The 288358-nt window shown below is 35.7% G+C and overlaps 3 protein-coding genes across 5 annotated transcripts; all 3 read right to left on the reverse strand.

Annotated features, from left to right (window-relative positions):
* Positions 1 to 20242: 20242 nt before the first annotated feature.
* loxl2b (lysyl oxidase-like 2b) lies at positions 20243 to 159149 on the reverse strand. The gene is made up of 14 exons (XM_030144137.1): positions 158940 to 159149; positions 134019 to 134378; positions 133641 to 133816; positions 100905 to 101116; positions 78073 to 78289; positions 66695 to 66878; positions 59301 to 59452; positions 57193 to 57360; positions 40096 to 40261; positions 35240 to 35480; positions 27874 to 27989; positions 22459 to 22595; positions 22251 to 22362; positions 20243 to 20520 (listed from the first exon to the last, which is right to left on the reverse strand). The coding sequence occupies exons 2-14, from the start codon at positions 134368 to 134370 to the stop codon at positions 20450 to 20452; spliced, it is 2304 nt and encodes a 767-aa protein (XP_029999997.1). The 5' UTR covers positions 134371 to 134378; positions 158940 to 159149; the 3' UTR covers positions 20243 to 20449.
* A 17345-nt stretch (positions 159150 to 176494) lies between these two features.
* LOC115426153 (cytochrome b ascorbate-dependent protein 3-like) lies at positions 176495 to 192626 on the reverse strand. Of its 3 annotated transcripts, none has more exons than XM_030144143.1 (7): positions 192583 to 192626; positions 191206 to 191332; positions 188861 to 189065; positions 180650 to 180858; positions 177027 to 177181; positions 176774 to 176936; positions 176495 to 176690 (listed from the first exon to the last, which is right to left on the reverse strand). In XM_030144143.1, the coding sequence occupies exons 3-7, from the start codon at positions 189045 to 189047 to the stop codon at positions 176664 to 176666; spliced, it is 741 nt and encodes a 246-aa protein (XP_030000003.1). In that variant the 5' UTR covers positions 189048 to 189065; positions 191206 to 191332; positions 192583 to 192626; the 3' UTR covers positions 176495 to 176663. The 3 variants fall into 3 exon arrangements, with proteins under 3 accessions (XP_030000003.1, XP_030000001.1, XP_030000002.1); XM_030144141.1 differs by lacking the exon at positions 192583 to 192626 and adding an exon at positions 192152 to 192576; XM_030144142.1 differs by lacking the exon at positions 192583 to 192626 and having other exon boundaries at positions 191061 to 191332.
* A 41504-nt stretch (positions 192627 to 234130) lies between these two features.
* LOC115426149 (tumor necrosis factor receptor superfamily member 10B-like) lies at positions 234131 to 249507 on the reverse strand. Its single transcript, XM_030144138.1, has 10 exons — positions 249101 to 249507; positions 245660 to 245810; positions 245326 to 245454; positions 245087 to 245198; positions 241793 to 241884; positions 240755 to 240847; positions 238819 to 238859; positions 236351 to 236599; positions 235017 to 235053; positions 234131 to 234781 (listed from the first exon to the last, which is right to left on the reverse strand). Exons 1-10 carry the CDS (start codon positions 249176 to 249178, stop codon positions 234495 to 234497), a joined length of 1269 nt encoding a protein of 422 aa, XP_029999998.1. The 5' UTR covers positions 249179 to 249507; the 3' UTR covers positions 234131 to 234494.
* Between the last annotated feature and the right edge of the window lie 38851 nt (positions 249508 to 288358).

Below are 288358 nucleotides of genomic sequence, written 5' to 3' on the forward strand. Positions count from 1 at the left end.
GTTAAGCATTAACAAATACTGAATTCATCATTTATAAAGCATATTTCTGACATGAATACTCATTAATATATGGTTTATAAGCACAGTTATACATGTTTTATTCATCATTAATAAGTACATTAGTTAAGCATTAACAAATACTGAATTCATTATTATTAAAGCATATTTCTGACATGAATACTCATTAATATATGGTTTATCAGCACAGTTATAATAGTTTTACTCATCATTCATAAGCTCATCTACAATGTGCTTAATGATTGTATTTTCATACTTTATAAATTATGGATTCAGCATTTAAAAATTTAATATTGCATCACTTACAAACCAGTTATGATGTGCATTTACAGGGTGGGGAAGCAAAATTTACAATATTTTGAGGCAGGGATTGAAAGACAGTGTATGACCAATTAGTTTATTGAAAGTCAAGATAATTTATTTGCCACAAGAAAATGTACATAATAGAAAATGTTTTTATTCTATGTGTCCTCCTTCTTTCTCAATAACTGCCTTCACACGCTTCCTGAAACTTGCGCAAGTGTTCCTCAAATATTCGGGTGACAACTTCTCCCATTCTTCTTTAATAGTATCTTCCAGACTTTCTCCTAATAGTTTTGCTCATAGTCATTCTCTTCTTTCCATTATAAACAGTCTTTATGGACACTCCAACTATTTTTGAAATCTCCTTTGGTGTGACGAGTGCATTCAGCAAATCACACACTCTTTGACGTTTGCTTTCCTGATTACTCATATGGGCAAAAGTTTGTGAAAAGGTATGGATAATAGTGTTAGGTATGATTATGACATCAATATATGTTTGGTTTCAAAACAATTGACGTAGTGCCTGCTGAGAAAAAACAACTAAATGTTCATTGTAAATTTTGCTTCCCCACCCTGTATGTTCGCACATACACTATTCAGACATGTACTACTCGTTAGTGAATATTTTAGTGGGTATTTTATACTAACTCACACATTTATTTTCCAGTAGATGTCCTATAAACAGTTATTAATACAGGAATTCATTATTTCAGGTCGTTATGAAGCACTTACTACTCATGAATTAAGTCGATGGTGTGAGCTCATCTAAAGTGTGCACTATCTATGACATATAAAACATTTACAAATGAGATTTAAAGGTTGGCAAAGCCTAAAAACTCACAAAAGTTTCAGTTATTCTAACAAAGGAAAGACACAGCACATGGGATTATCAAACAAACTGCATGATTGAATGATGAATGATTATGATTATTAATGATGAGTAAAACATTTATAACTGTGCTTATAAACCATATACTAATGAGTATTCATGTCAGAAATATGCTTTAGAAATAATAAATTTAGTATTTATTAATGCTTAACTAATGCTTCATAGTGTGTACTTATTATAAAGTGTTTCCGAGATTCTTACTTTATGTCAGCAGTGTTCTGTTTTATATATCTGATGACAAAATCAAATCTGGACCAGATACAATAATTACACTGGGTTACAAAAAAATGTTTTTTGCAAGTTGTCTAGGTTTTTTCAACTGAATTAGGACCATTTTGCTCCGCTAAATCCAAAAATGACATCTGTTTTTTTCAATCAGGTCAGGTTTATTTTGCTAATTTGATTTTGAAAAATTTGATCTTCTCACAAAATTGATGACATTTTTGTAAACTTTATCTTGGTCACCAAGTTTAATACCAAAATAAGATTGGTAAGCACACTTAATGAAACTTGTGACTTGATTCCTGTTAGGTACAATGGTGTATTCACTGCAGATGTAGCAGAATACGTCTGGCTTATTTTTGCAAGATCTTCTAGTCGAAGCCATTTCATTCACCTGTAATATTAAAAAAAACCATTAATCATAAATTGGCAAAAGTCAAATCTTCAGAACTCGTTTCTTGCAAGAAATATGAAAGAATTTTGTATCATATGATGTGAAAATGCCCATAAATGTAAGCAAAAATGTTAAAAAGCCAATATGTAGCATAGTTCAGAAAGTTGACCTGATTGAGCAAAATGAATGTGATTTTTGGATTCAGCACACCAAAATTATCCTAAATCAGCTCAAAAAACTTAAACAACTAGAAGCACTCGGAGAGCGCAGACCTCCGCCAAGGCTGATAAGTGCCCCCCCCCCCCCCGTGGGCCCCCCCACACCAAGGAGGTTATGTTTTTGCCAGAGTTTGTCTGTCTGTTTGTCTGTCCGTTAGTGTGCAACATAACTCAAAAAGTTATGGACAGATTTTGATGAAATTTTGTGGTCTGCGCCCCCCCCGTGGGCCCCCCCACCCCACCCCCGATCACCACCAAAATTTAATCATTTCTTCCTTATCTCATTTCCAACAAACCCTGAAAATTTCATCCAAATCTGTCCATAACTTTTTGAGTTATGTTGCACACTAACGGACAGACAAACAAACAGACAAACAAACCCTGGCAAAAACATAACCTCCTTGGCGGAGGTAATAAATTTGTTGTTGACCAGTGTTATCATCCAAGAAAGATTTCACATCACACATGCCCATTTTTATAGTGGACTTCACTGCTTCATTTATTACCTCCGCCAAGGAGGTTATGTTTTTGCCAGGGTTTGTTTGTTTGTTTGTTTGTTTGTCTGTCCGTTAGTGTGCAACATAACTCAAAAAGTTATGGACAGATTTGGATGAAATTTTCAGGGTTTGTTGGAAATGGGATAAGGAAGAAATGATTAAATTTTGGTGGTGATCGGGGGTGGGGGGGCCCACGGGGGGTGGGGGGGCACTGATCAGCCTTGGCGGAGGTCTGCGCTCTCCGAGTGCCTCTAGTTTTATATGAATTTATTTATTTATTTATTGTCTGTCTGTTTGTATGCGCTCTAGTGGTCATATTTTTAAGCATTATTGATAATACCAAGACCAAATGATTTGCCATGGTCTCTAGTCGACATGTTTAGTTTTTGGTAATAGTAGGCCAAAGTACAGCTGAGATATAGGCCAAAGTTGGGGTCAAGCACCTAATTTGCATATTTACGAAACAGCTTCTATCTTGAAAACTAAGGTGGATATCGACTAAGTTAGTATTATCAACTTATTGGAAGTCGGATATGACCTTTCATTTGGCTCCAATTTTGTTGACCTTGGATGACCTAGAAAGGTCAAACGCAAGATCATGATTTTCAAGATACTCAATTTTCGCCCGTAACTCTCTCAGTTTTGCAGATAGAGAAAAATGAACAGTACCATGTTATAAAGTGTTAAAAAGCAGGAGATGACATGTGTTTTTGGTTTGCTGAATCATTTACTGTTTCAGAGTTATGGCAGAAAATATCACTATTTTCGGCACTTTTTTGAAATTTCTATTCACTTACAACTTCGAAACTGTTTAAGATCAGTGTTTTTTTAAAACACCTCTGTAGAAACAGTGACATATAAGACTACTCTGGTTTTCCCCTGTAAGTCGCTTTGGAAAAAAGCGTCTGCCAAATGCATTAACATAAATATAAACATAAACATACTCTATTTAGTTTACCCAAAAATCCATCAGTAGTTTTTACTCACTATTATAAAATTATCATGACTTGATCAGGAGCAGTTTATTGGTATTACTGGTCACATGAATGTAAATGTATTCAACATGAGGCAAACATAGGATAACATTAGCCTTTCATAGCGTTAGCCTTTCATGACGTTAGCCTACTCACACAGTTTAACTATTGGTGACAAAATCTCTTCTCTAAATGTGCAGTCATACGACCAGTAGTTTAAAACAGTGACTCATTCTGAAACCACCTTCAAACTCACCTCAGAATTATGTATTCCATGAAAGTAGGTTCTCTCGATATGTGTCACTCATTTGAAAGATGTTTATTCTGCATTTCTCGTTCGCATTTCCGATAATCGCACATCTTTCAAAGAGACGTGCAGTGACCTGTCAATCAACTGGGGTGGCACTGGCACCTGAAGTGTCCAATCAGGTTCCAGAGGTGGACAGTGGTAAGCAGAGCCCTGGCTCTGGTGCTAAATTAGCAATATTTTCCTCGGCATGACCCACCCTCCTCTGCCTCTGATTGGCTCATCAGTCCTCATGTCTAAAGTTAACCAATCTAATCAGTGAAGGCAGTGAGTACTAATCAATCAGAGGCAGAGTAGGGCGGGTCATGACTTCACCATCTGAGGGGGAAAAACGCGTAATTTGGCTCAGATAATACTTATACTACACTGAATGGTGCACATCAGGGGGATTTAGAAGTGGGTATACGCAATACTGGCTGAAAAATAGCAGAGGCGATTTCTCATAGACTGCAACGGAAGCTCGATTTCCCCTAAAATTACAAAAATTAAATAGTTAAATATGTACGGCTGTGTTGACATTTCATTGACTACAAATGTGTTAGAACATGTTCATCTCACAGACGACTTCGTTCAGAATCAGCTTTATCACAAATCATCAGACTCGATGTTGTTCACTTCTCATACATTCCCGTTGCGCTGTTTTCTCATACGATCTCTGCTCAGTGCATTTGTCCGTAGACACTCAGCATCCATGCACTTCAATGGGACTGAGTGGAACAGTTTTTTTCATTGCCTCAAAACTGGACGGTAATTGGATAAATGCCACGATGTTGTCCCGCCCCCGGACGCTCGGTGTCTCTGGGGGTGAATGGAGCTGTGGGTGGAGCTCGGCTGGGCTGGACGCCAGGCTTCCACGTGCTGATTGGAGGATCAGTCGAAAGGCTGAATCCCATATGATTGACAGCTATTTTCAGATCTACTCCTTCACAGACACAGTTCAGTTTAATACCATTGTGCATTCTGCTGTGAAATCAAGAGAGAAACCACTACGAAATTACTCGTTCATTTCTTGCACTGTAAATAAAACACACTCATTGTACTTCCTTGTTTCAGTTTAACATAATTTCAACGTTTTCTTGTTTCAGTTACATAATTTAATCATTTCTTGTTCGAGTTTAATATCATTTTGTAGATAGTTAAACTAATCATACTGTTGGTTAGATCGGAGTGAACTAGCTATCGAGTCCCTGGAAAAAATGCCTACTTGGTATGATAAGGTCACTGAGTATTTTCTTAAAAAGGAACGGAGGGCCGAATTTATGTTTAAATAACTTGACAGTTTTTTTTATGTAAGCCGACAATGAGCTTCCCCTGTCTGAAAGACGAGCAGCCACCAGTGAAAAATAACTAGGCATACACTGTATACCACTGTATACCCTGGACTACACCGCTGTTTAAGACAGAAGAATATGACTTCTACCACAAGACTGAGTTTGGAAAAGTAGGAAATAGTGTTTCTTCAGTTTTCCTCGATCACTTCCAGTTTCTGAGTTAAAACGGTTGAAAGTTTGCATGTCACTTGTGTGTAAATTGACAAAAGGGCTTCTGTCTGTGAAATGATGGAAAATCATCGAGATATCGACTAACAGTGTATTATCCGCTAATCAGAAGTCACATATGGCCTTTCATTTGGTACCAATTTTGTTGACCTTCGATGACCTTGAAAGGTTAAACTCAAGGTCAGGATTTACAAAATAAGCAATTTTTTTACCGTTATTCCCTCAGTTTTGCAGATAGAGAAAAACAACTAGTATCAGATTATAAAGTATGAAAAAGGCTTGTTTGTTTGTTTGTTTATTTATTTATGGTAACACTTTTTATGAAGACACACATATTCACCATTAATTAGCTGCTTACTAATATATATATTAGTAGCATACTAGCCATTTGATAATCATTAGAAATCATTAAGTAATACCTCATACTGAGTAAAGCATATTGAGATCATAATTAATATACAACAACGTACTTACTAACTATGAATAAGTGGTAATTAGGAGCTTATATAAGGGAAATTTATAGTTAAGGGTCTAGTAAGAGTAGAATAAGGTTTTGCAGAATACGGTATTAATTAATGATTTATAATGACTAACAAATAGCTAGTATAGTGAGTGCTTTTCTAGTTTTCATACTGTGAACACACCATGTTTTTATTAAATAAATTGGAGAAGTTAAACTTTTATCAGCTTGTCTCGTCATTGAGGGGTGATAGTGGGTCCTGACCTCAGACCAGTTGACAACCACTGATTTAAGGGATTTTCGAGCACATACTTAAACAGATTCATTGAAGCTGCCTTCTGCGAACATGGTGCTGCCTGTGTGGTTGGGTCTAAACACGTCTGTACGTCTTTTCCACACATAACCATGAGGTAAAACAGACACGGAACGCTCTGATCGTAGTTCAACTCTAATCCCACCGTAGATCATCGCCGTACGTCTTTATATTTGTCTCAACCTGACTGTTTCTGGGAAGCTGCCCTTCACAGATCCTCCTTCTCCTTGTGTGATTCTACATAGTTTACAACAGACTGGTCAAAACAGAGAATGTCTGGCTTGGCTCCAACATCCACAGCTTGTTCTCCTACAGAGAAAGCAGCTGTAATTTAAAGACCACATGAAGTATCAGGGCAGCTCACCGCCTCAGTTGTAAATGACTTTAGCTTTGACGACTATAATTCAACAGATTTATGGTTTATTGGATGCGCTCCGGCATAAGAAGTATAATTGGACTTTACTGTAAACATCCCTCCCCTCTGCCTGCCAGTTCTGAAATAACATCAGTCTGTGGCTGATGGGAGATGGAGTGTTGTTTGGTATGTAGACGTCTCGCTCCTATTGTTTTGGTCAAACAGTGTATCTTTGTGGGTTTCCCTTGGTTTTTTTTATTTTATACATAGAATAAATGTACGGGTCACAAATAGCAGTAGTCTGTGACATGGAAATCCTTCCTACTGCCAGCAAATATGTAATGTGTGCTTTAGGCCACAAGAGGTCAGTGTTGCACCAGTTACAGGATCTTGGATTTTTGTGTTTTTATTTAGGTATTTGTTATCAATCGGACAGTTTCTTTTTTTATTTATATGCATGGGTATTAGTGTTATGGAATGGACAGAGTATGTTTTTGTTTTTTATATAGGTATTTGTTATGAATTGGACAGTTTATTTTTGATAAGTATATTACTGGTAAGAAATGGACAGTTTATTTTTTGCATTATTGTTATGGAACAGATAGTTTATTCTTGTTTTTAATATGTGTATTATTATTATGAGAAGGACAGACTTTATTTTGTTTTTTTCATATGGATATTTGTTATAAATTGGATATTGCTTTTTTTTTTTTATAAGTATATTACTGTATAAGTATATTACAGTTTATTTTTGCTAAGTATATTACAGCTAAGAAATGGACTGTTTATTTTTGTGCATCATTGTTATGGAACAGATAGTTTACTTTTGTTTTTGATATGTGTATTATTGTCATGAGACGGACAGAGTTTATTTTAGCTTTTTAATGTGTATTATTGTCATGAAATGGACAGAGTTTATTTTAGCTTTTTAATGTGTATTATTGTCATGAAATGGACAGAGCTTATACTTGTTTTTAATATGTGTATTATTGTCATGAAATGGACAGTTTATTTTTGTTTTTAATATGTGTATTATTGTCATGAAATGGACAGAGTTTATTTTTGTTTTTAATATGTGTATTATTGTCATGAAATGGACAAAGTTTATTTTATTTCATTTAATTTTTTTAATATGTGTATTATTGTCATGAAATGGACAGAGTTTATTTTAGCTTTTAATATGTGTATTATTGTCATGAAATGGACAAAGTTTATTTATTTATTTATTTTTTAAATACGTGTATTATTGTTATGAAATGGACATAGTTTAGTTTGGTTTTTAATATGTGCTTTTCTAGAAAAGACAGCGCAGACCTCCGCCAAGGCCGATCAGTGGGGCCCCCCTGCGGGCCCCCCCACCCTCGATCACCACCAAAATTTGTCTTGGCGGAGGTCTGTGCTTCCGAGTGCTTTTCTTTTTTACTGTTGTAATTGCACTGTTTACTCCACTTACACTGGTGCATGTCTGCTTACATACTACATTGTCTATATTATATTTGCACTGTTTACACTGTAACACTGTTAAGAATGTTTACATTGTTTACACTACTACTACTACTACTACTACTACTACTACTACTACTACTACTACTACTACATTTGCATATTTTATATTACTTTAAATTTGTAAAATCTTAGCCTTTCATACAGTTTATCACCATTTTGTACATATTTTTGATTGCACACTTTTATATTTTTATACTTTTTAAAAGAGTTTTAAAGACTACTGTATCTTATTGTGTTACTGTGTACTGCTTAGATGTAAGTGCACTGTCGCTGGCAGAGACCGCCTGCAAATTCATTGTACAACTGGTTTAATGACAATAAAGCCTATTCTATTCTATTCTATTCTATTCTATTCTATTCTATTCTATTCTATTCTATTCCATATTTCTTCTCTAAAGAGAAATCATTATACTTTGAACCCCCACCCCCTTCTCTTTTTATATTTATGTATGTATGTATGTATGTATGTATGTATTATTATTATTATTATTATTATTATTATTATTATTATTATTATTCCCTTCTTCGTTTAACATATTTAATTTTACTTATTTATTTTCTGTGTATGTTTTTATGGGTTTTTTTTATGTAGGTTTGCTTACCTCTTGTATAGTTTTATTCAAACAAATCTTTGTGTGATGCACAAAGAATAACTATGACATGTATCTGTTTGTCCAATTTTTATTTCCTGAAATGTTAATTTTCTGTCTTTGTTGTGCCATATTTTTCATTCATTCATTCATTCATTTTCTGAGCCCACTTTATCCTCACTAGGGTCACGGGGGTCACTGGAGCCTATCCCAGCTACTTATGGGTGAAGGCGGGGTACACCCTGGACATGTCACCAGTTCATTGCAGGGCTGACATATTTTTCAATAAAAATATTTATTTAAAGAAAAAAAAAAAAAGAAAGAAACTGTACTTTGAAAGAACTGAAAAAGACTGCACTTTTAGAAACAAAACAAAAAAAACCAAAAAAAATCAGAAAAATATGTGGGTGTGTATTATCTACTAACACTTTGACTCCTGTTTAGTGTATTTCAGTAACTGCATGTATTAATTTAATTAGTGCATTGAAAAAGGACTGTTAGTGGACTTTTCTGTTTGTAGAAAACACATTCCTGTCAACATTTGTTTGCCTCCACACTGTTTTTGCTTTTGCAATTTCGTTGTATACAAATGTATGACAGAATTGCACTCCTCTGAGAAAACCACCTCATTCTTTTTTTTATGATATTTATTCAGCTGTCATGTCAATTATACTCTCCTTAAATGTCAAAATACTGTTTCATATCCCTCACCACACTGGCAGACATATTACTGTCTTGGCTGTGGCCTCAGTTTCATTTTCATTACTTTGAGACGGAGCTTAAAATGTCATTCTGGTGGGGGAGAACAGTTATTTGGAGCCGTCCCAGTGTTTCATGGGAAATATGCACCACAGAGGAGTCCAACAGCACCAGCTTTTGACTGTGTATGAAGTCTGACATATTATGTTGACATATGATGTTTTATGTGTCTTTTATACTTTTAGTGGCCTTTTTTTATGCTGCCTTTTTTTTTTTTTTTTTTTTTTTTTTTTAGATATTTATGCCGTCAGGGTTTTCTTTTATACTTTAGTTTTTATCCTCTTTTATATGCATTATGTACACTTTTTTTTAATGGCACCTAGGACGATTATACTTTTTAAATTTCTTTGTACCTGTACAATGACAATAAAGACATTCTATTCTATTCTATTCTATTCTATTCTATTCTATTCTATTCTATTCTATATTTTCTCATTTTCATGTATTTATTATTATTATTATTATTATTATTATTATTATTATTATTATTACTACACTGGGTTACAAAAAATGTTTTTTGCAAGTTGTCTAGGTTTTTTCAACTGAATTAAGACCATTTTGCCCCGCTAAATCCAAAAATGACATCTGTTTTTCTCAATCAGGTCAGGTTTTTTTGCTAATTTGATTCTGAAAAAATTGATCTTCTCACAAAATACAATAATTAATACCAAAATAAGATTGGTAAGCACACTTTATGAAACTTGTGACTTGATTCCTGTTAGGTACAATGGTGTGTTCACCGCAGATGTAGCAGAATACATCAGGCTTATTTTTCTTATTTATCTTCTAGTCGAAGCCATTTCATTCACCTGTAATATTAAAAAAAGTAAAGTAAAGTAAGTAAGTAAAGTAAATTTTATTTATAGAGCACTTTTCACAGACAGAGTCACAAAGTGCTTTATCAATTCAAATCAGAATCGAATTAAGTTTACAGAGACCCAACAGAATCCTTCAGGAGCAAACACTTGTGATTGGTGACAGTGGCGAGGAAAAACTTCCCTTTAACGGGCAGAAACCTCGAGCAGACCCAGACTCCTGAAGGATGGCTGTCTGCCTTGACCAGTTGGGGTTAAAGAGAGAGAGAGAGAGTAAAGGAGGAGAAAAGAGAGAGCGATAGAGATATAGAGAGACTGGGGGGCGGGGGGGAGATGACACATGGAGTACGTTATGATGAATACATAGAGTGTAATCAGTCTGTGGTGGTCCTGGGTCAGGTGGGAGACTAAAAAGCCTTTTTGAACAGGAGGGTTTTGAGGTGTTTCTTAAAGTTCTCTACAGAGTCCATGGACCGTAGGTGTAGAGGCAGGTCATTCCATAGACGTGGTGCCACAGCTTTAAAAGACCTGTCACCGCGTGTGCTAAAACAGGTGCGTGGAACCATCAGCAGGTGCTGTCCTGAAGACCTCAAGCTACGAGTCGAGCTGTAGGGCTGGATCAGGGAAGCAATGTATGCAGGGGCCTGGCCATGTAGGGCCCGGAAAGTTAGCACAAGAATTTTGAAATGAAGACGATATAGAACAGGGAGCCAGTGGAGAGATTTAAGGATGGGAGTGATGTGGGTTCTCCTGTTTGTGCGGGTCAGGAGCCTGGCAGCAGAGTTCTGGACAAACTGTAGACGGGCCAGCTCCTTCTTGTTTAAGCATGTAAACAGGCTGTTGCAGTAGTCTAAGCGAGAAGATACGAAAGCGTGAACGATCATCTCGAGCTCATTTGTGGACGCCATAGATCTGAGTTTGGAGATGTTGCGTAGGTGGAAGAAACAGTTTTTGACTAGGTGTTTGGAGTAGAATTCTAAAGACATGTCCTGGTCAAAGATGACACCCAGATTCCTCAGTTTGGTCTTTACCGAGGAACTCAGGTCTCCAAGGTGATGTTTGATCCCTGGGATTGCACTATCCGGGGCAATGATGAGGGTCTCAGTTTTGCTGGAGTTCAGCTGGAGGCTGTTATCATTTAAAAAAAAACACATTAATCATAAATTGGCAAAAGTCAAATCTTCAGAACTCGTTTATTGCAAGAAATATGAAAGAATTTTGTATCATATGATGTGAAAATGCCCATAAATGTAAGCAAAAATGTTAAAAAGCCAATATGTAGCATAGTTCAGAAAGTTGACCTGATTGAGCAAAATTAATGCGATTTTTGGATTCAGCACACCAAAATTATCCTAAATCAGCTCAAAAAACTTAAACAATAAATTTGTTGTTGACCAGTGTTATTATTATTATTATTATTATTATTATTATTATTATTATTATTGTTATAGTTCTCTTCTTCTTTTTATATATTTGATTTTACTTAATTATTTATATTCTATGTATGTTTCTATGTTTTTTTTATGTAGGTTTGGTTGCCTCTTGCACACTATGTTAAAAAAAAAATCTTTTTGTTTATCAAAAATCAATAACAAGTTGAATTTGTGAGGTTGTCCTGTGGTCTGGATGCAGGAGATCAAACTCCCAATAAAAGTGGGTGGTACTTTCACTGGAGGAGAACTCAACAAATTAAAACAAAGTATATATAAGACTTCTATCAGTGATCAATAGTAACTATTCTGATATATGTAACCATTTTTGTTTTATAGATGACAAAAAACCCCATCATGAAAATGTCTATAGTGTGAGAAAAAACTGAATAAAAACCACGATATAGTTGCTCCGTAACTCAGTCCTTTATTATATTTCATCACACAAAGCATGTACACTTCCTTACACACACTTCAAGTATACTGTTAGTATACATAATGTAGCTGTTGAACATGAACTGCTCCCTCAGAAAACAGAGGGTCAGTTTGATAGCACCATTATTAAAAAAAAAGGACAATAAAATAGGATTCACAAACATTATTGTACAAATGTTAATAAGCTAAACTGTAAACCCCCCCTTGATGTTATTGATAATAACTTAGTAATGTGTTGTTTTTTTCCCTAAATGTCTAGAAAAATAACACATCTGGATCTGTGGTTGTATCGAACAGGGACAAATCCTACTGTGTTTCCTGGATTTGTGAAAAGATACGATGAAACAGAAAGACAGGTTTTCTAGTGAAGGCACCGATTTATGAAGCGAGAGAAAAATATTCTAAGTAAACGCCGATCGCTGCACGTGGCTATAGAGCAGTTCGACATCCTCGGTTTAGGTACAAGTTAAAATAAGCAACAGCTCGGGGCCTCACCATCTGCAGGGGCCTTAAAAATTATTAAATATTAAAATTTGGAAAATTATTTATAATTGCGTTGAGTAGATATATGTATATAGGTGATATGGAATATTTAGTATCAGTAGTCGCTTTTCCATTGGACATCTGCACAAAACTTTACCGATATTTACTAAATATCGAAAAAACAGAAGAGCATAATGTCGGTTTAGCCATTAAATTGCAAATGCAATGATTTGTTTGTTTATTAACGTGAGAAGACACAAGAAGTCACTCCATAAACAAGGCAACTAACGTAAATATTGTGTTGATTTACAGATATATTCATTATTATTACATATTACCCCTCTACCTCGTACTAAATTAAAAAATAGTGCTGGGCAGCGATTAAAATTTTTTAATCACAATTAATCGTGTGGATTTTTGCAATTAATCACAATTAATCGCATAGTTATGGGGGGGTTGCCGGCATCAACAGCGTGTATTGCCTTTAAGTGATATTTCAGACTTGAAGTACTCCGGTGATAAAAATAATTCCACATTGCAGTGCTTCCGAACAACTTTGTCTTTCTCAACCCCACCATCTGAAGACATTTGAAAATGAAAATGTCCATGGAAAAGACCGGTACTTTTCTCCATGTTTATGTTCCCACCAGTTTATTTCCGGTTGTGAGTGATTGACAGGAGTCTTAAGCAGTCTTAATAAGTACTAATACTAATAAGCCCAATAATATGAGATGTTCAGTTGTTAAAACCAAGCAAAGGGGGCCCTCTAGTGGTTGGAATAAGTTGCACTAACGTATGTTTTGTCCTTTCGGTGTTCCCGTAGCCAATTCGGACATAAGAAGGAACTAACAGACACATTTCTTTCACTGTTTGTATGGCCCCAAAAACGTTTGCCTGTGAGTATTTTATGTTCAGTTGTAAGTATGAATAGTATAAAATATCTCTGATGTGAACCTTTGTTGCTGGATAAAAAGACGTAAATCTTAAATTAATCTTTAAATGCTAATCGTTAGCATGTCTATGGGTTTTCCCATTCAAGTTAGCATCGAGCTAGCGATCTTTTCCCCATTCATTTAGATGTACAATGCCATGTAAATGTACTAAGGCAATGAACAGAACTGAGACACATTTTGTATGTATGTTGCAGTTTTACAGTGAGTCTCAAGTAAAAGATCTGAAGAGAAGTTTTCAGCGTCCGGCTTTTCTTGGGAAACCTGTTGTCTATCTGCTGAGCTAATCGCTACACGCACACAAGCAGGAGCAGAATAATATGAGTTAGAATAAAATGGCATTAACGTGAGATAAAAACAAATTGTCGGCGTTATTTAATGAATGCGTTAACGCGGTAATAACGCGTTAACGCGGTAATAACGCATGAACTTGCCCAGCCCTATTAAAAAATAAGTGGGTTTCCTGGTGTGTCCACACAAACATGTTTCTTCTTCACTTGTTGTAACATATGTCAACATCCGTTTTTTTTTAATTCACCTGACTCTAGTAAAAAAAATCTTGAATTAAGCCAAAAAAAAAAAACTTCAATTAAGTAAAAAAATTTTGAATTAAGCAAAAAAAAAAAATCTAGAATTAACAACTTAATTTTTTTTTTCTTTGTTTTAGTGAAAAAAAATAACATTAAATTATGAAAATATTTACATTTTCAAACTATCCTGTAACACTAAAATGTGAATAACCTGAACAATTATGAACAACCTGAAATGTCTACAGAAAATTCAGCACAATTTTAATAATTTTTCTGCCTGTTCTTCAGTGTTTAGTGTCTTTGTAGATCTGATCCATAATGCACATGGAGAAATGAGAAGTTGAGGAATAATATTGTTAAAATTGCACTAAATTTTCTTATGTTTTTTAATTTAAATTTCAGTTTTTTCAGGGTTTTTTTTTTTTTTGGACAGTTTATAAAAGTAAGTATTTTCATAATTTAATGGGTTTTTTTTTACACTAAAACAAAGACAAAAATTTGGATTTGCCATTATTTATAAGTTATTATGCTAATATTTTTCTGGTCCAGCCCACTTTGGAACAAATTTAGCTGAATATGGCCCCTGAACTAAAATGAGTTTGACACCCCTGGTTTAGGCCCTGTTCAGGTCTAAATCCGGCCTTGCCTCGAGTAGAACCTAAAAAGACGCGCAAATCCTGCAGGAAGTCTATATATAAGGAGGGTATTTGTAATAGATAAAAAAAAAAAAAAAAGCAAATTTAACAGATAATTTACAAGTTTAACCCACATTTCACATGGTACGTGTCTTTTTGGTAACTGCGCGCTAAAATAGAAGGAAGAACCAACAAAAAAACACCTTGTAAAACAGTGCAGAACCCTGGGAAAAATAAAAAAGATAGTTCTGTGCAATGTTACAAAGTGTTGAAAGAGAAAAACAAAACCTTTGCAAAGGAACACAAGCATCTTGGGAAATAAGAGCTCAAAAAACAAATAAAACAAAACAAAAAAAACCCAACGTTGTGTGAATGTGTTTCCTCTACGCCCTTTGCTTTGTTCTGTGTCTTTCCTTTTTTTCCTTTGAATGATTGACATCTCAATTGTGGAAACAGCACATGAAAGTACATACCATTCTCAGCGTATATAAAAAACACACCACTATAATAAAAGTCCATTTACTGCACTTTCTGTAAACCTCAGCTTTTCTTTCTCCTTTAAATAGAGTGTGATCCATCGTTTTGCTCTTTCTCTCAAAACCAAGGCCAAGTAATAACAAAAAAATTGTATAAAACAGAAAAACTAGTCCTGAAGAGCTCCTAAAAAAAAAAAAAAAAAACACAAAAAGCTAATAAGACCAGAAACGTAGAATTCATTCCAGACGTCTAATGGTCAGAAATAGAAAAGAGCAGTATTTTGTGAGCTTAAATAGAAAAATATTGCTACGTGTGATAATTAGGAGGAAAAAAAAGCTTAGTTATGAACAAGACATGATCTGGGAGCTTGAATAAGGCGCTGAGTGGAGGATTTTCTGTGTATCTTCTGCCAAAGATTTAAGAAAACAGCTGCGAGTAACGTTTTAACATCAACCTGCAACTCGGCATTTTTGATCATAATAGCAACTGTTAGCATGTGCATGTGTCGGAACTATTCTTTTGGTGATGAATAAATTAATTTTTCTTTTTTTTATTTAAGCTTTCGTAAGTGATTTATCAGCATTTATTTTTGAATTTAGTAACGTTTTAACATCAACCTAGAACTCGGCATTTTTGATCATAATAGTAACTGTTAGCATGTGCATGTGTCGGAACTATTCTTTTGGTGATTAATAAATGAATTTTTCTTTTCATTTATGCTCTCATAAGTGATTTATCAACATTTATTACAATATTATCCTTTGAATTTAGTAACGGTTTAACATCAACCCGGAAATTTTTGCATTTTTGATCATAATAGCAATATGTTAGCATGTGCATGTGTGGGAACTATTCTTTTGCTAACTAATAAATTTCTTTTTCTTTTTTTTATTTAAGCTTTCATAAGTGATTGATCAGCATTTATTTTTGAATTTAGTAACATTTTAACATCAACCTGGAACTCGGCTTTTTTGATCATAATAGTAACTGTTAGCATGTGCATGTGTCGGAACTATTATTTTGGTGATGAATAAAAATGAATTTTTCTTTTTATTTAAGCTTTCATAAGTGATTTATCAGCATTTATTACAATATTATCCTCTGAATTTTGCATTGTTCAGTGAAAACCAGGTATTTTTCTATATATTCACTGAACGTACAGAGCAGTGTTTCTTGACTTTTTTTTTTTTGAATAAACGCCCCTTTTTGACATCATGGGTCTGGGTGAAGAGGCTTCGGCCCCGGCTCTCAGTGGTTCTTACCGGGTGGTCAGATTAGCCGGCTTTGTCACAACGTATTTGGGAATAATAAGAGTCCTTTTAGGTTTATTAACGTAAGACATTTATGATCAGAAATGTTCCAGCTGCAGCTCCGTGGGAACCGCCAACCTGGATGCTGAAAGGCTACAGACTCTGTGATTGGCAGACAGGTGATGGGCGGAGCCTCAGACCAAAACACACAATGACGACATAAACATCATTTCGGGGCTGACACTGAGCTTTTCAAATGTAAATATTCCGTCTGGACTACTACCAGTATTTGAAATGAACATGATTCCTTAATGTCTGGTGACAGTCAAAGCCATTTTATATTTACTTAGAATATAATTCTACATACTGCACCTTTAATTGTACATATTCATAACATCTCTGAGTAAATTAAAAGGTTATTATATCCAAACAGTGAAACCTACAGAAAATGTGACTTTTTCTTCATAAAATCATGCATCTGGGTCAAAATACAGTGTTCGAACTGTCTCTCACGGGACATTTTAGAGACAATTAGACAGATTAGTGTTGCTAAATGACCCAGATTTTTACTTATAAATTCATTTTTGCTTTAGTTTGACCATAAGGGATTATCCAAAACAAGGAGCTACTTTATACTGAAATTAGGGATGTAACGATTACCGGTATAACGATAAACTGCGGTAAAATTGCAGACGGTTAGTATTACCGTTTAAATTCTAATTATCATGATAACTGTGTTTGATTACCACACTTTTAGGGGAAAAAGAGTGTGTAAAGATCTGCTTTTATGTCAAATATTTGAGTATAATTTTAATTTATTACAATTTTAATTGTATATATCGGATATTTAGAACCAATATTCACTTTTAAAGTCTTTGAAAAGGTTCGTTCAGCATCTGTGTGTTATTTATGCAATAACGTATATACATTTTTCAAATCGGATTTTATATATTTTTTTGTGTTTTTATAGTAGGTTAAAGTGAAAAAAATAATAGACAGATGATATAGATGAAGTTGTGCTGAAAAAACAGATCCCCAACATGGGTATAGTAAACATTTTTTTATATAGTATATAAAGGCAAAATCAAAAAGATTGAAAAACGGACAAAAATAGGCTCAGACCACTAAGGGTTAATATTTGAATGTTTCGGCCATGAGTAAGAACATTGTGTCAGTTATTTTATTTGTTTTTGTTTTTGTTTTTTTCCTAAAATACAACTTGGTTAAATTATTTCAGTGTGTGTATTAGTACTTTTTGACTATTTTGTGCACAATTTCAACAATACGATAATAATGATAACCATGATAATTTTGGTCACAATAACCATAATATGAAATTTTCATGTCGTTACATCCCTAATTGATATAAATGTTGGAATGGCAATCAATTAAAGTTCACTCTCTGACGGGACAGTACTGTGTTTTGACCCATATACAACCATGGGATTTATCGGTGGATCAGTGTTTCCATGTTCACTATTGAGCCTCTGAACGTCCAAATGGGTCATTTCTGATGCTGCTAAAAAGCAAAAAAAAAAAAAAAGCATTTTATATAAATTATTTCAACGTATTGACAGGATTAGGGATTGAAAACGTATTAAACAATAAAAACTGGTGTATGGTTTTAGTTGCCGGTTGCTGTTTAGGTGTTTGAGGGTTAACATTTCCACACAAGGGACCCTAACTTAAAACGACACAAAAGCTGTACTTGTAAATCCATTAATTTAATTACATTCTAGACAGGAACTGATATTTTTTGCTTTGAGGAAAACTCACGTATGCACTTTGATCGACTCCTGTGACTGTCATAACCTAGAATGTTCCCATAGAGGCGTCTTTACTGTAAAGACTACGGCTTTTAGTGCCGATCACAGCACGTTCCCTGTATTTATTTACTTTTAAAGGCCACTTTAAGGCACTTTAGTTTCAGCTTTGGCAGATCATTCTTAGAGCTGAATGGGTGAATTGGCACTTGGAGCCAAAACGATGATAAAATGCATGTTTGCCTGTAATCCCTCAGCGTATCTGAACTTCAGCTCATTCTAGGACACTTTATGAAATTACTAGCGTGGAGGAATAACTGCGTTTCGTTCCATACACGGGCATGTGCTTTTCGATATCCTCGGTCGAACCCGGTGCGGACGTCCAAACTCTCCAGGTTGAGCTTTGAACAAAAAAAAGTCTTGGGGCGGCGTTCTATTAAAGGACTGAACTTCAAACATTCCTCCTGACATGCCCCGCTGCTGCACCTTATAAGACATATCTGCTACTTCCCAGCGTGTTCATTTCATCACTGCTTGTAAAAGGTGTCGGAGTCAGAGGGTTGGTGGAGTTGGTAAGGCTGTAGCTGCCTTGGTTTTATTTGGGGGGGGGGGGGGGGGGGGGGTGGCGTAGAAGAAAGCTGGTGCCTCATGGATGAAGAGGAGCATAAAAAGATGGTTTGACCAGGGCAAATGTTGAGCCGCATTATGTAATAAATTCCCATTATGTAATAAAAGTTCAAAATGTAATAAGAATGTCACATCATCTTGTAATAAAGCCGCATTTTGTATTAAACTACCTCAATGCATTATGTAGTAAATTTTTTCCCATTATGTAGTAAGTTATTACAATTTGAGAAATTTATTACAAAATGCACTCGACACATTTTTATTTTCATCTTTAAACTGTGTGGTTAAAGTTCTGATTCCATTACCTGTAGCTCCTGTGACTAATTTCTTCTAAATTGCTCTGAAATTATATTAATTTGGATTGTTATTACATAATGAACCATGTTATTACTTTTTTTTTTTTTTTTTTTAATAAAAATGTGTCAAGTGCATTTTGTCATTAATTTCTCAAATTGTAATAACTTACTACATAATGTGAAAAAATTCACTATATAATGCGTTGACATAGTTTATTACAAAATGCGCCAGTTTATTACATAATGCGGCTTTATTACAAGATGACGTGACATTCTTGTTACATTTTGAACTTTTATTACATAATGGGAATTTATTACATAATGCGGCTCAACAATAATAGAGCTGCATTATGTAATAAACTGGCGCATTTTGTAATAAACTACCTCAGTGCATTATGTAGTAAATTTTTTCGCATTATGTAGTAAGTTATTACAATTTGAAAAATTTATTACAAAATGCACTCGACACATTTTTATTTTCATCTTTAAACTGTGTGGTTAAAGTTCTGATTCCATTACCTGTAGCTCCTGTGACTAATTTCTTCTAATTTGCTCTGAAATTATATTAATTTGGATTGTTATTACATAATGAACCATGTTATTACATTTTTTTTTTTTTTTTAATAAAAATGTGTCAAGTGCATTTTGTCATTAATTTCTCAAATTGTAATAACTTACTACATAATGTGAAAAAATTCACTATATAATGCGTTGACATAGTTTATTACAAAATGCGTCAGTTTATTACATAATGCGGCTTTATTACAAGATGATGTGACATTCTTGTTACATTTTGAACTTTTATTACATAATGGGAATTTATTACATAATGCGGCTCAACAGGAGTCCACCACAGATGAGGATGGGCTTGTTGAGCAGCATTATGTAATAAATTCCCATTATGTAATAAAAGTTCAAAATGTAATAAGAATGTCACGTCATCGTATAATAGAGCCGCATTATGTAATAAACTGACGCATTTTATAATAAACTACCTCAGTGCATTATGTAGTAAATTTTTTCGCATTATGTAGTAAGTTATTACAATTTGAGAAATTTCTTACAAAATGCACTCGACACATTTTTATTTTCATCTTTAAACTGTGGTTAAAGTTCTGATTCCATTACCTGTAGCCCCTGTGACTAATTTCTTCTAAATTGCTCTGAAATTATATTAATTTGAATTGTTATTACATAATGAACCATGTTATTACTTTTTTTTTTTTTTTTTTAATAAAAATGTGTCAAACTGCGTTGACTTAGTTTTTTACAAAATGCGTCAGTTTATTACATAATGCGGCTTTATTGCAAGATGACGTGACATTCTTATTACATTTTGAACTTTTATTACATAATGCAGCTCAACAGGGCTTCAGATGGTCTCTCTGCAGGAGGTGGTGGTTGGGGTGGTGGTGGTGGGGGCAGCCGGTCGACTTCTCTCCTCTGCTTCGTCTTTACCTGTGGGTCACCTGGTTGTTGATGAGACCTGGGAACGTCTGCTCGGTTTCGATGCTTAATGAGCCACCTAGAAAAGCAGCAGCAGAGTCACACAGGGTACGGTTACATGATGTTTTTTAAAATCCGATTTATTTTTCCCGAAGAAATGAATCCGGAAATAAAGTACTTTCTCTTCTGTTTACATGGAAATGTTAAACCCGAATAAAGGTTTACATGAGAAACGTTTATTCGGTTCTCGCAGCCCTTCTGCTAGCTTAGCTTAGCATAGTCACTACATTTCAATGGTCAGACGTAGCCAGTTTTTTAAAGGTGATTTATCGTCTTTTGGAAGTGATTTTGTGAAATCCGATTCTCCCTAATTATTTCTTTAGATCCGCGACTTATTGCACTCATACAATCTTGGGACTGTTGTGTTGACGGAAGTTACTACTACTACTACTACTACTTCTAAATCTTTTTGTTGGAAGGGATGCATGCGCTAAATTAACTTTGCTTTACCGTTTTAGATTTGCATTAGTTTTTATTTCCCAAGATTTTATTAGTGCAGTAAGTCACATCGTCATGATTAGGGATGTCCGATATTGGCTTTTTTGCCAAAAACCGATATGCTGATATTGTCCAACGCTTAATTTCAGATTTCAATATCAACCGATACCGCTGCCGATATATGTGGGATATTAAACTAATTTTAGGTAACATCACATATCTCCTGCCATAGAATTAACACATCACGCCTAATTTTATTGTGATGCCCCATTAGATGCATTCTCAAATGCAACGAGGCTTTCGAAATGTAAACACTGTCTGTGCAAAGAATACATACTTCAACTTAAGTTGTGGAAAAAATGCCATATTTATTTATTTTCTCTCCCTCCCTCCATGAGTCTATTACAGTGTGGCAACTCTACTGAACAATTTTGAAAACTGCACATTTCTTTCAGCTACAAACAATGCTTCATTTACACGTCGGTAAATGCCGGCGAAATCAAGGCATTATTTTATCGGTTTTAATGATAGGCAAAAAAACCGATAACGATATTAACCGATATTACATTTTTATGCTAATATTGGGCATTGGACATCCCTAGTCTGTGGATACATAGTGTTGATTTGTTGGTGGTTTTGGTCCTGAGTGTGTTCTGTGTTCCAAATATCAATACTACATGGAACCCCCCTTTAACCCTTTCATGCACTAATCATGAGAACAGTTTAGATTTTTCTCTTGAGTGTTTTTATTCCTCCATATGCATGAAAAAAACAGTGTGATCAAGTTGTTGTTTTTTTTCATGGAGTTACAAAAATGTCCATGCATTTAATTTTTGAAGTAAAGAAACGTGTTTAAAAACCCAATATCAGAAATTGATATTAAAACAATGAAATAAAATCTGACATCTCACATTTTAATCTCACATTTTAACATATTCTAATACTAATTATTACTCTTTTCATGGAGATAATATGCAAAAAAAAAAAAAATAAATGAAAAAAAAAAAAAAAAACTGCTTTTTTTCCCCTAACAAATAACAGATTTGTTTACACTGAAACATGTTACTGCAGATCAGGTTTATCAAGAACAGCAAAGTTACAGTAATGGTATGAATTACAGTGTATGGGATGATGCATAAGTGTCCACTGTGTTGGCTGATATGGAACTAAAATAACAAAACCCACGAATATACAAGAGAACAGAGCTGTAGAATAGCTGTCCACTGTAGTGACCACTATGCATGAAAGGGTTAAGTCACTTTCTTGAATCACTAACATTCTAAGAACAAAAGTGATTCCAAACAGTCTTACCATTATGGCAGCTGTACATCCACACTCGATGGCCGTCGTATCGGCATCTGCATTTCACAATGTTATTGGAGTAGTCTGATTCTGGTACTTCATAGTTTGGATTAATTACAATCTATAGAGGGAGAAGACACGAACAATTCAGGATGTAAATACGACGTATGCGTGACAAAAGATGCAAAGAAGAAGAAAAGCAGAACATGGGACACACCTGGAAAATATAATCTCCAGGTTTGACATCAGTGATGTCCACCCACTGGCAGTCGATGTCGTGCCTGTAGGTATCCCAGCAGCCCACAGTGATACCCTGATCCCCAAAGTTGGCACATTCATACCTCTTTTCAATACCTGCAACAACAAGAAAAAAAAATAGTATGACACAAACACCTTCTGAGAACCATTGGTCTGAAGTTTCTTTTTCACATTATAGCCATCCTTAAGCATCTCCACTAATTATTGTTTCATTCCACAACCAGAAAAACAAAACAATCAGCCTTCATTAGGCAAATGTGTCCAGTGTAAAACATCTGGTCTACTCCTCCTGAGGGGAAGATCTGTCTCTACTAAATTCTCCAGGAACTAACTTTTTTTGTGTTGTTCTGCACAGGCTATTTGCAGAAAGTTGAGCAATTTGTGGTTAAAAACAAACAAACAAACAACAAACAAAAAAAAAGCCTTTAACCCTGTAAAGCCTGAGCCATTAAATCAGTGTTTTTCAACCTTGGGGTCGGGACCCTACGTGGGGTCGCCTGGAATTCAAATGGGGTTGCCTGAAATTTCTAGTAATGGATAAAAATAAATAAACTTACAAATAAAAATATATGGTGAGTTGACAGAGACAATCCCAGTCCATAAAAGACATGACAAACTGTGAAGCTGAAACTGAAGCACTGTGGTTCTGTTTATCTGTCAAATGTTCATTGTGGTCAGTTTCAGATGCTGCAGCTCTTTCATAATTCATAGTTTGAGTTCATGTTTGTTCAGTATTAATTGTCAGCCTTGTAAATCCAAGCTGGACTGACTGTACATATCCTGACCAAGGAAAATCAAATTCTCACTTTGTGCAGTAATCTACACCTGGATTTTCTGCCTCCGTCCACAATAATATACATTATATAGACTAAATGTCGTCTAAAATTAACGTCTACTTGCAACATAGTATAGAAAACTATTACATGATCAAAAACAAATTAATTTTAGCAAAAAAATGTCTCCGTTTTGAATGTCTGGGGTCGCCAGAAATTTGTGATGTTAAAATGGGGTCAGGAGCCAAAAAAGGTTGGGAACCACCGGTCTAGAGTGTCTATGTCCATTTCTATTTTCCTGTGTTGTAATTTTTATCATGGATGTTTATTTGTCTCGTATATGCACATTGTGGTTCAGTTTTACTTCCATGTTTTAGACAGCAGTAGAATTTATGACAGAAAATGAAATAATGTGAAGAAAATGTAGGAGATATTGATAGAATAGGCAGCACAGTGCACATTTAGAGTCTATAAACCTCTGTTAAAATGGTAAAAGTGTACCGTGCCCAAAGAGCGTTTATCACTTTTATGTGTCACGGGACATATGAACAGTTCTATTGAAAAGCTTCAGAGCACTATGCATGTTTTGGCCAAGTTGACTTTAATCCAGTGGACTGTTGTGGAAAATAAGGAAAATAAAATTCTCATTGACAGAAAATTCCAGTTCTTTGAAACTGGAGCCTTTATTGGTCCTTCTAAACAACCCAAAAAATATTTTTTTCAAATATCAATTTCCATGTATGAGTTTCAATTTTGTATCATATTTGATACATCAGGTCTCAATGCACAAATATTATTTTTGAATGAACAAAAACATAATTTAACACAAACATGTCTAACACATTGGTAATTCCTTTTCAAAATTGTCAAAGTTCTGCCTCCTTTCTTATTACTGACAGTCTTGTAGTGTCACTGGAAAGGCCTCTGGTGAATGACTTCCTCCCCCCTGGTGGATTATCTGTGTATTGCATGTATCTAATTGTATACATCAGGTTTCTCAAAAAAAAAACATCACACTGATCATGTAGAGGGCTTCAAAACTCATGTATCAAATATATGTTTGGCGTTATAGGGTTAAAGAAGGTTATTTATTTAGTTTATTTTGTGACTTAATTATAGTTTGTACAAAACACATAAATCACAATTATATATATATATATATAATGTAGCATCAGTGAAGGGTCCACTGAGCTTATTTAAAGGTTCAGTGTGTGATATTTAGTGACATCCAGCTGTGAAGTTGCACACTACAACTAACTGAATAATTATAGTGGCTGCAAAAACATGGAAGTCCTTTGTTTTGTGCTTATTTTGACCATTCATAGCTTTTTAGTTAAGGGAATATTAACTCTGGTGCACACTCAAACAGAGTAGGTGACATAATGCAAATTAAGCTGGATGCAACCTGCTGTAAAATGAAAAAAATAAAGACGATAAATGAAAAAAAATTAAGTCCATTTGCAGAAACATGGCTCTGCGGCATGACAGACTGCATGAATGCTCCCTCTGTAGGTATAAACAGGTCATTTTACAGTAAAAAAAAACAAACACATTTTCATGTAATTACATATTAATGAAGACCTTTTATGATAAATATTCAAACTTTTTTTTTTTTTATTGTCAATTCACTAGATCAGGGGTGTCAAACTCATGTTAGTTCAGGGGCCACATAAAGCCCAATAGGACCTGCAGTGGGCCGGATCATTAAAATAATAACATAATAATACATAAATCATATCAATTCCAAAATTTGTATGTCTTATTTCTATGTTTTAGAGTGAAAAGAGTAAGATTATGTTATCAAAATTTCTACATCTACAAACTATCCATTAAAAAAATATTGAAAAACATGAATCATGACCATAATGAAATTTATTAAACCCTTTTGTGCATAGTGGTCACTACAGTGGAGAGTTATTCTACAGCTTTACTCTTGTATATTCATGGGTTTTGTTGTTTTAGTTCCATATCAACCAACACAGTGGACACTCATACATCATCTCATAAGCTGCAATTCATACCATTATTGTAACTTCGCTGTTCTTGATTGGTTCTTGAGTGGAAATCAATTGTTAATATTTATTTTTTGCATATTATCTCCATGAAGTGAGTAATAACCAGTATTAGAATATGTTAAAATGTGAGAAAACATCAGATTAGCAGCATTAAACATGGTTTCATTTCACTGTTTTTATATCACTTGATGATATTGGGTTTTAAATACATGTTTCTTTGCTTCAAGAATAAAATTCATGGCGTAGCTGAGTGGACATTTTTGTAACTCCATGAAAAACAGGTTGATTTAAAAAAAAAAATTCAATCACATTGTTTTATTTTCATGCCTAAAGAGGAATAAAAACACTCAGGAAAAAAAAAAAAATCTTGATTAAGGTTCTCATAATTCATGGATGAAAGGGTTAAAAAAAAAGTGCAATTTTAACAGTTTATGCCATTATTTGGCCTCAGCTTCTCATTTTCACATGTTCACTACAACGTACAGATCACAGTGGATCTACAAATGCACAAAACATTTATTAACAGTCAGAATATTGGTACAGTTACTCTTAAATCTCTTGAGACATTTCAGGTTGTTCATATTTGTTCAGTTTTTTCACATTTTTTGTAAAAGGCCAGTCTGTAAATGTTAACATTTTTGTGTAATTTTACTTTTTTTTTTTACACTAAAACAGAGAAAAATATGTGGTTTTCGTTATTTATACTTTATTATGATAGTATTTTGCTAGTCTGACCGACTTCAGATGAAAATGAACTAAATTTATTTTGACATTCTTGATTGTTAATATCTTCAGTGTAATTTTTGTATTTCACTAATTCATCCCACGGGCCGGATTGGACCCTTTGACGGGCCGGTTTTAGCCCCCGGGCCGCATGTTTGACACCCCTGCACTAGATGCACAAGACGTACAGAGAATTGAGATAGTTTCTCTCTCACAATGTTAAATGACATGTATTTAAGAAAAAAAAAAGAGGTAGAATGAGAATATGAATAAATATTTGGTATAAAGAGTAAACTATAATAGAATATAAAGTGTACAGCAGCAGCGGTAGTGCAGTACAGTAACAGTTGAGGTGAACAGCTGAATATAATCACATAAGATAAAACTTTATGACTTAAGATAATACATAAACATATTCCATTTATGTGATTAGATCCTCTTAAATTCTCCTACATTTTATATACTGTGTCTTTTAATGCATCTGCAAATTAATGGTACAATTTCACCACAATGAGAAATGTTTATAATAGGGCTGGGCAAGTTAACGCGTTATTACCGCGTTAACGCATTCATTAAATAACGCCGACAATTTTCTTTATCTCCCGTTAATGCCGTTCTGCCTTCCAAACAAGTCTTAGTTCATTTATACATACAGACTCTTATTTTGAAACTCATGCTTTTATTTTGGTGCTCCACATGCACTGTAGAACCAAGCGCCGGTGTCTGAGAGGAGAAAAGTGAGCGAACTTTCCAAGTAATGCTGAATCAAACTTTGTGTAACTCCTGCAAAAGCAACACCTGTATGTATCAATCATTCTGTTGTTTGCTAAATAATTTCACATGCAAACATGCCATTAGAAACATGTTTATGACGTTATTTTGGATGTGTTTATTACAATGTGTTATTAACATGTTTAAGCTAATTCGTTTATGCTAGCAGTCGCAGATGTGTTGCTAATTCTTTATGCAGGCTCATGCTAAGTTTATGTAAATTCATTGGTTGTGTTTAGGTGTAATATGCCAGCCTTTGAACTAACCTTTACTTATTTATGATGTGATTAGCTTGATGCTAACTTGAATGGGAAAATCCATAGACACGCTAATGATTAGCATTTACAGATTAATTTAAAATTTACAACGTCTTTTTATCCAGCAACAAAGGTTCACATCAGAGATATTTTATACTATTCATTCTTACAACAACCGAACATAAAATACTCACAGGCAAACGTTTTTGGGGCCATACAAACAGAGTGAAAGAAACGTGTCTGTTAGTTCCTTCTTATGTCCGAACTGACTACGGTAACACCGAAAGGAAAAAAACATACGTTAGTGGAACTTATTCCCACCACTAGAGGGCCCCCTTTGCTTGCTTTGAACAACTGAACATCTGATATTCTTGGTTTTATTAGTATTAGTACTTATTAGTGGGCTTAAGACTCCTGTAAATCACTCACAACCGGAAATAAACTGGTGGGGACATAAACATGGAGAAAAGTAGCGGTCTTTTCCATGGACATTTTCATTTTAAATGTCTTCAGATGGTGGGGTTGAGAAGGACACAGTTGTTTGGAAGCACTGCAATGTGGAATTATTTTTATCACCAGAGTACTTCAAGTCTGAAATATCACTTAAAGGCAATACACGCTGTTGATGCCAGCAACCCCCCCCCCCCCCATATAACTATGCGATTAATCACAGAACTCCACGCGATTAATTGTGATTAAAAATTTTAATTGCTGCCCAACACTAGTTTATAACTAATGTTAAAAGCGTATGATGTGAACTTAAAATCACTTTAATAAAAAAAAAAAGAGATGACAATATCACAATACTTTTCTTTCTCTTTTCTGTGGCTCTTACCTTCATCACACTCTGAATCTTCCAGGCAAAAACTTGCTTTGTGTCCTTCTGCCACTTTGGTGCCATTGAGACTAAACAAGTCATAGAGTGTGAACACTTCCATGCTGTGATAATGCCTACACAAACACAAACACAAACACACACAAACAAACACAAACACACACACACACACACACACACACACACACACACAGAGAAATACAGTTTTATATAATGTAGAACAGGGGTGTCAAACTCATTTTAGTTCAGGGGCCATATTCAGCTAAATTTGATCTGCAGTGGGCCGGACCAGTAAAATAATAACAGAATAACCTATAAATAATGACAACTCCAAATTTTTGTCTTTGTTTTAGTGTTAAAAAAACATTAAATTATGAAAATACTTACTTTTATAAACTATCTAACAAAAAAAAAAACCTGAAAAAACCTGAAATTTCAATTAAAAAATGTAAGAAAATTTAGTGCAATTTTAACAATATTATTCCTCAACTTATCATTTCTACATGTGCATTATGGATCAGATCTACAAAGACACTAAACACTGAGGAACAGGCAGAAAAATTGTTAAGATTGTGCTTAATTTTCTTTAGACATTTCAGGTTGTTTATATTTGTTCAGGTTATTCACATTTTAGTGTTACAGGATAGTTTGTAAATGTAAATATTTTCATAATTTAATGTTATTGTTTGCATTAAAACAAAGAAAAAAAAATAAGTTGTTAATTCTAGATTTTTTTTTTTTTTTGCTTAATTCCTGATTTTTTTTTACTTAATTGAAGATTTTTCTTAACTTAATTGAAGATTTTTTTGAGCTTAATTCAAGATTTTTTTTTACTTAATTGAAGATTTTTTTTTTTTTTTTTGGCTTTATTGAAGATATTTTTTTACGTAACTGAAGATTTTTTTTGGCTTAATTCAAGATTTTTTTTTTTACTTAATTGAAGATTTTTTTGGCTTAATTCAAGATTTTTTTTTTTACTTAATTGAGGTTTTTTTTTTTTTTGCTTGATTCAAGATTTTTTGCTAAATTTGACTTTTTTTTTTTGGCTTATTTGAAGATTTTTTTTACTTAAGTGAAGATTTTTTTTTGGCTTAATTGAAGTTTATTTTTTTACTTAACTGAAGATTTTTTTTTTTTTTTGGCTTAATTCAAGATTTTTTCCTTAATTCAAGCTAAATTTTTTTTTGCTTAATTCATTTCAAGACTGTGGAATTTTTGCACTTGGCAAAAACATCCCAGGGGCTGAATTGGAACCTTTGGCGGGCCGCATTTGGACCCCGGGCCGCATGTTTGACACCCCTGATGTAGAACAAAAAATAGGACCAATAGTTCAAGAATCAATGACAAGTTGAATTTGTGAGGTTGTCAGGTTCTGTTCTATGTTAGAGTCCTGTGGTCTGGATGCGAGAGATCAACCTCCCAATAGAAGTGGGTGGTACTTTCACTGGAGGAGAACTCAACTAATTAAATCAAAGTCCATATATGACCTCTATCAGTACTCAATAGTAACTATATTGATACCTGTAATGTCGCGTTTCCACTACTTGGAACCAGCTCGACTCGACTCGACTCGGTATTCCTGGAGACCGTTTCCATTACAGGATACCACTGACTTTACAGTACCTGGACGTCATAGCGATGCAGTGCGTTATTTCCATGTCGTCTGCTCGGAGAGTTGCTGAAAACTCGCTCATTGCGTGTTGTCTTGTCTGAATTTTTATGTCAGCCATTAAAGACTGAATCTCCTCGACCGACCATGGTGTAGTTTTGGGCTGTTATCATGTGGATTAATGTACCACTATATTTACTGTCCACTTCCGAATCTGTTTTTTTGTAAAACGGCGGGCCACAGAGTAAAACTGTCGGACCAATCAGTGGTCTGCGGTGTTTATACGTCGCAATTTAGTATCGCTTGGAACCTAGGTGGAGGTGACACCAAAAAAGTAGTACCGGGTACCAGATTCCAGGTCCTTTTTCATAATGGAAACGCAAAAAGGCTGAGCAGAGTGGAGTCGAGTCAAGCCGATACCACGCGGTGGAAATGCGGCATAACTATTTCTTTTTTATAAACCATTAAAGTAGGAACCATTTATAAGTAATGGCTAATTTTGTAAAATTCAAAAAATGGTCAAAAATGTAAAAATAAAAATTTCTCAAAACTGTGAACAAACTTTGTAGACGTCCCAAGGAAGATAAATATAAAATTTGAAAAATTTTATATATATCTTCTGAAATTTGACCAGTAGTTTTGGAGAAGAAGACATTGGTATTCTTAAGTTTGACCCTTCAAAGTCAGTCAAGGTCAAAGGTCATGGACCCAAATGAAAGTCCATATATGACTTCCTGTCAGTGCTCAATAGTAACTATACTTAGCACAAAAAATAAGGAAATTTGTGTTTGGTAGATTATTCCTTTGTTGTAACAATGCTCCTTGGCAATAAATCTTCTACTGTTGGAAAGCCTGTTTATTTCCTTTTGAAATGGTGCCACATGTGGGTTGCATGAAAAATTTGCCAAATGTTCTCTGCCAGTGCCAAACAGCTTATTCTGCCATTGACTCTTGTTTAGTGGATTGGATGAAGTTTGAAGAAACAAGACATATTGGCAATTTAATTTAACAATTTATCCATTTAACAAACAGGAGCCTCAGTAGTGTGTGGAAGAACCATACACAGCCACAACAGCCTCATGCTGGTCACCAGCCTGGTCACCAGCCTGGTCACCAGCCTGGTCACCCGCCTGGTCACACTCTGCTGTGGGATGGCATCCCATTCTTCAACCAGCATTTGTCGCAAGTAAGCCAACGAGGTTGTGTTGGTCACTCTGGCATGGACAGCATGCCCCAGCTGATGACACAAGTGTTCAATGGGGTTGAGGTCAGGACTGCTGGCAGGCCATTCCATCCCCTCTACTCCCAAACTCTGGAGGTAGGCTCTGATAAACCCTGCTCTGTAGGGGTGAGCCTTGTCATCTTGGAGGATAAAGTTCGGTCCCAGACTGTGGAGATATAGGACTGCCACTGGTTGCAGACTCTCATCTCGGATCTCTCCACATTGAGATTGTCTCTAATTATGACAAGCCTCATTTTCCCAGTGAGGGAGATGCCCCCCCCACACCATCACACTGCCTCCATCAAAAGATGTTACTCTATCGGTGCAGCAATCAACGTAGCTTTCTCCGCGTCTTCTCCACACTTTAACCCTACAATCCAACTGCTATGGGCAGAATTTGAACTCATCGATGAACATAACGTTCCTCCACATGTTCAGGTTCCATTGTACGTGTTGCCGACACTGGCACAAACAGGCCTGATAGTGAAGGACAGTCATGGCAGACCTCCTGTCAGCCCTATGACACCGGCTGCATACAGTCTGTTGTGGATTGTCTGGGCAGAGAGCCGTCGGCCATATCGTCCTGCAAACCTTGACTACAAGTCTGTAGAAGACAGCCTACGGTACCAAAGTGCTGACACTCCAAACAATGCTGCAACTAGGGATGGGAATTGATAAGAATTTAACGATTCTGATTCCATTATTGATTCTGCTTATCGAACCGATTCCTTGTCGATTCTCTTATCGATTCTCTTATCGATTCTTATTAGGTGAGGGAATAAAAGAGTACAAATGGGTGTGTTTGCAATAACTGTCTTTTATATTTCCATCTCTGCACAGAAAATATACAGTGAAAGTGAAACTAAAAACCCTTTACTAATTCCTCTATTGCCACATTTCCACTATGAGGAACCAGTTCAACTTGGCCCGTCTCCCATTGTTTCCTTTCCCCTACCTTCGGAAACTTGTATTTGAGGGGGTACGACATTTATTGCCCGCACCAGAACCAGAACTGGGCCTGGATAACGGCCTGGTGTTCACTCCGCTGCTAGATTCACAAGCGTCGCTAAGTAGCGTATCAAATATGTGACATTTCTGTAAATGAACCACATGCTGTGGACAAATGTTTGAGCATATTGGAGGGATTCCAACCTTTTGAAGACATGGAAGCTTTGACAGTGTTACAAGTGGACCTGGTGTCATCTTTTTAGACCGTTTCTGCCTCAACGCCATGTTGGCTACATTCTGACCACGCAGCGTACGTGTGACGTCATCGCGCATGCGCAACAAAGGTGGAATCGATAAGCAGAATCGTTAAGCAGGCAGGCAAACGATTCCAAGGAATCCAGCTACTGGGATCTGGTTCTCAAAAAGAACCGGTTCTCAATTCCCATCCCTAGCTGCAACGTGGTTGTGCAGAACACCAGCTTGAAGTTGCCGTATCACACAGGTCCTATCCAGATCAGTCAAACTTGGCATGTCGATTCTTGGAGCAGACACCCACTGACCACTGTAGCAGGACCCACACTCACAGGTGCTGACAATTAGGTGCCAACCTGACAGCACCAGGGGGTACCAGAAGCTCCAAACAAGAGTCAATAACAACAGCAAAATTAGCTGTTTGGCAGAGATGATTTGGCAAAGATTTCATTGGTACAACCCACATACTCCACTCTGCTGCTCATCCCACAAATGCATGTTCCTTAAAGATGTGGCACTATTTCACAGGGAAATAAACAGGCTTTCCAATGGTATAAGATTTATCGCCATGAATCACTGTTACAACAAAGAAATAATCTACCAATCACAAGTTTCCTTACTTTTTGTGTAAGTTTATGTTGATTTCTGTGACTATTTTTTTGTTATAAACCATCAAAATATGGCCAATTATAAGTAAAGGCAAACTTTTAATATTTCAAAAATTCATCAACAATTAACAACTCTCAAAATCTCTCAAAACTGTGACCAAACTTTGTAGACACTGTCCCAAGGAAGATACATATAACATTTGAAATGAATCCGACCAGTATTTGTCAGAGATATTTGAAAAAACTGCTAACGAAGATGACAACGACACTGAAGACACAGCGCCTTCACAGTATCTCATCATGTATCAACCGGCGAGTTAAAAACTACCAGACGCCGGTCCTCAACAGTAGCATTTATCTGTTCAGTGTCGTTTAGGCTGTGGTGAAGAAGGCCCTTCAGGTTCTGCCACTCAACAGAGCTTTGACATCCTTAAAGCCAGTCACCGAGTCCAGCTGCCAACAGTGAAATGATCCTCTAACCACTTCAGGAACCACAAAAATGTGGGATTTTTTTTTTGCAGTTATACCCAGTTGGCTTCCCTCAGAGCATTCTTTCAATTACAGGGCAGCAGAATGTATGAAAAGGAAAACGTGCTCCTGAAACAGGTCATCACGACGGGGCTGAATCATCTCTTTGCCTTAATTCTATCTTATTTGAGGTGTAGTTTTTCTAAATCATTCAAATGTCGTCTTCAATTATGTCGAAGTATCACATCACAGGAGATTCTAGATGAAGATCTAACGTTTCTTATGTTAAAACTTGGTCTGAAAAAATTATTTAGCTCTTAACCTTTATTATACATAATTACATTATATTTTCACTGTCAGGACTGTAACTAGAGTCAACAGCTCTGTTAAAATTGTATTTACTTCTCTTAAAACATTTCAGGTTGTTCGTATTTGTTCAGGTTATTCACATTTTTTGTGAAATTATACTTTGTTTTAGTGTAAATACATGAAAATATTTACATTTACAAAGAGAAAAATTTGGAGTTGTGAATATTTATAGATTATTATGATAGTATTTTACTGGTCTGACCCACTTGAGATTGAATTGGTCTGAATGTGGAACCTGAACGAAAAGGATTATTAATATCTTAGTTAGGGCTGGGTAAAAAAAATCGATTTAATCAATCGTAGATCGATCTCATTTTAATTTTGCGTAATCGATTAATAGTGGATGAGATCGATTTTTCTGAGCACGACTGGGAGCACGTGGAACTGCGGGCGGCTCCGTCTTGCGATTCCCAGGGGAAGACTTTGTTTTGCTTGCGAGAAAGATGCGGAAAAGACACGGTGAGGAAACCCCCTTCCGCTGGAGGTCCTCCGGCCTCAAACTCGAACCCGCAGTGTGAAGGAACTGGCCGCCCGGCGAGTCACGGAAGCCGGTTGCTCTTGGAATAAAATAAAAACTTGGATCCATACTATCACCTATGGCTGAGTATGGGCTTAGAGGAATAGTGAAGCGACAATGTCCAACCGCTACGCTGCCACCCCCGACCAACATTCATGGAGCACCCCCCACCCCCAACCCCACTGAGTAGTAGCCTCCAGCCATAAAACAGAATAAAGTTAACGAAGTCCGTTCTGAGCCACTGTAAAAACATGGCAATGTTTCTGTCCCATTCATTATTTCAGAGCACATTCAGCAATTTACTGCTGAAATGTCATATTTATTTCAATGTCATACTGTGTGGAAATATGGGGCAATGTGTATAAAACTAATTTAGACCCAATAATTAAACTCCAAAAAAAAAGTTATTAGTCATAAACAAAGCTGGTTATCTCCAACCAAGTAATCCACTTTTTGTAGAATCTGGTTTACTAAAATTTTTTGACATTGTATATTTAAAAACAATGGAATTTATGTTTCGCGTTAAAAGTAAAAACCTTCCTTTTTGTATTCAGAAAATTTTTAAGTTAAGAGAAGGACATTATAATTTAAGAGGGATGTTTGTGTTTGAAAAATGTAAAGTAAGAACAAACGTTAAATATCACAGTGTTTCAGTTATTGGTGTCAAGCTATGGAACGAACTGAAGGATGAAGTGAAATTGTGTAGCTCGCTGTTGAGTTTCAAAAAGAATTTAATTGGTCAAATTATGAAGGGCTATGAAAGTAATATGATTACAATATAACTTATTACACTGAATGTAGTATAATTTAAGTTTAAGTATTTATCTGCTGCAACTTCAGGTGTGGACTTGGACTAAGGATGTAAATAGGAGAAGCAGAAATAAGCCTCCGACTTCAGCTTCTTCCTTTTTCAGTTACAAAATGTGTTAATTTTATGTTTGTTTTTTTAATATGTAGGTGTTTTGTTTTGTTGTTTTTTTTAATATGTATGTGTTTTGTATTTTGTATTTAACTGAAATAAACATTCATTCATTCATTCATATTTCCTTTCTAATATCAATATTGATACCAGTATTGATGTGTTGCATGACTGCGGTACTGAAATAATCAGGTTACAACTCAAAATTGTACTTTGGTATCACTAAATTACTCTGAATCAATCAATTAATGCTGAATCGAATTGTGATTAATCGATTCAGAACCTTATGAATCGAAATCGAATCGATTATGGAAATTGGCCATGATACCCAGCCCTAATCATTGTGTAATTTTTGCATTTCACATCTTCATCCCAAGGGCCGGATTGGACTCTTTGGCGGGCCGGATTTGGCCCCCGGGTCGCATGTTTGACACCTGTGGTCTAAAGCTCTGACCTGTGACAGTCGTGCCACACCCAGGACTCCCGGCTGGCTTTGGGTCTGAAGTCCGACTGTCCGTTGTTGTGGATCTGGGAGGAGAAGCGCAGCAGGCGGCGGTAGGAGTTGGCAGGCACCTGGCCGGAGGTGGAGGACAGGCAGTTCTCCTCGTAAGCACACTGCAGCATAAACATAGGCCTGTCCTCCATGTAGGTGGTCTGCTCCACCACCTGAGGGTTCAACACCAGGTCAGGAGCAGCTGGTGGACACCACAAAACCACAGGGAAGCAGACAGAGACAAAAGCACATTTAGAGAGGCAGAGAACGGCTCAAAAAAAGAACCTAAATGAGTAGTTTCACTTTCAGACTGCAGAGGACTCTTCTGATTCAGGAGGGCTATTACAGTCTTAGTTATGCAAACATTTTATTTTATTTTTTTCTGAGGAAGGGCTTCTCCAGGGGCTGAAATCATTTCATTTGTTGAATTAAATCTCAATATGCAGAGCCAAGGACTCAAAAGTGTTTCACTGTGAATTTTAACTCTGTGCCAATTTAAATGGCAAAGGATTAATTAAAAGTAGAGACGCCAAATGCTTCTTTTCATCAGTCACTCAGTCATGACCACGCTGCATTCAGGAACATAAAGAAGCAGAAGAGTAACTTCATTTATTTATTTATTGTTTATAGCAGTGGTTCCCAACCTTTTTTGGCTCATGATCCCATTTTTTTTTTTTTTTTTTTTTTTAATCAAGGTCTTTTTTTATTTTCAGTTTTCAAATCCACAAAAACATACAACTTAAACATGAAACCGCTGCATCCAATTCTCATCCACCTACCCTCCCACCCACCCCAAGCACTGGACCCCGGACCAATCCATCTACATCCAGACATAATACACTTACATATCGAAATATACAAACCCCCTTCAAACACATACATGTAGAGACATATATACATATGCATACACATGTATACACATATATATACAGATGTACACACATGCACATACGTAAGTTCACATATACTTAAATAAATAAATAAATAAGGGGAAAGACAATAAAAAAAATGAATAAAGTAAACATAAATAAACAAATCAAATATATATATATTATAACAAATCAAAAAGGTACACAGATAATTGAGTTACACAGATATGTTGGTAACTTCCATACTTTCTACAAAGCTGATAAATGGCTTCCAAATGGCATAGCATTTTCTGGTGGAACCCCTAATGGTATATCTAATTTTTTTCTAGATGAATATGGTGCATAACCTCTATGATCCAATGTCCATATATGGGAGGGAGAGCATCCTTGCATTTAAATAAAACTAGGCACCTAACGAACAAACATGATCCCATTTTAACATCACAAATTTCTGGTAACCCCAGAAATTCAAAACAGAGACTTTTTTTTGGTTTTTTTTTGCTGAAATTCATGTGTTTTTGATCATGTAATAGTTTGCTATACTATGTTGCAAATAAATGTTAATTTCAGATGACATTTAGTCTATATAATGTATATTATTACGGACGGAGGCAGAAAATCCAGGTGTAGATTACTGCACAAAGTGAGAATTTGATTTTTCTTGGTCAGGATATGTACAGTCAGTCCAGCTTGGATTTACAAGGCTGACAATTAATACTGAACAAACAAGAACTCAAACTATGAATTATTGATTGATTGATTGATTGATTGATGTATTTATTTTGAATATGAATGTCAAACAGAAGAAAATAAATAAACAAAACACTTAAACATAAGACAAATAATACATATTTGAAAAGGAGTGAGAAGAAGTACAACTTATAAACTCCCACCCCTTCTCCTTATATAATTAATAACAATAATAACCTTCCTGGTCTTATCATATCTATACTGTATGCCATAATATGATTGATACTTACTATTAAATTATTATGATTTTTAATAATAATTATTTAATAGTAATAATAATATTATTTCATAATTATTTTTAATAATTATGAAAGAGCTGCAGCATCTGAAACTGACCACAATGAACATTTGACAGATAAACAGAACCACAGTGCTTCAGTTTCAGCTTCACAGTTTGTCATGTCTTTTATGTATTAGGATTGTCTCTCTGAACTCACCATATATTTTTTATTAGTAAGTTTTTTATTTTTATTATTTTCATTTTTATCACTTACTAGAAATTCCAGGTGACCCCACATGGGGTCCCGACCCCAAGGTTGAAAAACACTGGTTTACAGTCAGTTATAGAAAATGTATATTTGAGGTACTGATACTTTCCTTTAAACATCTCAGGGCTTAGATACTTCTCATATTTTCAGTTTTTCTTCCCCTTTGTTTCTACTGAAAATGCTGTTCATCTCTTTATTTGTTGCTTTTGAATGGATTCAACTGAATTATGAAGTGTTCAGTTAACCTGACATTTTTTTAAAGTGCAATTTTAACAATATTCTGCATCAACTTATTATTTACACACAGGGTGCGATTTATTGGGAGGGATGGGGGAGTCAACCCCACCTCTGGTTTTTATATCCCTACTTCTGCTCAATGAATTTCATCCTTGGGGGGGGGGGCAACCAACCAAACAATGTAAGTAAAAGCAGGTTGTGACAGTTTTCTTCTACCTATATCCTACATTACTGGCACTAACGTTCACCTGAACCGAACTGTCGGCAGTCTCAGAATTCACGAACATCCCCATGCACTGGGGTAAAGGGGGGGTAAACATGACAAATTCATGGGGCCCAGCATTTGTGGGGGGTCCATAGAGCAGTGGAGGGGGTCCAGTGGATACAGTTTAGAACACAGGTGTCAAACATGTAGCCCGGGGCCAAAACCGGCCCACCAAAGCTTCCAATCCGGCCCGCAGGATGAATTTGCAAAGTGCAAGTTAGGGCATCAAACACAAAAAAAGTATCATAATGATTTAAAAACAATGACAACACCGATTTTTTCCCTTTGATTTAGTGCAAAAAAACATTAAATTATGAAAATGTTTACATTAACAAACTATCCTTTAACAATAAAATATGAATAACCTAAACAAATATGAACAAGCTGAAGTGTCTAAAGAAAATGACGTGCAATTTTAACAATATTCTGCCTGTTACTAAGTGTTTTGTGCCTTTGTAGATCTGATCTGTATTGCATATGTGTAAATGATAAGTCGAGGCATAATATTGATAAAATTTTACTTATATTTCTTAACAAATTTCTTCTTTTTTTTTCAGGTTATTCAGATTTACAAACTATCCAAACAAAAAGGATGTGAATAACTTGAAAAAATGAAATTTGTTAAAAAAATATAAGTACAATTTTATCAATATTATGCCTCGACCTTAACATTTAACAACAAGGCAGAATATTGTTAAAATTGCACTTAATTTTCTTTAGACATTTCAGATTGTTCATATTTGTTCAGGTCATTCACATGTTATTGTTAAAGGATAGTTTGTTAATGTAAACATTTTCATAATTTAATGTTTTTTGCACTAAATCAAAGAGGAAAAAATTGGTGTTGTGATTATTTAAAGGTTATTATGATATTATTTTTGAGTTTGATGCCATAACTTGCACTTTGCAAATTCATCCCACGGGCCGGATTGGAACTTTTGGCAGGCCGGTTTTGGCCCCCGGGTCGCATGTTTGACACCTGTGGTATAAACAGTAAAACTCTATACATATTAACCCTCCGGTATCCTGTCCAGCAAGGTCCTTACTAAGCACCAAGTGTGCCATTTTCGCACACTTGTGGAATAATGTCAAAAAAATTTTCATACAGTTTGTTTTTAATTCTTTTACACTTTTTTCTATTTCCTCAACTTGAGCCGTAAATAAAAATACCAAATACTCAATAATTGTCACATTTTTTAACCCTTTAAATGCTGTTTGTAATGTAAACAAACCATGTTTTTGGATGCAAAAAAATAAAAAAAAAATAAAAAATTTTTCAATATACTACAGAAAAAGTGGATCACATTATTTGATTTTTGCAGCCTGGCATATGTCAATGATTAACTCCGACATTGGCTAATTTGCATTATTTTTTTTTTGGCGCTAGGTCAAATGTTCAAAAATACTAGCATCTGTCACCAAGTGTGGCAAAAATACACACCTATAAATCAAACTATTAAATATTATATATTGGTTTATTTTTCTGCTCTAATTTGATTTTATTTTTGTAAATCAAGGTCAGCCCTAATCATCATACATATCAAATAATCATTCATTTTACATTTTTTTAACCCTTTAAATGATCTCTTTTTATCATGATGTCACTACATTTTTTGATGCAAAAAACACACAATATGTTTTGTTTTGTTTTTTTTTTTTTTAAATACTACATAAAAATTGCATTAAATATTATTTGATTTTTGCAGCCTGGCGTATGTCAATGATTAACAGCAACATTAACAACGTTAACAAATTAATTCAGACCCTCACCTCTCAAATGAAGCCCAGATATCAGTAAAAGCAGCATTTATGCCTTAATGGCTTTTGGATCAAAAACAGTGGTTATAATGGAAGAAATAGTGCGTTTTAGGCACACTTGGGAGACAGATGCTAGTCTGGTAATTGTATTTTATGTACAACGTGCAAATTTTAGTTGGTGGCCAGAATTTTAAAGATCATACGCAAATGAACAACTTTTGAATTTTAACCTTGTTTAAATTGTGAAAAATAATATGAAGTTTTTTAACACTAAGTGCAAAGTGTGCCTAAAAAGCGCACCCGGACACCGGAGGGTTAATAACTATAGATAGTATATTATTAAAGTATATTTGACCCCCTGTAGTAAATAAAGACTTAATACATCACACAACCTTTTCATGACACTTTGAAAACATACTTCAGGACCAACACATGGACTAGATGTCTTACTTTCTGAGCAGGACACTCCGGCGGCGTAGCGTCCGCCTCCTTTCGGACAGTTGAGGTGTCCTCCGTGATGCAGGCAGTGGGACAGAGACATTTCAGTACCAGAGCAACGAACGCCGCTCATCACCACGGCGTCGGCGCCCACCGCTCCAGGCCAATACCACGTTTCCTGTTGGACAGATGTGACCCACAGTTAACCCTGTAACCCCTGAGACATTATTCCAGGTAAAGGTGCTGCTGTGAATTATTTCAGGTTCATAAAAGCTGTTGTGAGTATGTGTTTGTGTTCCTGTTCTTCACATTGTAAGCCTGGAATTTGTATTTACTAAAATGCTTTAATTACAATGCACTTAAATGATTTAAGTTTTATGATGTTACTATAAAATGTTCAGTATATTCTACTAATTTGTAGACATAGTTGAAAGTACGAAAAAGTTGAAGTTGAATGGAATTAAATCACTAAGTTTTGGTCATGACCACACCTTTTTATCTTCGCATTGCATTGTGGGTATTGGGCATGTTGTTGAAAATGTGTTGTTTTTCTGTGCAGGGGTTCAGCGGGGTTGTGGTGTTAGTGTTAATTTGGATTTAATGTGTGTATGGCAGTGTTTATTGGCCTTTTTGTGTTTGTTTTTGTATTTTTGTAGAGCTGCACCATGAGTCAGAGCCAGAGGAAGAACTATGGCTTTACTGTTCATCTAAGGTTGTTATTGTACAATGGAAATGTTATTGTCTTGTCATATTAAAAGCACTTTTGGTGCAGGCAAATGATATGGGCTAACTTCCATTCATGCTACAGTAAATTAAGTTGAATAGTTTCATAACTATTTTGGTCAGGAATAGGATTTTGAGTTTGATTATCTTAAAAAAACTTGTTAAATCTTGATAAATTAATTTGGTTGCAATTGAGAAAATTAGTCAGTGTAACCTAAAATGCTGAGTTGGATAGTAGGGTTGATTTTACAAGAGATTTAAAGTACAAATAACTTGTCTTTTAGTGTTTTCTACTTAATAATAATAATAATAATAATAATAATAGCTTTATTTATATAGCACCTTTTAAAACAAAGTTTACAAAGTGCTTTGACAACAAGTAAAGGGCACAACAGCAGGATACAAGATGTAAGTAAAAACATTAAAACAGAAGCAACATAATAGGAGACATGTGTACAACAAATGCAGAAACATGACACTTCAAATAAATTAAATGAATCAGAATAAAGAGGGCAGGGGTAACGTAACAAGATGCTGTTAAATCAATGCAAAAATAGAGGCGTGAGATAAAACAACATCATGTATGAGAATATAAACCAACAATCAAACAGGATAAGATTCAAATTTTTTTTAAAAATTAAATTTAAAATTAAAATTAAAAGGGACAAACATCACATAAAAGCAGGTCTATAAAAGTGTGTTTTAAGAAGTGACTTAAAAGATGCCACTGATTCCACAAGCCTTATCTCTAATACAGGGTGGGGAAGCAAAATTTACAATATTTTGAGGCAGGGATTGAAAGACAGTGTATGACCAATTAGTTTATTGAAAGTCATGAGAATTTAAATCTTCAAATCATATTTTACTGCATTTCTAACTGTCTTGTTGTCTACCTCAAGTTCAATTGCCATTTTTCTCATGGATTTGGTTGGATCCTTTAGGATTTTGGATTTGAGAGCTTTAATAAAAGCTTTGGTACGTTTTTTGTTGCTTCCTCCACTTCCAGACTTTCTCGTAATAGTTTTGCTCATAGTCATTCTCTTCTTTCCATTATAAACAGTCTTTATGGACACTCCAACTATTTTTCAAATCTCCTTTGGTGTGACGAGTGCATTCAGCAAATCACACACTCTTTGACGTTTGCTTTCCTGATTACTCATATGGGTAAAAGTTTGTGAAAAGGTATGGATAATAGTGTTAGGTATGATTGATTATGACATCAATATATGTTTGGTTTCAAAACAATTGACGTAGTGCCTGCTGAGAAAAAACAACGAAATGTTCATTGGAAATTTTGCTTCCCCACCCTGTAGTTTAAGTTCAATACTTTTAGCATTAAAGTTGAACGTACTTAAACCAATTGATTAGTCGATCATTACTCAAATCATTTAAGTGCAATCACTCGCCTCAAATTTTTTGAGTAAACTCTACTTATCCGGGCTTACACTGCAATGGTTTTGTTTTACTGTGTGTTTTAGGGTCGAAACAGGTGGAATGACAGAAAAAGATAAAGAGAAGAATTGAAGTTTGACAGGTTTTGACTAAATAAGACACTCAGAATGTACATCAATAAGAGATTTAGGATGTTGAACATGAACTGTGAATTTTGGATTTTTTCTAAATCAGTCCAGCTGCTTTTTGGCACCTGGTTGAACTCCAAAAAACACTTACACAGTCAAAACTTGGTAAAAACTTACAGGCTAGGCGTACCATTGTCTTCGAATGGAAGGACTCATCACCTCCAACACACGATGAGTGGATCAGAGACATCATGCTTAATATAAAGTTAGAAAAAATTAGGTGCACCCTAAATAACTCTATCAATAAATTTTACAAAATATGGGAGCCTCTTTTACACTGCGTGAATATGTGGCCTGGAACTTTAAAAACATGTTAGGTGTTTATATTGTTATTGACCTTATTTATTTATTTATTTATTTATTTATTTATGACCTCTGCCAAGGAGGTTATGTTTTTGTCGGCATTGGTTTGTTTGTTTGTCTGTTTGTGTGCAGGATAACTCAAAAAATTATGGACAGATTTGGATGAAAATTTCAGGAAATGTTGATACTGGCACAAGGAAGAAATGATTAAATTTTGGTGATGATCAGGGGTGTGTGTGTGGGGGGGGCACGGGGGCCCACTGATCGGCCTTGGCGGAGGTCTGCACTATCTCTTCTAGAAAAGCATTCGTAGAACACAGACCTCCGCCACGGCCGATCAGTGGGCCCCCGTGGCCCCCCACAAACACACCCCTGATCACCACCAAAATTTAATCATTTGTTCCTTGTGCCAGTATCAACATTTCCTGAAATTTTCATCCAAATCCGGGGCACTGATCTGCCATGGCGAAGGTCTGCGCTCTCCGAGTGCTTCTAGTTTATTTATTTCTTTATTTTCTTTCCTCCTTTAATGGTACCAGAATGCAATGCACTGTCCTGACTGTCTTTATGTGTGTCTTGTTTGTATTGTCTTTTTTTTTTTTTCCTTGGGTTCTGTCTGTTTATCATGTCCAGTGTCAATCTTTGTATTATGAATACAGTCTACTCTCGTTAAACCGCCCGCCGTTATACCGCCATTTCCGCTTATCGCCATCCGCCAGCCCAGTTCCATGCACAAACAACACTTATACCATTGATTTCCCGACCGTTATACCGCCAGCGGCGCAGCGCGGCACCTCCGAGGTGCGCCGCCGTGGCACCTCCGAGGTGCGGCTCCCAGTGTTGTCTTTTCCGTGGAAACCGGGTCGAAATGGCTCTTTGAGTGTTAAAGGTTGCCGATCCCTGCCTTACAACATAACAGAATCAAGATTTATTTAGAAACGCAATTAGAACGGGTTAACGGAGGCAGCATAGACATCATATAGTAAAGACATGCACATTATGGACGCAACCCGTTGTAACGCCATTTTCACTATACCGCCAGTTTGGCCGTGAACGGAAGTTGGCGGTATAACGAGAGTAGACTGTACATTGCTTGAAATTATAAATGTTGAACTTGTGAAATGAAAAGTTCTATAAATGTTGAAAAGTTCTAGGAATAAAGTTTAAAAAATAAATTAATAAATTAATAAAAACTTGGTAAAAACACAGTAAAAATAAGGGAAAATCACCGTAACACTGCAAACAACAGTAAAAACAAACAAAAAAAAAAACCCAAGAAAAATGGTGCAAAAAAAACCAAAACAACTGTCTATTTTTACAGCAAGTCGGTCTCACTCACTGCTGCGTGTTTTGCCCCCCATTCCACAGGTGGCAGGGGGTGAACTGAGCATGCTCAGATGTCTATGGAAAGAACAAGGTCTATCCCAGCAGCACGTTTTGAAAATTTTCCTATTGAGCAAATGGTTGAATTTTTATGAATAGTTAAAATACATCATACATTCAGAACGCTCACCACAGACACATCAGGGGTTAAAGTGTTACGAGCTGATAATAGGACAAGATCTGGTACTATTAACCTCCGACATGATGCATTTGAATCAACGTCAAGTGTTTAGTTTAGAGTTTATACACACATAAGCCCTAAAGACCTTTTAATGGGTTTTATTTTTTCATATTTGCATAAGTATTAGTAGTTTCATGTTGTAATTTGAGACAGGGGTGTCAAACATTTGGCCTGCGGGCTAAAACCAGCCCACAAAAGGGTCCAATCCGGCCCACAGGATGAATCTGCAAAGTGAAAAAATTATACTGAAGATATTAACAGTCAATGATGTTGAACTGGTTTTAGTTCAGGTTCGACATACAGACCAATATGACCTCAAGTAAAATAATAACATAATAACCTATAAATGACTCCAAATTTTCTTCTTGGTTTAATGTGAAAAAAAATAATGTAAATATTCATTTTAATCTAACTTACTCTTAGCTACTTATACTCTGCATCTATCTATCTATCTATCTATCTATCTATCTATCTATCTATCTATCTATCTATCTATCTATCTATCTATCTATCTATCTATCTATCTATCTATCTATCTATCTATCTATCTATTACATTATGCCCATAAATAATGACAACCCCAAATTTTTCTCTTTTAGTGCAAAATAATAACACGAAAATATTTACATTTACAAACTATCATTTAACAATAAAATGTGAATAACCTGAAATGTTGCAAAAAATGAAGTGCAAGTTTAACCACATAATTCCTGTTACGAAATGTTTTGTGACTTTATAGATCTGATCCGTAATGCACATATACAAAGGAAAAGTTTAGGCATAATATTATTAAAATTGCATTTATTTTTCTTAAGAAATTTCATTTTTTTCAGGTTATTCACATCTTTTTTGGTTTGGCTAGTGTGTAAATGTAAATAGTTTCATAATTTCAAGTTTAATGGGTTTTTTTGCACCTAAACAAAGACAAAAAAATCGGAGTTGTCATTATTTATAGGTTATTATTCTATTATTTAACTGGAGATCAAATTGGGCTAAAAGTGGAACCTGACAGAAAATGAGTTTGACACTCCTGCTGTAACAGATGTGAACGATTTTATGAAATGATAACTGATGGTAACAGAACTGAGAATTACATGAAGGACAAACAGAAATAAATGCAGAAAAAAAAGAAAAAGAAAAAAAAATCTATTTGCCAACATTTTGGGATATAATCCTCTCATATCACTGTTTTATGACAAATACAAACCTACTTCCTTTCTGATATTGTATTTATAATTTTGTTAAAAGCAGAAATCAAGGGCCACAAACAATTATCTCCGGTGTCGGTTAATCTGTTAATTACAGATGAACTGCTTGGTCTATAATAACACATCAAAAAAGTGAGAAAAATGGACCAATATGTTGTCCTAAAATGTATGTAAAGATATTCAATGTACTGCCATAGTGGAAGGACAAAAAAGAAGAAAATAAATCAGTGATTTCATTTATTTTTCTTTATAAATTGCTCAAAATAAGTTTGAAATTTAAGACTAAACGATTAATTGTTAAAACTTGTCCTTTTCAGTGTAGTTTTTATTGTATATTTCACTGTATTTCAGTTCGAACACAGAATCCTGGTGAATGGAGGCAGTTCCTTCATCTGACCACTAGAGGACACACTTGTTCTTTCATCACCATCTGATGCAACACTAAAGTATTAATGATGTGTTTAAATTCCCAAGTTATTAACCAGCCTGTCAAACAAATGATTAGGATACGAGCCTTTATTCAGTTTTCCATATCTTGTAACTGCTTATATGTTTAATTTATTACAAAAAGTACAACTTGTAATAACTCTTCTCTTTGGTGCTTTCTTGTCCTCTTTACTCTCTCTGTTTCCTATCTTAATTGAGTTTCTCCTGCCACATTATATTTCTTCTCTGTACGCTGTTAATGTTGCTATTATTGCTGCGGTGTCAGTTCTGATTATGTGTCCACTACTACTTCCCTCTTTTCTTTTCTTTTCTTTTCTTTTCTTTTCTTTTCTTTTCTTTTCTTTTCTTTTCTTTTCTTTTCTTTTCTTTTTCTTTTCTTTTCTTTTCTTCCATCTGCCTTTCTGATTATTGCATTAACTACGACAGAGTTCCAGTAAAGCCAAGTCACCTGTTATTAATCTCATCTGTCAGCAACGTTGATTACACAAACAGGACACGGTGGAAAATATGTCTCTTAATGTTCAGTTTAAACCAATTTTTCCCACAATGTGAATGACCCGAGCAAAACAAAAAGGAATATTTGCATATATTTACCTCTCTGTTCTCTGAGCATCAGTAAAATGTTCCGTACAAAGCTGTCTTTAACAATTCATGTACGTTTTCGGATCAATACTGTCTGTAACATGAGTTCTGCTCAAGTTGACAGCCAAGGTGTACAGCAGGGGTGTCAAACATGTGGCCCGGGGGCCAAATGCAGCCCGCCAAAGGGTCCAGTTCAGCCCCTGGAATGTTTTTGCCAAGTGCAAAAATTCCACAGTTTTGAATTGAATTCAGCAAAAAAAAAAATTAGCTTGAATTAAGGAAAAAATCTTGAATTAAGTAAAAATAAATAAATAAATAAATCTTCAATTAAGTAAAAAAAAATCTTCAATTAAGCAAAAAAATCTCAAATTTAGCAAAAAATCTTGACTTAAGCCAAAAAAAACCTTAAATTAAGTAAAAAAAAAAAAAAAAAAAAAATCAAGAATTAAGCCAAAAAAAAAAGATTTTGGGCGACACGGTGGTGCAGTGGTTAGCACTCGTGCCTCACAGACAGAAGGTCCTGGGTTCGATTCCAACACCAGTCGACGGGGGGTGGGACCTTTCTGTGTGGAGTTTGCATGTTCTCCACGTGTCTGCGTGGGTTCTCTCCGGGTACTCTGGCTTCCTCCCACCATCCAAACACATGCACTGATAGGTTAATTGGTTAATCTAAATTGCCCATAGGTGTGAATGTGAGAGTGATTGTTTGTCTCTATATGTTCAGCCCTGCGATGAACTGGTGACTTGTCCAGGGTGTACCCCGCCTTCGCCCATAAGTAGCTGGGATAGGCTACCTAGTGAGAATAAAGTGGGTTCAGATAATGAATGAATGAATGAAAATCGGGATTTTACTTTTGGCCAAAATCATGCAGCCCTAGCCTCATGTCCTGTATGTATTTTGTTTTATTTTATTCTATTGCATTATTATATATTTAAAAAAACTCTTTATCATGAAAGATTTTTTTTTAACAGATACAAAAGCAAACAAGAAAAACACTTGGAGAGCAGATCTGCCCCCCCCCACCCCGATCACCACCAAAATTTAATCATTTCTTCCTTGCGCCAGTATCAACATTTCCTGAAAATTTCATGTAAATCCATCCATAAATTTTTGAGTTATCTTGCTAACAAACTAGAAGCACTTGGAGAGCGCAGACCTCTGCCAAGGCAGATCAGTGGGCCCCCGTGACCCCCCCACCACCACCACCACCCCCGATCACCACCAAAATTTAATCATTTGTTCCTTCTACCAGTATCAACATTTCCTAAAATTTTCATCCAAATCCGTCCATAACTTTTTGAGTTATCTTGCACACAAACAGACAAACCAACGCCAACAAAAACATAACCTCCTTGGTGGAGATAACAAACATGCAAACACACGAAGCAAAGTGATCACAATACCTCCTGGCGGAAGTCAAAACAGAACAAACAGGTCGTGAGGTCAAGGGGTTACAAAGATTGCATTGTTTTGACCAGGGGTGTCCAACTCCGGTCCTCGAGGGCCGGTATCCTGCATGTTTTAGATATTTCCCTCTTCCATCACACATTCCATCCTTATCAGGCTTCTGCAGAGCATGATGATGAGCTGATCATTAATTGAACCAGGTGTGTTGGAAGAGGGAAATATCTATAACATGCAAGATACCAGCCCTCGAGGACCAGGTTTGGACACCCCTGGTTTAGACAAACAACATAATTTTTACACATAATGGTTTACAACACAGGTGTCAAACATGCGGCCCGGGGGCCAAATCCGGCCCGCCAAAGGGTCCAGTCCGGCCCTTGGGATGATTTAGTGAAATGCAAAAATTACACTAAAATATTATCAATCCTTATAGTTCAGGTTCCACATTCAGACCAATTCAATCTCCAGTGAAAGGGACAAGTAAAATACGATCATAATAACATATAAATAATGACAACTGCGCATGCCACTCTTTGTAAATGTAAATATTTTCATGTATTTACACTAAAACAAAATATAATTTCGCAAAAAAATGTGAATAACCTGAACAAATATGAACAACCTGAAATTTCTTAAGAGAAATAATTATCATTTTAACAATATTCTTCCTGTTATTAAATGTTTTGTGTGTTTCTAAGTTATAATGTACATGTGTAAATGATAAACTGAGGCAGAATATTGTTAAAATTACACTTATTTTTTCAGTTTTCTCATGTTAGTCACATCTTTTGAAAGGATAGTTTGTAGATGTAAACCTTTTCATAATGTAAATGTACTCTTTCCACTCTAAAACATAGAGAAAAGTTTGGAGTTGACATTATTTACATATTATTATGTGATTATTTTACTGGTTTGGCCCATTTTAGATCAAATTTAGCTGAATGTGGCCCCTGAACTAAAATGAGTTTGACACCCCTGGTTTATAGTTTGTCTCCCAGGTTATGTAAACACACTTTTTTTCCCAACGTTCTTCACTCAATTCTTTCTGCAGTCATATTTTGTAGGTCATCGGTTCTAGTGAATGAAGCTGTTTTACAATATTGGTAAAGACCGTCATCGGTGGACATTCTCTTTTAAGCCAGTATTTTACAATGGTCTTTTTATTCACTGCCAGCAAGACCTTGAGGAGGTAAGCGTCATTTTTACTAAGACCATCAGGTTCATGGCCAAGAAAGAGGGAAGTGAATGATGTGCTGATTTTAAAACCACAACTTATTTTATTATTTTATTTTATTTTATTTTATGCACCTCTCCACCAGTGAAACTTAGAGTTTCCCTCAATGAGTTTTAAGAGGGTTTGAATGAATGAATCAGTCAATCAATGAAAAAAGAGAGACATTTAGGGCAACTAACACTTACTTTCAGAGTTGATCAATCTGCTGATCATTTTTCAATCAACTGATTAATTGCTCAGTCTGTATTAACATCAGAAAATGGAGAAAAAAGTGCACGAGATGCCTCACAATAAACCAGAAAATAATTACAATCAGACAATTCCATTTCTTTCTTTCTTTTCTCTCTTTTTTTTTTTTTTTAAGTTGCTCAAATGAACTTAATAGTTGAACAATAGTCAATGAATTGTGCCAGCTCTTTCCTGATTCTGTAAAAGACTTAGACATTCTTGTATTTGCACATACAACTTCTACTTTGGGTTCATCTTAATAAAGAAATAAAGTGTTTAAATTGTATAAAAAAAAAAAAAAAACAGATTTGGATGGTATTGAGTTGAACGGCTCAAGAGTGGGTCTAGAAAAAAAAAAAAAAAAAACACAGTGAATGCCACATGACTGGTAATGGAATATGGAATATGAGAACAGTACTATTCCAGATTTTCAGAATAAAAGCCTCAAAATTAAAATGGAGATATTTCATATTTATTGGCTAAACAAATGTACCGTTCTTGATGTTATGCATTGCTGATAAACACCGACCTACGCTTTTACCGCAGTAAAAGCGTGTCTGTTACAATAAACAACCTCCTCCGCCTAAAGACAAACCTGACATCCTATAATCACACACAAACCATTATTTGACCATTTCCACTCTCCCTGTGTTGTTAGAACCAAGCCCCAGTAGCTACTATGACTATCATCAGGCTGCACCGTAAACTGTGTTGGACGCGCCCAGTTCCTCCCTGTTGAAGGAGAACAGCTTTTTACCGCCTCACAAGTGAAAACACTTAACACAGGTTGCAGGTTTTAACACCACGGGGATGTCTGTTACTATTGGCAACGCCATCAACATGAAACCACACGACAGACGTTAGACAGAAGAAGTAGAAGTTTACGAAGTGTTGGGAACGTTACTGAAAAAATGTGAACAGTTATAGTCAGTGGTGTAGTGGTCCCTGGAGAAGTGGGTATACTCTCAATTTTTGCCTTTTTTTTTTTAACCCTTTCATGGATAGTGGTCACTACAGTGGACAGTTATTCAAAACTGTTTTATATTTATGGGTTTTGTTGTTTTAGTTCCATATCAGACAACACACTGGACGCTTATGCATCTTCTCATACATTGCAATGCATACTATTACTGTAACTTAGCTGTTCTTGATAAACCTGATTTGCAGTAACATGTTTAAGTGTAAATCAGTTGTTAATTGTTAGACTTTTTTTTCTAATAACCAGCATTAGAATATGTTAAAATGTGATTAGCAGCATTAACAATGTTTTTATTTCATTGTTTTCATGTCACTTTCTGATATTGGGATTTAAAAAAATGTCTTTACTTCAAACATATAATGCATGGACATTTTTGTAACTCAATGGAGAAAAAAAAACAAAACAAAAAACTAAATTGCACTGTTTTTTTCATGTCCAAGGAGGAATAAAAACACTCAAGAAAAAAATTTTGACCAAGGTTCTCGTAATTCATGCATGAAAGGGTTAAAGTAGTCCAGAAAAACGCCATTTTAGAAGCAGTGACATGCTAAAACTACTGTATTTAGTTTACCCAAAAATCCATCCGTAGTATTTGCTCACTATTATAAAATTATCATGACTTGATCAGGAGCAGTTTGTAGGTTTTACTGGACACACAAGCAGCTGCATGAATGGAAATGTGTTCAACATGAGGCAAACATAGGATAATGTTAGCCTTTTATAAGGTTAGCCTTTAACATTAGCCTTTCATAACGTTAGCCTACTCGCATAGTTGAACTACTGGTGACAAAATCTCTTCTCCTCTAAATGTACAGTCATAGTCTCCATAATTTTAACCCTTTCATGCATACTGGTCACTACAGTGGACAGTTATTCTACAGCTGTTCTCTTATATATGCATGAGTTTTGTTGTTTTAGTTCCATATCAGCCAACACAGTGGACACTTATGCATCATGTAACTTTGCTGTTCTGGATGAACCTGATCTGCAGTAACATGTTTGAGTGTAAATCAATTGTTATTAGACTGTAATTATCCTTTTTTCTTTAACAAAATAGTTTTTTTTTGTATATTATCGCCATGAAGTGAGTAATAACTACTATTAGAGTGTGTTTAAATATGAGAAAACATCAGATTAGCAGCATTAAAAGTGTTTTTATTTCATAGTTTTCATAGTATATCAGTAAATACATGTTTCTTGGCTTCAAAAATTAAACGCATCATATCTATTTGAGTGGACATTTTTGCAACTCCATGAAAAATAGGTTCATAAAAAGCTGTCAATTACATTGTTTTTTGTTTTTTCTTTCATGCCTAAAGAGGAATAAAAACAGGGGGGGAAATTATGATTAAGGTTCTCATAATTCATGCATGAAAGAGTTAAAAATCACTCAACAAGATACATAAAAGATAAATGGGAGAAAGCGGGAGGTCTAACAATAACGGACGAAGAATGGCAAAACATATGCCAACTTCAATGGAAAAGTACAAAGTCTCATTTATGGAAAGAATTCTGTTGGAAAAAACATAACTTGTTTTTTTATTACCCCTAGCCATAAGTCACACTACACAAGTGGGAATTCACAATGCTGGAGGAATTGTAGCTGCCACACTGCACATCGTTTCCACATATTCTGGGAATGCCCAAAAATTAACCATTACGGGAAAGAAATACATAAAGCCATAGAAATCATTCTTAATACCTACTTTCCTTTTGATTTCAAAACAATGTATTTGGGATACATTTCTCCAGAGGTTAAAAACATAAACAGATACCTTTTCGGCATATTACTAGCTGCAGGATAAAAAGCAATAACTAAACGATGGATGACACAAGAAGAACCGACAATAAATAATTGGATAGACATAACCACGGGAATTTATAGGATGGAAAGAATAACCTTCACTGTAAATTTGAAGATGGATGTTTTTGTGTGACACTGGGAGGGATGGGTGAGATATGTGAAGCCTTTGAAATCTGATTTTGCTGAGATGAATGCATTAATATGAACCCAAAATCATCTGAAGGAAATATGTTTTTGTGTTTTTGTTTATTACCTCCGCCAAGGAGGTTATGTTTTTGCCAGGGTTTGTTTGTTTGTCTGTTTGTCTGTCCGTTAGTGTGCAACATAACTCAAAAAGTTATGGACAGATTTTGATGAAATTTTCAGGGTTTGTTGGAAATGGGATAAGGAAGAAATGATTAACTTTTGGGGGTGATCCGGAAGAAATCCTGGATTCTGGATCACTTTGAAATTTTCGTTAACATTGTGGTAAATGGGGCCAAAATTTTTGTTTCCCAATATCTCGCTTAATTATTGACCAAAACTCATGAAATTTAACTCAGGAATTGACAATGGGGTCCTCTGTCACATTTCAAAGGCTGATCCAGATCTGATCCAGAAGGCGGATTTTATCTCAATTTATATAAAAAATGGGGGTGCCCTTACTTTTTGGCCTACTGTGCCTTTAATATTAAAGGTAGAAATGTCTGACAAGCGCCATCGTGTAGCTCAGGCAGTTCCGCATCGGGAGTATGCCACCGGATTTCAAGTAGCTTTAATACTTAAGGAGCTAGATCCAGGAGAAAACCGCCATTACGAGAAATGTGATTTTCGTGAATAACTACTGAACTAATAAGGATATAATTATGAATCCAGTTGCTAATGGTATGTTTTCATGGTCAAGGAATCTTAAAATATAGGTAAAATAAATATGGGACTAATATTTATGGTGGAAATCACAATATGGGGGAATTGTGCAAATCTCATGCAATTTGACTCAGGGATTTACAATGGGGTGTTCTATCAAATGGAAAAGACTGATCCGGATCTTTCAAAAAGTTATGGACAGATTTGGATGAAAATTTCAGGAAATATTGATACTGGCACAAGAAACAAATGATTAAATTTTGGTGGTGATCGGGGGGGGGGGGGGGGGGGGGGGGCACTGATCTGCCTTGGTGGAGGTCTGCGCTCTCAGAGTGCTTTTCTAGTCTTTATTTATGCATTGATTCTTTACTTTGAGATCTTGTATGACAGGACCATAATGAGCTGCTGTAAATGTTTGTTTTGTTTTTACAACCACTCTCTGGATGTGCATAGTTTGTGTTTTTGTTTGTTTTTTCAATGTATGAAAAGAAAATTTTTCTTTCAATAAAAAGATAATTTAAATAAATAAATAAATAAATAAATAAATGTACAGTCATATGACCACACTGATTATTGGACACACTGATTAATCCAGGTGTGTCTGCTACTACTTGTTGGGACTACTGTAGTCAGGTAAACCTGGATTAATCAGTGTGTCCAATAATGAAAGACAGGAACTAAAGGAACTGCCTTAAGTTCAGGAAGTAGCGGAGCTGTGCATAGAGCCCATTGCAAGTTCGCATAAATCAAGAACGTATGAAATACCCAGATGTTGTCCTTGTCAGCTAGCTTAAACCAAGGATGCACTGGTTGGTGACTCGTGTAGACTTGGCTGGTAAATCAGGGGCCGTTTACACGGCGTCGGATTCAGTCGACTCCGGGAAGATTTCATCGCGGATTAGCCTTCTGTTAACATGGAAACGGTGCCTAGAGTGCCTGAATCCGGAAACTTTTGATACCAGGGTCCAGGGTGGAACGTTATCGATTCGCTCCGCATTTCAGCTCCGTGTTAACGCGAGTCGGAGCGTTCCGGGGTAAAATATGACATCACCGCATGCGCGCGCAGCCAAGAACCGCCAGTTAACCCACTCCAGGCCAGTTGGTGGCGGTAATGCGCCTCCAAGCTGGTTTGCCAGCCTCTATGACACAATAAAGCTGCAGAAAAAGAAGGAACAACCACAACAACAATTGCCGGTTTCAGAACAACATATGTGCTGCTAACTGTGCTCAGCTCGTCTGTCCAGACAAAGAAGTCCTGCGTCTTTGTACGACCACTCGCCATTGTTGTTTGTAAATAGTGTTGTCCGCCTCTTTTTCTTCTTCTTCTTCTCTTCATTTAAAGGCTGTCTAAACTGGAAATTGTTTGTGCGCAGGCGTGTGTTTTACCGCCACTGTTTCACTACAGCTCTACATCGCCAGCTACTGGTCTGGCATGGCCACTACAGCGTATTCAGCCGTCCTCGCGGACTCATGTTAACGCAGATCGTTATCATAGCGGCTTCGTCTTAATGCGGAATGATTTTATAACGCAAAGGAGAAATCTTTGCGGAGTGTTGCCGTGTAAACGTACCCTCAGTCCCCAGATGCAGTTTGTGGCGGCTCGAGTGGGACCCAGGCGGCTGTACCCGGCTGAACCGACGATATGAATTACAGTTTTGAAAAATATACGAAGTGTATAAATGACATGTAAATACTAGTACAAATGTACTGAAATCAAATTGAGTAACATTGTGGTGATTTGAGGAAAATACGTTAGTAATACAGCAGAGACAAGGAGGAAAGTTCACAAGTACGCAGCCGCTCCAATTATAGATAGACTTGCGTTCTTGGGAAGTACGATCTCTGGGACTGTTCTTACCAATACCGTACTCTGCGTTCTTGGTATTGAGAAACGGCCCCTGTCTCCCTTTGTCTGTTGCCAGTTCATCTTGTTCAGTCTGTGTGATCTCGTCAAGCGTCCCATCCAGGTTTTTCATGTTTGGTTCAAGTATTCTGGAAGGGTTTTGGTTCTTGTAGTGATTCTTTTAAGTTGTACTTTGTATCCTCCTTGGGAGCGCCTTCTGTTCCATTCCATGTGGACTATTAAAATACTTTTGTTAAATCTTCATTTTTATGAGTCGTGCATTTGAGTCCACCAGTTTTGTGTCAAGGACATTACAGATTTTGATGTTTCTTTCAATAAAAATTATAATTGCACCACTGTTGCAATGTTATTGGGGTTGAGGGGCGGCCTGGAGATTTTTCATCCTCCAAAGGGGGCCCGACAGAAAACTACTGAGAACCACTAGCTTAGAACAACCAAAGCTATGAAAGTATCTTGCAAATGCTAATTACCTCTGCCAAGGAGGTTATGTTTTTGCCGGCACTGGTTTGTCTGTCTGTCCGTGTGCAAGATAACTCAAAAAGTTAAGGACGGATTTGGATGAAAATTTCAGGAAATGTTGATACTGGCAAAAGGAACAAATGATTACATTTTGGTGGTGATCGGGGTGGGGGGTGGGGGGGTCACTGATCTGCCTTGGCGGAGGTCTGCGCTCTCCAAGTGCTTTTGTAGTTATGTCTGTAATACTTATGGTCTAACGTGCAATGGAAACGGGTTCATTGACCCACTGATATTGTTCAAATGTTCATCTTTGTTACCAAAAGTAGTTTGTTGTTCTAAAAAAAAGTAACTTCATTGTTATAGTTGTAAGATAATTGCTCATTTCTTATTTTTACTTGGAAAAATATTGCCTCAGGGAGCAGTCTGGTTGAGTTTATTCGTATCGTTTGAGCAAAAATCTAAGTTATTTTTAACTTGTACAACAAATTATTCAAGGAAAAGAAAAATAGTATTGTTACGATATTGATGTTTCTTCCAATGAAAGTTATAATTGCACCACTGTTACAATGTTGTTGGGGTTGAGGGGGGCCTGGAGATTTTTGGTCCTCCAAAGGGGGGGGGGGGGCAACAGAAAAAGACTGAGAACCACTGCTGTAATGAAATGCAACTACATTTATTTTTTATTTTAGCAGTGTGACGACACTACATGTAACTTGTTATATATGGCTGTCGAATTATTTATTGTCGAATTATAATTGCCTTGATTGGAAACAGCAGGATGCAGCAGTTTTTTCCACATACATTTTTTATTAATTTATTTAATGGAATGTCCTTTGCAGTGGACAGTGTTTTTTTTTTTTTTTTTTTTTTTGTCCCCTACAGAGCAAGGTTATAATAGTTTTGGATTTTTCATTACAGTTCAGTTTTATTTAGTTTTGACTTTTTTTCTCTAATTCAGTTAGTTTTAGTTCGTTTTTAGAGCAGGTTTGCTAGTTTTTATTAGTTTTCATTTTTTTCTAAATGCTTAGTTTTAGTATTAATTTTAGTTTTGTCGTATCTTTTATCTTCTTTGTCGTCATATTCAAATAAATCCAATACAGGACTTTGCTTTCTTCCAACTTTAGTCTCCATGTTTCAAGGTAGAGTGGGGTCAAGAAGACGACTGGAAACCACAAGTGACGGATTTTGAAACTTTGTATGGTGCTAGCTAAAATTGCTGGAGCGAAATAAATCGATTTCGTATCAATCCGACATTGACAGACGAAAACGAAACGAATTTTATCCACAATTTTAGTATATTTTAGTTAGTTTTGTAAACACGCTATACAGTTTCAGTTAGTGATTGTTTTTTCTTTTAATTATAGTTTTTATTTATTTCAGTTAATAAAAACGTTTTTTCAATTCTAGTTTTCATCATTTCGTTAGTTTTCGTTAACGATAATAACCTTGCTACAGAGGAAAAAGATGCACTGCTGGGTATTAAAAAAGTAGTTTAACAAGTAACTCCATTATAAAATCAAGAAATCTAAATTTAATTCATGTTAGAAGACAAACTGCTTAAGCTTAAAGTTGAAAATTCAGTTGTAAACTAGCTTTTATTGTCAAAGTCTGTATTCCATCTTGAATAGGACTTATTTACTGTATGATAATGATGTTTATGAAAGCAGGAGGATCCAAAACCCTCTTTGGTTCAGAACTGAGATGCTTCTGCCAACTGGGACCTGTGCTCATATTTACATTGGCTGCTTAAAACAGACTGACATGACATTATGTTCACATCATGCACCACTTTGTGGGTTTTCAGGTTCTATCAGTTCAACTCCATTACGTTCAACCTAAAACAGGCTCGTTCTCGCCTCCTGGGCCGTTGCGACTTGTACCTGGAACGCGTTGCTGGCGAAGCCCAGACCCAGCTGTCGGCACACCACCATGGCCTCCATGGTCCCCCAGCCGTCACTGCACACCGTCCCCCACACCAGGGAGCCGTTCCTCTCCACCAGAACCTCCACGCGGCCCTCGTACGGGGTCCGACCTCCACTGAGACGGAGCTGAGATGAACGGAACACACACAACAGTAGCACGGGTCAACATCTGCAATCTGTTGCACTGTAAAAGGAACTAGTGACAATGTTCACAAGCACATTATGTTCACCTTTTTACTGTTATTCTGAAGAACATACAGTTTCTCATAAGATGTTTACATGACTGATGAAAATTAATATTCCATTTTTTTTTTTCTTTTTACATGCATCTGTTTTTTTTAAGTTTTCCACTGTCAGGAGGTATTTGCTAATATTTGCTTGTGTACGAAAACCTGTTTATATCAACTTTCAGGATGGATGGATGGATGGATGGATGGATGGATGGATGGATGGATGGATGGATGGATGGATGGATGGATAGATAGATAGATAGATAGATAGATAGATAGATAGATAGATAGATAGATAGATAGATAGATAGATAGATAGATAGATAGATAGATAGATAGATAGATAGATAGATAGATGATTAACAATAGAACACAAGAGTAAACACACTATACATAATGCTTGATTATTATTGATAATAATAATAATAATAATAATAATAATAATAATAATAATAATAATAATAATAATAATAATAATAATAATAATAATAGTAATAGTAATAATAATAATGGGGTGGCAGTGTTGGATGGATGGATGGATGGATGGATGGATGGATGGATAGATGATAGATAGATAGATAGATAGATAGATAGATAGATAGATAGATAGATAGATAGATAGATAGATAGATAGATAGATAGATAGATAGATAGATAGATAGATAGATGAAAATAAATGAAATTACTGATTTATTTTCTTCTTTTTTGTCCTTCCACTATGGCAGTACATTGAATATCTTTACATACATTTTAGGACAACATTTTGGTCAATTTTTCTCACTTTTTGATTAGTTATTATACACCAAGCAGTTCATCGATAATTAACAGATTAACCGACACCGGAGATAATTGTTTGTTGCCCTCGATTTCTGCTTTTAACAAAATTATAAATACAATATCATAAAGGAAGTAGGCTTGCATCTGTCAAAAGACAGTGGTATGAGAGGATTATATCCCAAAATGTTAGCAAAAAGATTTGTTGTTTTTGAGGATACTGTGCTTGTAATTTCTGCATTTATTTCTGTTTGTCCTTCATGTAATTCTCAGTTCTGTTACCATCAGTTATCATTTCATAAAATCGTGCACATTTGTTACAACAGGTATGACAAACTCATTTTCTGTCAGGTTCCACATTCAGTCCAATTTGATCTCCAGTGGACCGGACCAGTTAAATAATAGAATAATAACCTATAAATAATGACAACTCCGATTTTTTTGTCTTTGTTTAAGTGAAAAAAAAACAAAAAAAAACAATAAACATGAAATTATGAAAATATTTACATTTACAAACTATCCAAACAAAAAAAGATGTGAATAACATGAAAAACAGGAAATTTCTTAGGAAAAGTAAGTGTAATTTTAACAGTATTATGCCTCAACTTTTCCTTTATACATGTTCATTACGGATTGAATCTACAAAGACACAAAACATTTAGTAACAGGAATTATATAGTTAAAATTGGCATGTAATTTTCTTGAGATATTTCAGGTTATTCACATTTTATTATTCTATTCTATTCTATTCTATTCTAAGGCATTGTAAAGTATGAGAATGTGCATACAAAATTAATATAGCAATTACATATTATATATAGTAATTATATGCAACTATTTGCATTTTATAATTAGTGATCATATATAAGCATACATATCACATGTGTTGTACTGCACAGATTAACATTAGCTGGTCTACAGTATGATCTATACGAGTATTATGTTACTATAGTCAACATTTGGATGTGCATGTTTTTTTGTGGCTGTACAGACACACCAAAGAGACTGATGACAAGTCAACACTGCATTAGGATGATTTTTGCGTGCGTTTTGTTTACTCACCCTCTCCTGGAAGCCCATAGCAGGGACGTTACACCTGACAGCTGCATCCTCCTCATGGCTGCAACCTACATTCTCCTTATTAAAGAAACACTCAGTAATGGACTTCTCAAATCCAGAGCACTCCACCTCGTTCATGTGCACCGGGCCCATACCTGTGGAAATAATACAAATACATTTAACCCTCCGGTATCCCATCCAGCAAAGCCCTTACTAAGTACCAAGTGTGCCTTTCTGGCACACTTGTGGAATAATGTCAAAAAAATTTTCATACATTTTGATTCTAATTCTTTTACGCTTTTTTCTATTTCATCAACTTAAGCCGTAAATAAAAATACCAAATACTGAATAATTGTCACATTTTTCAACCCTTTAAATGCTGTGTTTGTAATGTAAACAAACCATTTTTTTGGATGCCAAAAACACAAAATAATTTTTTTTCAATATACTACATAACTAGAAGCACTCGGAGAGCGCAGACCTCCGCCAAGGCTGATCAGTGGCCCCCCCCCGTGGGCCCCCCCACACCAAGGAGGTTATGTTTTTGCCAGGGTTTGTTTGTTTGTCTGTCTGTCTGTCTGTTTGTCTGTCCGTTAGTGTGCAACATAACTCAAAAAGTTATGGACAGATTTTGATGAAATTTTCAGGGTTTGTTGGAAATGGGCCCCCCCGTGGCCCCTCCCACCCCCGATCACCACCAAAATTTAATAATTTCTTCTTTATCTCATTTCCAACAAACCCTGAAAATTTCATCAAAATCTGTCCATAACTTTTTGAGTTATGTTGCACACTAACGGACAGACAAACAGACAGACAAACAAACAAACCCTGGCAAAAACATAACCTCCTTGGCGGAGGTAAAAAGTGGATCACATATTACAGTGGTCAACAGCAAATTTATTGTTTAAGTTTTCTGAGCTGATTTAGGATAATTTTGGTGTGCTGAATCCAAAAATCACTTTAATTTTGCTCAACCAGGTCAACTTTCTGAACTATGCTACATATCGGCTTTTTAACATTTTTGCTTACATTTATGGGCATTTTCACATCATATGATACAAAATTCTTTCATATTTCTTGCAGTAAATGAGTTCTGAAGATTTTACTTTTGCCAATTTATGATTGTTTTTTTTTTTATATATTACAGGTGAATGAAATGGCTTCGACTAGAAGATCTTGCAAAAATAAGCCTGACGTATTCTGCTACATCTGCGGTGAATACATAATAAATAATAAATACATCCTGTTCGAAAATGATTTTTTTTCTCTTAAAACCTATTTTGGGTGAGAACTATATAAAAAATCAACTGATAAAGTCACAAAAATGTAATCCATTTTGTGAGAAGATCAAATTTTTCAAAATCGAATTAGCAAAAAAAACCCTAACCTGATTGAGAAAAACAGATGTCATTTTTGGATTTAGCGGTGCAAAATGGTCCTAATTCAGCTGAAAAAACCTAGACAACTTGCAAAAAACATTTTTTTGTAACCCAATGTTATTTGATTTTTGCATCCTTGCATATGTCAATGATTAACTCCAACATTGGTTAATTTGCATTATTATTTTTGGTGCTAGGTCAAATGTTCAAAAATACTAGCATTTGTCACCAAGTGTGCCAAAAAAGCACACCTATAAATCAAACTATTAAATATATATTGATTTATTTTTCTGCTCTAATTTGATTTTATTTTTGTAAATCAAAGTCAGCTCTAATCATACGAGGGCCGATCAATAAGTTCATGGCCTCACCCAGAACAGAACAACACAGACTGATAATTTATATTTTATTTTTCAACATAATCTCCATTTACAGCAATGCACTTGGTCCATCGATGTTCAAGCATCACTATCCCATCACGAAAGAATGTAACATCCTGTATTATAACAACCAGTATTTCTGGGTGAGGCCATGAACTTATTGAACGGCCCTCGTACATATCAAATGGAAGAAACAGTGCGTTTTAGGCACACTTGGGAGACAGATGCTAGTCTTGTAATTTTCTTTTGTTTACAATGTGCAAATTTTAGTTGGTGGCCACAATTTTAAAGATCATGCAAAAATGAACAACTTCTGAATTCTAACCTTATTTAAATTGTGAAAAATAATATGAAGTTTTTTAACAGGAAGTGCAAAGTGTGCCTAAAAGGCGCACCCAGATACCGGAGGGTTAGATGACCAAAAAAAGGAGCTATAACATACCTCAAATTAGGATTATGGCCTGTCTCCAACATGGAAACAGTTTAATGATGACCTCAGTGTTGTGAGTTTTTTCCTCATTTCATCAGGTTTCTTTTCCTGCATATCGCTACAGAAAACTAATGATGAGTAATCAAGATGGAAAGTGCCTTCCCAAAAGGAAAAAATGCCTGTTTCCATATTTTCCATGTCTAATTTAAGTGGAATGTGCAGCTATGTGCAGCATGTTCCTGTTTGTAAAATATGAAATTGAACCGGCTGCAGTTTAGGGTTACTGTCAGGACACGTGTAATTTCAGCAAAAATGCACATGTCTGTTGCAGGAATAACAGGTGAAACATGCCTTTAAAACGTTTTATAACACAGGGTTATGTTTCTGCTGAGTGTGTAATTTACAGGTGAGGGTACTTCATTTGGGTGGGGGGGTTCTAAACCTCCAAACCTGCCTGCTGTAAAACTCTCTGTGCAGTCACTGATCTACTGCTCCTCTATGAAGGCGTCTATTAGAGAATACCTGCTCGATTAACCTTCGTCTTGTGTTAGCTTTCTGTTACCATCTCTCATGTTACCAGGTTGGTTTTGACCCATGTCTTAAATCAGCGGTAAAATACACTAAAAACAATTATCTATCATCCAATTTGTTTCTCATCTCTTGGTTTCCTTGTTAGATTTCCTTATCCATAAAAATATTGGTTTTAATATTTTTGGTGTGAACCTCTGGGTCTTTTTTTTTGTCAGTATACCCCTTGATGTGCACTCCATCAGCCACCAGCTCTATACTGAACTGACCTCACATATGTGGACATGCCCATCTGTGCTTGTTTTGTTTTTGTGCAGGTATACTGGATAACAAGGCAAAATGAGAATCCCAAAAAGCTCACATGATTGGGAGAGGAGCTGGCTGTCAGTGCGTTGGCTGACAGTGCACTTAGGATTTCAGTTTTGGCTCTAATTTCTGCTTTATTATTTCATTTTTATAACTGGGTCGAAATCGACCCTAACAAAACAAAGGTTATAATTTCAACTAGAGCATTTTATAATTTAGTGAAAACATTTTTTTTTGTATTATTTTGTTGAAACAGAGGTTCCTGACAAAGTCAAAAAGCCTTGATGCAATAAACAAATTTTATGTGGTTCTTTTATGCATTTAAAATCTAAAATGGGTCGGTGCTGACCCTAACACAAGAGGAAGGTTAAAGGGAGGGGTCTTCTTCTTCCTCCAAAACTGACTTGTTCTGTACATTTCAAAGTAAAATACCTGCAGGTTTCCATGAGTTAAATGTAAAACTGTTATGACAGAAATTTAAGACTGATTTTTTTTTTTTTTTTTTTTTTTTTTCAGCTCCACAACAACAACAAAAAAAAAAACAGGATGTAAAGGAAAATTATTAAGAGAATTATGTCATAAATCTAAAACTAGCTAAGGAGTTAGTTAGCAGGAATTAACGTCATAATTATTTTGGGGTGTCAAATACTAACAAATACTTTCCAAAATCACATTCAGAAGCAGAGGTGTCGAGTAATGAAGTACAAATACTTTGTTACCTTACTTAAAAGAGTAATATTTAGCTTTTTTAAAATGGAATTATGCATTTTCAAACATTTCCCTGTGGTCTACAAAAACTGTAAATGCTATGCTTGAGTCTTAATTCTTCATTAATTCAACTCCACAGGTCCATCTTCAACCCTATTTCTGAGTAATGACACCAGAAAGGTGGTTTTGAGCGCTGGCCCTTTAAATGCACATGAGCCACTTCAGGCCCCGCCCCCTCCAGGTTGTTGGCTGTGCTGCTCTGTCCCATTCAACCAACAACTGAACATTTTAGGTAATCGGCTCCAAGTTTGGACATATTTTCAGTGTGGACTACAACCGCTATAATATTAAATCTGTCTAAATATTCAGGTATTAAGTCTGGCTGAGGTGTGACACCAAATGTTGCCTTGTGTGAAGGTTTCAGTTTGGTCGTCCAGACTCTTTCCATTATCCAGCTGCTGTAGTCCAGTGTATTTTCCTCTGATTACACAAATCCTTGTTTCCAAAGTGAATAGACAAGACTGTTCCCAAACCCGTACAGATAGATATCTGAGGTGCAGCCGCATTCCTGCTTTGAACATCCTGCGGTCTGGACAACCTAACCTTCTCCACTCAGCTCAGAGCTTAAGCGTCAAACCTACGGGTTCACCACACTGAGGTCAGCGGCAAAAAGATGTGAAGTGGAGGAGAACTTAATGCATAAAATATTTGGGTTATGTGGTTTTTCTTTTACTCCATAGTCATAATCTTCTGTCTCAGGCCACGCAGACAGGGATGGTCCAGTCTCTCATTTCCACGGGAATAACTGCCAACTTACTAACCTCATTCAGAGAGTTCGCATTCTATTCAGAGTGGTTCTGTAGTATTATATACACTATATGGACAAAAGTATTGGGACACGTTGAATTCAGATTTTCTTTTCTAACAGGGGTCTGAGATACAAAACAATAACAACAAATGATATGTTTTATTTTGTGATAAATATCATTGCATTGGTTAGTTTTGGTTAAATTATTGTCTTTGCTTCTAAAATGCCTCTTAATTTCTCTCAACATTGATTTTTTTGTTTTGTTTTTTAATCCATGACAATGATTTTAAATGTTTCTAAAAATATTTTTCCTGCTCTGACTGTAAATAATAATTTTCTACCACAATTAACCATCTACTTTCTTCAAATCTCACTTAGAGAGAAAAAATTCCCATTAAATTTTAAGGAAATATTGATGTTTATAAACTGTATGGATAAAAATATTGGGACACATCATGGCTACAGATGTCCTGTTCATGCTGATTTGAGATATAAACAATACATAAACAATATTAATATTCAGTATATATTTATCACAATATAAAACTACTCTAGCTATGATGTGTCGCAATATTTTTGTCCATATAATTTATAAACCTCAATATTTCCTTAAAGTTTAATGGAAATTTCTTCTTTCTAAGTGATTTTTGAAGAAAGTCGATGGTTAGTTGTGGTAGAAAACTATTATTTACAGTCAGAGCATGAAAAAAATTTTGAAATTTAGAGATAGAACATTTAAAATCATAGTCATGGATAAAAAAAACTAAACAAAATTAATGTTTAGGGAAATTAAAAAAAAAAAAAAAAACATCTCTGAGGCATTTTGGAAGCAAAGATAACAATCTAAACAAAACTAACTAATGCAACAATATTTATCACAATATAAAACTATATTACGATATTAGTCATTATTGGTTTGTATACCAGACCCCCGTTACAAAAGAAACACCTGAATTCAAAGTGTCCCAATACTTTTGTCTATATAGTAGGTAACAAAATGGAAGAAAACTCCAAGGCATTCTCTCTGAACATTAAAATGCCTTTATTACCATGGCATGGTCACATCTAGACCTAAAAAACACTTCTACGTGTTTCGGCTTTAAGCTTTCATCAGGAAGTCAAATGTCTAGATAAGGTCTAGATATGACCATGCCATGGTAATAAAGGCATTTAAATGTTTAAAGAAAGTGCCTTGGAGTTTTCTTCCAGTTTTTTATCTACTTTATGAATCCTGTTTTCCAAAGAGCACCTCAAACAAACTCTCTTTTGGTCCCAGAAGCATTCTTTCCCATGAATTTTTGAACTTTTGTCCATAAAGTCTATGTCTTGCCTGGCCTGTTATTACACTGAACAAAAATATAAACGCAACACTTTTGGTTTTGCTCCCATTTTTCATGAGCTGAACTCAAAGATCTAAAACTTTTTCTGTGTACACACAAGGTTTATTTCTCTCAAATATTGTTCACAAATCTGTCTAAATTTGTGTTAGCGAACACTTCTCCTTTGCTGAGATAATCCATCCACCTCACAGGTGTGGCATATCAAGATGCTGATTAGACAGCGTGATTATTGCACAGGTGTGCCTTAGGCTGGCCACAATAAAAAGCCACTCTAAAATGTGCAGTTTTATCACACAGCACAATGCCACAGATGTCACAAGTTTTGGAATGTCCACCAGAGCTTTTGTCTGTGAATTGAATGTTCATTTCTCTACCGTAAACCATCCCCAAAGGTGTTTCAGAGAATTCATGAAGAAGGCTGCGTGAGGAAAATGGTGGTCACATCAAATACTGACTGATACAGTAAAAGTGCACATTTTACAGTGGCCTTATATTGTGGCCAGCCTAAGGCACACCTGTGCAATAATCATGCTGTCTAATCAGCATCTTGATATGCCACACCTTTTTTTTTTTTTTTATTTAACCTTTATTTAACCAGGAAAAGGATCCCATTGAGATTAAGAACCTCTTTTTCAAGGGAGTCCTGGCCAAGAGACAGCATGAAACACAACACATAGTTACAACATACAGTTACAACAAACAACAATTTACAGGACAATTCAACCTATGAAAAACACGTGCAAGTCATTGAGTTCTTCTCCAGCACTTTGAGTTTGGATTTAAAGCATTCAGGGAGATCAATTCAGAGAGTTTCCAGTCTTTTAGCAACATATTCCATGTGGACGGAGCAGAGTACACAAATGCCCTTTTTCCCAGCTCTGTACGGGTCAAATGGCACAAAGAGGAACAACTGCTCGTTCGATCGCAGTAAGAATCAACACTTCTTCTCGTAATCAAACCACAGATATAGGAAGGCAGTAGCCCAAGTATGGCCTTATAAATGAAGGTGTACCAGTGTCCCAGCCTCCTAGTGGACAGGGCAGGCCAGCCCGCTCTGGAATACAAGTCAATGTATGTGTCATGGTTTTAGAATTAGTAATAAACCTCAGAGAAGCATGATAGACAATGTCAATCATTTGAAGATACTTAGACGATGCGTTCATATAAAGTACATCTCTATAATCTAACACTGATAAAAAAGTGGCAGTGAGGTGGATGGATTATCTCAGCAAAGGACAAAGGAGAAGTGCTCACTAACACAGATTTAGACAAATTTATGAACAATATTTGAGAGAAATAGGCCTTTTGTGTACATAGAAAAAGTTTTAGATTGTTGAGTTCAGCTCATGAAAAATGGGAGCAAAACGAAAGTGTTGCATTTATATTTTTGTTCAGTGTATGTTCTTGAATAGCAAAGGTCAGCACTTTGTATTAGTTTCCTTTCACTCACACCACCGTGTCCTACTGGAAAAAAAGACCCAGTTGACTTTTCCTGCCAAAATAAAGATGGAAATATACCTTGCCCCAGGCGGCCTCCAGACAGAGCCTCCTTGGCTGTTCCGAAGCCCAGCTCTCGACACACTACGGTGGCAGACTGTAGGTTCCAGTTGTCGTCACAGATGGTTCCCCACTCTCCGTTCTTCAGCACCTCCACTCGGCCCTCGCCTACGATGGCCCCGCCACGAAGACGAACCAACGGTTGCTGCAGAAGAAGGAAAAAAAGATCTGACTCTTAAAGCTGAAATTCTAAAAGAAGAAAGCCAAATATTTAGGTTATTTTGGCTCTTTCAATAATAATTACACTCAGCTAGAGCTGGGATTTTACTTGTGTGTGATGAGGCGGAGGCAGCAGACTGGGTGGCTTTGTGTTTATAGCGCACACTAGAGGTGTGTGTTCCCCATGAACTGTTTAGGCAAACTGGAAGTGTTTAATTTTACAAGTAAACACATTAGCAGTGCAGACTAATCGAGTTTAATACTATTTGTATCTACCAAGTGAAACCCGAACATCTTAATGTGTGGCCTTTGGAACATGGTGCATCTGTACTGGGTTAAAAATAAGTCACAGGAAAAGACTGCAATTCATGGTATTGCATGTTATAATTTGGTTGAACTGGCATCTGCGACCACATTTTCCATGTTTTTCATCATATGGCTTTGTTCTAATTTAGTCTGATGATTTCTTCCCTGATACTTTAGTTAAGAAATGTACTCTTCATCGAGGAGCCCAGACAGCCCTCTCCCCAGACACTTCCACCAGCTCTTCCGGGGGAATCTCGAGGCGTTCCCAGGCCAGCCAAGGGACATAATCCCTCCAGCATGTCCTGGGTCGACCCTGAGGTCTCTTTCCAGTTGGACACAGTGGAAACACCTCCCCAGGGTGGCATCCTCACTAGATGCCCGAACCACCTCAACTGGCTCCTCTCGACTTGAAGGAGTAGCAGGTCTACTCCGAGTCCCTCCCGGATGTCCGAGCCCCTCACCTTATGTCTAAGGCTGAGCCCAGCCACCCTGCAAAGGAAACTAATTTCGACTACTTTTACTCGACCTCATTCTTTTTGTCATTACCCAGAGCTCATGACTATAGGTGAGGGTCGGAACGTAGATGGACCGGTAAATTGAAAGCTTTACCTTTCGGCTTAGCTCCCTCTTCACCACAACAGACCAGTTTAGCATCTGCATCACTGCAGATGCCGCCCCGATCCTCCTGTCGACCTCCAACTTCAACTTTCAACTTTATTTATCTTTAGGAAAGGAAATTTGGTGTGCAGCAAGGGTCATAAACACATAAGCACATATCCAAAAACACATACACAGAAACAGCACCCCCAGATGCCACCCCAATAAAATGACACAATACAGGACAATGCACAATGGAGCCACTCCCTTCCAAACACAAGCAAAAAAGGTCCAATAGGGCAGTACACAAGTAAATTGCCATAATGGCCATGAGCCTTAAAAAATAAATAATCACATAAGAAATATTTTAAAAACTGACACATGAACAAAAAAACAAAAAATTCTACATATCAGCTACGTGAATTCAGATTCCTAATAGCCACAGGAATAAAGGAGTCCCTAGCCCGTCCGATTCTCAACTGAGGAAGCCTAAAACGGTGACCAGAGGGGAGCAAATTAAACTCCCCAAAAAGTGGGTGATCAGGGCAGTTTAAAATTTGTTTGGCCTTACCACTGACCCGTTTATTATACATGTCCTGCAGCTGGGTTAGCTGTACCCCAACCACCTTTGATGCTACATTTACCAGCCTAATTAGCTTCCTCTTACTGGTCATTGAAAGACCACCATACCACACCACAATGCAAAATGTTAAAACAGATTGAATAAAACACTGGTAAAACAAAGTCATCAGAGTCCTGCACACATTAAATGATTTCATCTTTCTTAAAAAAGAAAAGTCTCCCGCTCCATCCTACCCTCACTTGTGAACAAGATCCTGAGACACTTAAACTCCTCCACCTGAGGCAGGTCGTTGAGGAACCTGACCTGGGGTGGGCATTCCACTCTTATCTGGCTGAGGACCATGGCCTCAGACTTGGAGGTGCTGATCTTTATCCCAGCTGCATCACACTCAACTGTGAACCACCCCAGTGAGTGGGTAAGAAATGTTTCAGAGATAAAACATTTAATACACACATACAAAAGGTTGTCCATGTTATTAATGTGTATATATATTTATATATACTGAACAACAAAAGAAACGCAAGTTTTGGTCGTTAATTTAGGCAAGAGTTCAGCTGTCCTGTTGAGTTGTCAACTGAGATACACATTACAATAAGTGAGTTGTAACCATTGGAGCGTGTGTTCGCAGGCAAACACGACCACGAGTGGTGTTGAGCACGTGTACAAAGTATCGGAGGTGCGGTACGTTTTGAGTGATATGGTAGTGGGAGCAACAAATGGGAGAGGCAATTCCCTTTGTTTATCCGGGGGCTATAAAAGAAATGGTAAGATTCAAAAGTTACTGCATTACCACGATGCCTCGCCTTAACGATAATCTGAGAGAACGCGCCATTGGTATGCTTGATGCTGGTTTAACGGCTCGCAACGTTGCCAGACGTCTGCAAGTGCACGAGTCCACCATCAGTAGGCTGAGGACACGATTCCGTGACACAGGGACCACTCGGGACAGACCAAGACCCGGAAGACCACGTGTGACCACCCGTAATCAGGATCGCCATATTCGCTTGGCCCATCTCCGTGACCGTCAACTCAGTGCTACAAGGACAGCAAGAGAGACCCACTGTAAATTTCACAGCTGGATATAAATATCTCATTGAAACCAATATTCATAATAAAACTCCCATATAAACCAATACTGAAACATACTTGGGTTTCTTTTGCTGTTCAGTACATATATATATATATATATATATATATATATATATATATATATATATATATATATATATATATATATATATATTATATATGTACTTTTACGTACATATCAATCAGAATCAGAACAGTTTATTAATCCTGGGGAGGAATTTTTGTGTTACAGAGAAACAGAGAGCAGAGAAATTATGGGCTTAACAATATATTCTCAATAGGATAATTAAAGAAATATACAGAAATAAATGTGTAAAACTGTTGTATTATTAAAATATACATACTGGTTACACTCACTTTATTAGGTACATCTGCTGAATTGCACATTAATGCAAATCTATAATAAGTAGATCTACAATAATCTATAATGGGCCAATCTTGCAGCTCAATGCATTCAGGTCAAGAGAGAAACTGCTAATGGTGGGATTTTCACACACAACCACGTCTCGGGTTCACAGGGAGTCATCTGATGTAAGTGCAAGTATCTATCGAGTAGCAGTTCTCGGGGTGAAAAGGCCTTATCGATGCCAGAGGTCAGAGAGGAATGGCCAGGCAGTAACGAAACTCAAACAACTGCTGGTTACAACCGAGGTATGTGGAAGAACATTTCTGAAAGCACACGTCAAACCCAGAAGCAGCATGTAAACGCAGCAGCCACTTTATTAGATCCACCTTGTTAGTACCAGGTGTACTTATTAAAGTGGCCACTAAGTGCATATGGCTGTTTGTTATTTGACTGCCTCATTATATGAGCTTAATGCTAACATCTGCTAAACAGGCTGTCATTGTTTTTAGTTAACGTGTTAGCATGCTAGCTCAGGGGTGTTAAACATATGGCTTACGGGCCAAAACCAGCCCATCAAAGGGTCTGATCCGGGCTGTGGAATGAGTTTGCAAAGTGTAAAAATGACCCTGAAGGTGTTATCAGTCAAGGGTGTCAAGCTCGTTTTAGTTCAGGGGCCACATATAGCCCAATCTGATCTCCAGTGGGTCCTCCATAGTAACAACATAAAAATCTATAAATAATGACGACTCCAAAATGTTCTGTTTGTTTTAATTTGAAAATTTGCAAAAGTAAAATCACATTATGAAAATGTTTACATTTACACACTATCCTCGAATAACCTGAAATTTCTTGACAAAAATAAGTGCATTTTTAACAGTGTTATGCCTGTTACTAAATGCTTTGTGTCTTTGTGTGATTCTGTTTAAAAGATAAAATGAAGCATAATATTGTTTGTAAGAAATGTCATGTTTTTCGTGGTTGTTCAGGTTATTGAAATGTGAAGGGATAGTTTGTAAATATAAACATGTTCATAATGTAATTTTATATCTCTATACTAAAACAAAGAGAAAGTTGTCATTATTTCTAGGTTTTTATGCTGTTTATGCTCATTTGGGATGCCCCTGCTTTAGGTATTTCTTTCTGCTATCTGTTTGATTCATCAGATATAAGGTTTCCAGAGTCTCCCAGAAACGAAGATGGTGTGTGGATAAAACACCAGACTGTGGATGTGAGGCGTGACACTCCCAACCCGGCACTGAGCTGTGGAACGTGACAGAGCTCTGGCAGGCTTGTACTTCGCGTCAAGGCTTGGATGGAATCACCGCGCCATGAATCCCTTTCTTAGAGCTGAGCTGTCACTGAAAACTGAAACGCTAGCTTTTCTTTTTTTGCTTGACTTCAAAGTTGACCCGGTTGTATACAGACGGGGGGGGGGGCGTTTCACGACCCTTAAAATCTGAAAACGTGTGAATCTTCGTTTAAAGCCGCTGAGGGGATTCTTCTTCCTCCAGCTGAGGAGGTCAAAGGTCAGAATGCACCTGTGAAGCTGAGAGGGATGGATAAAAGCTACGACTTACTGAAAGATTTTACAGAGAAAAACAGAAATGACCGAATCAATATCCATGTTACGGACCTCTCTTATACGCTGAGTCGAGTATCTAATGGTGTCAAGCTTTACAGCAGCTTTTAACCTCCACTCAGCTACAAAACCATTACTGAGGGCAACTTGGACTGACTCTCCTCTGAGTCTGCTTTTCAGATCACTGGAAAGGGCTTGGACTCAGGACCCTGCACCGACAAGTCCACCCTTCCCAGAGAAAAGCCATGAAACTATCTCTGCAGTTTGAGAGATTGTGTTATCTTTCATATTGTGTTGTTAATATTTTCCTTCATTCACAAACTAAGAACTTCACTGACTTTCAAGGTGGATGGAGAGGGGGAAATAACCAAAACACAAGTAGAACTCTGATAAAGAAGAGCGAAATCTTCATGATACATAAAATAACTAGAAAAGCACCTCCGCCAAGGCAGATCAGTGCCCCCCCCCCCCCCAGATCATCACCAAAATTTAATCCTTATTTCCTTGTGCCAGTATCAACATTTCCTGAAATTTTCATCCAAATCTGTCCTTAACTTTTTGAGTTATCTTGCACATGGAAAGACAGACCGACAAACCAACGCCGGCAAAAACATAACCTCCTTGGGGGAGGTAAAAATAGGATAAATGTAAGGATAAAGGCAAATTTTTAACATTTCAAAATTCTAAAATTTAAAAATCTAAATTTCTCAAAACTGTGAAAAACTTTGTAGACATTGTCCCAAGAAAGATATATATAAAATTTGAAACTAGAAAAGCACTCGGAGAGCACAGATCTCCACCAAGGCAGATCAAAAATTTAAGAGAAAAAAATAACATTACACTGTGAAAATATTTACATTTACAAAACTATTGTTTCACAATAAAATGCAAATAAATACATAAATAAAAACAAAGATGAACAACCCGAAATGTGCAATTTTAACAATATTCTGCCTGTTACTAAATGTTTTGTGCATTTATGGATCCACTGTGATCTGTAGTTGTGTTAATAAGACATGTAATATTGTAGTAATTGTTCAAATTTTAGTTCCAAACTCCAAAATTTGAACAATATTCTGCCTGTTACCAAATGTTTATGTAACATTGTGTGTAAATGTACAGGGTGGGGAAGCAAAATTTACAATGAACATTTAGTTGTTTTTTCTCAGCAGGCACTACGTCAATTGTTTTGAAACCAAACATATATTGATGTCATAATCATACCTAACACTATTATCCATACCTTTTCAGAAACTTTTGCCCATATGAGTAATCAGGAAAGCAAACGTCAAAGAGTGTGTGATTTGCTGAATGCACTCGTCACACCAAAGGAGATTTAAAAAATAGTCGGAGTGTCCATAAAGACTGTTTATAATGGAAAGAAGAGAATGACTATGAGCAAAACTATTAGGAGAAAGTCTGGAAGATACTATTAAAGAAGAATGGGAGAAGTTGTCAACCGAATATTTGAGGAACACTTGCGTAAGTTTCAGGAAGCGTGTGAAGGCAGTTATTGAGAAAGAAGGAGGACACATAGAATAAAAACATTTTCTATTATGTCAATTTTCTTGTGGCAAATAAATTCTCATGACTTTCAATAAACTAATTGGTCATACACTGTCTTTCAATCCCTGCCTCAAAATATTGTAAATTTTGCTTCCCCACCCTGTACATGTATAAATAATAAGTTGAGGCATAATATTGTTAAAATTGCACTAATTTTTCAAATGAAATTTCTGTTTTTTCAGGTTATTCACATCTTTTTTTGTAAAATGTAAATATTTTCATAATGTAATTGTTTGTTTTTTTTTGTACTAAAACAAAAAGAAAAAGTTGGATTTGTCATTATTTATAGATTATTAAGTCATTATTTTACTGGTCTGTCCCGCTTGAGCTCAAATTGGGCTAAATATGGCCCCTGAACCAAGATGAGTTTGACACCCGGGCCATAAACCGTGGGGTTCGTCCGAGGGGTCGCTGATGCACCCCTCACAGCTTTCTTGTTCCAAACGCCCCGTGACAATGTCGCCTCTGCACTCCTGATGAGCCCCCCCCCCCCCCCCCCAAAAAAAAGAGACTCATAGCTGTTGAGGAAAATTCATGTGTCTGTCTTCAATTCCTGCAAGAATATCAGCTTTGTGTTCAACTAAACAGGCCCAGGTTTCACACTGAGTAAGTAACTTGACCGTAGATTTGCATTATATTTGAATAAATAAACTTTTTGTGACATTTTTGTTTGGTGGTGTGCCTTGTGATTTTTCTAATGCAAAATATGCGCCGTGGCTCAAAAACACTGCTCTAGACCAGGGGTGTCAAACTCATTTTCTTTCAGGGGCCACATTCACCCCAATATGATCTCCAGTGGGCCGGACTAGTAAAATAATAACATAATAACCTTGAAATAAGGACAACTCCAAATTTTGTCTTTGTTTTAGTGCAAAAAAAACCCCCAAAACATTAAATTATGAAAATACTTTCTTTTATAAACTATCCAAACAAGAAAGATATGAATAACCTGAAAAAATGAAATTTCTTAAGAAAATAAGTGTAATTTTAGCCAGTGAAAAAAGTAAAATTACATTAGGGTAATGTTTACATCTACAGCGTTTCCTTAAAAATCTGAATAACGTGAACAACTTGAAATGTCTCGAGAAAAACAAGGGTAATTTTAACAATATTCTGCCTCAGTTTATCAGTTTATCATTTACACGTGCATTACAACTGACATTACAATTACAAATACACAAAACATTTAGTAACAGGCAGAATATTGATAAAATTTCATTTACTTTTCTCAAGACATTTCACGTTGTTCATATTTCTTCAGGCTATTCACATTTTTTGTAAAAGGATTATTTATTCATGTAAACATTTTCATGTAATTTTACTTTTTTACACTAAAACAAAGATAAAATCTGCAGTTGTTATTATTTATAGGTTAATATGACAGTATTTTTCTGGTCTGACCCAACTGAGATCTAATTGATTTATATGTGTACGTATGGAACCTGAAATAAAATGATTTTTGCACGATTGATTAATATCTTCAGTGTCATTTTTGCATTTCACAAATTCATCCCACGGGCCAGATTGGACCCTTTGGCGGGTCGGATTTGCCGCATGTTTGACACCTCTGCTCTAGACAACTGGTTATGTTGTTTGTTTTGTTGTTGTTGTTGTTGAATGTTTAACACAAACCTACGTGAAAAAACACTGTATAAGCTGCAAAGAAACCTCACAATACAGGGATCTTGTTTTGCTCGACTAGTGAAAGCTGAAAATGCTATTTGAGGATACAGTGTTTTTCCTACTCCCATCCCAAGAACTGTACTACTTTTCATGAGTGCGATGCCATATCCCATGGTAATGATTATTCATTCTGATGAGAAATGTCCAAAGCAGATACAGCTGTTGTTCACAAAGTGACACTGAGCTCCCAACGTCAGTGTTGGACCGTGTCTAACCAAAACATTCAATCACACACCCTGCAGATCGACGCCAGTGACCGCATGTGAACCAGTGGAGTCATTTCCTATATCAGCTCTGTTTACCATTTCAGTTTGCTGACACCCATCTCACATGTTTTACTGGCTGCTGAAAGAAAGCATTGTGTAAAGTTTGTACCCACTTGCAAACCACGATCCTTGACTAAGATGATTTTTTTTTTTTATTAACATCCTCACTGCAAAAGATTAACCCCCTTACTGCCTAAATCAGGGGTGTCAAACTCATTTTCTTCCGGGGGCCACATTCAGCCCAAATTAATCGGAAGTGGGCCGGACCAGTAAAATAATAGCATGGTAGGCAATAAATAATGACAACTCTAAAATCATTTTAGTGCAAAAAATAACATTCAATTATGCCAATATTTACATTTACAAACTAGAAAAGCACTCGGAGAGCGCAGACCTCCGCCAAGGCTGATGAGTGCCCCCCCCCCGTGGGCCCCCCCCACGCCAAGGAGGTTATGTTTTTGCCAGGGTTTGTTTGTTTGTTTGTTTGTTTGTTTGTCTGTCTGTTTGTCTGTCCGTTAGTGTGCAACATAACTCAAAAAGTTATGTACAGATTTTGATGAAATTTTCAGGGTTTGTTGGAAATGGGCCCCCCCGTGGGCCCCCCCACCCCCGATCACCACCAAAATTTAATCATTTCTTCCTTATCCCATTTCCAACAAACCCTGAAAATTTCATCAAAATCTGTCCATAACTTTTTGAGTTATGTTGCACACGAACGGACAAACAAACAAACAAACCCTGGCAAAAACATAACCTCCTTGGCGGAGGTAACTATGCTAAAAAAAAAGCATGTGAGTAAGCTGAAAAATAAAATTTGTTAAGAAATGTAAGTTCAATTTTATCAATATTATGCCTCGACTTATCATTTATACATGCGCATTACAGATCAGATCTACAAAGGCACAAAACATTTAGTAACAGGCAGAAAATAGTTAAAAATTGCACTTAATTTTCTACAGACTTTTCAGGTTATTCACATTTTATTGTTAAAGGATAGTTCCTTAATGTAAATATTTTCATAATTTTGTGTTTTTTGCACTAAATCAAAAGAAAAAATTGGTGTTATCATTATTTATAGGTTATTATAATATTATTTTTGAGTTTGATGCCCTAACTGGCACTTGCAAATTCATCATTCAATTCGGATTAGAAACTTTGGCGGGCCGATTTTGGCCCCCGGGCCGCATGTTTGACACCTGTGGCCTAAATGTACAAAAATAAATGATTCGTGCTGTTGCTAAAAAGGAGATGCTAAATTAAGTGGAGATTGCTCATTTGAATATTGCACCAACAATAACTATGATAAATTTACAGTTTCACGCTGGGGTGCCGATGGGGGGGGGGGCATGACAAATTCATGGGGCCCAGCATTTGTAGGGGGGCCATAGAGCAGCGGAGGCAGTCCAGTGGATACAGGTTAGAAGTTGTGAAAATTTCGTGTAAGATCTGATGTTTAACAGAGGCATAGAAATCGGGAGTCGGACGTTGAAGTTTCTGGCTAGCGTAAGTGACGTTATCTTACCCCCACCCCCTGACCCCACCCCTTCATCTGACAGATTGCCAAGATACAGAATTTACGAAGGGTTGTTGAGCCGCATTATGTAATAAATTCCCATTATGTAATAAGAACGTCACATCATCTTGTAATAAAGCCGCATTATGTAATAAACTGACGCATTTTGTAATAAACTACCTCAGTGCATTATGTAGTAAATTGTTTCGCATTATGTAGTAAGTTATTACAATTTGAGAAATTTATTACAAAATGCACTTGACACATTTTTATTTTCATCTTTAAACTGTGTGGTTAAAGTTCTGATTCCATTACCTGTAGCTCCTGTGACTAATTTCTTCTAAATTGCTCTGAAATTAAATTAATTTGGATTGTTATTACATAATGAACCATGTTATTACATTTTTTTAAAATAAAAATGTGTCAAGTGCATTTTGTAATAACTTTCTCAAATTGTAATAACTTACTACATAATGTGAAAAAATTTACTATATAATGCGCTGACGTCATATTTTTGGCCAAATTGTGACATCTGCACAAAATGAAGTAGCAGTGTTGAGAGAGTAAAGTAACACAGATATGACAATTTAGCCAAAAATATGACTTGAGTAATTATGTTATGAGGCTAACGATATATGTGCGTTCAGAAACAGTGTTGAGCAGCATCTCATTACAAATACAGTGGAATATTGCGGCATTGTTGAGCCGCATTATGTAATAAATTCCCATTATGTAATAAAAGTTCAAAATGTAATAAGAATGTCACGTCATCTTGTAATAAAGCCGCATTATGTAATAAACTGACGCATTTTGTAATAAACGACGTCAACACATTATATAAAAAAAAAATGTCACATTATGTAGTAAGTTATTACAGTTTGAGAAATTTATTACAAAATGCACTTGACACATTTTTATTTAAAAAAAAAAAAAAAATGTAATAACATGGTTCATTATGTATGTACCAAAGGTGTGATGGTTTAGCTCTTTTTTTATATCCAGAAATGCTGTTTACATTGTTAAAGACACTTGAGTCTTTGTTTTTGTTTTTTTTTTTTCAACTGGCATAGACACCTTATATTGATCAAAATATTTGAATTTGCCTTAAAAAGGTTCTGTTTAGAAATGAAGCCATTTATTGTTCAACATCAGCATTTTCTACTTTGTGTGTGCATGTTGGAGTGTGTGTACTAATTGCGAATGTAATGCTAATAGGTAGGCTATCATTAGCACTACTACAACTACTAATCTGCAGGGCTAGTTCAATTAAAGAGGGCAAAAAAATCTACTTGTGTGTCATTATTACGTAATGAACCATGTTATAACAATTTCCTGAAAATAAAAATGTGTCAAGTGCATTTTGTGATAAATTTCTCAAATTTTAATAACTTACTACATAATGCGAAAAAATTTACTACATAATGCATTGAGGTAGTTTATTACAAAATGCGTCAGTTTATTACATAATGCGGCTTTATTACAAGATGACGTGACGTTCTTATTACATTTTGAACTTTTATTACATAATGGGAGTTTATTACATAATGCGGCTAAACAGGTATATTTGCAACAAGGGATTAACAGTAACTAAACAAATCAGTAAAACTACTAAAACTATAACTAAATAAGTGACTTTTGTGTTGAGATTTTACCTCTTGTCTGAAGGCCTTCCTGAATCCAGACATGGGTGTCGGGGCGAAGGCTCTGCCAGGAACGCAGCTCACCACCACAGGCAACCCTCCAGCACAGGTCCCGTTGGACTTCCCTAACGCAGCCTGGCCCAGTTTACAGCTGGACAAATGGGCTTCATTACCAGTGCAGTTGACAGAGTAGTCCCAGTATGTGGGCTTTCTCCTGCGAGCAAACATCCTGGACAGATGGAGGAGAGGGGAAGGAGATAAGTCTTTGGGGAACGGACAGTCATTCATCAGCCAGGTATGTCAAACACAGAGGCGAAGGTGTTTAACAAATGAGACAACTACAAGCTGAGGCGAAAAATATCTACACATGACTAATTGGTTGAATAACTGTGTAATGTTCTAAGAGTCACTCATCCTCCAGTGTTAACTACTGCCGCAGTTACTCTCAGCTCAGCAAAGATATTTAGTACCAGTGTCCTTGTTGTGAACTTTACGTCCTCTTTTTATTGTGTTTGTCAACCTTTTTTGAACAAAGACCCACAAACGGTAACGTGAGCCTCCTGCCACCCCCCCAAGTCCTGAAAAAAAAAAAAAAATGGAACCGGGGGAGGGAAGGGGTGCCTCTATTACACGGCGGACCTCAATCTGTAAACCTGGGGTCAGGACCCCACGTGGGGTTGCCTGGAATTCAAATGGGGTTGCCTGAAATATCTAGCAATTAGACATAAAAAAAAAAAAAAGTAGTAGTAGTAAAAGTAGTAAAAAAACAAAAAATAAATAAATAAAACACAAAAAAATGACGAATAAAAATCTATGGTGAGTTGACAGAGACAATCCCAATCCATAAAAGACAAACTGTGAAGCTGAAACTGAAGCACTGTGGTTCTGTTTATCTGTCAAATGTTCATTGTGGTCAGTTTCAGATGCTGCAGCTCTTTCATAATTCATAGTTTGAGTTCTTGTTTGTTCAGTATTAATTGTCAGTCTTGTAAATCCAAGCCGGACTGACTGTACATATCCTGACCAAGGAAAATCAAATTCTCACTTTGTGCAGTAATCTACACCTGGTTTTACTGCCTCTGTCCATAATAATATACATTATATAGACTAAATGCTGTCTAAAATTAACATTTATTTGCAACATTGTATAGCAAACTATAAATGATCAAAAACAAATTAATTTTAGCAAAAAAATGTCTCCGGTTTGAATGTCTGGGGGGGCCAGAATTTTGTGACGTTAAAATGGGGTCACAAGCCAAAAAACGTTGGAAACCACTGCATTAAATCATTGACAGAAAAATTCCAGTTCTTTGAAACTGGAGCCTGTATTGGTCCCTCTGAACAACCCAAAAAAATATTTTTTTCAAATATCAATTTCCATGTATGAGTTTCAATTTTGTATCATATTTGATACATAGGGTCTCAATGCACAAATATTATTTTTGAACAAACAAAAACATAATATAACACAAACATGTCTAACACATTGGTAATTCCTTTTCAAAATTGTCAAAAGTTTTGCCTCCTTCCTCATTAATGACAGTCTTGTAGTGCCACTGGAAAGGCCTCTACATATCCTGACCAAGGAAAATCAAATTCTCACTTTGTGCTGTAATCTACACCTGGCTTTTCTGCCTCCGTCCATAATAATATACATTATATAGACTAAATGCTGTCTAAAATTAATGTTTATTTGCAACATTGTATAGCAAACTATAAATGATCAAAAACAAGTTAATTTTAGCAAAAAAATATTTCCGTTTTGAATGTAGTAGTAGTAGTAGTAGTAGTTTATTCAGTCATGACAACACCAAATATTGTACACAGTACTGACATTTCACGCAAAAGAAAGAAAAGAATCACAGAATCACAAAATCAAGAATCATGTGTTGAATAATGACTGAAAAGGTATAGGCAGAAGCAGACTGCTTATCAAGGCCTATTGTATATTACAACTTTTTAGGCTACCAACCTCCAAAGAAACAACAACAACAGATAATTAATCACATTTATAAGCTTCAAAAATAGCTTTACAAATCATTTTCTTAAAAACCAAAAAAGAATTACATGTTTTTAAATTTATGTTGGCATCATTACAAAATTTAACTCCAATAATGGACACACATATCCTTTTCATACCTTTTTTAGCTTTTTGTACAGTAAATTTGCAAACACCTCTGAGATTATATGGAATGTCCTGAATTGAAAAGAACCTCTGTATTGGGTCAGGGAGCATTTTTGATTTTGCTCTGAACATAATTTGCATTATTTTATAATAAAAGAGATCATAAAATTTCATCACATAAGAATTTAGAAAAAGTGGCTCCGTGTGAGCATAATAATCAGCCTTATTGATAATACGTATAGCTCGTTTTTGCAGTTTTATTATTGAATTTATGGTGGTTTTAAAGGTGGATCCCCACAATGCCACACAGTAAGTTATATAGGGAACAATCAATGAGTAATAGATTAAATGCAAGGCCTTGGAATTCAAAACATTTCTAGATTTATACAGAATTGCAAGTGATTTTGAGATTTTCCCTTTAATGTATTCAATGTGTTGTTTCCATGTTAGCTTTTGATCAACGACAACTCCATGGAATTTAGTCTCAGAAACTCTTTCAATATCAACATTACAAATTTTTAATTTAACATTACAATGTCTGGGGTCGCCAGAGTTTTGTGATGTTAAAATGGGGTCACGAGCCAAAAAAGGTTGAGAACCACTGCTATAATGTGATTCTATGTGGTACAACAGCAGAGGGAGGTAACGTAACAGAACACACTAATGCAGTGTTTCCATTACGTGGTATCGGCTCGACTCAACTCAGCCTTTTTGCGTTTTCATTACGAAAAAGGACCTGGGATCTGGTACCCGGTACTAGTTATCTGGTATGCCTCTATTATACTATTATATGACGGACCTCAATCCGTAAGCTGGGGAATCTGACCGACAGGTTGCTGACGCACCCCTTTCAGCTTTCTTGCTCCAAATGCCCCATGACAATGTGCCCCCCCCCCCCCCCCCCCCCCCCAATATTTTGACAATCCATCAAAATAACACTGTCTTATAATCTTCAGGTGCTTCATCAACTGATAGTTTACATTATAGCTCTGTTAGCTTAGCTCTGTTTTTAGACAGAAAACAGACACAGTAAAACCATCAAAAAAAACTCCATTTCGTGTTGCGTTTGTGTCGTCAATAGCTGCACTAAAAGATTCAATCCGATTCATTTTTATTTGTAGAGCCCTCTATCACAACAAAGTCACCTCACAGGGCTTTACAGAATAAGTCGACTATGAAAATAAGCAACAGTCAAATAAACAGTCGATGAAGCAAATGGATTAATGTCCCGGGTATCCCCCTGTCCAGAGACCCTCCTTCTCAGCAACGAAAAAAAAAGGAAAAAGATGTGTTTGACGCCAAGAAAAACAGAATCTACTATAAATACAATCTACAGTAAAACACACACTAAAATAAAAAACACTGAAACAAACCAACCGGAAGTCCAACCTTCTAACATACTGTACATCTGAAACTGTCCAAACAAACACAGAAAAGCACTGCCGTTGGTCCACACAGACACAAAAAGACATGGACCCACAACAACACACAACCTAAAAATACACAACCCCAGTGAGGGAAATAGACTTGTTGAATAAACAGTGAAACACGCACAGTTGTGTTTTTGTCTGACTTCCAATGTTTGGAATCCAGCAAACAAGGTCCGAACCAAGGTTATAATAGTTTTGGATTTTTCATTATAGTTTAGTTTTATTTAGTTTGGACTTTTTTTTCTCTAGTTCAGTTAGTTTTAATTCGTTTTTAGAGCAGGTTTGCTAGTTTTTATTAGTTTTTGTTTTTTTCTAAATGCTTAGTTTTAATTTAGTTTTAGTTTTAATTTTAGTTTTGTCGTCTCTTTTCTCTTCTCTGTCGTATTCAAATAAATCCCAGAAAGGACTCTGCTGCTTTCTCCCAACTTTAGTCTCCATGTTTCCAGGTAGAGTTGGGATCAGAAACCGACTATAAACGACAGGTGACGAGAAGTGACGGACCGTGAAGTATCATATGGTGGCGCTAGCTAAAATTGCTAGAGCAAAATTAATCGATTTCGTATCAATCCGACAATGACAAAGATGAAAACGAAGGGAATTTTATCCATAATATTCATAAATTTTAGTTTTGTAAGCTCACAATACAGTTTTAGTTAGTTATCATTTTTTTTCCTTTTAATTATAGTTTTTATTTATTTCAGTTAACGAAAATGTTTTTTCAATTCTAGTTTTCGTCATTTCGTTAGTTTTCGTTAACGATAATAACCTTGGTCAGAACTGTCACAGTTCAATTTGAACCGTGGATCAACAAACAGCGACTTAGTAAAGATAATAACATCCCATAATAACTTTATACCGTCATAAGCCTCATAATAAAACTCACCGATGTAGAAGAAAAACTGCGACTTCAGCATCAAACTCCATTCATTTCTAGCTTTTCTCTTTGACTCTTAACAGTTGTTTCTTAATGGTTCTCATCTCATTTGGTCATTTCCTGATGCGTTGGATGTGAATATATTCAGTTCATAGCTCTACAATCCAAAACACTGTCATCTTTATTCTTCTTCTAAACACTCTATTGATACTTTTAGGTCACTTTTTAATACTTGAAAGTAGAAATACTACATATAGCTCCTTTAATGTTAAGTACTATTACCTACTAGATAAAGACAGTGCAGTATTTAGCAGGTAATTTGTAATTTGTCTCCTTAAAGCACAGGTGTCAAACATGCGGCCCAGGGGCCAAATCCGGCCCACCAAAGGGTCCAGTCCGGCCCTTGGGATGAATTTGTGAAATACAAAAATTACACTAAGATATTAACAATCCTTTTAGTTCAGGTTCCACATTTAGACCAATTCAATCTCAAGAGGGCAGGATTCAGTAAAATACTATCATAATAACATATAAATAATGACAACTCCAAATTTTTCTGTTTGTAAATGTAAATATTTTTTATGTATTTACACTAAAACAAGCATAATTTTGTAAAACATGTGAATAACCTGAACAAATATGAACAACCTGAAATGCCTTAAGAGTTTGTTGTTTTTTTTTTCAATTTTAACAATATTCTGCCTGTTATGTGTATATTTTGTGTATTTGTAGATCCACTGTGATCTGTAAGTTACAGCGTACAAATGAAATAGTAAACTGAGGCAGAATATTGTTAAAATTACACTTATTTTTTCAGTTTGTTCATGTTATTCACCTCTTTTGAAAAGATAGTTTGTAGATGTAAACCTTTTCATAATGTAAATTTACTTTTTTGGCTCTAAAACAGAAAAAAGTTCGGAGTTGACATTATTTATATATTATTATGCTATTATTTTACTGGTTCGGCCCACTGCAGATCAAATTTAGCTGAACGTGGCCCCTGAACTAAAATGAGTTTGACACCCCTGCCTTAAAGTGTTTGATCAAAACAGCGGAAAAACAATCGTGAATGTAAATATCTCCATATATTCCTCAGCTCTAATCTGAGTATAACAGCTTGTAAACAGGCTGTCCAACTGTAAGACACCAGAATCTGTTAAATGTTCCTTTAAGCAACGCTAATGCATAAGCAGTTTTATTTTTATTTCATTAATTATTTCATCTTGTGTTCATTTTTATTAAGTTTCAGAGTCAGCTAGCGTTTTTTCCGGTTTTATCAGGATTTACAGAAGCTGACAAAGGCAGGAACGAATACAACTAATGAAACACTGTTTATTAAGTCTTAACTAAAGCCATGTTATCCTCATTACATCTATAGTCACAACCAGAATGAAGAGTCAAATTAAAATTTACCTGTAGCTTTATTATTTAGTTAGATACTTTTATTTTTCTTCGTCAATAAAGTTTTCTTTTTACCTGTTAGCCTTAGTTTTCGTTTGCTAAATTAACCCTGAACGGAACATATGGTTAAATCACTTATTTAATATTTGAGAATTTAATTAATCATCCTTTAATTGATATATTAATAGGTATATTAACTCAGTTAGATCAGACAATTATAATACACCACAAACCTTAGACAAATTACATTAGCATCCTGTATAATTAATAGCCAAAGTAAGAGGTTAGCTGACAGCTGTGGAGTTTTCAGCTTCCCATAATAACTCGAACAAACTGGGGTTAATTATGCTCCTTCAGGCCTGTCGAGGTGCTAATCTCTGTTTATTAGTTAACCTATATTATATAAAATGAGCCTCGTTAGGAGAGGGGCGCGTCATTACGTCTAATGTCTGAGGTCTGTTTAAAAAAAAAAAAAAAAGCTCCAGATAACATTTGTTTTCCATTTGGTGGCAGACGCTGCAAACTGGAGGCCATTCAGAGCTGGCGTTCTCCACCGTGACAAAGAACCAGATCTGTTATCTTCTTAAACACAGTCTGAACAGAGTCACTACTATCAGCTGTATCAGCACCGTGAGCCACATATGAACCAGTCATTTAATGAACCGCTGCTCCGGAGGCTGTGAAAGGTGACGTCTCAGCCAAAAATGTGATTATAATATGTGTGTTATCATTATGTTGTTCTGCACTACTGATGGTATTGATGCGTAGTAGTCCACACTGATATACCTTTAAGATATTACTACAGCGTAATGCCTCGACAAAGGAAGGTTAAGTGTCAAAAAGCAGTTTATAAAGTCACTTGGAAAGCTGTGTTACTACCTTTTGAATCTGCTTCACATAATTAACACATGCACCTTTAAGCCATTATAAACATTTGATCATAAACCTCTTCCCCTCTATTTATAACTGATTTATATGACTGTATTTAATGTTTTATTTCATGTTTTTTTATTCTAATCTGTATTTTACCTTTATGATTTGTATTATTACCATTCTTTGTTTTAATTTTTTCAATGTGCTGTAAATGCGGGTAACTTTTCAATGAGGGTAACAAGGGTGATAAATTATATATATTTATATCGTTGGCTTCCTGATAAAACCTGTTAAGTGATATTTTTAGTTGGGAATAAAAACCTGCTATCTCCCTTATTATAGCCTCAAATTTCAGTCTCCTGTGAAAGTTGTTTACATTGCATCATAACTACCAACATTAAACATTATATATATATATATATGTGTGTGTGTGTGTGTGTGTGAAGAGAGAGAGAGAGAGTATATTCAGCAAAATCAAAAGTACTGAAAAACGGCCAAAATAGACCACTAAGGGTTAATATTTGAATGTTTCTGCCAAGAAAAAAGGTGAATGACACGCACATCCAAAATTAGAGGTGTGCTGGATCCCAAAAAAGTAGAACGTGAGAAAAAATAAAGGAAGGTCCGCACAACCAGTGAGCTCCCAAAAGTGAGCTCACTGGTTGTGCGGACCTTCCTTTATTTTTTCTAATGTTTCTGCCAAGAGAAAGTGAATTGTGCCAATTATTTTATTTTGTTTTGTTGTTGTTTTTTCCAAAATACAACTTGGTTAAATTATTTCACTGTGTGTATAAATACTTTTTGAACATTTTGAGCACAATTTCAACAATACCGCAATAATAATGATAACCGTGATAATTTTGGTCCCAATAACCGTGATATGAAATTTTCATATCATTACATCCCTACTTTGCACATAGGTGCCTTTTAATAAATCAGATTTTAGTGCCACTCATTCTGTCATCACACCTCTTGACACCTTCTATATTTAATGGTTTTCCCCCAAAATGCCAAAAAAAACTAAAAAGAAACAACAAATCGAGTCAATAATTTGAAATAAACATACAAATAAAACTGCATTCATAACATTACATAAAAAAACATTACTATACTAGTGATTACATGTACTTCTTCACTACTGTCATTGTCATATGTCTCACTTTTATTGCTAATATTTTAATCAGGATAAAATAAAAGTGACGGCTACAGTCGAAGTATCCGACCAGAGACAGAGTCAGGATTGTGACGGCCCATAAAAGCACAGTGCATGTTTCATGAGTCTGCAGTGGAAGCAGGCTGACACGTAGATGGAAAGTTAAAGAGCCGCTGTGGTTACCTAAAGCAGGGGAAATTTTCAGGGTGGAACACAGTAAATTCAAGGTTAAACTGAGTGCTGGATGTTTTACGGCACGTCGTGATTAACCTGTGACCATTTGTCTGCAAGTTTCCTCACGTAAGCAACATTTAGATCCGTGGGCAGTCGCAAACACATTATGACAGCTTTGTGGAATGTGCAGATGGATGCGCAGGAGCCAGGGCTGGATCTCCGTCTATAAGGGCTTGTGGTGTCAAGTGTGTAATCTACACATGGTGCAGTGGCGATTTCTCACAGACTGCAAGGGAAGCTCGGTTTCCCCTAAAATTATGAAAATTAAATGGTTAAATATGTACGGTTGTGTTGACATTTCATTGACTACAAATGTGTTAGAACACGTTCATCTCACAGACGAGTTCGTTCAGAATCAGCTTTATCACAAATCAACGGACTCGATGTTGTTCACTTCTCATACATTCCCGTTGCGCTGTTTTCTCATTCGATCTCTGCTCAGTGCATTTGCCCGTAGATGCTCGGCGTCCATGCACTTCAATGGGACTGAGTGGAACAGTTTTTTTCATTGCCTCAAAACTGGACAGTAATGGGCTCTATGCACAACCCCACTACTTCCTGAACTTCAGGTGGGTCCTTTATTTCCTGTCTTTCATTATTGGACACACTGATTAATCCATGTGTGCCTAATCAATCAGTTGTCCCAACAAGTAGTAGACACACCTGGAGTAATCCGTTGTGCATAGAGCCCATTGGATAAATGCCACAATGTTGTCCTGCCCCCGGACGCTCGGCGTTTCTGGGGGTGAATAGAGCTGTGGGTGGAGCTCGGCCGGGCTGGACGCTGGGCTTCCACGTGCTGATTGGAGGATCAGTCGAAAGGCTGAATCCCATTTGATTGACAAGTGACAGAGTATAGCTCAAAATAGCTGCCAGAGTTCAGTTTAATACCGTCGTGCATTCTGCTGTGAAATTGAGAAAGAAACCACTACGAAATTACTTGTTCATTTCTTGTACTGTAAATAAAACACACTCATTGTACTTCCTTGTTTCAATTTAACATAATTTCAATGTTTTCTTGTTTACTTGGTACAATAAGGTCACTGACCATTTTCTTAAAATGGAATGGAGGGCCAAATTTATGTTTAATGAACTTGACTTTTTTTTTTTTTTTGTAAGCGGACAAAGAGCTTCCCCTGTCTGAAAGACGAGCAGTCGCCACTGGTTTACAGTAAATATAGCTGAAATGTACACTCCAGTGGTTTGTTTTCCTGCCTACTTGTTTTCCTGGCTGTACATTCCGGAGTGCATATTTGACAGGGTCAGAAAGAGATCAAAATAACCAAAAATTTTCAGTATCCCTTCATTGTTCCTTTTGCTGCCAAATGTCAAAACCTAAATGATTCCACACATACCAAAATAATAAGAAATCACAGGTCAGAGCCCTGAGGAACTGTCTATGAAATGTCATCATTTCAGTATCAGTTTGAGGTCTGAAAAGTATTCCAGCATATTATCGCATAATTTCCACAATTAGGCGAAGTCAAGGGAAGGTTAACATCTGGTCAAAAAAAAATTAATTACAATAATCTACACCAAACTTATATTTTTGGGTAGGTAATTAGTTATATTTTCAGGAAAATGTATTTTGAAATGAGAAAAAAATTTATGAAAAAAAATTTGAGGTGTTTTATGAGTGTGAATGTTTGGAAAGTGACATCATTCTGGGTTCATTTTATAAACTCTCATAAATAAACTAAATTTATTCAAAATACATTAGTATTTGACTATTGAATTACTTGTCATATTCTAAACACACTGTTTAAAATTAATAAATGCATATATTTATGCAAAATACATTTGAATATAATGTCAATAATATTTATATATTATAAATATTGTATTAAAAAAAGTTCATGATATTGATGATTGAAATAAAAAGTTTAATTTGATTTTTACTTTTGTTGTCCATCCGTGACGCTGCCATTTGTCAAAACTCTTCCTATTTAGGTGTGATAATTTTTTTTTTTCCTCTAACCAATTATTAGGTTGTAAAATAGAGGGCTTAAGGCACAGGTGTCAAACATGCGGCCCGGGGGCCTAATCTGGCCCACCAAAGGTTCCATTCCGGCCCGCGGGATGAAAGTGCAAAAATTAACCTGAACAGTCCAGGTTGTCAAAATCATTTTGGTTCAGGTTCCACATACAGACCAATGTGATCTCCAGTAAAAATGACAACACAATAACCCATAAATAATGACAACGACAAAATTTCTTTGTGAAAAATTCTGTGGAAAAAATTTAAGTGAAAAAAATGACATTACGCTGAAAATATTTACATTTACAAAACTATTCTTTCACCATAAAATGCAAATAAATACATAAATAAAAACAGATGAAAAACCCGAAATGTGCAATTTGAACAATATTCTGCCTGTTACTAAATGTTTTGTGCATTTATGGATCCACTGTGATCTGTAGTTGCGTTAATAATAAGAAATGGAATATTGTAGAAATTGTTTAAATTTTAGTTCCAAACTCCAAAATGTGAACAATATTCTGCCTGTTACCAAATGTTTATGTAACATTGTGTGTAAATGTACATGTATAAATAACAAGTTGGGGCATAATATTGTTAAAATTGTACTAATTTTTCAAATAAAATTTCTGTTTTTTCAGGTTATTCAACTGTTTTTTGTAAAATGTAAATATTTTCATAATTTAGTCGGGGTTTTTGTACTGAAACAAAAAGAAAAACTGGGATTTGTCATTATCTATAGGTTATTTAGTCATTATTTTTCTGCTCTGGCCCGCTTGAGATCAAATTGGGCTAAATATCTAACGGGCCTCCCAGCTTGTGTTGTCAAACCACTACAGATGGTCCAGAATACAGCAGCGCGTCTGGTCTTCAATCAGCCTAAAAGGGCACATGTCACCCCCTTACTCATTGAGTTACACTGGCTACCCATAGCTGCCCGCATCAAATTCAAATCTTTAATCCTAGCCTACAAAATTCTCAGTGGGTCTGCTCCTGTCTACTTAGGTGCACTAATAAAAGCTTATGTCGCCCCACGACCACTCCGCTTGTCTGGGGAACGTAGTCTGGTGGTCCCCAGACCTTGTACAAGACAATCCAGGCTCTTTTCATGGGTCGTTCCACGTTGGTGGAACGCTCTACCAAGTGCTACAAGAACAGAGTCATCCCTGCCTATCTTCAAGAAGCTCCTGAAGACCCAGCTCTTCCGAGAGCACCTCCTGTCCTAGCACTTTCAAACATTCCATTTTAAATATTCTAATAAGGTTTTTCCCAGGACAACCACAGATTCTTTCACGATTATCTCTGGACCTGCTGCGGTGGTCCGGCCTCTTCCCTGCCCTCATCATCACCACTCACTTATCCTCAACCGCCTCCATGTGTCTCCCCCTACTCCCCCCTTCTCCCCCTCTCCCCCAGTCCCTATCTCTATCGCTCTCTCTTTTTCCCCTTCTCTACTCTCTCTCTTTAACCCCAACTGGTCAAGGCAGACGTCCATCCTCCAGGAGTCTGGGTCTGCTCCAGGTTTCTGCTGTTAAAGGGAAGTTTTTCCTCGCCACTGTCACCAGTCACAAGTGTTTGCTCCTGGAGGATTCTGTTGGGTTTCTGTAGAATTGACTTAGAGTCTGGTTTTGACCAACTCTATATATAAAATGTCAAGAGATAACTTTTTTGTGATCTGGCGCTATATAAATAAAATTTGATTGATTGAGTGATTTAATTGGTTTTCCCCTGTAAGTCGCTTTGGAAAAAAGCGTCTGCCAAATGCGTAAACATAAACATAAACATAAACAAATATGGCCCCTGAACCAAAATGAGTTTGACACCCCTGGTTTAAGGTATACACTGAATACATTTTAGGATGAAAATGTCAAAGGAACTTCACTTTTGAGAACTTTGTAATTCTTGCAAAAAATGGGTGTAAATTTTTTGTCCATCTGTGACACAGTGTAGTTTTTGATATTTAAATATCTGAAACAAAGTTTTGCCCTTTGAGTATGTTTAAGTTGGCATTTAGACCTTTACATTTGTGAGTAATATTTGTCTGGTTCAAAAGTTCTGAATCAAAAAGCAGTGGGCTGTCCATCTGTGACGCCCTTGACCTCACTCTATTATGGACGCAGACTTCCATCAGTATCAGGGTTTTAGCTTCACTGAACTGACATGAGGTCCCGAACGGGGCCAAACCTGGTTCCACGTCTCTGAATTACTATGAGTGTCATATACTTGCAGTAGCTGGACGACATGTTTTCAACTGTTCTGACAATGACACCAAAGCTGCGTGTGAAATGTTGCCTTTGGGAGGCGTCACAGGAAAATAAAAACATGGACAAATAATATCCAACAGCAGTAACATTCCAAAAATATGACTTCACATACGGAGCAATACTTCATACTGTGCAGTGCTGGGAATTGTGCAATAAGGAATATTTCATGTTGTTACTGACGGAATGTGATTTGACATCTATGTTCTTCTATGTGGTTTTCACTTCGTAGTTTTAAAAGAGTTATTAGACTTTTCACTTAATTTATATGACTACTTTTATTACAGTAATTATACAGCAAATATAATGATGATAATAATAATAATAATAATAATAATAATAATAATAATAATAATAATAATAATAACAGTTTTTATAGTTAAAGAGAACATTGATTTTCAGCTTCATTGTATACAATGATGGTAAGGATTCAATGTATTCTATTCTATTCTATTCTATTCTTAAAAAAAAAATATTCTGTTCTCTTCTATTATTCTATTCTATTCTATTCTATTCTATTCTATTCTATTCTATTCTAGTACATTCCAGTATATTTTATTCTAGTATATTCCAATACATTCTATTCTATTCTATTCTATTCTACTCTGTTCAATACAATTCAATTCAATTCTATTCTATTCTATTCTATTCTATTCTATTCTATTCTATTCTATTCTATTCTATTCTAGTCTAGTCTGTTCTATTCTATTCTATTCTACTCTGTTCTATTCTATTCTACTCAGTTCAATACAATTCAATTCAATTCTATTCTATTCTATTCTATTCTATTCTATTCTATTCTAGTCTAGTCTAGTCTGTTCTATTCTATTCTATTCTATTCTATTCTATTCTATTCTATAACTGTTCTGTTCCATTCTATTCTATTGTAGTTTGTTTCTTCAGTGAAAATAAAAACAAATTAATATAAACACAGTCAGGACGTGTATCTCCATCCCTGTAGCCTGATGCAGTACAGATGTTTACAGATGCAAATGGATTAACAAGTATACCAGTATAATCTGATTCTACATCATTTGACTAAACATAACACAACGGGAAAAAAAAAAAAAAAGTACATATGACACCTCGAAGTTTAACGTGGTACAGACAGTTGGATTTTATATCTTTGGTTCCATCCAAAATGGTTATTACGTCACATAATTGTTTCTCTAGCATTGCAACTCTTTTGTTTTTTTCCTTCTAAAAACAACCTTAAAAATACCAAATCCATGCAATCCGTGCAATGAAAAATGGTAAAATGAGTAATAGAAGCACCGGTTGTATCCGAAACAATTTTATTATAATTAGATGGACATGTTTTTGTCTTGTGGCCTTCATCAGTGTAATCATTAAACACATTACTACTATTTAAAAGAGGCATGTATGGGAGTGTTTTATATTTTGAAAGTATTAAAGGTAAAATTTAAGCTGATCTCACATTAAAAGCCGTCATTCTTTCTTGTTCTGTCTTCACTTCCACTTTTATTACACACCTCAGCGACAGCCTAACGCTTTATTTATACTCATGTGAGACTTGGCTGCGAGACTTGGCAAGAAAGTGACAGCAGAGGAGTGAGAGATGCTTCAAAGAGGAGAAATCAATCTACCAGGAACAAGACTGGATGGTGTTTACTAAAACAGTGAAGCGTCGCGTCGGATGATGACACATGTAGAGCGTTTGCTACTGCGTTCACTCGTCTCATATCATCTTTACGCCGTTACAAAGCTTACATCTGACTGTACTGACATGAAAAGTGTGCGATTCTATGACTAGTACCAAGAGTTACAGCCCACCCACTCCAGAATGGGATGCTAAGTCTGCTCTGTGTTGCAAACAGAGACCAAAGAGTGGATAAAAGAGCCCTTTCACTTCATATCTAAACAGTTTATCAGCTGAGGTACTGAAACAGGCTGGAAACATGAGTCGAATAGAGGATACAGGGTGGGGAAGCAAAATTTACAATGAACATTTAGTTGTTTTTTTCTCAGCAGGCACTACATCAATTGTTTTGAAACCAAACATATAATGATGTCATAATCATACCTAACACTATTATCCATACCTTTTCAGCAGGGACGTGCACAGGATTATAGAGGGGCAGGGGCTCAAAGTCACAAAAGTGCAGTATGTGTGCGCCAAATTTTTTTCAGGCCTTAATAACACAATATGTGGCTTAATGTAAAATTAATAAAGTAGCCATAGATAACAACAACAACATAGCTGTGTATATTGTGTAGCTGTGAGTGATGCAGTCGCTGTTTCTCTTGTGTCATCAAATTATTGTCAAAATGTGTCATAATACTGAGGTTTGGAGGACACGCGATTCAGCTGCAATTCTAAAAAGCAATAAAACATTGGCTTTTTATCAGGCTATATATTGTTGAAGATAAAGATTGTACCACATGAACATTCAACTGTGAAACGCTGACAAAAATATAGAAATAAATACTAGAAAAACAGTCCTGTTTAGTCTGTAGTTCAGCCTGCATGCCTACAGGACTGCAGTCAACATGTTGATCTACATGATTTGTTGTTGTTGTTGTTGTTGATAGCTAACATAGCCTGAGACCTGAGATTAGCTACACAATAAACTAGAACAATTTCCCGACTCCCCAAAACCGAGTCATAACTTCCAAACTGGTAAGCTAAGGCGAATATGATATTTTTCCCAAGGTGCACATTAACACAGCTTTCATTTTTAAAAAAGTAGTCCAGGCTACACATTAAACAGTCCTACTGTGACTGCTGTTGGAGTTTTCTGTTTCTACTGGAGAAACAGTCACAGCAGCAAAGGCACAATGAACTGAATATCTGGAAACAAATGTAAATTGTCAGTAAAATCAAGTGGAGTGAATGATTCCTCCTGTTTCCGATTCAATACATTCAAGTAATTTTAGAGAGGGGGGGCTTGATAAGTTACAAAGGTTGAAGTCAATCCACTGTCCTGTCTGATCTGTGCAGGGACTACACAGTGGACATGTGACCAAGGCTTCTCTCTCTCTCTCCTCTCTCTCTCTCTCTCTCTCTCTCTCTCTCTCTCTCTCTCTCTCTCTCTCTCTCTCTCTCTCTCTCTCTCTCTCTCTCTCTCTCTCTCTCTCTCTCTCTCTCTCTCTCTCTCTCTCTCTCTCCTCTCTCTCTCTCTCTCTCTCTCTCTCTCTCTCTCTCTCTCTCTGCATGTGCGCGTGCAGCATAGGGAAGCCCCGCCCTTCAGTCAGAGACAGTGGACAGAGAAGCGTCATCAGACTCAACACACGTACGCACTATAACAAGGAAATGCGTACGGTAGATAACCGTGGCGTTTTTATACAGCTGTTTTCTTTTAAAAGTAAAAAGGGCACTTTTTCTACGATGCAAAAAGGGCAGGGGCTCAAGCCCTCTTTGGGCCCTATGTATGCACGTGCCTGCTTTTCAGAAACTTTTGCCAATATGAGTAATCAGGAAAGCAAACGTCAAAGAGTGTGTGATTTGCTGAATGCACTCGTCACACCAAAGGAGATTTCAAAAATAGTTGGAGTGTCCATAAAGACTGTTTATAATGGAAAGAAGAGAATGACTATGAGCAAAACTATTACGAGAAAGTCTGGAAGTGGAGGAAGCAACAAAAAAACGTACCGAAGCTTTTATTAAAGCTCTCAAATCCAAAATCCTAAAGAATCCAACCAAATCCATGAGAAAAATGGCAATTGAACTTGAGGTAGACAACAAGAGCGTTAGAAATGCAGTAAAATATGATTTGAAGTTAAAATCTTACACAAGAACACCAAAACACTTGTTGACAACAGCAACAAATCCAACTTTAGCAATTTTTGGGAATCATGTTTATGGCCGCCTTCTAGCCCAGATCTAAACCCTCTGGATTCTGCTATTTGGGGCGTTTTAGAACATGCTACCAATAGAACATCACACAGGAATGTCGACTTTCTTAAAGATACTATTAAAGAAGAATGGGAGAAGTTGTCACCCGAATATTTGAGGAACGCTTGCGCAAGTTTCAGGAAGCGTGTGAAGGCAGTTATTGAGAAAGAAGGAGGACACATAGAATAAAAACATTTTCTATTATGTACATTTTCTTGTGGCAAATAAATGACTTTCAATAAACTAATTGGTCATACACTGTCTTTCAATCCCTGCCTCAAAATATTGTAAATTTTGCTTCCCCACCCTGTAGTGCATGTTTATCCAGAGTGGAAGACATCACATTGAGGTGTATTTACAAAAACAGAAGAAAGGGAGTACGTTTAGTAGTGTGATGATGTGCATATGACCAGATGTGGATGCCATGGAGAGTAAAAAAAGCTTCACCAAAAACTTTTTCCACACAAGGTCATAGTCAAGAGTGGGTCATAGTGATTGGTTTAATAATATGACAACTGTTGGAATGGAATGGAACTCAAACCTAACTAGTAAATCGGCTAAAATTTACTTAGGGGGTCAAATGAGTAGCTATTTTTGTCAAAAAAAAAAAAAAGGTGTAAGAAATGCATAGAACTATGTTGAAATAATGCTAATCCATTTGTGCACAGACTACTGATATTATTTGACAGTGGAAGCTATATTTTCAGAAATATTGGATTTTGAATAGCACGTGTATGTGAAAACTTTTGCTGGTAGACGGACGTGACATTACCCATGATGCTCTGGTCAGTACCAGTACTTTATTAGGAATAAACTTATATACTTACTATTGCTAATTCTCCTCTTATTCCTAAATATTAGTATTGTGGATCTAAAACAATAACAGCTGACACAAAAACACAAAATGTGGCAGTGGACGGATGTGACATGGTTGTTCCAGATCCCATCATACTGATGCTCGGCAGCCATGTCACCGTTTCCACAAATGATCCCTGTGCAAAAACTAGGATCAGAATTATTTATTGTGTAGTTTATCATCATACTAAAGAGTAAATAACAATATAGAATTGTTATTTCTTTATACAAATGCTTATTATTGGAAAACTGTTGATTTAAAAAGTGACATGTGACATTCTTAATGTATGTATTGGCGTAACATAAGCAGGATGGATCAGCACCATACTCCATATTACAACCTGTAAAAATAAAACATGTGATATGTAGGATAGAATCTGTAAGAAAAATTGGGGAATCTAAAAGAATAGAATATTTGTTTTTCAGGTAAATTCAGTTCAAATATAACTTGGCCATTTGTGACATGAAAATATAGCGTTAATTGTGATGAAATTGGACATTTTTGAGCTGAAAACATAGTTCATATGACCATCAACATGTTGCAACAGAACTGAAATCCTGTAAATTTGCAGAACTTGCATTTACCAACACAAAGTTCCTTTAGGGATTCACTTATATTGATTTCTTATGCACAAAGACAGAAATAAGACCTCTAAGCAAATTTTAGCCAAAATACAAAATTGCCAGATTACAGCGTTAACACTTTGGCCACCATGTCAATTTCATTTCTTTACCCATGGCAGCTGTTCCTGCCTTTCAAAGTTAATCCAACTTGCTTAGGCCTGAAAATGTCACTGAGGACAGGCCACGTTAGGGTTAGGGTTAGGTTTAAAGGGTTACCCTAACCTAGGGATAGGGTTTGAAAGGCAGGGACCGCTGCATGGGTAAAGAAATGAAACTGACATGGTGGCCAAAGTGTTAATGCTGTAACCTGGCAATTTTGTGGAAAACAAGATGGACGCCCATTGTCCCCTCCCATGACCTTTGATTGGATTTAAATCCCACCGCTACTTCGTGCAAACCAGTTTTAACTTGGATTGAACAATTTGCCCCTGCTCACTAACGCATGAAAACCTGGGTCTGTAAATTTGGACAAATATCCACCAATTCCCTATCTACTGATGTCCATAAAAGAAAATTGTATATGTATGTATATATATAATGTATAGTTTTGTTTGATACACCCTGTAGTATTTGGGATTATTGACTTTGCGGTTTATTATTTATTTCTTAATTTAATTTTTTATTTATTTATTTTTTCCCCCCTAAGCTTCTATTTGTCTTTGTTACCCCTGTCACAACATTTTGTCAAGCACTAAATAAAAAAATAAAATTCAATAAAATTAAAAAAAAAAAAAAACACAGGTCGGTCAGGAGTCAAACAGCTCATTTTTGTTCCAAAGCCTGATGGTGTGTAAATCTAATCACATAACTGAACTGCCTTATGAAATACAGATCAGAGCCGAAACACACGATTTATGAGTTGGTTGTGTTGTACCTGACCGAGCTGAAAAAGCAACCTAACTTGTAGGATTTTGACATGATGAAGTTTCCTGTGTGTTTCAAAGGTTTCCACGCACATAAATCCAATTTAACCTCTGCTCCAACCTTGTCTGACACACACCAATGACAGTTCAGGCTGTTAGCAACAAATATTTTACCTGCATAGCTGCTTTTTCTCATTTTTACTCATGTTGTTTTACAGCATTTGCATGTTCATGTCTGTGCATCCATTATGAGTGGCTACTTAACCCTTTAAGCACCAAAGTTACACTATTGCTACAAGCTACATAACTGAATGAAACAGACCATAGCTCCAGATAGAGCCGCCACCTTCCAAACAATAAATGACAGACATGTGCCCCTTCAATCCTAACACCATTTCTACTGTTCAAAGTGAAGAAGAAAATCCAGTTTGAAAGCTGTGGTCCTGAGCTGGTTTCGTAAGAAGGTAAAGTTTATATCGTTTTAGTTTGGGTAGCTAGGGACAGATTTGGCTATTCTGCTGTTTGGCTAAAAAGCTACAAAACTTACTGCATTTTACTTTCTACTAATGTTTAAGTTCATTTATTTTAACCCCTTTAGCCCTATCAGCCTACCTGCAGGCCGAAAAAATATATTAATATTCATCTACTATAAAAATATAATAAATCAGGACAATGGATGTTTTTTTCAATTTTTGCTCAAAGTTTAGACCCTAATATTAATAAAAGTACATCAAAAGTGTATTTTTGTGCAAACTTTAATGTTCAAACATGATTTTTAATCTTTGTGGGGAGAAATATACGCTATTAAAAATCTCCGACACAAACAATTAATTTATGCATATCATCGTCAATCCAGCCGGAAAAAAAACAGGCGAGGATAAAAAAATTCTAATTTCTCTTTTACACTGAACAAAAATATAAACGCACCACTTTTGTTTTTGCTCCCATTTTTCATGAGCTGAACTCAAAGATCTAAAACTTTTTCTATATACACAAAAGGCCTATTTCTCTCAAATATTGTTCATAAATTTGTCTAAATCTGTGTTAGTGAGCACTTCTCCTTTGTCCTTTGCTGAGATAATCCATCCACCTCACAGGTGTGGCATATGAAGATGCTGATTAGACAGCAGGATTATTGCACAGGTGTGACTTAGGCTGGCCACAATAAAAGGCCACTCTAAAATGTGCAGTTTTACTGTATTGTGGGTGGTCCAGGGGGGGTCAGAAAACCAGTCAGTATTTGGTGTGACCACCATTTTCCTCGCACAGTCTTCTTCATGAATTCTCTGAAACAGCTTTGGAGATGGCTTATGGTAGAGAAATGAACATTCAATTCACAGGCAAAAGCTCTGGTGGAGATTCCTGAAGTCAGCATGCCAATTGCATATTCCCTCAAAACTTGTGACATCTGTGGTATTGTGCTGTGTGATAAAACTGCACATTTTGGAGTGGCCTTTTATTGTGGCCAGCCTAAGTCACACCTGTGCAAAAATCATGCTGTCTAATCAGCATCTTGATATGCCACACCTGTGAGGTGGATGGATTATCTCAGCAAAGGAGAAGTGTTCACTAACACAAATTCAGACAGATTTGTGAACAATATCTGAGAGAAATAAACCTTGTGTGTACACAGAAAAAGTTTTAGATCTTTGAGTTCAGCTCATGACAAATGGGAGCAAAAACAAAAGTGGTGCGTTTATATTTTTGTTGAGTGTACTATAAAAATATAATAAATCAGGACAATGGATGTTTTTTTCAACTTTTGCTCAAAGTTTAGACCCTAATGTTAATAAAAGTACATCAAAAGTGTATTTTAGTGCAAACTTTAATGTTCAAACATGATTTTTAATCTTTGTGGGGAGAAATATACGCTATTAAAAATCTCCAACACGAACAATTAATTTATGCATATCATCGTCAATCCAGCCGAAAAAAAACAGGCGAGGATAAAAAATTCTAATTTCTCTTTTAATTTGTTACAGTTTACTCAGGCATAGTAATAGATGCAATATTTTAGACAATGGGAATAGATTCTGTGAGGTCTCTAAATGTCCACAGACACCAAGAACATCCATATGAACCTTATTATTGTGGAGTAATTCTTCATTTACTTTGGGTATGTCTTTTTAGGCGTTTTTCCCCTGAAAATATGGTCAGGGTTTAACAGATTAAAGCTGCGTATGACTTTCGTCACCAATTTTTCATCAAATCTGTCAAATCCGAGTCATAGCCTAAGTATCACGAATCTGTAAGTCTTTCCGTAATTATGCACCTGAATCTCTTCCCTCACGGTCAACAATTTCGCAGTTACTCCACCATAAACAATCCATGTGTTTACAAACAGAGTTGGTAGGTTACTCAGGCATTTTCAGAAATCCATTGCAAAGTGCATTGTGAGAAGAGGAGCTCCACGCAGCTGCAGTAGCAAGAGGCAATGAAGCCGTGAAGGAGGAGATTCAGGTGCGTAATCACAGAAAGGCTTACGGATTTGTGACACCTAGGTTTTACAAATTTGATGAAAAATTCGTAATGAAAGTCATAATGCAGCTTTCAGGATAAAATGACAAAAAATAAAAACACAAGAAAACATCCACGTAAATATGTTCAAAGTAGTGCTGGGCAGCGATTAAAAAGAAAAAAAATTAAAAATCGCAATTAATCGCGTGGATTTCTGTGATTAATCATGATTAATCGCATAGTGCCCTGCGATGAACTGGCGACTTGTCCAGGGTGTACCCCGCCTTCGCCCCTATGTAGCTGGGATAGGCTCCAAGCGACCCCCGTGACCCTAGTGAGGATAAAGCGGGTTCAGAAAACGAATGAATGAATGATAATCGCATAGTTATATGGGGGGGGGGGGGGGGGGGGGGTTGCTGGCATCAACAGCGTGTATGGCCTTTCAGTGATATTTCAGACTGGAAGTACTCCAGTGATAAAAAATAATTCCACATTGCAGTGCTTCCAGACAACTTTGTCCTTCTCAACCCCACCATCTGAAGACACTTAAAATGAAAATGTCCATGTAAAAGACCGCTACTTTTCTCCATGTTTATGTCCCCACCAGTTTATTTCCACTTGTGAGTGATTGACAGGAGTCTTAAGCCCACTAATAAGTACTAATACTAATAAGACCAATAATATGTGATGTTCAGTTGTTCAAAGCAAGTAAAGGGCAAGCAAGAATAAGTTGCACTAATGTATGTTTTGTCCTTGCGGTGTTACCGTAGCCAGTCCGGACATAAGAAGGAACTAACAGACACGTTTCTTTCACTGTTTGTATGGCCCCAAAAACGTTGGCCTGTGAGTATTTTATGTTCAGCTGTAGGAATGAATATTATAAAATATCTCTGATGTGAACCTTTGTTGCTGGATAAAAAGACGTTGTAAATCTTAAGTTAATCTGTAAATGCTAATCGTTAGCTTGTCTATGGATTTTCCCATTCAAGTTAGCATCGAGCTAGCAATCTTTTTCCCATTCATTTAAATGTATAATGCCATGTAAATATACTAAGGCAATGAGCATAACTGAGACATATTTTGTATGTATGTTGCAGTTTTACAGTGAGTCTCAAGTAAAAGATTTGGACAGAAGTTTTGGGCAGCCAGCTTTTCTTGGGAAACCTGTTGTCTATCTGCCGAGCTAATTGCTACAATAATTACAATTCTAACTCATATTATTATAATTATGCAAGCAGGGGCAGAATAATATGAGTTAGAATAAAACGGCATTAACGTGAGATAAAAAAAAAATTGTCAGCGTTATTTAATGAATGCGTTAATGTGGTAATAACACGTTAACTTGCTCAGCCCTAGTTCAAAGTTCAGTCTACTACTAGTTACACAATCCAATATGGCCACCGCCCTGTGATGTTACAACATGCAAATTAGATAAGTACATTTACTTTTATCATAACTTTGGGTCATATCCAATATTTTTCTCATTTACAGAATGACTATCTCTAACCATTTCCAAGCTACAGCTTTTTGAAATGCTTATATCAAAATGTAATGTTTTTGTTTTTTGTTTTTTTTTAAACCAGCACCTGAAGGGTTAACATGTTACAACCAGTATGTGTGTGCGGTAAAGAAATGAGGGAAAACAGATCATATTTGACCATCTGCCAGAGGCAAGTCAAGCTATTTCTAAGAAACAGCGAACTGACTCAGAGTACTCACCCAGTGGCCACATTGTTCCACCCACCCACCCCCCACTCCTATAATTCCATGACTATTAGTTAAAGTGGCCACTAGTGAATTAAGCTGTAAACCCCCCTCTCATCTCTGGTTTACCTGGGCCTCATATACCCGGATACTCACTTGTAGACTCTGGTGTTGTATCTCCTCTCTCCCGGGAAGCCAAACATGCCACAAATAACTCGGCTGTTAAACTGAGTCCACTCTGCGTTACAGATCTGCTTCCATTTACCGCCGTCCTTCACCTCCACGTAGCCCTCTGTTACCGGGATACGTTTACGGTACGATGACAGGATGGCTCGTATGCGGACGTCTTCAACTTGGATGTCAAGACTCTGTGAGGAAGAAATAGAGAATATTAGAGAAAGAGAGCAACCATAAAATCAATGACCTGATCATAAATTAAGGTGTACGAGTATATTTGCATCAGTTATTAATCAATATAGTAAAAAGATCCCCCCAAAACCATACCCAAAATGTTTCTTTGGCCATCTTATTACTAGATCTTGCAATCCTCCAAATTTGAAGAAAATCGGATAAAAACTGATAAAATAAGTGTGAAATCGTGCACAATTTTATTATTATAAGAGAGCAAAATTATTGTACATAATGTTTTGGAACACAATAAATAATTACTACTCAACTCCTGTGTCTTTTTTATTACAAAATACACACATCACATTGCTTTTCATTTATTGATCATTTTTGTTGGACAGCTGTTTGATTATCAATTCTTATTTTCAGTATTAAGACAATCAACCATTTTGTTCTGAAAACCCTTCTTTTACAGCCCTTTAATTGTAATAATAGAATGGGAACCTGTTATTTCAGTATTATGACTAAATATGCACAACTAGACAGATTTTGCACACCACTGTAAGTAAAGGCAAACTTTTAATATTTCAAAAATTCATCAAAAATTCGAATTTCTGAGAACTGTGAAGTTACATAAAAAATTTGAAATTAATCCATCCAGTGGTTTCACAGAGGAAATTGTTGAAATGTCAACATCAGTGACCTTGAGTCTGCCCCCTCAAGGTCACTCAAGGTCAAAGGTCATGGACCCAAATGAAAGTCCATATATGACTTCTATCAGCGCTCAATAGTAACTATACTGATATCTGTAACCATTTCCATTTTATAAGCCATTAAAATATGGTCCATTATATGTAAAGGTACATTTGTATCATTTCAACTAGGGATGTAACGGTATGAAAATTTCATATTACGGTTATTGTGACCAGAATTATCACGGTTATCATTATTATCGCGGTATTGTTGAAATGTGGTCAAAATGTTCAAAAAGTACAAATACACACACTGAAAAAATTTGAAAAAATAAATAAATAAATAAATAAAATAAATAAAAATAAAAAACAAAAAATAAATAAATAAATAAAATAATCGGCACAATGTACTATCTGTTGCAGAAACATTCAAATATTAACATGTAAACATCAAACATACAAATGTGCATTAAAGATGTGTACTTATGTGTATTTTTGCACATCTTTTGTCTACTTTAGTATGTTTTTAGTGTTTTTTTGCATTTTTATGTGTACTTTAGTGTATTTATAGTGTATTTTTGCATACGTTTTGTATACTTTAGTGTATTTTTGCATATTTTTAGTATACTTTAGTATGTTTTTAAATGTATTTTTGCATATTTTTGTATACTTTAGTGTATTTTGCATATTTCTGTATACTTCGGTGTATTTTTGCATATTTTTTAGTATACTTTAGTACATTTTTTGTGTATTTTTAAATTTTTTGTATACTTTAGTACATTTTTAGTGTATTTTTGCATATGTTTTATATACTTTAGTGTATTTTTGCATATTTTTAGTATACTTTAGTATGTTTTTAGTGTATTTTTGGATATTTTTGTAAACTTTAGTGTATTTTTGCATATATTTGTATACTTTAGTGTATTTTTGCATATTTTTTAATATACTTTAGTACATTTTTAGTGTATTTTTGCATATTTTTGTATACTTTAGTGTATTTTTGCATATTTTTTAGTATACTTTAGAACATTTTTAGTGTATTGTTGCATATTTTTGTATACTTTAATGTATTTTGGCATATTTTTTAGTGTGGTTTAGTATAGTTTTTACTTTATTTTTGCATATTTTTTGTATACTTTAGTGTATTTTCAGTGTAATGCTGTGAGAAACATTTGTATTTGTCATTATTTCTAGTTTATTCTGTTCTTATTTGACTGGTTCTGATCCACTTTAGCTCATACTGGTCTAAATGTGGAACCTGAACCAACATGAGTCTAAAACAGTGAGCGCCACACCAAACATACAAATGTGCATTAAAGATGGCACCTTATAGCCATTGTTGGACCATTTTCCAGATCAAGTTTGTGTTCAAAGTGCGGTAATCAAACACGGTTATCATGATAATTAGAATTTAAACGGTAATACTAACCTTCAGGAATTTTACCGCGGTTTATCGCTATACCGGTAATCGTTACATCCCTAATTTCAACAAAGGATAACAGAAGTATGGAAGTAGTCACCCAACACCCAAAATCCACCTTATGTTTACATGTTCTGAAATGCTAGATCTCTGCAACCTGACATGACGACTTGCTATACATCACATCTCATCAAACACCAGTTCCTGTGTTACACAACACATCATAAAAGACCCCCCACCTCTCCCATCAAGAGTACAACCACAGCCACTCCACTCCTGTGCTTGTAAATCTTGTCCAGATTGCTCAAACACTTTTACAGTGAATCACCTTATTAATGTTAAACACCATGACCAGCTGCCCTGCAACTGTTTTTGGCTTTAAAAGCTAAGATGCAGCAGTAACACATGTAAAACACATTTGAGTGCGTTGCTGATAAAGGAAAAATGCAGATACAATGTTAGTAAAAGTGCATTAGGGGGTTATTATGATGCTGTTATTTCCAGGCGCCTTGTGTCTACATGTTTGGCCACAGACCACAGCTGTGCAGGACTTGGACCGTCTTATAATGCTTACATAGAAGACCAGATACTGTCCCTAAACCAGTGGTTCCCAACCTTGTTTGGCTGGAGACTTTTATCTGCAAAAATTAATTTGTTTTTGATCATGTAATGGTTTGCTATACTATGTTGCAGATAAACATTAATTTTAGAGGACATTTAGTCTATATAATGTATATTATTATGGATGGAGGCAGAAAAGCCAGGGGTAGATTACTGCACAAAGTGAGAATTTTATTTTCCTTGGTCAGGATTAGGGATGTAACCATTACCGGTATAACGATAAACGGTAAAATTGCAGACGGTTAGTATTACCATTTAAATTCTAATTATCATGATAACCGTGTTCGATTACCACACTTTTAGGGGAAAAAACCCTATGTAAAGATATGCTTTTATGTCAAATATTAGAGTATAGTTTTTATTTATTACAATTTTAATTGTATATACCTAATATTTGGAACCAATATTCACTTTTAAAGTCTTTGAAAAGGTTCGTTAAGCATCTTTGTGTTATTTATGCAATAAATTATATAATTTTTTCAAATCGGATTTTATATTTTTTTGTGTGTTTTTTGTCCTTCTTTTGATATAGTAGGTTAAGGTGAAAAAAGTAATAGGCAGATGAAATAGATGAAGTTGTGCTGAAAAAAAAAGATACCAAACATGGGTATAGTAAACATTTGTTTATATAGTATATAAAGGCAAAATCAAAAGTACTCAAAAATGGCCAAAATAGGCTTTTTTTTTTTAAATACAACTTGGTTAAATTATTTCAGTGTGTGCATAAGTACATTTTGAACATTTTGAGCACAATTTCAATAATACCGCGATAGTAATGATAACTGTGATAATTTTGGTCACAATTACCGTGATATGAAATTTTCCTATTGTTACATCCCTAGTCAGGATATGTACAGTCAGTCCAACTTGGATTTACAAGGCTGACAATTAATACTGAACAAACAAGAACTCAAACTATGAATTATGAAAGAGCTGCAGCATCTGAAACTGACCACAATGAACATTTGAAAGATAAACAGTACCACAGTGCTTCAGTTTCAGCTTCATAGTTTGTCATCTCTTTTATATATTGGGATTGTCTCTGTCAACTCACCATATATTTTTTATTAGTATGTTTTTTGTTTTTTTAATTTTTTAATCAATTACTAGAAATTTCAGGTGACCCCATTTGAATTCCAGGCGACCCCACGTGGAGTCCAGAACCCAAGGTTGAAAAACCTAAAGGATTCACTTTCACTTGCAATGTCAGTCAGCTTCCCCTTCCCCACAGTGAAACCAGTTCCATAGAACACAAGCTTTAAATACTGACTTTATTAACCCATAAACAACCAGTGCTACTTTTGTGGCAGTTTCCAAATGAATATTTCCACTCCATCTAACCTTCATTAAAGGAGTGATATTTAGCTTTTTTTTTTTTTTTTTTTTTTTTTTTAAATGTAATTATGCATTTTCAAACATTTCCCTGTGGTCTACATAAACTGTAAATGCTCTGCTTGGGTCTGAATTCTTCATTAATTCAACTCGACAGGTCCATCTTCAACCCTATTTCTGAGTAATGACACCAGAAAGGCGGTTTTGAGCGCTGGCCCTTTAAATGCAAATGAGCCACTTCATGCCCCGCCCCTTCCAGGTTGTTGGCTGTGCTGCTCTGTCCCGTTCAACCAACAACTGAACATTTTAGGTAATCAGCTCGAAGTTTGGACATATTTTCAGTATGGACTACAACCACTGCTGCTGACAAACAATTATGTCGTACTCTGAGAAATGTTCGTCGGATGTCTTGACCTTATATGTGCAAATGTCGTGACTAGGGCTGGGCAAGTTAGCACGTTACTACCGTGTTAACGCATTCATTAAATAACTCTGACAATTTTTTTTTTTTATCTCACATTAATGCCGTTTTATTCTAACTCATATTCTTCCGCCCCTGCTTGTGTGTGTGTAGCGATTAGCTTGGCAGATAGACAACAGGTTTACCAAGAAAAGCCGGACGCCCAAAACTTCTCTACAAATCTCTTACTTGAGACTCACTGTAAAACTGCAACATACGTACAGAATATGTCTCAGTTATGCTCATTGTCTTAGTACATTTACATGGCATTATACATTTAAATGAATAGGAAAAAGATTGCTAGCTCGATGCTAACTTGAATGGGAAAATCCATAGACACGCTAATGATTAGCGTTTACAGATTAATTTAAGATTTACAACGCCTTTTTATCCAGCAACAAAGGTTCACATCAGAGATATTTTATACTATTTATTCTTACAACAACTGAACATAAAATACTCACAGGCAAACGTTTTTGGGGCCATACAAACAGAGTGAAAGAAAGGTGTCTGTTAGTTCCTTCTTATGTCTGAACTAGCTACGGTAACACTGGCAGGACAAAACATATGTTAGTGCAACTTATTCCGACCACTAGAGGGCCCCCTTTGCTTGCTTTGAACAACTGAACATCACATATTGTTGGGCTTATTAGTATTAGTACTTATTAGTGGGCTTAAGACTACTGTCAATCACTCACAACTGGAAATAAACTGGTGTGGCAATAAACATGGAGAAAAGTACCGGTCTTTTACATGAACATTTTCATTTTAAATGTCTTCAGATGGTGGGGTTGAGAAGGACAAAGTTGTTTGGAAGAACTGCAATATGAAATTATTTTTTATCACTGGAGTACTTCCAGTCTGAAATATCACTTAAAGGCAATACACGCTGTTGATGCCAGCACCCGCACCCCACCCCAAATATAACTATGCGATTAATCGTGATTAATCACAGAAATCCACGTGATTAATTGCGATTAAAAAATGTAATCGCTGCCCAGCACTAGTCGTGACATAACTAGTTATAGGCGTAACAAATTAAGCAGGAATTAAACATGTTGTAGAAATCGACTCGACTTTTGCCAAAATGAATATAAAGATAGCTTTGCAGCACCTGGAGGGTTCCAATTCAAACTTTATGAACTATTAGGGTCCAAATGCACAAATAAATGAACCAAAGACTAATAAAAGTGGGTTTAGCAAAATATGACCCCTTTAAGTGATTTATTACCATTTATTATAATATTATCCTCTGTATTTTGTATTTTTTCAGTGAAAATCTGGTATTTTCCAATATCTAATCCACTGATCATGCAGATGTTCATAAAAGTTCAGACTGAAGTTTAGGGTTATTATATCAAAAAAGAGAAAACTTAACAATAAGTGACATCAGTAACCGAACATAAAAGTACAGGGGTTGGACAAAATAATGGAAACACCTTCACCTCAAGATGATAATGCCCCAATCCATACAGCTAGAATTGTTAAAGAATGGCATGAGGAACATTCTAATGAAGCTGAGCATCTCGTATGGCCGGCACAGTCCCCAGACCTCAACATTATTGAGCATTTATGGTCAGTTTTAGAGATTCAAGTAAGACGTCGATTTCCACCGCCATCGTCTCTAAAAGAGTTGGAGGGTATTCTAACTGAAGAATGGCTTAAAATTCCTTTGGAAACAATTCACAAGTTGTATGAATCAATACCTCGGAGAATTGAGGCTGTAATTGCCGCAAAAGGCGGACCTACACCATATTAAATTATATTTTGTTGATTTTTTAAGGTGTTTCCATTATTTTGTCCAACCCCTGTAAGTGTCTACAACCAGTGTCAATTGTCAAACTACATGCATTTTACTGATGAATTAATAATCAAAGATAACATTATTTCTATGTTCACTACAGAGCCTCTGAACATCCAAACGGGTCATATCTGATGACTGTGAAAAGATGACAAATTGTGTTTTAGCCTGAATTATTTCAATGCATTGATTGGTTTAATGGATCAAAAGTTATTAAACATTTTAGATCAGTAGATGTTTTGGTTGTCAGTGGCTGTTTGGGTTTTTGAGGGTTTAAAGTACAGCATATCCTCAGTCTTTCTATCATTACAGCTGTTGGTATTATTCAAACTGATAAAAAAAAAAAAAAAAAAAAAAAAAAAACATCTGTGAGAAAGCTGCAGTCAGTGTTCCCATATGCATGTTCAGTCTGCCAGGTTTGTAAAGACAGAAAGAACACCGCAGGATGAGATCTGGCAGTCCGATCACGTCTGGAACGTACGGTACAACACAACACAACACAACAGCTTCTCTTTTTGCCTGTTACAGTTTCACAGTGTGAACATGGTGGACAGACGTTGGCCTTCACAGGTTCACACATGCATATGTACACATACGTTGACATCACAGACATAAGCAACGACATCTTTAACCTCTAACATTATGAAATGCACAGATGGATGTACATGTGCCAGGTCTGGAGCTCAGAATATAAGGTCAAAGCATGTATAATCTACACATGAAAATGTACAGTTCAGTTCATTTTCATGCCTTTTAATATTTTCTTTTTTTTGGCATACTCATTAAAGCAGCATATGACTTTCATTACAATTTTTTTCCAAATGTGTCAAACCCCAGTGATATCCTAATTATCACTAATCCATTAGGCAAGGCAAATTTATTTATATAGCATGTAGAAGCCAATAATGTAATAACAACCGATAACATAATAACAGCCGATAACATAATAAATTTGCCAGTTTTAAAATGTAATGAGCCAATAATGTAATATCTGGCTAATAACGTAATAAAAGTCCTGAACCGATAACGTAATAGCTTTTGGCCAGTAATGTTATAACTTGTTACGTTTTTTTTTTTTTTTCCCCAACTGTATTTAATGAACATTTTCAATGAACACAACAGACATTATATCAATTCGTAACAGTCAATGCGCAATCAAGAATGACATATCTGACTGTCAGCACTCATTCCTTCCCACCCACCCAACCCACAGGCCAAATAAATAAATAAAAAATAAGGAAAAACATAAAAGAAAATCAAAAACAGAAACCATAAATAATGTTATAACGTCTTATGTTATTGACTCAGTTATTACATTTGCAAAGAATTTTTTTTTACCAGGCCAATAACGTAATAACCAGCCAATAAGTTATAATGTTATTGGCTAAAAGTTATTACGTTATCGGTTCAGGACTTTTATTACGTTTTTGGCCAGATATTACGTTATTGGCTCATTACATTTTAAAACTGGCAAATTTATTATGTTATCGGTTGTTATTACATTATTGGCTTCTAAATGCTATTTAAATAAATTTGCCTTGCCCAATGGATTAGTGATAATTAGGATATCACTGGGGTTTTGACAAATTAAAAAAAAAAATTGTAATGAAAGTCATATGCTGCTTTAACAAGTATGCCACAAAAAAGAAAATACTAAAAGGCATGAAAATGAACTGAACTGTACTTATTCCATTTTAAAAATGGCAAATTTATTACATTAAACTGACACTGTGGTGAGCCAAACACATACATTTCGTTTAATAAGGTACTGATAGTGCATTTACTGAATGATAATAAAGCAAGTCTGAAGTCTCTTCATCCTTGGGGGGGGGGGGGCAACCAGTCAATGTAAATAACAGCAGGTTGTGACAGTTTTCGTCCACCTATATCCTACATTACTCGTACTAACGTTCACCTCAACCGAACTGTCGGCAAGCTCAGAATTCATAAACGTCCCCATGCACTGGGGTGCCATAAAGGGGAGGAGGGGGGTGTAAATGTGAAAAATAAATAAAAACACACCTCACAAAATATAAAAATAGCCTAAAATATTGTACACATTTTAAATGTATATGTATAAAAATTTAAAAGACTAAAAACTAAAGTGCAATAAAGTGCTTCAAATTATTGCATTATGAAATTCATTGAGCAGAAGTAGGGATGTAAAAACCAGAGGGGGGGGTTGATCACCCCCACCCCCCCCAACAACTTACACCCTGATCATGTCTATGCCTATGTTGATGTCAGTATAGACAAATTTCACCCATTATCAGTAAATGGGGAAAAAAAAACGATTTTAAAAAAATTCATCAAAAATTTGAACTTTGACCTACTTTTCCCAAACTGTAATCACATCTATTCTGGGTCACTGGTAATCTATAAACCCAATTTGGTATGAATTCAACCAATAGTTTTGCTGCTAAAGTGTTAACAAAGAGACAAACCAAACCAAAAACAATACCCCTTGCCTCCCTTTCGGGGTATGAGGTAACAAATCTAAAAACAAGCACAGATCACATCACTGAACCTCGATGTTGCCCTAGCTGACATTCGTCGTGACAAAAAAAAATGAGACACTAGTTTTTACCAAAACAGCCTCAAAATCTAGTAGCTTTCCACTTTTTCTTGTTGAGATGAGTTCCACCACTAGGCTGATCATTCAACTAAATGGTAGTGGCTTACACTAAATTACAAGCAGATGCTCAAGTGTGAGAATGGGGTTTTCTGTCACTCAAAACAGCTTATGTTAGAGTGGGCCCCTTCCACTTCTGAGCCTTTGACTTAGTCCCAAATCTAATGCATGTGGAGCGTTCACTTACAGCCCCTCAGGTTCAAGTGTCGATGAAGCGTAGCCCTATCGGGGTATGGAAATATTGGTTTCTATTTAACGACCAGGTTCAATGACTGATTCAATCTGCTTAGTTCACAATCACAAATGTTCACTGAAAGTATATTATTTCCTTTTAAAGTCTTTAAAACATCTCACCTAAACCTGAGTAAATTGAGAGCATCTTGAGAAGTTCAGTACTGTCAAAAATGAACTCATAGGCTGTTTCCTCTTTGGCTTTTCATTTTATTTAATTTACTGATCATGGAGATGTTCATAAAAGTTCAGACAAAAGTTGAGGGTTATATCAAAAAAGAGAAAACTGAAGAAAAAATGACTTTTTAACCCTCTGGTATCCCGTCCAGTAAGGCCCTTACTAAGCACCAAGTGTGCCTTTTTTGCACACTTGTGGAATAATGTAAAAAAAAAAAAAATTCATACAGTTTGTTTTTAATTCTTTTACACTTGTTTCTATTTCATCAACTTGAGCCGTAAATAAAAATACCAAATACTCAATAATTGTCACATTTTTTAACCCTTTAGATGCTGTGTTTGTAATGTAAACAAACCATTTTTTTGGATGCAAAAAACACAAAAAAGTATTTTTTTTTCAATATACTACATAAAAAGTGGATCACATATTATTTGATTTTTTCATCCTGGCATATGTCAATGATTAACTCCAACACTGGTTAATTTGCATTATTATTTTTGGCGCTAGGTCAAATGTTCAAAACTACTAGCATCTGTCACCAAGTGTGCGTAAAATGCACACCTATAAATCAAACCATTAAATATTATATATTGATTAATTTTTCTGCTGTAATTTGATTTTATTTTAGTAAATCCAGGTCAGCCCTAATCATACATATCAAATGGAAGAAATAGTGCGTTTTAGGCACACTTGGGAGACAGATGCTAGTCTTGTAATTTTCTTTTGTTTACAATGTGCACATTTTAGTTGGTGGCCAGAATTTTAAAGATCATGCAAAAATGAACAACTTTTGAATTCTAACCTTATTTAAATTGTGAAAAATAATATGAAGTTTTTTAACACGAAGTGCAAAGTGTGCCTAAAAGGCGCACCCGGATACCGGAGGGTTAAGTAAAAATATCAATAACTGAATGAAAAAAACAGTGTTGAGACCCCTGATATAGTGTATGACTTAGGTAATTATGTTATGAGGCTAACGACATGCATGTTCAGTTCTCACATTAATCTGCTTAGTTCACTATCAAAAATGTTCACTGAAAGTATATTATTTCCTTTTAAAGTCTTTAACCCTTTCATGCACAGTGGTCACTACAGTGGACAGCTGTCCAAAGTTGTTCTCTTGTATTTTCATGGATTTTGTTGTTTTAGTTCCATATCAGCCAACACAGTGGACACTTATGCACCATCCCATACACTGCAATTCACACCATTACTGTAACTTTGCTGTTCTAGATCATCAACCTGATCTGCAGTAACATGTTTGAGAGTGAAAAAACTGCTAATTGTTATTAGACTATGATTAACAGTTTTTTGTGCATATTATCTCCATGCAGGTATGTTAAAATGTGAGAATTAGCAGCATTAGAAATGTTTTTATTTCATAGTTTTCACACAGTAGATCAGTAAATACATGTTTCTTTGCTTCTAAAACTAAACGCATGGTGTCCAGCTGAGTGGACGTTTTTGTAACTCCATAAATAATAGGTTAAAAAAAGAATGAATCAAATTGTTATTTTCATGCCTAAAGAGGAATAAAAATAGGACCCATGGCCCTGTAGCTTACCGGCCAAATGAAAAGCTTTGGGAAATGTATCCAGATGCCATTTATTACACTGGGTTACAAAAAAATGTTTTTTGCAAGTTGTCTAGGTTTTTTCAACTGAATTAGGACCATTTTGCAGCGCTAAATCCAAAAATGACATCTGTTTTTCTGAATCAGGTCAGGTTTTTTTGCTAATTTGATTTTGAAAAATTTGATCTTCTCACAAAATATAATAATTAATACCAAAATAAGATTGGTAAGCACACTTTATGAAACTTGTGACTTGATTCCTGTTAGGTACAATGGTGTATTCACCGCAGATGTAGCAGAATACGTCAGGCTTATTTTTGCAACATCTTCTAGTCGAAGCCATTTCATTCACCTGTAATATTAAAAAAAAACCATTCATCATAAATTGGCAAAAGTAAAATCTTCAGAACTCATTTATTGCAAGAAATATGAAAGAATTTTGTATCATGTATGTATGATGTGAAAATGCCCATAAATGTAAGCAAAAATGTTAAAAAATCAATATTTAGCATAGTTCAGGAAGTTGACCTGATTGAGCAAAATGAATGTGATTTTTGGATTCAGCACACCAAAATGATCCTAAATCAGCTCAAAAAACTTAAACAATAAATTTGTTGTTGACCAGTGTTATGAAAGAGCTGCAGCATCTGAAACTGACCACAATGAACATTTGACAGATAAACAGTACCACAGTGCTTCAGTTTCAGCTTCAGTTTGTCATGTATTTTATGGATTGGGATTATCTCTGTCAACTCACCATATATTTTTTAATAGTAATTTTATATTTAGTTTTATCAATTACTAAAAATTTCAGGCGACCCCATTTGAATTCCAGGCGACCCCACTTGGGGTCCGGACTCCAGGTTGAAAAACACTGCAATAAAGGCTCCAGTTTCAAAGAACTGGAATTTTCTGTCAGTGATTTAATGTTATCACCCAGTTCTGTGTATTTATTCTATTACAGAAATAGCCCATGTTTTGGTCATATTCCAATCAGATCTGTAAAAAATTCAAATTCCAACTTGATATCATTGATACTTACTGATTTATTGGATCAGTTATAATGGGGAAATTTTTCAAAGTCGCACCAAATCCAGAATCAGATCCAGATCCAAATCATTTCACTAACTTTTGTTGACATCATCATAAAGAAGCTGTATACCAAGTTTGAAGTCAATCGGAATTGTAGTTTCGGAGAAGAAGACGATTGAAATTTTTGTAAAGGACGACAGACGCTGGACGCCGCATGACGACAATAGCTTGCGGCCCGTCAGCTGGTAAGATAAAAACACTCAGGAAAAAAAATCTTGATTAAGGTTCTTATAATTCATGCATCAAAGGGTTAAAACATCTCAACTAAACCTGAGTAAGTTGAGAGCAGCATGAGAAGTTCAGCGCTGTCAAAAAATTAACTCATAGCCTTTTTCCTCTTTGGCTTTTCACAGGCATTAAATAAACATTTTCCTCTCCCATCGACCAAACCCACATTCTTGTTCTACGTGACAGTGTAAGCCGAGGGGAGGGAACTCAGCCCGGCTGTGGGGGGAAATCCATCGCTTTGCTCGACAGATGGGACAGAGTCTTCTCATATACCGCCCGAAAAAAAAAGGCCGAGACATCAAATAATGAAAAAGCTGGGTTTTTCTAAATTGCCATTTGCCTCCAAGGAAGGGTTGATGCCACAGGAGTGAAAGCTACAAATCATCAGTCTCTGTCCTCTGCTATTTTCTCCTGAAGATAACCACATTAATCATTCTGGTCAGAGGCGACCGGGCCTGGGTATAAAACTGTATAACGGCTGAAATCATGGAACATGATAATGACTGGAAATGTGGTAATGTGACCTTGTGTGGATTTACTGCATATACTGTACGTGACTCTATGTCTGTACGCAAAAAAACATGAACACAGCACAACTTAGCATCCGACCTCCGACCAGAGCTATGATAGTAATTGCCTGTGTTACAGAGATTGGCTGACTGGTAAACACATAGACCATACTGTAAACAAACTGTCTGGATAAACGACCTTTTCTCCGTATATACTCTGAGGACTCTTATGTAAGAATGATGAAAAAAAAAAAAAAAAAAAATGCAGCTACTTTCTGTGTTTGTTCAGCACACGTGGGCTCAGTTTGTTCCTCTCAGCTTCCCTCTTTCCCTTCCCATCCGTTTAATTTCTCTTAATTAACTTCCTGTTTAGGGTTCAGATGGATCAGATGGTCCTCATGTGTCTGTTTGAGGACTAGAGAGGCCACTTTGTCTGGAGAACAGAAGAGATTTCTAACGTATGTAACTTGTTTTGTAACTTGTTTCAAGCACAGTGCAGAAAAGGCAGGAGGAGGAGGAGGAGGAGGAGGAGGAAGGGGGCTGTCTCGGAGAAAAGTGGCACAGATGGAAAAGACATTAGTGGGATAAGACGAGGTCAGGGGCCCTTGATTGTTGTGATTCAGCCCCTATTCACAGAGGCTACGCTGGCTGCCCGGTGTACAGTCTCTAATTCAAAAGGTCCTTTATTGCTTTATCTGGACATGGATCTATTACAACGAACACTGAACCTTTCAACGAAATAACTATTAGTTTTACAAGACAGAATGAGTTTAGAATGAGGAGTTATTAAAGGAGATTCGTATGTTAAAACTGGAGTGTTTGGGGCGGCCATGGCTCAGATGTTAGAGCAGGTCATCCAATAATCGAAGGGTTGGCGGTTCCAATCCTGCTCAGTCCATGTGCTGTTGTGTCCTTGGGCAAGACACTTCACCCTCCTTGCCTCCAGTGCTGCCACTCACACTGGTGTATAAATGTGTATGAATGTTCGGTGGTGGTCGGAGGGGCCATAGGCGCAAATTGGCAGCCACACTTCTGTCAGTCTGCCCCAGGGCAGCTGTGGCTACAAATGTAGTTTACCACCACCAGAGGGAGAATGTGAGAGCGTCAAACTCATTTTAGTTCATGGGCCACATTCAGCTAAATTTGATCTGCAGTGGGCCGAACTGGTAAAATAATAACATAATAATCTAGAAATAATGTCAACTTAAAAATGTTCTTTATGTTTTAGAGTGAAAAAAGTCAAATTAAACAATGAAAATGTTTACATCTACCAACTATCCTTTCAAACAATGTGAATAACATAAACAAACTGAAAAAAAATAAGTGTAATTTTAGCAATATTCTGCCTCACTTTATCATTTCCACATGTTTATTATAACTTACAGATCACAGTAGATCTACAGATACACAAAACATTTAATATCAAGCAGAATATTGTTAAATTTGTACTTACTTCTCTCAAAACATCTCAGGTTGTTCATATTTGTTCAGGTTATTCACATTTTTTGTGAAATTATACTTTGTTTTAGTGTAAATACATGAAAACATTTACATTTACTAAAAGAGAAATTTGAAGTTGTGAGTATTTACATGTTATTATGATAGTATTTGACAGGTCTGACCCACTTGAGATTGAATTGGTCTAAATGTGGAACCTCAACTAAAAGGATTGTTAATGTCTTAGTGTAATTTTTGCATTTCTCAAATTCATCCCAAGGGCCAGACTGGACCCTTTGGTGGGCCAGATTTGGCCCCTGGGCCGCATGTTTGACACCTGTGTAGTAAAAGATTCCCACCCCTAACCGCTGCTGTCAACCAATTATGGGAAATGTTCTTCGGAAGTCCTGACCTTATATGTGCAAATGTCATGACGAGTTACAGATGTAACAAATTAAGAAAGAATTCAAACAGGTTGTAGAAATCCACTCAATTTTTGCCAAAATGAATATAAAGATAGCTTTGCAGCACCTGGAGGGTTCCAACTATTGGGGTCCAAATACACAAATAAATGAACCAAAGACTAATAAAAGTGGGTTTAGTAAAATATGGCCCCTTTAAATTCAATAATAAGAACAGAAGTGCTCACATTACTGCAGTGGTGGTTATAAATTTACATTTTACTGTTTTTAAGTAGTGTTTTCATTTACAGATGTTTTACTTCTTACAGTTATGGTTCCCATTTAGAGTTTAGATACACTTACAGATGTTTTTTTTTTTTTTTTTCACATTTACATGCATGTATGATGTTTTTACACAGCTTAATAGAGAATTACTTCATGATTCCTAGCTGCTTTTCCAGCTCATTACGTTTGTGGTTCTTAGACAAGCTTGTGTTAAATCACCTCAGTACAGCCCATTTGCAGCCATTAGTCATGGCAGTCCAGCATTTGGTCAAATAAAGTGTGGAAGTTTGAACTTTTACAGTGTGTATGATTCAGCTGGATTACAGCGGATAACCTTATCTTGCCTTTATGAACTGTGTAAGCCATTTTATAAGCACTTATTTATAGTTTTTGGATACATATATGATGGTAGGTTCTTCTTTAAAACTGTGCATATAAATAATTCAGTTTTAACAGTGTGTATCTAAAGACATCGAACAAAAGGTTTGTTTTCGCTAAATTTGCTGCCTAAATGTTTTTATTTCCCACATCTTTCTGTGTTACATTAAAGAACATTTAGAAGCACCATATATGTTTCCAAGACTTTTATTGACAGACATGATAAACAAACAGAGCCCATAGAGAAAAAAAAGAAAAGAAAAAAAAAAAGGCAATAGAAACAAAACACACATAACAAGACAGTCAAGACAGTACATTCTGATACATTTAAGGAAAGAATATAAATGAATAAATAAACAAAAAATAGGACCAATGGCCCTGTAGCTTACCGGCCAAATTAAAAGCTTTGGGAAATGTATCCAGATGCCATTTATTATCACTGAGTTCTGTGTATTTATTATATTACAGAAATAGCCCATGGTTTGGTCATATTCCAATCAGATCTGTAAAAAATTCAAATTCCAACTTGATATCGTTGATACTTACAGATTTATTGGATCAATCCACTTCCTATCTCTTATAATGGGAAAATTTTTCAAAGTCACACCAAATCCAGAATCAGATCTGGATTGAAATAATTTCAATACCTTGTGTTGACATCATCATACAGAAGCTGTATACCAAGTTTGAAGTCAATCAGAACTGTAGTTTCGGAGAAGAAGACAATTGAATTTTTTTCCCAATAAGAGCCCATGTTAAATTTTCCGTAAGTTCCCGGATCCAGAAGAAGATCCTGATCAGCATGTGGACATTATGTTTTGGTCATCTCCCCATCAGGGCTGGACTGTAGAAATTTACACTGGATATCATTTATATTTACTGAGTTATTGCATCGATCCACTTCCTATCTCTTACAATGGGGAAATTTTTCAAAGTGGCACCAAATCCAGAATCAGATCCGGATCCAAATAATTTCACTAACTTTTGTTGACATCATCATAAAGAAGCTGTATACCAAGTTTGAAGTCAATCAGAACTGTAGTTTCAGAGAAGAAGACGATTGACATTTTTGTGACAGATGACAGACGATAACAGACGCCGCCGCCGGATGCCGCATGACGACAATAGCTTACAGCCTGTCAGCCGCTAAGCTAAAAAGCAAAATATCACTCCTTTCAAAAACAGCACGAAACAGTTTAATCACATACAGGAGTCTGTGCATATTTCTGTTTTATCACTCTGCAAGATGTTCCGAACACTGGAAGGCCAGTTAGTAAATGACTAATGTTTTTGGAAAACGGATAAAGGAATAAATAAAGTCATCGGACAACTGCGTCCAACCAAAAAGCAGCTCAGACTTTTTGAAGTTTTATCGCATTCACGATGACCAAAAGAGAAGAATATCTTAATGTTTCTAACTGTGGTGCAGAATTCCTCCACGGTCCACAGTACAGTTATGGCTACACTCGCCAACAAAAACAAAGCGAACGGAGCTCAGGAACATATGGTTACAATAGAGATGCTGAAATATGGGCTCTGCCAGCACAAATCACCTCACATCCACAGCAAGAATTAAACACTACACAGGGTTCGGATAAAGTCTCCGAAGCGTTTTCTAAGATGTTCCGTTTAGCTCTTGTAATTCTAGGTATTTCTTTACAATCGACGCTGTTAAAATACGTTTAATTAATAGGCAGTGTTTCCTCAGAGCTGATTATTCCACCAGCTGTGACACAAATTGAAGATTATGTGTTTTCACGGTTTGTGTTTACAGAACATAGAGGATGTGGCATGCAGTGTGCAGTTCCTCCTTTAAAATCCATTAAAAGAGCCTTTGTTAACAAACTGAAAACAGATGTTGCACAAAGCTTTATCCCTGAAATACGGCAGGAATTACAAAGACAGCGATCACATGGAAATTAAATGCCATTGAAGATCAAGCGACGGGGAAAACGAAATGATGTCAGTGTACGAGCTGTGCTGCCACATGTATTTTAGATTTCAGAGTAAACGTTCTTTACATCATTATGTTTCGCCGGCATCAAAAATGCTCAATTTTGTAAGAAACAGAAACTGACGTAAGAATATTACAAAATCGACGTACTGCTGATGCAGCATAACTGCAACGCAAAACATCTGTGCACACAAAAGAATCTACAAAGCAACACAAAGAACAGCTGTTTTCAATGTGTTCTTTCTGTTCTATTTGCCCTTTAACAAGTCCTTTGTAACAGTGCACACCACTTTAACACTGTATTTGCAAGTTGTATGGCAACACTTGAACATGTAGCCTTTATTATACAAAATATCACAAACAAATTCAGCACTTTGGGACCAGACGAAACCATTTTCCCAACTTGATGTTCATATTCTGTTTTTATCTTCTAAATTCGCTTTCTAAAATCATATATTTATCTAGTAATTGATGAAAACTACACGAAAGCTACAGGAAAACACTGCCAATTGTAATTTCTTCAGCCAAGAAAAAACTTTGCTACTTAATGATGTACAGTACATGTTTTGTTGATTGCATCCTTTAAAATATAATTTCTAAATTACATACATAAATATATTTTTCTATCAGTGGAACGTATTACACTTAGTTGCAAAAAAGAGCACAGAAGAAAAGAAAAAAGAAAAGAAAAGAAAGGTAAATGAAAATGTTTTACGCATCTTTGACAAATGAGTGTAAAAGACGTGACTAATCGGTGCCAAAACATACAAAACCCACAACATAGAAATACCTACAAGCTTCACTGACACTAATGCCTTTTTGTCAGAATTCAGTTCTTTAACCCTTACGGGTCCATGGTCATGGCTCCATGACTGAATCACATGACATCTTCAACATGTTGTTGCGTCAGAAGTCGGTCACATAGACCACTGGGGACAAGTGCCTTTGAAAGTGCAGACTTGACACACTGTCCCACTTTTTATTTCAGTGTGATAGAGCGAATACAACCAGAGATATGTCAATTTGAAAACATCAAACAAAATGAAAATGAGGTTGGGCGGGCGTTATATTTTTTTACCATATCTTCATCATTTTTTGTCCTATTTCCAAACAGAAAAACCTGGTTGATTCTAATCCACAGACAAGTTAAAACTGAACTTTTTTTCACTGTTTTACCTTCATGACAGATTAAAGCAATGGTTTCCAACCTTTTTTGGTTCATGACTCCATTTTAACATCACAAATTTCTGGCAACCCCAGACATTCAAAGCAGAGACTTTTTTATTTTTGCTAAAATTAATTCATTTTTGATCATGTAGCCTAATAGTTTGCTATAATATGCTGCAAATAAATGTTAATTCTAGATGACATTTAGTCTATATAATGTATATTATTATGGATGGAGGCAGAAAAGCCAGGTGTAGATTACTGCACAAAGTGAGAATTTGATTTTCCTTGGTCAGGATATGTACAGTCAGTCCAGCTTGGATTTACAAGGCTGACAATTAATACTGAACAAACAAGAACTCAAACTATGAATTATGAAAGAGCTGCAGCATCTGAAACTGACCACAATGAACATTTGAAAGATAAACAGTACCACAGTGCTTCAGTTTCAGCTTCACAGTTTGTCATGTCTGTTATTGATTGAGATTGTCTTTCTCAACTCATCATATATTTTTTATTAGTAAGTTTTTAATTTTTTTTATCAATTACTAGAAATTTCAGGCGACTCCAAGGTTGAAAAACACTACATTAAAGCCTCTGCACCTGATACGTCCAGTCTTGTCCACATGCCCAACACTAACGATGGTTTGTCCAAGTGTTTTTATAGTCGTGTTTTGTAAAATAAGACCAATGACCCTGTAGCTTACCAGCCAAATTAAAAGCTTTGTGAAATGTATCCAGATGCCATTTATTATCAACCAGTTCTGTGTATTTATTATATTCCAGAAATAGTCCATGCTTTGGTCATATTCCAATCAGATCTGTTAAAAAAATCAAATTCCAACTTGATATCATTGATACTTACTGATTTATTGGATCAATCCACTTCCTATCTGTTATAATGGGAACATTTTTCAAAGTGGCACCAAATCCAGAATCAGATCCGGATCCAAATAATTTCAATACCTTGTGCTTGACATCATCATACAGAAGCTGTATACCAAGTTTGAAGTCAATCAGAACTGTAGTTTCGGAGAAAGAGACAATAGTAATGTTCTCCCCATAAGAGCCCATGTTAAATTTTCCGTAAGTTCCCGGATCCAGAAGAAGATCCTGATCAGCATGTGGACATTATGTTTTGCTCATCTCCCCATCAGGGCTGGACTGTAGAAATTTACACTGGATATCATTTATATTTACTGAGTTATTGCGTCGATCCACTTCCTATCTCTTATAATGGGGAAATTTTTCAAAGTGGCACCAAATCCAGAATCAGATCCGGATCCAAATAATTTCACTAACTTTTGTTGACATCATCATAAAGAAGCTGTATACCAAGTTTGAAGTCAATTGGAATTGTAGTTTCAGAGAAGAAGACGATTGAAATTTTTGTAACAGACGACGACAGACGACTCCGCCGCATGACGACAATAGCTTACAGCCTATCGGCCGGTAAGCTAAATACAGGGAGAAATATCTGTTCTGAAAAATATCTGCTTTAGTGTAGACAGAACATTAAAAGGCATATTTGTCTAAGCTAGCATTTTACTCCACTGTCTGCACATTAGAAAACATTCATTTTCAGATTCATAACTTTATTATATTAATGGGCATAATACTACATATATATATATATACATATATATATATATATATATATATATATATATATATATATATGTCAGGGTAGAGACTGCGATCTGGTAGGATTGGCGATTCTACCAGTAGAGACTCCAATCGTTGTCTCTACCAGTAGAAACTCCGATCAGAGTCTCTACTGGTAGAAACTCCGATCCTACTGGTAGAAACTCCTATCGGAGTCTCTACTGATAGAAACTCCGATCTTACCAATAGAATTGCCAAATGCAAAGTTAATGTTGAAATTCCAAAGGTTTTGAGAAATTGTTGTCATTTTATATTTCACAAATGGTTTTAATATTTGGTGCTTTCCATAAATTATTTATATATTATGTGAGCGTGCTGAGACTAACTAAAAAGTCCAGATGTGGGTTAGGGGTTAGGGTTAGGGTTAGGTAGGATCAGAGTTTCTACCAGTAGAGACTCTGATTGGAGTTTCTACCGGTAGAATTGCCGATCCTACCAGATCGCAGTCTCTACCCTGACATATATATATATATATATATATATTTTATGTGTAACAACTCTTTATCATCACCTCAGAAACATTAGCCAGACAGCGCTTTTGTCATTTGTTTTCCAATTATCTATGATTTAGCACATTTTATCTCTGAAGCAGAAAATTTCCAAACCACAATGTATTCTGCATTCAATCTAATGTGAGCCTGAGGACTTAATTTAAGAAAGTAAACCTCCAGAGACTAAACATCCGCCTGCGCTGCACTGTGGGAATGTGATGGCCGACGGGGCGGGATATCTAACAGTCGGGTGAAAAAATAATTACGTGGTTCAATCTAATTTAAGATCCTGAGACAAACGGCAGCTGTGTATTAATCTAAGTTCACGGTTCGAACGTGCCGGGGGGGAGGGAGGGGGGGCTAACAAACCATTTATGGAGCCCCGACCACAACAACGTTTGACCTTTTAGCCTCAGAAGGGAAAAAATGACTAAAGAAAGGAAAGTATGAGTCCTAAACCCTGCTTGGGGTTTCTTCTTGGCTGCTTCTAATCTACTTACGAGAGCAAAGCTGGACAAGGACGAAGCAAAAGGAGAGGAAAAATCAGAGGGAATAAAATGATATAAGAGCTCTGGTTGTGTTAATCCCCACAGCCAGATGTTATCACTACCTGTTCTAGCATGACAACCAGAAAAGATCTGTCAGAACAAAAACACAGCTTAATAGACGTGACCTGAGCAAGAAAGGAGGAGATGTGGCCCGGAGGCATCTTTCATCACTACGATGCTCTTCTGCTACTGATGGTTACATATTTACACTTCAGAACATTGAGCTCCATTCCTCCAACAGAGTTCAGAGACTTGGAAAATCAATGTCCAGGTGCAGACGGGCTGTTGTACAAGTACACGGTGGACTGAAACCTGATAAAAATATACGATGTTGGACTTTCTTTTAACCTGTATTTTCCAAACTTATGGTCAAGAGCTAAAAGAGGATGTGAAGCTGTTTTTATTTAGACTACTGTCAGAGTATTAACAACAAACAAACCCCGCCCCTTGCACGTATTGTAGCTGATTTTGGCATCGATTCAGCTGATTTTTTTTTTTTTTTTTGTATTTTTTTTCCCGACTTTATTGAAAACATTACAAAAATTTCAATTCTCTTCTTCTCCGAAACTACAATTCCGATTTACTTCAAACTTGGTATACAGCTTCTTTATGATGATGTCAACAAAAGTTAGTGAAATTATTTGGATCCGGATCTGATCCTGGATTTGGTGCAACTTTGAAAAATTTCCCCATTATAAGAGATCGGAAGTGGATCGATGCAATAACTCAGTAAATATAAATGATATCAAGTGTAAATTTCTACAGTCCAGCCCTGATGGGGAGATGAGCAAAACATAATGTCCACATGCTGATCAGGATCTTCTTCTGGATCTGGGAACTGACAGAAAATTTAACATGGGCTCTTATGGGGAAAAAATTTAAATCGTCTTTTTCTCCCAAACTCCAGTTCTGATTGATTTCACACTTGGTATACAGCTTCTGTATGATGATGTCAGCACAAGGTATTGAAATTATTTCCATCCGGATCTGATTCTGGATTTGGTGTGACTTTGAAAAATGTTCTCATAATAACAGATAGGAAGTGGACTGATCCAATAAATCAGTATCAATGATATCAAGTTGGAATTAGAATTTTTTACAGATCTGATTGGAATATGACCAAAACATGGGCTATTTCTGTAATATAATAAATACACATAGCTGGGTGATAATAAATGGCATCTGGATACATTTCCCAAAGCTTTTAATTTGGCCGGTAAGCTACAGGGCCATTGGTCCTATTTTTTGTTTTTATATCAGTCATGCTTGAAAAGCTCAACTTGCATAGATACAGTAGGTTGTGGAGAAAGGGAACAGAACTGAAATAGTTTTGTTTTCTGAGGGGGGGAGGGGGGGGGGGGGTTGAGGTATAGTATGGGAGGTATATCCCCCCACCCCAACCCATACCAGGAGTTCACAGGTAACCCGCTAATCCATGCATCACCAGTGAGGGGAGCTTTATTAACAGAACGCACCGCATCGGGGCCAGTTTACTTTCACTTTCATTTTGCAAAGGGAACCAGGAGACTTGTTGTAGAGTGGAGCACTGGTGTGTGCAGTTGTATGTATCTATATCATGCTGCTGCTTACAGAACCAATCAGGTGAAATTGGATAATCTTTCACGGCACACCTGATGATTTCTCACGGCACACTTATGTGCCACAGCACACTGGTTGGGAAACACTGGTTTACTTCATTCGAAAATAATGACTGAATTACAGATTACATCCTGTATTCTTACATTTCTTCTGACAAAAGCGTCACGTTCGTCTTATCTGTGATTGACTTACTCGGCACCTGTTAGTCCCACCTTCAGATTTGGATTCAAGCCCCGCGATTCCAGACAGATTTCTCATTGACAAAGACAAATGGCTGGCCAGGGTACTAATAGGATACTATAATACAGAGCTTTTTATATAGAATTAGGAAGTGAACACTCATGTCAAATGTTGTGCCACCCAGAGGTCGCGTTAACCGAAAATATTCTGTCATTGACAGATTTTTTTGTAAAATGACAGAAAATTCTGAAGGCCGTCCGTCATTTTGACAGATTAAAATACTGAGAGTAATCATGGTTTAGCTGACTTTAGCCAAAATTAGACGCTACTTTGCTAGTGCAAAATGTGAAGACAGCCGAGTCTCCTTAGTTATTTTAAAAGCCCAGTAAATGGGACGGCATTGATAAACGCGGTGAAAAAAGAGGGACTCCTCATCTTTGTGTTGGAGGGGTTGTGGCTTAGTAGGAGGCCATACACATATATTATGGGATTGTCCAAAATTATCAGAATATTGGAAAATATTCAAAGAGAAATAAAAGGATGTTTGTCCATAGACCTACCAATGAAAGCATCACATTTTATACTGGGCATAATACCTGAGAACCTTCAGGAAAACAGTCAAACAAAACTGCTTAGAATACTTTTACTAATTGCAAACAAAGTAATAACAACCTCCTAGTTAAAGCCACAACCCCCCAAAATAGTCCAATGGAGGGATAGAATTCAGGATGTGTACAACATGGAATATACCACTGCAGTGTCACAAATGAAAAGAGAAATATTCATGAGCAATTGGACCCACATTAAGTCACATTTTAATTTGATGTAAGTGTTGTTGCTTTTTAATGTTGTTGCTGTTGTGGATTTCTGTTTTGTTCTATCTCAGATTCTGAAAGAATGTCAAGGTTCTACTATGTTGTATTTTATTGGCTGATGTTGATCTCTCCTGAATATTGTGGTCCCTGTGGCCTAGGACTTGAAACAACCATGGACTACTACCCCCATTAAGACTGAAAAAAAAAAAAAAAAATAACAATAATAATAATAATCATAATAACTAGAAGCACTCGGAGAGCGCAGACCTCCGCCAAGGCTGATCAGTGGCTCCCCCCGTGGGCCCCCCCACCCCCGATCACCACCAAAATTTAATCATTTCTTCCTTATCCCATTTCCAACAAACCCTGAAAATTTCATCAAAATCTGTCTGTAACTTTTTGAGTTATGTTGCACACTAATGGACAGACAAACAAACAGACAAACAAACAGACAAACAAACCCTGGCAAAAACATAACCTCCATGGCGGAGGTAATAATAATAATAATAATAATTATATATATATATATATATATATATATATATATATATATATATATATATATATATATATATATATATATATGTATATATATATACATATATATATATATATATATATATATATATATATATATATATATATATATATGTATATGTATGTATGTATATAGGGTGGGGAAGCAAAATGTACAATATTTTGAGGCAGGGATTGAAAGACAGTGTATGACCAATTAGTTTATTGAAAGTCATGAGAATTTATTTGCCACAAGAAAATGTACATAATAGAAAATGTTTTTATTCTATGTGTCCTCCTTCTTTCTCAATAACTGCCTTCACACGCTTCCTGAAACTTGCGCAAGTGTTCCTCAAATATTCGGGTGACAACTTCTCCCATTCTTCTTTAATAGTATCTTCCAGACTTTCTCGTAATAGTTTTGCTCATAGTCATTCTCTTCTTTCCATTATAAACAGTCTTTATGGACACTCCGACTATTTTTGAAATCTCCTTTGGTGTGACGAGTGCATTCAGCAAATCACACACTCTTTGACGTTTGCTTTCCTGATTACTCATATGGGCAAAAGTTTCTGAAAAGGTATGGATAATAGTGTTAGGTATGATTATGACATCAATATATGTTTGGTTTCAAAACAATTGACGTAGTGCCTGCTGAGAAAAAACAACTAAATGTTCATTGTAAATTTTGCTTCCCCACCCTGTATATATATATGTTTCTATTTCTGTTATATAATGATTTGTTACAATGCACTGTATGGCTACACGTGTGAAATCTAAATAAAAAGAAGTTCAAAAAAAAAAAAAAAGAGGTACTGATGCGGTGAAGGATGACGGACAAGCAAGGAATACACCAGTTCTTATGGCATTTGGTGTGTTATATGTACGCATTTTCTACCTTTCATGTGTTATTTGATGGCATGTTAATTTGTGCCCAGATCTGTGGTTCACATAACTCGAACCCTAACCCTCAGTGTATGGGATTGACAATGCATGAACAAACACAAGGAAAGCTTAAAATGGCTACAGATAACACACCAATTAAAAGTGGTGTATATAATTATGCCAGTCGTGATATTACGTTGGTTTATCAGCCAGCAGCAACTACAGCTGCTGCATCATTGAGATGTTTTTGAACATTAAATACTACTAAATATATCTCATTATCATTAAAAAATAAAAAATTTGAAATGATGGATTATAATATGCTACGACGGAATTTTTACGACCCTGTCCGTCAAAATGACAGACAATAAAAATGTCTAGCGTAACCTCTGGTGCCACCTACAGTTCTTGATAACACTCCTGATGGTTGTCTTTATGGAACACAGTTGTGGAACTACACTGATAGTGATGCTTTCAATGTATTATAATAATTAGTTACATACCAAATTTCTATTTTAACAAACAGAAAAATGTATTTACAGCTGTGGAAAGGGGACTACGAATATTGCTGCCTATCTAAAGTGTTGGCATATAGATAAAAAACACTGTTATATACTTCCTGATTTTGCTGATTGAGGAAAATAACAGTTATTTTTTAATCACCTAATTATTCTCCTAAACTCCTGAAATGTGTTATTTGCAAATGCACAGTAATCACACCTAATCAGAATGGAACCACCTCTTCTTCACTTTGAGCCACGAAAAACCCTGAAGTATTCATTTCACTTACTCTGAATAATAATAATAAAAAAAAAAACATACAGTAGATTTGTGTAACTTTTAAATTAAAGGCTTTTCCCCAAAATAGTCATTTCAATATGAAGGTGTCTTTATGCGCACACAGACCTGTTGAGAAAAAAATCTAACGTGACAAGTTACTTTTATTCCCCTATGAAAAGCTTTTGATGACATAATTGTAGACTTTATCCAGAAATGACCACAACAATTACAATCTTCAGCCCTAATTACATCTCTCCACGCTCAAAGACATTTCCATAATGCTCCATTGTGTAGCTGGTCTCCATAAACGGCTGATAATACCCCATAAAGTGAAGCGACAGGGAATATTCCTCCTTCAGAGGTTGTTTTTCAGTGCTGCTTTTGTCCCTTAGTAAAAAAAACCAGGTTGAGAAATCTAACGGCAGCAATGTTCATATAATTTGAATAAATGGAGTGGCCTGTTAGACCGGCATGGAAACGTCCACTGCCAAACATCACATTTCATAAACCCTGGAATTTCTTAAATGTTGAAACTGGTTTAAAATGGAATGGAATGTATGCGCATGCTCAAAGGTCAGACCTCAAAAAGCCTCTGTATCCACTTCTGTATAAACTGAAAAGTTGAGGGCCAGCCAGCAGACTTCCTCAAAGCATGACAGAAATATAAATAAACACTGGAAAGTCTCCACGGTAAATATTCCAGAGATGCAAAACTGAACACTGGGTGTCAATCTGTGCTGTTTACTGTCCACCAGACTGAGACACAATGCTAAATATACAGTAACTGGAAGCCTTACAAAACCCGTGAACAGTGCCGACCACAAAAGAACAAACTCTACAGCTCCCATGGAACAAGACGTTGGTTTTCTGCAGTTAACCTGTTAATCCCTGGGCCATTACTTCCCAGTCGGAATCATTTTAACGCAACATAAAACAACGGATTAGCCGTTAGCAGAAGCTTCATTCGTATAAAACCAAGTCAGAAAACACAATTCATCATCATCGCTTCCTTATGTGACCTTGATTTTGGCTCCTCTGTCTTGTTCAGTGACTTTTAGCGGTAGAGATAATAGTACCCTGAACATCAAAAGAAACTTATCACATATTCTATGTCACAGGTGTCAAACATGCGGCCCGGGGGCCAAATCCGGCCCCTGGAATGAATTTGTGAAATGCAAAAATCACACTGAAGATATTAACAATCAAGGATGTTAAAAGCATTTTAGGTCAATTCAATCTAAAAATGATCAGACCAGTAAAATACTACCATAATAACCTATAAATAATGAAAACTGTATATTTTTCTCTTTGCTTTAGTGTGAAAAACATAAAATTATACACGTTTACTTTTACAGACTAGCTTTATATAAAAAAAATGTGAATAACCTGAAATCTCTTAAGAGAAGTATGTGGAATTTTAATAATATTCTGTCTGTTATTTAATGTTTTGTGTATTTTTAGATCCACTGTGATCTCTAAGTTGTGATGCATATGGATAAATAATAAACTAAGGTGTAATATTGTTAACATTGCACTCATTTTCCTTAAGAATGTTCAGGTTGCTCAGGTTTTGTTTGAGTACAATTTGTAGATGTAAACATTTTCATCACGGAATTTTACTCTTTTTCTATCAAAAGTTATTATCCTATTATTTTTTTTTTTATTATTTTACAGTCCGGCCAACTTTGTATCATATTAGGCTGGATGTGGCCCCTGAACTAAAATGAGTTTGACACCCCTGTTCTATGTGATGCCATTTCACACCATTTTATTAAATATGAAAACAAATTCTTTCTTGTTCTTAAAAAAACATTTAATTAACAAACAAAATATAACAAACAACAAAACAGTGGATGAGTATCCAGAGGATAATGTAAAATATGACAAAAGGTAGTTCAACAAAGTTCACATTTAGCAACAAGCAACAGTATTAATCCACAGCAAGTCAAAGATTGACCAAATGGTCAAAAGGTGCACAGCCTGTGTTTGGGCTCAGGGAGGACAGACCCAGTACTGAGGACACTGATCTGGACCATTTGGTCAATCTTTGACTTACTGTGGATTAATAATGTTGCTAAATGTGAACTTTGTTTTAATGGAAAAACAAACATTACGCACTTCTGTTTTTTCGACATTTAATAAATATCGGTAAAGTTTTGTGCAGATATCCAATGGAAAAGCGACTATTGTCCCAAGGAAGCTACATATAATATTTGAAATAAAACCAACCAGTAGTTTTGTCTGATGTTTGAAGAAATTGCTAACAAACACGATGCCAGACATAATGCCTTCACGATAGCTCATGCCGTATCAGCCGGTAGGGATGGGAATCGAGAGCCGGTTCTTTTTGAGAACTGGTTCCCAGTAGCTGGATTCCTTGGAATCGTTTGCCTGCCTGCTTAACGATTCTGCTTATCGATTCCACCTTAGTTGCGCATGCATGATGACGTCACGCGTACGCTCCATTGTTTTGGTCAGAACGTAGCCAACATGGTGTTGAGGCAGAAACGGTCTAAAAAGACGACACCAGGTCCACTGGAACACTGTCAAAGCTTCCATGTCTTCAAAAGGGTGGAATCCCTTTAGTATGCTCAAACATTTGTCCACAGTATGTGAATCATTTACAGGAATGTCACGTATTTGATACTTAGCGGCGCTTGTGAATGTAGCGGCAGAGTGACGGCCGGGCCCAGTTCCGGTTCCGGTGTGGGCAACAAACGTCGTACCCAAATACAAGTTTCTGAAGGTAGGGGAAAGGAAATGAGGTGCACAACAATGGGAGACAAGCCGAGCTGAGTTGAACCGGTTCCACGTAGTAGAAATGTGACAATAGAGGAATTAGTAAAGTGTCTTAAGTTTTGCTTTCACTGCATGCCCCCCCCACCCCCCCAAACTGGGCCATACGTCATCTGTTATTATTATTTGTACATACTGTATATGTTATATTTTCTGTGCAGATGGAAATATAAGACAGTTAATGCAAACACACCCGTTTGTACTCTTTTATTCCCTCACCCAATGGGAATCGATAAGCAAAATCGATAATGGAATCGGAATCGTTAAATTCTTAACGATTCCCATCTCTATCGGCCGGTGAGCTAAAAAATGGTTCTGTTGAGGTTTTAGCTGATGTTCTGGTTGCATGGATGTATAGAATGTGTACATTGCTATAAGCGTCGCATAGCATTACCATGGCAACACAGACAGAACTGCGGCACCGGGGCCAGCTGGATTTAAGAGGCTACACCAGACACAGAGCAGAGAAGACTCCAAATGCAACAGCACTTCTTTTCTTCTGACACTGCTCACAGACTGGAATCTGGGCACAGATGTCAAAGGTCAGCGACACGTGCACGCAAGACTTATGTTTCACCTCGGTCTTAGCTCACTCTCTGGGTATTTCCTTTGCGGTTAACTGGTTGGCCGTGGTACTAAGGTTACCAGCACCTGAAAAGGCTGCGGTGCCTCGAAACACAGCAAGCCTACTAATCACGCCCCACCACAGAACCCCCAGCGGCATGTCGTCATGGCTGCCATTACACACCAGAGCGTGCCTGGGTGAGTCACCGGATTACCACTTCCAGATGATAAGCCCAGACCTGGCTGTGTGGCAGCGAAGCCCAGCTGTGTTTTACATTCAAGGTCGACCACGTGACCCGTTTAGTGAATGGAAAAGCTGACTTGGATTGTTTTTTTTTTTTTTTCAGTTACTACCCCAGCTTGACTCCAGACGTCTAGACCTCTCCAGCCGCGCTCTCTGAAGAATCTTAAGCTTTACCATTGTCTTTGTAAAGTGCTGCATGGGAAGCCAGCTAGATGCATCCATTCCCACAATGAAGTTTTTGCAGACTAAATCTCATAAAGGGTAGTTTTTTTGTTGTTGTTTTTTTAATTCAAGCCAATTAAAACAAGATTTGATCCTCGCCAGAGCTTTGGAGTAACGAAATAAAAGCCAGGCTAAGTTATTCCCAAATGTTTGAAGGGCATGTAGAGAAAAACGGTATTAGGTTTGAAACTCAGAAGCATAAGAGGTGGGTCCGAGAGGCTGAAGCAGAGTTAGCTCTGGTCTATAGTTTGCTCATAACATTGGAATGTGGATTCATGAGGCCTGCACAGTGAGCAGAAAGATAACATTCTGCTTTTGGTGGTAATTAGTTTCCAGCTTCTTGGCCGATTTGGAAAGCGATGCTCAGTCAGGCCTTTAAATGTTCAGCCAGACAACTTTGACAGTTACGAGTGTAACACCTAACAATTACCAGTTTACCTGACACTTTCCCTGACACTTTCACTGCAGGCTATTTAGACAGGAAGGTGAATTATTGAGTACAGAGCTGTTTTTACACTACAGGACAGACAAAATGATTAAATTGCTGCAATTTTACCCACCGAAAAATATCATTTTAACCCTTACTTCAGGCATATGTTGTGGATTTTGATGACTTAAATTATATTAAATGTTTCCAAAAACACTGAAATTCAGAAGAACACATAGTTTGAAAGTCAGACTTCATTTGTCATTAAAATGAAATAACATGAATTAGAGCTGAGTGATACGCTCAGAAAGCACAATCTTGATTTTTTTTCAGTGTTATGGACAGTTTACAATAATAATCGATTATTTTCTTGGCTAACATTGCATTTGTGCAGAAGATATTAGTGAGAATGTTTACATGAACATAAAAATCCGATAACTGGGAGTAATCCGATAATTGCCAAAATCGGATATGACACGTTTACATGCACTTGAGAAATGCAATAATCAAAAAATCCTGGTTTTCATGTTGTCAGTCCATTATTTGGTTTCTTTCAAAGTACATACATACATTATGATGTAAGACGTACATTTCCTGTCATTTTCAAAATATTCAGTCTTGTCTTGTTGACTATGGCAATGGCTACAGTGTCAGCGTTAGCTGTCCGAATGTGGGAGGAGCTAATAAGACTACAAAATAGGTTACATGTTGCTGCTATCCTTCATTTAATTTCATTATTTGTTTACCTTTTTCCTTAGACTCATGTTGTTGCTGCATAACTTCCGTTTATATAGATTTTTTTTATTTTTTTTTTACACATGCGCACATGGGAAAAAACGAAAGAAATCAGATAAACCTGTACACATACGTGCAGACATCAGAGTATTGGGGAGAAATCTAGGCGTGTTAATCCGATTTCTCATAATCAGATAACTGCTGTTATCAGATTATCCTGTTTACACTTAAATCAGGGGTGTCAAACTCATTTTAGTTCAGGGGCCACATTCAGCCCAATTTGATCTCCAATGGGCCAGACCAGTAAAATAATAACAGGGCAAAAAGTAAAATTAGATTATTATCAGGTTTACATCTACAAAGTTTCCTTAAAAATCTGAATAACATGAACGACTTGAATTGTCTTAAGAAAAACAAGTGGAATTTTAACAGTATTATGCCTCAGTTTATCAGTTTAACATTTACACATGTGCATTACAATCACAGAATATTGGTAAAACTGCATTTACTTTTCTTAAGACATTTCCATTGTTCATATTTGTTCAGGTTATTCACATGTTTTGTAAAAGTATAGTTTGGTAATGTAAATATTTTTCATGTAATTTTACTTTTTTACACCAAAAAAAAAAGAGAAAATGTGGGGTTGTCATTATTTATAGGTTATTACCTCCGCCAAGGAGGTTATATTTTTGCCAGGGTTTGTTGCTGGGTTTGTTTGTCTGTTTGTCTGTTTGTCTGTTTGTTTGTCTGTTTGTTTGTCTGTTTGTTTGTTTGTCTGTTTGTTTGTCTGTCCGTTAGTGTGCAACATTACTGAAAAAGTTATGGACAGATTTGGATGAAATTTTCAGGGTTTGTTGGAAATGGGATAAGGAAGAAATGATTAAATTTCGGTGGTGATCGGGGGTGGGGGGGGGGCACTGATCAGCCTTGGCGGAGGTCTGCACTCTCCGAGTGCTTCTAGTTATGATAATATTTTACTGCTCTAACCAACTTGAAATCGAATTAAACTGTATGTGTCTGTATGTGGAACCTGAATTAAAATGATTTTGACACCATTGATTGTTAATATCTTAGTGTAATTTTTGCATTTCACAAATTCGTCCCGCGGGCCGGATTGGACCCTTTGGTGGGCCGGATTTAGCCCCCGAGCCGCATGTTTGACACCTGTGACCTGAATAATATGGTAACTCCAGAAATTAGATAATGATGGAGTATTGGTGTAGATGCAGGGGCACCGCTATCAATTATGGGCCCCATGAAAGGTAAACATTGTGGACCCTTTCATAAAATACCGGGGGGTGGTCCATACATAACATCATTTACACTAGCGTGAAAACGAAACTGAAACTTTACATATTTTCAACGTCTAATTCCTGACTTCTGTGCCTCTCTTATACAATAGATCTTACATGAAATTTCCACAACTTCTAGTCTGTATCCACTGGACCCCCTCCACTGCTCTATGGGCCCCCCACAAATGCTGGGCCCCATGAATTTGTCATGTTTACCCCCCGTTATCGGTGCCCCAGTGTGCTTGTAAACATGCTCAATGATCAAATCCTGGTTTCTAATGTCAAAAAAAAAAAAAGAACCAATAAATACTCGACAGACTTTTTTGGCTTCCCGGACAATATTCCAAAAATATTCTACAGTTTGGAAGTTGCATCGTGCTCATGGAGCGTTTACCTCAATGTGGTTGGCCATGGTGTTGATAAACTTAAACCCTGGGATCCTCCTGTCGCTGCACACCACTCCCACATCTTCAGTGTGTTTGCAGTCTGAAACGCCGATCCCATTGGACGGACACAACGCCAGAGTCTTCTCTTTCCCAGTGCAGTGGAGATTGTCAAACCAGATGGGTCCTGCCGAAACAAAAGAGAGACTCATCAGTGCTTCCATGAGAACGACTTTTTCCTTCTCGTAGTGGAAACAACCGTAGCGGGCTCATGAAGGCTATACTGTTCTTCCAAAAAACTGTGAAGTGTTTACCATGAGCCAGTTTCCACTTACTCATGGTACAAACAAGTCATACTGCAGATTTAACGATTGCAGACGTATACGTACCTTGTCCTTTCCCGTATTTTGAGGACGGTGACCACGAGATGGCTTCTACGTACCCCAGCTCCCTGCAGACCACCTGAGCAGCGTGGAGAGTGAAGTCATCATCACAGACGGTTCCCCACTCGCCGTTGTAGAAGACCTCTACGCGGCCTTCGTTGTGTTTCCGTTTATCTCCTGCCAGTCGTAGCTGGATCCTCGGTGTGTCTGGAGACAGCTGCGGTGGCGTGTACTGCTCCTGCACCGGTTCAGGGTAACCTGGCGGATAGCCAAAGTGTTCATACTGGCCGACGACCAACTCTAATAGCACTAGAAGAATGAGGGAGCAGTGGGGCAGGTACTGGGTGGCCAGCATCATGATGAGAACTGATAAAAAACAGACAAGAAGAAAAACACTCATTAAAATTCTTTGGCCACTGATTCAGATTGTTTGTTGCTGAAATACATGCAGTTTATTCCAGAGACACTAGTGTGGAAACTGTGGTATACGAACAGAAAGGACATTTAACCCTTTATTGGGCATGTGACTATTTTTGGTAATTTCCCCAAACATTAACCCTTTATAGTTCACTCATAGAAATACTCTGAAATTCAAAATTTAAAACTTAGTGTGTTATCGGAGGACATAACAAGACTTTATAACTTTTGTTAAAATTTTGTCAGTTTTTTTATTGTCGTAGGAAATCAAGGTCAATGAAGTTACCCTATTTGGTTCCTTGCCCATATGTGGGCAAAAAAAAAAAAAAAAATCCAAGAAGTTTATATTAGAAATGCAAGAAAAAGGCATGTAAGATGAAAGGAATATGCATTTTAGAAGATTAGACCAACATAAGTGCTGATCCACATCCACATTACCCCTTTGAACATCATTCCTTACATTAGTACCATGACTTCATGGTACCGAACAAAGCAGGTACACTCCCTGTTCATGCAGAGGTGGACCTAACAGACCCTGTAGACCACATTGGACCTGAGATTGTTGACTCACTGTCCTCACTGTAATGCTGTGTTTCCACTAGGGATGTAGCAATTCCCGGTATAATGATAAACTGCGGTAAAATTGCCAATGGTTAGTATGACCGTTTAAATTCTAATTATCATGATAACCGTGTTTGATTACCGCACTTTTCCGGAGAAAACGCTTATGTAAAGATCTGCTTTTATGTCAAATATTTGAGTATAGTTTTAATCTATTACAATTTTCATTTTCTATACCTAATATTTGGGACCAATATTCACTTTTAAAGTCTTTGAAAAGGTTCGTTAAGCATCTTTGTGTTATTTATGCAATAAATTATATACATTTTTCAAATCAGATTTTATATATTTTGTGTGTTTTTTGTCCTTTTGTGTTGATATAGTAGGTTAAAGTGACAAAATAATAGACAGGTGAGATAGAAAAAACGATTCCAAACATGGGTATAGTAAACATTTGTTTATATAGTATATAAAGGCAAAATCTGAAAAATGGACAAAATAGGCTCAGACCACTAAGGGTTAATATTTGAATGTTTCTGCCAACGGAAAGTACATTGTGCCAATTATTTTGCTTGTTTTTTTTTTTTGTTTTGTTTTCAAAATAAAACTTGGTCAAATTATTTCAGTGTGTATTAGTACTTTTTGAACATTTTGAGCATAATTTCAACAATACCATGATAATAATGATAACGGGGATAATTTTGGTCACAATAACCGTGATATGAAATTTTCATATCGTTACATCCCTAGTTTCCACTACATGGTACTCGACTCAACTTGTCTTGCAGACCACTGATTGGCCAGAGAGTTGTCTCTGTATTATTGTGTCATCAACGTGCAACCCGCCATTTAAAAAAAAAAAAAACAGATTCGAAAGTTTACAGTAAATATACCAGTAGGCTAATCCATGTTAACAGCCCGCAAAACGACATCATGGTCGATCGAGGAGGTTCAGACATTTCTGACCTTGGTGGGCGGTATAACGTGGCATAACTGTTGCTGTCACTGTCTTGTAATGTGTGCAGAAATTACCAAAAATAGTCACTTAGGGGTTAAATATGGGCCCAAATCCATGCTTCAGTGAGGTCAAGAAGCATGTTGGTTTTATAACACGATACAGTGTTTCAGAGAGATTATATAGAAATTTTGAAGCTGTAAATAATGAATATGAGTGATTTTTGTCTGTTTATGACCTTATAACAGTTGTTTTATTGCATGTGTTTACTTTTTAGCAAGTGCTGCTCAGATGCTCTATGGTAAGAGGAGGGATATTTTTGTCACACCAACCGACAAGGAGGTAGATGACCATGTCCAATAACAGACCAAGGTTGAAATTTGGAATTTCAGAGTATTTCACTGAGTAACCTAAAACAGGTTAAAGTGGCAAACAAAACTTAACCTTCACACTAATATCAACCCAACCTGTGAAAACACTGTATAATGTCATCTGTGGCGTAGGAGGGCTTCTAGACTACATATTTAGAAATGTACACCCAACAGAAGAAATAAAGGTTAACCCTATAACGCCAAATGTATCATATTTGATACATGAGTTTTGAAGCCCTCTACATGATCAGTGTGATATTTTGTTTCTTGAAAAACCTGATGTATACAATTAGACACATGCAATACACAGATAATCCACCAGGGGGAGGAATTGACTCACCAGAGGCCTTTCCAGTGACACTACAAGATTAAATTAATGAGGAAGGAGGCAGAACTTTGCAGATTTTGAAAAGGAATTACCAGTTTGTTAGACATGGTTGTGTTATTTTATGTTTTTGTTTGTTCATAAATAATAATATTTGAGCATTTGAGACCTGATGTATCAAATATGATACAAAATTGAAACTCATACATGAAAACTGATAGTTAAAAAAAAAAACATTTTTGGGTTGTTCAGAAGGACCAATAAAGGCTCCAGTTTCAAAGAACTGGAATTTTCTGTCAATGATTTAATGGTTCAGGTAGGGATGTCCGATAATATCGGCCCACCGATATTATCGGCCCGATATTGGCTTAAAAATGTAATATCGGTGAATATCGTTATCGTTTTTTTTGCCTATCATTAAAACCGATAAAATAATGCCTTGATTTCACCGGCATTTACCGACACGTAAATGAAGCATTGTTTGTAGCTGAAAGAAATGTGCAGTTTTCAAAATTGTTCAGTAGAGTTACCACACTGTAATAGACTCATGGAGGGAGGGAGAGAAAATAAATAAATATGGCATTTTTTTCCACAACTTAAGTTGAAGTATGTATTCTTTGCACAGACAGTGTTTACATTTTGAAAGACTTGTTGCATTTGAGAATGCATCCAATGGGGCATCACAATAAAATTAGGCATGATGTGTTAATTCCATGACAGGAGATATGTGATGTCACCTAAAATTAGTTTAATATCCCACATATATCGGTAGATATCGGAATTGGAAATTAAGCGTTGGACAATATCGGCATATCGGTTTTTGGCAAAAAAGCCAATATCGGACATCCCTAGGTTCAGGCTTTACAGCAGGGGTGTCAAACTCCTTTTCTTCCGGGGGCCACATCCAGCCAAATTTAATCTGAAGTGGGCCGGACCAGTAAAATAATAGCATGACCGCCAATAAATAATGACAACTCCAAATTGTTTTAGTGCAAAAATAACATTCAGTTATGCCAATATTTACATTTACAAACTATCCAAACAAAAATGATGTGAATAACCTGAAAAAATGAAATTTGTTAAGAAATATAAGTAAATTTTTATCAATATTACGTCCTGACTTATCATTTATACATATGCATTACAGAGCAGATGTACAAAGACACAAAACACTTAGTAACAGGAAGAATATTGTTAAAATTGCACTTAATTCTCTTTAGACATTTCAGGTTGTTCATATTTGTTCAGGTTATTCACATTTTATTGTTAAAGGATAGTTTGTAAATGTAAATATTTTCATAATTCAATGTTTTTTGCACTAAATCAAAGGGAAAAAATGGTGTTATTATTTATAGGTTATTATGATATTATTTTTGAGTTTGATGCCCTGATTTGCACTTTGCAAATTCATCTCACGGGCCGGATTGGAACCTTTGGCGGGCCGGTTTTGGCCCCTAGGCTGCATGCTTGACACTTGTGCTTTACAGGGTTAACCCTCCGGTATCCCATCTAGCAAGGCCCTTACTAAGCACCAAGTGTGCCTTTTTGGCACACTTGTGGAATAATGTAAAAAAAAAAATTTCATACACTCTGTTTTTAATTCTTTTACAATTTTTTTTCTATTTCATCAACTTGAGCCGTAAATAAAAATACCAAATACTCAATAATTGTCCCATTTTTTTAACCCTTTAAATGCTGTGTTTGTAATGTAAACAAACCATTTTTTTTTTTGGATGCAAAAAACAAAACAAAAAAAATTTTTTTTTCAATATACTACATAAAAAGTGGATCACATATTATTTGATTTTTTTCATCCTGGCATATGTCAGTGATTAACTCCAACATTGGTTAATTTGCATTATTATTTTTGTCGCTAGGTCAAATGTTCAAAAATACTAGCATCTGTCACCAAGTGTGCGTAAAATGCACACCTATAAATCAAACTATTAAATATGATATATTTATTTATTTTTCTGCTCTAATTTGATTTTATTTTTGTAAATCAAGGTCAGCCCTAATCATACATATCAAATGGAAGAAATAGTGCGTTTTAGGCACACTTGGCAGACAGATGCTAGTCTGGTAATTTTCTTTTGTTTACAATGTGCAAATTTTAATTGGTGGCCAGAATTTTAAAGATCATGTAAAAATGAGCAACTTTTGAATTCTAACCTTATGTAAATTGTGAAAAATAATGTGAAGTTTTTTAAAACGAAGTGCAAAGTGTGCCTAAAAGGCGCACCCGGATACCGGAGGGTTAAAACAAAAATACACTATTTGATTGTGATATTGAAAAAAAGAGTAAAGCATAAGTAAAGGTGTACTTTTTACCAGGGAAATAAAGGTCAGGGATTCATGCATTTGCAGCATACATTTTGACCCTTCCCTCTTTAATCTGTCCCTTGTAAGTCCTGCAACTTTATGGGATGTGCAATAACAACAGCTGCACTATTAATTTTTATGCCAACAGCTGACATAACTATTGTGTGCAATCTGAACAGTGTTGCTTATAGTAGTACATCCACAGAACATTATCTCCCAACTCAGCTGTTTTACTGGATTTTACTGCAAAAATGATATGTCTAGTTTGAGGGCTATCGACTTAAGTGTGTAATTAATTAAATTTCCATCAGCAGAAATGCTCACATAAATTAACTGTGTGTTCAAAGCTGATAAGCAAAAACTTTGTAACAACTAGGGCTGAAGAATTAACATTGAATGTGGCCTGGTATAATCTCCAAACAGCTGCAACGGCAATATTTTGATGAGGGTAAAATATGTCACATGCCTTTATACCGTTAAATACAGTATATACGAGGTGTAACTATGCTACAGATATGTGCTGGGCTGTTTATTATAGTCGACATATGAAAAGGCGCATGAGGCTCCAGCAAAAATCAAATCATATTTAGAATTTCACGGAAAACTAAACGCAAAAATTATAGTTTCTACTAAAATTAAGGCTCATCTGTCAATATCATCACAGAATATCATTCAGCTTATCATTCAGTGTGAGCAATAGAGTCATATATAAAATTTTATATCATGATGCAGTACTAGTCCGGGAGGTCCTACTAAGAATTTCCATATTAAAAATTCCTGTTTTATATCACATTCACCGAACTCTACGTCAGTTTGTGTTGCCTTCAAGTCAATATCCTGCCTGCATCCATATAGAGCAGGGGTGTCAAACTCATTTTTTTCAGGGGCTATATTCAGCTAAATTTGATCTAAAGTGGGCCGGACCAGAAAAATAATAACATAATAACCTATAAATAATGACAACTCCAAATTTTTGTCTTTGTTTTAGTGTAAAAAAAACCCATTAAATTATGAAAATACTTACTTTTATAAACTATCTAAAAAAAAAAAAAAAAAGGAAAAAATTAAATTTAAATAAAAAAAACGTAAGAAAATTTAGTGCAATTTTAACAATATTATTCCTCAACTTCTCATTTCTCCATGTGCATTATGGATCGGATCTACAAATACACTAAACACTGAGGAACAGGCTGAGAAATTGTTAAAATTGTGCTTAATTTTCTTTAGACATTTCAGGTTCTTCATATTTGTTCAGGTTATTCACATTTTAGTGTTACAGGATAGTTTGTAAATGGAAATATTTTCATAATTTAATGTTATTTTTTGCACTAAAACAAACAAAAAAATGTAAGTTGTTAATTCTAGATTTTTTTTTTTGCTTAATCCAAGATTTTGGTTCTTAATTAATTTTTTTTTTTTTTTTTTTTTTGCTTAATTCAAGATTTTTTTTAATTAATTGAAGATTTTTTTTGGCTTAATTCAAGATTTTTTTTTTTACTTAATTGAAGATTTTTCTTTTTGGCTTAATTCAAGATTTTTTTTAACTTAACTGAAGATTTTTTTGGTTTAATTGAAGATTTTTTTGCTAAATTTGAGATTTTTTTTGGTCTTAATTCAAGATTTTTTTTAAAACTTAATTGAAGAGTTTTCTTAGCTTAATTCAAGATTTTTTGCTCAATTTGAAATATTTTTTTTAGCTTAATTGAAATTTTTTTTTTTTTTTTTTTTTGGCTTAATTTAAGATTTTTTTTTACCTAATTGAAAATTTGTTTTTTTTTTTTTGTTTGTTTTTTTGGCTTAATTCAAGATTTTTTCCTTAATTCAAGCTAATTTCTTTTTCTTTTTCTTTTTTTTTTTTTGCTTAATTTAATTCAAGACTGTGGAATTTTTGCACTTGGCAAAAACATCCCAGGGGCCAAATTGGACCCTTTGGCGGGCCACATTTGGCCCCCGGGCCACATGTTTGACACCTGTGCCATAGTCGGTCAAGGAGATTCAGTCTTTGGTGGCCGACGTAAAAATTCAGACGAGACAACATGCACCGAGCGAGTTTTCAGCAACTCTCTGAGCAGACGACACGGAAATAACACGCCGCATCGCTATGACGACCAGGTACTCTAAAGTCAGTAGTATCGTGTAATGGAAACGGTGTCCAGGAATACCGAGTCAAGCCGAGTCGAGTCGAGCTGGTTCCATGTAGTGGAAACGCGGCATTAGTCTGTGGGCATCCTGGCTTTTTGGAGCCAACCCTAGTGGCCATCAGTGGTATTACAACTTAGAGATACTCCTGCAGTTGCTTCATCTTGGAGCTGAGGCCCTTGTCCCTTGAGAAGTACAAAACACATTGTCCAAATTATGAAAAAAATTGCCACAAAGAGTATAATTTGTGACACAGTATGAATGATACACCAAATTTTAAAACAATGTCCACTTTCTATGGTCACATGACATTGAACAGCCCTAATTCTGCTGTAGCAGCTGCTGAACAATTAACATTAATACCAGTATTTAGCTGTTAAAGAGCTTTATATTTCCCACAGGGATTGGTGTGGACACAACAGAGAGACAGTGGAAGAATATTGGCCTTAAAGGAGTGATATTTTGCTTTTTTAAATGGAATTCAGCATTTTAACCCTTTCATGCACACTGGTCACTACAGTGGACAGTTATTCAAAGCTCTTCTCTTGTATATTCATGGGTTTTGTTGTTTTAGTTCCATATCAGCCAACAGAGTGGGTGCTTATGCTTCATCCTATACACTGTAATTCATACCATTAGTGTAACTTTGCTGTTCTAGGTAAACCTGATCTGCACTAACATGTTTGAGTGTTGAAGGGGTGGGATTAAATAAATCATACTTCTTCCCACTCCTTTTCGAATGTGCAAATGAAGTCATGTAGACGTATAAGTTTTGTTTTTGTTTTTTTGTTTCCTTCAATGACCTCTTACTACCTGTTTTATTTCTAAAGACTAAGTAAGATTACTTTGTCTTGTTGCATATTTGAAATAAACTAAACCAAAAAAAAAAAAAAACAACAAACCAAAAAATCAATTGCTTCTTATTGTTACTAAACTGCAATTAACTTTTTTTTTTTTTTACAAAAAAATTGGGTTTTTTTTGCATATTATCTCCATGAAGTGAATAATGACTAGTATTACAGTTTGTTAAAATGTGAGAAAACAGCAGATTAGCAGCATTAAAAATGTTTTTATTTCATAGTTTTCACACAATATATCAGTAAATCCTTGTTTCTTTTCTTCAAAAATTAAACCCATGGTGTCAAGCTGACATTTTTGGAACTCCATGAAAAATAGGTTCATAAGAAAAATTTTCAATCGCATTGTTTTTTTTTCATGCCTAAAGAGGAATAAAAACACTCAGGAAATAAATGTTGATTAAGATTCTCATAATTCATGCATGAAAGGGTTAAAACATTTCGCTGTGGTCTACATAAACTGTAAATGCTCTGCTTGGGTCTGAATTCTTCATTAATTCAACTCCACAGGTCCATCTTCAACCCTACTTCTGAGTATTGACACTAGAAAGGTTGTTTGGAGCGCTGGCCCTTTAAATGCATATGACCCCGCCCCCTCCAGGTTGTTGGTTGTGCAGCTCTGTCCCGTTAAGCCACTTGTGTTTGTCAATACAACGAACAACTGAACATTTTAGGTAATCAGCTCCAAGTTTGGACATATTTTCAGTATGGACTACAACCGCTGCCGCTGATAAACAATTAAGTCGTATTCGGAGAAATGTTCATCGAAAGTCTTGACCTTATGTGTGACGCAACTAGTTATAGACGTAACAAATTAAGCAGGAATAAAAAAAAAAAACAGGTTGTAGAAATTCATTTGATTTTTGCCAAAATGAATATAAAGATAGCTTTACAGCACATGGGGGGTTCAAATTCAAACTTTTTCAACCATTAGGGTCCAAATACACAAATAAACGAACCGAAGACTAATAATAAAAGTGGGTTTAGCAAAATATGACCCCTTTAAATCAAACAGACGAACTCCAAAGGACTGCTCGCTGGTGCTAACCTGTTTTTTTTCGCCAAATATGAGAAAAAAAACAGTTTACTAACATAATTGTCATACTGGTGATATTATGATCATATTGCCATTACAGGTCATAATTTTTTAAAAATCTATTTTAACCCTTTTATGCATGACGTCCACATTTTTGGACACATAGTTGAAGCTCACTTTCCAAAGGGTTATAAAGGTAATATTCTCCAAACCACATGGGGGCAGTCTGTCTACACCCTCAGCTACACAATGGAAAAAAAGATCATCTTAGTTTTAGAATGTGGACTGATCTGTGATCTCCGAAAGTAAACCTCCTAAGACCCAGCTAGATAAGAGCTTCACAGCTTTATAACGAAAAACAAAACAAAAAAAACAAACTGTCCGCCACAAAGGAAATTCCATAAAAAGTCTAAAAAAAAAAATGCATCTGAAAAAAATGTTGTGTGATGTTTCCAATACAGGCATTTATTTAATTTTTTTTTTTTAAAAAAGCCAAAACTGTATAATTTCTTAATAAAACCATATTAAAAATAAAAATAAAAAATTCAAAATGCATTTCAACTTTAGCCTAATTTTGTGTAATAAAATCAATCTATATGAAAATCTAGATACTTTTTTTCATAATTCATGCATGAAAGGGTTAAGCATCTTTAAAATAATAATTTACTATTATTTGGTGCCTATTTTGTTGTTACAGTCACTGTCCACCGCAAAGGACATTCAATAAAAAGTCTAAAAAAAAATGCATCTGAAAAAAATGTTGTGTCATGATGTTTCCATTTATTTAATTTTTAAAAAGCCAAAACTATATTTTCTTAATAAAACCATATTAAAAATAAAAAAATTCAAAATGCATTTCAACTTTAGCCGAATTTTGAGTAATAAAATCAATCTATACAAAAATCTAGATACTTTTTTCATAATTCATGCATGAAAGGGTTAAGCATCTTTAAAGTAATAATCTACTATTATTTGGTGTCTGTTTTGTTGTTACAGTCACTGTCTGCTGCAAAGGATATTCAATAAAAAGTCAAAAAAAAAAAAAAAAAAAATGCATCTGAAAAAAATGTTGTGTCATGATGTTTCCAATACAGGCATTTATTTAATTTTAAAAAAGCTAAAACTCTATATTTTCTTAACAAATCCATATTAAAAATAAAAATAAAAAATTCAAAATGCATTTCAACTTTAGCCTAATTTTGAGTAATAAAATCAATCTATACAAAAATTTAGATACTTTTTTTTTTCATAATTCATGCATGAAAGGGTTAAGCATCTTTAAAATAATAATTTACTATTATTTGGTGTCTGTTTTGTTGTTACGGTCACTGTCTGCTGCAAAGGAAATTCCATAAAAAGTCTAAAAAAAAATGCATCTGAAAAAAAAAAGTTGTGTCATGATGTTTCCAAAATAGGCATTTATTTAATTTAAAAAAAAAAAAGCCAAAACTCTATATTTTCTTAATAAAACCATATTAAAAATAAAAAAATTCAAAATGCATTTCAACTTTAGCCTAATTTTGAGTAATAAAATCAATCTATACAAAAATCTAGATACTTTTTTCATAATTCATGCATGAAAGGGTTAATTATCTTTAAAGTAATAATCTACTATTATTTGGTGTCTGTTTTGTTGTTACGGTCACTGTCTGCTGCAAAGGAAATTCCATAAAAAGTCTAAAAAAAAAATGCATCTGAAAAAAAAAAGTTGTGTCATGATGTTTCCAAAATAGGCATTTATTTAATTAAAAAAAAAAAAAAAGCTAAAACTCTATATTTTCTTAATAAAACCATATTAAAAATAAAAATAAAAAATTCAAAATGCACCTCAACTTTAGCCTAATTTTGAGTAATAAAATCAATCTATACAAAAATCTAGATGCTTTTTTCATAATTCATGCATGAAAGGGTTAATCATCTTTAAAGTAATAATCTACTATTATTTGGTGTCTGTTTTGTTGTTACGGTCACTGTCTGCTGCAAAGGAAATTCCATAAAAAGTCTAAAAAAAAAAATGCATCTGAAAAAAAAAAGTTGTGTCATGATGTTTCCAAAATAGGCATTTATTTAATTAAAAAAAAAAAAAAAAAGCCAAAACTCTATATTTTCTTAATAAAACCATATTAAAAATAAAAAAATTCAAAATGCATTTCAACTTTAGCCTAATTTTGAGTAATAAAATCAATCTATACAAAAATCTAGATACTTTTTTCATAATTCATGCATGAAAGGGTTAATTATCTTTAAAGTAATAATCTACTATTATTTGGTGTCTGTTTTGTTGTTACGGTCACTGTCTGCTGCAAAGGAAATTCCATAAAAAGCCTAAAAAAAATGCATCTGAAAAAAAAAAGTTGTGTCATGATGTTTCCAAAATAGGCATTTATTTAATTTATAAAAAAAAAAAAAAAAAAAAGCCAAAACTCTATATTTTCTTAATAAAACCATATTAAAAATAAAAAATTCAAAATGCATTTCAACTTTAGCCTAATTTTGTGTAATAAAATCAATCTATACAAAAATCTAGATACTTTTTTCATAATTCATGCATGAAAGGGTTAATCATCTTTAAAGTAATAATCTACTATTATTTGGCGTCTGTTTTGTTGTTACGGTCAGTGTTATAAGTATTTCATTCTATATCTTCTTAATAAACTGTACATCATGTTTCAGTAAATACACTGATCCTGTTTAGTCCAAGGTCAGAAAAACACCCTCAGATGATTAGAACTGCAAATGGAGAAATGTTTATTAAATAGCACTGATGTGGAGAATGACTGCAGTATATAAACAGGCTGTAGAGAGCTGCTAATTGATGTAAAACTGTTGCTGTTTAGTGGTTGGAAACGATCACGTAACACTTCTATCTGAGGTTTAGATAACAGGTTAAAGAAAAACTGAACTCCAGCCTGAACAGACACCTGCATGTTGATGTAATACTGTACTCCCACAGGAAAATACTCATATATGGGGAGGCCCCGGGTTCTTTAGTCCTTTAAGCTGAAAGAATAAATCACAGAATCGCATCAGCCGACAGGTCCCAGCCAGACTAAGTACAGCTCAAACATGTACACAAATGAAATCACCAATGAACTCATCAACGCAAAAAGACAAGCGCCGAAAGCTGGAAATCTTCTGGTTTTGTGTAAAAGAATCTGACAGAAGACGGAGGATGTCCCAGCTACAGCGCTTCTGCTTTCCTCATTGTAACGTGGCAGTGGTTACACAAGCTGGAAACATCACGCACACATTACATATTGAACAGATGGAACCGAGCCCACAGCGTCCGGGTCTGCTTACAATGTGTCTGTCTGAGCGGCGATGGTGTCATTAGAAAAACATGACGAATATGTACGTTAACCCATGAAGACCCAAACATCCACTGGTGACCAAAAGTATCTACTGATCTAAAATGTTTAACCCTCTCATGCACAGTGTTCACTCCAGTGGACAGTTCTTCTCCAGCTGTTCCTTTGTATATTCATGAGTTTAGTTGTTTTAGTTCCATATCAGCCAACACAGTGGACACTTATGCACCATCCCATAATAATACACTGACATTCATACCATTACTGTAACTTTGCTGTTCTAGATAAACCTGATCTGCAGTAACAAGTCTGAGTGTAAGTCAATTGGTAATTGTTATTAGACTGTAATTAACAGTTTTCTGGAACAAAAAAGGGTTTTTTTTGTTTTTTTGTTGTTTTTTTTTTTGTGCATATCCTCCTGAAACCCAGCAAATGCATTTAGTCCTCTGTAGGGGCCAAAAGTTTGGCAGTTTTACTTTAAAAATGCTGTCCACTGCAAAGGACATTCCATTAAAAAATCAATCAATCAATAAATAAAAATAGGACCAATGGCCCTGTAGCTTACCGGCCAAATTAAAAGCTTTGGGAAATGTATCCAGATGCCGTTTATTATCACCCAGTTCTGTGTATTTATTCTATTACAGAAATAGCCCATGTTTTGGTCATATTCCAATCCGATCTGTAAAAAATTCAAATTCCAATTTGATATCATTAATACTGATTTATTGTATCTATCCACTTCCTATCTGTTATAATGGGAACATTTGTCAAAGTCGCACCAAATCCAGAATGAGATCTGAATGGAAATAATTTTAATACCTTGTGTTGACATCATCATACAGAAGCTGTATACCAAGTCTGAAGTCAATCAGAACTGAAGTTTGGGAGAAAAAGACGATTGAAATTTTTTCCCCATAAGAGCCCATGTGAAATTTTCCGTAAGTTCCCGGATCCAGAAAAAGATCCTGATCAGCATGTGGACATTATGTTTTGGTCATCTCCTCATCAAGGCTGGACTGTAGAAATTTACACTGGATATCATTTATATTTACTGAGTTATTGCATAGATCCACTTCCTATCTCTTATAATGGGGAAATTTTTCAAAGTGGCACCAAATCCAGAATCAGATCCGGATCCAAATAATTTCACTTTACTAACTTCAACTTTTGTTGACATCATCATAAAGAAGCTGTATACCAAGTTTGAAGTCAATCGGAATTGTAGCTTCGGAGAAGAAGACGATTGAAATTTTTGTAACGGACGACAGACGACGATGGACGCCGCATGACGACAATAGGCTAAAGACGTTCATTTTGTCTTCTGTTTATGTAAATATACTATTTTCTTTTGTTCAGACAAGGAATAGTTTTTTAAGCAGGTAACATCTAAAAAACTATTCCTTGTCTGAACAAAAGAAAATAGTATATTCATATGACGACAGTAGCTTACAGCCTGTCGGCCGGTAAGCTAAAAATGATTTTAAAAATGTATGTGAAAAAACTGTTGCATTATGCAGTTTCCAATCAAGACAATTTTTTTAACTGAATTTATATAACGCATTTTATACACCTTACTGGTGCCCAAAGCGCTTCCTCACATTCATCCATTCACACACACATTCATACACCAGCGGGCGACTGCTGCCATGCCCTACTGGGAGCAATTTTTCAGTGTCTTGCCCAAGGACACTTCGGCATGTGGACAGTTGGAGCCAGGATTCGAACTGCCGACCCTTCGGTCAAAGGACGACCCGCTCTACCAACTGAGCAGCAGCCTACAGCAGCCCTTATTATCTCCATGAAATGAGCAATAACTAATATGAGAGTATGATAAAATGAGAGAAAACATTAGCGATTTAGCAATTAGCAGCATTAAAAATGTTTTTATTTCAGTTTTCACACAGTATATCACTTTCTGTTGATGAGTTCAAAAATTAAATGCATGTTGTCCAGTTGAGTGGACATTTTTGTAACTGCATGAAAAATAGGTTTATAAAAGAAATTCAATTGCATTGTTTTTTTCATGCCTAAAGAGGAAGAAAAACAAGAAATCAAGAAAAAAATATTGACGAAGGTTCTCATAATTCATGCATGAAAGGGTTAATACCTGTAAAACCACTCATCCTATCGATACATGTAATAATAATTGGTGTAAAATACAGTTTGTCATCTTTTCATGGTCATCAGTTATGACCCATTTGGATGTTCAGAGGCTCCATATAGTGAATGTAGAAACACTGTCATCTTCTACAGCATCAATTCATCAGTAAAACCCATGGAGTTGGATCAGTGACAGTGGATGGAAACACTTGGCTTTTGTCTTTTGATATAATAACCTTTGAATTTACAATGAGTTTTCATGACCATCTAAATAAAGTATAGGAAGTTAAATATAGGAAAATACATGATTTAAAGTGGAAAAAATGCTAAATTCAGAGGATAATATTATAAGAAAATGGTGATAAACACTTAAAAAAGTTTAAATAGAGAAAAAAATTCATTTGGGAACTGCCAGAAAAGTAGCACTGGGTCTTTATGGGTTTATTTTGGGGTTTACATTGCATTCATTTGATATTACCTAAAGCATCAATTTTCAGTCCATTGGAAGATTTTTTTTTAAGCCATATATGTGAAAGTTAGTTACACACTTTAGTCACTTAAGCTCCTTTATAGCAAAGATTTGATGCATGTCATTGCTTTACATCACTGCAATTTGTGTTCTTTTGGATTTTACATGAAGAAAATGATCTTAAAACGGGGTCTTTTGTGGAGTTTTTCGGTATTTCTAAGACGTAACTTAACCCATAAAGACCCAAACAGATCATCTACTGATCTAAAATGATTAATAACTTCTGAACCACTAATCCTATCAATCCATGTCAATAATTGGTGTAAAATACAGTTTGTCATCTTTCCATGGTCATCAGATATGACCCATTTGGATATTCAGAGGCTCCATAGTTGCCATGGAAACACCATCATCTTCTAAAACATTGATTCGCCAGTAAAACCCATGGAGTCGGATCAATGACAGTGGATGGACACACTGGGTTTATGTTCAGTTAAACCCTCTTTACACAGGTTTGGCGATCGCTGAGAGATCTTTGAGCGATGAAAAAATGGCCAGATCTCTCAAAAATCTTTCAATGAGCGCCCAATTAAGCTCCATTATAGCAAAGATTTGATGCATGCCATTGCTTTACATCACTGCAATTTGTGTTCTTTTGGATTTTACATGAAGAAAATGATCTTAAAACGGGATCTTTTGTGGAGTTTTTTGGTATTTCTAAGACGTAACTTAACCCATAAAGACCCAAACAGACCATCTACTGATCTAAAATGATTAATAACTACTGATCCACTAATCCTATCAATAGATGTACATAATTGGTGAAAAATGCAGTTTGTCATCTTTTCATGGTGATCAGATATGAACCATTTGGACGTTCAGAGGCTCCGTAGTGAACGTGGAAACACCATCATCTTCTACAACATTAATTCACCAGTAAAGCCCATGGAGTTGGATCAGTTACAGTGGATGGACACACTTGGTTTATGTTCAGTTAATGATCGATTTTACTGAAAAAGTCACTTTTTCTCTTTTGATATAATAATCATGTGCTACAAATACAAGACATGTATCTTAAACCTACATAAATGTTGTTCATGTTATTTATATTTTGGCCTTTTGGGGGCAGGTTAACCTATAAAGACCTAAGCAGCCACTGATGACCAAAACCATCTGCTGATCTAAAATGTATAATAACTTCTGAACCACTAATCCTATCAAGCCATGTCAATAATTGGTGTAAAATACAGTTTGTCATCTTTTCATGGTCATCAGATATGACCCATTTGGACGTTCAGAGGCTCCGTAGTTACCATGGAAACACCGTCATCTTCTACAACACTGATTCACCAGTAAAACCCATGGAGTTGGATCAATGACAGTGGATGGACACACTGGGTTTATGTTCAGTTAAACCCTCTTTACACAGGTTTGGCGATCGCTGAGAGATCTTTGAGCGATGAAAAAATGGCCAGATCTCTCAACAGTCTTTTAATGAGTGCCCAGGGATCATCAAGATCTCTCAATGATCTCTTAATGATATTCCAGTGATCTCCACGGTCGCCATGGTCTCCTGAAAGTTTTGACTCAGTCCACAACAATCTCTCGACGATCACTCAAGGAACCCTCAACGATCTCCCAATGATATCTCAGCAATTTTTCAATGAACACCAAATGTTTCCACCCAGAAGGTAGAGATGGCTGAGAGATCAATAAGGGAATGGATACAACTATCTCAATGACCCCCCCCCCCCCCCCCCCCCCCGCCTGATCTGGCTCACCAGACACAGGCACAACGAGCGCACAAGGATCTCCCAAACATTTACAAAAAAACGGCTTTTTCAAGGCTTAGGAGATCATTGAGAGATCAGGACAAGTTTTGATCGCTCAATGGTCACCCAACGATCTCCATACTGTGTAAAGATGATATTTTTGCAGAAAAAGTCACTTTTTTTAGTTTTCTCTGTTTCTGATATAACCCTTAACTTTAATCAGAGCTTTTATGAACATCTACATCAGAGGTGGCCAACCCTGGTCCTGGAGAGCCACTATCCTGCATGTTTTAGATGTATCCCTCTTCCAACACACCTGATCCAAATGATAAGCCTATCATCAAGCTCTGCAGAAGCCTGATAACCGTCAGGTGTGCTGGAAGAGGGAAACATGTAAAACATGCAGGATAGTAGCTCTCTAGGACCAGGGTTGGTCACCCCTGATCTACATGATCAGTGAATTAAATATAGGATGAAAAAACGACACTGATTTACACTGAAAAAGCACAAAATATACAAGATAATGTCATAATAAATGGTGGGAAATCACTAAAGAAAGGTTAAATAGAGAGAAAAATTCATCTGGGAACTGACAAAAAAGTAGCGCTGGGTCTTTATGGGTTAATCAGTCGACAAAACAGCAAACAAACCCCATAATTGTGACCCCCATTTGGTCATCGAAGAACAATATGTACTACATTATAATTACATATTGAACCCTTTCATGCATTCTGGTCACTCCAGTGGACAGCTAATTGTGCAGCTGTTCTATTATATATTCATGGATTTTGTTGTTTTAGTTCAATATCAGCCAGCACATTGGACACTTGTGCATCATCTCATGCACTGCAATTCATACCATTACTGTAACTTTGCTGTTCTTGATAAATCTGATCTGCACTAATATGTTTGAGAGTAAATCAATTGCTTGTTGTTGGTACTAAACTGCAATTAATTTTTTTTTTTAACAAAAAGTTGTTTTTTTAATATCATCTCCATGAAGTAATGACTACTATTAGAGCATGTTAAAATGTGAGAAAACCGCAGATTAACAGCATTAAAAATGTTTGTATTTCATAGTTTTCTCACACTATAGCAGTAAATACATGTTTCTTTGCTTCAAAAATTAAACGCATGGTGTCAAGCTGAGTGGATATTTTTGGAACTCCATGAAAAAATACATTCATAAGAAAATGTAACTTAAACTAACAAAGTAAAAAGACCCTCAAGAAATAAATCTTGATTAAGGTTCTTATAATTCATGCACGAAAGGGTTAAGAATTTGTTGCAATGCTTATGATTAGGGATGTAATGATATGAAAATTTCATATCACAGCTATTGTGACCAAAATTATCACAGTTATCATTATTATTGTGGTATTGTTGAAACTGTGCTCAATTTAACAAAGTTGTATTTAAAAAAAAAAAAAAAAAAAACACAACAAAAAAAAAAAAACAACAAATAAAACAATTGGCACAATGTACCTTCTGTTGCAGAAACATTCAAATTTTAACCCTTAGTGGTCTGAGCCTATTTTGGCTGTATTTCAGTACTTTTGATTTTGCCTTTATAGACTATATATAAATATATATAATATTTTATTATACCCACGTTTGGTATCTTTTTTTTTTCAGCACAACTTCATTTATATCAACTGCCTATTATTTTTTCACTTTAACCTACTATATCAACATAAAAGAACAAAAAACACAAAAAAATATAAAATCCAATTTGAAAAATGTATATAATTTATTGCATAAATAACACAAACTAACTTAACGAACCTTTTCAAAGACTTTACAAGTGAATATTGGTTCTAAATATTTGGTATATACAATTAAAATTGTAATAAATTAAAATTATACTCAAATATTTGACATAAAAGCAGATCTTTACATAGGCGTTTTCTCCAGAAAAGTGCGGTAATCAAACACGGTTATCACGATAATTACAATTTAAATGGCAATACTAACCGTTGGCAATTGTACCACGGTTTATCGTTACACTGGTAATCGTTACATCCCTATTTTGAACTAATAGAATATGAACATTTGAACAGGATCTCAAACTGTTCTGTCTGTAAAACAGAATTTCAGTTTGAACACAGAAACATTTTGTGATATAACATGAGATCCTGTTTGGATCCAATAAAAATGTGTTTAGTATTTGTGTATATTTCTGGTGTAATTTAATTCTTCACGGAAATAAACATTTAGCCAAAAACGAAACAAAAAAAAATTGCCTTTTTAACAGTATCATGATATATCGCGATATATCGTATCGTGATCCTAGTATTGTAATTTGTATCGTACCGCCAGATTTTTGCCGATACACAGGCCTAGCTGCAGCCACTTCACAACATCTAATCACACAGAGGAACATATCCAGGACGTCCTCGCTCCGCTTTGCTTTAAGCAGCGATCCGAATGCCGGGAATGCACTGAACCATAAACCTTGAAATCTGAACCCTCTGCTCCTTTCTGCTTCATACACTGGTACATGTCCACAGACGTCAGGACATAACGCTCTGTAGTGAGACAAACACTTTCTATTCAACAATCGTGTTTTGGGAATGCAAACGATGTTAACTTTGTAACATCTGAAAGGTGTTTGAGGACTAAATATAGACACACCTTGGTGGAATTCATACACGTGTCCCACCTGCTGCTGGAGGGGGTCTGTGTATTGGGTGAAAAGGTCAGAAAAGGTTGAAAAGTCACATGTCAGTTGTTTTTCAGATGTCTGTCTTTTTTTTTTTTTTAAAGCACTAGTGCACAGGTGTCAAACATGCGGCCCGGGGGCCAAATCCGGCCCACCAAAGGGTCTAGTCCAGCCTTGGTATGAATTTGTGAAATACAAAAATTACACTAAGATATTAACAATCCTTTTAGTTCAGGTTCCACATTCAGAACAATTCAATCTCAAGTGGGCGGGACCAGTCAAATAATATCATAATAACATAGAAATAATGACAACTCCAGATTTTTCTCTTTGTAAATGTAAATATTTTCATGTTATTACTAGTGCTGGGCAGTGATTAAAATTTTTAATCGCAATTAATTGCATGGATTTCTGCGATTAATCACAATTAATCGCATAGTTATATTTGGGGGGGGGGGGTGCGGCATCAACAGCGTGTATTGCCTTTAAGTGATATTTCAGACTTGAAGTACTCCGGTGATAAAAATAATTCCACATTGCAGTGCGTCCAAACAACTGTGTCCTTCTCAACCCCACCATCTGAAGACATTTAAAATGAAAATGTCCACGGAACAGACCACTACCTTTCTCCATGTTTATGTCCCCACCAGTTTATTTCCGGTTGTGAGTGATTGACAGGAGTCTTAAACCCACTAATGAGTACTAATACTAATAAGCCCAATAATATGTGATGTTCGGTTGTTCAAAGCAAGTAAAGGGGGCCCTCTAGTGGTCAGAATAAGTTCCACTAACGTATGTTTTGTACTTGCGGTGTTACGGTAGTCAGTTCAGACATAAGAAGGAACTAACAGACACGTTTCTTTCACTCTATTTTTATGGCCTGTAAGTATTTTATGTTCAGTTGTTGTAAGAATGAATAGTATAAAATATCTCTGATGTGAACCTTTCTTAAATTAATCTGTAAAGGCTAATCGTTAGCATGTCTATGGATTTTCCCATTCAAGTTAGCATCGAGCTAATCACATCGTAAATAAGTAAAGGTTAGTTCAAAGGCTGGCATATTATACCTAAACACAACCAATGAATTTACATAAACTTAGCATGAGCCTGCATAAAGAATTAGCAACCCATCTCCGACTGCTAGCATAAATAAATTAGCTTAAACATGCTGATAACACATCCAAAATAACGCCATAAACATGTTCCTAACGGCACGTTTGCATGTGAAATTATTTAGCAAACGACAGAATGACTGATACATACAGGCGTTGCTTCTGCAGGAGTTACACAAAGTTTGATTCAACATTACTCGGAAAGTTCGCTCACTTTTCTCCTCTCAGACACCGGCGCTTGGTTCTACAGTGCATGTGGAGCGCCAAAATAAAAGCATGAGTTTCAAAATAAGAGTCTGTATGCATAAATGAACTAAGACTTGCTTGAAAGGCAGAACGGCATTAACGGGAGATTTAAAAAATTGTCGGCGTTATTTAATGAATGTGTTAACGCGGAAATAACGTGGTAACTTGCCCAGCCCTAGTAATTACACTAAAATTAAGCATAATTTTGCAAAAAAAAAAAAAAAAAAAAAAGGGAATTTCTGAACAAATATGAACTTGAAATGTCTTAAGAGAAATAAGTACAATTTTAACAAGATTCTACCTATAACTAAATGTTTTGTGCATTTGTAGATCCACTGTGATCTGTATGTTATAATGTAAATGTTTAAATGATAAACTGAGGCAGAATATTGTTAAAATTACACTTATTTTTTCAGTTTGTTCATGTTATTCACATCTTTTGAAAGGACAGTTTGTAGATGTAAACCTTTTCATAATGTAAATTTACTTTTTTCGCTCTAAAACATAGAGAAAAGTTTGGAGTTGACATTATTTATATATTATTATGTTATTATTTTACCGGTTCGGCCCACTGCAGATGAAACTTAGCTGAATGTGGCCCCTGAACTAAAATGAGTTTGACACCCCTGCACTAGTGGAAGAGTTTCCCTCCAGGTTACATGTAATGAAGAGGAAAATGAGCAGACTTACATGCAACTAAGAGGCTTGGTTTTTGGTGTTTTGTCTATTCCATGATGTTTTTTTATTCCTTTATCATAAACACTGCAACAGCATTTTAAATATGTAATTATAATACAGTACGTATAGTTTTATATGAGCAACTGGGGTCATAATTATGGGTTTTCTTTGTTGTTTTGTTGACTTATTAACCCATAAAGACCCAGAACTACTTTTGTGTCAGTTCCCAACAAGGTTCTAATAGTTTTGGATTTTTCATTATAGTTTAGTTTTATTTAGTTTTGACTTTTTTTTCTCTAATTCAGTTAGTTTTAATTTGTTTTTAGAGCAGGTTTGCTAGTTTTTATTAGTTTTCATTTTTTTTCTAAATGCTTAGTTTTAGTTTCATTTTAGTATTAATTTTAGTTTTTTCATATCTTTTATCTTCTTGCTGCTTTCTCCCAACTTTTGTCTCCATGTTTCCAGTAGAGCGGGGACAAGAAGACGACTGGAAACCACAAGTGACGAGACGTGACGGACGGTTAAATATCATATGGTGCCGCTAGCTAAAATTGCTTGAGCGAAATAAATCGCTTTCGTATCAATCCGACGTTGACAAAGACGAAAACAAAGGGAATTTTATCCATAATTTTTATCTGTTTTAGCTAGTTTTGTAAGCACACAATACATTTTCAGTTAATTAATGTTTTTTTTTCTTTTGATTATAGTTTTTATTTCAGTTAATGAAAATGTTTTTTCAATTCTAGTTTTTATCATTTCGTTAGTTTTCGTTCGTTGGTTCCCAAATGAATTTTTCTCTCTACTTAACATTTCTTTAGTGATTTCTCACCATTTAATATGACATTATCTTCTGTATTTTGTGTTTTTTTTTTTTTTTTAGTGTAAATCAGTGTTTTTTCATGTATTTTCCTATATTTAACTCACTGATTATGTAGATGTTCATAAAAGATCAGATTAAAACTACAGATTATTATATCAGAAACAGAGAAAACGGAAGAAAAAGTGACTTTTTAAGCAAAAAATATCATTAACTGAACATAAACCCAGTGTCTCCATTCACTGTCATTGATCCAACTTTATGGGTTTTACTGGTGAATCAATGCTGTAGAAGATGACTGTTTCCACGGTAACTACGGAGCCTCTGAATGTCCAAATGGGTCATATCCAATGAACATGAAAAGACAAAAAACTGTATTTTACACCAATTTTTTACATGTATTGATAGGATAAATGGATCAATAGTTATTAATGATTTTAGATCAGTAGACGGTCGGTTTGAGTCTTTATGGGTTAAGTTACATCTTGAAAATACTGAAAAACTCCACTCAAGAACCCCTTTTAAGATCGTTTTCTTAATATAAAATCCAAAAGAATCCAAAATGCAGTGATGTAAAGCAATAACATGCATCAAATCCTCGCTCTAAAGGAGCTTCAGTGACTAAACTGTGTAACTCACTTAATAAGATGACCTGAAAATCAATGTTTTAGGTAATTATATCACATAAATATAATGCAATTGTAAAGGAACAGTTTTAACAGAATGCAATCAGTGGTTATTAACCCTTTCATGCATGAATTATGAGAACTTTAATCAAGATGTTTTTTATTCCTCTGTAAGCATTAAAAAAAAAAACAATGTGACTGAGTTTTTCCTATGAACCTATTTTTCATGGAGATACAAAATCATGCGTTTAATTTTAGAAGCAAAGAAACATGTATTTACTGATATACTGTGTGAAAACTATGAGATAAAAACATTTTTAATGATGTTAATCTGATGTTTTCTCACATTTTAACAATACCTACATGGAGATAATATGCAAAAACAAAACAAACAAAAAACCTTTTTGTTTAACCCTTTCATGCATACTGGTCACTCCAGTGGACAGTTATTCTACGGCTGTTCTATTGTTTATTCATGGGTTTTGTTGTTTTAGTTCCATATCAGGACTCTTATGCATCATCCAAAACACTGCAATTCATACATGATAAACCTGATCTGCAGTGACATGTTTTAGTGTAAATCAATTGCTAATTGTTATTAGACTATGATTAACAAACAATTTTCTTTTGTTTGTTTGCATATCCTCCTGAGACCCAGCAATGCATTTTGTCCTCTGTAGGGGACAAAAGTTTGACAGTTTTACTTTAAAAATGCTGTCCATTACAAAGGACATTCCATTAAAAAAATCAATCAATAAATAAAAATAGTTTTAAAAATGTATCTGGAAAAACTGTTGCATTATGCAGTTTTCAATCAAGACAATTTTTTAATGTAAAAAAGCTAAAACTGTCAATTTCCTGCGTCTCAGGAGGATATTATCTCCATGAAATGAATAATAACTAATATTAGAGTAGGATAAAATGTGAGAAAACAGTAACAATTTAGCAATTAGCGGCATTAAAAATGTTTTTATTTCATAGTTTTCACACAGTATATCACTTTCTGATGATGATTTTTAAATAAATGTTTCTTTGCTTCAAAACTTAAATGCATGCTGTCCAGCTGAGTGGACATTTTTGTAACTCCATGAAAAATAGGTTCATTAAAAAAAAAAAAAAAATCAATTACATTGTTTTTTTCATGCCTAAAGAGGAACAAAAACACTCAAGAAAAAAATACTGACTAAGGTTCTCATAATTCGTGCATGAAAGGGTTAATAATGCTGTCCATTACAAAGGACATTCCATTAAATAAATCAATCAATAAATAAAAATAGTTTTAAAAATGTATCTGAAAAAACTGTTGCATTATGCAGTTTTCAATCAAGACAATTTTTTAATGTAAAAAAGCTAAAACTGTTCATTTCCTGTGTCTCAGGAGGATATTATCTCCATGAAATGAATAATAACTAATATTAGAGTGTGAGAAAATGTGAGAAAACAGTAACAATTTAGCAATTAGCGGCATTAAAAATGTTTTTATTTCATAGTTTTCACACAGTATATCACTTTCGGATGATGATTTTTAAATAAATGTTTCTGTGCTTCAACACTTAAATGCATGGTTCATAAAAATAGGTTCATAAAAATAAAAATAAAAATAAAATCAATTGCATTGTTTTTTTCATGCCTAAAGAGGAACAAAAACACTCAAGAAAAAAATATTGACTACGGTTCTCATAATTCGTGCATGACAGGGTTAAAAACAAAACAAAACTGTTAATTACAGTTTAATAACAATTCGCTTTTTTTTTTTTTTTTTTTTTTTTTCCACAGTCAAACATGTCACTGTAGATCAGGTTTATCTAGAACAGCAAAGTTACAGTAATGGAATGAATGTCAATGTATTATTATGGGATGGTGCATTTAAATGTCCACTGTGTTGGCTGATATGGAACTAAAACAACAAATCTATGAATATACAAGAGAACAGCTGGAGAATAACTGTCCACTGTAGTGACCACTGTGCATGAAAGGGTTAAAGCCAAACTTCAACCATAATGAAACACCTACTAGAAGGATTATAGGACCCTAAACGCAACATCATAAGTAAGTTTGATTAGTTCCATCCTATAAAACAGTCCCACAAACACATCACGGTTCAAAAAGTAAACAGATATTTGCAGAAGTCGCATAATTTCATGTTGGACTTACTTTTCCTCTAGTCCCTCCTGCAGGATCCGGATCAGAGCCGCTACAGTTTGGAAACCTCTGCTCCTCTCTCTCTCTCTCTCTCTCTCTCTCTCTCTCTCTCTCCTCAACTTTCACTCCCTCCTCCATCACCATCATCATCATCATCTGTGCTGCTGTGGCCCCGCCCACTTTCACAGTGACCTCACCGTCCACGGACCGGGACGTGCGGGACGTGGATGTCCGATAAGAACGGACCGGAGCGGCGGTGGCGTTTGGAGCAATAATGCTGCATTCAAGGACCGTCTGCAAAAAACACATCACCGTTTAAGAATAATAGAAAGAAATGCAACTACATCAATCCTTGACTTTATACAGTGGCCCAGAGATGCAACAGCCCCAAAAATTATCCACTATAAGAAAAAAAAAAAAAAAAAAAAAAAAAAAAAAAAAAAAAATGAAGAGCCCCCCAAAAATTATCCGCTATAACTTATACTTCTTATAGTGGATAATTTTTTGGGCTGTTCTCTTTTTTTCATGGATAATTTTTTTGGGGCTGTTCTCTTTTTTTTCTTTTCATGGATAATTTACTGGGCTGTTCTCTTTTTTTTTCTTATAGTGGATCTTTTTTTGGACTGTTCTCTTTTTTTCTTATAGTAGATTTTTTTTTTTTTTTTTGGCTGTTCTCTTTTTTTTCTTATAGTGGATAATTTTTTGGGCTGTTCTCTTTTTTTTCTTATAGTGGATAATTTTTGGGGCTGTTCCCTTTTTTTTTTACTTATAGCGGATAGTTTTTTTGGGCTGTTCTCTTTTTTTTTCTTATAGTGGATAATTTTTGGGGCTGTTCTCTTTTTCTTTACTTATAGCGGATAGTTTTTTTGGGCTGTTCTCTTTTTTTTTCTTATAGTGGATAATTTTTTGGGCTGTTCTCTTTTTTTTCTTATAATGGAAAATTTTGGGGGGCAGTTCTTTTTTTTTCTTATGGTGGATAATTTTTTGGGTTGTTCTCTTTTTTTTCTTATAGCGGATAATTTTTTGGGGCTGTTCTCTTTTTTTTTCTTATAGCGGATAATTTTTTGGGCTGTTCTCTTTTTTTTCTTATAGTGGATCATTTTTTTGGGCTGTTCTCTTTTTTTTCTTATAGTGGATAATTTTTTTGTAGCTGTTGTCTTTTTTTTCTTATACTGGATAATTTTTGGGGCTGTTCTCTTTTTTTTCTTATAGTGGATAATTTTTTGAGCTGTTCTCTTTTTTTTCTTATAGTGGATAATTTTTTGGGGCTGTTCTCTCTTTTTTTTCTTATAGTGGATCTTTTTTTGGACTGTTCTCTTTTTTTCTAATAGCGGATAATTTTTTTGGGCTGTTCTCTTTTTTTTCTTATAATGGGTAATTTTGGGGGGCTGTTCTCTTTTTTTTTCTTATAGTGGATAATTTTTTTGGGCTGTTCTCTTTTTTTTCTTAATATGGATAATTTTTTGGAGCTGTTCTCTTTTTTTTCTTATGGTGGATAATTTTTTGGGCTGTTCTCTTTTTTTTCTTATAGTGGATAATTTTTTTGGGCTGTTCTCTTTTTTTTCTTATAGTGGATCATTTTTTTGGGCTGTTCTCTTTTTTTTCTTATAGTGGATAATTTTTTGGAGCTGTTCTCTTTTTTTTCTTAAAGTGGATAATTTTTTGGGGCTGTTCTCTTTTTTTTTCTTATGGTGGATAATTTTTTGGGCTGTTGCACCTCTGGGCCACCGTATAAAATAATGCAAAAGGAACAATAAGCTGCAGCACTAGCCACATGTTTAGTGAAAATCTTGCGTAAACACCAGATGAAGGGCGTCTAAATCTGCAGACAGCATGGTTTAATGTCTGCCTGATGTAAACTCCTACAGTCCATCTCTGTATGTCACAGGTTAAAACACACTTACTTCATCACACACTCCTCTGTGTGCTCTTTATTTATCTTTGGATGCATTTAGACGGTACAAAAGGAAACATGTGAGAGGTTAGGTACACTGTTATTCTGTCATAGTTTTACATGTGGAATCAGCATGAAGTGGATAATAGTTCAACAGTAGGAAGTATTTGACTGAGCTGGGGCTGTTTTGTCACTTCCTGCTGCAGAACTCCACTCTGCTGCCACCTTGTGTTACACATGAAAGAGTGTTTTTATTTCTAATAATGGGTCAAACTCATACAGTACCGACAGAAGAGCTTAGGCCAAGAAGAGCAGTGTCAGCTCATGTTCCACTTCATCCAGACGGTGATTTGCTGGAGTCACCTTTTCCTCTCAACACAAACCGGTGACTCTGATCCGGCTTTTACTGTGGGTTCTAATTTATGCACCGAAGGAAACAAATGGTTGAGTTGTGGTCGTCTGAAGTAAAACTAAATGATTATACTTTTTTTTTTTTTTTTTGTAACTTTCTTTTTGAGGAAAAGCACAGGTTATCACATGATCTTCAATTAAAATCTGACAAAAAAATGAAAAAAATTATACACAGTTACATAATACAGTTGTTTTGGTTCGAGATTGTACATAGAATAGGTTGGTTGACGTAATAACCCTAAGCTGTGAAGAAAATTCCAATGAAATACATTAGACTTAAAAATAAGTAAACAAAATTAAATATAAACAAACAAAATAAAAATAAACACACAAACAAGTAAGTTAATTAATTAATTAATTAATTAATTAATTAATTAATTAATTAAGTATAAATAAATAAATACATTCATTCATTCATTCATTGTAAATAAACAAATAAATGAATGAATAAATAAAGAAATGAATTAATAAAATACAAATAAACAAATGAATGAATGAATAAATTAATAAGATATAAATGAAACAAACAGATGAATTAATAAAATATAAATAAACAAATTAATTAATAAAAAAGAAATTAATCAATAGTCTAAATAGTAAAGTAAAGTAAGTAAGTAAAGTAAATTTTATTTATAGAGCACTTTTCACAGACAGAGTCACAAAGTGCTTTACCAATTCAAATCAGAATCAAATTAAGTTTACAGAGACCCAACAGAATCCTTCAGGAGCAAACACTTGTGATTGGTGACAGTGGCGAGGAAAAACTTCCCTTTAACGGGCAGAAACCTGGAGCAGACCCAGACTCCTGAAGGATGGCTGTCTGCCTTGACCAGTTGGGGTTAAAGAGAGAGAGAGAGAGTAAAGGAGGAGAAAAGAGAGAGCGATAGAGATATAGAGAGACTGGGGCGGGGGGGAGGTGACACATGGAGTACGTTATGATGAATACATAGAGTGTAATCAGTCTGTGGTGGTCCTGGGTCAGGTGGGAGACTAAAAAGCCTTTTTGAACAGGAGGGTTTTGAGGTGTTTCTTAAAGCTCTCTACAGAGTCCATGGACCGTAGGTGTAGAGGCAGGTCATTCCATAGACGTGGTGCCACAGCTTTAAAAGACCTGTCACCGCGTGTGCTAAAACAGGTGCGTGGAACCATCAGCAGGTGCTGTCCTGAAGACCTCAAGCTACGAGTCGAGCTGTAGGGCTGGATCAGGGAAGCAATGTATGCAGGGGCCTGGCCATGTAGGGCCCGGAAAGTTAGCACAAGAATTTTGAAATGAAGACGATATAGAACAGGGAGCCAGTGGAGAGATTTAAGGATGGGAGTGATGTGGGTTCTCCTGTTTGTGCGGGTCAGGAGCCTGGCAGCAGAGTTCTGGACAAACTGTAGACGGGCCAGCTCCTTCTTGTTTAAGCATGTAAACAGGCTGTTGCAGTAGTCTAAGCGAGAAGATACGAAAGCGTGAACGATCATCTCGAGCTCATTTGTGGACACCATAGATCTGAGTTTGGAGATGTTGCGTAGGTGGAAGAAACAGTTTTTGACTAGGTGTTTGGAGTAGAATTCTAAAGACATGTCCTGGTCAAAGATGACACCCAGATTCCTCAGTTTGGTCTTTACCGAGGAACTCAGGTCTCCAAGGTGATGTTTGATCCCTGGGATTGCACTATCCGGGGCAATGATGAGGGTCTCAGTTTTGCTGGAGTTCAGCTGGAGGCTGTTATCATTTAGCCACTGCTTCAGCTCTGACAAGCAGTTGATTAAGGAACTCAGTTTGTGGGGCTCAGAGGAGTTAAAGGAGCAGTATATCTGGATGTCATCCGCGAATAGATGATAGGAGACATCACTATAGTGTTGGATAATGTGGCCAAGTGGGAGGACGTAGAGTAAGAATAGCACTGGTCCCAGGACAGAGCCTTGGGGCACACCACACAGTAGATCCACTGAGTCAGATTGGAAGTTGTTTATTGACACAGTGAAGCTTCTGCCGGTCAGGTAAGAGGAGAACCAGTCTAGCACAGGACCTGACATCCCTACCAGGTCCCTCAGTCTCTCAATCATTATGGTATGGTCCACTGTGTCAAAGGCCGAGGAGAGATCTAGCAGGACCAAGACCGTGGATTTCCCGGAGTCAGCCGCCATCAGGATGTCACTAGACACTTTTAATAGTGTGGTACATACATACATACATACATACATACATACATACATACATACATACATACATACATACATACATACATACATACATACATACATACATACATACATACATACATACATACATACATACATACATACATACATACAAACATACATACATACATACATACATACATACATACATACATACATACATACATACATACATACATACATACATACATACATACATACAAACAAACATACATACATACATACATACATACATACATACATACAAACATACATACAGATCAATCAATCAATCAATCAGTCCAGACATCAGTGGTGACTCTGATCCGGCTTTGACTGTGGGTTCTTTTTTATGCACAGAAGAAAACAAATGGTCGAGTTGTGGTCGTCTGAAGTAAAACTAATATCTTTTTTTCCAGTAACTTTCTTTTTAATGAAAAGCACAGGTTATCACTTGACCTTCAATTAAAATCTGACAAAAAAGGGAAAAAAAAAAAAAAAAATTATATACAGTTACATGATACAGTTGTTTTGGTTCAACATTGTACATAGAATAGGTTGGTTGATGTAACAACACTAAGCCGTAAAGAAAATTCCAATGAAATACATTAGACTTAAAAATAAATAAATTAAATTAAATATAAACAAATAAATAGACCAAATATAAATAAACACACAAACAAGTAAGTTATACTTAAGCATTTAATTATTATAAGTATTTAATTAATTAAGTATAACTAAATAAATAAATACATTAATTTATGAATCATAAATAAATAAATGAATTAATAAAATATGAATAAACAAATGAATGAATTAATAAATTTCACAAAATATAAATGAAACAAACAAATTAATAAAATATGAATAAACAAACAAATAAATTAATTAATAAAATGTTAATTAATTAATTAATTAACTAATTAATTAATTAATTAATAGTCTAAATACATACATAAAGATCAATCAGTCAATCAATCAATCAGTCCAGACATCAGTGGTGACTCTGATCTGGCTTTGACTGTGGGTTCTTTTTTATGCACAGAAGAAAACAAATGGTTGAGTTGTCGTCGTCTGAAGTAAAATTAAATTATTATAAATTTTTTTTGTAACTTTCTTTTCAATGAAAAGCACAGGTTATCACATGACCTTCAATTAAAATCTGACAAAAAAGGAAAAAAAAATTCTATACAGTTAAATAATACAGTTGTTTTGGTTCAAGATTGTATAGAATAGGTTGGTTGACGTAATAATACTAAACCGTAAAGAAAATTCCAATGAAATACATTAGACTTATATATATATATATATATATATATATATATATATATATATATATATATATATATATATATATATATATATATATATATATGTAACAAATAAATAAAACCTAAATAAATACACAAACAAGTACATAAATAAATAAAGTATAACAAAATAAATGAATACATTAAATAATTAGTTCATTAATTATAAATATACAAATAAATAAATGAATGAATTGATAAAACATAAATAAATGAATGAATGAATGAATAAATTAATAAAATATAAATTAAACAAACAAATGAATTAATAAAAAATAAATAAATAAACAAATTAATAAGAAAACAGAAATGAATTGATTAATTAATAGTCTAAATACATCAATCAATCAATCAGTCAATCAATTTCAATCAGTTTCTCCAGTTCAACTACATGGCTCTTCACTGCAGACATTATCAAAGGTTCCTTCTGTGAAATCTGGACCTCATCACAGTCATGTTCGAAGCCACGGCAACGACAGATGAAAGACATGTTGGGGGGTGGTGGTGGTGGTGGTGGGCTCTTCTGTTCAGTCTGTTGTGGTCACAGTTTAGTCTTTGTTGTGTGGCGTCTCACATGCTTTCCATACTTCAGATAAGACCAGTTTGTGTACTGGTTTGAGTCTCAGTGGAAGTGTTGGTGGTGTTGTAACCACACCAGTGCCAGTCCTTTCATTCCTGACACTTCCAGCTCCATCTGATCACACTCACTGTTGCATAAGGCGTCTTGATCTTCCCTTTTGTTCCTTGTGTACAGTCGAGTGCGTACAAAGCACCAGGTGGCAGTGAACTTCACAGTGTTGCTCAAGGACATCATGTCATGCATGCTTTTATTGCATCTTTGCCTTTAAACTTCACCGATCGTTACACAGTCGTGTCATCCAATAGCGAAGAAAAGAAATGTCATGGGGAAACACAGAGGAAATTAGATCGTATTTGAAGTGTGAGGAGTGAGGAGGCACGAAAACAGCCTTCAGAGCAGCTTCAGCCTTCAAAGACCTCAACAGCTACTGGCAGCAAACCAAAGCCTCTACTGATGTGAGGCGTTTACTGACCTTTGAACCAATAATACCAGCAATACACGTGAAGATTCCAAGGAAAAGGCACTTTCTCTGCTTTTCATGATCATCAGATATGACCTATCTGTAATAAAACTGGAAAAAGCATCATCTGCAACACATTAAAACCCATGTAGAATAGAATAGAATGTTATAAAATAGAATAGAATGCAATGTGATAGAATAGAATAGAGTAGAATAGAATAGAATAGAATGTGATACAATAGAATAGAATAGAATAGAATAGAATAGAATAGAATAGAATAGAATGTGATACAATAGAATAGAATAGAATAGAATAGAATAGAATGCGATGTGATAGAATAGAATAGAATAGAATAGAATAGAATGCGATGTGATAGAATAGAATAGAATAGAATGTGATACAATAGAATAGAATAGAATAGAATAGAATAGAATAGAATAGAATAGAATAGAATGCGATGTGATAGAATAGAATAGAATAGAATAGAATAGAATAGAATAGAATACAATAGAGTAGAATAGAATAGAATACAATGTCCAGATTAGAATAGAATAGAATAGAATGCAATGTGATAGAATAGAATAGAATAGAATAGAATAGAATAGAATAGAATGCAATGTCCAGAATAGAATAGAATACAATAGAATACAATAGAATGTTATGCAATAGAATAGAATAGAATAGAATGTCCAGATTAGAATAGAATAGAATGCAATGTGATAGAATAGAATAGAATAGAATAGAATGCAATGTGATAGAATACAATAGAGTAGAATAGAATAGAATGTTATGCAATAGAATAGAATAGAATAGAATGTCCAGATTAGAATAGAATAGAATAGAATAGAATAGAATAGAATAGAATAGAATAGAATAGAATAGAATGTCCAGATTAGAATAGAATAGAATAGAATAGAATAGAATAGAATAGAATAGAATAGAATAGAATAGAATAGAATATATATATGTAGAATATGTTGCAAATAAGCATTAATTTTAGACACATTTAGTCTATATAATGTATATTATTATGGACAAAGGCAGAAAAGCCAGGTGTAGATTACTGCACAAAGTGAGAATTTGATTTTCCTTGGTCAGGATATGTACAGTCAGTCCATCTTGGATTTACAAGGCTGACAATTAATACTGAACAAACAAGAACTCAAACTATGAATTATGAAAGAGCTGCAGCATCTGAAACTGACCACAATGAACATTTGACAGATAAACAGAACCACAGTGCTTCAGTTTCACAGTTTGTCATTTCTTTTATGGATTGGGAATGTCTCTTTTAACTCACTATATATTTTTTATTAGTAAGTTTTTCTTATTTTTATCAATTACTAGAAATTTCAGGCGACCCCATTTGAATTCCAGGCGACCCCACGTAGGGTCCCGACCCCAAGGTTGAAAAACACTGTGCTAAAGGGTCAAAACACAAAAATGTCCCGTCAGAGAGCTGACTTTAATTGATTGCCATTCCAACATGTATTTCAACATAAAAAAGCTCCTTGTTTTAGATAATATGGTTATGGATATATATGGTCCAACTAAAGCAAAAACTAATTTAAAAGTAAAAATGTGGGTCATTTAGCAACATTAATCTGTCAAACTGTCTCTAAAACGTCCCGTCAGAGATTTCGAAATACCATGTTTTGACCCTAAAGTGGCGGCGATTGAAACTGAAAATCCTATCATTGGATTTGAAACATAAGACCTTGGTGAAATGGAGTGGAATACACTTTTAGGTTTTAAATCACACAGAAAAAAATCACCAAGGAAGTAGCTCGACTTTAAAAGCCATCATCACAGCAAAACTCACTAGATTCCAACAACAAAAGTCTTTTATATCACTGAATGGAAGTAAGTTGTTTGAAAAAATAAGACGAAACATCAAATATGTGCAGCTGAATTGACAAAATGTGAGTCACAGGAGGTGGGAACGACACAAATCAACCCGGGCTGATCCAAAGTCATTTAGTAAAAATACTTATTGTCATGAGACTGGCAGAAGGCCTTTGACTTGTTTCTCTATAACACAGGTGTCAAACATGTGGCCCAGGGGCTAAATGCGGCCCGCCAAAGGGTCCAGTTCGGCCCCTGGGATGTTTTTGCCAAGTGCAACAACTCCACAGTTTTGAATTGAATTAAGAAAAAAAAAAAAAAGCTTTAATCAAGGAAAAAATCTTTAATTAAGCCAAAAAAAAAAAAAATCTTCAATTAAGTAAAAAAAAAATCTTCAATTAAGCCAAAAAAAAATCTTCATTTAAGCCAAAAAAAATCTCAAATTTAGCAAAACATCTTCAATTAAGCCAAAAAAATCTTCAATTAAGTAAAAAAAAATCTTGAATTAAGCCAAAAAGAAAAATCTTCAATTAAGTAAAAAACAAAATCTTGAATTAAGCCAAAAAAAAAAAAAATCTTCAATTAAGTAAAAAAAAAAATTTCAATTAAGCCAAAAAAAAATCTTCAATTAAGCCAAAAAAAATCTCAAATTTAGCAAAAAATCTTCAATTAAGTAAAAAAAAAAATCTTGAATTAAGCCAAAAAGAAAAATCTTCAATTAAGTAAAAAAAAAAAATCTTGAATTAAGCCAAAAAAAAAAAAAATCTTCAATTAAGTAAAAAAAAATCTTCAATTAAGCAAAAAAAAAATCTTCAATTAAGCCAAAAAAAAATCTCAAATTTAGCAAAAAATCTTCAATTAAGCCAAAAAAATCTTCAATTAAGTTAAAAAAAATCTTGAATTAAGCCAAAAAGAAAAATCTTCAATTAAGTAAAAAAAATCTTGAATTAAGACAAAAAAAATCGCAAATTTAGCAAAAAATCTTCAATTAAGCCAAACAAAATCTCCAATTGAGCAAAAAATCTTGAATTAAGCCAAAAAACTCTTCAATTAATTAAAAAAAACTTGAATTAAGCCAAAAAAAAAAAAAAAAAAAAAAATCTTCAATTAAGAACCAAAATCTTGAATTAAGCCAAAAAAAAATCTAGAATTAACAACTTACATTTTTTTCCCTTTGTTTTAGTGCAAAAAATAACATTAAATTATGAAAATATTTACATTTACATACTATCCTGTAACACCAAAATGTGAATAACCTGAACAAATATGAAGAACCTGAAATGTCTAAAGAAAATTAAGCACAGTTTTAACAGTTTTTCTGCCTGTTCCTCAGTGTTTAGTGTCTTTGTAGATCTGATCCATAATGCACATGCAGAAATGAGAAGTTGAGAAACAATATTGTTAAAATTGCACTAAATTTTCTTACGTTTTTTTAATTTAAATTTCAGTTTTTTCAGGGTTTTTTTTTTTTTTTTTAGATAGTTTATAAAAGTAAGTATTTTCATAATTTAATGGGTTTTTTACACTCAAAACAAAGACAAAAATTTGGAGTTGTCATTATTTATAGGTTATTACGTTATTTTTCAGGTCCGGCCCACTTCAGATCAAATTTAGCTGAATATAGCCCCTGAAAAAAATGAGTTTGACACCCCTGCTCTATAACACACACATTATATGATGGAGTGGCCTGTCACTATATTAACGCAGCATATTTGTCTGAAGACGTTTACATCATTTCCATACGATACGAGCCAAACCCCAGGGTTGCGAGGTTACAGTCGTGCGTCAGACCTCCCCCAAGGTTTCAATCGGTCTCTGTCTGCATTTTGCCGCTTTTGTTCTCATCACGTTGTAACCTCATATCTCCACAGAGTCAACGTCACAGTGAAACGTCTGATGCGTTTCGGTGGGTTTAGTCAGTTCTATTTTGGATTCTGTAGTGTGCACAGTCACTGCTGAACTTCCCCCAGGGTTTTTTTTTTTTTTTTTTGTCTTTGTCTACTTCTGTGTTTCATTTTTGTGTGTTATTTGGTCAAAGTCAAAGCCAGCTTTACCATATGTACATCACATATAGAAAACTGAAATGGCAAAACTCTGAGGCCCTACTGTGCAAAATGAACATAGTAGAAAAAAAAAAAAAAAAAATAATAGACTATAACTACAAGAGCAGGGGGTTGTAGCGATGGGACTTCTGGTTCTTTGAAGGGAGTCGTTCAATCAGGAGCCGTTCAAAAGACTGGCTCTTTTATGTTTTTTGCATTATTTTGAAACACCAATGTTTTAATGACTAAATAGGCTACATGTGATGATTGACATTACATTTTAAAGGTGTTTAATTGGCGCGGCAGTAAATATTATCTTACCGTAAAAAAGAATAGTTAGTTCAAATGTGTGGGCTAAATACATGACATGAGAGGTGACATTAGGCAAATGCTGGAATTGGACAAAAAACATCACGGTACATTATGTGGACTAGTCTGTAGCCTAAAAATGAAGAAGAAAATAGAATATTTTCTTATGAAATAACATTTTTTTGTCCTTAAAACAAGAATAATAAATGTGTGTAGATATACAGGGTGGGGAAGCAAAATTTACAATATTTTGAGGCAGGGATTGAAAGAGTGTATGACCAGTTAGTTTATTGAAAGTCATGAGAATTTATTTGCCACAAGAAAAGTGACATAATAGAAAATGTTTTTATTCTATGTGTCCTTCTTTCTCAATAACTGCCTTCACACGCTTCCTGAAACTTGCGCAAGTGTTCCTCAAATATTCGGGTGACAACTTCTCCCATTCTTCTTTAATAGTATCTTCCAGACTTTCTCGTAATAGTTTTGCTCATAGTCATTCTCTTCTTTCCATTATAAACAGTCTTTATGGACACTCCAACTATTTTTGAAATCTCCTTTGGTGTGACGAGTGCATTCAACTAATCACACACTCTTTGACGTTTGCTTTCCTGATTACTCATATGGGCAAAAGTTTCTGAAAAGGTATGGATAATAGTGTTAGGTATGATTATGACATCAATATATGTTTGGTTTCAAAACAATTGACGTAGTGCCTGCTGAGAAAAAACAACTAAATGTTCATTGTAAATTTTGCTTCCCCACCCTGTATATTTTTTGCAAATATTGCAAGTTGCATTCCCATCTTTTCTTTCTGAAAAGTGTATCCAAATCAATCAATCTTTATTTATATAGCACTTTTCATACATTAAGGCTGTAGCACAAAGTGCCTTACATATAAGTTTAAAAATCAGTACCACCCCCCACACACACACAGAAGCTCACACATACTTAAAAAGACTAACTGAGCACAGGAGGACCAGAAAGAAAAAGTAAAAGAGGAGGCGCCGTCTCAGGGAGCCATCCGCACCGGGAGGCAGCCGCCGACCCCGGCAACCAGGCACCAGCGACACAGCGCCGCATCCCAACCAGTGGGAGAGGGCCAACTGGGACCCCCACCCACAAGAAAGGAGCAGACCCCAGTGAAAGAAGGCGCCACAGCCACCGGAGTCCACAGCCGCCCCCCAGCACAGAGGGCTCCCTCTGATGAAACACTGGAGGATATAGATAAGAAACATTAAAAAGATATAAAAGAATTGATTAAAAGAAGCTAAATGTCAGACATATATAAATATAATAAAATACAAATATTAAACATTAAAATGATAAAACAGAAGCACTGGTTAAAAGAATCTTAAGATACATATATTAAATATAACTATAAAACCTTAGAGTGGATAAAACTATAAATACTTCTCCTTTTTCTTTGGCTCATTACTCACAGGTGGTCACTCACTCATTCTCAAACTTCTCTCCAGTTTCGACCAGTCTTCCAGCTCCGCCTCCTCCAGTATGCTCACCTCACACTTCAAACTGTTGTTTTTTTGCGAACTTCTTGCCATGAGACATGCGACACATGCAAGGACTCTTTTTTTTTTTTCTGCTTGAACATTCTCCTCCGGCCCAATGCCTACCCAGTGACGCTAGACTGACAGACAATTGGACTCTCCCTCCTTAAAAAAAAAAAAAAAAAAAATGAACAGCTCTTTACAAAGACTCGGTTCCCATCGTTCATTTCAGAGAGCCGTTCAAAAGATTCGATTCGTTTGTGGATGTCACGTCACTCGGCAATAAATAGACAATAAAGGTGCAAACAGTGAAGTTAAATAAATGAGTTATTGAGTTTAGTCCTGCTGCAATTAGTCGAGTGAGTTGACGTAATCGATCATGAAAAAAAATTTTTTAGTTGATGAGTTGTGTTACTATTGACCACCTACTTATTTTTGGTTGCGGCACCTAGGGAAGTATGGCGGCATTGGTGCCTGCAACAGTACCTCAGAGAGAGAGAGAGAGAGACCCAACAAAATAACAAACACTTGATTTTTTTTTTAAATTAGTCATTTAGTCGACAAATTGAAAAATTTGTCAAAAAATTAATCATTAGAAAATTAGTCGTTAGTGGCAGCACTAATTGAGTTAACCCATCAAGACCCCAAACAGCCACTGGTGACCAAAACCATCTACTGATCTAAACTGTTTAATACCTGCTGATCCATTAATCCAATCAATACATGTAAATAATTGGTGTAAAATGCAGTTTTTCATCTTTTCATGGTCATCAGATATGACGCATTTGGAAGTTCAGAGCCATAGTTACCGTGGAAACACCATCATCTTCTACAACATTGATTCACCAGTAAAAATATATTAAAGATATATTTTGTTTTAAAAAAAAGTCATGTTTTCTTCATTTTTCTCTGTTTCTGACATTATGACATTATGACAATCAACTGTAATCTGAGCTTTTATGAACATCAGATCCAAAATCAAAATCAAATCAAAGTTTATTTCGATAGCACTTGACAACAACATAGCGAAGCCCAAAGTGCTTTACATCTAAAAGCATGATTAAATTATAAGATAAAAAAAACAGGTTAATCAGGTCCCAAAAATATAAGATTCACATTCAGATTACTTCATTAATCCCCGAAGGCCAATTCAGTTCACAGTTACCCAGCCTTGTTAGACGTCTGAACAATTAAAGCCAAATAAACACATGCAAAACATTCATAGCAGCATATGACAGCCACATACACACACATTCACCTGTCAGTGCTCATAGAACAGCAACAGGGCAATAAATTCAACAGTGAAATGACAAAGATGCTAAAAAAGAACAAAAACACAATAAATAGCAAATCAAATCACCTTGAGTCTAGAGCCCGACCGATTAATCGGGCCGATTATAGCGTATCACCAATTAATCAACATCGGCCAATATGTAGCCGATGTAGCTGATATATGAACTTTTTTTGCTGCGCGGAGATTCTGTTGCTTGCTGCTCCTGTGTGTGTGTGTGTGTGTGTGTGTGTGTGTGTCTGTGCTGCCTGGAGAATAAGAGGAACTTTAAAGCGAGTTAGTTTCACTTTCACTCCTGCTCGGACAATGACGCTATCACCACCCCACACACAATCACGGAGCCTCCTTAGCCCCCCCCCCGCCCCCCCCTCCCCGCTCTCTGACAAGGATGGACTGCTTATCCCCCACCCGCTCCGAACTGCCCCCCCCCCCCCCCCCCCCTTGGCTTATGAAGTATTCACCCCCCCACACACACCCATGTCTGTGCACTTCCTGTCTACCTAACAGTTTCATTCTGCCAGCAGGCCTGGGTGTTAATACTGTAGGGGAGACTGGGGACAGTTGTAACACAGGTCAGTTGGAACTCTTGCACTTGCTCCAGTCAGGAACAACTTAGGACTCACCTAATTCACTCTGCACATGCTCAGTTTAGTCCTTAGTCCACATAAGAAGTTGTAGTGCCATGAGGCAGACACATCCAAATTTGTGAGTGAAAACATAATTTTGTGGTCAGTCATATTTTTTTGCTCTAATTATTTTTATGATTGCATAGTTTACATTTGAAAGTTGTGTAAATTATTATTATTATTATGCAACTGTTTATCCACCTGTCCACAATTATCTGATAAAAGATTATTATATCCTGTGGAGATCAGTGTTCTTATTTCATATATCGGCTAATATATCGGTTATCGGCCAATATTGGATATCGGCCGATATATCAGATATCGGCTTTTTTTAGCCCCCAATACCGGTATCGGCCCCAAAAATTCCATATCGGTCAGGCTCTACTTCAGTCACTTCCCAGCATGAAGTAGCCTGATGACTGAGGGAATCTACATGATCAGTACATTAAATATGGGAAAATACATGATTTTCATTAAAAAAAACACATAATACAGAGGATAATATTCCAGTAAATGGTGATAAATCAATTAAGAAAGGTTAAACAGAGAAAAATTCATTTGGCAACTGCCACAAAAGTCACACTGAGTCTTTATGGGTTAAAGTGACATATCGTCACTGTCGGGTAGAAACCTCTTATGTCCAAAATGGTTATTTTTTTTCATAAAACTGTAAATATGGTGTATATTCTAAATAAATGAATGGAATTAAGAGATGTAGGTATAAGCTGTTTTCAACACTTTTCATCGGTTAAATATTTCTAAAACTGTCAGGCCAATGTGAAGACAGACCAAGAAAATCGTTTTATGACAAAAAACAAAAAAAAAAAAGACCAAAAATGGACTTACAAGGTTTCCGCCCAAAAGTGATGATATGCTATATGTGTAATATATGCAGTAAAGTGACTAAAGTAAAATAAAGTGGCAGGAACAGTCCCTGAGATCAGTGTGTGTGTGTTTGGGGGGGGGGGGGGGGGGGGGGGGGCAAGTTACGCTTTGACTTCCACTGAAATTCAACGCTCTGTTTAGGGAACATGAACCTTCAAAGGGTCATTTCTGCTATTTTCTTCACACTTCCTTAATTCATGACTGCTCTTCTGCAAATTAAATTTCCCTACCTATCAGCGGAGGTTGATTTATTCCATGGATTTGTTGAATTTTGTTACAGTTGGATATTACTACACTTACACAGTTCTAACATGTTAAATCAAACAGCAAATATTATTCTACTTCAGGTGCCACATACAACTAGGATTTGAATAATACCTTCATAATCTATACATAATATTTACTCCAAATTTTCTGTTTGAGTTCAAAAATGTAAAGTTACATTTGTAAACAACAGTTTCAAAAAAATCTGAATTATTATTTTTTTTCTTTCAATTTCTTTATTAAACTTTTCATACATAATTTGAGAAAGAGCACAAAATCACAGACAAGAGCTTACGACAAGAATGTTTAAGGATCAATAACACCATAAAGCTATTAAAATAAAATAACACAGAAAAAACATACACAAAAAATAAAAGACATATAAAAAAAACACAAAACATGATATATGTATTATAAGCTGCTAGTGAAGCGGTATTGGGTTGTTAACACAAGATTGGAAGAAAAAATAAATAAATTCAATCGGAGTTTGCAGGGAAGTCCAGCTTCTGAACATATTCAAAAAAAAAAAAAAAATCTGAATAAAAAAAAAAAAAAAAACTTCAAATTTCCAAAGCACAGTTTTAACCATATTATGCTTTAGCTCACATTCATGTTATTCACATTTTTTGTGATACTTCATTACTGTAAAAAATGTTCGTAATGTAATCTTACTTTTTTTCACAGTAAAACAAAAAGAAAAATTTGGAGTTGTCATTATTTATTAGTTATTGTGCTAGAATTTTTCCAGTCCGACCCACTTGAGATCAAACTGGTCTGTATGTGGCATCTGTTAATATCTTATATCAGCGTAATTTTTGCATTTCACAAATTCATCCCATGGGCCAGATTGGACCCTTTGACGGGCTGGATTTGGCCCACGGGACACATGTTTGACACCTCTGGTTTAGCAGAAGCAGTAAAATAATTTTCATACCTTTTTTTTTTTTAGGAAATGAATCTTTTCTTTGGTCTAGTGGGATAACGTAGAGACAATGTATGGAAGTAAATCTGTGTCATCAGATTTTGAATTATAAAAGCCACTGAACTTCTAGCACTGATTTTTTTTTTTTTTTTTTTTTTTTGCACTGAAATTAAGTATCTGAATTTTTTGCATCTGAATTTTTGCACCTGAATGTTGCCTTCTGAGGTTATTTAATTCTAAATTTAGGAACATAGTTGAATTCAGAGACAAACAATTCAGATACTTAATTTCAGTGCAAAAAAAAAAAAAAAAAATCAGATACCTATTTTCAGTCCCCCCCCTCCAAAAAAAATTCTGATACTTAATTTCAGTGCAAAAAAAAATTCAGATACTTAACTTCAGTGCAAAAAAAAATTCAGACACTTAATTTCAGTGCAAAAAAAAAAATCCAGATACTTAATTTCAGGGCAAAAAAAAAAAAAAAATCAGATACTTAATTTCAGTGCAAAAAAAATTCAGACACTTAATTTCAGTGCAAAAAAAATTCAGATACTTAATTTCAGTGCAAAAAAATTCAGAAACTTAATTTCAGTCCCCCCCCCCCTAAAAATTCTGATACTTAGTTTCAGTGCAAAAAAAAAAAATCCAGATACTTAATTTCAGTGCAAAAAAAAAATCAGATACTTAATTTCAGTCCCAAAAAAAAAATTCTGATACTTAGTTTCAGTGCAAAAAAAATCCAAATACTTAATTTCAGTCCCAAAAAAAATCCAACAGATACTTAATTTCAGTGCAAAAAAAATTCAGTGCTAGAAATTCAACGTCTTTTATAATTCAAAATCTGATGACACAGATTTACTTCCATACCAAACCAAGTCACTATTTGAAAATAAAAAAACGTGAAACTGAACTTATATTTACCGTTTGCTCAGTTCAGTATAAGAGAATATTACTCCGCTGAATGACACTGTTTAGAGCTTGAATAGTTACTGTAGGATATAAATACTGCAGTGCATGATGGGAAGGTTTTACAAAGCATGTAAGTGAAGCCTGTCATGGTTTGATTGAAAACACTTTTATTTTCTTCAGTAAAAGCAATCTTAAATATAACTTTACAAATATTTACACCCGTATTAATTGGCTTCTGCCTGTACATTCATCGAACTCTTATTTCATTTACTGCGTTGAATGGACGGTTCACGGAGTCACTTTGACGTGTCTGTCATTCATTATCTTCTTGAAGCAAAGGCTGTGGAAGACAAGGACGAGTAAGAAACATGTGATTTGAAACAGTCTCCGTTAACGTATAATCGATTGCACCGATGTTCTCACCGAGTACGCCGTATTCTCCGGACGAGAATCCGGTCGCTGCCATTTAGGATTGGATAAAATCTTTAAGACGACCAAACCGAAAGCTACGATCAAAACTCCCAGAGAATTTGCCAACAAAGCCTCGGGTGGGAGTTGTCCGTACGACGCACTGGTGTTTCCTTTCCTGTGAAAAGACGTTTAAAAAAAAAGACAGATTTAACACTTCAGGTCAAGTTAAAGAACCTGCATAAAGAAACTAAAGGTTTGTACTCACAGAACAAAAAACAGTTTCTCGTTGATCCCAGAGATGCAGGCGGCGATGCTGAGGGTCAGGATGCTGCCTCCGAACCACACGTGGGTGGGTTTGAGTAGTTTACGAAAGGACACGGGGGTCCAGGGCAGGAGGAAACCAGCCATGCCCCCTACCCACTGGACGGACCAATGCATGGATACGGAAAAACCAAACTTTAACCACAACGCTGAGTAAAACCAATACTCCCCTGACTGATGTGTAGAGGATCATGTATGATTAGAATATAGAATAGAATAGAATAGAATAGAATAGAATAGAATAGAAATAGGAACAGGAACAGGAACAGAAACTAGAATAGACTAGACTAGACTAGAATAGAAATAGAAATAGAAATAGAAATAGAAATAGAAATAGAAATAGAAATAGAAATAGAAATAGAAATAGTAATAGGAACAGGAACAGAAACTAGAACAGAACAGAACAGAATAGAATAGAATAGAATAGAATAGAATAGAATAGAAATAGGAACAGGAACAGGAACTAGAATAGAATAGAATAGAATAGAATAGAAATAGAAATAGAATTGGAATAGAATAGAATAGAAAAGAAATAGAATAGAATAGAATAGAATAGAATAGAATAGAATAGAATAGAATAGAATAGAATAGAATAGAATAGAATAGAATAGATCTTTATTGTCACTGTCCCAGGAACAAAACACTTAGTGTAAGAAAACACTTTATAAAAATATCACACAAAATACTGAAAAATGTAGTCATGTGTAAAAAGCTACAGGATAAAATATTAAATATATAAATACAACTAAAGTACTATTAAAACTATTGAAATATACAAAAGCTAACTCTATACTCCAGATAAGAAATATGTACAACAAATAATGACATATACAGGTAATATATGATATATACAAGGTAAGATTAAGAAAAACAAGGTCCATAATATACTATAAATATACCAAAAATATATACTTCTTGATGTGTTAAATCATCAAACTAATACATGGTTCTATTTCAAATCTACTGAATGTTTTATTCTATTCTATTCTATTTCTATTCCATTTTATTCTGATATTTACGTCTTTTTAATACTGTGCATGTATTCCTCATATTTCCTTTGTGCATCTGAAAGAAAGACACTTGAGAAATAAGTATGTTGTTCATCATAACCATACAGAAACAGTACAACACCAAAGGTATGTATGTATGTCTGCTTGGAAATGAGACACATGGGAAAGGCAGGGAGAAGACACAGTAGTGATCAGTGATAGGTCTCTAATGGAAGGAGGACTAGTAAGAACTGAAAAAAAACAAACAAAACACTAATGTAGTGAGTGTTCAGGGGTTATTGCAGACAATATGATATATCGAGTGCCGTAAATTGATATATATTGATATTTTTGTACAGTCTTTTTATATTTTAAGTTGGGGGTATCACACTCATTTTAGTTCAGGGACCGTATACATCCTAACATGATCTTAAGTGGGCCAGACCTGTAAAATGTTATCATAATAACCTATAAATAATAATTTCATACACATTTGTGGTGAATAACCTGAACAACAATGTAAAACCTGAAAATTCTTAAGAAAAATAAGTGCAATTTAAACAATATTATGTTTAAGTTTATCATTAATTCATCCACAGTGGATTTACAAATACACAAAACATATAGTAACAGGCAGAATATTGTTAAAATTATTGTCCTTATTATGTATTCTACGCATTAAGACATTTCATGTTGTTCGCATTTGTTCAGGTTATTCACATTTTATTGTGCATGAATAGTTTGTAAATGTAACTACAGTGATCCCTTGCCAATTCGCACTTTAAGTTCCGCGGTTTTAGTTATTCGTGGATTTTTCAGAAATATTCATCAAAAAATAAAAAATCAAGAAAAAATCGTGGAAATTCCGCGAAAATCCACCCCACAGCAGACGAGAGGCCGCAGCTGCCAGAGAGAGAGAGAGAGAGAGAGAGAGAGAGAGAGAGAGAGAGAGAGAGAGAGAGAGAGAGAGAGAGAGGAGAGAGAGAGAGAGAGAGAGAGAGAGAGAGAGAGAGAGAGAGAGAGAGAGAGAGAGAGAGAGAGAAAATGTAGAAATGTCAGTTCATGCATGTACGTGTGTTTGTGTGTGTTGATGCTCGAGACCAAAGAGAGAGAGAGAGAGAGAGAGAACTGATTCGTTTCTTGTGCGTATGAGAGGAAAAGAGAGCTGGGAGTAGATGTGCGTGTGCTCGTGTGTACGTATACGATGGATAAGCGTCATGAATGAAGAGAGGAGAGAGTACGTATCAGCTGTTAGTACGTATGCACGTGTGTGTTTTGTTTACTTTCTACATTCTTTTCTTTCAGATGTTTTACAGTACATACATGTACATGTATCCGATCTATATATATGCATGTATACATGTACTAATCATTGTTTTCTTTTATATATATATATATATATATATATATATATATATATGTATGTATATATCTCATTTATTTCATAATTATTACATTTGCAGTACTTATACACTATTTATAGATACATACATACATGTACCTAGGTCTAGGATAGGCTCGGGGGCTCCAGCTCCAGTTCGCGGATTTTCGATTTTCGCGGGGGGCGCCGGTCCCCATTAACCGCGAAATATAAGGGATCACTGTATTTTCATTATGTACTTTTACTTTTCTCATATTACACCTAGAAGAAAATTTGGAATTGTCATTAATTAGCCTACCTCCGTCAAGGAAGGGCAGAGGTTATGTTTTCACTGGGGTTTGTCTGTTTGTTTGTTTGTTTGTTAGCAAGATAACTCAAAAAGTTATGAACGGATTTGGATGAAATTTTCAGGAAATGTTGATACTGGCACAAGGAACAAATGATTACATTTTGGTGGTGATTGGGGGGAGGGGTGATCTGCCTTGGCGGAGGTCTGTGCTCTCCGAGTGCTTTTCTAGTTATAAATTATTATCTTATTATTTCACTAGAGATCACATTGGTCAGTATGCGGAACCTGGATTAAAATTACTTTGGCACCTTTGACATTTAATATGTTCAATGTTGTTTTTGCACCATGGGCCGAATTTGACTCTTTGGCGGGCTGGTTTTGGCCCACTTTTTTTGTTTGACACCCCTGCTTTAAGTGTTTGCTGCTAAAACAACAACAGAGCTGCTAAACAGATTTTCATTAAGCTAGTAAAATGAATGACAATCATTCATTCATTCATTTTCTGAACCCGCTTTATCCTTTCTAGGGTCATGGGGGTCGCTGGAGCCTATCCCAGCTACTTATGGGCTGAGAATAACAATCGAAAAACTCAAAATCACTAACACTGCATTCAGACAGCAGGTCTTAATGAACAATTTGGATTTTTTGGTGAATTTTTTTGTAAGTTCATTCTATTCTATTCTATTCTATTCTATTCTATTCTATTCTGCTGATGTTCAATACACTTGCCTTTTTGCTTCACGTTCTATAGTTTTCAGACTAGTTTCTTTGCATACCAAAGAGTTTTGAGAAGAATTTTAAACAAAGCATAAAAGTAAATGTCCAAAGTTTTCAGGCCCAATATTTATTTGACACAACAGTTTCCTCTGATGCAAAGTGAAAGTGTTGCTGAAGTTAAAATGAAGTACCTGTAGAGCAAAAAGAGCAACGGCGCTGATCCCGATCCAGCTGTGCAAAGAGTACAGGTTGGGAGTGTTTTTGGCGTTGTGGAAGTCAAACACAGCACAAAGCCCCACGACTGACAGGATAAAAGCCAGCAGCATGAGGGAGGCGTGGAGCAGCTTCCAGGGGAGTTTATTCTGACCCCAGGTCAGTGGGACGCGGTACAACACAGCTCCTGCAGAGAACACACAACGTTTCAACATGTACTGAATTCACACCGACAGTAACTTTAACCCTGAGTCCATCTGCTCAAACACTGCACGGAAGAACATCCAGGTACTGGGTCTGCAGTGAGCATCTACACAACAAACAAAAAGTTAAGGATATTTTAAATTTTTGGGCTATTTTTTTCAGTTGGGATTCTTGCACAGCGCTTTTTACTTTTTTGTATGTGAATTGAAACAGGTTTTTTAAATGACCAGACATAGTTTTATTTACAAATGGCAAAAATGACCAAAAAAAAAAGACAAAAAAAAAGAAATATCCTTAACTTTTTGTTTGTAGTGTACGTCAGGGGTGTCAAACAAAAGGCCCACGGACCAAAACCAGCCCGGCAAAAGTTCCAGTCTGGTCCATAGGATGAAGCTGAAGTTTATTAACAATCAAAGGTGTCAAAAGCATTTTAGTTCAGGTTCCACATACAGAACAAGTCCATCTGAAGTGGGTCAGACCAGTAAAATACTATCATAATAACCTATAAAAATGACAACTTCAATTTTCTCCTTTTATTTTAGTGTAAAAAAAGTAGTGACATGAAAATATTCACACTTACAAACTATCCTTTCCCAAAAAATATGAATAGCCTGAACAAATAAAAAATAAAAACAACCTGATGTGTCTTAATAGCAATAAGTGCAGTTTTAACAATATTCTGCCTGTTAATAAAAATGTTTTGTGCTCTTGTATATTCACTGTGATTTGTAAATAATAACGCATGTGCTTAAATTATTAGACGAGGCATAATATTAGTAAAATTGAACTTATTTTTCTTAAAGGGGTCATATTTTGCTAAACTCACTTTTATTAGTCTCAGGTACATTTATTTGTGTATTTGGACCCTAATAGTTCATACAGTTTGAATTTGAGCCCTCCAGGTGCTGCAAAGCTATCTTTATATTCATTTTGGCAAAAAATCAAGTGAATTTTTACAACTTGTTTTAATTCCTGCTTAATTTGTTACGTCTATAACTAGTTATGTGACGGCATTTGCACATATAAGGTCAAGACTTCCGACGAACATTTCTCAGAGTACGACATAATTGTTTATCAGCAGCAGCGGTTGTAGTCCATACTGAAAATATGTCCAGACTTTGAGCTGATTACCTAAAATGTTCAGTTGTTGGTTGAATGGGACAGAGCAGCACAGCCAATAACCTGGAGGGGGTGGGGCATGAAGTGGCTCATTTGCATTTAAAGGGCCAGTGCTAAAAACTACCTTTCTGGTGTCTTTACTCAGAAATAGCGTTGAAGATGGACCTGTGGAGTTGAATTAATGAAGAATTCAGACCCAAGCAGAGCATTCACAGTTTATGTAGACCACAGGGAAATGTTTGAAAATGCGTAATTCCATTTAAAAAAGCTAAATATCACTCCTTTAAGAAATTTCAGGTTGTTCATGTTTATTAATTTTTATAGTTTGTAGATGTAAACATTTTCATAATGTAATTTTCCTGTTTTCACTCTAAAACCAGAAATGTTTGAAGTTGACAGTATTTCCAGGTTTATTTATTTATTTATTTGGGACAGTGCATATTAATGAACATCTACAACAATTGCAGCTGTAAATATGCCAGATTGTTGCAACAGTGCTAATTTCCATCTGTAGTCCCTAGGCAGATGAAAAGAAAGACAGTTGACAAAAAGGCAAAACAGCAACATCATTATTATCGTCCTCAAAAGGGGAAGCAAGGGGTATTGTTTTTGGTTTGGTTTGTTTGTTTCTTTGTTTGTTAACACTTTAACAGCAAAACTATTGGTTGAATTCAAACCAAATTAGGTTTATAAATTGCCAGTGACCCAGAATAGATGTGATTACATTTTGGGAAAAGTAAGTCAAAGTTCCAATTTTTTTATGAATGTTCAAAATTTTCTTTTTCCCATTTTCGTAAAATGGGAGAAATTTCAAATGGCTATAAAAACATCTAATTTGTTTCAATTTACTTCAAACTTGGCACATATATAGAGGCAATTGATATGATAACATTAGCTGGATCGATGCCATAATAAGCTACAATATGTGCAAGGGGTGGGGTTTGTTGTGCCTGCACCACTTGTTATGTTCTTATTTTACTGATCTGGCCCCTGAACTAAAATCATTTTGACTCCCCTGATCTAAATTTAATATGTCTTTCGGCTAAAATTTATTTAGGGGGTCAAATGAGTGGCCATTTTTGTCAAAAAAAAAAAAAAAAAATTGTAAGAAATGCATTGAACTGTGTTGAAATAATGCTAATCCATTTGTGCACAGACTACTGATATTATTTGACAGTGGAAGCTATATTTTCAGAAATATTGGATTTTGAATAGCACGTGTATGTGAAAACTTTTGCTGGTGGACGGACATGACATTACGTATGATGATCTGGTCAGTACCAGTACTTTATCAGTAATAAACTTATATACTTACTATTGCTAATTATTAGGGTTGAAAGATATATCGTTATCGTATCGATATTGAGATATGAACATTCAAGATATTAATGTCGAAAAAGCAACGATGTAAACGATATAGATTTCCCCCATGCTCGCCCTGCATGTACAGCTCTAGAAGTCACAACAAATTTAATTTATTTGTACTTTATGTTAATGTTGATGACTGGCAGTGAGTTCTTATAAATAAAACTGCACTTTCCACATTCTTTTGTATTATGATGTTAGTATTTTTCTGAAAAATGCTTGGTTTTCACCGAACCCGTAGTCATATCGTATCGACATTGAGATATCTGGCATGAATATCGAGATATGAAATTTTGTCCATATCGTTCAGCCCTACTAATCATCCTCTTATTCCTAAATGTTAGTATTGTGGATCTAAAACAATAACAGCTGACACAAAAACACAAAATGTGGCAGTGGACGGATGTGACATGGTTGTTACAGATCCCATCATACTGATGCTCAGCAGCCATGTCACCGTTTCCACAAATGATCCCTGTGCAAAAACTAGGATCAGAATTATTTATTGTATAGTTTATCATCATACTAAAGAGGAAATAACAATATAGAATTGTTATTTCTTTATAAAAATGCTTATTATTAGAAAACTGTTGATTTAAAAAGTGACGTGTGACATTCTTAATGTATGTATTGGCGTAACATAAGCAGGATGGATCAGCACCATACTCCATATTGCAACCTGTAAAAATAAAACATGTGATATGTAGGATAGAATCTGTAAGAAAAATTGGGGAATCTAAAAGAATAGAATATTTGTTTTTCAGGTAAATTCAGTTCAAATATAACTTGGCCATTTGTGACATGAAAATATAGCGTTAATTGTGATGAAATTGGACATTTTTGAGCTGAAAACATAGTTCATATGACCATCAACATGTTGCAACAGAACTGAAATCCTGTAAATTTGCATAACTTGCATTTACCAACACAAAGTTCCTTTGGGAATTCACTTCTATTGATTTCTTATCCACAAAGACAGAAATAAGACCTCTAAGCAAATTTTAGCCGCTTTATACTTATACTCCACAACATCTCAGCGGTGAACATTGTCCTTTTTCCTCCACTACATACGTCTGGCAGCTTTAATTACTTCTCAGATTACACTTTTCCATCTCCTTCCTTTTCACTGAAAGCCTTGCATCATCAAACGTGATGATTGTGAATGTTTATGATAAACTGAAGGATTGGTTGAGTTGAAAAAGTTCCTCCTTAAGCTAAACCGTCTTGGAATTGGACAGATCAACAACACCACAAACGTATGATCTCAACAAACTGCCAGTGGAAAGCACATTTAACCCAAATGTAGACACTTTCCATTTATTTTCACAAACCACACTGAAGAGCCTTCCTCTATGAAATGCTCTACATAAATAAACTTGCTTTACAGAATATGTGGCAGTGATGTAAAATAAACAACCCAGCAGTATATGAAGTACTTCAAAGGATATCAACCTTAAACATCTACAGTGTATGAAGCGCATCTTTTACTGACAAGTTACAATTACAGGATGATGATAAATGCTCCCTTGTTGCAGGAGTTGGAGTGACTCGATGACGTCTGTTACATACCTATAATTTTCTAAATCTACTCGACAGACCAGACCAGACTAGACGACTGATAGAACGGTATTTAATGCCTACATGAGTACAATTCTTCTTTCATTTTGTTGTTTGTTGTTTTGATATTCTTTTTTTGGCTGATGTTTTCTTGGATTTTATTCTCTCATTCTTTGCTTTTTTTTTTTTTTTTTTTTTTTTAATTTTAAGACTTGACATTGTGGCATAAATAAAGTGAAGCATGTAATTAACTTTCAGTCAGTGGTGCTTTGGTTGCCAACTCATATTTAACTGTTTCATTAGAATTAAAGCCATGTTTTCTGGTTTGTTTGTTTTTGTCTTTTCTTTCCTTTGTGTGCATTATTTATGTTTTCTATTACAGTATATTGATGTTTCTAAAAACAGCATGTGAGGGTGGGAGTACCCCGTGTACTACTTGTGTTATTCTTTCTTTAAATTCAGTATAAATCTACTAGAAATAAATGGAAACCTTATAATAATGCATGGTGGTGTAAACCGGCAGAATCACAGTTACTATAACATGATAAAAGACAAACACTAATGTCAAGTATTAACCCTAAAAGACCCAACAGCCACCGGTGACCAAACGCATATACTGATGTGAAATGTTTAATAACTTTTAAGTCACTAATCTGATCAATGCATTGAAATAATTCAGGTAAAATGCAGCTTCTCATCTTTTCATGGTCATCAGATATGACCCATTTGAACATTCAGAAGCTTCATAGTTACTGTGGAAACACCGTCATCTTCTACAACATCAGTTCACCAGGGAAACCCATGGAGTTGAATCAATAACAGCAGTTGACAGAAGCTTATTTTCACATTCAGTTAATGATATATTATGATGAAAAGGTCACTTTTGTATCTGAGCTTTTATGAACATCTACGCCAGGAGTGTCAAACTCCCTTCAGTTCAAACGCCGCATACACCCGGATATGGTCTGCAGTGGGTCCGACCAGTAAAATAATCACAAAATAACATAAAGAATGACAACTCCAAACTTTTCTCTCTATTTTAGAGTTTTTAAAAAGTTAAATTACATTATGAAAATGTTTACATCTACAAACTGTCCTTTAAAAATATAAACCTGACTTTTTTTTTTTTTTTTTTTTAAGAAAAACAAGTGCAATTTTAAAAATATTCTGCATCACGTTATCATTTCCACATGTACATTACAACTTACAGATCACAGTGGACCTACAAAGACATAAAACATTTAGTATCAGGCAGAATATTGATACAATTCCACTTAGTTCTCTTAAGACGTTTCAGGTTGTTCATATTTTTTCAGGCAATTCACATTTTTGTGAAAGGATAGTTTGTAGATGTAAACATTTCATGTAATTTTACTTTTTTACACTAAAAGAAAAAAATTGGCCATTGTCATTATTCATAGGTTATTATTTACATTTACATTTATGCATTTGGCAGATGCTTTTTTCCAAAGCGACTTACAGGGGAAAACCAATCAAATCACTCAATCAAATTTTATTTATATAGCGCCAGATCACTACAAAAAGTTATCTCATGACACTTTATACATAGAGTTGGTCAAAACCAGACTCTAAGCCAATTTACAGAAACGCAACAGAATCCTCCTATTATGATAGTAATTTACTGGTCTGATCCATTTGAGACACCCTTGACTGTTAATATCTTCATGATAATTTTTGCATTTCACAAATTCATTCCACTGGCTGAACTGGACCTTTAAGGGGCTACTTTCGGCCCACAGGCCTTATTTTGACACATCTGACCTATATGATCAGTAAATAATAGGAAAATAGCTGCTATTCACTGATAAATGCAGAGGATTAAAATAAAACATAATGTGCCTGCACTTGAAAACCCTCAGCCTTCAGTCCACGCCAAAGTTTTTGCACGTACGGACAATACCCTGCGGTGAGGGCCGGGGGTAAAAATGGTGATAACTTACTCAAGATAGGTTAGATGTAGAGACAGATTCATTTGGAAGTTGCCACAACAATTGTTCTGGGTCTTTGAAGGTTAAACTAATTGGTTTAGTTTAGTTTATTTGGTTTATTTCTAATATGCAACAAAACAAAGTAATCCTACTTAGTCCTTACAAATGAAAAAGATTATAAGGACACAAAACAAACAAAAAAACAAAAACCTACACATATACATGAAAACAAAGTATGGCTTCTTTTGCACATTCGAAAAGGAGTGGGAGAAAGTATAACTTACTTAATCCCACCGCTTGTCCACACAACAGTCTATCGTTTAGCTTCGTATCAGCAGAATATATGAAAAATCAAGTCCCTTGGATCAGCTAACCTCACTTCTCATCTTCACATACACATTCATACACACCTATAATGACAAACCAGAAAGGTAAAAAAAAAACATACATATATACATACATCTATAAAGGCAACACAAAATAAATACACAATAAAGTAAACAATAAGACAAAGTGAACAACAGCAGTCAAACCAACACACACACATGCACACACACACAAAAAACCAAAAAACAAACACCACAGTACCCATGTGTTCATACTCAAAGCCCTTCTTCAGTTTCATACTGTGTATAAACCATCTCTTTAAACCTCTTTTTAAATTGGCTGATGTTTCAACATCCTTTGAGCTCCATCTTCAATCTGTTCCATACTTTTACTCCACAAATTGAAACACAAAAACTTCTCCTTGTCATTCTCACTTTTAAAGTTTTGAAATTATGTCGTCTTGTTAATTCATAACCCCCTTCCCTTTCTATGAATAGTTTTTAAATAACTAATGCATTCAGAGATTTAAATTTTAGTTTGTCATTTAATGTTACTTTGTTGTTTGTTACATTTCCAATATTTATATTAAGGCAGTGTTTCTCAAAGTGGGGGGCGCAAAGGTGTGCCGGGGGGGGGGGGGGCATGGGATCTCTCCCGGGTGATTGTTTTTTTTTTTCTCCTTCCGGTTAAAATATGTAGCAGGTGGAACTAATATTTTAGTGTTGGAGCACCCTGGACTCATTTTAGGGACATACAACAAACAAATCTACTGCCATGGTCATCTGTCACTAGACTAGACCAAGAGTTTAGGTTTGGACAACGGACAAGGACTGGAAAAGAAATATGTGGAATGTTTCTGTTTTTGCACAGTTTGTACAGTTTGCACTTTAAGGTTCTGAGATGTGCAATGAAAACAGGCTCATTGCAGCCACTGATGCGGTCAAAATGCTAATCTTTGTTACCAAAATTTGTTTGTTGTTCTAAAAAAGAAACTTCATTGTCACAGTTGTAAGATAATTGCGCATTTCCAATTTTTATTTGGAAAAATATTGTCTCGGAGCAGTCTTGTTGAGTTTATTTGCATTGTTCAAGCAAAAATCTAAGTTACTTTTTAATTTGAGCAACAAATTATTCAAGGAAAAGCAAAAAGTATGGTTACAATATTGACGTTTCTTTCAATAAAAGTTATAATTGCACCACTGTTACAATGTTGCTGGGGTCGGGGAGGGCCTGGAGAGTTTTGGTCCTCCAAAGGGGGGCCCGACAGAAAAAGATTGAGAATCACCGTGTTAAGGCAAAACTGAAATCACATGAAGTGAACCTGATCAAATGTAGAACTTCCCTCTCAACGAATAATTATGTTTGCAACAGACAAACAGACCACGGTTATTTGTAGAATAAGATAAGATGTGTGACATGAAAACCAGCTTCTTTCATTTTATTTTACAGCAGAACAAACTAAGATGTCTGAGGTAAGGCAAATTAGTTACTCTGGACGACACCTCATATCTAAGCCGCTGGTGTGAAGCCATCAAATGACACAGCAGGGCTTCACAAAACAGGATATGTGTAGTTTACCTTAACGCAGACCGACTACGAAAAGACAGAGCAGAAGTGGAAAACAGAAATGAAACTGTCGTGGGATCCAGATTTAACAGACTCACTCACCGTATCCATAGAGCACCACCAGGCCGGTTGTCATCAGGACGGGGTGCCAGTTGAACTGAAGGGCCGAGCCGTTCCAGGCGAAACCGCCACGCCACCGAGTGTTCCACAGGGACACGCAGACCACGCAGGCCACGCCGAGGCAAAGGCACAACAGGAAGCACAGGTAGAACAGCACGACGGACCTCATGGTGGACACAGCCGACGACTACAACAGCAACGACACAAAGGAAGAGGTGTCAGAGGTGTGTGTAGGTGGTGCTCCTTCACACAGCTGTTAGACACAACTGTTCACACACTGGAAAAAAAAATCAAAATCTTACCAAGTGTATTTTTCTCATTTCTAGTCAAAATATCTCATCACACTTAAAATTACACATAATCAGCTGAAGAGCAACTATAAGTACCTATTTTTAGACAACAGATCTTGAAAATCTTATTTCAAGAAATGTTACCAAGATAATTTTCACTTATTCCACTGGCAGATTTTTTTTTGCTTAACTGAAGCTGAACTCAAGCAAAAATAAATCTGCCAATAGAACAAGTGAAAATTATCTTGGTAAGATTTCTTGAAATATGATCTATTGTCTAAGAATAAGTTCTTATATCTCACTGAAAAGTTACTCTTTAGGTGATTATGTCTTGTTTTAAGTGTGATGAGATATTTTGACTAGAAATGAGAAAAATACAGTTGGTAAGATTTTGATTTTTTCCAGTGCAGTGACCCCCCCCCAGATATCACATCAATATCATATATCATCTACAACTAGAGACAAATCTGTAAATAATATGGACAAAAGACAGTCATATAAATAGAAGCTTCTGTTTTATATTTCCTGTTCACTCTTGAATGTTTCCACCTGTCTATCTGCACTTTGTTTTTGTATTTTTACTGCTGTTAATACTACAATTTCTCCATGGTCAGATCAGTCTTATTGACCTTTAAAGCCCATTTTTTGTTTAGTCTGTTGTCATGTCAATAACTGTATTTATCTGTCCTTGTCTGTTGTAATGTTGTCTATACGATCCTTTTGTCATCCTCTACTGTGTTTAAGCACCCTCTATAAATAACCTTCACTTACCCATTGGTAAAAAGGCCTAATGAACATGCACGCTAGGTTTTCATTAACATTATAAATACTATATCCTCTTGAGACCCAGCAATGCATTTTTATTCTCTGTAGGGGTAAGAGTTTGACAGCTTTACATTGTCCGCTGCAAAAGACATTCCATAAACAACAAAAAATGTATCTTAACAAACTGTTGCATTATAGTGTTTCCAATCAAGATGATTATTTAATGTAAAAAAGCCAAAACCTTTAGTTTCCTGGGTCTCAGAAGGCTATATAAACCATAGACTACATAAAAAAGACTTTGGTGCAGCATCTAAGATGAAGAAACTTTTGACATTTCTCTACTATTCCAGAGAGAAATGATATCACATTAGCCAACAGTGTTTTTCTTCTGGAAATAACCTTTTCAAAGTGGTGGGTGTTTGTTTTTCACAAAAGTTGACCTGTGTGCCCATGTTTCTTTGAGCTATTTTCTGAATAACCTATAACAGGGTACGTGCAGGTTTGAGGAAGCCAATTTTATGACATTTTACAATGTTTCCTCAAAACATCTTTGGTTAAATTTAAGACCTTACATTCACAAAACTAACAGTACAACAGGCCTCATAGTCATTGTACTGAACTGGTCTTCACCATGTTTAAATCCAGTTAATGTTATTTTTCCATTTCTTCATGGGTAATGTTTCTGCTACTGCTGTTCAAGCTGCTAAAGCTCATGCTTGAACCCCTCCACTCATGAATGATTGTTGGTGGCTCTATTAGGATAAAATATCATCACTAAACACACATTTGATTAATTAAATTTTCAAACAAAAACATTGCAATATCATTTACTGTGTCTGCGGAATTGTATTATCTTAGAGTGACAGATTTAAGGATTATTTATCGATGTAAAAGGATAATTAAGGCTTCAGTTTAGAACAACCACACTTTAGACTTTTTAAGGATCCATGCACACCCTTATGTAATATACTGGTGAGAACTGTGCAAAACATGAACAGATTTTAAATAATGAAACCAACACGGCAGTAAAATGTACAACCTATATTTAATTTAAACACCACCGCCAGCTCTTCAGCTGTTAACACTACAATAAATATCATCTCAAACACGCACCAGTGTTGTCTTACCTTCTCCAGATCCACTAAAACACTGACTCTATGTCCTCACACACACTTTACTGAACTACACACTGCATCATGTAGGTGTAATGGTTTTGACTCATGACACTGCGGTCAACTTCTAACTGATACTCATTGTTGAATTTACTCTCACTTCGTGTTTTTCTAGTTCAGCTGGGCTCTCACTTCCACTTTCAGCTGTATTGAGGTGACTGAGAGGGAGGGTGTCTGCGGAGGAACAACTGGGAGATGAAGGGCCACCCCTCTGCTTCTGCTGCACACTACAAATATGGTAGAAATTGGAGGAAGTGGAACAAGTTATTCAGTTTGTACCTATTTACAGGAATTAAACCCTCACACACATTAAAATATAGAACATAATAAATATAATGTTGGAGAACAAGGAGAGGAAGAAGAAAGAAGTGAAAAAGAGAAGAAAAAGAAGAGAATGAGATATTCAACAATAAGAGAAGAAGAAAGAAGAGAATGATATTCAATAATAATAATGAGAAGAAGAAAGAAGAAGAAAGAAGAGAATGAGATATTCAATAACAATAAGAAAGAGAAGAAGAAAGAAGAAGAAAGAAGAAGAGAATGAGATATTCAATAACAATAAGAAAGAGAAGAAGAAAGAAGAAGAAAATGAGATATTCAATAACAATAAGAAAGAGAAGAAGAAAGAAGAAGAAAATGAGATTCAATAACAATAAGAGAGAGAAGAAGAAGAGAATGAGATATTCAGTAACAATAAGAAAAAGAAGAAAGTGAATGAGATATTCAATAACAATAAGAGAAGAAGAAGAAGAAGAGAATGAGATATTCAATAACAAAAAGAAAGAGAAGAAAGTGAATGAGATATTCAATAACAATAAGAAAGAGGAGATGAAGAAGAAGCAGAGAATGAGATATTCAATAACAAAAAGAAAGAGAAGAAAGAAGAGAATGAGATATTCAATAACAATAAGAAAGAGAAGAAGAAGAAGAAGAAGAAGAAGAAGGAGAAGAAGAAGAAGAAGAAGAAGACTGGAAGGGGTAAAAAGTTGAAAAGTCAACATAAAACTAAAATTAAAAAGCCATTCCTTTAGGGCAAAGACACAAACCTCATGACTTAATGCGTCACTGACTCAGTTTCACTGTATTCTTCAAAACACTTACACTTATACAACTATTACGTGACTTCCGCACATATTAAACGCGTTTCAGTTAACATATAGTGTTACCGAAATAAAATGTCTTTCTAAATTGTCTTAAATGTCCTACTTTATATTGGAACGATTGTCTAATTTATTTTTTCCCCCTTTTTTTGCGTCATTTAATGCAACATCCTGAGAAAGTCTTCATGCGAAGTCCTCGCGTGACCTTTAGCGACAGGCGTAAAATCCGAAAATTACGTGAACAATACGCGTATAGTCGTGTACCTTATTGATAAAAACATATTTAAAAAGACGAGTATTAAACTGTCGAAGGCAGAGCTTTATAGCTTTACAGGTAAAACCAGTCAAACCATTTAATAGCAGGAAGAGTCGCTTACCTAAGACATTTCCGTATTGACAACGCAAGGCTTTGTGGGAAATGTAGTTTATTGTTACTAGCGTGTCCGAAAACGTTATAAAACAAGGTACTTATCGGCTAAAATTTGCTTAGAGGTCACATTTCTGTCTTTGTGCATAAGAAATCAATGTAAGTGAATCCCCAAAGGAACTTTGTGTTGGTAAATGCAAGTTATGCAAATTTACAGGATTTCAGTTCTGTTGCAACATGTTGATGGTCATATGAACTATGTTTTCAGCTCAAAAATGTCCAATTTCATCACAATTAATGCTATATTTTCATGTCACAAATGGCCAAGTTATATTTGAACTGAATTTACCTGAAAGACAAATATTCTATTCTTTTAGATTCCCCAATTTTTCTTACAGATTCTCTCCTACATATCACATGTTTTATTTTTACAGGTTCAATATGGAGTATGGTGCTGATCCATCCTGCTTATGTTACGCCAATACATACATTAAGAATATCACACGTCACTTTTTAAATCAACAGTTTTCTAATAATAAGCATTTTTATAAAGAAATAACAATTCTATATTGTTATTTACTCTTTAGTATGATGATAAACTATACAATAAACAATTATGAACCTAGTTTTTGCACAGGGATCATTTGTGGAAACGGTGACATGGCTGCCGAGCATCAGTATGATGGGATCCGGAACAACCATGTCACATCCGTCCACTGCCACATTTTGTGTTTTTGTGTCAGCTGTTATTGTTTTAGATCCACAATACTAACATTTATGAATTAGAGGAGAATTAGCAATAGTAAGTATATAAGTTTATTCCTAATAAAGTACTGGTACTGACCAGAGCATCATGGGTAATGTCACGTCCGTCCACCAATTATTTATGCTCTTTCTAATGCTATTTTAAGAATCCTATTCTAATTTATTTTCCTCTGTTCTGTGTTATTTTATCTTCTATGCTATATTCTGTTCTATACTGAATTTATTAATTTCAATGCCCCCCCCCCCCAACCCTGCCAGGTGTTAGGGTCATTATACCATATTAACCCTAACCCTATTACACCATATTCAAAATCCAATATTTCTGAAAATAGAGCTTCCACTGTCAAATAATATTAGTAGTCTGTGCACAAATGTATTAGCATTATTTCAACACAGTTCTATGCATTTCTTACAACTTTTTTTTTTTTGGACAAAAATGGCCACTCATTTGACCCCCTAAGTAAATTTTAGCCGTTATGTGACTTAGTTGAATATTTCAGGGTGCTACATAACTTTACTGTAAGCTGTCTTCTTAAGTTTCTCCTAACCAATTATAAATTATTAATAATATGTGTGGCCTGCCCAGCCAGCATGTCCATGTGGGCCCCAGAAGGCTTACATTTGGGCTGCATATAAGGGTCCCAAGTGGGTTTGTCCGCATTTTCCATGGTGGACACACATGTATGGAAGTAAATCTGTGTCATCAGATTTTGAATTATAAAAGACATGGAATTTCTAGCACAGAAATTTTTTTTGCACTGAAATTAAGTATCAGAATTTTTTTTTTTTTTTGACTGAAATTAAGTATCTGATTTTTTGTTGTTGTTTTTTTGTTGTTTTTTTGCATTAAAATTAAGTATCTGAGGTTTTTTTTGCACTGAAATTAAGTATCTGGATTTTTTTTTGCACTGAAATTAAGTATCTGGATTATTATTATTATTTTATTTTATTTTTTATTTTTTTTGTCAGTGAATTTAAGTGTCTGAATTTTTTTTTTGGACTGAAATTAAGTATCTGGATTTTTTTTGTTTGTTTGTTTGTTTTGTTTTTTGCACTGAAATTAAGTATCTGAATTATTTTTTGCACTGAAATTAAGTATCTGGATTTTTTTTTCCACTGAAATGAAGTATCTGAATTTTTTTTGGGACAGAAATTAAGTATCTGGATTTTTTTTGTTTGTTTGTTTTGTTTTTTTGCACTGAAATTAAGTATCTGAATTATTTTTTGCACTGAAATTAAGTATCTGATTTTTTTTTTTTTTTTTTTGTACTGAAATGAAGTATCTGGATTTTTTTTTTTTTTTCACTGAAATTAAGTATCTGAATTGTTTTTTGCACTGAAATTAAGTATCTGGATTTTTTTTTCCACTGAAATGAAGTATCTGAATTTGTTTTTGGACTGAAATTAAGTATCTGGATTTTTTTTTTTTTTTTTTTTGCACTGAAATTAAGTATCTGAATTTTTTTTTTTTGCACTGAAATTAAGTATCTGGATTTGTTTTTTTTTTGCACTGAAATTAAGTATCTGAATTTTTTTTTTGCACTGAAATTAAGTATCTGGATTTGTTTTTTTTTTGCACTGAAATTAAGTATCTGAATTTTTCTTTTTGGACTGAAATTAAGTATCTGGATTTTTTTTATTTGTTTGTTTGTTTTGTTTTTTGCACTGAAATTAAGAATCTGAATTATTTTTTGCACTGAAATTAAGTATCTGATTTTTTTTTTTTTTTTTTTTGTACTGAAATGAAGTATCTGGATTTTTTTTTTTTTTTTTCTGCACTGAAATTAAGTATCTGGATTTTTTTTTTTTGCACTGAAATTAAGTATCTGAATTGTTTGTCCCTGAATTCAACTATGTTCATTTATTTAGAATTAAATAAACTCAGATGCAAACATTCGGGTGCAAAAATTCAGATGCAAAAAATTCAGATACTTCATTTCAGTGCAAAAAAAAAATCAGTGCTAGAAATTCAATGGCTTTTATAATTCAAAATCTGATGACACAGATTTACTTCTATACACATGTGTTTGCCCATATCAGAATCAAAATCAGAATCAGAGATCTGAATATCTCATATTATTTATTTTTCACAGTATTTATCCCACGATATTTATCTTTCATGTCATTTGCACTACTCATGTCATTTGCACTACTTAAATTCTATGTTTTACAAATATCTTAGTTTGCAATACTTTTTTAAATGCAAATATCTGTGCCTTTTACTGATATGTGTTGTCTGTCTGTAAATTCTTGCACTGAACCTGAGAGCTTTACCTCATTTTCGTTGTACCAGGTACAATGACAATAAAGAGATTCTGATTTTGATTCTGATCTGGACAAACACATGTGGGTCCACCATGGAAACTGCGGACAAACCCACATGGGACCCTTATATACAGCCCATATGTAACCCTTCTGGGGCCCACATGGACATGCTGGCTGGATGTTAACAAAAACATGATTTAGAGCCCTGAAGCAAGTAAAAACCACCTAAATAATGAACACCCAAAGGACTAAGGATGGATGAAGCTGCCAGAGAGCTGACCTGTGGTGATGTGTTGTCCTTCAGCTCCACCTGCAGGCAGTGTCAGTTTCCACACCACAGTGGAGCAGCTGTTCTCTGCATTGAACATCACAGGAATAAGGGAACCATCTCTTCCAGGATATCAGTTCCCTCATCGATAGCCCCCCCGAGAGGTCACATTGGCTACCCAGGCATCTACAGTCAGCAGATGTGGGAGATTTTGGACTCACATTAGACAGCACTCTCAGTTTCCATCATCATCCATCATCATATTTTGAGAGAATAGAGTTTGATCTCTGTAGCCGAGCTCATAAACTAATCCAACACCATCCTGGACACTTTGTGTTGTTTTTTTTTTTGTTTTTTTTCTGTTAAATTTGTCATGTGTCTGCAGGAAAAGGATGAAAATTGTGACCTAAAAAGTTGTCAATGAATGTTGTCAGACAAGTGAAGTGGAGAAAAATAACAATATTAGCATCTGAAATGTAGTAGAGTAGGAGTGTGAAGTTGTATGAGATGGAATAAAGTACCTCAGATTTGCATTTTGAGGAATAAAGTAGGCTATTATTTCTCATCTGGAAGTGCACTCTCTTTAATATATTGTAACATTAGGTGTACAGGGTGGGGAAGCAAATTTACAATGAACATTTAGTTGTTTTTTCTCAGCAGGCACTACGTCAATTGTTTTGAAACCAAACATATACTGATGTCATAATCATACCTAACACTATTATCCATACCTTTTCACAAACTTTTGCCCATATGAGTAATCAGGAAAGCAAACGTCAAAGAGTGTGTGATTTGCTGAATGCACTCGTCACACCAAAGGAGATTTCAAAAATAGTTGGAGTGTCCATAAAGACTGTTTAGAATGGAAAGAAGAGAATGACTATGAGCAAAACTATTACGAGAAAGTCTGGAAGTGGAGGAAACAACAAAAAACGTACCAAAGCTTTTATTAAAGCTCTCAAATCCAAAATCCTAAAGGATCCAACCAAATCCATGAGAAAAATGGCAATTGAACTTGAGGTAGACAACAAGAGCGTTAGAAATGCAGTAAAATATGATTTGAAGTTAAAATCTTACACAAGAACACCAAAACACTTGTTGACAACAGCAACAAATCCAACTTTAGCCGTTTTTGGGAATCATGTTTATGGCCGCCTTCTAGCCCAGATCTAAACCCTCTGGATTCTGCTATTTGGGGCGTTTTAGAACATGCTACCAATAGAACATCACACAGCAATGTGGACTTTCTTAAAGATATTATTAAAGAAGAATGGGAGAAGTTGTCACCCGAATATTTGAGGAACACTTGCGCAAGTTTCAGGAACCGTGTGAAGGCAGTTATTGAGAAAGAAGGAGGACACATACACTACCAGGCAAAAATTTGGACTCACCTGTTTTTTCTTTATTTTTACGGCTATTTCCATTGTAGATTCTCACTGAAGGCATCAAAACTATGAATAAACACATATGGAATTATGTAGTTTAAAAAGGTGTGACAAAACTCAAAGCATGTTTTATATTTTAGATTCTTTAAAATAGCCACATTTTGCTTTTATTACTGGTTTGTGCATTCTTGGCATTCTCTCGATGAGCTTCATGAGGTAATCACCTGAAATGTTTCCCAAAAGTCTAGAAGGAGTTCCAAATGATGCTGAGCACTTGTTGGCCATCTGTGGTCCATATCATGTCATTTAAATAAGAAGGTGAGTCCAAACTTTTGCCTGGTAGTGTAGAATAAAAACATTTTCTATTATGTCCATTTTCTTGTGGCAAATAAATTCTCATGACTTTCAATAAACTAATTGGTCATACACTGTCTGTCAATCCCTGCCTCAAAATATTGTAAATTTTGCTTCCCCACCCTGTAATTATAACTTTTCCAAGCCAAACGTCTCTGGGTTTATCACCTTCTTTAACCCTTTCATGCATGAATTGTGAGAACCTTAGTCAAGATTTTTTTTCTTTCGTGTTTTTATTTCTCCTTAGGCATGAAAAAAAACAATGCGATTGAGTTTTTTTTTTCCTATGGAGTTACAAAAATATCCATACATTTAATTTTTGAAGTAAAAAAAACATGTTTAAAACCCAATATCAGAAAGTGATATGAAAACAATGAAATAAAAACATTTTTAATGCTGCTAATCTGATGTCTTCTCACATTTGAACATATTCTAACGCTAGTAATTACTCACTTCATGGAGATAATATGTAAAAAAAAAAAAAAAAAAACAACTTCTTGTCTAACAAATAACATTTGATTTACACTTAAACATGTTAGTGCAGATCAGGTTTATCAAGAACAGCAAAGTTACAGTAATGGTCTGAATGTCAGTGTATGAGATGGTGTGTAAGTGTTGACTGTGTTGGCTGATATGGAACTAAAACAACTAAACCCACGAATATACAAGAAAACAGCTGGAGAAGAACTGTCCACTGGAGTGGCCTATGCATGAAAAGGTTAACTAAAAAAAGGAAAAAAAAGAAAAAAAAATTCTCCTTGGCTTTTGAAATCATATGAGATGTTTGAATGTATTGTTTTTGTTCAGTTGTTTTATTTGATATTGGTTTATTGTTCTTATTTGTTGTTGTTTTTAACTGTACAGCCTTTTATGTTTTAATCTATTCTTGTATTTTATTCTTTTATTTAGGCCTTATCTATTTTTCTGCATTTTTTATTTTTATTTTTGCATTTTTTATTTTATTTTTTAAAGTTGTTCTATGTCTTTTAATCTATTCTTGTATTATACTCTGTTATTTTGCTTTTTATTTATTTTTCTGTACAGCACTTTGGTCCACTGTGGTTGTTTTTAAGTGCTTTACAAATAAAGTTGGATTGGATTGGATTTAATATCCCTAATCACCGATATAAAAGCAGAGCTGCTAAAAATGTGGGTCGATTACTTCTGAAAACACATCCTAGATTATCTGAGAAAAGATGCTTCATGTTTTCTTGTCTCAGTTTTGTGTGGTTCTTTTATAAAGGGGATGTTTAAGTGCAAGGGAGTGTGAAAAATGCAACTGTGTCGCGTTTTTTGTGTTGTATATCAACCAAGATTTACTTTCGGCCTGATCACAGTCAAGGTGCACAAGTATATTTGCATTAGTTATTAATCAGTATTGCAAAAACATCCCCCCAAAATCATTCCCAAAATGTTTCTTTGGCCATCTTATTACTAGATCTTGCAATCCTCCAAATTTGAAGAAAATCGGATAAAAATTGATAAAATGGCGACCCAATGAACGTGAAAACATGTGCACAATTTTATTGTTATAAGAGAGCAAAATTATTGTACATGTTTTGGAACACAATAAATAATTACTACTCAACTCCTGTGTCTTTTTTATGACAAAATACACACATCACATTGATTTTCATTTATTGATCATTTTTGTTGAACAGCTGTTTGATTATCAATTCTTATTTTCAGTATTAAGACAATCATTTTGTTCTGAAAACCCTTCTTTTACAGCCCTTTAATTGTAATAATAGAATGGGAACCTGTTATTACCTTGACCAGGAGGTATTGTGATCGCTTTGCTTTGTGTGTGTGCATGTTTGTTTGTTTGTTTGTTTGTTTGTTTGTTAGCAAGATAACTCAAAAAGTTATGGATGGATTTTCATGAAATTTTCATGAAATGTTGACACTGGCACAAGGAAGAAATGATTACATTTTGGTGGTGACTGGGGGGGGGGGGGGGGTGTCCAATCAGAAGGAGGAGTGGACTCACATCATCAGAATGAACACAAATGAAGGAAATAATGAACAAAATGCACAAAAATGAAGAAAATATAAAAATAAAATGAGCACAAATGAAGGAAATAATGAACAAAATGCACAAAAAATGATGAAAATATTAAAATAAAATGAACACAAATGAAGGAAATAATGAACAAAATGCACAAAAATGAAGAAAATATAAAAATAAAATGAGCACAAATGAAGGAAATAATGAACAAAATGCACAAAAAATGATGAAAATATTAAAATAAAATGAACACAAATGAAGGAAATAATGAACAAAATGCACAAAAATGACAAAAATATTCAAATAAAATGAACACAAATGAAGGAAATAATGAACAAAATGCACAAAAAGGCTGAAAATATTCAAATAAAATGAACACAAATGAAGGAAATAATGAACAAAATGCACAAAAATGAAGAAAATATAAAAAATAAAATGAACACAAATGAAGGAAATAATGAACAAAATGCACAAAAATGAAGAAAATATAAAAATAAAATGAACACAAATGAAGAAAATAATGAACAAAATGCACAAAAATGACGAAAATATTCAAATAAAATGAACACAAATGAAGGAAATAATGAACAAAATGCACAAAAAGGCTGAAAATATTCAAATAAAATGAACACAAATGAAGGAAATAATGAACAAGATGCACAAAAATGACAAAAATATTCAAATAAAATGAACACAAATGAAGGAAATAGTGAACAAAATGCACAAAAAGGCTGAAAATATTCAAATAAAATAAGCACAAATAAAGGAAATAATGAAGAAAATGCACAAAAAGGTTGAAAATATTCAAATAAAATAAACACAGATGAAGGAAATAATGAAGAAAATGCACAAAAATGACAAAAATATTCAAATAAAATGAACACAAATGAAGAAAATAATGAAGAAAATGCACAAAAAGGAGGAAAATATTAAAATAAAATGAACACAAATGAAGGATACAACAATAATACAACAATATTTTGGACTTTAAAAGAGAAATATCAGACAAATAAAATGGCCTGTCTGATTTTTGGATAGAGCATTCTTATTTTTTATCTATATGTGCATCCTTTCTGGTACCCTTAATTGTGATCAGGCCGTTTCAACCACAATTTACTTTCAACTGCAGCTGCCTGGACTTCAGTATTCATTGTCGAGCAGTCGTAGTCCAAACGAGTGTTCAAGAAAAAGCCACCACAGTTCGTTGGAAACTGTCTTTAAATTTTATACGCTCTGCCTCCACTTATGGGTATGGACTTCATCTGGAAGAAGGTGCATCAGTAGTATATGTCCCAAACAGAGGGTCTGAGCTCCCTGTCCTCCAGTACTATTCTCTAAAACAGACAAGAATCAAGCTGTCATCCAGTGCAAGCCCCTGCCTTATGTTATCAAAAACTCTCAGATCCTCCTGACAGACTCCTTGAAGTGATGTTTTCAGATGCGTCTCCCGTTGCCCTCTCGTGTGCACTCGGTCTGAGCTGCACGGTGTTGACGATGAAGCTGCTGGTGAGTGACTCAGTGTGTTTGGTTGGTGGACATCTCAGTTATTGCCTTCTGTTCCATTTGGATTCTGGCGTCACATGAACTTTGTTTCATCTTGATTACTGCACTGTGGTTTTCTCCCCCGTGACAGAATATGAAAACTCATGTGGCCATTTTCTGAAAAGAGGTCACTGTATGGGTCAGAGTGGACACAAGTTGACTTTTTTTTTTTTTTTTTTAATTTACTTTTTTATTGACATTCTGCATTAATTTTGACAAAGATATTCATTTTAAATGTCATCAATGGTATATTAGTCTGAATGTCCCATTTTTTTTTAACAATGAAACAAACAAAAAGAACATTAACAAGTAGGGAGTGAATTGCAGTTATTGCATTTATTATATCTAATCTTCTATCCAAAAATAAAAGCATCAAAATCCGGTCTGCGTGGCATGATGTATTCCATCCATTTCTTCCAGCACGTAACAAACAAGTCCTTCTTATAGTTCACCTCTGCAGTAAGTCTCTCCATCTTATACACACTATATTGCCAAAAGTATTTGCTCACCTGCCTTGACTTACATATGAGTTTCAGTGCCATCCCATTCCTAGTCTATGGGGTTCAATATGACGTGGGTCCACCCTTTGCAGCTATAACAGCTTCAACTCTTCTGGGAAGGCTGTCCACAAGGTTTAGGAATGTGTTCATGGGAATTTTGGACCATTCTTCCAGAAGCACATTTGTGAGGTCACACACTGATGTTGGACAGAAGGCCTGGCTCTCAGTCTCTGCTCTAATTCATCCCAAAGGTGTTCTATGGGGTTGAGGTCAGGACTCTGTGCAGGCCAGTCCAGTTCATCCACACCAGACTCTGTCATCCATGTCTTCATGGACCTTGCTTTGTGCACTGGTGCACAGTCATGTTGGAAGAGGAAGGGGCCAGCTCCAACTGTTCCCACAAAGTTGGGAGCATGGAATTGTCCAAAATGTCTTGTTCTGCTGAAGCATTCCCAGTTCCTTTCACTGGAACTAAGGGGCCAAGCCCAGCTCCTGAAAAACAACCCCACACCATAATCCCCCCTCCACCAAACTTTACACTTGGCACAACGCGGTCCGACAAGTATCTTTCTCCTGGCGACCGCCAAACCCAGACCTGTCCATCAGATTGCCAGATGGAGAAGCGCGATTGGTCACTCCAGAGAAGGCGCCTCCACTGCTCTAGAGTCCAGTGGCGGCGTGCTTTACACCACTGCATCCGGCGCTTTGCATTGCACTTGGTGATGTTTGGCTTGGACGCAGCTGCTCGGCCATGGAAACCCATTCCATGAAGCTCTCTGCGTACTGTTCTGGAGCTAATCTGAAGGCCTCATGAAGTTTGGAGATCTGTAGCGATTGACTCTGCAGAAAGTTGGCGACCTCTTCACACTATGCACCTCAGCATCCGCTGACCCCGCTCCGTCAGTTTACGTGGCCTACCACTTCGTGGCTGAGTTGCTGTCGTTCCCAAACACTTCCACTTGCTTATAATACAGCTGACAGTTGACTGTGGAATATTTAGGAGCGAGGAAATTTCACCACTGGATTTGTTGCACAGGTGGCATCCTATCACAGTTCCACGCTGGAATTCACTGAGCTCCTGAGAGCGACCCATTCTGTCACAAATGATTGTAAAAGCAGTCTGCATGCCTAGGGGCTGGATTTTATACACCTGTGGCCATGGAAGTGACTGGAACACCTGATTCTGATTATTTGGATGGGTGAGCCAATACTTTTGGCAATATAGTGTATGTTCACTGTAATGTCCATCCACATGCTCAGCGTTGGGCTTTCTGATGAAAGCCATTTTCTTGTGATAGCTTTTTTGGCCACTATTAGCAGGATATTAAATAAATATTTGTCTCTCTTTGGCCATCCTTCTGGTATAAGTCCAAAAAATAAAGACTTATATTCAAAGGATAAGTGGCTCCCGATAATTTCTTGTGTTTCCTTATACAAGTTGACATTTTAACCCTTTCATGCATAGATGTCACTACAGTGGGCTGTTATTCTACAGCTGTTCTCTTATATATTCATGGATTTTGTTGTTTTAGTTTCATATCAGCCAACACAGTGGGCGCTCATGCATCATCCCATACACTGCAATTCATACCATTACTGTAACTTTGCTGTTTTTGATAAAATTGATCTGCAGTAACATGTTTGAGTGTAAAGTCATTGCTTATTATTTTTATTAGACTGTAATTAACCCTTTCATGCACAGTGGTCACTACAGTGGACAGCTTTTCTACAGCTGCTCTATTGTTTATTCATATGTTTTGTTGTCAGCCAACATAGTGGAGCTCATGCATCATCCCAAACACTGCAATTCATACAATTACTGTATCTTTGCAGCTCTTGATAAACCTGATCTGCAGTGATACGTTTTAGTGTAAATCAATTGCTAATTGTTATTAGACTGTAATTAACAGTTTATTTTTTAAGCAAAAAGTTTTTTTTTTTGCATATTATCTCCATGAAATGAGTAATAACTGGTATTAGAGCATGTTAATATATGAGAAAAAATAAGATTAGCAGCATTAAAACTGTTTTTATTTCATAGTTTTCACACAGTATATCAGTTAACACGTTTGTTGCTTCATAAATTAAACGCATGGTGTCCAGTTGAGTGGACATTTTTGCAACTCTATGAAAAACAGGTTCATAAAAAAGAAATTTCAATCATGTTTTTTCTTTCATGCCTAAAGAGGAATAGAAACACTCCGGAAAAAATCTTGATTAAGGTTCTCGTAATTCATGCATGAAAGGGTCAATACCAAAAAGTTGCTGTTTTTTTTTTCCATATTATCTCCATGAAGTGAGTAATGACTAGTATTAGGATATGTTCAAATGTGACAAAACATCAGATTAGCAGCATGGAAAATATTTTTATTTCATAGTTTTCACACAGCATATTGGTAAATATGTGTTTCTTTGCTTCAAAAATTAAATGCACGGTGTCCAGCTGAGTGGACTTTTTTGCAACTCCATGAAAACTAGATTCTTTTTTTTTTTTTTTTTTTTTTCATTCATTCATTCATTGTTTGTTTATTTCAAGCATTTATAGAATACAAACAAATTCACACACACAAAAAACGAAAAAAAATCATTCATTTATACTCGTAAAGAAGTGGGAAGAAGAAAAACTTATTTAATCTCACCCCCATTCTCATCTTCAAATAACTGAACATAATAACATTTTAAATACTCACTCCTGTCCTTCGACTTCAAGCCAGCTGTTCATTTTTTTTTTTTTTTTTTTAAGGAGGGAGTGTCCGATTGCCTGTCAATTTTACGGCACTAGGGAGGCATTGGGCAGGAGGTGAATGTTCGAGCAGGAAAAAAAGAGTGCACTGCGCATGTCTCATGGCAAGAAGTTAGCAAAAAAAAAAAAAAAAGTTTGAAGCGTGAGATGAGCATACTGGAGGAGGCGGAGCTAGAAGACTGGTCGAAACTGGAGAAAAGTTTGAGAGTGAGTGAGTGACCACCTGTGAGTAATGAGCCAAAGAAAACGGAGGAGTATTTGGATGCACTTTTCAGAAAGAAAAGATGGACATGCAACTTGAGAATTGCACTATAGTTCAGGTATTTAAGTAAGTGCAGTGATTAATCACTATTCTGCCCCTGCTTGTATGTACAGTGATCAGCATGGCAGATAGACAACAGTCCTCCCAAGAAAAGCCGGACACCGAAACTTCTCTCCAAAGCTTTTACTTGAGATTTTACTGTAAAACTGTAACACACATACAAAACACGTCTCTACGGTGGCCCAGAGGTGCAACAGGCCAAAAAATTATCCACTAGACGAAAAAAATTATCTACTACAAGAAAAAAAGAGAACAGCCTAAAAAAATTATCCACGAGATGAAAAAAATTATCTACTACAAGAAAAAAAAAAGAGAGAACAGCCCAAAAAAAATTATCCACTATAAGGAAAAAAAAAGAGAGAACAACCTAAAAAAATTATCCACTAGACAAAAAAATTATCTACTGCAAGAAAAAAAGAGAACAGCCTAAAAAAATTATCCACTATAAGAAAAAAAAAAGAGAGAACAGCCTAAAAAAATTATCCACTAGACAAAAAAATTATCTACTGCAAGAAAAAAAGAGAACAGCCTAAAAAAATTATCCACTATAAGAAAAAAAAAGAGAGAACAGCCTAAAAAAATTATCCACTGGACAAAAAAATTATCTACTGCAAGAAAAAAAGAGAACAGCCTAAAAAAATTATCCACTATAAGAAAAAAAAAGAGAACAGCCTAAAAAAATTATCCACTAGATGAAAAAAAAAATCCCTTATAAGAAAGAAAAGAGACCAGCCAAAAAAATTATCCACTAAAAGAAAAAAAAAAGAGAACAGGGAAAAAAAAAAATATCTACTAGCCCAAAAAATTATTCACTATAAGAAAAAAAAGAACAGGTGAAAAAAATTATCTACTATGAGGAAAAAAAAAAGAGAGCAGCCCAAAAAAATATCCACTATAAGAAAAAAAAAACATCATCCACCTTTTCAATTACGGGGGCGCTGTTTACCCGAAAGGTGCCTTGCTTTAAAATTAAGGCCACCACAAAAAATAAAAGGATAGACTGAAAAATTTTAAGGCTTTCTGCTAATGTGGCTAATGCTAAGGAAGTACCCCACCGGAAGTGGAGGTCGTGCGCTAAAAAATAAAGTTATTTTAAAATATAGATATTTACATTAATATAGTTTGCAAAGCAGTTAAATGATTAAATACGGTTCCAGTGTCTGCTCAAGGTTAGGCATGGGCGTTAAATGGTTAAGGTTAAGGTTAGGGTTAGGGTATGGTTGGGGTTAGTTTTCAGTGGTAAATGGCCCTTGTGTGCACTGTGTGAAGGTTCGTTGCTAAGCTAATGCTAACGCGAAAAGTTGACGGCAACTTTGTGAACTACCAGTGCGAGTAAACAATTGTGTGATTACGGTGTTGAATTGTTCAACTGCCTGACATTCAATATCATTTTTGATGAATATTCGCTACAAGAAGTTCTAAAATTATTTTATTTTGAGAGGAGGAGAAGAGGAGCTTCCTGTGGACCTCCACTATCATGGCATCGCCCATTTGTTGAGAGACAGCGAGTGCATATTGCGGCACTGACACCTGGTGCCGTGGCACCTCGGCTGGTGCGGCACCACAGTTGATGCCGCGAGGTACCGTGGCACCTCGGCTGGTGCCGCGACGTACCGCGGTACCACGGCTCGGTGCCAGGTACCCCAGCACGGCACCGCGTACCATGGCTCGGTACCACAGCTCAGCTCGTTGCCAGGTGCCGAGGCACTGCGGTACCACGGCACACATCTTTATCTCCACAAAATGTCCTTCTTCATCTAGTGTTAGTGAAGACACTCCGTTTGAGTTGAGGAGGAGAGGTCTACCTGCAAACAAATGGGCAATGCCATGATAGTGGAGCTCCACAGGAAGCTCCTCTTCTCCTCCTCTCAAAATAAAATAACACAAAGTTGCCGTCAACTTTTCGCGTTAGCATTAGCTTAGCAACGAACCTTCACACAGTGCACACAAGGGCCATTTACCACTGAAAACTAACCCTAACCATACCCTAACCCTAACCTTAACCATTTAACGCCCATGCCGAACCTTGAGCAGACACTGGAACCGTATTTAATCATTTAACTGCTTTGCAAACTATATTAATGTAAATATCTATATTTTAAAATAACTTTATTTTTTAGCACACGACCTCCACTTCCGGTGGGGTACTTCCTTAGCATTAGCCACATTAGCCGAAAGCCTTAAAATTTTTCAGCCTATCCTTTTATTTTTTGTGGTGGTCTTAATTTTAAAGCAAGGCACCTTTCGGGTAAACAGCGCCCCCGTAATTGAAAAGGTGAATGATGTTTTTTTTTTTCTTATAGTGGATATTTTTTTGGGCTGCTCTTTTTTTTCTCATAGTAGATAATTTTTTTCACCTGTTCTTTTTTTTTTCTTATATTGAATAATTTTTTGGGCTAGTAGATAATTTTTTTTGCCTGTTCTCTTTTTTTTTCTTTTAGTGGATAATTTTTTTGGCTGGTCTCTTTTTTTTCTTATAGGGGATTTTTTTTTCATCTAGTGGATAATTTTTTTTAGGCTGTTCTCTTTTTTTTTCTTACAGTGGATAATTTTTTTGGGGCTGTTCTCTTTTTTTTCTTGTAGTAGATAATTTTTTTCATCTAGTGGATAATTTTTTAGGCTGTTCTCTTTTTTTTTTCTTGTAGTAGATAATTTTTTCTGTCTAGTGGATAATTTTTTGGCCTGTTGCACCTCTGGGCCTCCGTATGTCTCAGTTACGTTCACTTCTCCAGCACATAAACACCGGATTATACACTCAAATGAATAAAAAAAAACGCTAGCTCGATGCTAACACAAATGGGAAAACCCATAGACACACCAACGATCAGCATCCACAGATCAACCCAAGATTTACAACGTCCTTTAATCCAGTAACAAAAGTTCACATCAGAGACAGGTTCCACCATTCGTTACCATAACAACTGAACATAAAATACTCACAGACAAACGTTCTTTCTGGCCATACAACAGAATGAGAAAACGTGTTTGCTGTTTCCTTCCCACGTCCGCACTGACTACGTGTAGCAGCTGTACACATGCGTTGCCAAAGAGTTCTTTCCACACAATCTTTTTTTGTCCTTGTTCACCGGTTTATTCTGGCACACATACAAAAAAAAAAAAAAACATACGTCAAATGAAAAACCTGCAGTCCGTCTTGGGCAGGAAAGAACGACAAAACTGCTGCTATTTTTTTTAACCAACATTGTAAATACAAAGCAAACAAAATACATACCTGGCACACATACAAAAAAAAAACCATACGTCAAATGAAACACCCGCAGTCTGTCTTGGGCTAAAAATAAAAAAAATAAAAATAAAAATCACAGTTAGCTAACTCCACGAACACACACAAAGAACATTGCAATTAAAAAAAAAACATACTCAACCGAAAGCCAATCATGACACCAACACAACGGCACACAACACCCACCCAAATATGACATAAAGAAAACAAAAAAATGTAAAATAAAGACAGGACCAACATGCGTGCACTCACCAGGAAAGAACGACAAAACTGCTGCTATCTCCTGGGGTGCACAACCCCAGTTTGAAGGGGTGTGGGGTTCATGTCCCCAAAATAAAATTGGAATTAGCACAACAAAAGTCAGCAATGGCAATGGAATCCTACACTATATACTTTAACTCTGCTACATACGGCAACACCGAAAGTACAAAACACACACAAATGCAACCCACTACGACCACCAGAGGGCCCCCTTTGCTTACTTTTAACAACAGAACATCATAATCACTGTTGTGTTTTGTGCAGTTTTTTCTATATGTTTACACACATTTATTGGTCTTGTTTAGAGGAGAATAAAATGTTATTTCATAAGAAAATGTTTTATTTTCTTCTTCATTTTTCGGCTACAGACTAGTCCACATAATGTACCGTGATGTTTTTTGTCCAATTCCATCATTTGTCTAATGTCACCTCTCATGTCATGTATTTAGCCCACACATTTGAACTAACTATTCTTTTTTACGGGAAGATCATATTTACTGCCACGCCAGTTAAACACCTTTAAAATGTAATGTCAATCATCACCTGTAGCCTATTTAGTCATTAAAACATTGGTGTTTCAAAATAATGCAAAAAACATAAAAGAGTCAGTCTTTTGAACGGTTCTTTTCAGTGAACGGCTCCCTTCAAAGAGCCGAAAGTCCCATCACTACAGATTGGTTTTCCGAGTTTATGAAATGAAACCCAACTCTTTCCATTAGTCAGTGAATATCTTAACCCAATGTCATGGCCCTAATTTTATATTGTTACATATTACCCCAAGGTATGTTACATCTGACCCGGACTATGGGGTCAGTTGTAACATTTCACTCCTTGTGTTTGAGATTAAGTCATGCATTTTCTGTTTTATGTCGCAGAGACATTTTCTAGGTCATTTATTAGCAGACACTTGAAGCTAGTTTATATAGCAGTTTGAAGACACTGGGTTAAAAGAGCTCAAAGATAGAGACAGAAATATCAAAAATGTTACAACTGTTCCCGGTCTCCCCTACATTACAGGGTGGGGAAGCAAAATTTACAATGAACATTTAGTTGTTTTTTCTCAGCAAGCACTACATCAATTGTTTTGAAACCAAACATATATTGATGTCATAATCATACCTAACACTATTAGCCATACCTTTTCAGAAACGTTTGCCCATATGAGTAATCAGGAAAGCATACGTCAAAGAGTGTGTGATTAGTTGAATGCACTCGTCACACCAAAGGAGATTTCAAAAATAGTTGGAGTGTCCATAAAGACTGTTTATAATGGAAAGAAGAGAATGACTATGAGCAAAACTAGTAGGAGAAAGTCTGGAAGATACTATTAAAGAAGAATGGGAGAAGTTGTCACCCGAATATTTGAGGAACATTTGCGCAAGTTTCAGGAAGCGTGTGAAGGCAGTTATTGAGAAAGAAGGAGGACACATAGAATAAAAACATTTTCTATTATGTCAGTTTTCTTGTGGCAAATAAATTCTCATGACTTTCAATAAACTAATTGGTCATACACTGTCTTTCAATCCCTGCCTCAAAATATTGTAAATTTTGCTTCCCCACCCTGTATATTGACTAAATGTTGTCTAAAATTAACGTTTATTTGCAACATAGTATAGCAAACTATTACATGATTAAAAACAAATTAATTTTAGCAAAAAAAAAAAATGTCTGGGGTCACCAGAAATTTGTGATGTTAAAATGGGGTCAAGAGCCAAAAAAGGTTGGAAACTACTGGGCTACTGTATTCCAAAATTACTAATATCTCCCAAAATCCTGGTCCTGTCATCTTGCTGTTTTCACTAGTCTGTTCCTTGACCAAAAATACATATGGATGCCAAGCTGCAGCAGTCAGCTCTGTCTGGATTTTGTGTGAATCCAATCCTCGAACATGCACGAATGCACACAAAGGCCACTTGGTTTTTATAATGTAGATGACACTGATTTGTTGGTGGTTTTAGTTCAGGGAGTCCTTCTAAGACATGTGTCTGTTTCAGTTTCAGCTTTAATCATCACCTTTTAAACTTCCTCTGTTCATGTTGTTTGTCTTTTAACAGCTCATTGTATTACACCATTTTACTTCTGGCTAATCTATTTGAACTGTCGGTGCTATTCTAATTTCACACTTCTTCTTTTTCCACACATGATCTTAAAGTCACCGAGTCTGCACCACACTCACACACATACACACACGCACACACACACACACACGCACACACACACACACCAGCCACCGCAGCACTTGTCAGTTTTCTGGCGTCACATCATGCAGCAAATGTATTCAGTCAGATTAACCCTTTCATGCATAGCGATCACTACGGTGGACAGTTATTCTGCAGCTGTTCTCTTGTATATTCATGAGTTTTGTTTTAGTTCCATATCAGCCAACACAGTGGACACTAATGCATCATCTCATACACTGATATTTATACCATTCCTGTAACTTTCCTGTTCGTTGATCTAAATCAATTGCTAATTGTTATTAGACTGTAATTAACAGTTTTGTTTTGTTTGTTTTTTTTGCATATTATCTGAGTGAGTAATAACTAGTATTATAGTATGTTTAAATGTGAGAAAACATCAGATTAGCAGCATTAACCTCCTGAGACCCAGGAAAGTAAAAATTTTAGCTTTTTTCCATTAAACAATTGTCCTGATTAGAAACTGCAAAATGCAAGTTTTTTTTTTTTTTTTTTAATTTTATTTTTATTTATTTATTTATTTTAATGGAATATCCCTTACAATGGACAGCATTTTTTAAGTGAAACTGTCACATTTTTGTCCCTTACAGAGGACAAAAATGCATTGCTGGGTCTCAGGAGGATAAAAATGTTTTTATTTCATAGTTTTCACACAGTATGTCAGGAAATGCATGTTTCTTTGCTTCAAAAAATAAACACATGGTGTTCAGCTGAGTGGACATTTTTGTAACTTCATGAAAAATAGGTTCACTAATTAGCCCGATCAGCACACCCGCGGGCCGAAAAAATTATATTAATATTCATCTACTATAAAAATATAATAAATCAGGACAATGGATGTTTTTTTCAACTTTTGCTCAAAGTTTAGACCCTAATGTTAATAAAAGTACATCAAAAGTGTATTTTAGTGCAAACTTTAATGTTCAAACATGATTTTTCATCTTTGTGGGGTGAAATATACGCTATTAAAAATCTCCGACACAAACAGTTAATTTATGCATATCATCGTCAATCCAGCCGGAAAAAAACAGGCGAGGATAAAAAATTCTAATTTCTCTTTTAATTTGTTACAGTTTACTCAGGCACAGTAATAGATACAATATTTTAGACAATGGGAATAGATTCTGTGAGGTCTCTAAATGTCCATAGACACCAAGAACATCCATATGAACCTTATTATTGTGAAGTAATTCTTCATTTACTTTGGGTATGTCTTTTTAGGTGTTTTTCCCCTGAAAATATGGTCAGGGTTAAACAGATTAAAAAAAAAAAATCACATTGTTTTTTTCACGCCTAAAGAGGAATAAAAACACTCAGGAAAAAAATCTTGATTAAGGTTCTGATAATTCACGCACAAAAGGGTTAAAGACAAACATGCAAAGAAAAACTTAAACGCTGAAAAATCTGTTAAAAACGGAAAAAAAGAGATCTGAAATTTCCAAGGAATGTGTCATGTTTCAATGTTAGTGCACTTCAATGTTTCAACAGAGTCTTCATCACTGTTAGAAAGTTCAGCTACAAATTGAAACAAACTAAAAAAATACATGAGTCATGTCCTTCGCGGCCGCTGTAGAGGCTTTAAGGGAAGCAGTCACCGAAAGTCTCTGCAAGGCTGAACATGAAGCAAACTGCAACTATTTGGGCTACGCTGAGTCATAAGAAACTCCCTATTTTACGCAACACCATCTTTGATTGGTTTTGATTTTGGTTCATTTCGGTTTCTGTCTTGACTCACAGCTCATATTCGATTTGGTTTTTACACATATAACCTGTCTGAAATAATAACCTCCAAGGCAGAAGACATGGAGTTAAGACTCTGTGATTCTGCTGCACTTATCGTCAAAAACCTCCCCATACCTTGCAGACAAAGTTCAGGATAAATGACACCCGTAGGAAATCCTGCAGAAACTGACATTATGGTCATTATCCTGCAGAAGGAGTAGGATGAACGATAGTGTCCTGACTGGAATAGAGGAGCTGAGATGCAAATCTATGATGTCATTACTGATCTACAACATGGGGCCCATGTGTCAGCGGTGAAAAGAAAGCTGACGTTGTGAATCAGAAATTACCCCAGGCCTAATCCACCACCTTCTCTGAAAAAAAAAGTCACTCTGAATTCTGTCACCGTGACCTTTCCTACCTTTTACAATTTATTCTCTGCAGGGTTTTACATCAATATAACAAATTCAGATTAAGGGACAGAGCAAATTTCTGCTCATTTCTGGCTAAGGAGGTCGTATATTTTATACTCTCCCCTCTAGCTTCATATTTTAGAGCTGAAATTCATTCCCATTGTCCCGTGGTGGTAAGAAAAGCCTCAAAGGCCACAAAAGTAAGAGTGAATGCCTTTTTAACACATTCTCAGCTCTGATAAATGGGGCTCTGGGTGCGAAGACTGACAAGCTGCTTTATTTTATTCTTAATTGTTGTGAATAAAGTGATCATCACAGCCTTCATCAGAATCAGGCTCCATTCACGTCAAATTGCCCAGAAGAACCCTTCAGATCTACTATGGGAACAGCGCTAACTTAGTTGGTGAGGGGAATTGTGTAAGACGCATTTGGGAAGAAATATAATTTAGAGATGAGATGAAAAACTGATGTCGAATTGAAAGGATGCTATCTGTGCCAATGGGAAACAGAGGATACACACTGGGAGAACTTTCTATGAAGGCAACCAGTAGTAATAGCACCGCTGGACGTCATTGTGATCTCACAGACCTTCTGGTTCACAATCGCACACACTGGAGGATTTGGGTCTCTGCCTCCGGCTCCGTCGAGTCCTTGGCAACTGTCGGAAGCCAAACTGGGAGTGAATTCACTTGAGTGGCAGCTGGGCTTATTGAGGTCTCACCAATAATGACAGATTGCAGTTGCATCAGTGAAAGAGCAACTTAGAAAGAATCAAATGGTGTTGATAGATAGATAGATAGATAGATAGATAGATAGATAGATAGATAGATAGATAGATAGATAGATAGATAGATAGATAGATAGATAGACACCTTCAAGCGACTCTTAAAAACTCACTTTTATAAACAAGCATTTCATTAAATCTCTTCTGTTTACACCCCAGTGAATTCATGTTAATGACTTGACTTCTTCCGTGGAATCTCTGTGCTTTATCACCTCACAGGTTTTCCCAGGATCATCACAGGTTTTCCTAAGATCATCTCAGGACCTGCTGCTGTGGTCCTGCCTCTCTCCACCTTCACTGTCATCACTCACTTATCCATACAGGCTGGGGAAGCAAAATTTACAATGAACATTTAGTTGTTTTTTCTCAGCAGGCACTACGTCAATTGTTTTGAAACCAAACATATATTGATGTCATAATCACACCTAACACTATTATCCATACCTTTTCACAAACTTTTGCCCATATGAGTAATCAGGAAAGCAAACGTCAAAGAGTGTGTGATTTGCTGAATGCACTCGTCACACCAAAGGAGATTTCGAAAATAGTTGGAGTGTCCATAAAGACTGTTTATGATGGAAAGAAGAGAATGACTATGAGCAAAACTATTACGAGAAAGTCTGGAAGATACTATTAAAGAAGAATGGGAGAAGTTGTCACCCGAATATTTGAGGAACACTTGCGCAAGTTTCAGGAAGCGTGTGAAGGCAGTTATTGAGAAAGAAGGAGGACACATAGAATAAAAACATTTTCTATTATGTAAATTTTCTTGAGGCAAATAGATTCTCATGACTTTCAATAAACTAATTGGTCATACACTGTCTTTCAATCCCTGCCTCAAAATATTGTAAATTTTGCTTCCCCACCCTGTATAGTTACAATAGTGTTTATTATACTGTTCTATAGATGTTCTAGTTCAGTTATATGTGCATGTCTCCCCCTACCTCCCCCATCTCCACTAGGCTCTATCTCTTTCGCTCTCTCTTTTCTCCTCCTTTACTTTCTCTCTTTAACCCCAGCTGGTCCTGTCAGATGTCCATCCTCCAGGAGTCTGGGTCTGCTCCAGGTTCCTGCTGTTAAAGGGAAGTTTTTCCTCACCACTGTCACCAGTCATAAGTGTTTGCTCCTGGAGGATTCTGTTGGGTTTCTGTAAATTGGCTTAAAATTTGATTTGATCTATCTCCCCGTTATGTGAAGCACTTTGTAACATGTTGTTTTAAAAAGTGCTATATCAGAGGCGATTTCTCACAGACTGCAAGGGAAGCTCGGCTTCCCCTAAAGATCCGAAAATTAAATGGTCAAATACACTGCATGAAAAACCAGATTATCGACCCCGTAAACGCCCGCCAACTTCAAAGATTCCCGGTAATTATCGTGAGTTTACAGAGAAGTTCAGCTGTGCCGGAAACTGCTGCAAACGGAGCCAACGGGGGAGGGGGGGCGGGTGTGGGGGTTAACAGCTCACAGAGGTGTGAATGACCCTAATTTACATTTGAACGTCACTGGTGCCTGCCATGTCTGGCAACAGAGACACCCATCGGATGTTATTTTTTTTCTTTTTATAGCATCCCATTGGATGTTACCACAAAGGACAGCTCACATGTGATTGGTCATCTGTGCAGCATTAAAATATGCCCCACCCATTAAAAATATTATTTTTATTGTTTTTACAGTCTACTCTCTTTAAATCACCCGCCGTTATACCGCCATTTTCGCTCACCACCGACCAAAACCATTGCACAAAAATCCCCAATGCATTTTTCCATTAGCTACCGCCATTTCCGCCTATCGCCATCCGCCAGCCCAGTTCCATGCACAAACAACACTTATACCATTGATTTCTCGCCAGCGTGATTGCCATCGAGTACGCATAAATTTTAACAATGCACTGAAACAAACGCACCAGACGCTGATCGCGACAAGCTACAAGTAGGTCTACGGAACGGCCACCGTTCATTTATCGCAGAACACTCAGTAGGTCAGGATGTCGGGAAGAGGACGTGGGATTAAGCCAAAGCCTCAAGATGATGGGGTGTCATTTCCCGACACGGTATAATAATGCTTAAAATGTTTCCCCACTTTAAATGATCCCTTACAACATAACAGAATCAAGATTTATTTAGAAACGCAATTAGAACAGGTTAACAGAGGCAGCATAGACATCATATAGTAAAGACATGCACATTATGGACGCAACCCATTGTAACGCCATTTTCGCTATACCGCCAATTTGGCTGTGAACGGAAGTTGGCGGTATAACGAGAGTAGACTGTATTATTATTATTATCATTATTATGTTTATTATTCAGATATTTATTTATATATTTATTTATTGCTGCAGGGTAATAATTCACATACTGAAAACATTACCACCAATATCAATTAAGAAAGAACACGACTGCTGAGATCATGTTAAAAAATAAAGACAAGCTTTAATCAAATGCAGAATGCAAAAAGCACACTTACATATTTAAGAAAACAGTGCCAACACTTTCAAATTAAAACAAACTTAAAATGTCCACAGTCAGTTCAGTCAGATGTGCTGTCCTCACAACATGTGTCTGTGCAGCTACAGCCACAAACAACACAGTACAGTCCAAACAAGGCTTTCTGTTCTGAGCTGGAGCTTCTCCTTTACTTGACGTTTTCTTTAACGTTTTTGTAACTGCAACATATAAAATACATCCAACTTAAATTACTAACAGACAGTTATTATTTATTACGCTACACATGTAACGCACTCACATTGCTAGCTTGAATAGCATAAACATTAGCTTCATTACACGTTCACAGAACAGTTTCAGTGAACCAACATCTAGACCCTAATGTTGTTTTCGGATATATACACTTACAAAGAAGAAAATTTTCCTAGGCACACAGTAGTAGGGCACACTTAACGAACATGAGTTTTTCTGAACTTTAACTGCAGAGAAAATAGCAAACGGGAAATATACGTCAAAGATCATCTCTAGCAAAGGAGCACTCACTCTGTATACAACCTTAGCGCACAGCGAACACAAAGATCCTTAGGGAGACAACATCTCACTCCTATCAATTCTTAAGCCAACTGCATTTTAACAGATTTTAACCGATTTATCTATTATCAACTTATTGTAACTTATGAAAGTAATTTATACAACTTATGAAATAAGTTTGATCTTTGACCTAAAAACATTACATCAGACAAGTGTTGGTGCCATCTTCTCTGAGGGTGGTCCAGTCCAGTCTTCTGCGGTAGTAGAACATATTACCACAATTTTTGGATTGTGCACAGGCCTTTTTCTGGTTCTTGTCCACAGTCTGGTGGCTCAGCCAGCAGTGTCTGCCTGGTTCAAGTCAGTGAGTTGTTGTCTCACCTCCACTGTAAACTGCTGTGTCATGTACAATTCCATTTGCATTTGTATACCTCACAGCAGGACCATTTACATATGAAAACCTCACATAGCCCAAGGGGCTGGGGAGGGGTTATTGCCAAGGAAATGAAATGTAAACATAACCGTACATATATATGTACGGTTATGTTTACATTTCATTGACTACAAATGTCTTAGAACACGTTCATCTCTCAAGACGAGTTCGTTCAGAATCAGCTTTATCACAAATCAACAGACTCGATGTTGTTCACTTCTCATACATTCCCGTTACGCTGTTTTCTCATTTGATCTCTGCTCAGTGCATTTGTCCATAGACGCTCAGCGTCCATGCACTTCAATGGGACTGAGTGGAACAGTTTTTTTCATTGCCTCAAAACTGGACGGTAATTGGATAAATGCCACGATGTTGTCCCGCCCCCGGACACTCAGCATCTCTGGGGGTCAATGTAGCTGTGGGCGGAGCTCGGCCAGGCTGGACGCCAGGCTTCCACATGCTGATTGGACAATCGGTCAAAAGGCGAAATCCCGTTTGATTGACAGCTGTTTTGAGATCTACTCCTTCACTGACAGAGTTCAGTTTAATACCATCGCACATTCTGCTGTGAAATCGTTCGATGCGGAACCACTACGAAATTTCTTGTTCATTTCTTGCACTGTAAATAAAACACACTCATTGTACTTCCTTGTTTCAATTTAACATAATTTCAACATTTTCTTGTTTACTTGGTACGATACGACCATTTTCTTAAAAAGGAACAGAGGGATGAATTTATGTTAAAACAACTTGACTTTTTTTTTAAATTTTTTTTTAATGTAAGCCGACAATGAGCTTCCCCTCTCTGAAAGATGAGCAGCCGCCACTGATAGATAGATAGATAGATAGATAGATAGATAGATAGATAGATAGATAGATAGATAGATAGATAGATAGATAGATAGATAGATAGATAGATAGATAGATAGATAGATAGATAGATAGATAGATACCACCAGAAATTTGTGATGTTCAAATGGGATCAGGAGCCAAAAAAGCTTGGTAACCACTGCTTGAACCTCAGTTGCAGTGACAAACAATGCAGCTGCTTTAACCGTATCTATGATAAGTCCGCCTCCCCATGTCCGTCTTCGTACGTCCTCACAGCGGCAGCCCCTCCTCAGCTCGCCTCTATTTTTCTGCAGCAGATCAGACCCATTTTTTCAGTGGGTGACAGGTCAGCAGGTGCTTCATCGTTTTTCCAGTTTGCACCTGAGCTCTCCAAAACCACATCTTATTTCCATTTGTTTGGCTCTTTGTGTGAGAGCTTATATCACAGAGGAACAGTGCACGCTCTCTGTAGCAGGGGTCGGTGTTTTTAAAATAGGCTTTGGTTGAAGAGCTGACTTACCATTAATGGAATCGGATAGAAAAGACACTACACGCTGACATTTGTGCTGCCGTCGGCCAGACGCTGAACAGGAGTGGCATTCTTAAAGCGGTATTTGTGTACAATAGTAAACAGAGGTTTTATATTCGCACGCCGAGATCTGACAAACTCTTTTCAGACAGTGAATTGGTTTCTGTATTTTAAAGCATAAATCCCAAACACTGACGCTGTCATTTTCAGTATACATCCTGCATGTTGAAATCCTCAGAGCCGAGCTTCAAAGGCATCCACGTAAAAGTCTGTATATTGGCAGGTAAACACTTACACCTCTGACAAACTCTTCCAAATGTGCATTTTTTTCAGATATAGATTTAGCAATTACCGTTTGAGATGGAAAGGCTTTCATACTGTATATAAGAAAAGCAGAGCTGGACTATTATCAAACATAGCGGTTCTGCTGCATGTGTCTGAGTGTCTGGGAATCGGTTTGTCAAACACGGCACGACGAAGTGAAACGTCTGGGATGGATGTTCGCAAATTTAATACCAGTTCACATCCCCTAGAGCACAGGTGTCAAACATGCGGCCCGGGGGCCAAATCCGGCCCGCCAAAGGGTTCAATCTGGCCCCTGGGATGAATTTGTGAAATGCAAAAATTACACTGAAGATATTAACAATCAAGGAAGTTAAACAGGTCAATTCAATCCAAAGTGGATCACACAGTTAAATACTATCATAATAACCTATAAATAATGAAAACTGTAAATTTTTCTCTCTGTTTTAGTGTAAAAAAAAAAAAGTTACATTACACACAAATATTTACATTTACAGATTAGCCTTTTAGAAAAAAAAATGTGAATAACCTAAAATCTCTTAAGAGAAGTATGTGGAATTGTAATAATATTCTCCCTGTTATTAAATGTTTTGTGTATTTGTAGATCCACTCTGATCTCTAAGTTGTGATTCACATGTATAAATGATAAACTAAGGCTTAATATTGTTAACATTGCACTTATTTTTCTTAAGAATTTACAGGTTGTTCATATTTGTCTGAGTACAATTCATAGATATAAACATTTTCCTTACAGAATTAAATTTTTTTCACTTAAAAGTTATTATTATCCTTTTATTTATATTATTTTACTGGTCTGGCCCACTTTATATCATATTAGGCTGTATGTGGCCCCTGAACTAAAATGAGTTTGACACCCCTGCCCTAGAGGATGAATCTTAATGACTTTTCTGAATACTAATAGCAAAATGTACAATTATCCAGGAAAGCATGTCAACATCTGAGAATTATATTGACTTTGACTTCCGCATATCAATGTTCGTAGACCACTTGTTGTTTGGTAGCTTGTATGGATCCATGTCCAGTCCAATTGTCTTTAATTTTATGTTATATTCCACATTTTTCCCGGTCTCGCTGTAGTTACTGCTATGCCCCGTCATGTTGAGCCGGTTTGTTTTTGCCACTCAGTCTGACTTAGAGGGGCGTGGCCCAGGGGGGAAGTGACGTATGTGCATTCCCTCTATAGCAAAAATGCTAATTAGCATCTATAGCAGGGCTCACCAACACGGTGCCCGCGGGCACCAGGTCGCCCGCAGGGACCACGCAAGTCGCCTGCAGGCCTGCTCTAAAAATAGAAGTACTTCAGGGTTCTCCAACACGTTGCTCGCGATCTACCGGTGGTTCGCTAATGGTCACTAATATAAGAACACAAAGATGATTCGTCATTTGGTAGAACAGGTCTAAATTTCCACCCAATCAAAATTACAAGTGTCCTGTCCCCCCCTCCCGAGATGAAACGGTCAACTAGCTGTCAATCAAACTTTAGCGCTGGTTTGCTTCCTGTCATTGGAGAGGGGCGGGGCCCAGGATGAGCCAGATGCCAGGCAGGTAGTGGGTTTAGCCCCGCAACGATGTGGGCTGAATATAGTGAGGGAGTTGTTTTCACCAACAAGACACAGACTTCTGTTTTACAAATGTGAAAGACGAGTGTGTGTGTGTGTGCGTGTGTGTGTGTGTGTGTGTGTGTGTGTGTGTAGGTGTGTGTGTGCGTGTGTGTGTGATCTGTGGCGCGTTCTGGAAGTCAGTAAAAGATGCAATGTGGAGCGGAATTTCACCAAAGTTCACAGCAACTTTTGTGGAGATTCTCCAGTGGGAATCAGCCTCCGTACAGAGAAGGTAAAAGAGCTGAAAACTAAAGTCCAAAAACTACAGTCCATGTTCACTAAACTGACCAAGGCCAGCTTCCACAGAGGCATCAGTAAAGTGGTTCACATCCTGGACCAGCACAAACATATGTGCACTATCTGCACATGCGCTCAGACAGCTGGAGTCGGACCTGAACAGGTGCCTCTGCGTTTGACTCCAGTGTGATGACTGTAGAAATGACGGGGTGGTGGATTTATGTGCACAAAGTTCTGGTTTTAATTAATATGTTTTGACAGCATATGTGAATTTAGAAAAGGTCAAATCTTTCAGAAATACAGCAGCACATGCTGGTGAAGTTTTATTGTGTGAGTGACAACGTTCCTTTTCACAATTTCAAAGTATTAAAAATGCACATACAGGTGTGTATTATTTGTTTTTAGTAATTCTATAAAAAAATATGCAGGATTGTTCCATTTCATAATTTTTGACATAGTATTAAAATATTTAGGAATACAGCATGCAAATGCTTGTATTTGTTTTTTTCTACTTTTGATTTTCTTAATTAAAGTAAAATAATAGTTTCATATTAACACTTTTTAAGTATTGTAAATGTTAAAACAAAGATATATAAATAAATTAAATAAATGAAGAGCACAATGTTATAAATGTATGATACAAAATATGTGTATGTATGAAAAATAGCTATGTAAATAAATGTTGCTAAATTAGAGTAGCCCTCCGGCAACTTCATTAGGTAAAAGTAGCCCACAGAAGAGAAAAGGTTGGTGACCCCTGGTCTATAGCCTCTAAGCAGTTAACACAAAAAACAATTACACTTAAAACAAACAGATCAATGAAAGTACAACACATTAAAAAGTTAAAGGTTAAAAATGATCACAAGCCTTACTTTGATATAAGATGAACGGTTTTTCCCTTTAGCTCACAGGTGTCAAACATGCGGCCCGGGGGCCAAAATTGGCCCGCCAAAGGGTCCAATCTGGCCCCTGGGATGAATTTATGAAATGCAAAACTTCCACTGAAGATATTAACAATCGAGGATGTGAAAATCATTTTAGGTCAATTCAATCAAAAGTGGGTCAGACCAGTAAAATCCAATCATAATAACCTATAAATAATGAAAACTGCATTTTTTTTTTCTCTATTTTAGTGTAAAAAAAAAAAAAAGTAAAATTACACAAAATTGTTTTACATTTACAGTCTAGCCTTTTACAAATAATGTGAATAACTTGAACAAATATGAACAACCTGAAATGTCTTAAGAGAAGTATGTGGAATTTTAACAATATTCTGCCTGTTTTAAAATATTTTGTGCATTTTTGATCCACTGTGATCTGTAAGTTGTAATGCACATGTATAAATGATAAACTGAGATGTAATATTGTTAACGTTACACTTATTTTTCTTAACAATTTTTAGGTTCATATTTGTATGTCATGATATGTTCCAGTACAGTTCACAGATATAAACATTTTTCATACGGAATTTAACTTTTTTTCACTCAAAACCACAGGAAACTTTGGAGTTGACATTTTGGTCTTATCCTATTATTCATATTATTTTACTGGTCCGGCCCACTTCATATCATATTAGGCTGAATGTGGCCCCTGAACTAAAATGAGTTTGACACTCCTGCTTTAGCTTGTGGGAAGTCCCTTTAAAAGTTTGATAAAAATAACACTTATTCTTATATTGTACAAATATTTTACACATGGTTATGACACTGCAAATACGACAGAGGCATGAACTGCTTAGAATCAGCATGCATCTTGTTTTGAGTGTTCAGCCTTTGGATTGGCTTGATTAACCCTCATCCTACCAACATATTTAACACATGTGGACGAACGCATAAACTACTGAAACAAAACAACAATCAGAGGAAAATACCGACTTATTTCCTCCTCAAGAATTACTAGTTGTATAATTAATTTCAATGGAAACAATAAAGAACTGATTTCTGCTGTTATATTATTAAACTTACTGTAGATCTGCATATTTTGTAACATTTTCATAATAATAATAATAATAATAATAATAATAATAATAATAATAATATATTCAACATTTGTACCTAAAGGCTCATTTACAGTCATTTTATTGTGGTTTTATTTAGAATCAGAATACTTTATTAATCCTAAGGGGAAATGGTTGGGTGTTCCATTGGGGCTCCACTCAAGTATAATAATTTATATATTTTTGTCATTTTATTTTCTGTGTTGCTGCTGGAACATGCACCATCACTGTAACTGTACTGTTGGTGCACACTGTGAAATTTTGTACATATTAAAGATTTATTACATTTTTGTTTGCATATTTTATGGTAGTTTTCATTCCACCCTATTTATCTTTTATATGTTCTGTTAAATATTTTATTCTTTTATGTTTCTTATGCTACAAAACCAAGACCTGGGTAAGTATATTTCGTTTTATCATGTACCATTGATCGTATGACAATAAAGCTGAGTCTGAATTTGAGTCTGATGAAAAGTAGTTGGAAAGAAATTATCAATACAACAGAACAAGAGAAAGACAGACAGAAAAAAAAAAAAAAAAAAAAAAAAAAAAAAAAAATATATATATATATATATATATATATATATATATGTATTTTCAATAAAGTTGGGAAAATAAATAAATAAATATACACAGTATATATCGGCTAAAATTTACTTAGGGGGTCAAATGAGTGGCCATTTTTGTCCCAAAAAAAAGTTGTAGGAAATGCATAGAACTGTGTTGAAATAATGCTAATCCATTTGTGCACAGACTACTGATATTATTTGACAGTGGAAGCTATATTTTCAGAAATATTAGATTTTAAATAGCACGTGTATGTGAAAACTTTTGCTGGTGGACGGACGTGACATTACCCATGATGCTCTGGTCAGTACCAGTACTTTATTAGTAATAAACTTATATACTTACTATTGCTAATTCTCCTCTTATTCATAAATGTTAGTATTGTGGATCTAAAACAATAACAGCTGACACAAAAACACAAAATGTGGCAGTGGACGGATGTGACATGGTTGTTACAGATCCCATCATACTGATGTTCGGCAGCCATGTCACCGTTTCCACAAATGATCCCTGTGCAAAAACTAGGATCAGAATTATTTATTGTGTAGTTTATCATCATACTAAAGAGTAAATAACAATATAGAATTGTTATTTCTTTATAAAAATGCTTATTATTAGAAAACTGTTGATTTAAAAAGTGACGTGTGACATTCTTAATGTATGTATTGGCGTAACATAAGCAGGATGGATCAGCACCATACTCCATATTACAACCTGTAAAAATAAAACATGTGATATGTAGGAGAGAATCTGTAAGAAAAACTGGGGAATCTAAAAGAATAGAATATTTGTTTTTCAGGTAAATTCAGTTCAAATATAACTTGGCCATTTGTGACATGAAAATATAGCATTAATTGTGATGAAATTGGACATTTTTGAGCTGAAAACATAGTTCATATGACCATCAACATGTGGCAACAGAACTGAAATCCTGTAAATTTGTGCAACTTGCATTTACCAACACAAAGTTCCTTTGGGGATTCACTTAGATTGATTTCTTATGCACAAAGACGGAAATAAGACCTTTAAGCAAAATTTTTAGCTGAAATATATAAATATACACAGTATACAGGGTGGGGAAGCAAAATTTACAATGAACATTTAGTTGTTTTTTCTCAGCAGGCACTACGTCAATTGTTTTGAAACCAAACATATATTGATGTCATAATCATACCTAACACTATTATCCATACCTTTTCACAAACTTTTGCCCATATGAGTAATCAGGAAAGCAAACGTCAAAGAGTGTGTGATTTGCTGAATGCACTCGTCACACCAAAGGAGATTTCAAAAATAGTTGGAGTGTCCATAAAGACTGTTTATAATTAGGGATGTCCGATAATATCGGCCCACCGATATTATCGGCCCGATATTGGCATAAAAATGTAATATTGGTGAATATCGGTATCGTTTTTTTGCCTATTATTAAAACCGATAAAATAATGCCTTGGTCTCACCGGCATTTACCGACGCGTAAATGAAGCATTGTTTGTAGCTGAAAGAAATGTGCAGTTTTCAAAACTGTACAGTAGAGTTGCCACACTGTAATAGACTCATGGAGGGAGGGAGAGAAAATAAATAAATATGGCATTTTTTCCACAACTTAACTCTTTCTCCGCCAATGATGAGATTTTCCGTCAGTCCGTGTTTTCACTGTTATACTGTAGTTGAAGCTGTTGCGGATCGTGTGAATTACTTTCCTTAGTCCAAAAACAAACAATTAAGCAGCTTTTTCAGAAAAATGACGGACCGGGTTTAATGTTTTTGCACTGGAGTCTCCGTATCCCATGGCAACGCATCCAGCGGCAGTCACTGAATGAGGAAATGCAGACTGTGCAGGAACCGCGCGCAGTTTCAAAAGCCTTAAAGATGATTATGGAGACAGAGTCTGACAGTTCAGTATGTGATGGAGTTACAGAAGAACCATTTAGAGACAGGAACGGAGAAACAGAAGGTGAGGGAGACGGACACAGAACACTGGAAACACGGAGCGGCTCAGGTCCGACACGAAGTGTGTGTGTGTGTGTGTGTGGGGGGGGGGGGGGGGGGGGGGGCATAGAGCGACATGGAGAAAATAACAGACAGGAGGAAGAGAGAAGAGACATTTCTAGAGGACATTCAAGGAGAAGACAGACACACAGACATGGGACAAGACAAAGGACAGCTAGTGTTCATCTGTTAGAGTGAGTTCAGATTCAGACTGAGGACACAGAACAGATTCAGCTGTAGAATGTCAGTAGGGACACAGGGAAGACACTGTTTGATTTGGCTTTAGTATTAAGTTGAAGTATGTATTCTTTGCACAGACAGTGTTTACATTTTAAAAGCCTTGTTGCATTTGAGAATGCATCCAATGGGGCATCACAATAAAATTAGGCATGATGTGTTAATTCCATGACAGGAGATATGTGATGTTTCCTAAAATTTATTTAATATCCCACATATATCGGCAGCAATATCGGTAGATATCGAAATCGGAAATTAAGCATTGGACAATATCGGCATATCGGTTTTTGGCAAAAAAGCCAATATCGGACATCCCTATTTATAATGTAAAGAAGAGAATGACTATGAGCAAAACTATTACGAGAAAGTCTGGAAGATACTATTAAAGAAGAATGGGAGAAGTTGTCACCTGAATATTTGAGGAACACTTGCGCAAGTTTCAGGAAGCGTGTGAAGGCAGCTAGTGAGAAAGAAGGAGGACACATAGAATAAAAACATTTTCTATTATGTCAGTTTTCTTGTGGCAAATAAATTCTCATGACTTTCAATAAACTAATTGGTCATACACTGTCTTTCAATCCCTGCCTCAAAATATTGTAAATTTTGCTTCCCCACCCTGTAGACGTGGAATGTGTGCATGCACGGACTGTAAATTGTATAGATCAGTTGATTTACTGTCTGCTTGACTGCATTGGAGATTAAAATAATAACACCGGAGAGGAAAACAATAAACACCCTCTATTTATAAAAGAAAAAAAAAAAGCAGGAATTCAAACAGGTTGTAGAAATCCACTCGATTTTTGCCCAGATGAAAATAAAGATAGCTTTGCAGCACCTGGAGGGTTGAAATTCAGACTTTATGAACTATTAGGGTCCAAATACACAAATAAATAAACAAACCAAAGACTAATAAAAGTGGGTTTAGCAAAAATATGAACTGAATTAGACAAAAAACACTATACTATGATGAAAAATCCAGAACTATTCTAACCTTGCTGCTCTTTAACTCTTTCCCCGCCAGAGCATTTTCCAGTGAGTTGGTAGCCAGCGCCAGCCGTTTTGGTCATTTTCACTAATCTTTGGAGGCTCACTGAAAATGTTGTGTTAGGAGTATGTGAACACTGAATACATCAAAAGAAAGAACAGAACTTCAACTTTTAAACACAAAAAACTATTTTATTCTATCTTTATTCGTTCGTGAGATATAAACATTTGAATATTGGTCATTTTCAGGAAAAAACTGAATTTTGAGCAAAAAGCTGAGAAAATTGCATTTTTTTCAAAGATATTGATTTTCAAGAGAAAACTGATTTCCTATTTACATTTTTGACTCTTTCTTATTTACCAACAGTAACACTGTCTTCAAAATCACAAAATAAAATAATAATAACAGCAATAATAGTAACAAACAGCTCTAAGATATCCCATCATTCCACAAAATGTTAGGGGAATCCACACCAAACTTTAGACCGAACATCTTGTAAAGCACCAGGTTCCTTCTAAACTTTGCACATTTACATACATCAGTTATAAGTCTAACACATAGTAGTTTAGCTTTTGGATATAAACACCTCAATATTCCTCATTTTCAAGAAAAAAAGAAACAAATGCACTAAATACTGTAGATTTCTGGCCTTTGGCTGCACCAGGTCCTCCTGTTGGACCAGCTGCTGTGTTTGATCTGTAAATAATTCTATGGACATCTAGTTATTTATCTCTGTATGAATATATGTATTTATTTATTTCATACAAAAGCCAAATCCAACAGTGTCTTCCATGTGTCCTGCTGACATTATACAGCTGAATATGTTCTGTGTCCTCAGTCTGAATCTGAACTCACTCTAACAGATGCAGACTAGCTTTCCTTTGTCTTGTCCCATGTCTGTGTGTCTGTCTTCTCCTTGAATGTCCACTAGAAATGTCTCTTTTCTCTTCCTCCTGTCTGTCATTTTCTCCGTGTTGCTCTGTGCCCCCGCCCCCCCCCACCCGCACCTCCGTGTCGGACCTGAGCCGCTCCTTGTTTCCCGTGTTCCGTGTCCGTCTCCCTCACCTTCTGTTTCTCCGTTCCTGTCTCTAAATGGTTCTTCTGTAGCTCCATCATATACTGAATTGTCAGACTCTGTCTCCATAATCATCTTTAAGGCTTTTGGAACTGCGCGCGGTTCCTGCAGTCTTCATTTCCTCCTTCAGTGACTGCCGCTGGATGCGTTGCCATGGGATACGGAGACTCCAGTGCAAAAACGTTAAACCCGGCCCGTCATTTTTCCGAAAAAGCTGCTTAATTGTTTGTTTTTGGACTAAGGAAAGTAATTCACATGATCCACAACACCTCCAACTACAGTATAACAGTGAAAACACGGATTGACGGAAAATCTCGTCATTGGCGGAGAAAGAGTTAATAGATGCGTTCCTTTAAATCACCTGTCCTGACTTGGTAATTTGGCTGATACAGCAGACGGCGACAACAGAATGTTTAATAACAATAACGTCCTCCGAGTGCATTAGTTTGATGCATGAGAGTCGGAGCTGATTTGTTCCAGCGGGGGTATTATTTAGCTGAATGTTTCTGTGACACCTCAATTAAATACTCTGGCTTTTTGAGCCGAGGTGATGGACACGATAATCCCATCAACATTTATAATAGAAACAGAAGGAAAAAAAAAAACAACCCAAAAAGACACACTCGGCAATGAGGCTGAATGAAACAGCTGAAGGATTTGATGTGTGGATACAGAAGTAAACATGAAGGTATGCTACTTATGTTTTCAGGAGGAGTTGTCAATTATCTGTAGCAGGGGTGTCAAACTCATTTTAGTTCAGGGGCCATATTCTGCTAAATTGGATCTGCAGTGGGCCGGAGCAGAAAATACTAACAGAATAACCGATAAATAATGACAACTCCAAATTTTTGTTTTTGTTTTAGTGTGAAAAAACAACAACAAAAAAAACATTAAATTATGAAAATACTTACTTTTATAAACTATCAAAAAAAAAGAAAAAAAAAAAAAAGAATTTAAATAAAAAACGTAAGAAAATTTACTGCAATTTTAACAATATTATTCCTCAACTTCTCATTTCTACATGTGCATTATGGATCAGATCTACAAAGACACTAAACACTGAGGAACAGGCTGAAAAATTATTAAAATTGTGCTTAAGTTTCTTTAGACATTTGAGGTTGTTTATATTTGTTCAAGTTATTTACATTTTAGTGTTACAGGATAGTTTGTAAATGGAAATATTTTCATAATTTAATGTTATTTTTTTGTACTAAAACAAAGGGAAAAAAAGTTGTGAATTCTAGATATTTTGGCTTAATTCAAGATTTTTTTTATTTAATTGAAGATTTTTTATTTTTTTTTTTTTTTGGCTTAATTCAAGATTTTATTTTACTTAATTGGAGATTTTTTTGCTTAATTCAAGATTTTTTATTTTTTTTTTAACTTAATAGAAGATTTGTCTTGGCTTAATTCAAGATTTTTTTTTTTTTTACTTCAAGTTTTTTTTTGGCTTAATTGTAATTTTTTTTTACTTAATTGAAATTTTTTTTTGGCTTAATTCAAGATTTTTTTTTTTAACTTAATTGAACCTTTTTTTTTTGGCTGAATTCAAGATTTTTTTTTAACTTCATTGAAGATTTTTTTTGGCTCAATTGAAGATTTTTTGCTAAATTTGAGATTTTTTTGGTTTAAGATTTTTTTACTTAATTGAAGAATTTCTTTTGCTTAATTGAACTTTTTTTTTTTTAACCTATTTTATTTTTTTGCTTAATTCAAGATTTTTTTTTACTTAATTGAAGATTTTTTTTTGGCTGAATTCAAGATTTTTTTTTTTAACTTCACTTAAGATCTTTTTGGCTTAACTGAAGATTTTTTTTTTACTTAATTGAAGAATTTCTTTTGCTTAATTGAAGATTTTTTTTTTTTTTTAACTTAATTGAATAATTTTTTTTGCCTTAATTCAAGATTTTTTACTTAAATGAAGATTTTTTTTTTTTTTGGCTTAATTCAAGATTTTTTTCTTTAATTCAAGCTAAATTATTATTTTTTGCTTCATTCAATTCAAGACTGTGGAATTTTTGCACTTGGCAAAAACATCCCAGGGGCTGAACTGGACCCTTCGGCAGGCCGCATGTTTGACACCCCTGATCTATAGTCACCAGGACAGAAATCTAAAACTATGCCCTTGTTTGACAAATAATGCCAATGACGCTCATGCAAAAAACAAGTTTATTCTTGTTCAAATTAAAGTTGACAGATATTTGACATTCACACACCACCCTTCATATTTCATTAATAATGAAGATACTTGACAGTGAAAGACAAATCCCTGAACAGGCTTGTAACTGAAGGAAGAAAAATAGACAAATATACAAAAAAATACGAATAAGTCGACAGACAGTAAGTACAAATGTTAGGAGTGTGACATGTAATCTGTCAAAACCACTTGTGTGTAACTTCATTGAAAGTTCACTGATAAAAACAAGGAGATACACGTGAAAACACACTCTACTGAATGCGTATTAAAACTTGAAATGCCACTAAGACACGTCATGTAATTCCTTTTGTGAAGCTCCGGCGTGTCGTTGTGTAATAGAGACTGTTAACAGTAGGGCTGTAAGAAAATATCGGTTCTGCAATATATCACCATATTTCATTTCACAATACTGTATCGATATTAAAAAGTACTGTATCGATATGTTTAGGTATTTATTCAAGTGCAGATATGGCGGAGGTTCATTTTTGGTTTTCTTTTTTGTTTATATTTTATTTTTTATAATTTAACACTCTTATTAAATAATGGTAGTTCCTTTGTTGGGAATGCACAAAAATACTGTTCTGATGTTAGTTCTGAACTAATAGAATATGAACATTTGAGCAGGATCTGAAACTGTAATGTCTAGAAAACACAATTTCACTTTGAACACAGGAACATTTAGTGATACAGCATTAGATCCTGTTGGGATCAAATAAAAATGTGTTTAGTATTTGTGCAGATTTCTGGTGTAATTCCTATGGTGGCCCAGAGGTGCAACAGCTCAAAAAACATGATCCACTATAAGAAAAAAAAAAAAAGTGAACAGCCCAAAAAAATTATCCACTATAAGAAAAAAAAGAGAACAGCCCCCCAAAATTATCCACTATAAGAAAAAAAAAAGAAGAGAACAGCCCCCAAAAATTATCCACTAAAAAAAAAAAGAAAAAAGAGAACAGCCCCCCAAAATTATCCACTATAAGAAAAAAAAAAAAAGAGAACAGCCCCCAAAATTATCCGCTAAAAAAAGAAAGAAAAAAGAGAACAGCCCCCCAAAATTATCCACTATAAGAAAAAAAAAAAAAAGAGAACAGCCCCCAAAAATTATCCGCTAAAAAAAGAAAGAAAAAAGAGAACAGCCCCCCCCCAAAAATTATCCACAATAAGAAAAAAAAAAGAGAACAGCCCCCAAAAATTATCCACAAGAAAAAAAAAAAGAACAGCCCCAAAAAATTATCCACTATAAAAAAAAAAAAAAAGAGAACAGCCCCCAAAAATTATCCACTATAAGAAAAAAAAAAAGAGAACAGCCCCAAAAAATTATCCACTATAAGAACAAAAAAAAAAAAAAAAGAGAACAGCCCCCCAAAAATTATCTACTATAAGAAAAAAAAGAGAACAGCCCAAAAAATGATCCACTGTAAGAAAAAAAAAAAGCAGCCCAAAAAATTATCCACTATTTTTAAATAACTTTATTTTTAGTGCACCAACCTCCGCTTCCGGTAGGTTACTTTGTTAGCATTAGCCACATTAGCTGAAGGCCTTAAAAATTTTCAGCCTATGCTTTCATTTTTTGTGGTGGCCTAAATTTTAAAGCAAGAGACCTTTCGGGTAAACAGCGCCCTCTTAACTGAAAAGGCGGATGATGTTTTTAATTTTTATTTTTTCTTATAGTGGATACTTTTTTGGGCTGTTCTCTTTTTTTTCTTATACTGGATATTTTTTTGGGCTGTTCTCTTTTTTTTCTTATAGTGGATACTTTTTTGGACTGTTCTCTGGGTTTTTTCTTATAATGGAAAAAATTTTTTGGGCTGTTGCACCTCTGGGCCACCGTAAATTCCATGCTTTCAGGAAATAATCTTTTAAAAAAGAAACAAAACCAATAAAAAAATTGCCTTTTTAACTTTTTTTATCGATATATCATGATCCTAGTATAGTGATTTGTATGGTATCGCAAGATTCGTGCCGATACACAGCCCTAGTTAACAGTGGAGCAGCAGCACAACGACGACATGTAAATATCAAAGACTCCACTTGATCAGGAACATGATAACACACAAGAACACAAACACTGATCATCACATATGTACAAAGGCGAAAATAAATAATTTGTGCCAGTTTATCTTAAAAAAATACTCTTGTTTTTTTGTGTTCTGCGCCTATGTCAGTGCAACACTTCTACCTGAGGACATGGTCAAACACTCCAGAATCATCAGCTTGTTTGTGGAGTTCATTGTTCCTTCAAGTATCGCAGTTTTTAGAATCACACAAAATAACTTAAATTCTACTGCGATTATCGTATAATACATACAGCCGTGTTCATGACTGTTTGAATTCTAGTGGGCGGTTCCTACCCTTTTTGAAAAATCATGAAACGCCCTGAATTTCCTCTTCATATTTGTACAGTAACACGCTAACGCTGCTTTTCCACCAAAAGAATCAGATCAGCTCGCCTCGGTTTAGACACCATGACATAGCGACAGTTTTCAAAGCAAAGATACTTATGATTAAAGAGAAGAGATTTCGATTTGAAAACATGACGGCTAAGCTGTGGCTAATTAGCTTAAACTTCAATTACGTGTAACAATCGTACCGCCGACGCCATCAAATATTCTCCTTAAATGTTACTACAGTCAGTCTTACGGTTCAGTGGATTCTGTAGCTGGGATTCGAGAGATTAGTAACGTATTTGGTGAGTTTGGTCATTTTCACTGCCAAAATCCAAATCTTACTAAGTGTATTTTTTGCAATTCTAGTCAAAATATCTCATCACACTTAAAATAAGACAGAATCACCTAAAAAGTAACTTTTCAGTGAGATATAAGAACTTCTTTTTAGACACTAGATCTTGAAAATCTTGCTTCAAAAAGATGTTGGAATAAAAATAGAACAGATTTGGGGTTTTAAATTATAGCAAACCACTTCCTGATGATTTGACAATCTAAAAATCTTTGGTGCTGCAGCAAAAAAACAAAACAAAACAAAACAAAAAAAAAACAATTACTCGAGAATGGCTTCAACTTGATCCACTGGTGCTGGAGGACTAGTTGAAAATTGTAGATAAAATTCACAATAGCGACTGCTTTCAAAGCAAAGATACTTAAGACTAAAGGCGAGAGATTCCGATGTTACCTGTGTCACTGTTGAAAACATGACGGCTAACCTGTGGCTAATTAGCTTAAGCTTCAATCACGTGTAACAATCGTACCGCCGACGCCACCAAATATTCTCCTAAAAGTTTACTACAGTCAGTCTTATGGTTCAGTGGATTCTGTAGCTGGGATTAGAGAGATTAGTAAAATATTTGGTGAGTTTGGTCATTTTCACTGCCAAAATCTAAATCTTACCAAGTGTATTTTTCTCATTTCTAGTCAAAATATCTCATCACACTTAAAATAAGACAGTAAAATGACATGAAAATGTTTAGATTAAAAAACTGTTATTTACAAAAAAAAGTGAAAAACCTGAAATGTCTTAAGATAAGTAAATGCAATTTTACCAATATTCTGCCTGTTATTAAAAGTTTTGTGCATTTGTAATTGTAATGTAAATTGTAATGCGCATGTGTAAAGGATAAACTAATAATCTGAGGCAGAATATTGTTAAAATTGTGGTTGTTTTTCTTAAGACGTTTCCAGTTGTTCATGTTATTCAGATTTTTGTAGATGTAAACATGATCAGAATTTAATTTTACTTTTTTCACTGTTATTTTACTTGAGATCATATCGGGCTGAATGTGGCCCCTGAACTCAAATGAGTTTGACATCCCTGCTTTAGGTGATTCTGTCCTATTTTAAGTGTGATGAGATATTTTGAGTAGAAATGAGAAAAATAAACTTGGTAAGATTGGGATTTTTTGCAGTGTTCAACTTTGACAGTACTAAGAGGAAAAGTGTGTTTAGCTGCTTGTCTGTAACGACTCACTTGTCTAACAAAACAATCATTTTATTAACGTCGGATATTTTCGTGTGGTGTCATAACATCGGACCCTATGAATAATATATACAAGATCATCACAGAGGTCGATTGAAATTTTCCACAAAATGGTGGCTCGTCCAGGGAATGGAACCACCTCTCCTATGGGACACCACTCACAAAGAACATTTGAAAACCCCCTAGACCACATTCAGGAATTTTAAATAAATTTCACTGGAGCTCCAAGTGACAATAAAAGAGGATGAAAGTTAAACTGTACACTTGACATATTTTACTTCCCTTTAGTGTCGTCGTTGCAACATCACAACATGTGACGCAGAAATGTTTCAGGCTACACAAATTTGTCAGCAGCCTGATTTTACTTGTGTGTATATATAGTATCAGTCTGACTCCAGGGCCGTCTTAACGCATGGGCCTGATGGGTACCATGAGCATAGGGGCCCCATGCTAATTTGTTTTATGTTAATCCTCCAATGCACCTTGTATCATATCTGACACGTACCCATCAAAGGCCTCTAGTTATTTCACTAATTGCTAATTTAAGTTCTTTTCTGTTTATTCTGTACTCAATTTTTAAGCCCCATAGTTGTTTTATTTTGTACTCGAATTTCTCAATCATTTTAAGTAGATTTTATTATTTTGAACTAAACTATTTCAACCTTTTTAACAGCTTTTTTTTATTTTGTATTAAAATGTTTCAATCTTTTTTAGAGATTTTTTAAATTTTAATTTATATTACAATTTGTACAAAAAATAATTCCGACAATTTGGAATCTGTACTCCCGAAAGTTGAAAGTGCACTCAGAGTGTTCATGTGCATAATGGCGACCAACTGTATAGGACAGCGTTCTTTTTGAAGACTGTAACTTATACAAAAATCGGCTTCGTAGCGAAAAGGGGCAGCATTGTTTGAACTGGCTTTCACTTCTGTACATGGAAAATGACATCCTGAAAACCACTGACTTCAAGCCAATAATAATTCCTGTGAGTAGTTGTCATACTACGCAGGACGCTGCTTTGTGGCCCTGTCGCACTCCCTTGGAACCTCAGCCAAGGTGGGACTAGAGAGAGTGTGTGACAGTTTGCCTTCACATAGTGGGAATGCCAAAAAAAAAAAGCTGTGTAAAGTGGCATAACTGACACCTCACACCAGTAAAATATGGACTAATGACTGAAGCCTCTGACCAGGATTGAACTACGCAAAGTCTTGGACATGAAGGGTTCCATGAGGTGATTCCGTCACTCGCGTACGTAAAAACAGCCCTCAATGGCTTTCATCCTGATAATCTCTGCCGTCCGCCTCTGATTCAAATCCAGTAGCGCCTTCAGGAGGTCGTTTAAGCTGGCGTCTCCGCCCTCTTTCTCCAGCCAAACGTTGAGCAAATCGTGAACTCTGTCTACGTAGCAAAGACTCTCTTTGCTTTTGATCAAATTATCATTGATTCCAAGGAGGCGGAAGAATCTGGAGTGGTAGTTGACGTCCAAGTCTTCGAAAAACTCAAAGCAGCTCCTCAAGGATTCTTCACCTGCGCACAAAGAACGAATACTTTGATTCATTCATGCAGTCGTTTGCTGTGATGACACTGATGAACAACTAAAACCCTCTGAATCCTTATATATTCAGTTCATGGGCTTTGATTCAAAAGCAGTACAACAGTACATGACCTCTGTCATTAAAAGCAAATACAGCTATGACTTTCAATAATAGCAGCTGTAGTAATGTCACTTTTGTGATAAGAAATAGTCATGAAAGTACTTTACCGTTCACAGGAACAACCTTGAGCAGTAGTTCATCGGGCTACATGTGAAAAAAAAAACAAAATCATTAATGTTCAAAGATTTCATCATGAGTCAGGTTGTATTTTTTTTTATTTTTTTTAAATGAACTGCTTGCAAAATAAATAAATAAATAAATAAATAAATGAAATAAAAATCACATGGTCCTGCTGATCGGGTAGTTTCAGCCCCATATTATACATTAATAATTTACTTTTCAGGCTGGTTTCTTCAATGATTTATTTCAGAATTTGGGATTTAAAATGCAAGACAGCAAGAACAAGAGCATAACAACACTAAAGCAGTGAGTAAGCAATATTTTCTGTTAAACGATGACATATGGAGCAAAAGATGTTACTCATTGACTTCCTGATTGTCAAAACAACTGAACAACGGCGCAGGAACAAAGGAGGTGTTGCACAGTGAGTCACTGGGTGTGTTGAAAAAAATGGAACCACATTTGATGAATCACTAAACAAAAAGTACCCTCTTATCACATCAGTTTAAGATCCTCCTGTAGATAAACCTGTCATCACCTTCATTTCCACAGACTAGTTCAGTGTAGCTTGAACAGAACAGGAAGGAAGTAGAATAGATTTGAGATTTCTGAAAAAAAAGGTGGATGTGTTGAATAGGGGTGTAAGAAAATATTGGTTTTGCAACATATCGCGATATTTCATTTCACAATACTGTATCGATATTAAAAAGTACTGTATCGATATTTTTAGATATTTATTGAAATGCAGATATTGTGGAGGTTCATTTTTGGGTTTTTTTTGTTTTTCTTTTTTTGTTTATATTTTATTTATTATTATTTAACACTCTTATTAAATAATGTCAGTTTCTTTGTTGGAATTGCACAAAAATAATGTTATGATGTTAGTTATGAACGAATAGAATATGAACATTTGAGCAGGATCTTAAACGGTAATGTCTGTAAAACATAATTTAAGTTTTAACACAGGAAAATTTTGTGATATAACATTAGATCCTGTTTTGATCAAATAAAAATGTGTTTAGTATTTGTGCATATTTCTGGTGTAATTCAATTCTTCAAGGAAATAATCACAAAAAAAAAAAAGAAACAAACCAAAAATTGCCTATTTGACAGTATCATGATATACCGTGATATATCATATCGTGATCCTTGTATTGTGATTTGTATCGTATCTCCAGATTCTTGCCAATACACAGCCCTAGTGTTGAACAGTTTTCATAAGGATTAGGCATCGAAGACATACACACAACCAGCAAGCAGGTGAGAGGGAAAGAGGCGAGCGAGGAAGGAAGCGTGGGTGGAGAGGAGCTGGAGCTCTCACCCTGTTGTTGAGCGGCGTGGAGACTACAAGGGTGACTGGAGGGGGGGGCGCAGGGAAGGCAGAGGCAGGCGGGCCGGTTAGACTGTTCTGGGAGTTACTGGCAGTACTGGTGAGGCTTTCACACAACTCTTGACACTCATCCTCCACGGCGGAGAATTTGGATCTCACCAATACCCGGGGCAGGAGCAGGGAGGAGGGGCTCGGCTTTCGGCTCTGACCATTCTTCTCCTCGGTGCTGGTGCTGTAATCCTGGAGGTGGATGATGGGAAATGTTCAAATCACACCCTCTATGACCTTTCCCAGTTTACCCCAGAGAACGTTTTCTAAAATGTATCTACAGGGTTTCTGCAGGTGTGAAAATGTTGAATACACCTAAGACCGTCAGCTTTAAACTGACTCTGACATGGTTTAGTTCCAACTTTTGAATGAATTCAGTGGGAAAGTTTAAGAAGTGGCACACACTGAGTCTGTTTACATGACCATAAAAGTCTAATAAGGGGGAGTAATCACATAAGTGTAATAATCAGATCTGACACGTTTACACGCACTTAGAAATACAATAATCAAAAACCCTGATTTAGACGCTCCAGTCTATTACCAGATTTCTTTCAGAGTGCGTACATGCATAGTCATGATAGACTCAAACTTCCTGTTATTGTCTTCCACTCCTGTTTGACTACGTAACTTCTGTTTTCTACCATTTTAATTATTATTACACAGGTGCAGATGTAAAAGAATTAAATAAATCAGATTAACCTGTATACATGGAGGAAGATATCAGAGTATTGGGGAGAAATCCAGGGGTGTTAATCTTATTTATCATAATCTGATTACTGCTGTTATCTGATAAAACATATCAGATTATCCTGTTTACATGGTCACTTGAATAATCTGATAACTCCAGAAATTTAATAATGATTCAAGTATTGGTGTGGATGTAAAAGAGGCTCACTGATTTGGTCAATTTTAGTCGATTTTTTTCCTCTGTGCTGGTTGACCTGATGTCTGTCTAAAATCTAATGCATATTCCAGTGTAATGCATATTCCACTTTGAGACATATCTGCCTGCGTAGGAAGGGAAACGCTGGAATAAAACGACACCTCTGGATCTGGTAGAATCCAGATTAAAACCCATATCATGTATACCCTCGCTGAGGCCAGACATTAGTGATACTCCACATGTGAATAATACTGGGCATATCCAAAGTTCCTAATTTGAGCAGCTAAAATTAGAGGTCAACTGATGTTTTTTTAAGGCTGACTGATGCAGATGTAAAAAAAATTTGGTCAGCTGATGGCCGATATCTACAGCTGATTTCTGAGGCTGATATTTAAGGTCAATTTATTATTTTTTCTAAAGCACATTGACCGCAAAATACAACTGAAACATTAAGATAACTAGAAGCACTCGGAGAGCGCAGACCTCCGCCAAGGCTGATCAGTGGCCCCCCCCCGTGGGCCCCCCCACCCCCGATCACCACCAAAATTTAATCATTTCTTCCTTATCCCATTTCCAACAAACCCTGAAAATTTCATCCAAATCTGTCCATAACTTTTTGAGTTATGTTGCACACTAACGGACAGACAAACAAACAAACAAACAAACAAACAAACAGACAGACAGACAAACAAACAAACAAACCAACCCTGGCAAAAACATAACCTCCTTGGCGGAGGTAATTAAGATTTTTATGCAGCGATGTAAATGAAATTATTAACACTCATACACAGAGTACTCTTTTAACATATATTGAACTTCAAGTGCTGCTCACACAGGTACCTGATCAAATATAACATTTTTACTACTGATCAAATATTGGCTTTAAAAAAAGAAGAAAATTAAGGTCAATGGTCGATATTGAATAAAATGAATGTATCTGCCCGATATATTGATCTACCTCTACTCAAAATTCACTATGTTCAATTAATCAAATTTTAAGAAGAATCAAAAGTACATTTTAGACATTTTAAGGCCTAACATTCAGGGTCAGGATTGATAAAGGGTTCATGGTACAAAGAGAAACCTCAGAAAATGTGTATTTTCTAATCCTAGTGAAGATAAAAGTTGTAGCCCTTAAGAAAGCTCCTAAGGTGAAAAACAGCTAAAAACCAGGAGGAGGATTTTTTAAAAGTTGGAGAGTTCCTCAAGGGAACTAAAATCTATGATTAGGGATATTGATTTCACTGTCCAAGAGAGAGCACAGTCTTTCCTCTTTTTCACTTCTGTGTCATACCAAGTAGCACAGTCCACCACGCCTCCACACTGAGATACAAGTTGTGTCCCTTCTTTGCTCTGAAAGTTTTTCTAAACCTCTCCTAAGCTATGACTCTGCTAGAATTTTTAAGGCTGTGTTGTCAGAGGGCTATTTGTGAAAAAGGACACTGATTATTGGATTTGGGAGTTTTTAAAGGACCCGCAGATATCCTAAATCTATACAAACAGAGTCAAAATTTATGAAGTGACTCACTGGTCCTGCTTTGACCCCATCAGATGGACTGCTCACAGAGTCTGAGGAAATAAAATGTGAGGAGAGGATTAGGCAACTTTAAGGAATCCCCCAGAGTTCCAAAACAGCACATGTTTGTGACAGGAATTCACTTTTAATTGGAAAAACCAACACAGGAGAAGAAAAGAAGAAAAACAGGGGATTTCCATCCAATTCATGGCAGAGTGGGAGGAGTGTACGTTATATTCATTAAGACACTGATATACTGTCTTATATACAGTACCGTTGTCAGCAGCTCCACCATCCTGCTGCTGTGTGATCGCCAGCTCAACCAATTACTTCATACCTGCCATTAGCAGTCCAGCTGAGCAGGTTTTGTACCCACAGTAGTGTGAAACATGTGGCACCATGCATAGCAGTGATGAGCACAGCCTATGTGTTCTACAGGAATAAAAGCTGCACTAACGGGTAGGCAGATAATAACATTCACAACCAACCAAATGAGCCCAACTTGTTTTGAAAAACTAATTAGTTTCACAATTTAATCATACTCTTAATGATAATGTTTTAATCAAAGTTCCCCATCTGTTTTTTAGTTAAACCAATGGTGATTATCTTAAATCTACACAGAGCTAAAAGTACAGCGTTTACAGCTGAAAAACTTAATGAAGTATGTCACTTTATACCGGCCCAAACACACTCATGACAGTGACATTCCAAGTGTGTTGTTCAGGTTATTAAATTATGCAATACCGGTTTATTTTAACCTTGAGGTGTTGCCGTTTCGCACCATTAGAGTGTCTCCTGAAGTTTCCTGGCACTGTCAGACAAACAGGTTTTTTAATAATGTAATAGACAAATGAAAGTACAGATTTGTGCATTTGATAAGAATATGATTGGATTTCAGGATCAGGTCCTAAGAGGACACTTCATTTCCTCTTTAAACCTATATACTTCAGCTCCATGTATGGGTTGTGCGCTGTGTCTTGGTGAATACACACTTGAATACGTAATATTTTGTCAGATGTTACTTTCCAGACTGGACGTGAAGCTGTCTTTGTTTAAAACAGCATACAGCTTTGGGAATAATTATTATTGCACTATCAATCTTCTGTATAAATTTGACATAACAATATATCAATTCATAAGAGGTATGAGAGAATCTGAATATTCAAAGACGTAAAATCGCCAAATTTTACACGAGAAGAGGAAAAACATATGAGACATCATCTACATATACAATATAAGGTTCAGGTAATCTAAAGGGGTTTACAACTCAATCAAGGAGAGGACAGTGCAACAGGAACATTCTTTAGAAGGGAAGCAAAGTGCGAGTTACTGCCAAACACTTGTGTATTACAGTCTCCAGAGGACAATGTGTTCAGACTCTACAAATGAAGAGGACCAAAACACATTTCTACTTCTTTCCGACGCTGTACGCTGTTAGTGTTGGACTTTTATGGCACAAATTCCATTACACATTCTGTTTTCCTTCTTTTCCATTACTGTATTTCCTCCACAACCCTCAGCTGCAGAGGGTACAAGGCCTTTACTTGAAAGAGGCTTGTATTAGATAGAGGCCTTTATAGTACAAACACAACATTATTACAAAATAAAAGCTCCTGTACTGCAGCGGATGGAATCCTTTTATTGCTTCACAGAGCTTTTAGAGTGTAAACATTGTCTTCCATTTGTGCTGATAATTTCATACAAATGAGAGACTGACTTAAAAAGTAATACACATACCTGCAGCGACCAGAAAAAGACAATAACACTTCATGTGTGTGATATGAAAGTGTTCAAAACAGCTGGATTTTATTGCTGGGTGTATTAATTTAAGTTTGTTGATATGTGCATTGTGCTTATTGACAGCACATTATACTGCATCAGTTCAGTTCAGTTGGTTTTTTAGTCTGTATTGAAATTTTTCCACTCAAGTAAATTTAATTCCACTCACCTGTTCTTCCATGGATCTTTATCCACCAATATAGCACTGCAGCAATGACCACTACAGCAAACACTACAAGTGGCACAATCCAAGCAGCATTTTCTGATAAATAAACAAAAAAAACCATTAACATCACACCATGGTTGTAAAATGACGTCAAACAATTACCATACTTTTTGGACTATAACCCACACTTGACTACAAGCAGCACCCACCCCATCTCCAATGTCTCACCATCGATTCATTGATGCCAAGCTTACGTGCAGCAGCTATATTTCCTTCTTCGTCAGCCGGATCGATCGTTAGCCCACAAAACATAAATTAGCCACATAATTTTAGAGCCGCGAGTTCACAGTGTATGGAAAAAAGTAGCGGCTTATAGACCGGAAAGTACGGTAGCATTGACACAAACAGTTTCACCTGGACATTTAATTACTGTTAAGTTAGAGGTTAACAAACTTATTATCATTTCCACTTTTTTTGAACATTTATAAAAAAAAAAAAAGCAATTCCACACCAAAAACAAACGAAGTTATCAGCAAATAAGGACTTTTGTAGTCCTACCGATTTTATCTTCTCATTACATATTCAAAAAGAATTCAACTATGCCCCACTAGTTTTTCATGTTTTCATTTCCATGTCCAAATATGGTCCATCCAGGGCTCACCTACACTGACTGGTATTTCAGTGCAGAATAAAAGACATCATTTCAAGATTAGCAACTGATCAAGGTACATTCATACAGGATTGACACAGGAGTGGCAAAAAAAACACAACGATTGCATAACAATTAATTTCATGAGAGTGTTTGTCTGTAGTGTACACCCTTCAAAACACTTCTTTGTTCTTCTGTTTCGCTTTTGTCAGTCATGATTGGAGCTAAAAATAAAGTGGTTTGGTCAGTTATTATGAACAAGACCCAGCAAACCTACAGAAACTTTACAAACATGAAAAGCCCTGATCTAATGTACCAAAACACTGTGTACATCTGTATTGATGCCCGTTTTAGTCGTAGCTCTTCTCGTAGAGGTGAACTGAATACTGTACCTGATGCAGAACCAGAGGGAGGTGGGCGTTTCTTGCACTCGGTGTTGGAGGTGGAGGTGCAGTTCCTCACGATCACTTCATCTTTTCCACAACTAGTTTGTCAGCAGATAGAAACATTAATTAAAAGCAGAAAGGGTATTACATGAGCGTTTTAAACCAGGCCCAGACTGCAAGAGTTTTGCCCCAGATTCATCCCTCCTGACATTTGATGTGGAGAGATGAGGCCTGGCATTAAAATGGCTGAATCTCAACAAAACGCAAAAGCAGAAGACACCGAGCAGGCCTGTCATATTACACAATTCAAGTCCTTATCAAAACTTGTCATTATCAGCATGTGGTTGCTTGCTCATAGCTGTTGTTCCAAGTAAACTGGAACTGTAAAACAGGTACTGAAAGAGGAGCGACATTGTTAAGGACTGTGATAGCAATATATCTTGCAAAAAAAAAAAAAAAGCTGTGGTGTTGCTGCTAAACTCACCAAAACCAATTTGAAAGAAGAAAACCGCTAACTGGAGTTGGAGATAAACTGATTAATCTGTACTGATAGGATGTTTTACAGACTACTGGTACTGGCAGAATTTAGCTCAGATAGTGACAAGAAACTCAACTGAAACTGACTGAGGGTTTGTAGTTTGATATTCAGTTTCGCAGTTTTTTTAATATATATATATATATATATAATTTTTTTTTTCATTTGGGAAAATACTTTACAGAGTAAGACACAAAAACAACAACTAAGCACATTTCTATATCATGTCTGAAAAATGAAAACATATACATATTCCATACAAGTTCTGTTTAGAAAAAAAACCAAAACAAAAACAACTCTTCTTAAAATAAGTCTTCCCTTTTTTGTGTAATATTTTAAATAACATACAGTACAACAAAAAGATGTCCATTTTTCCCCTTATTTTCACTACTTATTTCAAAATCCACATTTAGTTACTATTTTGAGTTTGTTGTTCAATGAAAGATTGATTGATGTACGTAGACATGTATTACTTCGATTTAAGCCCATTTGCACTGGACTACAATTACCTTTTGACCTCTGGTAATTTGTAATGTGTGGAGCTCAAACAAACAAATATCTATCATTTGATTTTTTTTAAGGTCTCCAATATATTTGTTCCATTTGTGCATTTATTCTGCCTGTTTCAAGAGCTATGGAGGCTGCATTAGCTTTTATACATAAAAGTTTTAAGAACTGTTTTGGGTGTAAATATGCCGTGATATAGCATGGAAACCTATTCAATAAAAGACCAAGGTTAAATTCTGTTCTTTGGCAATGGAAGAGAAGAGCTGTACAAATATTTTTTTTCAGTTTAAGAGGTTATATAAAGAGAGAATAGAGAAGCTTTAGAAAAGCATGTAATGAAATAATTTTACTTATGGATTTTGGATTTGTTTTATTTTTATTGACAATCATGTAAACTGTTTACTGTAATAGCTGTAACGGCAACTTATCTGATGTAAGCAGATGTTTCAAGAAAGGGGCAGGTATTTTAAGTTTTCTTCATCCTGCTCCTTTCCAATCATTTAGACTGGAATGAATAAATGAAATGAAATTCTACAGAAGAGTGAAATCTCATAAGATGATGAGATGGATAGAAGTGTATAATCTGTCTGTTAATGCAAGACATAGGGCTCTCAGTTGGTAGAGCAGGTCATCCAATGACCGAAGGGTTGGCAGTTGGAATCCTGTCTACCATTGTACGAGTGTGAAAGTGTCCTTGGGCAAGACACTGAACCCTAAATTGCTCCCAGTAGGGTCTGGCAGTGCCTTGCATGGCGGCAGCCACCATACTGGTGTATGAGTGTGTTATGAATACGTGCATGGGCTTTGAAAAGCGCTTTGGGCACCATAAATGTGTGGAAAAGCACTATACAAGTACCGACCATTTACATAACTTCCTGTTCATTGCTCCAGTACTGAATACATAAAACTCATCCAGTTGTCATTCCACAGCTTTAAATGACAAAGGAAAAGGAAGTGGATGAGTAAAGTTACGTCTTAATCGAAGGAGAAAAAACAAAGTTTGGTGCTAGCTAATGTTAGCACATCAGACAAGTAATGCTAACCCCACTGCACCTGCCAAACAAGACCTTTATGGACCTCTAATGTAGAATAAGGCTCATTTGAGGTGTTTCCCATCCTTTACTTGTGCTGTTCTTTGTTCATCCAAGGGAAGGTAAATGAACTAACAATTTATGTCAACACGCACTGAGCTTGAAGTGAAGTGATGCCCTGCTATAAATGATGTAAATGTCAAAATAAATAAAGGAATTTAGCTCCTTCTAATCGCTGATCCCTGCCTCCTTTAGAAGTTACAATAAAGAAGCATATGAGCATAGAGGCTCTGCTGTTTAGTGACTGTTTGGATCTGGAAATGTCTTTTATGGCACCATGACGTCAGACTTAACTAGATAAGGAGCATTTTTCCAGTGCCTTGACTTTAGAACCAGAGATAACGTCAGTAAAACACAGATATGTTTGCTTCTGAATCTTTGAAAGTCTACAGGATAAACTAGTTCAAATGAATATGGCTTTAAATGTGCACTTCAACTGTTACCTAGTTTCTAATGAGGTCAAACACTGCCAAATAAAGAACAAGGGAATATGGTCAAATACTGTACATTACATCATAATAGAAAATAGGAGTAGTTTCTGACTACACAAACTGAAGACAAAACATGATTCCACAACACACTTTCTTTTATCTTTACTAAAATTATACTGGACTCAGACTTTGTGATTTAGAAGTTTTCAGAAAACAAAACCTTTATTAAAACTCCATATTGCCCAGCGATAGTTGAATCTTTTCTTGGTAGAATCATACTGGCCTTAAATTCGACTTCTACCTGGAGCTGATTGGCCTTGATCACATGCTGCCTATAACTCGTTTTTGTTATTCATCAGACCTCAGGCAGTCTTTTTAATCACCCCTTCATTGCTTTAACATCCAGTGAGTCAGATGAGACCACGTCAGTTTCAATTTTGTTTACATCTCCTTCCCTGTGGGATCATATGTGGTGGTGCGTTTGCTCCCTCTGGCACTATAGTTGTAATTATTACCCAGTTGTGTATGATGCACCATTATTTTCGATGCCTGTAGTGTGTTCAGGTTTGAGGATAAAGACAGGAACATATAAGAAGTTTTTCATTGTCTGTGTGATGTTCCGATTTCATAATCAGCCAGGATGTTTAAACTCCTGAAGTCTGAGCCCATCTTTAGGAATAGTTTGACATTACTCTTTAAAGGTTAAGTGTTTAGTGTGTGGTTTGCAGAGACTCACCTTGAACACTTCTTGCACACCTCACATGCTTGGTCGGGGGCACAAAATCTTCCTGATTTGCACCGACATTCAGTATTATGAGTGAAGGTACACGGCTGTACAATTTCCTGATCTGACACAAAACATGAAAAAGGCCTTGTTAACTTGGAGTTCATGCTTGAATCACTCTGAAAAGGTTGAATATTGATCTTTCTTTCAGTCTTTCTGATCGATAGCATTAAGCCATCAAGCAGAATTACCTAAGCGGCACTGTGTACATCGGAAACACTGTTTCAGTCCATTGGAATGCTCTGTGTATGTCCCATATTCGCATTCCTCACACTGCCCTTTCTTCCCTGCTGTGCTGCAGGGTGACTTCATATGTGTACCTAAAAAAACAGAACCCACACATCACTATTCATCTACTTAATTGAGCCGTCACAGTTCAAATCGAGCCATCATCGTAGCATAAAAGCAACCAATCACAATCAAGCTCAGCCTGCTTCATAACGCTTGTGATGGATTTTAGATTCATGTTGTTGACAAAACTTCGGTCTCCACGGACTAAATCAAGTGCGGCTCCATGTGGCTTACCAGCTGGGCAGTTTAAGCAGCAGATGTTGCCGTTTGGGTACTCCAGGTTGTCTCTGCAGGGGACATCCCGTCGTGTCCTCCTGCCTCCCAAGTCAAGACCAGACTGTGGAAATGCCCCGGTGGGACAGAAGCAGACCAGAACCAAAACCACCTTTGGATAAGAGATGACAGGGACATAAATCAGGATAATATTTTTCTCCTTTTTAGTTCCAAACTCAGCTTTTAGGCAGGTGTTTAATTTGTTTAAAAGGTGCTATTTGCACATGTACAGTATTGTGCAAAAGTCTAAGACCACCTTTGGCTTCATAGTTTTTCAAAGGGTTATAATGAACCTACTGAATGAATTGATTTCTCAGTCTTCAGTACAATTCAAATAATGTCTCAGAAAGAATAATATGTGCTCAGTATTAAAAAACACACAAAAAAACAGGACCAGTCAGGATTTAATGTGACCATGACCATGAAAAATGGCCCAAACATTGAGAAATGTTGGATGAATTCAATGAAACATGGAGTAAACATTAGCAAACAACTGAGAAAGTAAGTAGAGCTTACTAACACCCCCGCCCAGTTGCACAACACCCTCCTGCTCACTGACACCCTTCCTACGCAGGGATTCATTTTAAGTCGGAAGTTTCAATCTATCTAAATAAATGTTCTAAACTTTTTTAACAAGTGGTGCCAGACACAACAAACCCCACCCCTTGCACATATTTTAGCTTATTTTGGCATCCATCCAGCTGATGTCATCATGTCTAAGCGTATATGGGTGTGCTGATGTCAGCATATCAACTTCCTCTAAATATATGTCAAGTTTGAAGTAAATTGAATCAAAAATTATGTTTTAATAGACACTTGAAATTTCACTCATAAGTAAATGGGAAAAAAAAAAAGATTTTAAAAATTCATAAAAAATTGGAACTTTGACCTACTTGTCCCAAAATGTAGTAAGATGTATTCTGGGTCACTGGCAATCGGTGAACCCAATTTGGTATGAATGTGACCAATAGTTTTGCAGCTAAAGTGTTAAACAAACAAACTAGAAAAGCACTTGGAGAGTGCAGACCTCTGCAGATCCACACCCCCACCTCCCACCCCCACCAAAATTTAATCATTTGTTCCTTGTGCCAGTATCAACATTTCCTGAAAATTTCATCAAAATCCGTCCTTAACTTTTTGAGTTATCTTGCTAACAGACAAACAGACAGACAGGCAACCCCAGATGAAAACATAACCTCCGTTGCTCCATGGTGGAGGTAACAAACAAACTGAACCAAAAACACCACTTGCCACCCTTCGAGGGGTGGGGTAAAAATGGAAAAATGGGAGAAAGGCACATGTAAAGAACATGTGTGTGAAATTTGACAGGAATAAGGTGAATAGTGTTTGTAAGTAAGTAGTTGAAATTTTCAAAAATTTGTACAATAAATAAATAGATAAATAAATAAATAAATAAATAAATAAGCCATCAAACCAGGCACTGCAACAGTCCTAGTGCTAAGGGCATGTGTGTCAACTTAGAAAAGAAACTGGTGAATAGTGTAGAGAAATGGGTTGGACAAATTTTGTACGTTGAAATTTTTTAAAATTTGAAAGAAAAAAAAAAAATCTAAAAATTTCAATTCCAGCATCACACTGTACACTGCACCTCTCCTCGTGATAAAGACCATGTGTCAAATCATCAGGTGGACAGTGTTCCAGAAATGGATTGGACAAAAATCTCAGATGGACGAATCATTATTTTTATTACAATAATAATAATGATAATAATAATAATAATAATAATAATAATAATAATAATAATAATAATAATAATAATAAATGCAGCAAATGGCATATTGTTTAAATAAATGACTTAAAGACATAAAGAGAATAGAAAGGGTAAAATAAATACTGTTTGTAGAAGCTTCTTTCCAGAAACTTTGACTTTTACTACTGTATATATTTGCTATTTATTCTGACTGTATCTTAATACAGAAAATATGAACTGCTTGTGTGTGTGCATTAAAACTTTGTTAAAACAACAAACATAATGGTGGCCTAAACTTTTGCACAGTACAATGTATATTTTGCTTATATCAATAATATAAGCAAAGCAGTGTGGGAAGTCCTGTGTAAACACATCATTTCCTCATAAATAAGTTCCAAAGGTGCCGCATCTAAACACAAGCTTACATTAGATTTTTTCCTCACAATGGTGGCAGGCTTTATGATGCAACATTTCTCAAGAATGCGGTGCAGCAATAAAATGCACCTCTGACCACACCACACTTTCACGTTAATAAACGAGCTCAGAGCCGAGCAAGTACATGTGATTGAAAAAGGGGACTTCCAGTTCACAGGTTTGATCTCTAGAAAGACCGAGAAGATGGGTGGGGTTGGTATTACGACCTGTCACCTGAAAGTAAATATCCAAATATGGTCAGAAATGATAAATAAATAAATAAATAAATAAATAAATAAATATAAAGCAGGCATGCCTCGACAAGACTTATTTCCACAACCACTTCTCCAAATGTAGCCCACATGTGATCATATATGAAGAATATTTAAAATTTAAAAAATTCCACTCAATAACATCAATAATAATAATCATCATCATTGTCGTCAATCAGTAGCTTCTATTTAACAACTTTCAACTACATTAAAACCCAATGTATTTCAACCATCATTTACAAAACTAATTGGGACATGTACTCACATATAAAAACACTTCTTTTAGGAATCTACTCATAAAATTCACTCTTAATATGGCTGTAAATCAATCATAATAAATAAGCTTGTGTTGTAGTGTAAAAAAAATAACTGTATATCTGTATTTAACAGATAAATAAGTTCTTGGCTGATTTTTTAAAGTCTCATTTCTAGTAAAAAACCTCAACTAAAAACCACACACTATATTTTTAGGGCATGTGTGTGTGGAAATATCATGGCAGTGGGTGGGAAACAGGTCAGGAGGACACTGGAGGATAATGGAAATCAAGTAATATTAGTTCTACTTTAAGATTTATTTATACAGGGATTTATCACACGTTTGGTTTTAAAAATAGTTAAAATGAGGTGACTTGGTTTGTCTTTGTGGAATTTCGCACCTAGGCTTAAAAATAGTGGGAGGTCTGGCAGATAAACGTGACATTCTGTGGAGACACCTGTGAAATGATAATATACTGAAATAGGCCACTTAATATTGGAGGAAAATAAGACAGAAAACCAGAATAAATAGGCTTGTGTCTGAACAGGTGTGTACTACTTCTGTATTCAGCAACAGGAGACCAAAAAAAAAAATAAATAAATAAATTAAAAAACTACTATTTCTACCCAATTATGTCTCCATCATTAGCTAAACTACGCAGGAAATTAGCCAAGGAACGGGCTATGAACCAGGCCTCGAGCGAAGAAAAAAAGTCAAATTTTAGCCAAAAAAAAAAGAAAAACACTTACCATATATCCTTGTAGTCGGTTCATTCTTAGGTACAGATGTAAAAAATCAACTCTTTCTAACTTTGTCGACCGGTTCATTTCAAAAGTAGGTCGTAGAATGCGGTACCGTAATCCGTGACCGTTTCCTCGAGGGTTACGGCAGGTGTGGCGGAGGTAGCCCCGGCAGGATGCGCCTCTGACGGGTAGAGTGTCTGCGGGATGGGGGGTCGGGGGGTCGGGGGGTGGAAGGGTTGGTCAAAGATCAGCTGGAGTTCAAGAAGACGCCTAAACTAAAGTGTCACTTCATTGTTTCCCCAGTAATTTAACGTCTTTCCGTGTTTTTTTTTATTTTTTATTTTACTGTGATAATTTATTGTTAAAAATAAGCTAAATACTACAAAGTGGAACGTGATACTTTGCACGCGCCGTAAAAGTTGGTGTCCTCGCGGTAAGTTCGTTTCCCGTGATATAGCAGAGGAGAAGACACCGTGCTGCGTTCACGTACACTGGGAAAAGATATGTAGTTACTTATGTCAATCAAACTCAAACGCCTTAATGAAAAGTAATTCAGACGATGATTACAATGAGATGAGACATACTTAGCAAGTATATTGTATTGATTAGTTTCAGTTTACTTTCAGTTTATTAGTTTATTTTATGGTGGATTATCCCAATTAATTAACCGTGTCAATAATAATAAAAAGGGCAGCTTTAGCAGACGTGGCTAATATCCTGCTGTGATGACAATAGACACCCTAAAAATAATATATTACAGCACATTAATTGAAAAAGAAAGAGTTAAGACAGCTAAGAGACAATTAATAACATTATTGTGTCTTTTTATTCGTGGTTTCCTAGATTTCCTAAATGCAGCATTTAAGGACATGCAACAATCACTTCCTGCAACTCCCACTTGCTTTGCATAGAAATCACATGCAGTTGTTGTGAAAGAGTACATTTTTAAGTGTATTATTGACTGATCATTTATTAATAGATGAAAGACAAAGAATGTAATGCACAATATTATATTTTGTTTTTTATTTTTTTTATTCTTTTTTTAAAATTTATTTCAAACATGCAAAGAAAATAAGACAAAACAAAGCAAATTAAGGCATAAACAAAACAAAATAACATTTAAATGGACAGAATCTATCTTCAAGCACATACAAGTCTGAATTTTGCATGGTCGAAAAGGAGTAGGAAGAAGTATAAACTTATTTAATCCTACCCCTCAGTGCTTTTACACCTTTATCATTAACTTTATACAATAATCAGCCTATACTATTTCCCTAATTTTAGCATCGAACCACAACAATCCATAATGCAGTAGCTGAATTATCCACAACAGTATGTTCATGTCAGTACAGTCATACAAACAGACTCAACAAATCAAACATTCTCTTCAATAATTACAGCAGATTTATCAGTACAACATCATTCATAAACAAACAAGCCTCATTGTCATTATTAAATACTGTACCTCTGTAGAATCAATTCTTTGTATCTTTTTTTAAACTGAATTATGTTTGATATTTGTTTATCTCCACACACAATTTGTTCCACAGTTTTACTCCACAAATGGTGATACAGAAACTTTTTAATGTAGTGCAGACTTTATAAATCTTAAATTTAATTTTCCCCGTAAATCATACCCTCCCTCTCTTTCACAAAACATTTCTTGAATATTGCCCGGTAGTAAATTGTTCTTGCTTTATATATTATTGAATAGTTTGAATAGTTTATGCATCCATAAATACAATGAATTGATTAAAATGCATTATCTACTAGGCCTATATCTGTCATCAGTGGCTGTCTACATCTGTCTATGTCTATCTATACACACTTACACCTATGCGTGCATAATCGTACATATTAATACTCTGTTGTGTTAAAATGAGCATACATATTATTTCTCATTATCTTTTCTTCAGATACAAGAAAATACAAGAAATATGCAGACAGCCTTATAACTCAGCTAAATCTGTTTGTAAAGGTTAAGGTCAGTATTGTAGTGTACTGTGACCTCTGACCCCGGTACAAGAAACAGCACAAACAATTACAAACATCTGACATGTGTTGAATGAAACCTGGTGTAAAACATCAGAAAATTAATGCCATCAGTCTCATATTTTCTGAACAGAATGGTTAAAAGCATATTTAGTGCAAGGGGAGGTCACACTAAATATGACTCCTGTGGTTCATAAAAACTGTTTTTTGCTTGTCTGTTTTATCTGTTTTATCTACTTATCTGATTTTTTTGTTTGTTTGTTTGTTTGTTTGTTTTTCTCATGCCTATACTTTTTATTGCTTCTTCTGTAATGCTTTTAATGTTTTATATAAAGGACTTTGAATTGTCTTGTACATGAAATGTGCTATATAAGTAAACCTCCCTTGCCTTACCTTGCCTTTTTGCCCTGAAACTTTTGTTTTTACTGCTGTACATACAACACATATATCCAGATTGGATCTTAATACAAAGAATAACAAATGTGTGGACATTACAACTTTACAAAATCAACAATCTTAATGTTGGCCTAAAACTTTCTCACAATACTGTGTAATTTAATCTGCATATTATGTGTACAAGTGTCAAACATGCGGGCCGGGGGCCAAATGCGGCCCCCCTAAGGGTTCAGTTCGGCCCCTGGGATGTTTTTGCCAAGTGCAAAAATTCCACAGTCTTGAATTGAATTAAGGAGAAAAAAAAAAAAATCTTGAATTAAGGAAAAAATCTTGAATTAAACCAAAAAAAAAAAAAAAAAAAATCTTCAATTAAGTAAAAAAAAAAAAAAAATCTTCAATTAAGCCAAAAAAACAAAAAAACAACTTCAATTAAGTAAAAAAAATCTTCAATTAAGCCAAAAATCTAGAATTAACAACTTAAAAAAAATTTTCTTTGTTTTAGTGCAAAAAATAACATTAAATTATGAAAATATTTACATTTCCAAACTATCCTGTAACAATAAAATGTGAATAACCTGAACAAATATGAACAACTTGAAATGTCTAAAGAAAATTAAGCACAATTTTATCAATTTTCTGCTCTTCCTCAGTGTTTAGTGTCTTTGTAGATCTGATCCATAATGCACATGGACAAATGAGAAGTTGAGGAATAATAATGTTAAAATTGCACTAAATTTTCTTACATTTTTAAATTTAAATTTCAGTTTTTTCAGGGTTTTTTTTTATTTTTTTTATAGTTTATAAAAGTAAGTATTTTCATAATTTAATGTTTGTTTGTTTTTTACACTAAAACAAAGACAAAAATTTGGAGTTGTCATTATTTATAGGTTATTCTGTTATTATTTTTCTGGTCCGGCCCACTGCAGATCAAATTTAGCTGAATATGGATGGCCCCTGAACTAAAATGAGTTTGACAGCCCTGGTTTAAAGGTAAGGAGCTCATTTGAAATACTTCATATACTGTTGAGTAGTTAATGATAGTAATGCATCATATTTTACAGGGTGTCTAGATGCTAGTTTTTACAATTATATATATAAAGTATGGATCTCAGGTGTTTCCTGTCAAAATATTAGATGTTTCAATCACTTCTGCACATACGAGGCTTTAAAACTCCACTCCACATTGAACTCCACGCTGTTTCGCAGCCACACAGGGATACTAACGCCCAGTTTGTACTTCCAGTTTTCTCTCAAATATGTTTTTTGATTATTTGTAACGAGCAACAGACTGTGATTTTTAAGCATATGAAAGAAAACCTTTAAGTGAAGCGTTCCTGTTTCATTGGGCAGGGACTGAGATTATCCTCACGTTAGCAAACCTCCCCTCGCTGTTCCTCAGAAGTGTCTTGGGTGAATCAGTGCAGGGAGGGGCCGTCGATGGAGGTGAACAGGCTGTTTGAGAAGGATTAATCAAACAAAATATGCTTAGTAGACTGAGAAAAATTAGGGTTGAAATGAAGCGTGGAATCCCATAATGGGGTATGAATAGACTTGCACAGCGTGGGTTCATGTTTAGATGACTCATTCTGCACAGAAATGACTAAAAGATGTATTTTTAACAGCAAACATCTAATATGTGTACCGTCTTTGTTTCATTTGTGGGCCCACCCTGCATCAAATCATTATATGTTTGTAGCACGGTTGACCTGTGAGAACCATGCATCTAAAAAATAAAAAACAACATGATTTAAAAGAGTTTTCTCCCATCAGGATTTTCCTTTTATTTGTCAAGCGTCAATTGGGTATCACCCAGTGCACACTGGTAAAGACTCCAGAATATTATGGCAACCCTTTCATGCATGAATGATCATAAAACTGATTCTTTCTCCCAAAAAAGCTGAACCCTTTATAGTTCACCCATTGGAATACTTTGAAATTCAACATTTCAACCTTAGTGTGTATTGGAGGACATAACAAATTTCTCAACATTTTATTGTTATATAGAAAATCAAGGTCAGTGAAGTTACCATATTTGGTTCCTTGCCCAAAGAAAAAAAAAAAAATCCAAAAAGTACCGTAAATTCCGGACTATAGCCGCTACTTTTTTCCCACGCTTTAAACACTGCGGCTTATATGATGATTTTCCCTTACTGCCTGCCATACCCCAGGGAAGAATCTGTCTATTGTTACCAGGTATGCAGGAATGGATAACATTAACAACTTAACCTTTATAAAGTTAATATTAACACACACAAAAGGGGAAATTTTAAGGAAAAATAGTAAACCTTCAAATGTTAATATTGTTTCACAAATATACAAAACAAAACTCTGAATGAAAACACCCAATAAAGCTCTCCAGAGACCGTCATAAATTTCGTCGTGCGTAATGTTAAATGAAAATGATATTACCACAGACGTAATTACTTGTTTTTAATCTTTATATTTTAAAAAATAAATTAAAAGTCCTACTCTAATGAAAAACAAAAATTTGTTCACTTTCAAGTGTCTTTCAAGTCATTTTAAGTCCGTGAATCCACAGCCGGTGCAAAGCAAGTCAATACCGTATCAGCACGAATCCAAAGGAAACCCCGATAAGTCCCACGACAAAAAAAACAAAAAAAGAGAAAATGTGCTTTTATTACTATCCTTTTATTGCCTCGTTTTTTGTCTTTGTTTTTTAATCATCATATTAACAACGAATCAACCTATAGATATGACAGCAAGCTCACACACATCATACCCATTTACATACAGGGAAGAATTTCATTTGAACTCAAAGAAAACCTTTATCCAATTACCGTCCAGTTTTGACGCAATGAAAAAAAGGTTCCACTCGGTCCATAGACTCCCATAGAAGCCAGGCTTCAACGGGGAAATGCATTGACCATAGATCGTATGAGGAAACAGAGCAACAGGAATGTATGAGAAGTGAACAACATGGAGTCTGATGATCTGTGATAAAGCTGATTCTGAACGAACTCGTCTGTGAGATGAACGTGTTTAACACATGTGTAGTCAATGAAATGTCAACACAACCAAACATATTTAACCATTTAATTTTCATAATGATAGGGGAAGCCGGGCTTCTCTGCAGTCTATGAGAAATCACCACTGGTGGAAACCGGCGCGGCTTATACGTGTACAAAATTGGATTTTCTTTCTAAAATTAGGGTCTGCGGCTTATATTCAGTGTGGGTCTATAGTCCGGAATTTATGGTAAATCTAAAAAAAAAAAAAAAAATAACAACAGCTAAAATTTGCTTAAAGGTCTTATTTCTGTCTTTGTGCATAAGAAATCAATGTAAGTGAATCCCCAAAGGAACTTTGTGTTGGTAAATGCAAGGTATGCAAATTTACAGGATTCAGTTCTGTTGCAACATGTTGATGGTCATATGAACTATGTTTTCAGCTCAAAAATGTCCAATTTCATCACAATTAATGCTATATTTTCATGTCACAAATGGCCAAGTTATATTTGAACTGAATTTACCTGAAAAACAAATATTCTATTCTTTAGATTCCCCAGTTTTTCTTACAGATTCTATCCTACATATCACATGTTTTATTTTTACAGGTTCAATATGGAGTATGGTGCTGAGCCATCCTGCTTATGTTACGCCAATACATACATTAAGAATGTCACACGTCACTTTTGAAATCAAACAGTTTTCTAATAATAAGCATTTTTATGAAGAAATAACAATTCTATATTGTTATTTCCTCTTTAGTATGATGATAAACTATACAATAAATAATTCTGATCCTAGTTTTTGCACAGGGATCATTTGTGGAAACAGTGACATGGCTGCCGAGCATCAGTATGATGGGATCTGTAACAACCATGTCACATCCGTCCACTGCCACATTTTGTGTTTTTGTGTCAGCTGTTATTGTTTTAGATCCACAATACGAACATTTATGAATAAGAGGAGAATTAGCAATAGTAAGTATATAAGTTTATTACTAATAAGTACTGGTACTGACCAGAGCAATCATGGGTAATGTCACATCCATCCACCAGCAAAAGTTTTCACATACAGGGTGGGGAAGCAAAATGTACAATGAACATTTAGTTGTTTTTTCTCAGCAGGCACTACGTCAGTTGTTTTGAAACCAAACACATATGATGTCATAATCATACCTAACACTATTATCCATACCTTTTCAGAAACTTTTGCCCATATGAGTAATCAGGAAAGCAAAAGTCAAAGAGTGTGTGATTTGCTGAATGCACTCGTCACACCAAAGGAGATTTCAAAAATAGTTGGATGTGTCCATAAAGACTGTTTATAATGGAAAGAAGAGAATGACTATGAGCAAAACTATTATGAGAAAGTCTGGAAGATACTATTAAGAAGAATGGGAGAAGATGTCACCTGAATATTTGAGGAACACTTGCACAGTTTCAGGAAGCATGTGAAGGCAGTTATTGAGAAAGAAGGAGAACACATAGAATAAAAAAAATGTTCTACAGGATGTCCCATAAGTCTCCATACATAGGAAAAATAAACATTTCTTGACATAAACCATTTTTATTATATAATATGCTCTATATGACTGCCATTTTGTCGGGAACACATTTCAATACGTGTCTGCTGAAGAACTATAAAGAAGAAATATACAGAAATACATGTTAGAACCATATATGTATGGAATGTATTATGTCTCCTATGTATGGAGACTTACAGGACACCCTGTATTATGTAAATTTTCTTGTGGCAAATAAATTCTCATGACTCTCAATAAACTAATTGGTCATACACTGTCTTTCAATCCCTGCCTCAAAATATTGTAAATTTTGCTTCCCCACCCTGTACACGTGCTATTCAAAATCCAATATTTCTGAAAATATAGCTTCCACTGTCAAATAATATCAGTAGTCTGTGCACAAATGTATTAGCATTATTTCAACACAGTTCTATGCATTTCTTACAACTTTTTTTTTTTTTTTTTCACAAAAATGGCCACTCATTTGACCCCTAAGTAAATTTTAGCCGACAAAAAAACACGTGTAAGGTAAAAAAAAACAACAACATGTATTTCAGAACATTAGACCAACATCAGTGCTGATCCAGACCCCTGTCCACATCCACCTGATCCCTTTGAACATCATTCCTTGCATTAGTACCAGTACTTCATGGTGCAGTTACACATGCAGAAGTGGACCTTACAGATCCTGTAGACCACACTGGAGCTGAGACTGTGGACTCACTATCCTCACTGTAACTGTTGCTGTCACTGTTTTGTAAATGTGCAGAAATGATCAAAATAGTCACTGATTTGATAAAGGCCTAAATGTGTCCAAGTGGATTAGTGAGTGAGATACATATATTACAGTTGACTGCTTGTAGCTTTAACTTCAACTTTAATCATAAATGTAATTGTTTTTTTTTTTTGTTTGTTTGTTTTTTATATCATAGTTTCAAAAAGCCTCTTACCATAAGGCTAGTATATGATCGATTTAGGAAAAAAATTATGTAAAATCTGACTGTTGTTGATATATATTAATAATCAGACAATCCATGTTTTAAATTTGGTTTGTTGTACCTAATGTAGACCTGTGGTTTCTCAACCTTTTTTGAACAAATGCCCTTTACATCATCATGAGTGCCCCCCCCCCCCCAAAAAAAAAAAAAATTGCACTTTTGTTGGGGTGGGGGGGTTGCAGCATTGTAGCTGGGTCTGAAGGACATTATGTACATAACATAGATAGCACTTCCCTCGCAAGCGGGGGGCGGGGGCACGATGGACATTACCACCAAAGACTGGGGGGGCGTAGCTCAATAAGTTGTGTGTGGGGGGCAGGGTTTGGGGGTCGAAATTTGCCATTACATAACATGCTGCTTGATATTGATACTTATACAGACGCCCCCCATTTTGGTCTCAGCACCCCCTTCTCAGGTTTTTCATTCCAAACACCCCCCAACGATGTCCCAACGCCCCCTGTTGAGAACACTGATCTAGACCAAAACGAGTAATTAGGAGTAATTATTGCAGATATTATGGTTTTAGGTGAAGTTTAGATAACACCATGTACGGCCTGATCACAACCAAGGGTACCAGAAAGGGTGCATATGTAGATAAAAAATAAGAATGCTCTGTCAAAAAATCTGACAGGCCCTGCATTTCTCTTTTAAAGTCCAAAATATTTCTGTATTATGGTGTCTACTAAAAATTTCGCAGGCTTGTACCCCTGTCAAATCAGAAATTATTGGGTGTACGGACACTCCAGCCTAATAGCCTCCATATTTAATGCCTACAAAGATATACAAATGTTTCAGCACTCAGGATAATCATGCATTGTTTATTGCATAGATGTCGTGTCCAAAGCATGCGTGCTGAAAAATTCCATATATTGACAGAAACAATAAAATTAGACCCACATATTTGAATATGGTGTACGGACACTACTTGGTGGACGGACTCTACAAGATTGGAATGGAAATCTGTCTTACCACATGGTGGCATCTGTGTTAGATCTGTAACTAAGTCTTCCTGGTACAGGAGGAAATAAACATTGTGAACAAGTTAGAACAATATATCTATAAGGCATATACCATATTATTGATGGAAGTATATCGGTGTACGGACACTACATGAATTTTGGTGAGCAACGCGCCATTGAAAACATGCGGTTCGACGTTAACATCCGTTTGCCACATTGCTACCAAATTTTCTGCAGCCAGGGAGCATACCAAAATCTGTCTAGTTGTGCATATTTAGTCATAATAAGAATAAGAATAAAAATAAGAATAAGAATAGGAATAACACTGGGTTACAAAAAAATGTTTTTTGCATGTTGTCTAGGTTTATTCAACTGAATTAGGACCATTTTGTACCGCTAAATCCAAAAATGACATCTGTTTTCTCAATCAGGTCAGGTTTTTTTGCTAATTTGATTTTGAAAAATTTGATCTTCTCACAAAATTGATTACATTTTTGTGACTTTATCAGTTGATTTTTTATATAGTTCTCACCCAAAATAGGTTTTAAGAGAAAAAAAAGCATTTTCTAACAGGATTCCTGTTAGGTACAATGGTGTATTCAGCGCAGATGTAGCAGAATACGTCAGGCTTATTTTTGCAAGATCTTCTAGTCGAAGCCATTTTATTCATCTGTAATATTAAAAAAAACATTAATCATAAATTGGCAAAAGTAAAATCTTCAGAACTCATTTATTGCAAGAAATATGAAAGAATTTTGTATCATATGATGTGAAAATGCCCATAAATGTAAGCAAAAATGTTAAAAAGCCAATATGCATAGTTCAGAAAGTTGACCTGATTGAGCAAAATGAATGGATTTTTGGATTCAGCACACCAAAATTATCCTAAATCAGCTCAAAAAACCTAAACAATAAATTTGTTGTTGACCAGTGTAATTATAATAAGTCATAATAGTCATTTAGTCATAATAATACTGAAATAACAGGTTCCTATTCTATTATAACAATTAAAGGGCTGTAAAAGAAGGGTTTTCAGAACAAAATGGTTGATTGTCTTAATACTGAAAATAAGAATTGATAATCAAACAGCTGTTCAACAAAAATGATCAATAAATGAAAAGCAATGTGATGTGTGTATTTTGTAATAAAAAAGACACAGGAGTTGAATAGTAATTATTAATTGTGTTACAAAACATTACGTATGATAATTTCTCTTATAACAATAAAATTGTGCACATGTTTTCACGCTCATTGGGTCGCCATTTTATCAGTTTTTATCCGATTTTCTTCAAATTTGGAGGATTGCAAGATCTAGTAATAAGATGGTCAAAGAAATATTTTGGGAATGGTTTTTGGGGTATCTTTTTGCAATACTGATTAATAACTGATGCAAATCATATATATCATATCATATATATATCATATCATATCAACTTTATTTATAAAGCACTTTAAGAACTTTACAGCTGGCCAAAGTGCCGTACACCAAACATAAAACAAAGAATTAAATAAGTAAAAAACTAGTGAAACACAGGGTGTTAAGTGGGCTAAGAACAACACAATACAAACATAAAAACAAAGACAAGTTAAAATCTGTTAAAAACAGCATTAACAAAAAAAACAAAAAAAACAAAAAACAGACATGTCACTCACTGATTAAAAGCTAATGAGAAAAAGTGCGTTTTTAAATGTGATTTAAAGACAGGTAGAGACTGAGCCTGTCTAACATCTAAGGGCAACTGGTTCCACAACTTTGGGGCGGCAACAGAAAAGGCACGGTCCCCACGAAGCTTCTTTTTAGTGTTTGGAACCACAAGCTGCAGCTGATCTGCTGACCTGAGAGCACGAGAGGGGGCATAGGGGTGGATCAGGTCGGACAGGTAGGAGGGGGCAAGGCCATTCAAACATTTAAAAACAAATAGAAGAATTTTAAAATCAACTCTAAAACACACTGGCAACCAATGGAGTGAAGCTAAAACCGGTGAAATATGCTGATGTTTGCGTGTCCCTGTTAAAAGCCGAGCTGCAGCATTTTGGACCAGCTGCAGTCGGGAAAGTGCATTTTCACTCAACCCGGCATAAAGTGCATTACAAGTCAAGTCTAGTGGTTACAAAAGCATGGACCACGGTTTCAAATAGATCCCTGGGCAGAACAGACTTTACTTTTGCAAGCTGTCTTAAATGAAAGAAACTAGACTTGACCACACCACTAACTTGTTGGTCGAGTTTAAGATTGGGGTCCATTTTAACACCCAAGTTTGACATGACCGGTTTAACCAAATGAGATAAGGAACCCAGGTCAACAAATATACTTACTTAGCAAATATACTTGTACACCTTGATTGTGATCAGGCCGTGCATGAAAGGGTTAATTATTTAGAGATATACCTTAACAAGGGCTCCAAGCTGAAGTCTTCATGGTGGACAGTGGCAAAAAAAAAAAAAAAAAAAAATATATATATATATATATATGTAAAAAAAAACTGCTGCTGTTACATGTGATTAAAACAAATATCGATGTCACTGTTGCTGATTGGGTTAAAGTGGGCTCTACTGTTCGTAAATGAAGGATAATTAGGAAAACAGACTCATTACAAACTGCGTGAAGTCAGCCATCATCACTTTTTTTTTTTTTTCATCATTTTCCTGTTTGGGCCAGTTTAACATTATCTAGTGAACAGTTGTCTGCAGCACTCAGATATGCAGACAAACAGGAAGGGGCAGGTTCTACTGAGAGCCTACAGACAATTTAAAATGACTAAAATGAGTCAATATTAACTGGAAGATGTGATGATGCTGAAGTAAATACCAGTTGAAAAGGACTCATTTTTGATGGACGTAAGCATAATGAGCTCATTTTTAACTCAAATCCAAAGATAATATAGCTGACGGATGCCTTTTTCTGGGATCAGTCAGTACGGTCATATCCAGCCTAAACTGCTGCTTAGCAACATTTTATTCTTAATTTCTGAATTCTACATTTCTATTTTCCCATTTTCTTCCCATAATGACACACGGTCTACAGTATGTGGAGGAATTTCTGCACCATTTACTGAACTGGTGTGTTCAGTGATAAGACGAGGGAGGGGGCTGCAGCCTGTGAGACACTTTCGTCCAAGATAAGACGTCAATTTTGCATCCAGACAGACTGCACTGCTTTCTGCTCATCTGTTGCATTGAGGTCAAGATCAATTCCAGCAATATGCGCTGTATAAATATTCCCCCTCTCTTATAAGGTCTTCTTCGTGGACTGAAATAAAGGTTGCGCTGTGATATGTTCATTGGGTAAACCCACATTAGCTGGCTTTTTGTCGGAGAAATAGCACAAACAACAAACAAATTGAAAAAGAGCCAAGACATATTGAATCTGAAGACAAACGTCACCTCTGAGGTCAAAACACGTCTTGTTCGTGAGTTTTGGGGTTTAGGGGAGATAGATACTGATCCTACAGCTGGAACTGAGCTGTGTAACCAGCCTTTAAGGCAGGGGAGTCCAAATTATTTGAGTTCAGTTTCACATTCAGCCCAATATGATCTGAAATTAGCCACATCCTGTGAACAAAAGTGTAATTACTACAGTGGCTGACAGGTGCAAAGGCAGAAATGACTCGCATATTAAAAGAAAATGCTGCATATATATATATTAAAAAAACAAATGCTATAGGAAAACACTGATAATATGGAAATGCACTGTAAAAAAAGAGTGCTGCAGAAATAACTGCAAGAGGAAAATGCTGCATGTCCACTCACACAACGAAGTGCTAAGTTAGCCGCTATGCTATCAGCTGGTTAATGCCTTATTATGTGTGTTATCAGAGCAGAGCTTGGCAGCACAGTGTTCACACAGCTAACCACTGTTTTCTTCTTGTACCTCAGTCCTGTAAGAGTAAAACTTAAAAAAAAAAAAAAATCTCCTTATGAGAACAATACAATTTGGCTAAAATTTGCTTAGAGGTCTTATTTCTGTCTTTGTGCATAAGAAATCAATATACGGTAAGTGAATCCCCAAAGGAACTTTGTGTTGGTAAATGCAAGTTATGCAAATTTACAGGATTTCAGTTCTGTTGCAACATGTTGATGGTCATATGAACTATGTTTTCAGCTCAAAATGTCCAGTTTCATCACAATTAATGCTATATTTTCATGTCACAAATGGCCAAGTTATATTTGAACTGAATTTACCTGAAAAACAAATATTCTATTCTTTTAGATTCCCCAGTTTTTCTTACAGATTCTATCCTACATATCACATGTTTTATTTTTACAGGTTGCAATATGGAGTATGGTGCTGATCCATCCTGCTTATGTTATGCCAATACATACATTAACCCTTTCATGCATGAATTATGAGAACCTTAATCAAGATTTGTTTTTTTCCTGAGTGTTTTTATTCCTCTTTATGCATGAAAAAAAAACAATGTGATTGATTTTTTATTTTTATTTTTTAAATCAACCTGTTTTTCATGGAGTTACAAAAAAGTCCACTCAGCTACACCATGAATTTTATTCTCGAAGCAAAGAAACATGTATTTAAAACCCAATATCATAAAGTGATATGAAAACAGTGAAATGAAACCATGTTTAATGCTGCTAATCTGATGTTTTCTCACATTTTAACATATTCTAATACTAGTTATTACTCACTTCATGGAGATAATATGAAAAAATATTTATTAACAATTGATTTCCACTCAAGAACCAATCAAGAACAGCAAAGTTACAATAATGGTATGAATTGCAGTTTATGAGATGATGTATAAATGTCCACTGTGTTGGTTGATATGGAACTAAAACAACAAAACCCATGAATATTCAAGAGTAAAGCTGTAGTAACTGTCCACTGTAGTGACCACTATGCATGAAAGGGTTAAGAATGTCACACGTCACTTTTTAAATCAACAGTTTTCTAATAATAAGCATTTTTCTAAAGAAATAACAATTCTCTATTGTTATTTACTCTTTAGTATGATGATAATCTATACAATAAATAATCTGATCCTAGTTTTTGCACAGGGATCATTTGTGGAAACGGTGACATGGCTGCCGAGCATCAGTATGATGGGATCTGTAACAACCTTGTCACATCCGTCCACTGCCACATTTTGTGTTTTTGTGTCAGCTGTTATTGTTTTAGATCCACAATACTAACATTTAGGAATAAGAGGAGAATTAGCAATAGTAAGTATATAAGTTTATTACTAATAAAGTACTGGTACTGACCAGAGCATCATGGGTAATGTCACGTCCGTCCACCAGCAAAAGTTTTCACATACACGTGCTATTCAAAATCCAATATTTCTGAAATATAGCTTCCTCTGTCAAATAATATCAGTAGTCTGTGCACAAATGGATTAGCATTATTTCAACACAGATCTATGCATTTCTTACAACTTTTTTTTTTTTTTTTTTTTTGACAAATATGGCCACTCATTTGACCCCCTAAGTAAATTTTAGCCGCAATGAAGATAATAAGAGTCAAGGGTGTCAAATTCATTTTATTTCCAAACTCTCCAAAATGTAATTATTTTATTATATTATTATCGTTCCTAAATATTTTGTGCATTTTCAGATCCACATGTATAAATGAGGCATGATATTGTTAAAACTGCACTTATTTTTCTTAAGAAATTTCAGGTTTTTCAAGTTGTTCCCTTTATTTTTTAATGAAAGACTAGTTTTACAAATGTGAACCACTGCATAATTTTATTTTTTGCATTTAAACAAAGAGCAATTTGGAGTTTACCATTATTTTACTGGAGACTAAATTGGGCTGAACTAAAATGAGTTTGACACCCTGAGTTCGAGCTACAACATTGACTAATTCTATTTCCTGTAGTGCCTTGTAGCCGAGTGTAATAGGAAAATCCACACATGCTCCTTTTTAAATCATGCTATTGATCAACTTAAGGGTCATTTGTTTGTGTTATTGGCATGTTTGATTCATTCAAATTGATTATGCAATGTTACATGTTCTTTATGGGAACTGAGCACTTTGCAAAGATCGTCTGGCTTAAAATGAAAAAAAAAAACAATCTCATAAAGGTTGTATTGTTTTTGTTCCGTTTATGAATGAGTCATACTTGGAAATATGAATCAAACTTTGACATGCTTTCTCATGTTGCTATCGGCTCAGTGCAGACACATTCAACCGCAAACTTCTGAAAAACATCTGCACTCTGCAGCTGTACTCTGAGCATTCACTCGTATTACACTACCAAGACGGTTAACCCTTTAACCCCTGAGACATTATTCCAGGTAAATGTGCTGCTGTGAATTGTCTGTTTCAGTGTCATAAAAGCTGCTGTGAGTATGTGTTTGTTTTTTCTGCAGTGGTTTCGTTTTTCTGTGTGTTTTAGGGTCAAAACAGGTGGAATAACAGAAAAAGACAAAGAGAGGAATTGAAGTTTGACAGGTTTTTACTAAATAAGACACCCAGAATGTACATCAATAAGAGATTTAGGATGTTGAACATAACTGTGAACTGGAACACACTGAACAACAACACGGATTTGAATTTGGGATTTTTTCTCAATCAGTCCAGCTGTTTTTTGGCACCAAAAAGCAGTCACACATCAAAACTATCCAACTTTTCGGGCATGTAAATGGAACTATTGTGCTTTTCTTTTGTCTAAGATTGTTATAATTCTTGATATTTGTATTATTATGTATGTTTTGCTAGTGCATACATGTTAAATTTCATTGCATGTTCAGAATAAATCACTAAATCACTAAAATTACTAACCAATGCTGTCATGTCTGCTCCCAGACTGTGTCTGTCTTTTCTGTTTTCTCTGTCATTTCCTGTTTATTTTGTTAAGTTTCCCTGTGTCATGTCTGGTGTCTTTACTTCCCCTCCTTGATTGTTTCACCTGCTCCTGATTACCTGACTCCTCCCTGATTATCTCCACCTGTGTCCTATTGTCTTCCCTCCCTCTTGTGTATTTAAACCATGTGTTTTCCCCTGTTCCTTTGCCAGTTTGTTTCTACCTTTGTGTGCTCACTTACCAGCGTTTTTGGATACCTGTCAGTCTGTCTGCCCGTTTTGACCCGTTTTGCCTTCCGACCACCGATCCTGCCTGTTCCTTGTCTGCCTGCTCGTCTGGTTCTGACCTGGTTCGTACTTCGACTTCTGATTCTGCCTGTTCCCTGATTACCTCAGCCTCCAACGTGTTACCTTGTGTTTCGACCCTCGCCTGGACCTTGACCGTTAGTAGCCTTTCCCTCATGTCCCGTTGCCTCCTGAATTGCCCTCCTGTGTGACCTGGCTTTTTTTTTGACTATCCTCTGTTTTGCCCTAGTCGGGGTGTTGACGGGAATCCTCCGGCTCGGCCGTGCTGACCATCCATATTCCCCGTTCACAGCCCGGACGAAGAGTCCAGTATCACACGCCTTCATAGACGTGTTAACTATTTTGTGCTGTGTTTTTCCTACTGTGATTGTGTTTAATAAACACTCTCAATTGGTCATCTGTGTTCTGGTCTTGCATTTGGGTTCAGCCTTTGTACTAGTCCCATTACAAATGCAATGTAATGACATTTATCCCAATATAAAACTGTATAATGACATTTGTCAGAATTGTTTTGTATCCTGGACCCCTGTTAGAAAAGAAACACCTGAATTAAAAAAAAAACAAAACTTGGTAAAAACATGGTAAAAAAACAAAAAAAAACCCAAAAGGAATATCACCATGACATTTCAAACAGTAAAAAAAAACAAAAAAAACAAAAACCCAGGAAAACGCTGTTTGCTTTTTGTTTGTCCCCCATTCCTCAGGCAGCTGGGGGTGAACTGAGCATGCTCAGATGTCTATGGAAAGAACACGGTCTATTCTATCTGTACGTTTTGAAATTTTTCTTATTGAGCAAACATTTGAATTTTTATGTATATATAAATCATACATTCAGAACGCTCACCACAGACACATCAGGGGTTAATTGACAACTTATTACAACATATTATATCAAATGACAAAACACTGTTAAATAGTTCAAATGAATCATTTTAACAGTAGCCTACAGAGGTCTTTTGAGGTCACTAAGGACGACTCAGGAACTGCTGATAAGAAAAAACAACAGTTACTCAGAGCTTGCGGTTGGAAACCTGCCAAACCAAACCAAATGACAACCGACACGGATGAATGAAACCCAAGAATACAGGTTGTCGCATGACTTGCAGAAATAACATCTGAGACGACTGCAACTTCTGATTTGTCTAAACAACCAGGTGATACAAGAAGAATTATTAAGAACAATAGACTCTATCATGCAGCCGGGGGCGGACGGTTCAGGAGTTTCATGCTCAAACCGGCCCAGTTTTTGCACAGAGGAGGAGTTTGAATGAATGAAACAGCAGCTAGTTCTGAAAATGCCTTTGTATTGAGTACAAGTTCAGGTACATGTTGGTAAGTTAACAGGAAACACTTCACTTCATCAATATGTTTAATTCACATTCAAATCAGATAAAGATGTATAATGTAAAAAAAATGATAAAGATGAAAATGAACTTTTGTGCAGGAGCAATAAATTGAAATTAAAATAATTTGAACTTTACCTCCTGAGACCCAGCAATGCACTTTTGTAATCTGTAGGGGACAAAAGTTTCACGGTTTTACTTAAAAAAGGCTGTCCATTGCAAAGGACATTCCATAAAAATAAATAAATAAATAAATAAATAAATAATTAATATCATACATATATATATATATATATATATATATAATATATATATATATATATATAACAAATATGGTGTTATTTCAACATTATGGTCTTGCAATTTAAACGGCACCACATTGTTTTTCAGTTTACAGTTTTATTTTCTTAAAACAATACAAATACATCATTTCTACATACAAATCTGGTTTTGCCCACATACTCTTCCTGTAAGAACTCCAGCTATATGTGATTTAATCGTTAACATAAAAATCTTTTCAAATAAACAACTTTGCATTGTATTGTCACTTACAGTTTTTTTATGTTGCAATTTTACAACTTCTTGGTGTTAATTCTACAGTCATTTTTTCCAGTGTGTTATCATTTTTGTATGGGTGTATAAAACATGATGAAAGCTGAATTTACAATACATTATGCCTACACTTATAATACTTTATTAACCTGGTATAAGTTGTTTTACATGATCATTAAGTGTTGTAATGACTTTTATAATGTATTATAAATGCCTTATAATGTCTTATGAATGTGTGCTTAAGCATTATAAACTAGACCTTCAAATAAAGTGTTACCAAAATTGTTTTAAATGTATTTGGAAAAAACATTGCATTATGCAGTTTCCAATCAAATAATTGTTTAATGTGAAAAAGCAAAAACCTCCACCTTCCTGGGTCTCAGGACTTTCAAATTATATTTTCTTCCCCACAGAGAGGTGCTCTATTGCTAGGTTTACACTAATGTAACATATGATACTTGTAAATAATGTTGATTATTTTCAGCTTGAAACTGGATATTTGTGATTAATGGTGTGTATAAGTTGACACTGCAAACATTGTACAATACCTTATACACTGACAATACCAAATTATTTCTATATCTCTTGGGCTGCTGCATCTGGGGTCTGTCTGGAAAACAGGTATGTTAATTTCACACATTTGGCAGCATCTTCTTCCAACGCCTTTCTTTTCTTTAACCCAGAAAGACCCAAATCCACTGAAGCCCATAAGTATCTACTGATCTAAACTGTTTAATACCTGTTGATCCATTAATCCTATCAATACATAAGTGTTTTACATGGTGTAAATACAGTAATTCATCTTTTCAAGGTCATCAGATACGACCCATTTGGATGTTCAGAGGCTCCGTAGTTACCATGGAAACACCCTCATCTTCCACAACATTGATTCAGGAGTAAAACCCATGGAGTTGGATCAATGACAGTGGATGGACACACTGGGTTTATGTTCAGTTAATGATAGATTTTACCGAAAAAGTGACTTTTTCTTCAGTTTTCTCTGATTATGACATAATATTGCTGCAACACCAGTGGTCGTGATCAGTTTTGAGAGAGATTTTCAAACTGACATCATTAACTCTTTCATGCATACTGGTCACTACAGTGGCAGCTATTTTACAGCTGTTCTCTTGTATTTTCATGGGTTTTGTTGTTTTCGTTTCGTATCATCCAACACCCATCACATACACTGCAATTCATACCATTACTGTAACTTTGCTGTTCTTTATTAACCTGATCTGCAGAAATATGTTTTAGTGTAAATCAATAGCTAATTGTTATTAAACTATAATTTAAAAGTTTTTGTAATCAAAAAGTTGTTTTGTTTTTTTTTGTGTGCATATAATCTCCATGAAGTGAGTAATAACTAGTATTAGAGTATGTTAAATGTTAGAAAACATCAGATTAGCTGCGTGGAAAATGGTTTATTTCATAGTTTTCACTCTCTGATGATGGGTTTTAAATACACGTGTTTTTTTTTTTTTTTGCCTCAAAAATTAAATGCATGGTGTCCAGCTGATTGGACATTTTTGTAACTCCATGAAAAATAGGTTGATTAAAAAAAAAAAAAAAAAAAATCAATTGCATTGTTTTTTTCATGCCTAAAGAGGAATAAAAGCCCTCAGTAAAAAAATCTTGACAGAGGTTCTCATAATTCATGCATGAAAGGGTTAAGTTATGTTGACACATTTAAATTACATTTCATTGAACTGGCTTACAATCTGGAGTTGCAATGCCAATAACTCATGAAGTTAAGTTGAAATTTCATAACTCATTATATTAAATGGAACTAAATTATAGAAACAAGTTATGACAACTAATTGAGTTTACTTTTTCAGTGTAGTCCTTCATCATTGACCTTGAAGTGTCCCTAAATCAGTCCAAATCAAATACATGATTCATCTGCGGTGTGTATGGAGCTGATTATGTCCATGCCAACCTTGCCATTAGTTTATAGAGTTTAAGGAGGCCACTCAAATGTGGCGGTAACTATTTGTTTTCTAACGCACAAACCCTCTCTCACATCCTGCCACTTTTCTTTGTTTTTTTTTCCAACTGATAACCTCTAAATACAAGTTAAGTCAACTCACACCTAGATGAAAAAACTTTCAATCAGTCAAGACAATGAATGAATGAACGTTTAACTTTTGAAAACTGGAACAGCTGAGTTGAAAATCCAAAACTAGTTGCAGCTCTTTGAGTTGAAGAGCAAAAATAAGTGGACATAACTAAATGGGGCTGTAATGTTTTGCAGTGTAAGGACGGGAGGTGCCCAGGACATTAACCCTTTCATGTACAGGGTGGGGAAGCAAAATTTACAATGAACATTTAGTTGTTTTTTTCTCAGCAGGACTACGTCAATTGTTTGAAACCAAACATATATTGATGTCATAATCTACCTAACACTATTATCCATACCTTTTCAGAAACTTTTGCCCATATGAGTAATCAGGAAAGCAAACGTCAAAGAGTGTGTGATTTGCCGAATGCACTCGTCACACCAAAGGAGATTTCAAAAAGTTGGAGTGTCCATAAAGACTGTTTATGATGGAAAGAAGAGAATGACTATGAGCAAAACTATTACGAGAAAGTCTGGAAGTGGAGGAAGCAACAAAAAACGAACCAAAGCGTTTATTAAAGCTCTCAAATCCAAAATCCTAAAGGATCCAACCAAATCCGTGAGAAAATGGCAATTGAACTTGAGGTAGACAACAAGAGCGTTAGAAATGCAGTAAATATGATTTGAAGTTAAAATCTTACACAAGAACACCAAAACACTTGTTGACAACAGCAACAAATCCAACTTTAGCAATTTTTGGGAATCATGTTTATGGCCGTCTACTAGCCCAGATCTAAACCCTCTGGATTCTGCTATTTGGGGCGTTTTAGAACATGCTACCAATAGAACATCACACAGCAATGTGGACTTTCTTAAAGATACTATTAAAGAAGAATGGGAGAAGTTGTCACCTGAATATTTGAGGAACACTTGCGCAAGTTTCAGGAAGCGTGTGAAGGCAGTTATTGAGAAAGAAGGAGGACACATAGAATAAAAACATTTTCTATTATGGAATTTTCTTGTGGCAAATAAATTCTCATGACTTTCAATAAACTAATCGGTCATACACTGTCTTTCAATCCCTGCCTAAAAATATTGTAAATTTTGCTTCCCCCCTGTATAGTGTTCACTCCAGTGGACAGTTACTTAGAGGTAAGATCTTAAGCCCGAGTCCAAGCCCGAGTCCGAGCGGGTCGGGCCTAAAATGTCAATCATTACGTTCGGGTCGGGTCGGGCCGGGCTTCTCTCTAGCTGACTTTTTTTTTTTTTCATTTTCATTGTTCTCTGTCTCTCTGCCTCTCTCTCTCTCTTAAAGTGCCACGCTAGATTCTTAAGGACATACTGCTGCTGTGGTTTATGGCCCAATTTTCAACCCGTCAAAATGACGGACAGCCTTAAATTTTTCCCGTCAACTCTTAAAAAAAATCCGTCAATGATGGAAAATTGTCGGTTAATGTAACCTCTGCAGACACAGAAATATAAAAGATGTAAATGTTTATACAGTCTTGTTTAACTTAGATTTCGTTACAAAAGACAGGCTTTAATTTGTTATCATAAATCACCCCTCCTCCTCCCTCCTCCTCACAAATAAAATATGAAATTTCGGGTTGCTTCGGGCTCGGGCCTGCAAATCAAGTTAATTGGTCGGGCGGTGGGTCGGGCTTTAATACCCGCGGCCTGAGTCGGGTCGGGCTGGATTTTTTAGGCCCGATCTTACCTCTACAGTTACTCCACAGTTGTTCTCTTGTATATTCACAGGTTTTGTTGTTTTAGTTGCATAATCAGCCGACACAGTGGACACTTAAGCACCATCCAATACACTCACATTCACACCATTACTGTAACTTTGCTGTTCTAGATAAATCTGATCTGCAGTAATATGTTTGAGTGTAAAGCAATTGTTAATTGTTAGACTGTAATTAGCAGTTTTTTTTTGTTTTTTTTTTAACAAAAAGTTGGTTGTTTTTTTTTTTTTTTTTTTGCATATTATCTCCATGAACTAGGAAGATTATTACTGTGTTGCCTTTAAAGCAATATGTCTAATAAATAAGTTCATGAGTGTAAATAATAATACTAAAATGTTTCTTACAATGTTAAAAGTCAATGTAAGTTGTATAGATAAATAATTCATGGTTTAATAAGTTTTTCTTAAAAAACATTGTCGCTAAATTGCACTTCCGGTTTCGGACGTCTTACTTCCGGTTTCCGGTATCGTAATGTAAACAGAGTTCATCATGGTAGATGCTAAGCATGGTACCGCAATCCATCGCCATTCAGGGTGACTCATCAGGCAGGGAATGCCGTAAGTTCCTTAATATAATTAAATATGTTTAAGGTACGATATAGTTATACTTAATCAAAAATATATTGTTTGTATAAATCGTTTGTACTTTGTTTTCTATGTGAACGGGCGCAATGCATTGAAAGTGCTTGTATTGTTTGTCACAGTTTTCACCATCGTATTGGAGAGAATTAAAGCAGCAAACCTCATCCAGGCTTTTCATTGATGGTTTAGCTTGGTGTTTCGACCTGGTTACAACACTTACGTTGAAAACACTACAATTACTGTTATTAATTATTTAAGGAGAAGGGGTGGGATTTTATAAGTTATGCTTCTTCTCACTCCTTTTCAAATATTTATTATATGTCTTATTTTAAGTGTTTTGTTTATTTCTTTTCTTCTGTTTTGACATTCATATTCAAAATAAATACACCAATCAATCAAATCAATCAATCAAGTGAGCCGTAACTAGTATTAGAGTATGTTAAAATGTGAGAAAACATCAGATTAGCAGCATTAAAAAGTTTTTTATTTCATTGTTTTCATATCACTTTCTGATATACATGTTTCTGTGCTTCAAGAATGAAATGCATAATGTAGACAAGTGGACATTTTTGTAAATCCATGAAAAAAAAAAACAAAACTCAATTGCATTGTTTTTTTCATGCCTAATGAGAAATAAAAATACACAAGAAAAGATCTCGACAAAGGTTCTAATAATTCATGCATGAAAGGGTTAATCTACTTCCTTCATCTGCTGTTTATTGACTGTTGTTTGTTTTCATATCCAGCTAATTCTGTAAAGCCCTGTGAGGCAACCTTGTTGTGATATAGGGCTCTACAAATAAAATTGAATTGAATTGAATACACAACAGCATACAAACTACCACATCTAGAACCTGTGGATCCCCACAGGTCAGTGCACTAGAGTAGCTTAAATCAACAGTAGTAGATTCATTTGTTTCTGATGATGGTGTGATTGGTCTGTCAACGTCATGATCGTGCTGAGTCATCGTACACTGTAAATAACACGCCCTACGCACGGCAAACATGACCATATACTGTAAAAGAGGAGCTTATTTCCTCATCACACCGACAAAGGAAAGCCGAGGGTGAAAGGTGGGTGTTCACCTGATGTGTGGAATGTAGAGCTGGAATGTACCTGATCATTTTCCAGGTGACGCAAGAACGAACGAGTCTGTGTGCGTCACATGTACATCTGTTTACCACTGATGTCGGGTACAAAACACATGCACCTCCTTTCATTACAGTGAAAATCAAAATCACTTCTTGTGTAGAAATCAGAGTTGAAAAACCTGTCACACAGCGGTGTCAAACATAAGGCCCGGGGGCCAAAACAAGCCGCTAAAGATTCTAATCTGTCACCGCAGAAATTACACTGAAGGTACGAACAGTCGATGTCAAATTCCAAAGTCCAACATTTGAACAATATTCTGCTGTTACTAAATGGACATTTCTTTTGAAAAACTAGCATGATCCAGCAGTTTGCTAATGGTATAGACTCATTGTGTAGCCTAATAAAGCACTAAACACAGGTGAAATGTTTTTAAACATGTCTATCATTCTTCAGACCCAAGAATCAAAAAACCCTGATCATAGAAATTTTCCTTTAAAGGGCAAAAACTGTTTTTTGAGCTAAACTGTCCTTACCTCTCATGCCATGTGTCTCTTCTTTGTAGGATGAGTTAAATGGATGGCTCTTCAAAAATATGTAATATACATGACCAATTTCTTTATGGTTTTCTAGAAACAAAGCGTGGCCCTACTTCCCCCCTGGCACAGATCACCCACTTCCCCTATTATCTACAAACTACTCCAAATTAAGGGGCCGTTTACACGGCGTCGGATTCAGTCGACTCCGGGAAGATTTCATGGCGGATTAGCCTTCTGTTAACATGGAAACGGTGCCTAGAGTGCCTGAATCCGGAAACTTTTGATACCAGGGTCCAGGGTGGAACGTTATCGATATGCTCCGCATTCCAGCTCCGTGTTAACGCGAGTCGGAGTGTTCTGGGGTAAAATATGACGTCACCACATGCGCGCGCAGCCAAGAACCGCCAGTTAACCCACTCCAGGCCAGTTGGTGGCGGTAATGTGCCTCCAAGCTGATTTGCCAGCCTCTATGACACAATAAAGCTGCAGAAAAAGACGAACAACCACAACAACAGTGGCCGGTTTCAGAACAAAATGTGCTGCTAACTTTTATAATTCAGGGCCACATCCAGCAACAACCCAACTTCATCGTCTGTCCAGACAAAGAAGTCCTGCGTCTTCGTTCTACCACTCGCCATTGTTGTTTGTAAATAGTGTTGTCCGCCTATTCTTCTTCTTCTCATTTAAAGGCTGTCTAAACCGGAAATCGTTTGTGCGCAGGCGCGTGTTTTACCGCCACTGTTTCACTACAGCTCTACATCGCCAGCTACTGGTCTGGCATGGCCACTACAGCGTATTCAGCCGTCCTCGCGGACTCATGTGAACGCAGATCGTTATCATAGCGGCTTCGTCTTAACGCGGAATGATTTTATAACGCAAAGGAGAAATCTTTGCGGAATTGGATCTTAGTGTTGCCGTGTAAACGTAGCCTAAGTCATGAGAATTTTATAATCGTGACCAAATACTACTGACGGGTTTTTGGGTAAACTAAACAGAGTAGTCTTACATGTCACTGTTTCAAAAACAGGGCGTTTTTCTGGACTACTTAAACAAAAGGCAAAAATTGACAGTACCCCCTTCTCCAGGGACCACTACACCACAGACAAACTGGTTCCTTTGGTGCTTGTGTCACGGCCATTAACCACAGAAGCAGAGGGGAACTGACTGTAGTGCTCTTTACTGTGGGTTTGGCGGCTCTGAAAAAAGCCTGTGGTGATCACCGTCCACACACCACAGCCAACAACCATCCGATGTTCAGCAGAACACTGTCTCCCTCTGCATATAAGTGAACGCCATCATCTGACAGGTGCTCCAGGGTGGTACCAGGGGTCCGGTGCAGGTCTCATTTCCAACTCCTCCATGGAAACTCAGCCCCACATGATGCACCTGGTCTGCTCCATCCTGTATCCACTGTCCGCTCACTGGTACTGACAGCAACGGTGCAGCAGGAGGTAGGGGAACATCAGTAAGGAGGTGGAGGAAAGCTCCACCACTGCCCGGATTTTGCTACGCAGTCCTTAAGTGCGGGCACGGCGCTTCCAAGAATGTGCACGACAACGTTCCAGTAAACCATGCCCACTCCAGATTAAACGCCTGGTTTGTAGTGAGTCCCGTGCAGACAGAGTGTGGCCCTGTTCCAAACAATCTTGAATGCTTGTGTTGGGCATGATATAATAGCATTTTTCTAGACTACAAACTGCTTCTCCACTGTATATAAAAATAGCGTCTGTGGTCGTTACCACGCTACTTCATCAATAAAACAGTTAAGATACTGAAACATTACTTGATTCAGGAAATAGTGATGTTACCGCCAAGCTACTAAGAATTGTAGTTGGTTCTTAGTAGGGATGCAAATTATCGATTAATTCATTCATCGTTAGTTGCTTACCCTTATCGATTGATTAACGATTAATGATAAGCGGCGATTTTCCTGAGAACCTGAATTTCTTTTTCAATACAGTCTATGAGAATATAATCTGAATATTGATTATACACTTCATGAAAAAATCATGTCATATTCCTTAATGATTGATTTATTGAACTACTGGATACAGTCAGTGTTTCCTATGGAATTCATCTGTTGATGGGGGGGTGCATGCGCATGCGTTTTGTCGGGGGGGTACTTGCACCGCGCAGTACAGCTGGGGGATGTGTGCGTGTTGGTTGGTAACAGCGTGCATGTGTGCGTCACTTTCCGCCCTACTTCTAATACTATGGGGGTATGGTGCAGTCCGTGCCCCACAGAAGTGAAAGTGAAACTTTTCACTGACTGTACAGGGTGGGGAAGCAAAATTTATAATGAACATTTAGTTTTTTTTTACAGCAGGCACTACGTCAGTTGTTTTGAAACCAAACATATACTGATGTCATAATCATACCTAACACTATTATCCATACCTTTTCAGAAACTTTTGCCCATATGAGTAATCAGGAAAGCAAACGTCAAAGAGTGTGTGATTTGCTGAATGCACTCGTCACACCAAAGGAGATTTCAAAAATAGTTGGAGTGTCCATAAAGACTGTTTATAATGGAAAGAAGAGAATGACTATGAGCAAAACTATTACGAGAAAGTCTGGAAGTGGAGGAAGCAACAAAAAACGTACCAAAGCTTTTATTAAAGCTCTCAAACCCAAAATCCTAAAGGATCCAACCAAATCCGTGAGAAAAATGGCAATTGAACTTGAGGTAGACAACAAGAGCGTTAGAAATGCAGTAAAATATGATTTGAAGTTAAAATCTTACACAAGAACACCAAAACACTTGTTGACGACAGCAACAAATCCAACTTTAGCAATTTTTGGGAATCATGTTTATGGCCGCCTTCTAGCCCAGATCTAAACCCTCTGGATTCTGCTATTTGGGGCGTTTTAGAACATGCTACCAATAGAACATCACACAGCAATGTGGACTTTCTTAAAGATACTATTAAAGAAGAATGGGAGAAGTTGTCACCCCAATATTTGAGGAACACTTGCACAAGTTTCAGGAAGCGTGTGAAGGCAGTTATTGAGAAAGAAGGAGGACACATAGAATAAAAACATTTTCTATTATGTACATTTTCTTGTGGCAAATAAATTCTCATGACTTTCAATAAACTAATTGGTCATACACTGTCTTTCAATCCCTGCCTCAAAATATTGTAAATTTTGATTCCACACCCTGTACAAGTTCACTGTAACAGCCCCCCCCACAGTTTTGACTTTAAACTCAGAATTCAGATTTTTTCCCCCCTGAATTCTGACTAAACTCAGAATTCTGACTTTAAACTCAGAATTCTGCTTTTTTCCCCCTCAGAATTCTGAGATTGATGTCAGAATTCTGACTTTAAACTCAGAATTCTGACTTTAATCTCAGAATTTTGACTTTAAACTCAGAATTCAGATTTTTCCCCCCCTGAATTCTGACTAAACTCAGAATTCTGACTTTAAACTCAGAATTCTGCTTTTTTTCCCCTTAGAATTCTGACTTCAATCTCAGAATTCTGACTTTAAAACTCAGAATTCTGACTTTAAACTCAGAATTCTGGCTTTTTTCCTCAGAATTCTGACTTTAAACTCAGAATTCTGCTTTTTTTACTCGGAATTTTGCCTTTTTTCCTCAGAGTTCTGACTTTAAACTCAGAATTCTGCTTTTTTCCCCTCAGAATTCTGACTTCAATCTCAGAATTCCGACTTTAACTCAGAATTCTGACGTTAATCTCAGAATTCTGACTTTTTTCCTCAGAATTCTGACTTTTTTCTAAAATAATAATAACAATAATATTTGGACCTTACTTATTTATTTATTTTTTTCGGGTGGCTTTAAATCCTCTTCTGTACTTTCTGATATTGGGTTTTAAACACGTTTCTTTACTTAAAAATTAAATCATGGACATTTTTGTAACGCTATGAAAAAAAATTCAATCGTATCATTTTTTTTTCATGCTTAGGGAGGAATAAAAACACAAGAAAAAAATCTTGACTAAGGTTCTCATAATTCATGCATGAAAGGTTTATTATTCATGCATTTCCTCTGACATCACACTGAGGAACCAAATAAAACATTCCACTGGACAAATGAAACACCACAACTTGAGATCTTTCAACTGTACATTTATTTCCAAAAGGCTGCATATACATTTGCAAATTCTACTGTACAGAAAACATCCAAAATGTCCATAATTATAGATACAATATACCACAAAGCTGCCCTGGCATTACCAAACATAGATGTTCAGCACTAGAAAAGCTCTGCAGCCTATTCAATAGTATAATCTTAAATACTTTGTCAACTAATACCTTTAAATGTATGTCAGTATGATTAATTGTTCTCTTTTTTTTTTTTTTTTTTTTTCATCCCCATCTGTACTTTACAACATTCACCATTTACAGTAGTTAAACAAGGCACAAGAATAGTGATATGAAGCCGAAGGCCATGCGTGAAGCAAAAAAGAGCATGGGGGCCGACCAACTCCGGTGACGGAAAATCGTGAACGCGACAGTGAACAGGGTTAGTCTTACACCAAAGCATTATACATAGTGAAAACACGTCTTATGTTTGTGTGTCTGAGCTCACTTTAAGAAACAGAACCGCTACACATTTATGAGATACAGTAGACGAGAGTAGAAACACATCCAGAATGATGGCGATCGATGAGCGGGATGAGGTGTACCGGCACAGACGGGATGCTCTGGATGCAACATAAGCCACCGCTAAGCGTTACAAAAGCACAACGTTTCCATTTTTGACACTCTTTGCTTTGCAGGAATGAAAAAAAAGGAGAATCCAGTTAGTCACAATTAAGGAAACAATCATATACGAAGGAGGGGAAAAAATGACAAAATAGTAACCTTCACATTCTTCACTTGCTAGCAGAAATTACATAAACGATGAATATAATTCGATTAGAAAATGCATAGAAATGATGCCAAAATAAAAAAAAAAAAAAAAAAAAAGGTTTCTTACCATGGCGGGATGAAACCGTTCACATATATCAGGTCAGAATCACTAAGCTTTAACGTATTTGTGATAAACCGCGTATTTAAAACACATCGAGCTGTTAAAAATATCCTTAGCAGTACACGTTTTGTCGCTGCAGAATGAGGTATGCGGAGAAAATGGTTGAGTTTCTTTCACTAGGAGCGACAGTTTCATTATGTAACTCATAATGATCGGATTTACTGACGAAGAAAAACATGCTCTCACTAGTCGCTTTTTCATTGGACATCTGCGCAAAACTTTACCGATATTTACTAAATGTTGAAAAAACAGAAGTGAGTAATGTCGGTTTTTCCATTAAATCACAAATGCGACGATTTGTATTTTTATTATCGCAAAATGACACAATTGCAAATGTATTTTTATTATCGCAAAATGACACAAGAAGTCATTCCGTAAACATGGCAATGAACGTAAATATGTTGATTTACAGATATATTCCTCATTATTATTTTTATATATTACCGCTCTATCTCGTACTAAATTAAAACATGATTGGGTTTCCTGATGTGTCCACACATACCGCGACATGTTTTTCTCTTCGCTCTTGTGTAACGTACGTCAACATCGTTTTTAATTTGCCTGACTCTAGTTGCAAAAAAAATTCTTTCCTTTGCAGTTTTGCGTGATATACTATTTGCGCTACGCCCGAAAAACCACCTCTTGCCAACACAAAAAACTTTTAATCGAAAAATGAAACTTTTGGCGAAATTGTCGTTTTTCCATTAGGTAAATTTTTATGCGCAAATTATATTTGCACAATTTGAGGGTTGGTAGAAAAGCGACTGTTGTTTCCTTTTAGATTTCTCCTTTTGACACAATGCAGTTGAGATAAAAGGAAAAGACCAGAGGAAGGGGGGTGTTATTTATTCGTGGTTATAATGTTTCCTGCATTTGCGTGTGGGTGAAACCAAATGAGTCAAATCACAACGTTCATTCGCGTTTACTTAGAAAACCCTCACCTCTGCCGAGTGAATAAAGAGAAAAGAGTCAGTAGTCGCTTTTCCATTGACCCTCAAATTGCACAATATAACTTGCACATAAAAATTTGCCTAATGGAAAAATGACAATTTCACCAAAAAGTCTCATTTTTTGATTAAAAGTTTTTGCGCTGACAAGAGGTGGTTTTTCGGGTGTAGCACAAATGGTATATCATGCAAAACTACAATGGAAAGACCTTTTTTCGCAACTAGAGTCAGTTGAATTAAAAAAAAAACGGATATTGACATATGTTACAACAAGCGAAGAAGAAGAAGAAACATGTCGCGGTATGTGTGGACACACCAGGAAACCCGATCATGGTTAATTTAGTACGAGATAGAGGCGTAATATATAATACTGAATATAGCTGTAAATCAACACCATATTTACGATCGTTGCCATGTTTATGGAATGACTTCTCGTGTCATGTCGTGAGAGTAAATAAAACAAATCATCGCATTTGTGATTTAATGGAAAAACCGACATTACGCATTTCTGTTTTTTCGACATTTAGTAAATATCGGAAAAGTTTGCGCAGATGTCTAATGGAAAAGCGACTGTTGTTTCCTTTTAGATTTCTCCTTTTGACACAATGCAGTTGAGATAAAGGAAAAGAGGAAGGGGGGGGGGGGGGGGTATTATTTATTCGTGGTTATAATGTTTCCTGCATTTGCGTGTGGGTGAAACCAAATGAGTCAAATCACAACGTTCATTCGCGTTTACTTAGAAAACCCTCACCTCTGCCGAGTGAATAAAGAGAAAAGAGTCAGTGCTGTACTGAACCTGTTTTCATCTCTTTATACCAGAGGGCTCAGAGTCATTTCAGTTCAGTCCAGTATGATCTGAAATGAAGCGGACCAGTGAAATAAGAACAGAATATAGAAATAATGTCAACTCCAAACTGTTCTCTATGTTGTAAATATTCCATGTTTGAATGTATTATTATTTTTATTCTGTTGTTTTATTTGGTACTGATTTGTGTTTTTAGTTTCACTGTTTTTAACTGTGCAGCTGTTTTTATGTCTTTTTAATCTGTTCTTGTATTTTTATTGTATTATTTTGTTTTTTTTTTTATTTTTGGTAAGACATTGTTTTTCATTGTGCAGCTGTTTTTATGTGTGCATTCTTGTATTTTATTCTTTTTTTTGCTTTTTTCCTTCTGTACGACACTGTTTTTAATTGTACAGCTGTTTTTTTATATCTTTTTTCATCTGTTCTTGTATTTTATTCTATTATTTTCGCTTTTTATTCTTCTGTACAATAGTTTTTTAATTGGACAGCTGTTTTTATGTCTTTTTTAATCTATTGTTGTATTTTATTCTATTATTTTGCTTTTTTACTTTTTTGTATGACACCGTTTTTAATTGTTCGGACGTTTTTATGTCTTTTTTAATCTATTCTTTTATTTTATTCCTTTATTTGCTTTTTTATTCTGTATGACACTGTTTTTAATTGTACAGCTGTTTTTGTCTTTTTAATGTATTCTTGTATTTTATTCTATTATTTTGCTTTTTAATTTTTTTGTATGACACTGTTTTTAATTGTAGAGCTGTTTTTTTTAATCTTTTTTTAATCTATTCTTGTATTTTATTCTATTATTTTGCTTTTTTATTCTTCTATACGACACAGTTTTTAATTGTAGAGCTGTTTTATGTCTTTTTTAATTGATTCTTGTATTTTATTCCTTTATTTGCTTTTTTTCTTCTGTACGACATTGTATTTTATTGTACATCTGTTTTTATATCTTTTTTAATCTATTCTTGTATTTTATTCTATTATTTTGCTTTTTTATTCTTCTATACGACACAGTTTTTAATTGTAGAGCTGTTTTTATGTCTTTTTTAATTGATTCTGTATTTTATTCCTTTATTTGCTTTTTTATTCTTCTGTACGACATTGTATTTTATTGTATCTGTTTTTATATCTTTTTTTAATCGATTCTTGTATTTTATTCTTTTATTTTGCTATTTTATTCTACTGTGTGACACTGTTTTTAATTGTGCAGCTGTTTTTATGTATTTTTAATCTATTCTTGTATTTATTCTATTATTTTGCTTTTTTATTCTTCTGTATAACACTGTTTTTAATTGTACCGCTGTTTTATGTCTTTAACCTATTCTTGTATTTTATTCTTTTATTTTGGTTTTTATTTATTCTTCTCCACTTTGGTCCTCTAAGGTTGTTTTAAAGTGCTTTACAAATAAAGTAGAGACAGGGCTTAATTGTTCATCTTCCTCTGTAAGTTTCTATGGAAACAAGCATTTGCCAAATGCATAAATGTAAATGTATGTTTTAGAGCAGGGGTTCCAAAAGTGGGGTACGTGTACCCCCAGGGGTACTTGGAAGAAGCCCAGGGGGTACTTGAAAAAATTTTTTTTTTGAAAAATACATTAAATAAGTCATCATGCACAAAATAAATAATGAGAATTAATGCTGAAATATAAACAATAAATACATTCATATAATAGTTTTATTGTCAATCATCTTGTTTAAACTTTGGTAACATTTGAAGAACATTTCTATTTTATATTATTCAACATGAGTTTATTTGAGTAGATAAATAATTATTTTTTGTTGATGAAAGGTTCATTTATTAATCAATGACCAACTTATTTATTTTTTATCAATGAGAGAGGACACATTAGTTTATATTTTGCACACAAAATGTACTTAAATTTTATTATTATTATTATTATTTATTTATTAATTTAAATTTAATTTAATTTATTTAATTTAATTTAATTTAATTTAAATGTTTGTTTGCAAAGTTTTGAAAATATAAACCAACAACTTTGGCACAGAAACAATGTTGCCAAATTTTTTCAATCAAAAATGCTGAAGCGAGAGTTGGGGGTGCTTGGATAAAAAAGTATAATTCAGGGAGTACTCCACTGTAAAAAGTTTGAGAACCACTGATTTTGAGGGGAAAAAAAGGAATACTACATATTACAGGAATGTTTACATGTACAAACTACTCTTTTAAAATCTGAATGAAATGAAGAATTGTGGGAAAAACATGAAATTTATTACAAAAAATAAGTGCAATTTAAACCATATTATGCCTCAGCTTCTCATTTCTATATGTAAATTAAAACACACAGATCACAGTGGATCTACAAACACAAAAAAAGCATTTAGTAACAGGCAGAATATCGATAAAATTGCGCTTACTCTCTTAAAACATTTCAGGTCGCTCATATTTGTTCAGGTTATTCACATTTTTTGTGAAAGGATAGTAGACAAAGAGAGTTTGGAGTTGTCGTATTTATAGGTTATTTTGAAAGTATTTTACTGATCCCACCCACTGAAGATCGAATTGGACTGAATGTGAAACCAGAACTAAAATGATTATTAACCCATAAAGACCAAACATCCACACGTATAATATTTAATACCTATTGATCCGATTCAATCAATCCATGTAAATAATTGGTGTAAAATACAGTTAGTCGTCTTTTCATGGTCATCAGATATGACCCATTTGGGCGTTCAGAGGCTCCGTAGTTACCATAGAAACACAGTCATCTTCTACAACACTGATTCACCCATAAAACCCATGGAGTTGGATCAATGACAGTGGATGGACACACTTTAATTTGTTGGTATCTTTGCTGAAAAAGTAATTTTTTCTTAAGTTTTTTCTATTTTGATAAAATAACCCTTAACTTTATTCTGAGTTTTAATGAACATCTACATGATCAGTGAATTAAATATAGAAAAACACATGATTTTCACTGAAAAATGCAAAATCCAGATTGTAATATTACAGCAAATGGTGATAAATCACTTAGGAAAGGCTCAGTGTAGGGAAAATCCATGTAGAAGTTGCTCTAAAAATGACTGTAGTTCTCATTTTTTAGAGTTGTGTCCAGTGGTGAAAACGACAACAGTGTGTCTACTTTTTAACCCAGAGTCACTTTCTTTGACTCTTTAAAAGTTATTCTTGACAGTTCTCATCTCATCTGGTCATTTTAGCGGTCATATAACCCCCCCCCCCGTCGGTGTAAATAAATTCAGTTCATTTCTTGACTATCCAATACATCACGTTCATACTGTCTACTGAAGGTATAAAGATTCCTTCTCTTTTTTGTTAGATTAAAAAAAGTTGAGTATTTTTACCTTTACATGTTTCAGCTACACCTGTGTCTGTTCTGAGGAAGGCTGCAGGTGTAGCCGAAACATGTAAAGGTAAAAAAAAATCTACTTTTTAAAAATCAATCTGAAAAAAAAAAAAAAAAAAAAAAAAAAATCGAATCCAATATATTGTCATTTTTACAGAATGTCAGAGCTCTTCATTCTTAACACTCCAATGAACATTACTGTCATTTTTTTTTTAAATATCTGAATGACAAGTGGATGGAGACAGTTGTTTTTACATTCAGTTCTTGATAGTTTTCTCTGTTTCTGATATAACCCTCAACTTTAATCTGAGCTTTAACAAACATCTACATGATCAGTGAATTAACCCTGTAACACCAAATGTATCATATTTGATTCATGAGTTTTGAAGTCCTCTACATAACTAGTGTGATATTTTTTTTTCTTGAAAAACCTGATGTATACAATTAGATACATACAATACACAGGTAATCCACCAGGGGGGGAGGAAGTCGTTCACCAGAGGCCTTCCCAGTGACACTACAAGATTAAATTAATGAGGAAGGAGGCAGAACTTTGTCAATTTTGAAAAGGAATTACCAATTTGTTAGACATGTTTGTGTTATATTATGTTGTTTTTTTTTTTGTTCAAAGATAATAATATTTGAGCATTGAGACTAGGGGTGTAAGAAAAGATCGGTTCTGCAATATATCGCGATATTTCATTTCACAATACTGTATCAATATTAAAAAGTACTGTATCAACATTTTTAAGTATTTATTCAAATGCAGATATTGTGGAGGTTCATTTTTGGATTTTTCTTTTTCTTTTTATTTATTATAATTTCACACTCTTTTATTAAATAATGTTAGTTCCTTTGTTGGGATTGAACTAAAATAATGTTCTGATGTTAGTTCTGAACTAATAGAATATGAACATTTGAGCAGGATCTGAAACTGTAATGTCTGTAAAACAGAATTTAAATTTGAACACAGGAACATTTTGTGATATAGCATTAGATCCTGTTGTGATCAAATAAAAATGTGTTTAGTATTTGTGCAGATTTCTGGTGTAATTCAGTTCTTCAAGGAAATTATCATAAAAAAAAAGAAACAAGTGAAAAACTTGCCTTTTTAAGAGTATCATGATATATCGTGATATATGTATCGTGATCGTATTGTAATTTGTATCGTATCGCTAGATTCTTGCCAATACACAGCCCTAATTGAGACCCAATGTATCAAATATGATACAAAATTGAAACTTATACACAGGAATTGATATTAGAAAAAAGAAAAATTCGGTCTAGGACCGATAAAGGCTCCAGTTTCAAAGAACTGGAATTTTCTGTCAGTGATTTAATGGTTCAGGCTTTATGGGGTTAAATGTAGGAAAAATACCTGATTTTCACTGGAGAAATGTAAAATACAGAGGATAATAGTGTAATAAATGGTGATAAATCACTTAAGAAAGGGTCAAAACACAGAGAAATTCATTTGAGAACTGCCACAGAAGTAGCGCTGGGTCTTTATGGGTTAATATCTGAACATTTGTTAATAACAGATCGGACCCTGCGATGGGCCGGTTTTGGTCCGCGAGCCGTATGTTTGACACCCCTGCTTTACGCTGAGTCATACTACTAGTTTCCTACTTCTATACTGACAGTCAATAGAAACTTTGAGGTAGAAATGTCTGCATATTTCTACTTGTAGGGGGGTTGTAATTATTCATTGTGGATTTATTGATGAGTTAGTGCTCGGGTAGTTGAGATAATGATGAGTTGTCATGTTGTCACAGTTCATTGCACATGGGTTGGTCTCTTTGCAAAAGTGGACCAAATACACATCGAGCAATACTCAGTGGGTATCTGCACAATTTGAGGATTGGTTTTGAAGGCCTATACAGGGTGGGGAAGCAAAATTTACAATGAACATTTAGTTGTTTTTTCTCAGCAGGCACTACGTCAATTGTTTTGAAACCAAATGTCATAATCATACCTAACACTATTATCCATACCTTTTCAGAAACTTTTGCCCATATGAGTAATCAGGAAAGCAAACGTCAAAGAGTGTGTGATTTGCTGAATGCACTCGTCACACCAAAGGAGATTTCAAAATAGTTGGAGTGTCCATAAAGACTGTTTATAATGGAAAGAAGAGAATGACTATGAGCAAAACTATTACGAGAAAGTCTGGAAGATACTATTAAAGAAGAATGGGAGAAGTTGTCACCCAATATTTGAGGAACACTTGCGCAAGTTTCAGGAAGCGTGTGAAGGCAGTTATTGAGAAAGAAGGAGGACACATAGAATAAAAACATTTTCTATTATGGAAATTTTCTTGTGGCAAATAAATTCTCATGACTTTCAATAAACTAATCGGTCATACACTGTCTTTCAATCCCTGCCTCAAAATATTGTAAATTTTGCTTCCCCACCCTGTATAAAGGCCGAAAAAAGGCCACCATTGTTAGTCCAGTGAACGGCATCATGCCACGTCTATCACATGAACAACGTCTCCGGGCACTGGGTATGCTGGAGGCCAGTTTGAGCTCCAGTGATAAAGCCGGGCCTATGTATGGGCTGTTCCCAACCCACAATCAGAAACCTGGTTGAACGCCACACCACAGGCTCTGTTGACCACAGACCGCATCCAGGGAGAGAGAGAGTGTGTGACAACTCCCGACCAGGACCGCTACTGTTGTGACAAGGGATGGGAATAGAGATCTGGTTCTTTTTGAGAACCGGTTCCCAGTAGTTTGATTCCTTGGAATCGTTTGCCTGCCTGTTTAACGATTCTGCTTATCCATTCCGCCTTTGTTGCGCATGTGCGATGACGTCACACTTACACTGTATTGTTTTGGTCAAAGCTTCCCTGTCTTCAAAAAGGTGGAATCCCTCTAGTATGCTCAAACATTTGTCCACAGTATGTGAATCATTTACAGGAATGTCACGTATTTGATACGCTACTTAGCGGCGCTTGTGAATGTAGCGGCAGAGTGAACGCCGGGCCCAGTTCTGGTTCCGGTGTGGGCAAAAAAATGTCGTAACTCCTCAAATACAAGTTTCCAAAGGTAGGGGAAAGGAAATGAGGTGCACAACAACGGGAGATGAGCCGAGCCTAGTTGAACCGGTTCCACGTAGTAGAAATGTGGCAATAGAGGAATTAGTAAAGTGTCCTTAGTTTCACTTCCACTGCATCCCGCTGCCACCCCCCCCCCAACCAGGCCCGGCATCATCTGTTCTTATTATTTGTACACACTGTATATATTATATTTTCTGGGGAGAGATGGAAATATAAAAACAGTTAATGCAAACACACCCGTTTCTACTCTTTTATTCCCTCACCTAATGAGAATCGATAAGAGAATCGATAAGGAATCGGATCGATAAGCAGAATCGATAATTCGTTCGGTTAAATTCTTAACCATTCCCATCCCTAGTTGTGACTTTGTGTTTGGCTGGTGCCATTTTCTTTTGTTAAGTTTTTTGTTTGAAATTATTCTTGAAACTTTAGATTTTTTGTCTCTGTACGCCAATATCCTAAACAAATGATTCCTATGAAAAAAATTCCAGTGTAGGGTTTCAAAATAAAAATGATGTCAAAAAATATGCTCTCAAAGTTTTCATTGACTGTGAGTGTAGTTTCGTGCCCTGCCAGCCGAGGTTGGCCTGTTTCAACCTCCTCTTCTTATGTTTCCACAGAAAACCTCAGATGTAGATTCACTTATCGTTATTTCAGCCTCATATGACGGCGTTGGGCTTCAGACTTCAGATTGCAGACTTTCCGGGTCATTCTGGAGGCTTTTATATCAACAACGCCCACGACCTCAACCAGTGCTGTTGTTACGCCGATAGCTTTCCCTCATCCCCCTGGAGATTCCCATGCAGCCGCTGCTCTTTCCTACACAACGCCATTCTCTTATCTCGGAGATGTTTGTTTGACTTTGATTAGCAGATAAGAGGCTGCATCTTGTATTTTGTACAGAGCGCCTTATTGAAAACACTCATGACACAGCGCCGTCGCCTTGAAATGTCAGCGTGTATGTGTGTGGTGTGTGTGAGGTGGCGGTTGTGTATATTGGGGTGTCAGGGCCTGATATGAAGACTATGTGACGGGTGTTAATGGTAGGAATTGGGTGATAAGACGCAGCGATACGCTCCCCGCGGCGCCAGGAAATAATGTTTTACAGCGTCCTTGCATTCTATCTCCCACCGCAGGAAACTGTAATGAAGTGTAATGCCACGGTTTGAAATCTCACTCTCACACATTACGGCAAAACCACGCTTTTCTGCACAACACGTGTGTGAAGTGTTGCCTCTGACCAAACTGTCCTTCACGGTTACACCAGGGCTGACATTGTGTGTTTTTTTTTTTTTTTTTTTTTTTTATAATTTTTTTTTTTTTGTATAAATGAACGTACAACACTGTCAGTCTGTCTGTCTGTGAAGTCCTGAACTTTCTTAGCATTTTTTTTTTTCTTAGATGAACATGATTGAGTTTTTAAGATACTTGGCTTTGAAAGTTCACAATCACAACATTTAAGCAAATCAGCAGCGTCCGTTTAAAAATATTATTTCGTGTCGAACATCCAAAAAAAACAAAAAAAAAAAACAACACTTTTTTTTGTGGTTGGAAAAGAACTAAGATCACAAACAGAGGTTTCGGGGAAAGGATACCACAGTTGTGCCGCTGTATTTGCATGTGAAGGTTTCTATGCAAATATGTCCAGCTGCTGTGTGTGTGGTGAAAGAAGAAGAGAAAGCAGGGTAACATTTTATAATAAGTACACACTATGAAGCATTAGTTAAGCATTAACAAATACTGAATTCATTATTAAAGCATATTTCTGACATGAATACTCATTAGTATATGGTTTATAAGCACAATTATAATGGTCTTACTCATTATTAAGTACATTAGTTAAGCATTAACAAATACTGAATTCATTATTTATAATGCATATTTCTGACATGAATACTCATTAATATGGTTTATAAGCACAGTTATAATGGTTTTACTCATCATTAATAAGCTCATCTACAATATGCTTAATGATTATATTTTCATACTTTATAAATTATGGATTCAGCATTTAAAAATTTAATATTGCATCGCTTACAAACCGGTTGATGTGCATTTATGTTCGCACATACACTTTTCGGACATGTACTAATGGTTAGTGAATATTTTATGGGGTATTTTATACTAACTCACACATTTCTTTTCCGACAGATGTCCTATAAACAGTTATTAATACAGGAATTCATTATTTCAGGTTGTTATAAAGCACTTACTACTCATTAATTAAGTCTATGGTGTGAGCTCATCTAAAGTGTGCACTATCTATGACACAGGTGTCAAACATGCGGCCCGGAGGCCAAATCCGGCCCACC

The sequence above is a fragment of the Sphaeramia orbicularis genome, chromosome 9 (genome assembly GCF_902148855.1).
Source record: "Sphaeramia orbicularis chromosome 9, fSphaOr1.1, whole genome shotgun sequence".
NCBI lineage: Eukaryota > Metazoa > Chordata > Actinopteri > Kurtiformes > Apogonidae > Sphaeramia > Sphaeramia orbicularis.

Bases quoted from the DNA above. Each gene is read 5' to 3' on its own strand.
- LOC115426153 (XM_030144141.1), bottom strand. The intron at 177,182-180,649 runs GTACTTCATTTT...TGGTCCGTCCAG, and splicing joins TTGCTCTTTTTGCTCTACAG to TGGGTAGGGGGCATGGCTGG. The intron at 176,937-177,026 runs GTGAGTACAAAC...GTCTTTTCACAG, and splicing joins GAGAAACTGTTTTTTGTTCT to GAAAGGAAACACCAGTGCGT.
- LOC115426149 (XM_030144138.1), bottom strand. From the start codon at position 249,178: ATGAACCGGTCGACAAAGTTAGAAAGAGTTGATTTTTTACATCTGTAC. The intron at 245,455-245,659 runs GTAAGCCACATG...CTGTTTTTTTAG, and splicing joins CTGCTTAAACTGCCCAGCTG to GTACACATATGAAGTCACCC. The intron at 236,600-238,818 runs GTGAGTCACTTC...ATCCACCTCCAG, and splicing joins ATGGGGTCAAAGCAGGACCA to GATTACAGCACCAGCACCGA.
- loxl2b (XM_030144137.1), bottom strand. From the start codon at position 134,370: ATGATGCTGGCCACCCAGTACCTGCCCCACTGCTCCCTCATTCTTCTA. The intron at 133,817-134,018 runs GTACGTATACGT...TTGTTTCGGCAG, and splicing joins AAAATACGGGAAAGGACAAG to GACCCATCTGGTTTGACAAT. The intron at 22,596-27,873 runs GTAAGAGCCACA...TTGTTGTTGCAG, and splicing joins AGATTCAGAGTGTGATGAAG to GTATTGAAAAGAGGTATGAA.